A 280,497-nucleotide genomic window follows, 5' to 3' on the forward strand; every position below is an offset into this window, starting at 1 on the left:
TCCCCCTGCGACAGACCCATGGCGGCACCAAAGCGTCTCCGGGCTCGCTAGGAGCTCGCTTCCGCCTCCCCTCCCGCGCCAAGGGCTGCACCCGCTCTCCACACCTGCGTTTCGAATGCAGGATCAAACCACCCCCTGTATTTCCACTGCGATAACACCCAACTCACGGCGTTTCTTTACTGGGTCAAAATTATGGAAGGAAGAAAACCAAACCACGTGTAACCACGCAGAAAATAAGCCAGGAAGGCACGAAGCTTATCTCCTAGCTCCAAGATTGAGGAATCACCCAGACATTGTCCATCAGGGAGCATTCACGGGCTGACGAGCCCCTGTGGATGTCCCAAGGCAATTCCCCCTCAGCAGCATCGAGACAAAGCATCCCCCAACACAGCCGAGCGAGGGCAGGCTCACCCCACCAGGAATCCCTTGTCCACCTTCACACATGCCACTTCCCTCCATAGCCCTCGAGGGAGCTCACCACCCCAACATGTCAGCTCACATTTCCCTGGTGATTAAAAATAAAATTACAGTCTACAATCTCTAGTCAATTTTACAGCAGCTGCTCTCTGGGCAGAATTCACCTCTCTGCGCCTTTCAGCCACCCTGTTCCAGCAAGACCTACTGACTGTGCCATTACCTGCCTGACAGGCGCACACATGGGTCCCACATGGGTCAGGCCATCACAGATGCAGTCCCCATCACCAGGCACAACCAATCCCCAGCCTAAACCAAAGCAATGAGAAAGAAGATAATGTAACACACAAGCAGCTGGACCGAGAAATGGCAGCTTTGAAGGATCTTTTCCAAATAAACTTTCTGCATTCCGAGAAATAGAGGCCACGTGATGACCTATACAATTTTGTGCATTTGTGACTAGACAGTTAATGAAGCCTCAGTATTGACACACTACTTATCTACTTCTTAGTAGCGCATCGGAGCAGTTTTAACTGTTTAATGCTTATTCTTCACTGCAGTTAATGTGGCAACCACAGCTTTGACTCAGCAGTGGACTCAGGCCAGCTTTAAGGGAGTATTTAGGACTCTCTGCCCCCCAAGATACCCAGGCCTCTTCTATAGCATGTTCCTGGAAGCAGGGAATATTTTTGTTAGTTGTGTAATACGTTGTACACTGGGGACTCGGCCCGTTGCTTGAGTTCTCAAGGCAAGGGCACTGCATCGTGGTACCATCAGCTGTTTGCACTGCAGTACAGAAACGCTGCACGCATCCAGTGCAAGAGCAAAGGTCTGGCTAAAGTCAAACCACGATCCCTCCCAGAACGCTCTCACTAGCCTCTTATTTCTCATCTGCCACCTGCTCACTTCATTTGATGGCACCCAGGTTTTGTACCGAAAAAGCCCGTGAACAGTCATTCCTTATTTGCATCCTCTGTCCTTTCAGTGTTTCACAGACCTGCACCATTGCTCTTCCAGGCCGGTGAGTTCTCAACCATGTAATTACTCCTCCAAAAGTCTTCCCATAACTGATTATTCCTGTCATCCTTCCTTAGGCCTTTTTCAGGTGTAACTCCAGCCCGGTGGCAGGCATCATCTGCAAAGATCCAGGAGGGAGAGTGGGCAAAGACAAACAAAACTGCACATGACATCTACAGCTGTGCCTTCCTGTGATCTCCAAAAGCCTAAGGACGCCCAACAGGGCCCGCTACCTGCAGGACACTGATGTGGAAGCAGCCGTGATACTGGTGGAGGAGCTGTACAGCAACTTAAATGTCTCTCCACCTATGCAGGAGCAGAGGATGCCATCAAAGTTAACTCCAGCAGTAGCATCTCCTAGGGCAATCCCCACAGTTTTCTGCAGGGAGCCTGGAAGGAGCTCTGAAAGGTTTTATTGCACCAGGGCATGACCCAATTCCAAGGCAGAAACAAAGCTCACCCCACTTCCCCAGCCTGTACACCCCCGCCAAAGAGAACCGGATGGGTGCTGATTACTGCCAGCACACTTAGCTGTTACTCAGCACCTATCATGTCCTCCCTGCAGCCAGAAAATTAGTCCTGACACACAGGGTTCATTTCAAAGCCCAGAATAAGAAATAACCAAGTCAATTCCAACTTCCACATAAGCCTTTTCCCAAGCAACAGAGAAAGACCTCCTATAGCAAAGACCCCTGATGCTAGACATGCCCAGAACAGCAAGATCTAGTTACTGAGAGAAGAGTCAAAAGCTTCACTGACAATTATTTAGACCTGGAGACCACTCTCTGCACAGTCATCTGCTGTCCTAGTAATAGCCTTCCAAGAAGGAAAAATCCATCTCTGACAAAAGGACATCATGTTATTCCATTATTATCTGCCACATTTGTTCAGGGATTTTTAAAAAAAAAATCTGAGAGTTAGTTTTTCTCCATAATATGGATCATTTGAGAAAGAAAGTATGACCATTTATGCCAAACAATTTTATTTCTTTATTTTACAAACAAAAATATACATTTATTCTATATTTTCTCTCTTTTTACACCCCCACGCATAACACACTTCTGCTCAAGGACCACTTTGAATATGGCCCAAAGCACTATATATACATAAAAATACAACAGGAGGAAGGTCAGTCCATGACCTAGCGCAGAAGCTCCTCAGCAGCAGAACATGGGACACTCCAGAAATACTGGAGTCCTGCCAGCAAAGGACAGGATGGACATGTCGACCACCTGCACAGGTGATCCTTCAGCACTGAATTCAGCTGATAAAAAGGCAAATTCATAACCTGCTCTTCACATCGCCAAGGAGGGCAGATAAGTCCTCTTGGTCAGGGTGTTGAGAGTCAGCAAATACTCCTTGGGACAGAAAAGCAGTTGCTCCTTTATTTCTCAACTGCTTTAAGACCTTCGTATCTCTTGGCTCTATCCAAGGCCCACCAACTCCAGGGAAGCTTTGCAGGTTTCCCCACACTTTCTAACAGCAGCTCGGGATCAGTGCTGTAAGCAGCATCAGGAGCAGCAGCAGGGCAATTCAGGCACCACGTCATCCATCCCTTTTAAAGTAAGCAAGCAAGCGTGGCTCAGGCCGATTCACAGCAAGTGACGGGAGGAGCATGGAACACTTCTCTAATGTGGCAAGGGCTGACTTGGCCAGTTGCTTGTCCAGCCCTTACACGGTCATTGCATGGAGGAGAAATGTGAAAGGCTGTTGACTTACATGAGACAATTCAGCTCTCACACAGACAAACGGAAGCCTTTTTACCTCAAAAGTAAATTAAAAAAAAAAAAAAAAAAGGGTTTGTTTTCAAGGTGCCAGTGCTACTTAGAGGCCTGCAGGGCAAAGTCCACAGGCAGAACAGAGAGACTGCATTGCTCATTAACAAAAAAAGATAAGCAAAGGGCCTGCATAGTTTTGGCAACCAATATGAACTTCGTGTTCTTACCCAAACTTTCTTTCCCTGTGGTGGGAACACCTGGTAGCAAATGGTTTCCTCTATGTGCTCGTGATCCAAACTAACACCTCCACCCTGCATGATGATTTCCCAGAAACTCTTACCTCAGTATTCTTCAGGAACAGCAGAGAGTTGGGGCAAGAGATTCACACAGTCCCCAAATGTTTCAAATTCCCCCTTTCTACCATCTCTAATGGAAAGTTGCTATTGCTTATAGCAGATCTCCACCTACCTGGAGGACTCGGGTAGGAAAGCACCCCCAAAGCTAAAGGAATACACCTCTTCATCCTTGGAGAGCACAGTATGTCTGAGAAACCAGCCTGAAGCAGCTTTCAGCTGAACGGTGCCTGGATTAGAACACGATGTCTTGAAACTGCGTGCCAGACAGCTCAGACAACAATAGTCCCTTTTCCCGCATGGAAGAGGTTAATAAGAAGTGCCAGATAGTCTTTAAATGAACCACGCTCCACATGCACATAAGTATTTTCAACATATCAAGCCATAAAACCTATTCAGGCCAACAGAAGTCTGGAGATCTGAACTGCAACATAAGAGAAGGACACTGCCAGAGAAACACATCCATCTCCCACTTGCCTCCCAACTTAGAACACCAGCCAGCTTGATTCTAGCGCGCCTATGGTGTTTGAGAGTTTCCAGTCACTAAATACTGACAGCTCGGACTCATCATGGGCTTCTGCTCTGCCTCAAGCACCTGAACATCTCTGGAGCCTTCATCTGCAGAGTCAGCTTCCTCCTTCACAGCACTCTCCAAGACCCTGCCAGAGCCATGAAGCAGGGTGCAGATGGAAAATGCACCTCCCTCACAGGTTTTGCTCTTGAAACTCAGCCCTGATTCAGTGTTCTTACTTAGATTTTCCTGTGAGCTCAGATGCACAGTAGTACAGCCTCTATAGACTGTTTCACAGCTACTTCAGCTCAGCTAGACAGCAGCACTGTCTGTCCTTCTGTCTCCCTATTGTTCAGTCAGTTCACGTCCATGCTGCTAACTACTAGCCCCCCAAAATGCTCCCAGGGCACAAAGAACAGTTCATTCCTCTTCATACCTCTCTTCTTCCCACACGCTCAGAACACTCCTTTGAGCCCCTAGCAACTGCAATTCATGATTTTCATCAGTATTAGCTGAAACCAGAAATGAGCCCAGCTGACCAGCTTCCCTCTTCAGACACTGCTATCACCACCTATGCTGTTGCATTATGACAAGACCCAGGCAACCATGCTGCTTGAAAAAGCCCAGGAAGACCATCTTTGGTTTCAACGACGAAACTCCTTCTATACATGCACAATACAGCAGTCAAATCAACACCCTCATCCCTGAACGCCATTCCCCTAATTGGCAGACAAGTGCTTTCAGTCATTGAAAAGGAAGAGGTGCCAGTCAGGCCTGTCTTCTGGGTCATATTCACATCTGGAACACGGAGGATCAGGAAGGTTCGGTGTTTATACGTTTATGAACAAAACTGTTCTACATTGTTCTCAGGTAGCAACAGAAAACGTTCTTTCCAACAAGATTTGGGCTGCCAACTTAGTTCCACAATAGGTTTCAGAAATCCTAAGGAAGAGAGGAAAGCCATGGCAGATAGCCAAGGACAGATTTCCAATGGACATCCTAACAGCTGTGGTATCAGGGAGTTTAGAAGGAAAGGAATGAGGCATCGTGTGAAGCGGGTAGCCCTGCCTTAGGCGTTGATGGCTTTCCAGCGGTCACTGTCCATGCTGTTGATGCTGCCCACGTGATATGGCATAGAGGCCACATCATCCAGGTAGGCTGTGGTGTCAATCTGAGTGCTCGAGTAGAACCCAGAATCCATTCCTTCCTTCTTGGCAACAGCATAAGGGTGGGGTAGATGCACATCCACATCCTCAGGTTCATCCACCTGACATTTGTAGGAGAAAAGGATCTTCGGTTCAGACCTGGAGTGATTAAAGATTTAAAATACATGCTTAAGCAATGTAGTATCACAGCCACTTACCCTTAACTGAAATTCAGCAGCACCAAGAAATTGTGCATTCAGACCCTAAAAACTCTTCACACTAGCTTTCAGTCCTGAAATATACCTAGCAGAGTAACTGCCATAAAGTAATGCTAAATGTAGCTTTGGACTAAGTCACCTAAGAGAAATAAAAATGGCAGAATCCTGACTCTAGTGTGGGAAAGGTGTTCTCATCTTTGGGAGTTCTCAGTTACTGAGGGCAACAGCATCCAAACACCACCGGACTCTACAGCAGCCTGGTTACTGACACCAACAGAACAGGAGTCCACCTCAAGTTCCATCTGTGTGCACCAGGAAAACCAAAATGCAAATACTTGTGGATCAGCAGTTCCCACCTCTGACTCCAGATATTTCAGAAGGTAGCAGAAGCACATTTTGATATTTTAGGAGTACTTTATGTTCTTAGTTATTTTAAAGCCTGCTGTTTCTTGCTTATGGACAATACAAGCTAAAGCCTACACTAAAACACTCGGTTGTGTGATGTACAAGATGCATCTCCTCTCAGTGGCCACACGGCGGCAACCCCGACCCAGGAATCACACGCCCGAGTGCTTTTAACAGGTGACTCCTGGGCCCATTCTAGAGGAGTCCTCAGCCAAAAAGTTACCTAACCCCTATATCCTTTCTACAAACCTATCCCAAAACCCACGCAGAAGACCATTTAACCTTCCGGGACTCAATCTCTCACTAACCATTTAGTTAACAACTTCAGCAGAAAAACTTTATACTAAACAGGATGCAGACACCGAAGAAGTGATCCTCATAAATGTTTGAGAGGAATATAGCTATCAGCTCTACTTTGCACACAAAGGAGTGTTGGATAGAAGCGAGCAGCCCTGGGTCACACAAGAAAAACTTCAAGGCCAGAAATTAAAAACTGGTTCTCTAACTGGCATTCCAGTCACTCCCTTTGTTCTACAGATGGGGAGAACTTGAGTGCAAAACAATTAAATGACAATTATACCCTCTAAACTCCTGTTCTTGGCTACTCACCCAAAGAAGCCTTTCAGGAATGCCACGTAGATGAGAGGTGCAAAAAAGCTGAAGTAAAGGAACGTGGTAGCATCAACACAGCTGTCAACGGCAAAGGGGAACATGAAGGAATTTAGCACTCAAGCACAATACAGCTGGATAACACCAGTCACATCCCCCCAGAATGATCCAATTTCCCTCCAGGGTGTCCAAGCAGAGGACAAGAAAAAGTCTTGTGTTAAACAAATTCAGACTGATGCAAAGTAACAAACATTGCCATCAACCTGTGTCACTGCTCCTAGACACTCAGAGGGAACCATGCCAAGACCCAAGGTCTGACCAAGAGCACAGTCTCAGTGCTCCCAATTTTGACTCACAGAAGTGACACTGATCCCTGCAGAATGAGACTCCAGACGTGAATAAGGGTATCTCCATGCTATTTCTAGCAAACAGGCTATTTCCTCCCTTTTTACCTATGAAACAGGAGCCAATGGCCAGGCATCAGTGGATTCAAGCTATTACTCTCACTCACCACCTCTAGACCACTGCAGAGCATGCAGCTCCACAGACCTCTCCACTGTGAGTTTCCTGACCGCTTAGAGGTCTTTTGGCACAAAACAGAACCAGCAGCTTTATTGCCTCTTAGGAACACAGCACAAGTTTGTTTTCTTGGGAGAGGCAATGTTGAAGGACACTCAAATGCAACATGAGAAACTGGGCTGCAGACCTCGTCCCCCAGCATACATACCACAGTCCTTCTATGATATCCACACAAAGGAGAGCACTGCCCAGGCCCTGCACCAGGTTCAGCAGTGCCAGGATTCCAGCATAAACATAAAAACTCTTCCTGGCTGTGGGAAAGACATGGACACAGATGAAGCTCAACCTCATAAGCACCAGTCCAGCGCAAATCTGGTTGGAGATGGCAAACCCAACAGAAGTGTCTCACCATCTTGTCTGTTTAAGAACTCCTGAAGAATTAAGACTGCATTTTCCTGTCCCATGCTGACACGATTGACAGAGGTATAGTGGACTAAACCATACCCTCCTGCATGTGTATACACACACACAAGATGGGTTTTGAAAACACATGGTCATGGCAACACATGCAAAGATTTTATAGGCAAGCATCTGGAACCAGTGTCACTCACACAATTGAACATAAGAAAAACAAACAAAAAACCCACAGCTGAACTAGAAGCTGTGCCCTTCCACTGCACAGCACTAACAAAACTGCTCAGGAGACCTAGACAGGAGCAGCAGGGTATGCTGGACACTAGGCAGATCAGGCCCAGGACCACCTGCTTGTGGCATGTGCCACACATATCCACTCCCTCAGGGTACCCACACATAGATGCCAACACTACTTAGAGAACAGCCCAATGCAAACATCTTAGTAGCAGCTTCTCTCCCTACTCAAGAATCGCAGATATTCTGCAATAAAAACCAGAGAAGCATCTTCATAAAGTAAATGCCCAGATAAAAATTATTAAGCAGCTCCCAATTAGCCTTTCTTTCCCAGGGGACAAGCATGTACACTTTAACATCATACATGCATTTCAAAGGAAGCTATTAAGAAGCCATTTCTTATGGCTCTCTGAAGACGATATATTTACATTACATCTGTATCACTGAGCAGTAGGTCTTATTTTCTTAATGTAATTGTTTAGCTACTGAAGTAGCAATTTAATTGCTCTTACTCTGCTCTCCTGTCCTGGTTTTGGCTGGGATAAAGTTAATTTTCTTCTTACTAGCTGGTATAGTGTCTTTTGGATTTAGTGTGAGAATAATGTTGATAGCAACAACTGAAACATCAGAGTGTTAAGTAGTGCTTATCCTAAGCTAAGGACTTTTCAGTTTCCCATGCTCTGCCAGCAAGCAGGTGTGCAAGGAGCTGGGAGGGAGCAGAGCCGGGGCAGCTGACCCAAATTAGCCAAAGGGGTATTCTATACCATAGAACATCATGCCCAGTATATAAACTGGGGGGAGCTGGCTGGGAGGGGCGGATCACTGCTCAGGCATCGGTCAGCAGGTGGTGAGCAATTGCATTGTGCATCACTTGTCTTTTCTTGGGTTTTATTTCTCTCTTTTTTTTGTTATATTCCATTTCATTACAATTATTATTGTTATCTTTTTATTAGTAGTAGTATTATATTTTATTTTACTTTAGTTATTAAACTGCTCTTATCTCAAGCCACGAGTTTCACTTTTTTTTCCCCGATCCTCCCCCCCATCCCACTGGGAGCAGCGAGGGGTGAGCAGCTGTGTGGTGCTTAGTTGCTGGCTGGGGTTAAACCACGACATCTCCAAAAGGTACAACATACTATTCTTCCAGGGATAACTTCTCAGGGTACAGATACATGGCAAAGGACTGAGACAGTGGGATGTATCTGCAGCACAACCAGGTACAGGAACCTCTTACTCCCACCTATGTTTTATCCTGGCACTGTCTCCATCTATACTATGGAACATTCTACAGTCACTTACAGGGCAAAGAAATCCGGTCTTTCAGAGGAGTTTTTGGAAGAATCACCACCAAGGAATAGACCTGTTGAGACAAAGAACTAACTGTTCCACAGCTGCTTGGCAACTGAACTCAACAATCTTTGCAGGGATGGTGTGTGGTGTCACGCACTCCCTAGATGTCTCGGGACAGAGGCACAGACCCCCTGATATTAAACCAGTGCAGATGGTGCAGATGTGAAGGCCCCACGCCTCACCCCCATCAGCACAAAAAGGCTGGTCCCTGAGAAACAAGGGAGTGAAGAACATCTGAGTTCTGCCGGAATTCAGCTGCCACAGCTTACACCACTCCCACCACACCTTTATTGCTTCAGCTTCCCTGCCACATGAGAAGCATCAATGCTGCACTGTATCAGGCAGGAGGGGGACCAGGGCCGCCTTATACACAAATCATCCTCCTTGCCCCACTTAGAAAATACAAAGAAGCTATCCGAGTGCGTAACACACGCCCAGTACTTACCAGAAAGAAGAAACAGGAGCTGGCAAGCCAAAAGTGTCGCCCTCCATGGCCATAGATGTTGAAGTCTTCTGCTGAGAGGTGGGCATCAGGGTACAGGATTTCCAGAGTGCCCTAGGAGAGAAGTGGCACCAACATGATTCTGTTATAGGCAGCATTCTCACTAGAGTAGGTGCCTGGACAAGGGAGACTGTGTTTAAAGTTCAGACAACAGCTGTCCCTGCCACCTAAGACCCAACCATTGCCCTGCTTAGACCAAGTTAAGCTCACACAGGAAAAGAGGAAGAAACTGAAAACAAGAAGTGAGCGGAAGAAAGTGGCAGGAATCTGCATCTGAAGGAAACTGGCATCAATGACATTCCAGAAGAGAGACTGAATGAAGGCATAGGGAATGCAAGCAGTTGCCTGTTTGAAACACTAAGAATTCCATTTCCACCTCTAAATAGACCTTCTCTGCTGAAACATCCAGAATATAAAAGCCCACACTTGTGCAAGAGTTGGGAAAGGACACTGTCTCATTCACTTGAATTCCTGCAAAATGGTATGAACAGAAGCTACCATACAGACAGTGGAAAGAGAAAAGTGCTCGTAAGTACTACTGAATCCAGACATAGCTCAAACACTCGATATTTCATGAGGCTCCTCCAGCTTTATCATGTGGTAATGATCAGCTCAGTGCCTCCGCAAGCAAGAGCCTGGTCACAGAACAAAGATCTGTGTGTTATTCTGGCACTGCCCCAAGCATAGAGACACAGGGCTGACCACTTACATACCAAGGAGAAGAATAAACCCAGACACATACCGCATTGTTCAGAGAGATGGAGACACAGCTAATAAACTGAGCTAGCAAGCCAGCTGCTAGTTTGAAGGGAAGCAAGAGCTCTCAGCTCTCACAGTCAGGAGACAAGAGGCCCACTGCACTGCCCTTATCGGGCAAGCACACCTCAGGTGTCACCATCTAGTTTTCATGGCACTTGAGGCTAGATTCAGAATTGGTGGCTCAGGTGTGAAAAACCTCTCACTCCTGTTCCAAGATTCACTAAACATGGCAATCCATCTAAATGTCATCTCATTTCTTCACCTTGGATGAGCCATTCGTGCCATAGAGAGGACAAGGAGATACAGTCTGGTGCACGCTCTGGGGATCCTCATACCGGGCCACAAGCATCCAGTCTTCCCCCAAAACCTCATCCAAAGAGCAAAGCTGCCACTTTCCAGATAAGAGTCCCACGCCTAACCACCTAACTCCAAGCAAAGTCCCCTCTTGCAAAGACTAATTCTCCAATGTACTCACCTGGGTGACAGAATATGCCAGAGACAGCACTGTAGTGATTGCCAGAACACGTTTCACACTCGACTTGCTCTCCAGGTGACCTGGAATTAAGGAATACAGAAGTGACTCAGGATGTGATCCCAGCCCTGGTAAAAATCAGTTCTCTTCAAAACCAATATAGGAAAACACTTGTATTTCCAGAGGCCTTCAAGGGAAGGCTAAGGCTCACTTAACCACTAGAAACTGCTTCCCTGTTTGGAGAGTTGAGCCTTTCACAGACAAAATAATACTTACAAAACAACAGGTTTTAACTTGCTTTCCTCCTGCCCACACTAATATAGAGAAAGCAACTAAGTTCTTCCGCTGGGGTTACAAAAAAAAAGTCCGGAATGACTGCAGTATCATGTACACTGAGATGTTGTAAAGTTTCTTCTCAGGAAAAAAAAGCTGATGGGAGACTAGGTTAGAGCAGGGAGAAGGCCTTACATAACTTAAAGAAATCTGCACTGGAATATGCTGGAGCAGACAATCTCCAGAAGCTCCTTCCAACCTAACTTATTCTATGAGTCCTCAAAAGATGAAAGAGCTAGTGCTCAGATGTCCCACTGGCAGATGCAACAGTGACGCCTACCAACCCCTCTCCTCTACCTCTGACCCCCAGGAAGAGGTGCTCCAAACAGCATTTTCACTTGTACAACTGAAAAAGGTAGAGTTACAGATTGCAGGTACAGTTAAAGCATTTGAATGAATCCAGGATGGAATCAAACCAATCACGGAGGGGACAGAAGGACACCCAAAGGAACCATCTTAAATAAAATGGGGTTGAAGCAAAGCACTGTTGATCTTTGCGTAAGTCTTCTTCACCTAAGCACCTTCACCACATGCATGCAGGACAAACAAAGCACGCACAAACCCTGAAATTGCACAAGCCATAGGTCTGTAAATATAATCAGGCTTTCAGCCATTTCTAACTAAAACTCCCCAATTTGTCCTTTGTCTTTATTCTAGAGCTCCTTCACTTTATAGAGTCAGCATCTCCACAAACTTACAGATGCATCCTTTGTGGAAAGAAAGGGAACAGGAAACGTTCAAAGTACTCAAAAACCTCCTGACACGTACCAAAGGCAAGGCCTAGAATCACCACACTCAGTTCAATCGCCAGAAGGAAGAACCTTGTGATCTCCCACAGGATCTGAGGGATAACAGAAACCAGACAAACATGATTAGATGGAGCCAGAAACCAGTCAGAAGTTAATACAGCAAAACTCCACACTCTGCTCCAGGAGATGGCCGCCTTTGAATGGAGCAGGTCATTTCCACAAACCCTCCTCACACTTTGTAAGGATACTACTTATATGCTTGTTCCAAGCCCTGTCGATGTCTGTGAAACAGAACAGTTGTGTGGGAGTGAGCAAATAGCATGCCTACGAAGAGAGGAAGTGGTCATGGTTTGCCACACTTGAGGATCTGTCACTTGTCTTGGATGTGTTCTTTCTGCTGTACTCCCAAGGAGCATAAACCCAAGAAGACCTCAAAAGTATAACATCAAACAGGGCCAGTTCTTAAAACAGTAGGTTCTGCAGCACAGTTATGACTGAACAAACTCAGTATTCTGCACTCCTCCAAAGCTACTGGTCCCTAAATCTAAAGCATATTCAACTCCAAACCGCTCCCACTTCCAGCTTCTCATTTTCATTCCCATGTTTTATTTGGTGAAACAAGAACAAAAAACCAGCAGGTGAGGTAACTTTCCAGGTAGTCATGCAATAAATCAGTGCCAAACCTAGAACAAGAACCCAGATTCTGGCTTATTAATCCTCTTCCTCTGAACACTGAATGGCGCTCTGTTAAAGATACACAATATTTTAAGAGGCATTTGATAAGACACTTCTAATCTCAGAAAACGCACTGTGTGTGTGCGTGTGCATATATACATGAGAGAAAACAAAAGAAACATAATAGACATGATAGAACATGTGTTTACAGGAAAAATTGACATCGAGTATCTGTCTTACTGCATGACTTCCCAGCAAGGTGCACTTAGCAGCAACACCGACAGAGCTGAAGAAAAGCACCTTCTCACCTCTTCTCCATTATTCAAGTCCTGGACCTACATCTATTCAACAGAGGTGAATGAAAATGCTACAAACATCCAGCCACTGACAACCAGCAGTGCATTACAATGCTTTGACAGGCAACATTAAAGGGAAAAGCAAAAGAACCACACTGATCCCAGAGAATAAAGCCAGAAGACCTGTACTCTATGGGTAGCTCTTCTTCCCCTAACAGCTCAAGAACTACAGAGCTTTTTGTTTTAGGTAATATTCTGCTACAAGTCAAATGACTACAAAGGAACAGCATGTACAAAGTTATTTCCTGTTTGCTAAGGGTTGGCCCTGTGCTCAGAGTGGCTGCAAGGACATTCAGATATCAGTCTCAAAAGGGAATTTGGTTTTATTTGCTTTCAATACAAAAGAATTAAATATTTTTCAGAGCCACTCAAATATTGCAAGAGTAACAAAGGCCAGGTCTTGCCTATCCACTAAAGGTATCTGAATGTTTAGCTCTTGCAAAGCAGACTCATTCCATCCCTGCAACAGGAAAGTTTTGCTGCCATTATTTGTGCGTCTATTTTAGGAAGTCCATTGTTTTACAGCCCTGTATGTTGTGATCATTTAGATACAGCTATCAGAACAGGATTCCATAGTACACATAGATACGAGTACTGCAAAAAAACACATTCTTCTTGTATGCACATAAAAGGGAAGCCACAGCAGATTGCTGTGATCAGAACTGCACAAAGCAGAGCCTCTAAGATCAGTGTTGTACCTACCTTATCAGCAACTGTGGCAGCATCAGAGGCACTCACAGTCATGGAGACAACAGCACGGGCAATACCAACTAAAGCCACCACAAATACCTACACAAAAAGATACCAAAAGTGAACTCATGTCAAAAGGCAGATATGCAGTAGTGACCAGAAACCCTTTTGGAATACCATTTCCAGGACAGCTTTCAAGTCTGATAATGTGTACTAAGGATTTCCTGCAGCAGTTTAGAGTTAATTTGCCAAAGAAGATTCCTCAGGCCTGTTAGATGCAGGAGTACTGGCTTAGAATTTAGGAAGGAACAAATTTCCTCAACTGTCAGATTAAACAGCTCTGAAGAGGTCTCATCCACTCCTTACAATAGTATCTTTACAGGCAAACGGTCTCCTCACCCTTCAGTCCACTGGGGCAGGGGAGGAATAAAACCAGACAAAAACCATATCCCTCCAAATTACACGATCAAGTGCTTGGTATGACTGAATAAACCAACCACATCAGATAACAGAAGCCACTCGATACCAACTACCACACTTCAGATCTGTGATAAAACTAAAATCTGCAGTTCTCACTCAACACTGACAATGCTCAGGAATGCAGAGGAAAAGTCAGCTGCAGCCAACAGCTTTAAAACATCTTACCCTGCTGCACAGTGCAACATATATACCCAAGTCAGCACATGTACCATTTAAGCATGACAGCATGGAGCTCAGCAAGGCTAATTTACCAACTCCTGTGCTGTCAAAGCCATACTATGCAATTAAGAGCTCAGTAGGATATATCTACCCTCTGCTGTGCAGACTTACCCTCTAAGAAAGCAGATTTTTCCAGATAAATTTCTCCAAGTCACAGGCTAATTCTAATGATGCACGTATGAGACAGTTAAGTCTATCAGAGAACAAAAAGAGTCCAAGCTGATTCTAAGGCGGCTGGAAAACAGAAATGACCAATAAGCCACCTACAGCTGAATATTTCCTCCTTAGAGGAAGAAGGGATGCAAACGGCATGAGAGAAGAATAATACAACACTCCCTCCTGGGGTGGAAAATGCTGGGACAAAACACTGACAAAAAAAGAAGGGTCCCTGAATAGAATTGTGTTCTAGAGCAGCAACAACTCATTGGAGAATAAAACACACCCTTTTTACTTCCTCTCTAAGTAGGTAGAGACTCTTCCCAATCTATTAACTTCACTTTAATCACTGACTCCACAAGAAAGCATTCCTTCAAGACATGACAAACAGCTGTGTGAAAGGAAATCTTCACAGAACACACTTCCACCCTCATTTCCCAATAACAAACTCCAGAAGATCAAACTGAATGAAAGCGTTTTCCTCTAAGGCTGTTTCATCACTTTCTGCTTCTCACTCTGTTTTGAAAAAGTCAACAGCATAAAGTCAGTTCACTTTTTTCTTCCCTTTGGTTTATCAGGAATTTTGCTTTTCAAAGCCTTTGGCATGAACTTCCTACTGAGCCATGTGCATTACTGGAAGCATAAAGGAAGATTTAAATCCAGACTGGAAATGGCTAGTAATATTTTTAAAAGTTTGGAGCATTTGTGTGTATACCTGGTTATCCAGAACTGTGCACAAGCCCAGTACCCACACTCCAGGCCTGAAAGAGCTAACAAGACTTCCCACCAAAGATTCAGTTGGGGCTACTAGCTCAGATTTGGTTTTGATGCTTCTTGGGTTTTGCCATGCCAGTACCTTCACACAGCCCAAAGAAGGATGCCTCCCATCTAACCCAATTCAAACACACATTCACTTCTACAATCTGTACTAATCTCACTGAGGAAGAGCAAGCACATTATGCTACACACTGAGGCAAGCCAGGATCAAAAAAAGCACCTATGATAAAGCTTCTGAATATTTTTAAACAAATTCAGGTAGGTCCTTAGCTGCATTTACCATGCCCTGTGAGCAGTATCACAGTTAATAGGTATGACGCTCAGAGATTACTAGAGACTACCTTAATGTGATCAAAAGTTGCCTGTGCCTTTTTAAACTGGGAAGAGGAGAACAGGCAAGATCTTAGATGTTTCAGAACTGTAACTGTACTGCCTACATATTCTGTTTCCACCTTAAGAAGTATCAAGAAATCATCACGTCAGCAGCTACTTTGATATGATGGGAAAGAAACTAAGAGGGTTGGGTTTCTACACTCCCAGACTAACCAGAATCCTGCCACATCACCATTTTCTACAGCAGATGACCAAGCTTTTCAACAGCTTCACACAAATTACTCTCCAGTGTTTCACTTTCATTACCTCAGTGAGAAGCTGATTTTGTGTCACATGCTACTTACTGCAAGGAGCAAGGAAAGTGTAAGATACTAGATTCCAAGACAACAGAGCAACAAAAGAAGAAAAAAGGAAAAGAAAAAAAAAATCACCATAGAAGAACAAAATCCACTCAAATCCAGCAGGTATGGTCCCAGAAACTGTGAACAGCAGAATTCAGACAGTGAAAAAAAACCCAAAAATCTGTGTCTACTTCTTGTAGTACACCTTCAACTAAAAATAGATTTTAACCCTGTGAGATCTGCTCTAGACTCTCTCTCCACTAGCTCAGTGGTATTGTTCATGAGTGGTAATAAAAAAAAACACGCACTCATCAGTTCAAAAAAACACAGAGCGGTACTCACTAGTATGTAGAATGTAGTGAAGATTGGGCTGGAAGTGACCCGGATTTTGGCCCTGGCAGAGGGCAGCTTCCAGAGAAGAAACATAAAGAAAAGCACATTGGGAACCAGGAGCAGAAGATCCCAGTAGCGGACTCTGCAAAAAGTAAATAAAACAGTTTTTTTTCCCTGTTCTTCAGCATCTAGAAGGGAAGGCACCAGCCCCAGCCCCTTCTCAACCAAACTCTGAAAAAGCAAGCTCTTTCCCCTGGCCCAGGGTCAGACCATGGTCCCATTTCCTCCGTCTCACCTGGACTTCCCAATGTCCTCATAGAGCAACAACAGGCACTTGTGCGGGACAGTGATGTTGGTGTCATTGATTGCCTGCATTGTTGTCGGGGACAAAGTTGTCACATTATCCAGTGCTGTCACCAGGGCAGTCGAATGTGTGATGTTGTCAGACACGGAGAATCTCATCACAGACATCATGGACTGGGACACCCTGCCTTCCTTCTGGTCCAGGTCAAACACAGCGCAAGACAACCACAGCAGAGACAAAAAGCAACATTAAATCAGTTGTGAGTCAGAGCTAAAAAAACACATCCCTGCCATTAGGGCCCTTCACAACTGCTTCCTGCTTGTTACAGCAAATTATCATCATCTGAAAGACTATTACACAATGAAATGCCACCTGCCCTTACTCTGCACACAGCCATCAGGACAGACAGTACAAAACCACTATCTTGTATCAGAGTAACAAGCACCTTCAAAATAGCGTAATACTATGTTGGATTAAATTTGTGATTTTTTGAGCTTTGGCAGATTCATAGGAGAAATCAAGACTCAGCAGCAATACATGGCATCATCCAATGGAGACAGAAATCCTGCTGTACCATAACATTAATGATCATTCTAGCTCCCAAGATGAAGAAGTTACAGTCAATTATTTGATTTCAAGTATTACAAAGAAAAAATGAAGGCCCCTACCTAAAACCTGTTGCTGTTACCAACCCTGCAGTCTGAAAGGAGGGAGAGCCTCCCATACTTTTACCTAAAGGGACTGTACAGACTCTTTATCTTCCAAAACCAACACTGGCAAAAGCCAAGATTCAGCATTTTACTTCTAACCCTCTCCAAGACACCAGAACTATTCTGATTTTAAGCACAACAGTAAGGCTGTGAAAAGACAGCTCCTAAAACCCTGTTAGCCTGAAGTTCTCCAGCTTCTTTACATTCACCAGTCTCAACCGCATTGCCCTTGTCAGACATAGATCAGCATCATCACTGGTAGTTTACAAACCCACCAGACGCAGTCGTATCTAATGGGTTTCCTAAGGTCTAACTCTCGGGCAGCAGAGAGCTATGGTCAGAATCAGAAGAGTCATGGCGCTCAGTTCTTTTGCCTGCCGTACCTTACATCTCTCCTGCCTCTCAAAAAGATGAGAACACAGAACTTCCCATTCCCGATTAAACTTTTTTGTACTGCTTTCCCTGAGACAACATTCACATCTTTTCCACCATCTGCCCATCCCCCAGGCCCTACGCTGCTGTGATATTAACTGTCCCTCTAGAAGTTAAAGGGAAACTCTGCTCTGCCATCCATAAAACTTCACGTGCTTCATGCCCGTGCCGGTGGCTTTGGCAGAAACCACATCACCAGCAGTCTATTCCTCTGTTGGTTCTACAATCACCTTGGAAGCTTAAGTGGACTATGGCACACAGTACTTTAGATCAGGATTTAGTATATACTAGAGTTTTGACCTGATTTACCTTACTAAGCCTGCTCCTGATTCAATCTATCACCTTGTGCAAACCCTCTCCTCTTCCCACCCTAAAAGAGCAAACCTCACCATTAAAGCACTTGACTAGCTATGAGCTGAATACAAACACAAGGGCCTACCATCTCGCCTGGCACTCCCCAAAGAAGTGGTCACACACAACACACAGATTCAAAAAAAAAAACTCTATCAGCTGGCATCTTAAAGATGCACATTGCCAGAGACAGCACTCTAGCAGTCTGTGTGCTATAGCTAATCCAGGAGTTATCTCAAAAAAATTCTCCCTGTTTGACTTTAGCCCTAGCTGGCATGGCAAAAACTGACAGCCTCCATGACAAGATTCAGAAGGTATTTTCCCTGCGAGGTTCTGGGTGACTCACAAGTTGGAAAGAATCAGCACAGCCCTGTGTCATCTGTTGAGCTTTTGGAGTTCAGTAGCACCTTCCCCACAAACTGCTCGAGACTGTGAGCCACAGACTCTTCTTTCTCTTCAGAGGCTGAGACTCTTCCCAGGTTTTCTGAGGGGTAAGGGGATCCTCCCACCCTCAGCTAACAAACCCTTCCTTTGACTCATCCATGCTGACAGATACTGAGCTGGGATTTTTCTTTTGCGACTGCCGTGTGCTGTGCTGCACAAGAGACGTCACATTAAATAAACACACACAGACCTGGGAATATCAACTTTGTACTGAGATGGCAAAATCTGTGCCAAAAATCCTAGTTCTAGTAGAGGTTCCAGCAAACAACCTTCACATTCCAGACTCATCTGTAGAAGTGTCCTCTCTTCCCTCCAGCTTCTCACTTCTCTGAATTGACACTGTTAAGAATGATTTTCTGTTAATAATTTTGTTCCATTCTCTTCCTCTGAAACACCTCTGCATCTCAGTAGCAGCAAGGACAAGTATGTTCACATTTGCCAACACAGAAAAAATTCTACCTAATTTTTAAAAAAGCTGAGAAAGGGTAGAGAAAAACCTCACAGAGCATGAGTAGTACAACATCATCAACTGCAAACCATCACACCCTCCTAACATCTCTTCTGGGACAAAGAATTTGATCTGCCTGTCCCACTGAAAAGAACTCAAGTATAAAGCTGTGAGAGAATTACATGGGAAAAACATCTTCCTTATAAAGAGAACAAACAGGCTCCATTCTTTTTCCCTAGAAGCCACCACTATCACGCAACAGCAGCAAGCTGCTGATAAGGAGAGGAGTTGGCCATATGTAACAGAGCTCCAGTCATAAGGTTTCAAAGGGCAAAGCAGAATCAAGCTTACCTCTCAGCCAGGCTGCTCACTACAGCCTGGTATTAGTATCCTATTCTTTCTCCCAAGATGGAGTATACACAAAGGCAGAGTAACAGAATGTCCAACATGATAAGAAAGGGCAGCCAAAGCCATCAGCCAGACAGCACGATCATCGTGCTTTTCTAATAGCTAAGGCCTACAGCAAGGATGTGAACTGGCCTGTTCCTATGGAGATCACCAGCAAAAATTCCACGGCAACACGACCAGGAACCGATGGCAAAGATCCAACTAGGCTTCATCATCCCCAGCAACACTGCTCCTTACAGCACACTGTCCAAACCCATGCCCTGTCTAGTCCAAAACAAACCCAGTCAGCTGAGCATATCCAGGAGATCACTCACCACATCCTGCCTCCACGGGGCTGTTCACTTCAGCCGGCCCAGCCTACGCAATGGGGGTAAAATCACCCCATAGCCACATAAGAGGAAACCAGTGCCGCAGTCCTGGTCTCCCTTTTTCTTCTAGCAGGCAGCTCTATTCACCATACACCAGAAAACAAAATAAAATGGTTTTCTACACTACAGCTGAAGTCAGCCTGACTTGGCGGAGGCCTATTCCTCTGTCCAGGCGCTGGACTCAAGTTGCATTCAGACCAAGAACATCTGCATGACTCGTAGGTTGTTGTGACGGAGTGCTGGAGAAGGCTCAGCTGCACCTTCAGTGAAAAAGATTGCCTCTCACCGAGGGGATGTTGTTTCCTGATTCATGGCACCGTAACCGTATCAGAGCTCAGTGAAATTCGGGGCTCACATCACTAGCAATTCTCTGTGCTCTCAAAGCCCAACCACATAAAGGTGAATTACACACTACCAGAGTTTCAGCTCCAATAAAATAACGAAAGTTTTCTTCCTTTCTGAAAACGGTATCATAAAATCTTGCAAGTACAGATTATACTAGGGTTAAGATTACTCCTTAAAACACTGTATTTGTGCAAGAAAAAAATGCACTGTCCAGATCCCTGCTTAAATATAACTGTTACCTCAATAACTTAAATGCTTAAGAAAAAAGAAAAAGAAAACACCACCTTTTTTTCTTCTCTTCCTTTTTAAGATGGTTCTTCAAACCTCAATTTGGTCACAACAATTGCATCTTGCATTTCACCCTTAGAACTCACTAGACAGGGATTTTCCGCGAGTGATCAAGGACCTCTCTTTTCTCCAAGTTTCATTCTCACAGATCGTTCTAAACTAAACTTAAAAAGAAAGGAACTGCAATGCTAGAAACAACCAAAGAAAAATACCAAAAGCAGAAGTATCAACAATAATCCAAAACCATTAGACAGAGAATCCCAGTTCAGGGATGTTTTCCAGAAAGAAGTACCCTAAGTTTTTTGTTGCTTTGTTTTTTTTTTTTTCCTCTAGAAGGCAGCTGCACAGACAACAAACAAGAGGGCGGCAAGTGAAGCAAAGTAACAGTACATGGTCACTTCATTCTACACTGGCAAGGAAGCATTGCCTATTTTAAAGGCTGCTAAAGGAACCAGAGAGCTGGAGAAAATCTTAAGTTACTTTCTACCCTTTAGGCTAGGCAAAGGTGCCTCTGGACGCTCCTGCCATAGGAGGGCTCCCAGACTGCAAAAGGGGGCATAAAGCTGCCTTTCAGGGACGCGCTGAAGTGTTCGCAAAGGGCAGGGCAGAAACCCAGAGAGCAGCGAGGTCCACCCAGGCCACCGGTAACCTCCGAGCTGATACCGACTGTAACCGAAGAACCGCACCGCCCCAGGCAAGGCACGAAGCTTTTTTCCTGCCGAACTCCCTATATGCAAAAGGGCAGCTGGGTAGCGAGGCGCGGGCTGCTAAAGCCTGACAGGTACGTTCAAGCTCCTCTCTCACCCGGGGACGACTGCCGGAGCCCGGCGGCCCCGCGGGGCCTCGCGCGGCCCCGGAGCGCGGCCCCGCCGCTCCCCTCAGAGGGCCGCGGCCCCCGCCGCAGCCAGGCCGTGCCGCCGGGGGCAGGCCCCGGCGCCCCTCCCCGTAAGCTCCTCCTCGTAAGCCCCCCTCCCAGCGCCGGCCCCGCTCCTACCCGCCGCGGGCCCGGCCCGCCCGGCCCTGCCTCCCCGGCGACGGTGCTCAGTCGCGGGGGCACAGCCCCGCCATCCCAGGCCCCGGCCCCACCGCTCCCCTCAGTCAGGGAGCGTCGCTGAAGAGCGGCTCAAGCAGAACGCCGCGCCGCCAGGTGGGGGGGACGCCGCCGGCAGAGCCAGGGCAGACAGGCCGACGCCTTTTCGGCCGGGCCCAGCGGCGCTATTGAGAGAGCGTCCCCAAGAGGGCTGCCGCTTGGGCCAATCAGAGACCAAGTAGAGAGAGGGTCCGTCAAAGAGGCAAAAAGAAATAGCGGCGCGAGCCAATGGGAAGGGGCGGGAGGCGGGACTCGAGGGGCGGGCCTGCCGCGTTTTAAAGGTGCTCTGTCCCCGTCTGTCCACCTGCGGGACGGGGAGCAGAGGGCGCCCTTGCCCTTGCCCTTGCCCTTGCCCTTGCCCTTGCCCTTGCCCTTGCCCTTGCCCTTGCCTTGCCCTTGCCCTTGCCCTTGCCCTTGCCCTTGCCCTTGCCCTTGCCCTTGCCCTTGCCCTTGCCCTTGCCCTGCCCTTGCCCTTGCCCTTGCCCTTGCCCTTGCCATCACGGCCGGGACGCTGAGCCCCCTCCCCGAGCCTGTCCTGAAACGGGTGGGAGTAACAAAACCTCCCCATGAGCCCCGCTGCTGAATCGCACTGCCCGGGGCCAGGTCTACCCTGGCCGCTCTCCTCACGCCCTCCCCCAGGCCACGGCAGGGTCCCCATCCACCCCCGGGCCGGGCTGGGGCTGGCCCACCTCCCTTGTGGGACCCCCTCGGCTGCCCGGACACCGCACCCCGGCCTGCCCTCACACCTCCTCACCATGCAGGAGCCAGGGCATCAGCAGCTCGCCCAGGGCTTGCCAGGCCCCATCGCCATCTTAGTGTGGAGCGAGGGGCAGCGGGGAACGGGCAAGGCAGTGACCCTCAGGGGCCTGCCCGAGCAGAAGCCCGTCCTTGCCACAGGCAGGCGGTGTTAGATGCTGCCTGTAACGTGCGGGCTCTGTCTTTCACAGCCTGATCGTATCTTCCAGGCCAGCTCACACAACCCAACGTCACACCCAATGGCGAACGCCAGTGTGATCCGGCACCCATATCGTCACACGCCTCCCAGGCGAGGAGAAATGGGCTGCTTCCGTAGAGGAATTATTGATTGCAAGGCAGGGGAGTTAACAATTTTCTTCCATGGCCCAGATCCTATAATCAAGTCCCTGCAGGGGAGAATGATTAACAACCTGGAGAGTTTGGCTTTTAAGGAAAGTTTAAAGCTGACCAAACTAACTTGGCATAGCTTGAACAATAGCAGCTAAAGGGAAACACGATAAATAACGAGCAGGATTTGGAGGTGCAAATACCAGGCAAAGAAAAGAGAAGTTTAGTATAGTAAACAGGGAAATAACTGGGACAAATGAGCCAAGATTTAAAAAGGAAATTAAAGGAAACAACTGGCTAAATATCAGCAGGTTATTCTCAGCAGTAAGAGCTGTCTGACTGTGAACAGAGTTTCAAGGGGGATGCTTGTTATCTGAGTCATTTCAAGGACTGGAGGATAAATTCTGGCATGGTTTTCTAACTGTGGTTCACCTGGGGCTCTAGGGATTGCTTCTATAGGAATGCAAGGCTTTTGCTAAGCTGACATTTGCTGTACAAAGCCTACACCTCTTTAGAAGATCCCTATATTGATCGAGTCTGCATGCCCTGCTTTAGCAAACAGCACGCACAGAGGGTTTCAGGCCCACCCCACACATACATCTTTCTCAACTTAAGTCTGCTTGATCCTCTTCTCAAGTTTAATTTTCCAGCTTCGCTGCAGCAAGTGTCATGGAGGGGACGTACCCTGAGACGGTGTTGCCTGCCTCAGCCCTATTCCTCTGATTTTCCACTGGGTTGAAACAGGTTTTTATGCTGGTGTCATGCCTTTGGAATGACATCTGGAGAAGCCGGTCCTCAGCTTGTCTCTTCTCACACTGTTGTTCAGGTTAATGATATGTTGCAATATTTTGACGTGTTCTATTTATGGATCCCAGCTCAAAGGCTCGGCAGGCACCAACATCTGTGAGTTACAGAAGGGACTCTTCTGTTTAAAGAGAGGTGGAGTGCTTCTGCCTAAAAAGTGCCTTGGTAACAGAGCCAGGAGTAAAATCCATGTCTTCTCACTTGTAGCCTCGGGCGCTAACTAATTGAACATGTTACCTCCCACATAACTGTGTCAGGAGAGATTTTGCTTTCCAATCCACCTGCTCTTTCCATCTGATTCACTCTGAGGCTAGAGCCCAGCACTTGGGACACCAGATCCAAAAGCTGTCCCTCGGGCAGAAGACTGCTGGATGCCACCACAAGGACCGTGACACTTTAGATCCTGCCTTCCTCACTGCTTACGTGAAACAGAGGTGGTGGGGAATCCACACTTATGGTTCCTTTGTATTAACAAGCCATGCCTTTCAGCTCAAACACGATGTGTGCAAACATAACTCTGCTCTTCCCACCTCCAAGGACTGCCCCATCTCCTTAACTGCACACGTCCTCCCCCTTCAGCTGAGAACCGCTGCTCTTTGTGTCATCTCCTCCATCCAGTGCATAAAGATGGCAGAGCTCACTCCCTTTGTCCTTGCTGTGCCACTTGGTGTTGCCAGGCTGAAGCAAGACGAGGTGATATTCAGCAGCCTTGGTGTAACCTTGAGGGCCCCAAGGAAAGCTGGTGCTTGGCACTGTACCTGCTGCAGTCTGCTGTCCTTTGGCAAGCTCACCTGACTCACAGGCATCGGAGGCGGAAGGCGCAGTCATGGTTTCCAGGACAGTATTACACCCTCATATCATCACCACATTCCACTCTTCTAGGACATTTTATCTCTCTACTCTTTCAGCTTTTATTAGATCAGTCTACCGGACAGGATATTACTTCTCATCCGAAACTGCTTTGCTGCTCAGGTGCTGAGCAACTACAGAGACAGATGTGCCTGTCTTGTTTCAGAGCTGCTCTACCAACCTACTGATTTCTAGGATTAGGCATAAATTTGCACCACGGGATACCACCTGGGCTGTACTCCTGTGTCTCTGCCCTTCTTTTCACGAGGAATTCAGTCCCCAGGGCTGCTCCTGTGCTGTAAGCCACCAGTCTGCAAAATCCTAGTGGTGTGTTTTGATATTCAGGAGTTTGGTGCTCAGCTGAGTTCACCCCAGGCAGCAGTCTGGGCCCTGTCTGCATCTCAGCGCTCTCGCATGCCCCAGTGCATCGTCTGTAGCACAGCAGAAGGAGCCCTGTCCCATGCGTGGCAGCCACCTGATTTTAGGGATGGTTTTAGCTGCCCAACCTCAGCTCTTCTCAAAGAGACTGAGCACCCCAGCTCAGGCACAGGACCACTTGTAGCTGGCACCCAAGGAGAGCAGTGAAAACATGGACATGGTGTGTGGTCTCCTGGGAAGGACAAACAGAAAAGCTGTCTGTCCATCCAGCTGTTCCGCGCCTGGAAAGACAGTGGCACCCTGTGGTGAGACCAGTTCATCACAGCGTGTCACCTGGGCCTTGTCAGACAGCACCACGGTACGCGGGTCCTGGGCTGCCTTCCTTTAAGCCATGGTGGTCTATAGTAGCCTACAGGTGGGGGCATCTCTTGGGGGGGGTCCCTGTGCCTGTTCCACTCGAGCACCAGCCAGCTCCCTGTCATGTGTCACATAGACGAGGCTGAGCCACTTTCCTATTTATATCGTGATGCTCCTGCTTTGCTATATTCGTACCAGGCTGAATCATCCAGCTGGGCTCCTGGAAGAGCCATTTCAGGTCTATGATTGTCAGCGGCCTCTTTAGTCACTTTTGCTTCTGGTGTCTCCTGTTTCAGGGTTACTGTCCCATGCTTGAGTGCAGCCAAGAGCAGAAGCAGTCTGATACTAAATAGCAGTCGGAAACCCTTCAGAGAAGACAGATCTCCAAAATCCAAACCACCTGCCATTATGCAAGAGCCTGTGGCCTGGAATGGAGGTGTTTCACCTCCTTGCCAAACATCAGCCCATTGCTTGTTTTGTCTCTCTAAATTCCTCTTCCAGTTTCTATGGCACAGGTGCTCCTCTTCAGTTCCTCTCCGAAATGGCATTGCTCGCTGCACCGAGCAGCTGTGGAGACAGATGTGTCTGTTCTTCAGAACTGCTCTGATTAGCTCCCCATTACTGTTATTACATACAGACTCACACAAAAAAAAAAAAACCCAAGCGCCAGAACCCCCTTCCCACCTCTTGTAGTTTTAGTGTGAGCCAGAATAAAGGTGAGTCAAGTGGGTGTCCCATGGGTCAGTGGCAAACCTGGTCAAGCCAGACTTGATTTTAGCTGCAGAAGAGGCAGACATGAGAACACGGACACAGGAATTCCCAGTGGGATCTCTCCCGTGACTCGGGTTCCCGGCAGGAGGGGACCCCTCGAGCCCAGAGGGAAATGCCTAAATGTTTGCGAAAATTTGCCAAAGTTTGCCACTGCTGCCCACCAGGCGCCCAAGCGCCCTTGGCCGTGCCCGGGGGTGGCGGTGGCGGTGGCCCTGGCCCTGGCCCTGGCCCTGGCCCCCGCCCGCTCCAGGCTACCGCCCGCCGCCTCATCCATATTCACGCTGCGGGGCGGGGCCTGCTCCCGAGGCTATCAATTATTCATGAGGTTTCGCGCGCTTTTGCTGATCACGTGGGTCTGTTTTCGCGCGGAATCCGGCTGGGCAGGAAGACGCGGCGGCGATGGCGGTGAGTAGCCGGGCCGGGCTGGGGCAGCGGAGCGGTGGGAGTTGGGGTGCCACCCCCGCGGGGTGCACATCCCGGTTCCTCCCCGCCGCGGGAGTCTTGGCACTGCGGTCACGGTCGCGCGGGGTCCAGAGGGGATTTCGGGGAGGGTGTGGGGGTGTGAATGGGGGTGCGCTCGCCGAGGACACCCGAAATGCCGAGGGAAGTTTCCCACGTGCGCTGCACCGGAGAAGAGAGCCGGGCCGCGGGAGGATCGGAGCCCTTCCCCTCCGCTCCGGCTGCTCTGGGCCCGGAGGATGGATTTTCCCCCACTCTCCCATGCATTCCCGTTGCCATTCGCAAGGAGGGCTAATTATTTTAATCTTTCCCTCATCGGGAAGGAGGACTCATCGATGATCCATGGCCCCCTTCTGACCGCCGCCCCCATTGCAGAGGCTCCTGGAAGCACTGACTCCCCTCTCCCCCCACGGCCCGGTGCCGGGGAGGAGGGTGCCCCGGGCCCCCCGCCCTCACCCTCTCCCTCCTGTCCTTGCAGGACTCCTCCGAGTCGCAGGCGGCGGCCACCAGCCCCGTGCGCAGCTCTCGCCGGGGCGATGCCTTCACGTCCAGCCCCGGCCGGGACCTGCCCCCCTTCGAGGATGAGTCCGAAGGGCTCCTGGGGACCGAGGGGCTCCCCGAGGAGGAGGAAGAAGGAGAAGAGCTCATCGGGGAAGGGATGGAAAGGTAAGGAAACCGGTGGGAGCCAGCTTCTGGGGGGTTGTGTCTGGGGATGGGGTTTTGCTAATGGGACGTCAGTGCAGCCAGCAACATGGAGGGGCTCTCCAGCCATGGTGGGGTCCCTCTGCTGTGCTGGTAGCTGGGGTGAGGGGGCCGAAGAGCTGCTGGACAGTGGAGAAAAGTCAGGGCATGATGTCATTTGAGTCCTGGAAGAACTGAGCAAATTGCAAGCTGGGAGCGAAGTGCCATCATGATCCAGTGTGGGTAAACCAGGATCTCCCGGGACGCATGATGTGCATCCAGCCCAGCTCCTTACTCCCGCAGGTGTAAATTTTAACGTTTTTTTACTCAGCCAGGCCTGCCAGCAAGCTGGTGAACTTTACAAGTTCAGCATGGCTGCTGGCATTCATAACCATGGTGCTGGAGCCCTTTGTACTGCAGGGCATCTTCCGTTGTGAAGTGCCTTCCTGCTCAACACGTTCAGTCTTGCTGCAGAACAACTGTCCTGACACCTACCCAGCAGCAGCTGGAGAAGGGCTGGAGAAACGCTTTCTGGAGACTGGCCTGATTGAACGCTATGTGTGTCTGGTAGGGACTACCGCCCCATCCCCGAGCTGGATGTCTATGAAGCAGAGGGCCTGGCCTTGGATGATGAAGATGTGGAGGAGCTGACCGCCAGCCAGCGGGAGGCCGCAGAGCGAGTAATGAGGCAGCGAGACCGCGAGCTGGAGCAGGGCATGGGCCGCATGAGGAGGGGGCTGCTTTACGGTAGGTGCAGATGAGCTGTACCAAGTGGGCTGCTGATCTCCGTGTGGTTGACTGTGAGCCGGTCCTTGTGGGGGAGCTGGACTCTCACCCTCAGAGTAGCAGCGAGGTCCCTGGAGCTCCAGTGTATTTGGGCTCCTAGTGAAATCTCTAGCTGTGGGCTTGGCTGGACTCCCCAGTGCATGATCCCTTTGATTTGGGCTTCCTAGGAGCTCATTTGGTGTGTTCTTCTGGTGACATGTTTGCAGCTGAAACAAAGTCAGGATCCTGGGCCTGTATCAAGGGTTTGGGATTCTGCTTAGCATATGCTGTGGAGTTTGTTGGTGTTGGTGTTCCTATAGAGACTTTTGTGGGCTGGGTGGGAGGGCCTTTGATGCACTTGGAAGCCCATTCCTTGGCCTTCCTTCCTCAGTGCGTTAATGGACTTGACTGTGTGCTGTTTCATACAAATCTTCTTATTCACCCCCATAAAGGCTTTAGCTGTGTTGTGGAAGATGTAGGAGCCAGGCTAGAACTGGATTTATGTTGGGCCTGGGATGGTTCTTGGTTTGTATCCCAGGCTCTGACCTCTTTGCTTCCACAGCCTGTGCAATCCAACCATGACTAATCCAAAGAGTGGGAATGGGAATCCCAACTCTTTAACATCTTTTCCTCCCAACCCTTAGATAGTGACGATGAAGACGAAGACCGTCCTTCACGGAAGAGGCGGCTGGCAGAACGGGCTGCCGATGGCATGGAAGAGGAAGATGAAGACATGATTGAGAGCATTGAGAATCTGGAAGACATGAAAGGGCATTCGGTGAGGGAGTGGGTTTCCATGGCAGCTCCCCGGCTTGAGATCTACCACCGCTTCAAGAACTTCTTGAAGACCCATGTGGATGACCATGGGCACAATGTCTTTAAGGAGAGGATCAGCGACATGTGCAAAGGTAGGGCTGGGTGATTAGAGGCTCTCTCCTCTTTATGTGGCTTGTGGTACTTTGCAGTGATCCAGTCCATAGGTGGATTTTTTCTGCCTGCCCTGTTTGTCCCAGACATTGAGTCAGCACTTTAAGAAACTCAGATGCTGATGGAGATAAATGAATAATGGAAATATGTCTACTATCTTCTTTGGTTCTGGCTGACTAATTAGAAGGCCCCTGGCGTCTGTTACTCATTAATATTCATATCGTAGAAATGCTAGCAAAAGAATATGTGGGGCAGCAGACAGTGGTCTGCAAGCTTGCAGTCTGAAAGAGACAACAATTGCTTGCTGTCTGTGCCAGTTACTTTCTCACAGTGGAAACTGGATTATCCAGCAAGGGGACACAAATAGACCTTGTGACTTTGAAAACCATGTCAGTGTTGCAGCCTTGAATTCTGACTAGGCACTGCCAGAAGAAGCAGTCATTAAGGCTGTCATTGATAAATTTTAAAAACAGAAATTGTCACATCTAGGAAGAGCTTGTGTAACTGCAGTTGTTCGTATTTCTTCTTTATATTGAGGCTGAAGCTCCAGAAGCTTGAGTAGTGGATCAGCGTCAGTGTTATACAGCTAGGAAATAAAAGGCATTTGTCTTGTCCCTTTCCAGGAACATAAGATGCAGAAGGTTTTTGCTAGCCATTCAGCACAGGTGTCTCTCCTACTAACTACTGTTTCCTGGAGGTCTCTGGGAGAGTTGTGCGTTGCGCTGAGGCTTTTGAGTCTCAGGAACACAGCCTGGGAAGTATCTGTGCTGAACTGGAGAGGAACAGTCACAAGCTTGGTACTGATGAAGAATTTGTCAGAGAAACAAATGAAAAAGAGTTTTACACTCATTTTCAAATAGTTGACCTCTAAACATTTTTCAGGGAAGGTGTAGACATCTGCAAACTGCAGCCTGCAGGATACAGGCTTGTCTGTTCTGACTATCTTTTGCAGACTCCTTGAGGAGTGATCAGGTTGAAAATACAATTCACCCCATCTTTTTCTTAAGAGAACAGAGAGAGTCTTGTGGTAAACTACGAGGATCTGGCAGCCCAGGAACATGTCCTTGCCTACTTTCTGCCTGAGGCCCCAGCAGAAATGCTGAAGATCTTTGACGAAGCAGCCAAGGAAGTGGTGTTGGCCATGTACCCCAAATACGATCGTATTGCTCAGGAGATCCATGTCCGTATCTCCCACCTCCCTCTGGTGGAAGAGTTGCGGTCGCTCAGGTAAGCAGCAGAATTACCAGCAGTGGCTGTGGGGCCTGCAGCAGGCTTTGGGGTGCTCAGGAGAACTAGTCTGCAAGCTAAAGCTCTGGATAAGTCCAACAGGATGACTGAGCTTATTACAGAAAAAAAGTCAGATTAAGGATGAACTTCCAATGTCCCCAAAGGTAAAACACAAACCCTGCGAGAAAACTCCTACTGATAACTGTTTCTTACTAGGCCTTTGGGAGTTGTGCCTTGTAGCAAGAATATTTCTGTAGGGTGTTCTGCCTTTTGTGCCCTGCAGGCATCCAGCATCTCTCTGTCTTTCGTCAGGCAACTGCACTTGAATCAGTTGATCCGGACCAGCGGAGTGGTGACAAGTTGCACAGGGGTCCTGCCTCAGCTCAGCATGGTCAAATACAACTGCAGCAAGTGCAGCTTCATCCTAGGACCCTTTTTCCAGTCCCAGAACCAGGAGGTGAAACCTGGTTCCTGTCCAGAGTGTCAGTCTCTTGGCCCCTTTGAAATCAACATGGAAGAGGTAAGAGATGCGCTTGCCTGGATGGGGCTGTTTGCTCGTCTTGCCCAGGCTGCTGCACTGCCTGTTCCTCCCAGCCCTGCCTTGGCTCACACCCTTTGAACAGCCTTGGTGCCAGGAGAGGGGTCTACTGCTATATCCAGGGGGCTGTGAGGATAGATCTTATCTGTTTGAGCTCTTGACCTGAATCTGCCCAATTTGGCAGCCAAAAGTCATTTACTGCCTCATTGTAAGTGTTTGGGCTGAATCTTTTGCCACAGTCATCTCTGTGGTACACAGTTACCTATTCATATTGTAGAAGTGCAGACGCAGACTGTCCAGTTCTCCTCCTTCCCAAGTTAGGTCAGTATTGCCTGATCTGCCAGCTAAGGAAACTAGAGGACAGTGATAAAATCACTGATGTGGAGCTTCTGACTTTCATTCTTTGCTTTGATATCTTTAACCATCACAAGTGGAGCATCTTTCTCGCAGGAACTGGTCCAGTATTTGGGTGGACAAACACTGTGGTGGCTGAAACACAGTGGTGAGATGTGGCAAAGTGCTTTCCTGTCCCCATTGTTGTCTTTCACACCCTGGGATTGCTCCTCACAACCTCCATCCTCCCACGCCCATAGTTTTCTAACCCAAGTATAGTAAATCTTTGAATGGACCTTCTTTGGTGAGGTGCCTTTGAAAAGCATCGGCTGTGCTGATGCCCACCAGACTTGCTGGGTAACTTTTATTTTGTTGCTGCAGACAGTCTATCAGAACTATCAGCGCATCAAAATCCAGGAGAGCCCTGGGAAGGTAGCTGCCGGCAGGCTGCCTCGCTCCAAGGATGCCATTCTCCTCGCCGATCTGGTTGACAGCTGCAAGCCAGGGGATGAGATTGTGAGTGCATTGTTGAACTCAAGTATGGGGTGAGCACAGAGCATTTTTAAACTCTGACAATGACGTCACAGGAACATCTGTGCGGATGTGGGAAGGGATTGTCCTCAGATGCATTTGGGCAGCTGCTTTTGAGACTGGTATCTTAAAATGGAGAAGGGGCTGTTTTGTACCATGCAGGCACTGACATAGCATCTCCTGGTTCCCAGGAGCTAACAGGGATCTACCACAACAACTATGACGGCTCCTTGAACACTGCCAACGGGTTCCCAGTGTTTGCGACTGTGATCCTGGCCAACCACATCGCCAAGAAGGACAACAAGCTGGCTATTGGAGAACTGACTGATGAAGATGTGAAAGTGATTGTGGGTCTGTCCAAGGATGAGCAAATTGGGGAGAAGGTGGGTCAGCCTCAGACATCCCTTCTTTTCCTGTTGATAACTTGCCATCACCTGGCAGCTGGATCAGAAAGTGATGAAAGGTGTCAGCTTGCTAAACAATGGTTAAAGAAACTTTTAGAAATCCCAGTTCCCTCTGAATGGTCTTCTGGTCTTCTGTAGCTCTCAGACAGCTGTTGATGAGAGTTAGTTTTAGGAGGGAAGTAAATAAGAAACTTCCCTTGTACTTTTGGGGGTCAAATTTTCTGTTTCTCCCCTTCCTTCTCTGAGCCTTCCACATCACAACAGGGCTGGAAGACAGGTGAGACACACTCAGACACTGATTATATCTGGTCACTGTTTTCTCTCCCCATATCTTGAAAGCAAAGTGGGGAAGTGTTCTGAGGGGCCAATGCTTGCATCTCCAGTCCCCTTAAGGGGATGTTATTACTTAGCTTAAGCTGTGGTAGAGATCTTAGCTTTGCTTCTCTCTGCATGCTAAGACCTGAATCCAATACTTGAAAGAACAAAGCTCCTGGATTGGTGCATGCTCAACCTCACTTGGGTCAGGTGTAAGCTCTGTAATAGGGAGACCTCACTCTGTTGCCTTGGTCATGCTGTTTGTATATTGACTGCTGTTCCCAGTGGGTGGAGCGGCTTTAACCAGGACTGTTTTAACGTCAGTAGTCTGCAGCATCAGGCTATTATCAGAATACCCTTGAGAAAATAAGCCGGTTGTTCATAATATTTGACCATGATGACAAGTCATGTGCGGCATAGCCCATCCAACTACTATCATGTGCAGTGAATAAGTCTCAGATCAAGGTTTCCAGCTTTGCAGCTGCTGATAACAGCCACTGCGGTGTGCTTTGTGTACAACAGGAGTGTGGAGGCAGTGAGAGCAGATTCCAGCACCAGACTACACAATCTGCCATGCCCCAACAGCACCATTTTTGTGAAGCACCTTTAGGGGACTCCGGGTGGGTAGTTAGCTTTGAAAAAGCCCCCTCACCTTGGATAATAAAAGACTCTTCAAAGACAGCAGTATTGTAAGAGTAACCGTAGATACAGCCCCTTGCTGATTTTCATGCCAAATTCTGCCCAGACTGGGAAGTGGTATTCTCTGGACAACTCCTCTGGTTTTCCTTTCAGATTTTTGCCAGCATTGCCCCATCTATTTACGGGCATGAAGATATCAAGAGGGGCTTGGCTTTAGCTCTCTTTGGTGGAGAGCCCAAAAACCCAGGTAGGTGTCACTTGGGGCTACTTCACTCAGCTGAAAGCAAATGGATCTGGGTTTGTCTGCAGTGTTGCAATGAGAGTGGTTAGAGTTGTCTGTGTGTCTTGGTGACAGGCGAGGTAACAGACTGAGGGATATCTGTGATGGAAGTGGCTGCTTTTATCACGCTGAAAACTCTGGTGTAACAGTAGAAACACTAGGACTGAAAACAGCTCCTGCTGCAAAGCTGGGCAAGTTTTTATTCCTCCTCCTCTAGGAGGTCATGTTTGATGCCCCTTCAGAGGTTTGACCTTTTGGTGTCCTGATTTGTTATCATCTCCTTCTTAGAAGGATGTGTTCAGCAAGGTTAGAAATGCTGGTTTACACATGTGACCGCCTCCAAAGCTGACTTTCTTTTTCCCTCAACTTCCCTGTAAAGTGGTTTCCCTGCCTACTCTTTGCCTTCCCTTCAGCTTTGTGGTGTTCAGGGCAGGGTTGCTATCAAGCCACGCACTCAGCTGCCAACATGTCTCTCCCGTTACTGTTGTAGGCGGCAAACACAAAGTCCGTGGTGACATCAACGTGCTTCTGTGCGGAGACCCTGGTACTGCGAAATCACAGTTTCTTAAATACATAGAGAAGGCGTCTAGCAGAGCAATCTTCACCACTGGCCAGGGTGCTTCTGCTGTGGGCCTCACAGCCTATGTCCAGAGGCACCCGGTCAGCAAGGAGTGGACTTTGGAGGCAGGAGCCCTCGTGCTGGCTGACAGAGGTGTCTGCCTGATCGATGAATTTGACAAGGTGAGGCCTAGCTTCATCTCTGTGAGAAGGAAGAGCTGCGGAGGGACCGGCTGTAACCTCTGCGATGAGGAGACACTATAACTCATGATACCATCTCCCAGCTGACCAAGAGTCCTGCAGTTTGCTTAGGTCCTTACTGGTCCATAGTGCAGTTTGCTACTTTTTCAGAGCATCAGGAGCTGATTCCCCTTGGTGTGTTGGACAATGGGTATAGACATAGATTCAGTTTCAGTCATTCTTGCTCTCTTACAGATGAATGATCAAGATAGGACCAGCATCCACGAAGCCATGGAGCAGCAAAGCATTTCCATCTCCAAAGCAGGCATTGTCACATCCTTGCAAGCCCGCTGCACCGTTATTGCTGCTGCTAATCCCATAGGTAAGTGCTGAGAAAGCACAGGACCGTCTCAGGTCTCCAGCATGAGTCCTGCTGTCATGAGAACTGTGGCACAGCTTCCCCTGCCTCTGCCTGGTTTCTCCAGATCAAGTGAGCAGTAAAGTCTCTCTGCAGGAGGTCTATGCTTGCTTCAAAGCTTCAGCCCTGGAGCCTGTGTTTGACTTTGTGGTTTATCTCTCTGATCTAGGTGGGCGATATGACCCATCATTAACTTTCTCGGAGAATGTAGACCTGACAGAGCCCATCATCTCTCGATTCGATATCCTGTGTGTGGTGAGAGACACAGTGGACCCTGTGCAGGTACAAGCTGTGCTATGAATCTGAGCTTGTGCTGGGCTTGTGATGCTGCTGTTGGGATGCTCAGCTGCAGTTGCCCACTGAGTTTTGCTATCCAGTGTCTTCAGTGTCTGTTAGTCCACTGCTCTCTTGTAGGATGAAATGCTTGCCCGGTTCGTTGTTGGCAGCCATGTCAAGCACCACCCAGGTAGCAAGGAGGCAGTGAATGGGGATGCCAATGAGATCATTCTTCCCAACACATATGGGGTTGAACCCATTCCCCAGGAGATCCTGAGGAAATACATCATCTATGCCAAAGAGAAGGTCCACCCCAAACTCAACCAGATGGACCAGGACAAGGTGGCCCGGATGTACAGTGACCTCAGGAAAGAGTCTATGGTGAGAATACTGAGGAAAGGGGGGAAGAAGTAGGTATCTAGACTGCAAATCAGCCTGAGACTGCTTCAGCATATGTTGACACATTCTTGCCATTCCTGTCACAAAAGTCTGTGCCACTGTTTTGTGAGAGACAGGCAGATCTTGCAGTGTCTGCTGAACAGATGATTCTTCATCTAAATGCAGAGTCCTGCCTGTTGGTGATCTGTGGACTGATGGACTGGACACATGTACTAATGCCTGCCATGCCAAAGTCCTCTTATTGTCACCCAGTCTGGCAGGCCCACAGGAGATGTTTGCATTCACTGAGACCCATGTGCTCTTGGTACATTACAGGGAGCCGTTCTGTGTAGAAATGCCTTTCTCTTTTGTCCATGGGATCTCTCAGGCTTGTTCCATGCTCTCCAAGTGGAAGAGGAATTTGTTGAGGTCAGAGGGAGATTTTTGGAGCTTGAGAAAACTATACCTTTTCTTTTTTAGTTGGCTTTTTGTTTCTTTAATGGGATTGCTGTTCCTGGAAAGGCACTAAACAACGGCCAAGAGAGACCCCGCGTAGCATCCCCTTGCACCCTGCTGAATTAAAATGTTGAACAGGGAACTTGTACCACTCTGTGCAGAACGTGCCAGCAGGTGGCAGAGCCTCCTTAGCCTGAGAGTCCTCAAAGGTCCAGGAGCAGCTCCCTACAGGGTGAAGTAGGTCCTGGGCCAGAAGCCACCTTTCTTGCCCCATATCTTTTATCCTTCAGTAAGGAGTTGCCTCCTCCTCTCCCCCTTAGGCAACTGGCAGCATCCCCATCACGGTGCGTCACATTGAGTCCATGATCCGGATGGCTGAGGCTCACGCCCGCATGCACCTGCGGGACTATGTGGTGGAAGACGATGTCAACATGGCCATCCGGGTGATGCTGGAGAGCTTCATCGACACGCAGAAGTTCAGCGTCATGCGGAGTATGCGCAAGGTGGGCACTGGCTGAGCTGAGGGCCGTAGCTGTACCCCAGACCCCATGGGTTTGGCTGCAGCCTGCTCACGCTGCCCTGGCTGCGCAAAGAGACTCTTCCAGGCTCCGCAGGGGTCTGTCCTGCAGCGTCGGGTGCTGAGCCCATGTAAATGGAGTACTGTGAGTCTGAAGGCACTGCTATGTGACTGCCCTTCGTTAGTCTGTGGTGGGGCAATGTTTTTGTTGGGGCTGAGAAGGAAGTGTGCCCTGAGCCTCTGTATCAAAAGCACTGCTGCATCTCTCTTCTTTTTTGACACCTTCCCTGCTATTTTGGCACAGGACTCCCACTGCTGCTGCTGCCGGGTGATCGAGCCCGAGCAGGCAGTTAGTTTCACGTTTTTTCTAGGGCTTCTCAGGGGACAGTTAACCACAGGGCAGCACTCGCTGTGGTTTAGTGCAGTCTGCCCTTTTCTCTGAGTGGCAGGGGCTGGCTCCGAACAGCTCTTGGCTGGCCACAGCCTGGCATTTATCCACTCTGAGTGTCTGCCCTCAGTCTGGACGACTCATGGCCTCTCTCTTTGGCTGCAAACAGCCAGCCAAGTGTGAGCGTCTGCTGCGGAGGCACAGGACAGTCTGGGTTAAGGGAGGCTGCTCTACGCCTTCCCCAGGGCCAGCCCTCCCACAGCTGCTCCCCACTGCAGGCAGCACACCTCCACAGCAGTGCGCTGCCAGCCCCCAAGAGGCTCCAGGGCTGGTGATGAGGCCCCTCCGGAGATTTTTTAATGGGTGTAAGAGCAGTCGGCAGAGGAGTGTCGTGGCTGTCACAGGGCTGTGTTTTAACTGCGTGTGCAAGTGGCAGCTTGGCAAGGCCGAAGTCCCTTAAGAGACACTAAGGGCGCAGGTGACAGCGCTGTTATTTGTTTCCCCTTGTGCTCTGTGGGAGGAGGGATTTGGTTGGTGTTGGGCATGGGAGACTGCAGTGCGTCACTTAGTTCCTGACCCTCTTGGCTCATCTCATCCTCCCTCCCAGACGTTCTCCCGCTACCTTTCATTCAAGCGGGACAACAATGAGCTGCTGCTGTTCATCCTGAAGCAGCTGGTCGCAGAGCAGGTGATGTACCAGAGAAACCGCTATGGGGCCCAGCAAGACACCATAGAAGTCCCAGAGAAGGACCTGGTGGATAAGGTATGGGCTTATTGTAACAAGCCACCTCTGGATTTGGTTCCTGCTCTCTGTCTGCAGCCTCAGAACCAGAGGTGTTCTCAGACTTGTAGCTTCCTTTCCTGAGTTATGGTACCAGGAAAAAATGGTGTTAATCAATTTAACCCAGAATCAGAACTGTCTTTGCTCCTCTCTTCTCTGGGAGCGCCATATTCTTCCCCCTCAGTTCTCATGCACCCCCATAAAGCTTTGGAGTTGGAGTGGTAAATCCTGCAGTATGGCTGGTGCTTTGCAAGTGAATGAGGACACAAGTTCCCTGGCATCTGCGTTTGAAGAAGCAATGAGCAGAAAAATCTCTGCTTGTATTTCCCAATCCCTCCCAACTTTCCCAATCCCTCCTGAGGCTCACTCTCCTCCTCCTTAATGCATCATCATCCCAGCCCAGGGGCTGCGCTCCTGGCTCTGCCTTTCTGTGCAATGTATTGACCTTGCTTGGCACTAAAGCAGTATTTGATTCCCGGGTTGCTGCTTTTCTGCTCCTTGCATCAAATGTGCAGAGTAACTACTTCCAGAGCCACCAGCTTGGTGCTGCTGGTGTGACCACCCCCAGTCAGAGGTCTCCTGCAAAACTGTCTCCCCCTGGGTGAGGTATTAGGGGCTTTTGGATAGTAGTTATGTTCTAGTTCCTGTGGAAGTAAAAGGACGAGCCGAGAGCAGGCAGATGCTGAGCCAGCATCCTCTCTTTGCTCAGCTCAGCTCTGCCAATGCTCCTTTCCTCATGACCTGCAGTCTCCCCTACTACTGCAGTTCTGGTTCCTGCTGAGCAGAGCAGAGATCGCTGACTGTCAAATTTTATGCGGCCTCTGCTATGGAAAACCACATGGTTCTTATTTTTTTTTAAATAAACATTTACCTCTCCCCTCCCTCCTCCTCCTCCCAGGCTCGGCAGATCAACATCCACAACCTTTCCGCTTTCTATGACAGCGAAGTGTTCAAGATGAACAGGTTCAGCCGGGATGTGAAGCGGAAGCTGATTGTCCAGCAGTTCTGAGGCTGGCAGCGGAGTCCACCACGTGCTCTTGTGAGATGAGACCTCCGTCTTGCAGCCCTCCCAGTAGCACTACAGAGATCACGATCCAGAGGGACTAAGCTGCACGTTCTCTTGCTTGCTTTGTGCCTTATGGATTAAGGGAGTGCTGAGTTGCTGAAGACCTTGTAAATAGAATGGAGTTAAGTAGTTAAATGCCCAGCCAAGTCTGTTTAGCAACTTCACTGTTTTGCCTTGTAGCTAAGCACAACAGGGAGAGAATTGCTGGCCACATAGATGGCATGTTTGCTGTTTGTTTGTCGCTAGTTGTTATGGGCTCATCTGCAGGAGGGACCTAGTGGGAGCATTCGAAAAGCATTTGTCTGCCTTATCCACGCCCCTTGGATTGCAAGCACCCTCAGGGCTTCTCTTTTCCCATCTCTGGCGACTGTGCAGCCTGCTGGGTGATAATTGAGACTGCTTTCAACTCTCTGTGAACCAGCCAGCCTCTCAGCTCCAGGCCTTTGTGCCCGACACTTGACATTTCCCCAGGTGCCCACATGGGTTGACCTTGTGCTTGGTTTCTGCAAGGGAGGCGGGGGCAGAGGAGGATGAGAACTGAAATAAAACATAACCATATCTAATATTAGTGGTGATCTGTATGGGCAGTGAAGGCTGCTTCAGTACATTGTGGGGAGTGTCCAGAAGCCTTAGGGAAGGGGCATCCCCTGCCTTATTGGGTGTTACCTTTGTGCAGCTGTCAGCAGATGTGAATTTAGGGCTGGATCGAAGTGCTGGCACCTAAACTGATCACCACCTCTCACAGCCATTTGTTGCGGGTGAAGTACCCATGGTGCTGTTTTTGGGAGTAGCAATGGAGGAGCCCTGAGCTGGAGGTGTTCACGGAGGACAGGATGGACTCAGTGTTCACATGCAATTTTCTTACTGTGTGCGTTTTGAATACATTTGTTTTTCAATACTTTTGTGTTTCCTCCTCTTTTGGGAACTCCTGCAGCCATGAGGGTAAGGAAGAGTGTAAGTGAGCAACCTGGATGCTGGACCAGCTGCTCAGTAGTTTGTGGGGTTGGGGTTGGGTACAAACACATCCCGTGCTTGTTCTTAAAGTTAGTAGGAATTGCCAGTGCTGGTCTCTCAGCTATTGCACATCTTTACCATGGATGGATACCAGGACACGGTTGTCCACAGGACAGTGTCATGAACACTGCCTTTCCTACCAAGGGCCTGCCTGCAGTGGCTCCTTCCCTGTGTTGCCTTCTTGTTGGAGCACTGATCCCTCTGTGGGACTCTCTCCTGTAAATGTTTGTATCACCTTGAGACTGTCCCGTCACAGTACATATCTCCCACCTCCCTTCCTTTCCCACTCTTGGATTAGACAGCCTTGATCTGATGTCTTGGCTGCCGCTTGGATTCCAGTCTAGAAGAAGCAGTAAACCCTCTCCAAGACGCAGCTGAGGTCTGTAGTGAATGTGCTTTGCCTGGCTAGACTTATGGGACCGTAAGGCATCTCCAGCCTCCTCCCGCCTGTGCTTGAGAGAATTTGTAAGCTGGCTGCTGCAATTCTGTGCTGGCCAAGCAGACATGTCCCTCCCTGGCTGCCGACACTGTGGGGTTTGTCATGGTGATGTGCGTGCGTGTGTGTCCTCTCAGCCTTGTTGTTACGCCGGAGCTAGCAGTGCTTGAACCCTGCTAGGGGCTTAGCACATGACTCTCGGCCTGAAACTGGCTCCGCGTGTTGCCTTTTCTGTCTGCCAGCTCCCTCCTGTGTATTTGTTTAACTGTTTTGGCTGGTTTTTTCCCTTCCCACTGGGTCTCTGTCTACCAGGGCTTTCCACAGGCAGCCCATAGAGACACTTTTCTGGCATGCCTTCCCTGCCTCAGCTAGCCCTTTGCCCCCTGAATGTGTGCCTGGGTCAGTTGTGCGCTGGGGATGGCAGAGCTGCTGTGTGCCTGGAACCGCAAGGTGAGGCCCAGCGTGGTTCCTCAGGGCTGGGCACAGAGCTGTTAGCACCTCACCTCCTCATGCCAGAGGCCATGGGCAGAGGCCATCCCTGGGGAGAGCAACTGCCAGCAGTTGCAAGCTGCGCCCAGCTCCGTGAGACCCCACACACCTTGCCGAGGAAAGTGCTGGCCCTGAGACAGCAAAACCAGCAGTAATGAGGGATGAAACAAGCTTGTCAACAAACTGAACTTGCGTGTTGTGGCAATGAATGTAGGGTGTGGGAGGAGAAAGAGGCTTTGTGTCACACTGGAGAAATACAAAATAGTACCTGAAGACTTGAAACCTTGTGAAGCCTCTGCTATGCCTGTAGTGACCCACACAGAGTTAAATACGTGGCCAAGCATGTCACCGCAAACCATGAGAGAATACACAGGAATGGAGTGGGCCTCCTGATTTTCCCAGCTCCTTGCCCTGCTGCTGTTGACAGTCGCCCTTCAGTTTTGTCCTACAACTACTCCTGCCTCCTGTGCTCTGGTCCCACCTCACTTGCCACACGGTGTGAGCAGTGGCAACAGAGAGATGCCCTTGTTGGAGTCACTTGTTTGTCACTTTCCTCACTCTGCCTCCTCCTGAATCCTCACTACAAAGGCAGTTATGCCCTCCCACCTTGTTGTGTTGCCAGCATCCAGCAGAGCAATGAATTCTTGCAGCTGCGCTCTTGCTAATGTTGGCATCAGCCGCTCCGTGGAGTGTTAATGCCAATCTGAAGGCATGTTCCTCCTCTCACAGCCACTGAGCTTTTCAGGTTCCCTGGAGCAAGCTTTGGCTGTTGACAGCATCAGGTGTCTGGTCTGGACAGGGGTGCAGACAGGGGTGCACACTGGGGTGAAAACAGATGCTGCTTTGAACAGGGACTGCCTTGCCAGGGGGCATGTTCCAGCTGAACGTAGCAAGGATTTTACCGCAGGGCTCTGGAGATCAGCAAGCCAAGCCACGCTCTCATGAAACGAGGAGTTGCTCCCCTGGCAACCTTGAGTTTAGCCAAGCTTGAGCACTTGGCTTCTCGCTGCTGTGATTCGAACATTGCGCAGCGCCTCTGACGACCTGGGGCAAAAGCAAGAGTCTTGGGGAGGTGAGGTTTGTCCACAACAGGCTGTGCCTGGGCTCAGATGGAAGATCATGAGGGTGCTACTTGCAAAGCAGGCAGGGCTTTGTGAAGCCAGGCATTGTCCCTTCTAGTGGTCATTCCCCTCTTGGGATTGTATTTGTTGGCAAATGCTGGGTAAGACTGGCTTGGAAGAGCATCTTGATTTGAAAAGGGCATGATGGGCCAGATCCTGATCCAGTTTAATTTGAACATGTTGTGTGCGTGCTCCTGAGAGAACAGCATGGCTCTCTGCATCTCATAAAAAGCTGTTTGACCTTAGCCCAGCACGGAGCATATCTATATACCCACACACATACAAAAAATGCATACATGCCTGCTTGGGGTACATGAGCAGGTGCCTGCAGATAACCAGCTAACTTGAGGGTATGTGATCTGGGAAAAAGGGGGAGACAAGCCCCCTCCCCTTCCTGCAAGCTCTTTCCTACCTACTGACAGGATTTAGAGTCCTGATAGCTTCTGCCTTTATTGTGATCATATACCAACACACTACATCTGCAAGTCCTGGGTTGTATCCAGTGTGCTAGCGGCTGTTTCTGAGTCTGCTTGTCAAATAGCAGATGCCCCTTGAGTAGGGGAAGTTCTACCTCCAGTAATACATTTTTTTTTTCCTCAAATTAATGCCAAAGCCATTTGGAAAAATTAGCATATGTAGCATTTCTGGACCGGCAGTGTTTCATTTTCTCCCATGCCAGACTTTGGCTGGAACCTGCTCTGTCCATCTCCTGTGTGTTTACTAAAGAGCTGTCTGGAAACTGGTTGACAAGAACTTCCCCAGTGTAACTGTGCTCAAGATGTAGCAGTTTTGTTGGATAGTGTCATCTTCCTGTCCTAGAGGAGACCAACCAGCTGCAGTTTGACCAGGAGGGCCATTTCAGGTGGTTATGGCTCTGTCCTTTTTGACCTCGACTGACCTGAATACCAGCATGTGATTGCTGAGCTATGAAGACAGTATGGGAATATGTTTACAGAAGATGGGTCTCTACAGATACAGGTGAGTCACTGCAGACAGCTACCCCTCATGCCATGCTGCAGGTAGGGTGCACTCTGAACTTCCTAGTATTTTTCCATCTCCTAAAACACTTCTCCACTTAACAAGGCAGAGCCAAAATTGGATCAGGTTTCTGCTGTATTTTGCATCTATTATGCAGTTCTTGCTGCCATGACTGATTTAATGTCTCCATTATCATGGAGCATTGGTCTGCCAACCACTCCAGCCATCCAGCATGCTCCTCAGCCACAACTAAACGTCTGTGAGGAGCCTCAAGGGGCTGCTGAGCACTGCATCTTTAGAGGAAAAGCTCCTTGGAAGGGGGTTGTGCTCCTTTCTGCTCATCTTGCAAGTCACTTTCCTCTAAAGGTGAGGTGAAGCTGTGGGGGGAACCCAGGGGAGATGCCAAGTTTCTTCTCTGAGTTATCTAGTGCTCAGGGAGATCTGATAGTGACTGTCCTGTGTAAAAGATGCCAAGGAGCTTCAGTCCCATCAAACCACATGGAAACACATATGTAGGAATGCCAGTAGTCCCCGTGAGCCAGTGTATGGCTCTCCTTAGAGTCAACAGACACCAGCCCTCTTCAGATACAGTCTGCTCCCTCTGCTCTGAAGATACCCACATCCCAGCTTAGCCAGCTATTAAAGAACCAGGAGTTTCTTTGAAGATAACATTAGGCTTTTCAGTTTAGCGAGGAAAGGTATGAACCACCTCTGGGTTCTTCCCAGTGACAATGCTTTGCTCACTGAGGGGTAAAAACTCCCCACCAGTTTCTCAAGTCACTGTGCAAGGAGCGAGGCTTATGTTGTCAGGGCCTTGAGCGTACCAATAGGCCTTAATTGCCCTAACCAGGCTCATCTGGGGCCTCCACCCACACCCATGGCGCAGGTGCTCTATTTAAGCTCAGCCTGGGGCCTTCAGTACCTGCCTGAGTTATGGGGTAGAAGTATTGGTTTCTGGCTTGCTGTGCCTGGTCACAGTCCCTATTGCTTTGGGGTGTGACCCATGACCTGCCTTCTTGACTTGACCTGACCTTGGTCCTCTTCTACTGCCGTGGAGCTGCCAAGTGATCACTGGATGGTGTCTGACCATGGTTGCCATCAGCAGACCTTGACTCTGACCTATGGACTGACTTCCTGGTTTGATGTTGGACCAGCTTCACCACCACAAGTTTCTCTGAGGATCTGGGCTTCTGGTTGAATCTGGCTGCCATCCCTGAGCTGCTCTGCTCAGGTGCCTTGGGTACTGGGGGGGCCCTGTCCTGGTGGCTGTTATTGTGCTCAGCTCCCTGATGTGTGCACCTCAAACCCTGCATAGCAAGGGCTTGGCGGTCGCTTATTTGGGCTTGGGTCATACCTCTAAAACAGGCAGAGCTAAGACCAAAGCTCCTGGACCTTGTCACCAACCTCCTGGCTCTACTGGGCTTTAGCCTGCTTATCCTTCGCCCCAGTAAAAAGCTTCAGAAGGTCTGAGGTTTGCCTGCCCTCATGACCTCTACTTTTGTACATTTCTGTAGATTTTCCATCCCTTCCAGAAGGGCATTTGGTCTCTGTTTAGGATCTGAGTTGATGAGCTCAACACAGAGATAAGTGGGTTCTCCAAGCTGAGCTGTACAGAAGCCCAGCTTAAATGATGTGAATAATCCATGAGAGATGTAGTCCTTTCTCCTTGGCTGGGAGCTCAGTAGTCGCCCCTCATGCAAGTGGAAGACTGTGACCATCCCTCTGCATGCTAGCTCCAACAGAGCAATGTGAGTGGGTTGCTATTCCTCTCAAGTGAGGAGCCCTGTCCCCTGGGCTACGAGGAAACCTGCATGGGCTTTCAGCTGGAGAGCTGTCTGCTTCCTTGCCCCAGGTGGCTCTGTTAAAGGTTATTCTGGCCTCTTAATCAAATTCAATATAGCTTTGTTTTCCTTTGCCCTCTAGGAGTCCGCTGAGGTTTGCTGTCAGAGCCTCCTGCAGGAGAATGGCATGGCTATTAATGCAGCAATCAACTCCGCTTTAGTGAGGAGAGAAATGTAAAGCTTCAGTGATGGGAGGCAGCAGGGGCATGTGAAAACTGGAAAAGTAAAGCACAACTTGTGCCTGCTCTTTTCGCTGCACCTTACAGCAGAGGATGGGAAACAAGCAGGGCTGGTAACAGCACTGTGTCCCAGGTGGGCAGCGTGCCCTCCCCTAAGAGGAGCAAGCTGATGCAGAGAGATGAAAAAAGGCTCAAAGTGATAGAGAAAACCTTGCTCCTGCTCCTGGGCTCTAACTAAAGCAGATTCTGCTCCCTTCTAATTACAGCGTATCCTGGACGGCATTAATTGCTCCAGGTCACTCCTCTTGAAGTGTTTATTATACATGTTCCCCAGCAGGATTTTGGATGAGAGCAGAAACTGCGTATTTTGCCCAGAGAATGGCTGCATGCCTGGGCTATGCAAGAATAGAGTGGGTACCCGCCCCTGCTTGGTACAGTCAAAATGTTTCACAGTGTCCCAGCATTAAAAAGGCTAAGTCAGCAAATAAGCTTATATAAAGCTTGTCAGAGGCTCTGAAGTAAATTCACATATGCTGGAACAAGGGAGAGGTTAAATCTTTCCTTGTGCCTAAGGAGGGAGGGGCTGGGCAGGGGAATTCTCAAGCTTTCCCCTTATGGGGGAATGAGATGCCAAAAGGCTGCACAGCTTCATAGAAGATAGAGTTAAATTGCATGGTGTGCCACAAGCCTGCCATGTCACCCAGTCTCTGTCCCAAAGAGCCAGCAATCGAGGTAACGGGACAGACTCTGAGAGTAGGTTTTTTTCCTTCTGATCTAAGAACGGGCACAGATCACCTTCTGTTGTCTGGACAATTGTCAGTGTGCAAAGGAAGAAGGGTTAAACCCTTTTCCTGGTACTAGTGACATCTTGCATTTTCTAACACTGCAAGAACTTAACATCTGACTGCTTATTTCTTTTGCTTATTGTTTACTTTCTTGCTCTGCTGAGCAAGGGCAATAGATCACTTTCACCTTTGTAGGTGAATTCAGTTTTGCTGTATTTAGGAGAATAAAACATCCCACCATCATATTTCAAGTTAATGTGTTGCCTTTTTTTTAACTGGAGTTTCAAAATAAGTTACATTTCTGTTGAGATTAGACTTTGTGGTTAATTTCTTTTTAATTAACAAGTCCTAGGCACCAAATTCTTTCCCTTAGCTATCACCTCATTCCTCTACCTCAGTAGTACTTGTTTGCAAGTATCTTGGAACAAAATGTGACCCTTACATTGAAATCGGAAAGCTGGCTGAATTTCCTGAAGGCAAAAGCTGTTACGGTAACTTAGAGGGGGAGACGGCAGAAGGATTTTCAGTTTTGCCACCTCAAAATACACGCTTGCTTTCTGATTCTGCCTAACAGACATAACTGTGAAATTGAACAATTTTGGGAAGAACAGAAAAGCACAGATAATGGTAATACCGAGAAAAACTTCTGAACAGCTTTGAAGCAGCTATAAAAAAGCATTTAGTGCAATTGTAAAGCCCCTTTTACCAGTGCTCTGAACATGGATGGAGAATATACACCAGGTAGGGAGGCTGGAGGAGATCAAATGAGAAATGACAAGCCTTTGACTATAAAGCTGTCAATACCTCAGAAGAGAGCCAAGCCAGCCGTACCTATTCCAGGGAGCGTAAAATGAAGACACAAGGGCTGTGCTGGGTTTAAGCTCATGCTGTTTTTAAAGAGAACTGGTGTTGCCCATCTCTGCTGGCTCTTTTCTGCTCCGCTGGCAGCGCTGACCGGGCTGATCGACGTTGCCACTGATTTTAATTTTCTTGCCTAAGATGTATCTTGTCCTTTCATACTCCCCCTTTGTTGCTCAGTCTGAGATTGATGTATAGCGTCAAAATAAATCCAGGGAGCACCATGAGCCTCATAGAAAGTGTGCTCGCTGCCATGCCTGTGTGGTTTCCTTCCCTCTGATTTGAGGCCGTGTAATACATGAGGGTGTTTTTGCGCTTTCTTTGATGTGATTAGGCTGCTTCAGACACTGGATTCAGTTTCTAAGATTTGGGAGCTGGATGTGGCAGGGTCGGGAGATCTGAAAGGCTTTTAGTTACCCACTTGTAGTAAGCCACCTGCATGCTAAGACAGCCAAATTACTAGCAACAAAGTGAAAAATGACAAGAGCATTCATTAAATGCCATGCCTGGACTAGAATCTGAGCGCACTGAAGTGTTTTTATCTCATCTAATGGGTAAGCGGCAGCTCGGTAGTTCCTGCTGCATTTCCTGCTCGGCGGGGGCTGGGGGCTGCATTGATGCTGGGATAAAAAGGACTTTCAGAGCACTGGAATGGACGTGGTCCAAAAGAAGCTAAAAGCGAGTACTTCGGTTCAAGCCTGTTGGCTTTGCCTTGCCGTGTTGAGTAACGGGTGCAGCTGGTCTGTTACCTGCCCTTGTCATGCTCGGGGTAGCTGCTGCATGGGAGCAGATGATGGAAGCAAAGAGCTGGCAAAAAGAGGCAGGCAATTGCACAAAGGGGTGACGTGTGCCAGTGTTGGTCTGGTAGGAGCTGTAAAGGTCAGTATCGATCATACCGAGTACCCTTGGCTGGCTGTTTGATGCACTAGAGGGTTCAGCGGGCTTTGGAACATGATGCATTTCTTTAGTTGTTGAAAACCAGCAAGGTCATGCCAGAAAAAAATACAATCAATATTTTTTTCAGGAGATTCACTCTTCAACTAAAAAAAAGGTTCAATTCTTACAGAAAAAAAAGACTCTGGAATATTTTTAATGAACACTTATTTGAGGAATAAGAATGTTTGAATTTAAAATCCTGATCACCTTCAGACCTATGTCCTGTCATCTCAGCGACATGCCATATGGGAGACATAGAGCACTGGGCACCCGGTGCAAGCATTGCAAGTGCAAAGACACTTGGTGAGGCCGTGACAGTGTGGCTGTTTCCTCACGCAGAGCTTGTGATGTTGGATTTTAGCATCTCCTGCCCTCCCAGAGTTGTGTGACAAGAGACAATTGTTTTGAAACCAAAGAAAAAGGCTCTTAGCCGCTGCTGTTGAGGAAAGCTTGAAAACATGAGCTGAATGCCTAACGGGAAGGGACTGATACGTTTTTGGATCCTTCAGCTTGGAGTTATACCGTATTTGCAGCCTTGTGATGCTTGGGGCTTGACCAGGTCTCTCGAATATTTGGCCAGCGCTGGATCGGGAGTTGCCCAGCTCCTCTGAGGTTGCATGCGCTGGAGGCCTGCAAGAGGGAAGCGGGAAGGCCGCAGCTCATCCAGCTGGCAAGAGGGGCTGAAGCGCAGGGAGCTGGTGGGTGTTCCCTCTCAACTGCTGTGGTGTTACAGGACCCGCTGAGCCTTATTTCTTGGACACCTGTCTGACAAAGATGTTGCTTGAGTCATTTACTGTAATGTCATGCCCTGAGGCCACTAAAGATGTGTTTAATTTGAAATTGAATGTAATTGGAGCAGTTGGCCTTGTTGCTGTAATAATGATTTTCAGCATGTTTCTTTGCTGTGCTATCCACCAAAAGAGAACTGCTCTAAGAGCTACAAATCCAAGAACTGCTGCACTATAAAATCTTTTCTTTTTTTTTTTTTTACAGACACAGCAGTTTGCACAGCAGTTTTTGCAGAAGGGCACAAAGAAGGGGGCATCAGTTGAATTAGTATCCCTGTGACAGTGTCAGATATGGTGGTGACACACCACAGAATGGTTTTGCCAGCAGGTGTTGGAGCAGCTGTCCCTGCTAGGGCAGAGGCTCCAGCGCAGACCCAGCTTCAGATAACGGATGCAGCACCTCCAAGCCCCAGTCTGCAGCGAGTGCCTGGGACTTCTCTGTGGTGCCAGGAGAAATGACCCTCTGTCTTTGAGGAGTTACAGGAGGAAGTGAGCAAGCTGCGCAGCTTCAGAGAAGATGAAGGAAGATAGACAGGATCTTATCTGAGACAAAACAGCTCGAAAAGCTCCCAACTGAGGTAGTGAAGCAGGCAGTGTCCACCCCTAATATTAAGGTAAGTGCAACCTCTGGAGAATATGAAGGATGGAAGCTTCCACACCAAGAGGAAGGCTCCTGCTCCCCCTAAGGACTTACAACTACAAAATAAGTTCACCTCCCTCAAGACTGAAGAGGAGCCAGATGTGCTCTGCCCCAATATCTGCTCGAGCGACAACACAGCAGGACATAAGCAATCCAGGAGGTTCCTGGAGTGTATTGACAGTAACTTCCTCCTCCAAGTGATAAAGGAGCCAATGAGAAGAGATGCTCTGCTGGACCTCATACTCACCAACAATGAGGGGCTCATTGGGGATGTGAAGGTCAAAGGCAGCCCTGGCTGCAGTGACCATGAGACGGTGGAGTTCAGGATCCTGAGGGGAGGAAGGGGGGAAAAAGAAAGCTCACAACCCTGGACTTCAGGAGAGCGGACTTTGGCCTCTTCAAAGATCTTAGGCTCTTCAAAGAGCATCCATGAGTGCAGAGGGAGCTGGCAAGTGTCATTGCAAGGCCACTCTCAATAATCTTTGATCGATCATCATGACTGGGAGAAGTGACCAAAGACTGAAGGAAAGCAAATGTCACCCCTCTCTTTAAGAAGGACAAGAAGGAGGACCCAGGGAACTACAGACCAGTCAGCCCCACCTCGATCCCTGGGAAGGTGATGGAGCAGCTAATCCTGGAAACCATTTCCAGACACATGAACAATAAGAAAATTTGCCACAAAAAAGGCTAATGGTATCCTGGGCTGCATTAGGCAAAGTATTGCCAGCAGATTGAGGGAGGTGATCCTTCCCCTCTACTCAGCACTGGTGAGGCCACACGCAGAGTGCTGTGTCCGGTGCTGGGCTCCCCAGTAAAAGAGAGACATGGACATGTTGGAGAGAGTCCAACAAAGGGCCACAAAGATGATTAAGGGACTGGAGCATCTCACATATGAGAAAAGGCTGAGAGAGCTGGGACTGTTTTTTAGCCTGGAGAAGAGAAGGCTCGGGGGTGATCTTATCAATGTATATAAATAGCTGAAGGGAAGGTGGAAAGATGGAGCCAGGCTCTTTCCAGTGGTGCCCAGTGACAGGCCCAGAGGCAATGGCCACAAACTGAAACACAAGATGTTCCCACTGAACATCAGGAAACACTTTTTTACTGTGAGGATGACTGAGCACTGGCACACGTTGCCCAGAGGGGTTGTAGAGTCTCCAACCTTGGAGATACTCAAAAGCCATCTATCTGGTCATGGTCCTGGGCCACCAGCTGTAGGTAGCCTGCTTGAGCAGGGATGTTGGACCAGATGACTTCCAGAGATGGGGAAATGAAGTTCCCCTGGGGGAGAAGTTTTTCCAGGTTATGAAGTGAGGCGGTCGCTGAGGGGTGAGGGAGACACGGTGGCTCTGTGGGCCGTGGACAACTGAGGTAAGGTCAGAAGATGGATGTTAAGGGTGTTTGGTCTGGGGACCGTTCCAGTCAGGGCCCCGATGTTTCAGGGAGCTGCCTTCTCGCCGGGGCTTTGCTCCTGCCCCCGCCTCGCCCGGCGGAGGGGGGCGTCGCCGGCGGGGTTCGGCGGCTCCCGCCTTCCCGCCGCGGGGGCTGATCACCCACCGCCGGCGCATGCAGCCGCGCCGCCGGCACTCGTTGTGGGCACCGCGGGGCGCCCGGGGGCGGTGGCGTGCCGGGGCCCTGCAGCCGGGGGGCCGGGCCGGGCCGGGGGGCGGCGGCGGCTCCGCAGCCAGGAATTAGGTGCAGATCGCCAGCTGCACCCCGCCTCTGCCTCGGCCGCTCCGTCTGCGCACCGGGCGGGCAGTTAGGAGCCCCCCCCCCCGCCGCTTCCCCCGCCCCCGGAGCGGCGGACAGCGGCGGCGGGAGGAGGCGGCGCTGGGCGGCGGGATGCAGTGCGGGGCCGGGCGGCGGGCGGGCGCGGCGGCGAGGGGCAGAGCCCGGCGGGCGGCGGGGCGGCCCCGCTCCCCGTGAAGAGGCGGCGCGGCAGGGCAGCGGCCGCCGCCATGCAGCCGTTGCACCGGGCCCCGGCGTTGCTGTTGCTGCTCCTGGCCGCCGGTGAGTGAAGGCTGGTGGGGCGGGGGTCGCCGCCATCCCTGTGGGCTGGGGCGGGCCGGCCACCGGGACTCTCCGCGGCAGGGCTGGGCAGCGCCGGGCAGCGGGTGGGTGTCGGTCCCCTCCCCGGGCACCGGAGCACTGCGAGCACCGGGACCCCCGGTGGGGGGCGGGTCTGCCCCCCCAACCCCGGGGAACCGCGGCCCGCGATGCGTCCAATTCCCCGGGACACCGGGACCTCTGTGGGAGGCAGGTCCCCATCACCCCCCCCGCAAGCACCGTTGACCCCCGGGTACCGAGACCTGTGTCGGTTTCCCGTCCCCCACCCCGGAGCTCTCCCCGGGTACCGGGCACTGCCCCCCACCCGGGCATCAGAGCCCTCTGGAGTGGCCGCTGTCTGCCCCGGGACCCCTGGGGGATGACAGGGACCCCCGGGCTCTCGGCATGGTGGGGCTGGATGCACCTGGGTTTCACCCCGCGGGGACGGGGGCTCCCGGTCTCCTGCCTCAGAGACGGGGTACGCAGCGCTGGCCCCTGCGGGAACCCCGCACGCTGTGGCCAGCACCGACGGCGCTGGCGGTGCGGAGAGAGGATGGACGTCGCCCTGGACGGGGCGTGCTGCCCACCGCGGCGCGTCGGCAGGGCAGACCCTGCTACGCCAGGGCTGCCCCAAAACCGCCTTCTCTTGTATTGATGGCTTCGTCTGGCGTCGTGGTAATTTTGCTAACTACCGCGAAACTGGCACAAAGGAAGGGGGAACCACAAATAGCTCCGCGTTTCCCCAGGAGCCTCCTCTTGAAATTTGGAGGAGAGGTAGGGTGCCAGGGAAAGGCAATTAAGTGCAGGAATAATTAGAATAGTTATGAAGGCTCTGCTTCTATTTTTAAATAGTCTGGGGAAATTTCCCAACAAAGGGATCCCCCCAAAGACCCGTGAGGCTGAGATTGCCCTCTCCCTCCCTACACCTATCCCTTTTGTACAGAAATCTGGTTAGTGTGGAACAGGAGTTTTGAACGGGGACATATAAAGAGTGGGGGAGTCTTTGTCTTGAGTCATTCTGGCAGGGAGGGAAGGGCTGATTTCCCAACCAGGCGCTGTCTTCCAGCACGACCGAGCTGTGATACAGTGACATCCAGCCCCCTGGCACGTCTCTCTTATTACCCCAATCTCCCGAAAATGTTCATGGGGGAATGTGTCATCTGTGGAGCCGTTCTGTCCATGAGCTGTATGTGCAGTGCCTCACCCCTGTCGCCTGGGGCTCCCTAAAGAGAAGGGATAAAGCCTTTTAGGTTTGCAAACAATAGTGAGCTTAAAGAGCAAAATGGATCAGAAAACCTGTTGGGGTTTTGTGCCAATACTCTGTGGCACAGAAGCAGTAAGTCTTTCCAGAGCTGAGCAGGGAGCCAGTTTTGTGGCTTCCTCCAGGCAGGTTGTCCACATTAGGGAAAACCTCGGGCATGGCTGGCAAAGGTCCTTTAGCTGTGTCTCAGCAGAAGACCCGTGTCCCCAAATTCAGCCAGACCTCTGCCTCTTCCACAGAGGAGGGCAAGGTGCATGGGGAGCAACTGCCATATTCCCACCCCACTGATCTGCTGGCAAGGGTTGGCCCTATCCCCATCGCTTGAAAGCTACATTGGCTCTGCGGAGGAAGGAGACGGACCTCATGGTGGTTTTAAAATCTGGTGGCCAAAAGGACCACAGCTGATACTGCTGTGCTGAGGGGAGGGTGTGTTTCCTATTCTGCTGAGGCTGCTGGAAACTTTCTAGTATTGCTGTCCAGCTGGTGATGATGTGGAGGATTTGGGTCCTTGGCTTTCCCTGTGATCCTCTCTGCTCTCCTAGGAGGGAGAGGCGTAGAGGCGGGAGGTGGGCAGCAGTTCCGAGGGACAGCTCAGTTCCTAATCTAGTGAAACTGGTAATCCTGGTGGGTTGTGGCAGCTCTGGGGGCTGGACTCGGTTGGCCAGGCATCTCCGGACACCTAGACTCCTACCTAGATGGGAGGTCAGAAGTGGAGATGCAGACTGCTGGGAATTTATAAATCAAGCCCTGTTTTGGTTAGTAGCTTTGCTCAGCGGTTTAGGATCTGTTCCAGTCTGGAATACTTCAGTGCACTCCGGCCTTGCTCCTCCAGTCCCGCAGGACAGGAATAGTTAAAACCTGAGAGAGCTGTAGGGACTGAGTGCAATTCCCCGCATGCTTCCCAGGATCAGGAGCCTCCGCAGACCTGCGGAATGGGCTGAAATGGGATGTGCACCTCATCGGGGTCCCATCAGACTACTGGGCAGCACAGGTCTGCTGGCAGAGTGTGGAAACATCTCTCCACGCTCTAGGGTATCTGAGCCCCTTTGCTTTTGCAAGTAGGAAAATGATGTGGTTAAAAGCAGAGGGAGAAGGGAGGGAATTGGTCTCTTCCCTCTTGTTGTCTCCCCAGGTGCTTGTCTGCATGTGGGCTATTTAAGGTTTTTTTTTTCCCTTCTGCCTGCTTAGAATATTCCTTGTTAGCATTGTGTGAACGAGCCTGAGATGAGGGAGTATAAATCAGGATGGATGAAAATTCCCTGTAGTCAGTTTTTCCTTGGCCTCTTCAGTGCCATAAGGAAATGTTCATTTAATTATAGGCATCAGGGGTAGAAATAACTACATTAAGCCCTCAGGGGGAAGCTGCCGGCGACGAGCTGCAGATCAGAGCGCACTAAAGTTTTTCTACTCGCTCAGCGTGGGAAGAAGCTCCGGCATTTTGTGGGTACCTGAGTGAGCAGCAGCAGCAACGGCAGCCCTGCTGCAGGGCCAGGAGGAGAGGGGCTGCGGGGAAGGTGCATCATGGCCCGCAGCTGGCGGTCGGGTGGACTTGCTTCCCGTTCTCGCTGGCTATTGAAGCACGTAATCCCAAAAGAATGGAGAGAGGCTATTTGTCAGCCACACGAGCGCAGCCCGCACAGAGGCAAAGCAAACACTTGCATTGGTTTGTTCAGAGGGCCAGGGATGCTGGCAAGGAAGATATGCCCTGCTGGGCCTCGGATCAGCCCCCCCACTGTCCCTGTGCCTGGTTAAGCCCCATTGTGTTTACCAGGGTTTGGATGTGCGTTCTTGTTTTGGGGATAATTTTTTACTGTTGGGAAGCCAGCTTTGCAGCCCTCCCTCTATATGACAACTGCAACCACTCTTGGCTCTTCCTAGCCTGCCTGATGTTTGTGAAGGTAGTCAGGACCCATACATGTGCCACGGGATTACCAAACCTTTGCATGAGCTTTTTTACCTGGGATGCATGAAGTTGGTTGGAGAGCGGAGCCTCTTGGGGGTGAGACTGCTGCGTGGCGTACCAGCATGTGGCAGGGTGGTCGTGACTGCCCTGCTGCAGGGGCTGGAGCAGAGTGTAACCATTTTGTGCTCAGTGTTGTGCCCAGTGAGTTTTAAAGACCTTTTGGGGTATAAAAGGCTTCTGTTATATTTTGATGGGTGACCGTGTCTTGAGGGAAGTCCCTCCTGCATCTGTGGTAGTGCTTGCTCTGCCCGGGCAGGGAGGCTTTGAAGACGAAGCAGCCACGAGCCTTTATTTGGTGTGCTGGAAATCAGGCCGAGCGCCATGGGGTACATGGTCCAGGTTGGGACAGAGCGAGAAGAGGAAGCACAGGCCTGGCGAGGTGATTTTTAGCAGACAGATGAAATGCTTTGGGCCTGTGAGAGGGCAAAGGAGTCTGTGGGCTGTGGTTTTTCTCTTATATCAGTGGCTTTCATCTTGTGGTCTGTTAACCCCTGGGGGCCTGTGGGCTGCTTTGAGGAGGCCTATAAAAGGTAACCAAAGAAAGAAAATTCACTCCTGCTGTATACAACTGTCTACCCGATGCTGTTTCCCCAGGGGCTGCATCTCCCCCCGCCTCCGCCCCAAGCTGGGAACTGCCACTGTCGATAGCGAGAAGCGCGGAGGAGAGCAGACGTTGCAGCAGCAGAGGAGGGAGGTGTGAAGGCTACGAGACGATCTGGGGAGGGAGCGAAGGCAAACAGTCTGGGAGACTGAAACCAAGCAAGATTGTGCCTCCCGGCATGAATGGTTGAGCGAAGGGGGAAGGACAGACAGGCTTGTCTGAGTTGCGTGACCTGCTTGCCTGGAGTCTCTTCTGTGGAGATGGCTGGTGGTGCTTAGAGCAGCCCTGACGTTACTGATCGTAACGACAGGAGACCTGACTCTTCTCAGCACTGGGCTGAGGATGCCCGGCACCGCTGGAGGTCAGGCCCCTGGTGCACACGTGCTGACAAAGGGCACATCTGCAATTATCTGCAAAAGCAGGTGCATCTTCTGGCAGTGCCTTGCCATTTCCTGTGGATGTACCTGGGTCTGCGTGCTGTAGATGTTCTCTGCTGAAATGCCAAGGGAGCAAATGTTGGCAGTCCTTTGCAAGGTAGCGCCCACTCAGTACGTGCAGACATGCACACCCTGTAGCCTGGTGTTTGAGCTCTCTGATTATGCTAGCTGTAAAGATCTGTAAAAGCTTAAAGATGCTGGCCCAGCTACTGTGTGCTCTAGGATTTCCCTCTGAAGAGTTGTCCCATTGCAAGGGCTTCTTCAGTTGTGCCTTGTCCCTCTTGTTGGTGCAGATTGGTAAGTATATGTGCTCCCTGCAGACCCGAATGCTTTTCCCATTGCTTTGTAAAATGTACTGGGGCCATGGGAAAGTGAATGGTTTTAGAGGGACACTCAGTGAGGGATCTGTTTGCTGGCAGTACCAGAGGAGGATGGCAGTCTGATCTTGTTTTCTGAAGCCCTAGGTGGAAATGATCTCAGAGATTAGGGACCTGGCTGGATTTGTGAGTGGTCTAGTGCCACGTGGGAGAGCAGCAATAAGGCTGTGTGGGAGCTGGACTGGGAGAGGTCTGTTAGGTAGAGCATCCCAGCACAGGTATGGTCAGTAACTCTGAATTAGCAGCAAAAGGACTTGGTCTGATATGCGATCATCCCATATGCTTCCCTGTGCAAGCTATTGAGGGTCTGGGGTGCAGAGACTCCAGGTGAGCATGGGGGAATCATCTTGGACATCCCTCAGCTGAACAACATTTTCTTCTCTTCCTCCTGCTGTCTGTGGTTGGGATCCTTTTTTGTTATTTAAATTACTCTGTGTTTTGTTATGTTCTGAAAGTGGTTAGTGCCGTTGGCTGTTCTGCCCTGGGGCCTCTCTCCTCTCTGCCCTTAGGCCTTGATCCCTGGCTTTTCCAGGCGCGGTGGTCTGGGGGAGGGAATATCCCTGACAGATGCTTCCCTCATCTGATCATTGTGTTTGTGTCCTAACCGTTTATCAGTAAATGACCATTCCTGACACAGCTCTCCTAGGAAATAAAATTGTTGGGTAACTCTTGGGTTTGGGGTGGGCTTGAAAGGAAGGTCAGCTGTAGCAGGGCCAGATGGACATTGTTGCGGCTGCTGCGTTGGCAATACCGAGATGCTCTGACCCCCCTCCCTGGTACCCATTGTGTAACTGCGTTTGGGTGGTGTTGTACAGGCTCTGCTAGTTGTTGGTGAGAGACAGGTAAGTCAGAGTGTGAGCTCCAGGTGAGTGCTCTTCCCTTCAGCAGGCTGATCCTGCCTCTGTGGCACTGTGGTGTAGCCACAGCACCCAGGCAGGAGAGGTAAAACCAGCCTTCAGTTGGGTAAACTGAAGGGCACACCAGCCCCTCCCTAGGTCAAGCCGATGTGATGACATCTTAAGGGATGTTTGTGTGTTTCCTTGGAGAGAAAATTGAGGTTTGCTTGTTGTTAATTAAAAAGCAAGAAAATTTTAAAGGCTGTTTGACACAGTCACAGCCAGATTCCATTTCATCTCCCCAAATCCCTCCTCTCATTTCAGCTGGATACAGAAACCACTTATTTCCTCTTTCACTTCTAGTCCTATTCAGTAGGCCAGTTGGGAGCTTTTAAACAGCTGCCCTGTCCCGTGGAGAGGTGGCTTTCCTTGTGGCAAAGGGATAAAGTGGTTCTTGGTCGGCTAATGTAGAAAATACTTTGGGGTTCTTTTAGAACTGTTTAGAAACGTGAAACTGCTCTTACAGCAGTTTGGGAGAGAGATGGCAGATGTTCTTTTCTCAGATTTTTTTTTTTTTCTGCTGTTGAGCGAAACTCCCCCATCTGCCTTGTCCGGGGCTGTTGTTATCAAATCCTCTGCTGAGCTGAACAGAGCAAGCTTCACCACTTTGACTTGGAACTGTTTTCTGAGGGGCCAGTGGGGTCAGCAACTAGCAAACTCATTTCATCTGTGTATCCTCCTGGCTGGCTCTTTTCTAGTGGCCATGGAAAGGTAACACTGCAGTATTATTCCCTGTTGTTGAAATCACCCCATTCTGCTCCTTACAGAGGTGAAGCACCTTTTGCAAGGTCAGCGTTACCTCCATGTGTCACCTTTGTGGGTGCTAGCAGCTGGAAAGCTCGCAGCCAGCGCGGGAGCTCCCATGCTGGTTTTGGTGCTCTCTCTCCGCCTTTGTTCCCTCTCCCCCCTCCACCTACCTCTCCCACTTTCTCTCCTTTCTCGCCCCCCCTCTGTCTGATCTGGGGCGGTTTTTCCTCCCGTGCTCACAGCCCTGCCGTTTCCCCGAAGGCTGGCTGCCCTCTTTAGCATGCAGAGCCTCATCTCCTCCAGGTTACGCAGAGGTGCCGCAAAAATAGAAATGAGAGACAAACGCCCCATTGAAGCAGCTGGCGAACGCTGGCTCCGTTCCCTGCTCCCTCCCATCTACAGTTGCAGGGCTTTATTCGTTTGTGTTTCTTTATTCCTATCGCTTGATCTGCCTTTTAGAATACAAAATTGGGAGACTGATGGCTGATAGAAGTCATCTAATCCTCGTCCCCCATCCTAGGAGGAAAATGGCTATCCACCGATGTCTTGGGCGTTAGATTTCCTCTCTCAGCTGTGCTCCCCTGCCTCCCAGCTCAGCTCATGCTTTCTTTCTTTCTTTGCCTTGGAGTTGACAGCTGCGTTGAGCTCCTTTATGAGATGCTTGGAAGAGAGGGGGAAGGTGGCAAATCTTGGGTCTGCTGTTTGGCACCCCAAGCCTTTGAGTTTTTGCTGCTGGTGCAAAAGGTATGAAGTGGTGTCAGGATACTGTCTGGAGAGGTACTGATTTGTACGCTGGTGCAACGGTGCTGTTAGCCCTGTGGCGTTCGGGCTGGTGCTGGCATGGAGGGTTCTCCCAGGCCAGCCTCTGCATCCTGTGCCTGTGGATCAGGCCCCAAGGTGTTGTCTTACTCCAGATCCACCCCAGGAGAAACCTGGCTTGCTCAGGCTGTGTCTATTAATGACTCATTCTTAGGGATGAAGTGGTGTACTTTTATCTTGGGCTGAGGAGAGCAGAGCATCCCAGTAAACAAGATAATGCAGCTTAGGGGGTTTTAAGTGGGTAAACACTTCAGAGTTAAATGAGGGTAAACGAACTCCCAGGATCTGAGCTTCCCGCATGGATGGGATTAGCTCTCTGGGTGCCCAGGTTCACCTGCCGTGAGATGCCTGTTGTAGAGGTGGTGGGATGGGCTGTGGCTGAGCTCTGGAGGCAGCCCAAATGGGGTGTAGCCGACAGAAACAGAGAGGCTTGAGCCAGTCTTTGGAGCTGGCACAGAGTTTCATTTTGAGGCTTTGCCTAGCTGGCTGGGAGACCCAGGATGTGTATTGTAGTATGGCTGGAAAGCCAAGGCACCACATTAGTCTCTGCTAATGGGAGTTGGGGGAAACTGAGGCATTGGGGTGGATAAAGAGCTGATGTAGGATCCAGGCAGTCAGCTGCAGTCCCAACTACACCAAATTTTCTATGTGGCCTTCGACTTGCCACGCTCTCTCCCCATCCTTGTGCTCCCCTTTTCTTGATAACTTTGAGAATAATGTTCCCTTTCTCCCCCTCGCTGCTCTCTGTCATGTTTGCTTAAGCTGTAAGCTCCTCAAGACAAGTGCTCTTTCCGCTGCGCTGCATGGAGCTCAGCAGTGCTCTCCGTTAGCGATGCAGGTGTCTTGTGTCAGCCTGGAGAAGCCCAGTCTAGGCACCATCACATTGGAGCCTGGTGAGCACCACTGAATCGGCACGGGGGCTGGCCTGGCCAGGTCTCTCCGGGTCCGTGCTCGCGCACAAGAGACGTGCGAACTCTCATTTCCAGCCGTCGACTTCACTGTGCATGCACAGCTCACAGGGAGCCAGCCCATCCCCAGGGATGCCCAGAGGCACTTTGGCTGGCTCTGTGGTGCTGCAGTAGCTTCCTTCCCCTTTGATACTCTGCCTCTGTTGCCATTCCCTTTTTGTTGCTGCGCTGGCCTCAGCCGATCTTGCCTTGGATCAATAGAACAAAATAAATGAGATAGATTGAGAAGTGCTGAAGCCTGGCCCAAGCGTATATGCGAAAGAGTAACCAATATTGGATTTTGCTCAGTTCAGAGAGTAGCAGAGGAGGGTGGAGAGGGTCAGAGCAGGCAGAAGGCTTGAGAAATGCATTTCTGGCTTCCAACGTTCCAAGGACAAGTTTGGTAATCAGCCTGGCAAGTGAGCAGCAACTCCCAAACTTTTTGTGCTAACAAGCCAATGTTTTCAGTGAAAGCACCAGGGCCAACCCATCTGCCATTGCCCCATAGCTCATCTTGGCACTTGCCCTGATTTGAATTTGTCCTTCTGGGACGTGGAGTCGTAGGACATAGTGGTGGGAAGGAACCTCGGGAGGTTGCCTAGTCTGTGCCCTTGCCTGAAGGCAGTTCAGCTCTGCTTAAATCATTTCAGGCCACGTGTATCCAGATCTGCGTGCAGCATCCAGGTGATATCTCAGCAGTGCTTTTATAAAAATCTCTTTATTTCTAATACTTCAGGGCTGTGCAAGCATTTTCACATCTGCATTCCAATGATATCTCAGAGCTGTTTCTAATACAGGAGTTTCTCCTCTTAAGACATTTCTAATGGATGGTTTCCTATCTTGTATCAGAAATGTTTGGTGCTAGTTCTCAAGGTGGTGACTTATCACTTTGTACTATTTCTTTTCATAATATTTCTGTTATTTCCATTGTCAAGATCACCTAGCTGTACCTACAGTCTTTCTGTGCAGTGAGGATGTCTCCTTGCTTTGTGTCCTTGGCTAATTTCATTATCATGTTCCTAATTTTTGTTCCAAGGTCACTTAGGAAAATGTTAAAGAACAGCAGACCCAAGGACAGACCTTGAGGAATTCCGCTAATAGCCTCCCTCCAGCACAAGCCTCTGTCATTGTTTGTGTAGCCAATGCCTTACGGTTGCCTTACAGTTTTCCTGCTAATCGGTGTCTATTCTTGCCTCTTGTAATTCTGCATGGGGCACTATATCAGATATTTTACTGAAGTCCAGCTGGATTAGATCTGGTGCATTTCTGTTGTCTACAAAATCAGTTATCAAAGAAAAATACCAAATTAGTCTTCATTTCAGCTTATTCAGTTAGCTCAGTGACTAGTTCATTAAGAATTGAGAAACTGAGTATGAGCTGAGAAAGCAGGAAAACTTGTCCTTTTTTCTTCTAATCTATGAATAAAAATCAGCTGTGAGAGGATGAGATCATCTAGTTTTAATGTGCTGAAGAACAGAGAGCTAGGAAGCAATTGGTTCAGTTCACCCAAATTAGTTACTTTGCTTGCTTAACAAAACTGTTTTAAATGTAAAACATGTTTTGGTAATCTCATTTTTTCCTTATGTCTCCATATTTATCATGGTATTTATCGGTTGAATAAAGCCAAGTTCCAGGTGCTGTTTTCTTGCATTTTGATTGAAGTTCAATATGCATGTGAATGTACCTTGACACAAATCACAATTAAAGTCTCATCTAGGAATCAAGAAGTGTCAGTCAAACCTTCTAATAGATAAAACGGAAATAACAAGGAGATAGTTGTTGAAAGAGAAGTGTAAAATGCAGCCTGCCTCCCTGCTTAGCGTTAGGTAGATGTTTGCTGTTGGTACGTTTTAATTCTTACCTGTGACAGTCAGCCCTTCCTTATGAAAACAAAAAATGTGAATGCAAAATGAAGTTCAAATCAATGACTTAAAAATAGATTTCCAGCCTGCTGATTTAAAACGATGAATATTGGTGATGTAAATAATTTTGGTTTAAGTCAGTCCCCCTGCATATAATATAGCTGCAGATCAGGAGCACTAGGGTGGAATCTTGCCTGGGTGAGTCAGATAGTAAAGTGTCATTGACTTCACAGGGCCAGAATTTCATGGCTTAAGTGTAAGACATTCCACCTCTTCTCCAAGATGGGTGATTAACAAGGCACCTCATCCTTTCAAAGAGGCAAAAAAACCTCAGAGAGGGTGAACCATCACTGCCCCATTGAAGAGAGGTGCCCCAGGCTGGATGGCTGCTTGGCACTGGCTCCTCCTGGATGTGAATGCTCCTCTGCATGGTTGTGGATGTTTCCCAAAATACCCTGATTTTCCTCATCATCTGAGAGCACAGCCCATCTGTGGGGCAGGTTATCCTGAAGGCAGGGGTGCGCAGAAGGTTGGTTTGGCAGGAGCAGGCTGCAAGGAGAAGACAAGCCCAGTGGGTGTCAGTCCTATCTCTGATATGGGTTTACTGTCATTATACAGGGACCTTGTGCCTCTGCCTTGCCTCCTCAGAGGAGCCAACCACTGATGGCCTCACATCAACTTCCCTGCTGGAGTTTGCCATGATGTCCCACCTGGAGGCCATGAATTCCCATGAGCAAACCAGCCCGGAGGCTGCGGAGCCTGATCTTGCCCCCGGCTCTCTGCATGCTGCCCCAGGATCGGGCTTTGCCAGCGAGGAGAATGAGGAGTCCAAGATATTACAGCCCCCGCAGTACTTCTGGGAAGATGGGGGAGAGCTCAACGACTCTAGCCTGGACTTGGGACCAGCAACAGGTAGGTTATTTTTACCCCATTCTTCTTCCCTGCTCTGCAGGGACTCTGGGGAGGTGGAAGGATGCAGGGATCTGTCTTCCTGCTTTGACACAACTCTCGCTAAGAGGGCCTGAGATTAAACGTCAGCTCTATTTTCTCACCTCAGTGCCTGATGTGTCCCCAGTGAACCCTGAGCAAGCACAGGCTTTAGAAACCAAGTTACAGCTGAGCCTTTATTCCTGAGCTGCTAAGAGCTGGGAAAAGTATTGCCTCCACCTAGTTTCCCATTGCCTTATGCCCTTCTTTCTCTCTCTCCTTCCCCCTTTTATGTTCTCTTCTCTCTCCCTTCTTTCTGTTGCTGTCAGTTAAGCCCAACCTAAAGGTCTCAAGACCCTAGCTCAGAGATCAAGGCCATTTTGGGGTTTGAGTCAAAGGTGGGTTCCCTGGGCCAAGTTCTGGATTCCTCTCTGTGACTTCAGTGGGGATTTGGCCAGAGAGAAGACAGCAGGTTTTCTTCCTTGGGCAGCTGTCCTGTTGCCTTCCCTGTCCTGCCTGCTTCCTGGGGAGCCATGGCCAAAATGAGTTTCGTTAGCATTTGATCTTGCTTTCCTCTATGGAGTGTTTTTTGAGACTACTGAGTCCCCTCAGTGGTTTCCACCCGAGCCCCTCATTGGCTTTGAGATGCTCTCAGGGAGAGGGATGGGAGGAAGGAGGAAGAGCGTTGCAGGGTTTCCAGTAGCTTAGGAGATTATTTCACATGCTCCTGCTCTTAAGTGTCATGTGGGGCATGTATTAAGTGTTACCCAGGGGCCAGGCTTCAGCCTTATTCCTCCTCCCTTATCCGGTATCGCTGCCTCCCTCTCAGCAGGTCTGACTGAGGTCTGCAATTAGAAAGCACAAGTCTTGTTTTATCTTCACTCCTGTTTCTGTGACCTTAAAAAAGACCTGTGCTCACACATGGCTGAGGGCTGCCGCAGTGCTATGGCTCAGGCTGCCCACTGGGGCACAGTGCACGCTATGCAGGGCAAGGGCCATCCCAGCTTAGGTCTCCAAAGCCCTTTGCTTGCTAACATTGCTGCTAAACTCATCTGGCCGTGCTCTTGCTGCCCTGCAGCTCGTGTGGCCCCCGGGGCACTTGCAGGCCTGGCTGTGGGGAAGCTGTGCAGATGCTGCCTCCGCAGCGATGCTGGGGGCGGATGGTGCATGTTCCTACCAGCACATCCTTGGGACATGCTCTGGCTTAGCCACTCTCACGCACTGGCAGCGTGCTCAGCGGCGCTTTTATTTGTGTGCCAGCAGGCACCTGCATGTACTCACAGATCTGGACGTGACTTGGAGAACAGCATGTGCTTGTGCATTGAGAGCGAGATGCACTGGGTACCGAACCGAGCCGAGCCTCTTGCACGTGCCTCGCCCCATTTGTATGCAGAACACGCTCCTCTCTCCTTCCGTTCTTGCCTGCAGTGCTTTCCTCCATGAACAGATGTGCTCTTTCAGCTGTCCTTTGCGCGTACTCTGCCCTATCCACTGCCCAGCTAACCACTTCTGTGCTTCCAAGCGCTGTTTTTTCCCTTGGCCGTTGCTGTGTCCAGAGCTTGTGTCCTGGTCGCGTTTCAGAACCTTGGTTAATAGAACAGTTTGAATTATTCAAGAGCTGGGAGCGCATTTCTACTTAAAATTTAATTAGAAGCCTGCTGTGTGTCATTTTACAATAAAGGATATTGTAATAGCATCCCTAAATTGGGCAGCCTTCTCCTGTCATGGAAAGCCTGTGCATGAGAGATGCACACGACCAATGGATCTTACATACTGCATGTGTGACAGATGCCATGTGATACCTTGTGGAACTGTGTGATGACATCTGTTAGGTTATTTTCAACGTATAAATCCATTAAACAGTTTCAAACAGCTGCTGTTTAAGAAAAAAAAGTTTATGGTATAAGTTTTCCTTACGTGGGATTTCTCTCCGAACGACAGTGAAGTGTAGCGTGGCATAGTTGGTAGCTCTGTCCCAGGCACAGATTTGAGACCCTGTATCAATCAAGGAATAAACAGGATTGTTATACTACTGGAGAGAGAAAATTCCCTGCTATGAAAGGAGACCTGTGCTGGCTTCTTTCTGTGTTTGGTGTAAAGATATTGGGCCTGGAATTGGTGGTCGTCTTTCAGATAGAAGTCTCCTGAGATTTCAAAGCTCTTTTAGTCATCTCTCCTTTTTTTTTTTTTTTTTTTTTATGTCCTTCTGAAGTCTGTGTGGGGAGACTCCTCTGCCTTTGTGCGACTTTGAGGCTGCAAGAGATAAAAACTAATAACAATCTGCAGCTGCTGCTCTTTTTTTGGTGCACTCGAACATCCTTTAAAAATATTTCCAGAAAACATGTGGCATCTAGGGCCACCTGTTAGTCCATTAGAAAGTGAGAACAAACTCCCGCTGGCAGAGCACAGCTCAGCCTGGGGCTCTCATTCTCCTGAATAATGTGCTTTTGCTGATTTATGCTACGGAACGGTAAATTTGTATTGACATCAGTGAGCGCCAGCCTGTGGAAGGACCCTGAGATTTGTCTCATTCTGTCTGAGCGTGCACAGAAGTGCACGCTTGCATGTGTGCTAACCCATGCACAGCTGCTGCTCAGTGGAGCTGCATCTGGAAGAGATGGATTAGGTCTGGTGGGAACGTGGATGCCATATCCTCATGGAAAGAAGCAGCGTGTGACTCATACTTCAGCCAAGAGGCAAGTCAGTGGAGCTGTGAACCTGTTACTTCTGTGTCCCACTGCCTTCAGGCTTCCAGGGAGCCCAGAAGCTTCTCAGATTGTAGTTTGGGTTTGTTTCACCTTTTGGTATCAAATTGGCCTGAGCCATAGATCAACCCTGAAGATAGAGTGGACCTGCAGGGACTCGCATCTGACCCTTCTTGTCCTCCTTTCCCGTCTTCCCACCTTCCCCGTCTTGTTTTGCCTGGAGGCTTCCAATCCCCCATGTTTCCTACTTTCACAATGGATTTCCTGGGCAACAGATGCAACATCTCTTCTAGCTTTAGGGCTAGAAGATGGGAGTCATTAGGGCTGCAGGTCCCTTTGAGTCCCTGATTTTTAGTGAAAGAGTTATATGGTGGCATATCCATCATGGAGTGCTCCCTGGTTTGCACCTCTCAGTGTTCTCTTTTGGATCAGTCAGAATGCAGTGCCCCATGTGTTCGCCTTCCAGTGAAGGCTCTAGGTTGAGGCAGCCTAATCATTAATTGCTGGGAAGTGCAGGCTCCTGAAAACTGATGCAAGACTTGTGAATGTTTGGTGAATGAAGGCACTTAGTCCCTCTCCTCCCTCTCCCAACAGCTGACCCTCCAAGGATTGGAGTGCATCATCACATCTTCCAGTGTGATGGGCTGGCGTGAAGCATGCTTCATTACAGCCAGGGTCTGCTCTTTTAGCTCCAAGGTTGTGCCTTTGAAGACCAGGGCATGACTCTGCTAGGAGCTATCAAATCTAGTCTTATAGGTTGGTGATTCACTGGGATGGCATGTGGTGCTTTGGGGGGTGGGAATTGTAATCTTTTAATTATTCATAGTAATTAGCAGAAGGGATTCCCAGGAGAGCTAGGATGAGGGATAGCAGGACAGACAAGTTAGAAGGACTGTATTCAAAGAAAAATAAGTTTTCTGACCAGCTGATGGGATAAAATATCTTCCGTCCCCAGCTCTTCTCTGATAGTGAGATTCGCTTCCTTCAGTGATGAATTACTTGCTTCTGGCCAGAGATCCCAGTCTCTCTCTCAGCCTTACTGAAATCTGCTGTCTCTTCATCCAGACTGACAGCAAATCTGCAGTTCTTAATACCATCTTCAACCCAAGCATTAATGAAATGAAGCACCTGGTAGAGACTGTCTACATAAGAAGCTTAGCGCTGAGCGGCCCCCTGCCTGAGCTCAGCTCCCGGGACGCCGCTTGTTTACGCCCTGGTTTAGTGTACACTGACACGTTAGGTGATCTATCTTGGGACAAGCCATCTCGACCCAGACATTGCTGACAAAGGCTGACCTGTGACAAAGAGGGTTTCTCTGTGCATAGTATTATTCTGGTGCAGCTATCCCCGACCGACTGCGTGTTTGGGTGAGGGTGGCTTATTCTAGCCTTATTGCAGTTCATATAGTGAGCAGGAAAAAGGCATGGGGCTATCTGGGAACAGCTGTAGCACTTGGTGCCCAGTCTCCACCTGAAGCAAATTCCAAGCATAATGAAACCTAACCACTTTGCTACCCTGGGTCTCTCTTTTAACTATGATCTCTTTTGTGTGTGTGGACCTGTCTTGGAGTCACAGATAGTAACTTCTCTTAGCTCTTCTGGAAGATTAGGATATTAGCCCCAACTGGCTCAATTCCAGCACCAGTAATTGCAATTTGCCTCTTTGAAATCCCCCTGCAGTTTCAATCAGATGGAGTATGCCTTTTTGCAGTAAGCCTCACTGCTCTATACTGCAAAACGGCAAGCAGATACCACCTCAGACCTGGCTGCATTTTAAGCAGTGAGTAGAGGGCACCTTGCACTTCCCAAAGTTGGCAGGTGCTTTAGTATGAATGGTGCTATCAGGCTGTGTTGTTGTGGTGGGAGCCCAGAAATGTTCTTGTCTTTATTACAGTGCCTTCTAGTTATCAGTAATTCAATCACTGGTTAACATGATCTTCCAGTTTAATCCAATAAAGACCTTATGGTCAGGTTATGTGTACTAAAAACAATGAGGGTCATCCTTTTTCTGAGCTGTCACAGTTGCTTTAAACGGCTAATAGTGGCAAATACAGGGTAGGGAACCTTGTAGGGCAGTAACTGAGACCAGCTCTTCTGAATGAAGGAGAAGCAGAAATGTAACGAATTAAGTGTTTGGCTGGGGAAATCTTACTTTGGCACAGTGCCAAGTCTTGGCCCATCTGGTGTCAGGGAAGTTTCGGTATTGATTTCAGAGGAAATAGGACATCGCCTAAATGGCGACTCTTGCAGAGGTTTGGAGCTCATGTTCACTTCTCCCAGGGCAAATCATCTCCCCATGCGAAGGAAATGAATCTGTGCAACCCGGACCTAAGTCTGCTGGGAGATGCAAAGGACAGGACTTGGAGTGGCAGGAGGGCTGTGCAAGATGGTTTCTTTAGAAAATAGTGCCTGAGGGTCTTTGCAAGAGAGCTTGGAAGGGAAAAGCTGGGGCAGGGGGGTTGGGGGAGGCCAAGACAGCTGGATGCTGCAATGTGAGTAATATCGCTACTGATGGAAAGCATTAAGAAGCGTAGCTAAGGATGTGGTGGCAAAGAGGTGGAGGTGTGGAATTTCATATTGGTGAACCAGACTCCCAAGGGGACAGTGTGACTGAGAAGCTCTGGGAGAGTACATGACATGGAGCTGTGGCTGCCTGCTATGCTCATCTGGTCCATCCCTGCTAGGCTGTTTGGCCAGAGATGCTGGGACAGTTTCGTGGCTCCAGCGGCCAGTTCTCCTGAGCTGTCCCTCTCTGTGATCAGGCTGGCTCCATCGTGGCTTGGCTGCTCTTGTTTGTGGCTGGAAGGGGTGCGTGGCACATGCCACCTCTGTGTGTGGCCACAAGTTCCTCTTGTGTTCCAACCTACTGCTGATCTTGGTGGGAGACTTACAGAGCAGACCCTGGCAGGGAAGGAGCTGATGGTGTGTGCAGTGACTACCTCCTGCCTTCTCAGGCACGCTTCTGTTCGGCAGTGCTCTGCTTCCTCGCTGAAATTAGATGAGCTGATAAACAAGCCTGACAAATCTGGCATGGCAGCCAGCTCCATAATACCTGTCTCCTTTAACAGAAGACCCTGCCCCACTTCTGCAGCAGGAGCACAGGTCTCCTGAGTCTCTCTGGCCTCTCTGTTCCATGGTTGCTGTTTCTCTCCACAAAAGCTGGTGGGGATGGGAGTGGATAGCGCTGGCATAGGTAGGTGGGAAGGTCTGTGGGTGCCCTTCCATGTGCCCAGGGCATGGGAGCCAGGTGTAGAGGGTCTGCTGAAGGTAGAGGACAACCAGGTGGGCCGGTGGGTTGTAGGGTCTAGAAGACCACTTGCTGAAGGGGAACTGCTAGCTGAATGTTGGAAGGAGCTGCTAAAAATGGGAGATGCCCTTTGAGTTCCCTTAGGGCTAGGGGGAAGGGGAATTGAGGGAGATGCTGAGAAGACTCTTCCAATGGGGAAGCTCTTGGCTCTGCATTGCACAGATGAGTGACAGAAACCAGCTTGTCTGGAAGGACCCTTGGGAAGAAGATGCTGGGACCAGCTTAGTGGCTGGGATCATACCAAGGAAATGGACAGGGTGCAAAAATTCCTTCAAATTGTAGAAGAGGGACGTAAACTAAAAGAAAATATGAGTGCCTTAAAGAAACTTGATCTTGAGAAGTGGACAGACACCCTTGGTAGTGAGACAGTAGGAGCTGATTCCAGACAGGAGCTATGTGTCTAGCTGGAAAATCTGGAAGGAAGGATTGACTCACCATCCCTGAACCTCTGAACCCGGAAAGTGATTGAACCCCTTTGGGAACTGGGTTGTATGGAGAGCTCCTTGTTTTAAGGACCACAAATCAGCACAACTCTGACCAAAACGCCTCAAGTTCCAAATCTGTGCAAATCTGAGTAACAGCCCTCGCAAGATTTGAGGGGAGTTGAGGTTATAATCAGTGGGGTCTTATGAACCAGATGGGAGAAGGATGCTCCCAGCTTAGCATGCAGGATAGTGGAGAGACTGGTGGTAAGTGAGGATGTTAACTCAATTAGTAGTGAGTATGAGGATTCCTGTGTCTGCTTCTACCTTGTTGATTTGTTGGCCCAGAGAAGCAGCTCAGGTTTCAGTCTTTGGCTGCCTTGTAAGACAGAAGCCTGCTGGGAGAGAGTGGGATGGGTTCTCCCTGAGCTTCCATTGCTGGGAGAGATGGCAGAGGCAGCAGTCCCTCCGGTGTCTTTAGATCTTGTTGGTGGAAAGCCACCATGCGGGGCTTTCTGCCATGGGAGCTAGCTAATCTGTGACAGGGCACCTTAAGAAGAGGTCGAATTTGTGACTTTAAAGGAGAGCCGACAGGCCAGGAGCATTTCTAGCTCCCATGGGGCAAACCTCATGCTGCTTTTTCCTGGTTTGTTTTTCTGCTGTGCCCATCTGCCAGTTCTTGCTCTCCTCCAGGTGGGAAGAGGGGTAGGGAAGAGAGGAGGTGCAGAGGAGTCAAGAATAGCTGAGAGTGTCTTTAGGCAAAGGAGATGGCAGATTGGATCACTGATCCTTGAAAATAACATCTCATCTGACAAGGCCTTGTTTTAAGGGGTGAAACCCTCACTTTTCACCCACAGCGTGTCAGGCCAGGTAGAGTTCCTGCTGAGGTTAGTGTTTTTGGTGCAAACCTTGAGTAACCCTGCAGCAGGAGGAGCAGCAGAGCCCTGGGAGATGCACTAAACCTTTACCATGTGTCTGAAGAGGGTGCCGACCTAATGTCCTCAATCCCGTGGTCTGTGGCTGTTCCTGCCATTAACCACCATCCGTCTAGCAAGGCAGTGACTGTGTCTGCAGACACTGGGATGTGTAGCTGTTGGTAAGGACCTTGGGGAAGACCAGTGCCAGGCAGTGGAGGGGAGATGGTTTTTGTTTGTCTGTGCTGCCACTGATTGCTCTTACCAGCCTCCTTGGCCTCTGAGGGAACATCACCAGGTAGGCTGTTGAGTAGCAAAAATCTTTTAATCCTAGGGTCCTTGGGCAGTCTCAGTCAGGATGGGTGCTCTCTATTGAAACACAGCGGCAAAGCAGACATTGCTTCTGCCTGCGGTGGTCAGTAGATCTCAGTGGCCTGTTTGCAGCCAGAACTGGGAGACAGTCACCACATCACAACCCTGAAGGTCAGCAGCTGGATCACGCTCATCTTTGGGCAGCATCTGGAGGGAGCTGCTGACAGCATGAAAGGAATGAGCTGTGGGTTAGGGAAGCCACTTGCCAGCTGAACAGGAGCATCTTTGCACCTCCTGCTTGGGGTGGAGGGAACAGCGTGGTCCTCTGCTCGGGAGGGATGGGGAGCAGCATGCAGGAGCAGCATGGGCAGTCCTGGTTGCCAGGGAATATCCAAGGCAAGGGATGTGTTTGCTGACATGGCCCACTGTCATGGTTTAACCCCAGCCAGCAACTAAGCACCATGCAGCCGCTTGCTCACTCCTCCCACTCCCAGTGAGATGGGGAGGAGGATCGGGGAAAAAAACGTAAAACTCGTGGGTTGAGATAAGAGCAGTTTAATAACTAAAATAAAATATAATAATAACAATAATAATAGATGTAATGAAAAGGAATATAACAAGAAGAGAGAGAAAAAAAGCCCAAGAAAAGACAAGTGATGCACCATGTGAATTGCTCACCACCTGCTGACCGATGCCCGAGCAGTGATCCGCCCCTCCCAGCCAGCTCCCCCCAGTTTATATACTGGGCATGACGTTCTATGGTATGGAATATCCCTTTGGCTATTTCGGGTCAGCTGTCCTGGCTGTGCTCCCTCCCAGCTTCTTGTACACCTGCTTGCTGGCAGAGCATGGGAAACTGAAAACTCCTTAACTTAGGATAAACACTACTTAGCAACAACTAAAACATCAATGTGTTAACATTATCCTCACACTAAATCCAAAACACGCTGTACCAGCTACTAGGAAGAAAATGAACTTTATCCCAGCTGAAACCAGGACACCCTCCCTGCCTGGGAGCTCACACCCGCTCCGACAGCAGCAAGCGATGGATTGGAATCAGGGATACGTGGAGATTCCCTGTGCAGATCTCCTCTGTAAGGCATCCAGACAGCTGCTGCCCGCTGTGCTCAGTGGAGCATCTGCTTTGGCAGGCAGGAGAGGAGACCGGGAGCTTTGGGGATTTCCAACAGTCAGTTACTTAATAACAATAACCATAGACAGGGCAGGGTGCTCGTTTCTGGCTGTGGAGGGATTGTCTTCCTTCCCTTTCTCAGTCAGAATGTGTGCTGTGCTCATCTTGGGGAGAAAGGGAGTTAATTGGGATGCAAACTCCTGAAACGGAGCTGCTTGGGTACAGGCAATTTCTCAAGAAAGATGAAGGTAGGTTTATGCCTGCTGGATTTATGCCTGCCACTCTGAGCTTAACGTGTCTGATCTTACAGCTACTTTCCTTATCCTGGGATCCCAGCTCCTTGCTGGGCTTCCAGAAGAAACCACTGCCTGCTCTGACCTTACATTTGTGAGGTGCATCTTCTCCTTTAGCATCTACATTTGTCTAGCAACATCACATGCATTCATGGTCAGAGCCACAGAGCAACCAGGGGCTGAAGTTGGAGGGAGGGGAGTTAGATTTGGCTCCTGTTTCTGGTTTCTGTTTCCCTGCAGTGAAACTGTTCCTTAATGGTACGGGAGTCTTGTAATGCAGATGTTTATGGGATGACTTTTCTGCTGTGAAGTGCTGTACAAATTGAAGTTCTGCATTTCAAAGATGCCCAGGTTGATTCAGGTTTTGGTGGTATTACTTGGGTGTGCCAGGGAGTAGGATTTGGTTTGCTGTGCTTTTGTTTCTCTTCCCTAGTATTTCCCATTTAGCTTGTGGCTGACTGCTGCTACCACCCCATATCTTTCTGAATCCTATCTGAAATGAATCTCGGTCCCAGCCCGATTCCTAACACTCAACCTCACCTTAAAGATGCCGGGTGTCAAAACTGTTATTTATTATTGTCTGTTAAAATGCCTCAGGACAGAAAGGAGTGGAGAGAATGAACATGTAAATCATCCCTAGGGAAAGTGTGTTTGCTGGGGTGGGACAGGGAGTTGGGGAAGTGCAGGAGGTTGCACTGCACTAGTCAGATTGGATTGTTCTTTTCAGTGGCAGGCTACCTGCTCTTAGAGGGTCTCTGCCATTTGACCCCATCTGTGGCTAGATACTTATAATGGGGCCAGCTCTCTGCCTTTCAGAGTTCATGGTTACTTGGGAAGTGACATGGTATCTTTTGGATCTCTTTTTAGATTACAGCTTTCCTGCTGCATCTCAGAAGGCCCTGCTGAAAGGGAACGGGACACAGGTGAAAGACAACTGGGAAACAGCCACTGTCCAGCCGCCAGCAGAATTTGTTGAGCCTGACTTGCACACGCCTTTCTCCAGCACACTGGAGGAAGAGGAGGGGCTTCTCCCTATAGACCACTCAAGAGGAGGAGTGGAGAGCCTCCAGACCTCCAGGCCAGAGGTTACATCTTCTGAACCAGTGGGCCAAGAGGGCTCCTTCTCCCTTCTGTTTTCCACAGCCTCCACCAGGCCAGGTATTGTGACTGAGGCAGCCGTAGGAGGGCAAGAAGAGGACTCTGTTCCTCCAGGCTCAGACCTTGGGAGCAGCATGGGACCAGGTCTTCTGCCTCTGTCCTCTATTTTTTCTACTACTGTTGCTGCAAGGTCTCCCAGTGTTTCAGAAGAGCCCTTTGAGGTGACAGCCAGGGACACGTGGCCTGTTGGGGGAGCAGATTCGGAGCTGACTGTGACTACCACAAGAGCAGAGCTTGCAGAGACCACAGTGGAGGCTGGTGGCGAAGAGCATTCGGCCAGAGAGGAGGTCTCAGAGACCACAGTGGGGTGGGAGATGCTGGAGCCCACGGTGCTAACTGAAATGGAGCAGACAGCGGAAATGCCTGTGGGGACACCCTCTCCTGGAGGCAGCTCCCCAGGCACCCAGACTCTTTCTGGGAGTGAGCAGCACCCCACTTCTTCTGCGTCTCCGTGGGACAGGGCTGATGAGCCTGCACTGGATCCCATTTGGAATGACACTGAGTCAGCCACTGAGACTGTGGCAGCAGAGAGGAGCTTGTCACCACAGGCTGGGGATGCCCGCGTGGCCATGCTGCCAACAGAGCTGCCCTGGGACTCAGCACAGGTAGCACTGGGAGCAGGGAGTGGGTGGGAGGTTGCAGTGGAGATATGTGGGTACTTCTGTCTTGGGGGGTGTTTAACCCCTTAACCTTACCCACATCCCTAAGTCTGACTGGTGGAAGTAGCTTTTTCTGTTCACCCAGCCAAAAATGAATTTTGGGGAGAGTTTTTCACAGCACTTCTTAAGGGTATCCATCATCCTTGGTGAAAGCCCTGCCCCCTCACATCTTCCCGAGCAAACTGCTGTACAAAATCCTGCTTCTAATAAACACCTGCCCTCTGGGGCGTGCACAGCAGCGAAAGCTCCTTGTTTCCTCAGCCTGCATTATTGGGAGTGTCAGGACAAAAACAGCCCCAAGGATTTCTGGAAAGGGAGTGAGAAGGAAGTGCTATTTTTTGCTGCTGCTGCTGCCTGCAGGGACCAGATGCAGAGCAGGTGGAGCAGGGTACAGCGATCTGTGAGGATGTTGGTCTAGGAGAGCCTGTGGGAGAGGAGGTGTGAGGTGAACTGCAGTTCCTGAATCCAGCAAACTGGCAGCTGGTTAAGGGAAGATAGGTAGCAGGAGCTGACTGGTGAGAAAGTACCAGGGAAAGCTTTTAATTTTGCTTTCTGGCCCACGGTACTCAGGACCCTAAGCAAGTGACTTAGTCCCTCTGGGCATCCGATCCTGCCTGCAAAGTGCTGCCCTGTCTCACCAGTTTGTGTAAGGACCACAGAGGTTCCTGGTTAGGTTTTGTGTTAAGAGGTGATCACATACAGAATAAGGCTGCAGGCTAGAGAGCTTTCCACTGAGTACCTGAGTCCTTCTGGAGCCTAGATAGAGGTGGAAGGTAAGCTGGGCTGTGGCAAGCTGGCACAGTAACCTTGTCCCTGCTCCATGCTCTAGCACTGAAATGGTGATTCCTGCTTAGTACAGAGAGTTAGAGGACAGTTACATCCTTTGGGAAGTGCTTCTCGGAGGTATGGCACAGCCCCTTGCTCCTTGTGTCCTGTCCCTTGTGTACCCTGTGCTTTCAGCAGGAGAGCTGCATTTGCTACCCGAACCCAGCTGTCTTTGTCTTGTCTCTCCAGGTGATCTGCAAAGACTGGAGCAACCTTGCAGGGAAAAACTACATCATCCTGAATATGTCGGATAACATTGACTGTGTAAGTCAGTCCAAAGAGGTTTGATGGCATGGGGGGAATAGTGCTTAGAGAAGTGGAGGCAGGCACAGCTCTTCCTGTCTGCTTTCACTACAAAGCATTTTAATAGCACTAAATCTCAACTTCCCTATAGAGGCTGTGGAGAGAAGGGAAGGATGACATAAATATTCCTGTTCTCCAAAAGGGAAAAGAGTGGGTGGAGAGAGACGATTTTGCTCAAAGTCTAGCACATGTCAGTCCCATATTGGATTTTGACTAACTTCTGGCTGCTAGTCTGTGCCAGTCAGTACCTGGATTGTCATGAGACATAGAGCTTTTAACATTGCACCCCTTACTGGTAGGAAAAGTGGCAGGATTGAAGTGCAATTCTCCTTCCCTCTCTTCCTTTTCCTTCCCCTCCTTCCAGGATATAGTAACATTCCTCTGATGGCTCGGAGGAATAAGGACTCCTCGTTTGCAGTGTGAATGGTTCAGTGTCAAGCAGCTGTCACTAAATCTTCCTTAAGTGCCTTCTCTCCCCACCCTGTTATCTTGTGTGTTATCTGGGTCTGTTAACCAGCCATGCTCTGCTAATCCAATGCCTGTCCATCCATCCCCATAAAGCTGCAGTTAATTCATGAGCCCAGAGCCCCTTGTGGATCCCTGGTAAAAGGGCACGTTCACCTCTGCTGGGCCTTTTATCAGGCACTTCAAAACCAGTTGTGAAAGGCCTGGGGTCAAGGTGCCTTTCATAATTCTAAGAAATGATTACGAGCCTGACAGCCCGAGACCAAAATGTTTCATTGGGGAACTGTGTTCTGGCCTCACGTGTCTGCACTCTCGCTTTCTGCGGCTCCTGCTGTGGGCAGAGCCGGCTGGTTTTGTTACTGCAGGGTGGCTCTGTGGCACTGACCTTTTTCCACTACTGGTGAGTTGTTGGGGTTTTTTTTTTTTGGTGTGGGGTTTTGTTTTTTTTAAAGTGAACTTTGTGGGGACAGGGAAAACAGGTGAATTCCTGTACACAATAAAGCATACTGACTGCTTTAAGGGTAGATGAAAGGTCAGTCTCTTTCCTCCTGATTTAGGCAAACCAGTTTGCTCTTTGGAGGGTTTTAAGTATCTCTGCTACAGTTCACAATTGCAACTCAGAAAATCAGTCCTTGAAAACCAGAGTCCTGCTGCCCTGTTTCCTCCATGTCCTAGTCCCCATTGCTTTCTCCCATCTCTGTGGAGTTTAAATGCTGGTTAATTTTGAAATACGTAGTAGCTTGCTTCCTGTGGTCACTTGCACTTGTGTTGTTTGAACCACTGGAAGGGTGAGAACTGACAAGCAGATGTGCAGATGTCTTTTGACCAAATTGTGTCTTTACTGTTGAATCCTCAGTTCTGCCTTGCTGAAAGAAGACAGTGCCCTGGGATAGGCAGGACTGAACTGTTTTTCTACTTGATTTCATGTTTCAAAACATATTTCCCAGCAAATGATTTGTGCTGTCCTCCCCCTTATTCGAAGGGACACTTGTCAACATACATATTTAACATGAACGTCGCTTCGTTCCCTGCCTCCCATTACCACTTTGCATGGCTGAAGCTGGAATCAAGCTCTTCTCCTTTCCACTGATGTTGATCCAGTTTGTTTCCTACCCATGGTAATTTGCTCAGTTTGGGCAACTCACCTACCCTCTGCCTGTCCCTTTTGTTTTCTGGTTTCTGTATCCGAGCCCTGTGGTGTTTGGGTTTCCAGGGTTGCGAGGGAGAATCTGCATTGCAAGTGCTGTAGTTTAAATTAGTGTGAATGGGGATTCCTCACATATTTCCTATGTTTTGATGCCCTGATCTGGTGCGGTACTGAGTCCCACTGAAAAGCTGAGGGACAAGGAGGATGCCTAGCCCCTTCCAGAGGGTTGCATCTTGAGCTTTAATGTTCTTCACAGTGCCAGGCTTTTACCTGCTGCAGGGATGATGTCTGTATTGCTGGGTTAAGCTGGCAGCCCATTTATCTTCCTAATGGGCTCTGGGCAAGGGAGTCACTTCAGTCTCTCTGTGGTCACATCTCCTGCTCAATATACCTGGGAATTTTGCCCATGTGAGGACTGCAGGATCTGACCCAACAGTGGTACCTGGCTACGCATTGGGAGGTGACCTCCACCTCGGCACATGTGCATTCAGGCTCCTTCTACAGCTCCCTTTTCTCCACCACAGAGAATTTATCAGTGCTCTGCAACCTCTGCTTTCTCCATCACTGGAAACATCTCACCTCTGCCCTCCTCCTGCTCTTGGGCTAAGCTGCTCCCCCTTCCTCCACATCCCCCAAAACAGAGCTGGGGGCTGGCAGTGGGGCCGTGAGCTGGAGCCGCAGCTGAGTAGCATGGTGCTGCATCCTCACGCTGCTCCTTCTGCCTCCCCGTGCCAAAACTTGTAACCTGATGAGACGAGGCACTGGCAGGCCCTTGTGATTCAGGCCCCAGTCATCGGTGTCTTTTCCAATTAGGCCATTTTCGGCACAGGCCTGTGCCTGCCCTGAGCGCTTCGAATTGCCATGGCAACAAGAGCTCTCCATTTTATTAATCATCTGTGTGGCCTTCAGGTTGGCATGGCAACCGGAGATAAGAATAGAAACACAGGAGTGAGAAAGCGGCAAAGGAGCCCGCCGAGGGATGGCTGGAGCATGTCAGGCTGAGCGGCACCCGCTGACCCAGCGCTTGCTGCGGGGAAGAGCCTGGCTGCTTCCTTCTTGCCTTACACGATAATGTTGCTTCAGGATCCCTGTGTGCCAGGGGAGCTGGGCTTGGCACGGTGTGGGGCGTATGGCGGCTGCAGGAGCCGAGGAGGAGGGTTGGTGTGTCAGGAGATGTGTGTGGGTCCAGCTTGGGGCACTGGGGACATTCAGGGGAGTGTTGCACCAGGTTTAGCATTGCTGGCTTTTGGGCACGCCTGGTTCGGGGGTCTTGGCCGTGCAGCCATGCCAGCCCTGCAGGGCTACATCTGCCCTGTTCCCACCATGTGCTCACCAAGGTCCCTTTCCTGTGGCAGGAGGAGTTTCGGCTGGAGAGGGGTCCCCAGCTGTTGGCACTGGTGGAGGACGCCTTCTCCAGACAGGCGGACGGACTGCAGGACCGCTGGCTGATCTCTCTGAGCAAACCCAATGAGAATGACAAGCACTTGCTAATGACACTGGCAGGGGAACAGGGTAAGTGCTGGGAGAAGGAGCCTTCCCATGATGGGGGGGTGTACTTAAGGGGCTCTCAAATGGAGGTGCTCAGCTATGTTGGAAGGAGCTTTTGCTCTCCAATCCATTTCAATCCCACCAGTTTCCAGTGTTAACTGGACTTGAGGGATGGAGGGGGACTGAGGACATAAGACTTTTTTTTTTTTTTTTTTTTTTTTTTCCCCCCATTCATATCTGCCTGTCCCTCACCACCTGCACTGCGCTTTGCCTCCTGCTTTGCTCCCTGCCTGGATTACCTTCACTCGAGCATCCGTCAGCTTTCTCCCGATGCTTATATACTCTCCTCTATGGGCAGGCCACTGCAATGGCAGGACATGACAGCCTGCTCTTAATTCACTTCCTAACTTAACAATTCATAAGTCTTGTCCAAACTGGGCCAGTCCTGATGGTGCCTCCCCTGCATTCCCAGAGAAACAAAAGCTGACAGTGAAAGGTGGGCTGGGCTGGAACACTTTACCATTTTTTTAATCCCCTTCTGGTAGGGATGTGCTTTTCCTGTACTGCTTCTGCTGCCTGCTTAGTGATGGAGGCGTCTAATGTTGACATTTATGGCCTATATGAAAAAAACCCAACAGTATTCTAAAATGCCTCATGGTGACAGGAAAATAGAGCTAACATTTAAGTGGTATTTGCTGTATCGGTGCCTTAAATCATTGCATCTCTCCCAAGTGCTTGGGCTGGACCATGTGCCAATGAAAAGGCTTTGGTGAGCATTTGGTCTTCTAAACTAAAACCTTCATGCCATCCTGAGAGGGGGACATCCTGGAGAAGAAAACAGGTCTGAACTCCGGCAGCACAGCCAGGCTGGGAGATATCCCTGAGTTTAGAAACCTCAGGAACCGAAGTATTTTCTGCTCTGAAGAATCGTGCTTTTGTTCAGTTCCTCTTTTTACTGCTGTGCAAGCGAAGGGAGAAATGGGCCTCAACCTCTAAATCCTCCCTGACTGCTCCTGTTCTCCTGGCTTGGAGAGCATCCTGGGAGCTGTTAGGGAAGGAAGGTCCCAGGAAGGGGTGACTCAGTGTGGACTGGTGGCTCCCTGGCTGAAGCTGTCTGCTGCTGGGAGTGGAGCTGTTACAGCACACCTCCTGCAGCCTCTGCTGTTGTGCCAGGCACACCACCTTGCCAGGGTGCTCTGCAGAGCAAAACACACCTGCTAAAGGTTGTGATTGGTGAGCATGGAGCTCTGTGGGAACATCTTGAGTGCTGCAGCTCAGGATCAAGTTGTGCTAGATGGGGAGGCTGGATCGGGCAGCATAGGCTCCTGCCTCCGTGACCTTTTGGATGTTGCTGCTTGCTCCCAGAGCAGACACAGATCCTGAGAGCTTCTGCGGCTTTGGGGAGGGCACCTAGGTGCCTCCGGTATCAGTTTGTGCCTGGATTTTTTTCCCCCCTTTAAAGAACATTTGGAGGTACCCTTGGTTGTGATCCTTGCATTCTTTCAGCCTTCTAACATAAGTACCAATGAACAAAAATGTGCATTACCATGTCTCTAGTCTGTTGGGGATTTCACAGTGATGAGTACGTATATCTGAGCTGAGAGCAGCACTGATCTCTCCCTCTCCTTCTTTACAGGCGTCATCCCTACAAAGGATGTTCTCATGGCACTGGGGGACGTTAAGAGGAGCTTGGCCGAGGTAAGAGCCTGTCTGCATCCATTTGTTAAGACTAGCTATACAATTAAATAAGCACCTTGAAAACTGGGAGCATATCTCAGTCTGAGTGCTGAACCCACAGCAGGCAAACAGATGAGTCAGACACTTGGCAAACTCCCTTCTTCCCTCTCTGGTAGTTGCCAGGCCATCAAATGTCTGCTCCCATTAAGAGTAACTGTGGGTTTTTCCCTCCCTGCTTTTCTGGCTTGGTTGTGAAGCTGCTTTTCACACATTCATTTTGCAGGGATACTTGGTCTCATCCCTTCTATACTAATGCCTGTGGCGATGCGGGTGCTGCAGAGCCCCAGATTTGGCCCTGCTCACCCTGGTTTACATATACTGGCTGCTCTCAGTAGCTCAAGCTTTGCTGAAAGAGGTGGGAGAGGTGCCTGTACTAGATGGGACACATTCACACGCCTTCTTCCTGCAGTCCCAGGGTCTGCATTTCACTCCTTTAGACAACTGCCTACACAAGGGCAGGCAGAGGACCAGAGGCGATGGATGCCACACTCCACTGTAGCTGCCTCTAGCCCTCACGTATTCCCCTCTAACCCTGGGCAGCTTGGAAGAGGGTAGACATGAGGGCAAATTAGTCCTACGATCTCTGACTTTGCCCCTGAGGCCTATGGGATATGTAGGCACTGAGGGCCTGATTCTGCTTGGGTGTTTTACACTACTGGAGTAATTCTGCTGACTTTAGCAGCAGAGTTGGGCCACTGCCTTGCTGGCTGTCTGCTCTCAGGTTTTTCCCTGACCTAACAAACTGGTGCAGTTAGACAAAGCAAATTAAGTGCTCAGTGCTGTATTGATTGGCTTACAGCAGAGAAAGTGTGAAAAGCCAACCCTCTAGAACTTGTGTGACTGAAGTATCAGCAGCTAGAACTGTCCAGAAAGAAGGATTCGTGTCAGTGCAAAGTTTGACTTCTTTGTGCAACTGTGACCCTACATTAACATGCATCCTGCCAGAGTAGTGCCTCACCACCTGCCTCCAGCTCTATCAATAACGAAACACTGCTCATTGCACTGACCTTGCGCTAGCACGAGCTTGGAGGGAGGATATTCTCTTACACACATCATACTATTGAATTGATACGTAACCTACTTGAAATCTGCCAAGTCACTGGGACCAACGTTGAGCTTTGTTTGCTGACAACCACAGGGAGCCCATTTCTAGGGCAGCTTTTTGGATCAGCGGGCAGCTGTCCACTTTCAAGACCTTGGAAAGACCACTATACCTTCTTAGGACCAGAGCTTTAACGGAAACCTATTTATTATGGTTTCATTCTCTCGCACAGTCACCAAAGCCTCAGCACCCATCAATGGTCCATAGCTTGTTTTGGGTACTCTTAATCTTGGGCAGTTTCTCCCATGAAAGCCTCCTTGTCTTGCACGTAGGTGTGATCCTTGTGCAGGTGATCAAGGTAAGATTGTGCCTAGTCATTTGCTGACGTGTCAGCTTTCATGGAAGATGGTGTTAAATTTAGTCATGTGCCTTCTAGTCATGTAAGACAGTGTACATCCTGAGTCCCCAACCCTGGCTTTTAGTTCCTCTGCCCACAGTGATGGTGCTGTATATGGACCCTGGAAAGTCTGAACAGGATCCCACCTGACTGCAGGCCAGGGGATTTAGTGTACCCCTTTCTTCCTTCCAGATTGGCATCCAGAATTACTCAACCACGACAAGCTGCCAATCACACCCCAACCAGACACGCAGTGATTATGGGAAACTCTTTGTAGTACTGGTGATCATTGGCTCCATCTGTGCCATCATCATTGTATTGGGGCTCATATACAACTGCTGGCAGAGACGCCTGCCCAAGGTGAAGAACATGGTGAGTGAGCACTGGACAGGTGGGGAAGGTGGCAGGACTCTTACCCCTTGGGATGGAGGGGATTGGAAAGTTAAGAGGGAGATTTTTTTTCCCTTGTCCACTTACTGGACATAGCTGGATACACTGCTGGAGCAGCAAGGGAGCCCATTCAGGTGTAAGAGAGATGCAAACCTGTCTCTTGCTGTACTCAGGACAGCTCGTTTCCACTGCAAGGGCTGGGCTAGGAGTAAATTTACCTTTTCCCACTGACCCTGCAAAGTCCTCGGTGACACTCATAGCCTGGTCTGATTGTGCTTCTCAGCAGCATTAAGACCTGTCCTCCTTTGTCTCCATTTGTGTTCCTCTCGTCCTTTGCAGTCGCATGGCGAGGAGCTGCGCTTTGTTGAGAACGGCTGCCATGACAACCCCACCTTGGATGTGGCCAGTGACAGCCAGTCGGAAATGCAGGAGAAGAAGCCAAGCGTGAACGGTGGAAACACCATCAATGGCCCTGACAGCTGGGATGTCCTGATCAATAAGCAGGCGAGCGAGGATGTGGATGTGTTTGAGGAAGACACGCATCTTTAGAAAAAGGGAGGGAACCACCCCCTTAAATACACTTGTCTCTCTCCTATCTTGACTGATGGACCACGGGATCAGGTGGCTTCTTAGGAACTTCTTAAAGGCTTGGAACAGGTCAAGTCTTTGGGCAAGTTTTCCCGGTAGAAGTCCTGAGCCCGCATCTGAGGCTTGGAGCCAGGAGGATCACTGAACAGAGGGAAGTGGGAGGGGTGGGTTTGTAGGTTTCTGTGTGTGTGTTCCTATCAGTAGCACCAATGCTTTCATCACCTTTAAATGCACTTATTGTAGCTCTCTGGTAGTGGCTGAGAGTGGCTGGGCTTGAGAAGCAAGGTGGTGAGGCTGAGTCTGTCACCAAGAGTCCAGCTTTGGGGAGTAAATTCACTTTGGGACTCCAGCTGGAGTTACGGCAGCCAGATCCTGACCTTGAGATCACGTTCAGTCCCTGCAGGTGCAGTAAAACCTGTGCGTTCTGGATGGAGGGGAGCCAAGATTCAGTCATGTCCTGGGCAGAGTTTGCATTTCAAATGTGAGAAGAGGTTTTCTAGTGCTGTAGCATTCAGCTGCTAATTAGATGAGCTGATGTTTACATCTGGGGAAAACATCCCGCTGTCATCTCATTTCCCCCCTCGCACCACAAACAGCCCCACTCCCTTTTTCAGCTCCACAGCTCCAAGCTGAGTTTGCAAAGTTTGAGCACTTTACCCGTGCTTGATTGATTGCAGAGAATTTGGTGCCATAGTGCAGTATCTTCGCTGGAAATTTGCTTTAGGTTGGAGAGTTGCTCAAAAAGGACATTTACATGCCTCTTTCACGCAACAGCCTGTGAAATCAGCAGCAAACTATCCCTTGTCTAAGTCTCACTTTTAGACTGGCAGGCCTTCTCCAGTCCTATTCTGTTTTCCAGGATAGTTTGGTTCCAGTTGGTCTTTTTGAGGTAAATGTAAAGACTATGTGAGACTCTTTAAACAGGGAGAAAAGTAAGAACTCGGAAACAGATAATTTTCTGGTCCTTTTGTTTCCTTTTCAGCATCCTGCCCTGGGGCGGGGGCGGGGGGAGTGTTTAATGTCCCACAGGTGTAAATTGGGGTAACGTCTTTAAAATCACTGCATTTAAGCAAGTGTAAAAGCCAGCTCAGATGAGATGAGAATCAGATCTAAGAGCTCCCCAATGAACGTTTCTCAGGCATGCCTCAGGCAACTTTGAGGCTCCAGCTCCCTGAAGATGTGTGATAAAAGGCACGTGAATATGCATAATTGTTCTCTGAGCCCTGCCTAAACCAGACTCAGAACTACTGTCAAGCCTGAAATCCCAGAACATTTGTTTCTTCTGTCATCAAGGGACTGAGGGACTTGCTTCAGTCAGAGGCAACAGTATTCCTCTCTGTTATGGTGATCTGCATGCTTGCTTACTGCAAGATGCAGCTTTGCATTTGGTCTTTAAGGTAACCGTTGTACAGAAAGACCCCAGATATGCAGCCTGATGCCGAGCCTGTAAATCTATCCCTGTATGTATAGGTATTTTTAGCATGTTCATCCCTGTTGGGAGTGCCTAAAGTCAAGGTACAAGGGTCTGTTTCATTTTGCATAGCGCTTTGCATACAAACTGAATCACAGATCACCTTGATGTAGGACCACGTTGATATCAGTCTATTAGGGATTCAAGAAAGGTGATAGCCTTTGGTGTCCTATCCAGATTCCAGTTTTCAGTGTTTTTATCCTGCCTCCGTACCTTTCCCTGTGTTATGTAGGAGATGGTGATCATCAGCTCCTTTTGTATCTTGTTGGTAGGGTTGCAGAGATGCTCAGAGGAGTTCCCTTCTCCTGCCCCAGCAGTTGGTAGGGGACAGTCCATGCACGTGGACAGCCACATGTGGCCCTTCTCTGAGCACCCCTCGCTGATGGCTCCTGCTGAGTTTGATGGGTCTGTGCAGTGAAACTGCACAAGTTCAGTGGCTGTGGTGATGGCACTTTGGGGCTTACAGGATTAAATGCAAGTTGTTGTTATGATATGGTGAGTAAATTAAAGCATGGAGTTAAAATTTGAGTTTGTACAGCACTTAGCATAACAGGGCCTGGCATGGCCATGGCCTTTAGGCAGTTTCACCGTATAAATGTTTCAAAGTCCAATAATCCTCATTAAATATGTCTTTAATGCCTAGTGGCTATTAAAAGATAATGCCACCAATCAGATGTGAATCAGTTCACCCACAAAACTCTTCTGGTGAACATCATTGCTAGGAGCTGCTTTGCTGCCTTGTTTTCTTTCCACTTTACTAATTCAGAGAAAAAACAAGGTGCTGATGAAGCAGTCCTTCTGGCTGGGCTCAGCACCTCCTGATCGGGTGTAAAGTCTTCAAATTTTAAAGAAACCAAGGAGGCTATATGGGCTTATTAATAAGCTAGCAAGTTCTCCTGATTTGCTCTTCTGGCTGCTTATGGCCTGAAGGTTTTCCAGAGACTGTAGAGCTCTCTTCTGCATCCGGAGCATCCAGGCGATCTTGAGAGTGTCTAAGGGTGGCTGTCACGAGGCTGAGAACAATTTTCTGCTGTCTCTGACAGGGTGCACGTGGCTGTATGATCTCAGTTTAGCTCCAGAAATCTACTGGTTAATAATAGCATTTCACTTTAGTCTGGTGATACTTTTTATACCTTTACCATTTGTTCTTTCTCTCTATCATTTTTTTGCACTAGGCTGATCTTGTTAAGTCGATTGCACTGTTGTCCCTCTCCTGCCAGCCTTGCAGAGACGGGTCATCTCCGGGGACCTGCGGGCTGGGGAGCACTGTAGCAAGGCTGTTGATAGCCCACTTACTCTGTTGTTCAGTGCTTGGGTTTCCAGCTCTGCACAGGGAGGATTTAAAGAGGAAGAGAAACTTTGTTTTAGCATTTGTAACAGGAAGCTTTTCTATCACCTTAATGTAGTTAAACTTCTTTTTAACAAAAACTGTCGAAGCTGGACTTCTCAGAGCAGTGTGCCGGGCGACAGAGCAGATGCAGGAGACAAAGTGATTCCTGGAAAACCGTTTTCCACCTACTCGGACTTCACTGCAGTCCCGTCTGCCAAACGTTTGATCGCACTGACACCTGGTGGCTGCTGGGAGTTGGAGACGAAAAATAATAATAAAAAAAGGACTTTTTCCCCCTCTTAGCTCTGAGTATTTGTTTCCTGTGACTTGCCTAGGACAGTCGCCTGCTTTATTCACGATGGGCTGCTGGACTCGCCTGTGAGCAGAGGGGCTCACACCAGGCACGTAAGGGATGGTTTGTGTGAGCACATCCCCGTCTGCAAAGCTATGAGATGGGACATTCCCTGCAGTCACCAGTCTAGAGGCCCTGGGTAGCAATACAGGGTCTCAGCTCCATCTCCCCGCTTTCTCCTCCACTTGCTCCCTCTCGTCCCAGGCAGCACATCCAGAAAGCAGAGGCTCTGGCTTGAAATGGAGGTCGTTCTTCAGAGAGAGCATCAGGTGCTGGTGTGAGGAGCTCTGCGCCCCGGGGAATGCCGGCAATGGCATCGGCTGGATGCACGGCTAAGATCAGAGTGGCTGTCCATCTCTGGGACAGTGGCCAGATGTGGTTTGGGATGGCCAAGCTGCAGATTACTCCCAGATGTTGCCCAGATGTCTAGAACAGTGTCTATAATGTGGAGCCCAACATGTGCTAGGACTTTGCATCCTTCAGGCCGCTTCATGGTATGTAGGGTGTAAAGAAACAATGAGAAGTGACCTGGTAACTGTGCCGTGGAGTATGTAATGCAGGTTGAGAATACAGTTCAAGATACCACCTTAAGGATCCCTCCGGGCAAAGGATGCAGTGTGAAATGGAGGTACATTATCGTATGGATTATTGCAGTATGACCTCAGAGCATTGCAGCAGGATCCCACTGCAGCCACGGCTGTCAGCAGCTCATCTGTTCCTGTCCACCTTCGCAGCCACGCAGGAGCACCTCTCTCCTTCACAGAGGGTTCAGGGCAGCTCAGACAGTCGGAGACAGGAAGCACCTTTATCCATGCTGGCTCACGAGAGCCTCGTGGGCTCACCTTGGCTGACAGCCAGGCTCCCAGCCGTTCTCAACACTCTCATTCCTGCTGGACCTAAACTGTCTGCAAGGCTTGGCCACTGCTCGGGATTGCTGCCGGAGAACGCTTAGAAACACTCGCGTCTGGCCCTGGAAGCGACAGGGTTGTGGTTTTGTTTTCTTTGCAATAAAACGCACCTCCTGGGTGTCTGAACACTGACCCGAGCGGAGTCCTTTGCTTGGTTGCATCTGCATGAATTCATGTCTGCCACATCTGTTAATGCGGTGTTGGCCAGGGTCCCTCTGCCGGGATGGGGGGCAGTCAGCCTCGCCCCCCCTCCCCTTCCCCACAGAGCACTCCTTAATTCTCCCATTGCAGGTTGCTGCACGAGGGAAACTGGTCCCCACTGTGGGGTGACAGTCCTGGTCCCGTGGGGTGCCCCCTGCCCCATCCCCACAGGACCAGCCCAGGACCCCTGTTTCCCTGCTAGGGTGGCTTAGCACAAGCCTCTGTTCCAGAGCAGAGCTCCTGCCTGTGTGCACACCCCTGTGCCATGTGTGTCCCAGAGCAGGTCCCCCCAGTTCCCCACCGTCCCACACCTGCTCCAGAGCTGGACCCCACGCAACTGCACGTGGTCCAGAGCCCCCACCCCCCAGTTCTGGACCAGCCCCGGTGTGTTCCAGAGCAGCCCCCCCCCATGCTTGTTCCAGAACAGACCCCCTTTTCACCGCTTTCACGTGTCCTGGAGCAGCAGCACATCCAGTTCCACGCGTGTCCCAGAGCAACCCGCCTCGCTCCCACACTGGGCTCCACGAGATAGTTGCTCCTCCAGCCCGCAGGGGGGCGCTGCGCGTCCCGTCGCTAGGCCAGGTCGGCCGCGGGGCCGCTCCGCTCCCGCCGCGCCGCCCGCCCCGCCCCGCCCCGCCCCGCCCGTCGCCGTGTTTACATCCGCCGCCGCTTCCGTCCCGCCGCCGCTGCCCCTCCGGCCCCTTCCCCCGGCTCGGCCCGGCCCGGCCCGGTCCCTTGCGGCTGCCCTCCGCTCTCCGCGTCAATGCGGCGCCGCCGCCCCGCGGCCTGCCCCGGCCATGGACACCAGCGACCTGTTCACCAGCTGCAAGAAGGGGGACGTGAGCCGCGTGCGGTGAGCCGGGCCGCGCCGGGCCGGGGCCGAGCTGCCAGGCCCGGGGCGGGGAGGGGAGCAGTTCCCCGCGTCCCCCCCCCGCAGGAGCCGCTGCCTTTAACCGCTTGAGTCCCCCGGGGGAAGCGGGGCCGGGCCTGGCGGGGGCAGCCTGGCCTCGCCGTGCCGCGTTACGGTATTGCGGCTGCCCCGGGGCCGGCGCGCGCCGCGGGTCGTATTTACCACAAGCCCTGCCCGGCCTTCCCCTGGCCGCTAAACCAGCGGGCTCCCGCAGCCTTGGGTCTCTCTAGGGCAGCCGCGGTGCCAGGAGATACCTGGGGTGTGAAAAGGAGAGTTTGTTTCTTTATAAATAAACGCACCTTGCTTCTCCCCCAAGGAATTGGGTGTACGCTGAGTCTTTGCTAGTGTTCTTAGGTTTGTTCGAGGTTGGCCTGTTTTCTTAAAATTCAGGCACCTGAATATCAAGTGGTATTGCATACTTCATTGGTATGAATGCTGTCTATGGCAAATGTCCTTGCAAAAGTCTCTTCTCTTCAGCTGCTCTTTCTCTACCATTGGAAACTATTTGCATTGGTAGGAACCTAGATCTCTGGAAAGTAATCGTCATGGAAATATTTAGACACCTTGTGCTGTAGACTGTGGTAGTATCTCTGAGAAGTACCAGGCTGCCAAATTTCAGGTCAAGCCTCCCTTGCTCATATTGAAGCAGTATGGCTTAGCTGCAGCGATCTCGGATCGGGAGGCAGATGGGCATGTTGTCTGCAGGGCGAATGGACGTTGTAATGCAAAGGCCCAGAGTTTACAACAGACTCTTCTGCTGCATCTCACGGTTTGAGTCTAAGACTGTTCTTCACCTTTTGATCCTACTTGATTCTTCCAGCTCCCAACATGTGGATCTTCCGAGATAATCAGAAGGAGCCTCTCTGTTTCAAGGTGCTTGCTAACGAAGGATGAATAGGCAGGCAGATGAGGTCTGCGGAACATTGTTATCAGTTGTGTATTTGTGTTAGATTAATTCATTGCAAGCAGTAAATTGCAGGTTTACTGTAGAAGGAGGGGCCCTGCAGGTGGCCTTGCAGAGGTTTAAGATGACCAGCGTAGAAGCGATAGTGGAGAAACGATTGGTCTGGGAATGCTGTCAAAGCAGAGGGGACAAATTGACCACATGGGGCTGAGTAGAAAGGAGCTGAGTTGCTTGGGGTTTTGAATGTGGTCAGAGAAACCTGAAGTTTGAGACAGGAAGGATGGAGGGAGTGAAAGGGGGGGCTGATGTGGTGGATGAGAGAAAAAAAAGTAAACCTTGAGAATCTTTGTGAAGGCTGAGGGGGACTTTTACATGTGGTTAGGAGAGATGGTTGTTGCAGTAGTTGGGGACAGGCTACAAGAGCTAGGCTGTGTAGGATATTTGTGTGCAAGGCAAAGGCTGGCTTCTAGAGATGCCAAAGAGGGAGCGTTGGCAGCATTTGATATAGCCTAAATGTGCAGGACAAGGAAGCGGCAGGAATTAAGAGCAGTCTGGAGTGACACTGATGTTGTTCCTTGTGGCAAGAAAAGCCATAAGCAGGATGGGAGTCCAGCCTCGGCCTTGTAAACTTGGCCACTTATTTGTAAGCACCCAGGCTGTGAGCATTGTTGGAGAATGTGAAGGTACTGCTGAAGTGCTCAGGCTTCTTTTGCAATTTCTGCCCTGTTAGGGGTCAGCAGGAGGTGGATTTGATTCCCCTCTTTCCCCCTGTGCACCACTTAAGATTGAAGGGAGCTGCCAAGCCATGCTGCAGGACACCGTTCTTTGGTTTGAGGATTTGACTGATGGCCCTTCAGCCTTAGCTGACAGCTCCCCAAGTCAAATGCAAGATCCTGTAATACCTTTGGAAGTTACTGTATAAACTCAAAGTTACATCTTTTGAAAGAGGAGAATGTGACTGAGTGCGTAGCTGCATGAAGTTATAACTTTTCTCTCCCTTTTCTTCCAGATACCTTCTTGAACAGCGAGATGTGGAAATTAATGTCCGTGATAAATGGGACAGTACACCTCTGTGAGTCCTGCAGCCTAGAGCACTGGCTGGGCGGGAGGGGAGGGCTTTCAGAGCTCTTTTGCTCCGTCGGCATCAGCAGCTAGGAGCACTGTTACAAAACATCTCAGGTTCTGCTTTTTGGGAGGTTTGGCTACATATTTCTGCTTCTCTTCTCTGTGGGTACTGTGCTAAATATGTCTTTGTCTCCCCATCTGACTGATGCTTGCTGTTGTAGTGCTCAGAAGGCTGGTTAATTTTGTGACCAAATTACCTGGATTAAGCAGTCTGTTCTTGGCCTGATTAGGCTTTTTCCCCCTCAAAGTCGATGGCGTTGTGGCATGTCTTTTCAGGTGAAGGCTTGGCTTGGTGAAATGCAAAGTGACTGTGAGATCACAGTCTTGTCTGGCAAGGCTGTGAACATACAGTACGTAGTGAGGAATCCCCATGCTGGTGCTGAGGAGGGTTGTGTGAGCTTTTTACCTCGCCGCATACTAATTCCAAAGTGTATTTACACATCTGCAATATATTTAGAGTACGGGTACGGAATAACTTCCCAAAGTAAAGGTAGACTAACATTTACCTGCTGCAATGCATGTTACAGGATTCTCCTAGTTTGTAGGACAATTTGAGGTCCTTGTGAAAGAGAATCATGAAAGGCTTAGATTGTGAAAGAGAAAACAAAACTCATCGTAAGTAGGACTTTGAGGGGTGGATTTGCTGTACATCCGGTGTGGGTGCTGTTCCCGCGTTATCATAGCATGCAGCAGTCAGACTGACAACAGAAGGAGCAAGGAGTGTTTTTGAGAATTTAGTGGAATCGCTGCATGCCCATGAAATGAACTCCATTAAAATGAGGATGGATTTGGCAGCTGATGGTGCAACAGAAGATGCTGAACCCAGATTGGGACCTTGAGATCTCCTTGCAGGACAGCAGTGCCTAGGAGTGCTGGGAACAGATTCTGCTTAGTCTGTTGCTGGGATCAGACTTCTATGCTGTTCAGTAGCAATTCCTCACTCCTATGAGGAGTCATCCTCTAAGCTTATCAAGGATGGCTCAGTGTTGAGGTCTGCATGCTGTGGTGTGCCCAAACACTGAATTTTTCTTCCTGCTGTATCTCTAATTTCTTTCTCTTGTTGTCAGGTATTATGCTTGCCTCTGTGGACATGAGGAGCTTGTACGCTATCTTCTAGCCAATGGTGAGCAAAAGTGTACTGGTTATGGGTGCAATATCTTTCTCCGTACTGGTCCGTAGGGATTGTATATCCTTCTAGCTGCCCCTTGTGAAAACTACTTCTGTTACAACCAACCATCTGATCAGAGATCTCAGGCTGCAGTGCAAGCCCTGAACACACGTTATTGGTCCCTTTTGCAGGCCATTTCCTACTTGAATTTGCTACAGGGAAGCTTTCTGTGATGACTTGAGGCAGCATGACTTTCTGAAATCACAGCTGATGTTTTGCGAGGGTGCATTGCTCTTGGGAGTATGCCGATGTAAGAATTGTACTTCATCTGAAGAACTGTCTGTGTAAAACTTTCTTGTACTCTTCTGGTAGCCTTGTTTTGTAAACAGGACTTAAAGGTGAAATGCAAGGGCTTTTATTAACGTCAAACAAAGCAAGACAAACTCTCCAGGCAAGGTGCCTGCCCATTTGGTTCCCAGCACGCAAATTCCCTTAGGTAGTGGTGATGTTCTGTGTTCTGGCAGAGGATTCAGAGTGCAGAGTCAGATCTCAAAAGGTTTGTCTCTTCCACTGCATTCAGACCGTCTTAATCAACCACTTGTGTAATTCTGAAATAGCAAAAATGCAAGTGCCCTCCCAATTCCTAGCAGACTCTAACCTAAACAGGCATCTCTTGCCTTGTGCAAGGCAGAAATGCTTTTTAGGAGAAGCTGTTAAAAGTCCGGTAAGTGATTGTACTCTTTGTACAGTGAGATTCTTTTCCCCAGAACACTGCTGGAACTATCCTGAGAGGCTTATTACCAGGGTCAGTTTAAATGAGTCATGACTTCTTCAGAAAGGGATTTTGCTGTGGGAGAACAGCTTTAGGTTATACACATGTAAGGGGAGCTTAGTTTTTGTAAATATGCTCAGTAGCATAGAGGATCACAGTGAAACATGTCACCAGCCAAAAGTCATACTCGTTTATGACCATTCGGGGACACTTGAGAAAGATTTAACTCTGCCTGCTGGCATGCACCTGTGATGATTTTGCAGGAGCGAAATGTGAGGCAAACACTTTTGATGGGGAACGTTGTTTGTATGGAGCTTTGAGCGATGCCATCCGACGTCTGCTGAAGGAGTACAAACAGATCACGGCAAAGTGCATGAAGAGAGACTACTATGATGTCTTCCTACAGCGGTAAGCAGATGAGGCAGCTCCATGTGCAACGTATTCTGTCGTCCTTCCTTAGCTGTTAACCTGGATATCCAAGCTCTCTGTTAAGGGCAGATTTGAAAGGCAACTGATCAGTACCCTATCTCATTCCGGGGCATGTGGAGCTTCCTAAGGGATGTTCCTTTGTGCCCTGAGGGATGACTTCCAGGTATGTGTGCATTTAAAATATAGTCTCCAATGACGTAGGTACAGACTCCAGAGCCAACAGAAAGCCGGTCATTATAATGCAGAAGCATTAGATTGTCATCCTTGATTGTCAAACCAAAATCAGATCACTAAAACCACATCAGCCATTTAGGATAATATGTCAACTGAAATTAAGTTTCAGGCCTGAAGTGCTATAGCCTGCAAGCCGAGGTTTCCAGCAGTGATAATAGGTATCTCATTTCTGAGATACAGCGCCTTAGGAAGCCTCAAATGGACTTATAGAGACAGTGCTCAGTTCTTTATTTTTGTTCATTAAAATGTGTTAATTTTAAGGAGTTTCTGAAAGTTGCCTGTCACACCTTGTAGTCTTAGCCTAGAGCTTGAGAAGAAGCCTAACTTGCTCTAGGAGTAGAGGAATAATGTCAATCTTTTCTTCTTGCTGTTTTTCTGCCCTAGTAGTTCTGATGTTATTACACAGACTTGGTTTTTGGTGTTGTTTTTTGTTGGTTTTTTTTCCCCCCCATTGGAATGACTTAAAAAAAACCAAACAACAAGGTTTCTGCATCTGTATCTTCAAAATTGGAGAGCAAATAAGTCCTAGAAAGATCTGACAATCTTCCCATTACTACAGAGTCCTAATTTCTGAAGCTGTGGGGAAAGAGGGGAGGAAGGAAACTCATTTATCTGAGTAAAATCAGATTCTGCCTTTCAGGGAAGTAGAATTTTGCAGGGTGATTTATCACTCCCCTGGTGAGTTTGTGGCTCAGATGATGCAGGGTTGAGCGCACATGAAAACTAAAATGTGCTGTTTTCCGCTTCTCAATCCAAACAGACCTTGCCTTAAAGCTGAAACAAAGGGCGACAGTACGGGGCAAAAAATAAACACCTAACTGCTTCTATTTTGTTTTGGGCAAGACGCTAGTAGGAAAGATGTTCTAGTGGCAGGAGATTAAGATCAGCATTCAAGACCCTACTCTGATATCATCTCCTTGTATGACCCCACACCTTTCTGTGCACCAGTCCTGCTCTCTAGAAGGAGCGTGATGCCTGATACCTGCCTGATTTGACCTCTTGGGGCTGTTTGTGAGGATATATACGCAAGGGGTGATGGGCGTTAGGAAACACTAGTGATGGTTGCTGTAAACTCTAGAAGTAGCAATCTTGGGTTTTTTCCTTTTAAAGAATGAGGGTATGGGCATGCAGTCATAAACAAGGCTTCATCTCTGATGTAATTGCCTGCATTTCATGCCTGTAACATCCTTCCTTCTTCTGAGGGTGGGTGACATCAAGTCCTCTCCTATTTGCTGCATGGTTAAAGCATGCACACTGACAGTGCCCAGAGAGCAGGAAAGTTGCGCCTTACTTTGTAGTGGAGTAATTCTTTTTGGAAGTGTGTGCTTCTGTAGGGCTTTTTGTCATCTGACAATTTAAAAGCAGGATTAACCTTTAGAGATGTGTTTGGGGGCAACTAGTTCCGCTTTAAAATCTGTTCCCTGTGTTCAGGTGTTCACCTGAGGCAGGAAAGTTTCATTCTGCAGCCTCCCTCTTGCACTAACGAAACTTCTTTGAGTCATTGGAGGGAGTGAGAGATCCCAGTCTAGTATGTGAAGTACCAGCCCTCGTGCTGGCCTTCTAACTGGGCAGGGAGAGACTGCAATGTCCAGAGGTATTTGTTTGTTTAGACTTAATTGTACCATGTGCCCCACTAGCTTTACCCCATTCTCTCCTTTCTCATTCTGCAATGAATTTCCCCTCTCTTTGTTCCTTACAGGTTGCTGGAGCAGGGTTACCAAAGCGACATCGTTTTCATTGTTCATGGCAAATCGTTCTGTGCCCACCGCTGCATTCTCAGCGCTCGCAGCGCCTACTTTGCGGAAATGTTTGAGACCAAATGGAAAGGGAAGAACATGATAGTGTTGAAGCATCCACTGGTGAGCAAGGCTGTGCCTCCAGCTGTTTCCTTTCTTTTCCTGTTTCAACGGGGTGAGAAAAGTGAGTAGGAAGGACAGTTTGAGGGTTAATTTCCACAGGGAGCTCCTGGAGCTCAGAATGACCCTAGTCAAGGAGAGGGGCTTGTGGTGGCACTTTATGCAGTAAAATAGCATCTTATTCAGATAACAGAAGGCTGTAGACTGCGTACTTCCCCTTTGTTCCCTCTGTCATGCGCTCAAACATATCTTAATTAATTGCAGTAGCAGGTAGCTGTTACCATCTGCCAGCTGCGTCACGACTCCTCTGTGGGATGAGTTGAGTCCGTCTAATTCCTGGTGGACAGGTGGTCTGTAGTGAAGACATCACCTCCATAATTGGCACTAATTGAGTCCCTGTTGTTGCCTTTGCAGCAAGAGCTAAATAGGCCATAAGTGCATTCCATCCGTTAATCACCAATACTCTGGCATATGTTTCTATAGCTTGATTGTGGCTGTGCAAAACCTCTCATGACAAACATACTTCCAGTTTCTCAGGACATTACTTAATGCCTCTCCTTTCTCTTTGTACAAGAACACGTATTTTCTCTCAAGAAGAGTTGGAAATGTTTGCGACCAGTGAAAGACTGGATTTTACAGAGCCTGTATTATAACTGTGTCTTTGAAGCACCTCCATTAGTCAGGTCCTGTCGCCCTAGGCACATGGATGAGTATCGGTTGATACATTTAAAGAGCTGTGTAAGCCAGGTGGAGTGGCAGCATTAGTTACAGGAGGAGCAAGGAAATTGGGTGCAGTGTGTGAGTTGCTATTTAAGTGGGGTTTTTTTGACTTGTTTAGGATCATGTTTGCATCCAGGCAAGTTTCAAGCTTGTTATTAAGTTCCTGGGAATTCTAAAAGTAACTTTCTCATGTTTTATTTTAGATTAATCCAGCAGCCTTTGGCTCTCTTCTGCAGTATCTATACACAGGTAAATGACTTACTGTCTAGTGTATGTATACATGGCTGGTGGGCAGCTGCCTGTGCCTCTGCCGTAGCACTGTTTGGGTGGCACAGGCTTGCAGACAACTGTGTTTGGGTGCATGAGTCGCCAACACATCCTCTCTGCTGGCAGAACTGGAGAATGTGAGCAATCCCCAGCTCTTCCAAGTTTTTTGTACCTTTTGCCAGTTGTTGTCCTGCCAATAATTATACAGTCAATTAAAAAAAAATCAGCTTAGGTTGGTTGGTTGGATGGATGTGGAGAATGTATTTTTAACTTAAGGAAGGTGAATCTGTCATCTGGGATAACAATCCCCTAAGATGGTGAAAAGCCACGTTCCCACGCAGGACATTTTCAGTCTGGCAGACCTGAGCAGTGTGCACTGAATGCTTTGACTACTTTCTAATATTTTTTCTGAACAGACGTTGATCCTAAACCTTCTATGAAAATGCCAAATGTTGTATTGTAGGCATGCTAAGTGCTGAACCATTTCAGGCCAGGAGGTGGTGCCAGAAAATAACTTTATCTTCAAGGCTCTCCTTCCCCAGTCCAGTGTTTTCAGAAATGTTCCTTGCCACGTTTTCAGTGATGGTAGAAGATTTTGGGATGACAGCTTGTGAGCCTAAAGTCTTTTCTTACCCAAAGCCAGGTAGCCAATGGTGGCAGTCATGCATGCTGCTGTTGTGCTGCTATTTTTTCTTTTCTGAGGGAATTAGACATCTTTTGTATAAGCCTGTTCAGTCTTTGGCCTCTTGAATGAAGCTATTAGGGTAGACACTGGAAAGTGGGAATGTGAATTAGATGCCAAACTGAGATTCATCGAAGTGGTGGGTGGTGGGGTACCAAGTCTTAGCTTCTTGGACTGAGTTGTAGCTGGATGCTGAAAAGTGAGGCAGTGTGTCTAATTACTGAATTTCTGTGCCATCAAGTCTTCAGTCCTTAATTTTTGCCATTTTTACACCTAAGTGGTATGAGTTAAAAGAGCTGGCTGCATTTCTTCTTGGCAGGTCGTCTTGATATCGACGTAGAATATGTGAATGATTGCAAGAGGTTAGCCAAGCAGTGTCGGCTGCAGGACCTCATAGATGATTTGGAGACCAAATGTAAAAAAGTCTATGAATTTGGTAAGCATTTTACTTGCTGTTGTCTCTGCTGTGCCTGTGTGCCCTTTCAGGGAGAAAGAGGAAAGTGTGGTGGTCGATGTTTCATGGTGCCCTTGGGGCTTCCAGAAGATGATTCTGTTGTGGAATTCCCATGTTTGCATGATAGTTTTCAGTCATGGGCTCTCTGTAGGTCAGCTGTAGTGGTTTCTGACACATCCATGTTTATCATTTATATTGAATGTTTTCATTCTAGTAGAGCAGCCATGGCAGCAGGACTTTGCTGTGGTTGCCAGACATTCAGTGGAGCACTGTGGGGTATATTGAGAAGTGCCTTTCAGCAGACAGCTTGTTAAACAAGCTCTCTCCCTGGAGAGATAAAATATGTACAATTAAAAGTCCTTTTCTGACCCCTAACCAAAGTAAAATGTTTGATGATTGGCTCAAAATGGATGCAGAGAGAGAGATAAATACACGTATGCTTTCAGAAATACTTCGCTGCTTTTAAAAAAGTGTTATAACACATGTATGTGCCAAACCTTAAATGATGCAATCATCTATTTAAGGGCTTTTTGTTAGCCAAAGAGCTTGTGATCTAATCATGACATCAGCTTAGTGCATGAAAACCAGCAGTTGGAGTTTATCATTCGTCTCCTTAGTTCAAGCTAAAGGATACATGAAGAAGAATCAAAACAGCACAAGTAGGGCAGACTGGTGTTAGTCATTAAGTAAAAAAAAGTTATCTGGTAACAAAACCTTCAGGCTGAAAACATCTGATTCTCATTTCATGCTCTGAGTTAACTCCTTTACTTCAGTCAAGTTAATTTTGGTTTGAGAAGAGAATCTAGTCTGTAGCTTTTAAGTCAATAGCGTCATCTTCCTTGATCTAAGAGGTAGGGATGTAGCTATTCCACCTTTCCCTTTTGAATTATGAGTTCTGATTATTCAGCCTCCTGAATTTCTTAGTTTCTTGCTACAAATAGTTTAAGATATCACTTTGTGTATTGAATAAGCGGTGGAAAAGGGGAGTGGTGGTGAGTACCATGAATAGAAAATAAAAACTACTCAGACAATCAGGTAACAAAATTATCTTGTGGTATCTTTTGATATCAGAGTAATCCAGTGAGATGCTGGAGATTCCCTGCCCCCCCCCCCTTTTTTTCCTTTTTATCTTTTTCTCCCAGGGTCTAGCTGAGACCCTGGAGGCGACCATTCCACCTTAATACATCAAGTTAAAATCTCGTATTAGATTGTGGGAGGAAAATAAGGTGGATAGCTTTGCTAGCTGTCTGAAGCCATTGCATAGTATGTCATGGGCAACTTAAGGATCATGAAGTCCAGTGGTTAAATTTGTGAACTGCAAAAAAGCTGACTTCTTGGTGGGGTTTAAAAATGGAAAATGGTGAAGGAACATTTCGGGTTGGTTGGGAGTTTCAGATACAAGCTCCACTTGGAAATGTAATACAAACTTCCTGGATGGCACTGGACAAATCATTTAATTTGTGTTCTTTGGGAGGGAACAGTTGTTCTTAATTTCTAAGGCCTGACAGAAGACGTAATCAATGGGTGGTGTAAAGCACTGATGGAAGTACTAGGCTTGATTTTTATTTATGGCAGGTTGGATTCAAATGAATAGACAGAACTGCTGATAGGTCTGTTAAAAGTTTGTTTCTCATATCAGATCTCATGTGGAAGCCAGGAAAACTTGATTCTCCAGAAAGTAATACATATAAGAATTATAGAAGTGAAAAAATTGGGAAAGATCTTAGGTCACATCATGTCTGGCACTTGACAAAGCATTACTGTTCCTTCTAGCGCATTAGGAATCTCTGCTTGTTCAAAGTGCTTTCTGTGGAATAAACATCTGATTGAGGTCTGCAGAGCAGGGTCATGTCTTGCATCTGTATTACAAAGTTGAAATGTGCCAAATAAAACAACATGAACTCAAGCTTGTGCAGCTCCAGTGGATAATTGCAGTCTGCAATCTCATTATCTAGAGTTAATCAGCATTTCAAAAGCACTTAGTATCTTGGCACGCGCAGACAGTAGTTTAGGAAAACCCTGAAGATGATGACCCAGTGTCTTCTGTTGCACCTGAGATAGACTTCAGTGTGAATGCTTGCATATTTTCCCCCATATGCATATTGTGGCTATAACAAGAAAAAACTGTTGCAGTGTTTGGAAAAGCTCAGACAGAGTTTGTCCAGATTAAGCCATATCCTTCCTTTAGAAGTGGAGGTATTTGAAAATAAATGTTCTGCAGTTATTTCTACGTTGGTTGAGAGCAAAGTTTGTGATGCTTACCTTGATAGTGAAGGCACTGGATGTACAGAATCTGTGGTTATAGCTAGTTGTGGCATTGGGAGGAGGATGTATAAGGCAGGTATCCGAGTGTGGCATCCTTTTGGAAAGGTTTGGGAGTTTGATAGGGTTTTTTGTGGCTCTTATTTTTTGTGGTGCATTGGCTCAATTGAAACAAAAGACTACAAAGAAGTATTGAGCAGTAAAACAAAGGCAGCTGATGAATTGGTAGGTGACGTTTAGTGCTATACAGCTGGGCTAGACTAGGAAGAAAGACAAAATCCTCTGTTCTCAACTGTAGTTGGGTTATTCCCTCCAGCTCCTTGCATTGTTTATGTTGCTCTTTTCAGAAAACCCTTCATTCCTACTTCTTGCAAGAAGGTGATGGTCCCTACTACTTGCTTGCAGCCAACAGCTTATTCCTGTTCTGTCACTTAGATTTTTACTGTTTCTGTTAGGAGAGAGTTGCTTGTGATACCAAATGCTGGGCTTTTGGATTTGAGAGAGGCAGTGTCTGAAATGTCTCATGATAGATTTGCTTCTCGGACAAATCACTGTTCTTTCATGTTGCTGTGAAAGTGCACAGATGCTTTGTAGATCCCAAGAGAAGAACTTTTTCCCTTGACTACTGCTTAAAACTTGCTGGGTCCATTAGTGCTTACAGAGCCTCACTGATTTGGCGACTGTTATAATAGGCACTACAGAAATATAAATTATTTTCTCTGCCATGAAGAATTTCTAATTGCACAGTGAGAAATTTTGTTCTTTCATGCTGGTCTGTAAGTGGACAGGGCTCTCTGAGAGAATGCACTCAGTCTTGTTTGTGTTGGTGCTAGGTCTTCTCGTGGTTTATTTATCCTGGAAGTCATCTATCTGAAGGTAGCGTTTAGTGCTAATAGAGCAGCCTTTCTCCTTGCTGGTGTAGCTCTGTGTGTAGCAATGATGGTACCTGATTGCCTTGTATTGGTAGATTATCCTTCCCTTTCCAGTATCTTTCTGGGATATTCAGCCTATTTGAGGTACAGTGGTGGCATATCTGAAGGGTGCAGCAGTAATGTGGAGGAGGGGGTGGAGAACTTGTTTTGTGGCACATCATGGTCTTGTTTCGCCCACGGTCCAATGGAGTCATCTGATGGAGCTCATGTAATGCTGCGCAAAATGTCAGGAAAAATGAGGTCTCAAGGTGGCGTGATTCACCTGCGAGGGGTTTTAATGCAGTGAATCATGCCTGTCAGAAATTCTTCTGAATGCTTCAGCGTGGGGCCGCTTAACTCTTTTGTCCTTGAGAGTTAACTCTGCATCTCTCTGGCTCCCAACAGCATCTCAAGCCTTCCTCACCACAACTTTGCATTTTCCAGTGGTGCTCCATGTTTTTTCACATACTTCCCTATATGCCAGGGACTCTTGAATGTCTTACGTGATCCAGTCTTCACCCCAAAGCATGCTGAGCTGAAAACAAACCTGAGGTAGTGAACTGTGCGAGGGAGATGGCCAGAAAGAGGAAAGGCTGCGCTGGCAGCGGTATTGTAACACAATAGCTGGGCATACTTTGGGCTGCCGCTCGTTTGAAGTTAGGGGGGTTGGCCCCAGTGAGCTCCACATCAACTTTGGTCACAGCAAGACCACAAAAGCATGATTGTGTATTTTGCTTCCCCTTTATTAGGCTGTTTAATTGTGTAAGCTGGTGGGGCAAGACAGGAAGACACACTAGGTCTGAAAAAGGCAAATGAAGTTGCCATCTCTGTATGGTTTGTTGATCTCTTTGGCGGTAGTGATACTTATTTAATGTTTGCGAAGAACACAGGCACACTCAGGAGTCGGGTGTTTTGAAGGTCTTTGTGCTTTGGGGATCTACAGGTAGAGAGTAGAGGACAGACTCAGGTGCACAGAACTTATTACCTAAACAAGAATAAAACCCTTTGTTCCCTGGAGTGAAGTTAGGATGGCACAGCTGAAATGGGACCCATGAGAGCACGTGACAGAGCAGAGAGGCATGGAAGCAGCTTTAACTAAATACTCCCTGGCATGGGCTTCACCTTAGGTGACACTGTCAGTGGTGAGGGTCGTTGGCTGGGGAAGGCATTGTATGAGTGGCTCCTACAGGATCAACGGTCCTCAACTGTAATTGATGACAAGGATTGCAGAGAGCAAGTTGGGCTTGAAATATGCCTGTGGCAACTTTGTGTTTGCCACAGCTGATATTCCAGCACAAAGAATTAAGTGGAGGTTTGAGAAGAGACAATACATGCATCCCCTTCCAGCCCTGCTCACCAGCTGTACTGAGGGGTGCTGTATGCATGTTTACATAGAAGAACCACATGTGTTTTGCAGTAAAAGCTAAACAGCAATAAAACTGATTTTTCCTGGAGTGTCTTTCTTTTCTCTAAATGGGAGAGAATGTTTGTAGAGGAATTTAGGCATCTCTGCTCTTTTGTTTTTTGCTTCTTCCAGTCTCTTCCAAGCCAGGGACCTGTGTGAAAGTGCTGACGATTGAGCCCACAGGTAACTGCCGGCTGCAGGAAGATCTGGCTCTTCTAGCAGACTGCGCCCTGCCAGCTGAACTGCGGGTAGGGAGCATTTATACTACTTCTGGTCTCTGTGGGACTGTGATATGTGTTCACACGTGTTCAGTCACATTCTCTCCATTTGAGTTTAGTGCTTGCTTGTTTGCTGGTGCTCCAAATGCTGAAAGCCTTTTATTGCTTGGAAATGCTGTAAAATTGTTTAATGAGGCTGTCAGTGCTGGTCCTTTCCCTTGGATTTTTCCCCCATCAGGGATCTTGGTAAACAGAACCCTTGCCATGTCGTTGGTAGGGATTTCCCCATTGACTACAATGGGACACGAGCTGGCCCTCAGCTCTTTTTCCTTCTCTCTGCCATCCTTCTTGAGTATCAGAAATGTTTTATCAGCAGGCATTGGTACCCGAAGGGACATATAGATGGAAGACGGCTTGCAGGGCTTGCTTACTAGGAACTGACACCCAGCAGTGGAGAGGTGCTTTCAAACCCTGAAAATATTTCCAGCAGAAATGTGAGTCCCTCTGAAGCGAATTTAACTTGACTGGCAATAGATTTGCTTTTCATAACTGCGTCTTGTTGACCCTTAGAAATAGTCCACAGACCACAGGTTGATGATCACTATGTTAAAATACCATCAGTATTATTAGTTAGGCTCATATATGTGGATCTTTGCTCCCAATTGCAGGAGAACAGGATAAATATTAGTGGTCTTCATTCTCCCTGCATCTGTTGTTTTCTGTAATATCAGCAGATTCACTTTGCTCTTATGCCTGTGCTTATTTTCCTCTTTCTTATACCAACCGCTGAATTTAATAACATGAACTCCTTTTAGGTGGCTGCTGTGCCCACAGGTTGTCTGACTGAGTGATGGAGCAAAGTTTATTGCCTTTTTTCTTTTTGTCCCATGCTGAATAGTCCTGCCTGGTGCAGAGAGCGTGTGTGTGTGCGTATGCATGGATAAGGTTTCTTACCTGTACTAAGCTAGCATGTTTTGTGCTGGCCTTTGGCAGACATATTTCTCTGAGTACTGAGCACTTTATAGAGGGAGTTTTTCTCCATCAAGTTACCATCTATCAATGCAGAAATCTTTCCTATGTAACCTGCCTCCCCCAAATAACTGTGCATTTATTTGTGGCTTTCAATATGATTTTCTGTATGTTTGCAGGCTTTAAAGGGAGGTACTATAAGTAAGCCTCAGATTTACCTCCCCAAGAATTCAAAAAAGGATCGTGGGCCCCAAAACAGTGAGATATACGTAAATTTTAAGTCACTTCACAAATAAAAAGAATGCTTTCTGTTTGATTGCTTGTTCCAGACCTTGATGGCACGCTCTTGTCGGGTTAAGCTTTTCTTCTCAAGGGTTAGAAACACTTCCCTTTTAATTCTTTCATGCAGAATAGGAGCTGGAAGGAAAATATGAAACTTGGAATGACATAATCATCTGACAGCACTGTGAATGCCTCTGTGAGCTGAGGGTTTCTTGCGATGTTCATAGATCAGAACGAAGACAGTTACAGTAGCATTAGACTTGAAATGGCTGTAAAAGTGAAGAGGGCATGGGCATACGCCTGTTCACTGGAGAATTTGTATGCCATGCACAAACATGGGTGCTTTGTTTAAGCCTGATAAATTCTAAAAGATTCCTGTTTTTCTCTCTCTAGATCTTTTTTTTTTTTTTTGATAACTTAGAAAGAATATATGAACAAAGCTCTTTATCCTATTGCCATTTCTCTCTCATCCTAGTGTTTGCAAATTGTTAAGTTCTGTGAATTAGGCATCTTTGTTCTGGGACAGAGGAATTGCACATCCTCATTCTTACAGGGTTTGATGCCATACAAGGGATAGTATACAAACTATGTAACCTAAAATGTCAGGGACAACTGAATAGTCACGTACAAACATCTGTGTTCTCAAGAGAAACATACATTTTTTTCCAGCCTATGCAGATGTCATGGTTTAACCCCAGCCGGCAGCTAAGCACCACGCAGCCGCTCGCTCACTGCCCCCCCACCCCTGGGATGGGGGAGAGAATCAGGAAAAAAAAAAAACCCTCGTGAGTTCGAGATAAAGACAGTTTAATAAGGCAGAAAGGAATGAAAAACAATGCTAATGATAATAATAATATGACAATAGTAATACTAAAAGAATTAAACTATACAAAGCAAGTGGTGCACAATGCAATTGCTCACCACTCGTTGACCGATGCCCAGTTACTTCCCGAGTCGCGATCCGCCCCTCCCAGCCAGCTCCCCCAGTTTATATACTGGGCATGATGTCATATAGTATGGAATAGCTCTTTGGCCAGTTTGGATCAGCTGTCCTGGCGGTGTCCCCTCCCAGCTGCTTGTGTCCCTCCAGCCTTCTTGCTGGCTGGGCATGAGAAGCTGAAAAATCCTTCACTTAGTATAAACACTACTTAGCTACAACTAAAAACGTCAGTGTGTTATCAACGTTATTTTCCTACTAAATCCAAAACACAGCACTATACCAGCTACTAGGAAGAAAATTAACTCTGTCCTAGCTGAAACCAGGACAGCAGAACAAAATAGGTATTTGGCTGCTGGATAAAAGCCAGCATTTCCAGAATTTGGCAAGAGACGTTCTGAGCTGCTGCATATCATGTAATGCCATATTACATGAAATGGGGATGTATGCAACTTTCTGTTTCACTATAAACTAATAATTTGCATGTAATGTCTCTGATACTTGAATGATGCAGAAAACTATGCATCCCAATTTCATAGTTCAGTAATATGTTATATGACTAAAACAATAATTAACATTTGATATCCAATCACAGTTCATTATTAGTTTGTAGAGTAAGAACTATCTATTCTTTGAACTCTTAAACATGTTTATAATCTTGGTATCTTGTTTCTCATTCCTGTTTATGCTTGAAAGCCTTTTCTCTTTCAGTGTTTGTTTTTAAAAGTGTGGTTGTTGTCTCTATTTTGTTTTAAACCAGTAATGGCCAGAATTTTTCTGACCTCAACAGCTGCTTCTTTGGTTTGTTGCAATAAAGTTTAGCAGTGACAGATTTAAGTAAAATACCATCAAAAGCCAGGCAACTGTCAAAACCCATGTGGCTTTCCACTGTCTGTCTGTCTAGCTCTTCATCTCGTGTCTGCTAGGTGACCTCTGAGTTAGAGACTCCAGGGCTTCCAGTATATGAGACTGTAGGCACATCATTTCTGTGTAGCTGGTTTTTCATTACCTTTTAACTGAAATCTTATTTTCCAAACCAAGATGAAATCAGACTTAAAAGGATCAGAGTTTGCCGTGAAATAATACTGTTCTCTCCATCTGTATTGACATTTGGTGTGGCTGCAAAAAAATGTGACTGTTTGTCACTTTTGGGGTAAAGCTAAACCTTGTAATGTGTAGAAAGAACAGTTTGAAACAAGTAGATGGGTTCCATCTTGTCTGTCTCCGCACCTGCGTGGTGTGGTTCTCCATGTCAGTTAGTCCTGTGCTTTGCTTTGCCCATTTGGCAGAGGCAGAGTAACTGAACTATTTACAATATGCTTCCAATTTTTTTTTATCCAGTCCACTTGCATCTGGTTATGGGCTGGTAATCTTCTCTTGGATCACTAACGCCTGTATTTTGTGTTGTAATTTATTTACAATTTTCTTGCTGAGATAATCTGGCCAAGGTACAAATTGCTGCCACTGATTTGTTTTGTATGTTTTTGCCTCTAGCAACATTTCTTTTTAAGCACTAATAGCCGATTCATAGCAGCAAAGACTTGGTCCTCCACATGTGATGCCTGGAAGATCCTGTGAAGCAGTCTTATGCTATAGAGGTGTTGAGAATATTTCTGTATGGTGACTGAGTTATTGTGAATGTGTTTGCATCTTGTAGGCTAGACTGTTTTGTGCTTCCTGGGCAACATGCTTAACTTTGGCAGCTGTGGTTTGCCTGGACAGAGGTATGCTAAGGAGGTTGCCTGAATGGGGGGGTGGGAGGAATAAGCCAGTTTTCTGCAGGGAGACCCTGAAAGGGAGATTAAATTCCTCAGGCATGACAAGGGAGGAGAGTAGAAGTAGTAGAGACTTAAAAGGGGAGTAAAAGGGAAAAATCTGCAAAGCCACTTCATGCTGAATAGGAGAGACAAAGACATGAACCTGCTTTTGTAGTAGGAATTGGAAATGACCTTGTAAACGTGAGCATCAGCGTGGGGACCAGGCAAGGCTAGAAGCAGGAAATTGAGCCCGGAGGAGTTTGTAATTCAGGAGACAACCTCTGAGACAAATAAAACTCCCATGTCCATTCCAGAGGGATGGATTCCTTTTAAAGGTTTACCTTTGGACAATGAAAGGGGAGCAAAGAAGGATGCACATAGGAGATGTGGAGTTTATGTCTCAATTAAAATTCTTGTGCTACAAAGAGTGGCATCTTATCAGAGCCTGTTTCTAGGTTTTTTTTAACCTGTAATGTGCCTGCAAAGTTGTAGCCTTGAAAGTCATGTCAGACTTCCTAGGAGAGGACATGGAAGCTGTGGGGATAGCAGCAAGGCAAACAGAGTGGGCAGTTGGATCATGACTACTAGCGTTTGTAATGTGATGCCACAGAGAGTGTGGCTGCAGATCCCGAGACCACGGTTTGTTCGTTGCCTTGAAACATGAGACACGGATAACAGCAAAATAGCAGCCTGGGGAATCTACAAATGGGACAATCTGATCTCATCTTCAATGCTGGAGGTGCCCTTTGTGTTACAGCTGTATGAAAAGCAGGTAATAGATCAGGTGGGGAGTGTTCCTTGAATTGCTGCATCTCTTCTGGGAGAGGAGTTCCCCGATGGGGAAGGACTCTCAGGAGAGAGGTGCTATGGAGAGGCAGCATTACTGCGACAGCCGTGTGCACAATTTTACTGCAAGTCATGTGCACAATTTGAATGTCACTGGGCTTACTCTCCTGTGATTAGGAATGAGAAGCTGCCAAATGTTGCTGTGGACAGACAAAGAGCTTGGCAAAATGGGTCCAGATTGCCATGTTCAGTGGTGGTGTGAGCTTTTGCCAGCTTGGTGCCTTGCCACATCCTAGAACCTGTTTTGTGAGAGAAACCTCACTGCATGCGAACTGAGCTTGGCTGAGAGCACCAACCCAGTGTATTGCAGGCTGTGTCTTTGTTTAGTTTGGGAGGGAGGAGTCATCTGGCTCCTCAGTGAAGCTGAAAGTCAGTTGCTTTCAGTTAGGACAGAGGCAGGCGTGTTGGAAATGGTGCTTAGGTAGTCTGCGATGGGGAGACTGATCTTCAGAGTGAGCCCAGGGTTTTCCCAGGTGCAAACTTGTAACTTTCCTGGATGAGAGACAGCAGTAATAAACTTCTCGGCCCATGCAGCTCAGGGGCATGTGCTTGGAAAGCAAGAACCAGGGGAAACTTTTGTTTCCAGAGATTAATTGTCTTGGTTATGTGACTGTGCATATAAACTTTTTTTACAATTGAATTACCCTGTATATAGGATAAGGTGAAAGTGAAAATATTTGGAAGTGTCACTTTAAAATAAGGCCAACAGATTTTTTTTTTTGTGTGTGTGTGTCTGTGTGTGCCGTCTTTGTTGGCATGCAGGACTGGGAGGAGGTGTATTGGTGTTAAAATAATTCACTGGAGTATTAATACTGCAACAACACTATCTTTGGCTGCAAATCAAATCAGAAATTTAAAATGTGCTTTAGAAATGTTGGATTATTCAAGTGCAGCAGTAATTGTAGCAAAACCATTTCAAACTGGTGTGTACTTCTATGCAATCTATACGTTACTACATCTTCCTGTACATCTACACAGTAAAGAGCTAGTCCTAAGCTCTAGTATGCTTATGATACCCACTACGTGAAGTAAACTTCGCCTCCACTTGGTTATCTGCCTTGTTAGGTGGCACAGAAATGCTTTCCAGAGGTGTATGGAGGGTCAGGGAGTTTCCATGAATAAGAGAGGCAGCTGTAACTTGTACAAGGAATATCTCTTATCAGGAGTGCGAGGACTTCAGCTCCTCACGTTGAAATCTGTGTTCAGAGCATCTCTGGTGCTCTGCACTGTGCTGAGGGAAGAGATGGATGGTTGCTTCTGGGAAGACCAAGAAGTCCAAACTTGGGACCCTGGGCGTGTTTAAAGCACGGATGTTAAAGGTAGGGTTTTCTGGTTTCTCTTCCTAGGTTGGTTTTGGGGAGTTGCCGTTTGACAGCACTGACAACTTTAACAGTTGTCCCGACGTGTGTTTCCGGGTGGCAGATTACAACTTTTTGTGCCACAAGGTATGTGCTTGTGCTGTACTTCCTTCTCCTCCCTTTTGCCGTAAGTCTAGTTTACCTGTCTCCCCCACTCATCCAGTGCTGGATACACTCTGCAGAGGCAGCATTGCTTCATCAGCTGGAAAAACCAAAGTTTTATTGCAGCTGGAAACTATATTTAAAGCGTTTAACAAAACAGCAAGCCTTGCCTTTCTTGCAGAGGTGAGGAGATAAATTTATGGATTCAGCTACAGCATTCACAGCTGCAAAATCTCCTACTGCTGGCTTGTGAGTATAGTGTCTGGAGAGGGGAATGTTTGATCTGCAAGTAAACAGCAGTAAGAATGGATTTTGAGATCCAACCTCAACTCAAACTCCTGCCCTAATGCCATGCTACTTTCAAATCTCTTAAGTTTACAAATTGTTTTTTTGGTTCTGAGGGTAGGCATGGATAGAAATAAGGTATGGAAAAATGTTGGAGATGCAGCTTCAAAATATAGGGAGAATCAGAGTTACAGAGTCTGGACTTCTGAAATATCTTTGAGCTGTTCTGACAGCTGGTTGGTAGTGCTGTTTGGTTTGGTGCAGTGAGAAAGATGCTAGTGTTTTGGTCTTTATTCCCTCTCCAGGCATTTTTCTGTGGTCGCAGTGATTATTTCAAAGCCCTTCTTGAAGACCATTTCAGTGAGAGTGAGGAGCTGCAGACACAGCCCAGCATCCCTGTGGTGACTCTCCACAACATCTCAGAAGACATCTTCATCCGGGTCCTCTACTACATCTACAGTGATGATACAGAGGTGAGGCCAGCCATGGAGCCTTTCCTCCTGTGCTGGTTAATTCTGGAGGTGTTCACAGCAGTGTTTTCCTACAGCATCTGGGCGGGGGGGTGTGTGGTTTCTTAAATCCCACTGCCCTACTCTGCTACCTCACTTCTGTCTCAGGAACCCACATACTGGGACTTGCTGTTACCCAGGCAGGGATCTAGTTTATGTGCATGACATTCGGGAAGCAAATCCCTAGTCTTTCATCTCATAATAAAAATTTGGAAATTAGGTTGCACGTTGTATGTTGGCGTGATAAATGCAGGGCTTTGCAGATTTCCCTCTTGGGCTCTGTGGAAGCATAAGGTGAGCAGCTGCCAGTAGATGGCAGATTGAACACATTTGGAGATGTGGAAAGGTTGAGAGATTCTGCTTATTTACTCTTGGCAGCATAGCCCACTTTTCCATTTGTAGCAAGGCATTATTTCCACTGTTATTTATTGCTGGGGTGGGCAAAGGTTCCGCTGGGAGACCAACGCCTTGCTGTACTCAGTATCGTAAGCAGTAACAAAACGGCCCTAACCCACCTAGTTTTCAGCCTAATGGAAGGTGCAGCAAATCTCAGGGTTTGAGCAGCTTCCTGCTTTGGTTTTGTGGCAAATGCCTTCAGCAGGTCTAGCTACAAGATGCCAGAACACATTCTGGCATTAGGGCAGCGATCAGAGACGCTGCTGCACCTGCCAGTGTCACTTCTCCCAAGCAGTATTTGTGCTCTGGGTTAGGTGCCACATACAGAGAGTGCACGCAGCTGTGACCTTGTTTGTGCTGATCTGTTCACCTCGGCGTAGCAGCAGGGAATGTGCAGTAGGGAGAGATGTATTTAGCAGGCAGCAAGGGCAGGATTGCCATTGGTATGCCAGAGAGCAGATGCTTCACTTGTCTGCACTCTTCCCTCAGCCACGCGCTGAAAGGGCAGGCAGAGAGGGGAAGAAGCATGTTGGGGTTGTGAAGATCCTCCTGACCTTGTGACTGCACTGCAGCATGACCCTGTTCCCTTGCACCTCTCCAGTCTGCCTGCCCTCCTCGTGGTGGCTCACAGGAAGGATGTTACCCAAGCAGCCATCCCTGTCCAAGGGGTGCCTCAGCTGCCCTGTCTGGACTTGGAGCAGGAGGACAGACCAACAACAATGTGTAGGAGTTGAAAGGATCTTGCTCATATGTTTTCTGTGCAGAATGGTGCATACTTTGGATTTCAAACTGAGCAGCCAAGATGTGAGCCTCTGCAGAGAGTTCATCTGTCATGAAAAACTACCAGGAAAAATGGTCAGGAAAACAGGAATATAGCTCAAGTTCCACACTTATATGTGGAGTGTTCTCCCTGCCCTGGGTTTCTCCAGCCAAGTGTCAGCACTCCCAATTCCACATTTCTTTTTCCAAAGGATTTATATGTCTCTCTGCCATGTAGTAGTGACAGTGTTTGCAGTTGGAGGGGAGAGTGCGTGCAGAGGACAGAAAGGGTTCCAGGCAGAAAGAGAAGTTGCTGATCAGAATACTTGTGTAGGCTCAAGGGGAGCTTTTGGAGGAACGTTTGCCAGGTTTGTCCTTGATCAAGCAGTTGGGAGCTGCTGCCGTCAGTACGACTGACTCAAACACCTCCAACTCGTGAGGTTCCTGGAGCTTATGAAAGGACAAAGCAGTACTTGATTAATAACCCCAAGAGCTTTGTTACACCACTGTAGCACTACGGCACTCATGGCATGCTTCTGTTACATCTTGCATCCTTCTGCACAGCTGTTGCAGGGTGTTATACAGCTGAGACATTTGCTGTGAGTAGTCTCTCCAAACACCGGTGTGGACAGCTGTAGGAGAAGAAATAATCAGCCTTTTGCAGTTGTCAGAGTGAGCAACAAGATGTGTAGCTGTGGACAGCAGTGTTTTTGCTGCCGACCAGTTATCAGGGCAGTGGACCACACTGCACCAGTGTTACCATTCCTCAGTCTAGACCAGTGTGGCTTGGTCTGTTAATGCAAGTGATCTTGCCTCCTCCACAGTCAGGGTATGCTGCATCCTGCAGATTTGCTGTTAAAATGGATGTGGGTAACTGTACTCTTTGCACTTCACATTAGCAGGAACAGAACTGTGCAGATAGAGGCTCTAGTTCCAGGTTAGTGACGCAGATGGCTGACTAAAATAGGATTTGCCCAGCCAGGGGGAAGAGACTGAGTGAAGCTGGAGGTGGTGTCTCCAACATTATCTACAGTATTTTTTATCCTCGGATCACTTGCAAGAAACAAAAGTACCGAAGAGGGAAATGGGAGGGTGGTTCTCTAGCTCAAGAGCCTGAAAATGTTAAAGGCTATTCACAACAGTGTAAGCTTGAGCATCTGGTGCATGAATTTCGTTCAGTTTGAATGCCTGTTAAAGCTCCAGTAGTAGTTGATGTGCAGAGTCTGTTCCTTACCTAGGTGGGCCTCACCTACAGTTTATTGGGGTGCAATTTTCTGTCCTTGGATGTATCCCTGTGCCAGGGAGGTTGTGCTGGCTGAATTAGCAGAGCCAGTTTGAGGAAGGAACTTAAGAGAATTTTGCACGTTTTTCACAAAATGTGAGTCCAGTGAGTACAGAATGGGAGGAAAAGTCTTAGTGGGGACAAGGTGCTCTGTTCTGCCAGCCTGTTCTGTTCGTCGCTTTGAAGGGCTTTCAGTACCTCTGGTAAAAGCTACCTCCTTCCACTGCCACATTGAACATTTCTTAGCAGCCAGCTTTCAGGTGCACTTCAGTGTTTCAGCATCGCTTTGTGCCTAGCTAGAGGGGTTAGCTGCAGCGTGGCAAATTTCTTGCTTTGTGCTGAGCAAGCCACCACTGTAGCATTTTAAACTCCTCTGTGGTAACTGAGTGGAAGACTTAGCCCTGAAGGATCGAGCTCCTGTCTCTCCATAGTACTGTTAACACTTGTCCGGTAATGGGCCAAACAACACTTCAGGGAATCTGCTAGAACAAAAGAGAAGGTGGCAGTTTGCCAGAGACAGGTGAAGTGGGTAGGACTGGACAGTAATTCTCCTCTTTCCATTGCCAGCTGTCCCCGGAAAACGCCTATGACGTGCTGTGCGTGGCGGACATGTACTTGCTGCCTGGGCTCAAGCGCCTTTGTGGCAGGACCTTGGCTCAGATCCTCGATGAGGACAACATTGTCAGCATCTGGAGGATTGCAAAGCTGTTCCAGCTGACCCGGCTGGAGGACCAGTGCACGGAGTACATGGCAAAGATCATCGAGAAGGTAGCAGAAACACTCCCCACTGCACTTACCACATGTGCCCATAAATCTAACTGCACAGTGAGCCATAGATACAACAGATTTAACGGTTGTACTTTGGTCTGTAATAAATGGTTGCCCTCTCTGGTTTGATGTGCTTCCTGAAAATGGGCAGCAGTTAAGTAGCAAAGCACATGGTGAGTTGGACAGAGGACGAGGAGTGTGGCAGTACCTGATGTCACTGCAGTAAGCCAGATGCTGGTGGCTGTCTAGCACATCCCTGTGGACTGTGGGGTGAAAAACCTGCCCAAAAAGTTCTGCAAGTGCCATGGGCAGGTGACTTTCACTGAGCTTTCAGCCACCGTGCCCAGAGCAACAACAGCGTTGCCTGAATACACCAGCTGGAGCCTGGAGAACCCAATGGGGTGTGCAGGGGAGCTCTGTGCAGGAAATGTTTTTCGGTGTTTGCTGGGGGGAGTTCTTCCTGGCATAATGCTGTAGAAAGGAGAAATCAGTGTGATCTCTACTCTCCTCCAGGATGACAAATCTAACAGTAGGGCTTTCCTCAGGGGGAAATTTGTCTGTTGCACAGCCAGAAGTAATGAATCTAACACTGAAGTTTTCTTTATGGGGCTCCATTTAAGTGTTACCCTGAGTCATTATAGCTTGAAGTTTCAGGACTCATGGAGAAAGCTGCCATACGGAAGGATAAACTAGAATCTATGGGGTGTTTTTATCCTGAGACAGATCTTTATAAATGGCTTGTACAGTTCACATGGGAATGTAACATTTTCACCTGCAGCTTGAAAGGTGTGAAATTCTTTTTGGCATGTGAAAACAGCGAAGGAAATGATTCTGGGTCTATTATTTTGTTCAGTGTATAGCTTGGGGATGATAGACACATCAGCATGCAGCCAGATTCTGGCTTCTGAAAAAGGGATTTGATTTGAAAGCTGATGAATATCCCAAGTAGTAATTGGGCAAGGTAGGGCTTTGCTTGTGTGTTCCCCTTACCTTCCTCTTCTCTAGCCTGAGTGGGAGTCCTCGGACCCAGCGTTGGCAATGTGCCTTCCTAAGGGTCTTGGCACAAATGGAGCCACCCCAGCTGTTCAAACATCAGCAGCTGCCAGCATCTTTTGGAGATGCACTGATGATGGCAACAGGGAGAGATTTTGGCAGTGTGTCTAGCATAGAGCAGGGCTCAGCAACCTGCCATGCCCAGGCACAGTTTAGTAGCGTAGACAGACGGAAGCTGCCTCTCACCCTTCAGCACACCACATGTTCCTGGGGAACTTGATGCAAAATCATTCATGGGTGACCTGATTCTGTCAGGTTGGGCGCAGAACAGAGCAGCTGCCTTGCTGTGATCTGCTGGTCGGCTCTTGGTGGTGGGGCTGAGAGCCATGGTGGGGATAGAGTCAGCTGTGGCTCCTGGTTCTGAACTGGGCACAAGCACCTGGTGCCTTGCCTGTGGCAAGACATTTCCCAAAAGTATCTGGCAGCATCTCCTGGTTCCTCTTGGGTGCCTTTCTGGAGGGAATATTGTGTATATTCATGTGCCCCAATACCAGAACTATGGATGCTTAGTTAGTGGGTATTACAGTGCACTGTTTGAGGTGCAGATTGCTTCCAGTTGTGACCGTTTATTGTTGGAGTATTACTGCCTCCTTACGATGAATAGCAGGATGTATCTCCAAGCGGTGTCTGTAGGAGACATAGGAAGATTTGGGTCTCCATGTACCCTTAGCATTCCCTTTTCTGTGGGATCCCTCAACAGTGGCTGAGCCCATTATCCCAACCCTTTACATCCCTTTACCTGTCGTCTTGTCTTCCTAATGGTTCTCTTGTCCACCCTGTCCAGCTGGTGGAGTTGGAGGAGTTTGTGGCTGCTGTGAAGGAGAATGCAGAGGCTGTGGAGGAACGGCAGGAGACTGACTCCATTCCTCTGGTTGATGACATCCGCTTCCACATCACCAGCAACGTGCAGACTTACAGTGCCATCGAGGAAGCCAACCAGAAACTTGAAGCTCTGGAAAACCTCCTGGCCAGTATAGGGCTTGAGTGCTGATGTGTGCAAACCCTGCCTGTCATATGCAGCCTGCGTAGCCCCCACTGGGTTGGCTCAGAGTGCAAGAACATCCAAGTCTCTGAATGTCTCTCTTCCCCTTCTTTGTCCACCTTCCCATCCACTTTCAGGCATGGTTTCTTTTTAATTTATTTATGTCTGGACATTTGCATGTCTGGTTTGTGTTTGGTTTTATTTTATTTTTTGTTCCTCCTTTCAGAAGTAGCTCCCAAAGCTCAGCCCAAATCAGTAGCTGCTCCTTTGTACAATACAATGTGGATAGGAAACTGCAAGCTGTTGGGGATGGTAAGGGAGCTGTTCTGGGGGACTTGCTATTGCCTGGTGTTAGGACCCATCCTGTTCTGTTGCCCAACAACACACTTCTGAAACTGGTTCATGCCAGGATATTTGTTGAATTGCCACCAGCAGAGGAAGAAAACTGGATTAAACTCTTCAAATAAGTATATTGGAAGGGAGGTAGCCTTTCTTTCGCTGTCAGCATTATAAGATTGGCAAAGGTGGGCAGTGCTTCCCTAACAGGGACACAGGAGTACTTGGCTATGTGGAAGGCACTGTCTTCACCTGCTATTCTAGTTCTTAGATGAAAAAAACCAAAGTGATTTCCAGGTCTTCCCTAGCTTTTCATTGCTTTAAAGTGCTCAGAATTGCTTTGCTTTCTGAACAAACATCTTTGGGAATACAGTAGAGACTGGAGTCCTTCTGTTCTTAAAAAGCAGTAGCTTTCAATGCATAAAAAAAGGGAGAGCACCCCTTTTCTTCCTAACAGGGGAAGGAAACACCTTTTTCTTGGAAACAGCACTTTTCCCTTTCTTTTTGTCCATTGTGGTAGAGCAAAACTGACTTGCTGGTGGGTCAGGGAAGAGAGGTCACCGGAAATCTTTTTTAAAAGGAAAAGAGGCCTTTTGGATCTCTCACAGGGCAGCTGTCCCACTCGTCGACCTTCTGGCTTTGCTCAGCCTTGAGCCTTGTAGCTTCATTGTTCTCCAGGAAATTCACTGTTTGTACTAATGAATGTGTTTGAATCTGTGTTCTGCAGTAGGTCGTGTTATCTCGTGTTGTCTCCCTAGACTCCTAATGAGGGTAACGATGTTCTTTCTCCTTGGCACTAATCAGCAGGCAATACCCCTGCATAAAGCTTGCCTTGCCAAATAGGCTGCCCTCAGAGCTGTTCATCTCCAGAATGGCATGTTATGAGAGTCTCGGGTCTCCAAGGCACAGGCCGGGCATACTTTGCCATGCTGTGAGTTGGGAGGGAGAAGAGGCGTTGTGTGAAGCACATATAGAATCTTGCACAGGCAGTGGGCTGCCATTACTAACGCATATCGTCATTTTGGTCACTTTGTGAGGCAAGAGCTTGAAATAATCCATGTCGGGTGTGCTTTTATTGTTTGAGGTGGGAACTGGGCACAGATCCCCCGCAGCTTCAGCATGTTGTTTTCTGTAATGGTGGTGGTACTTCACCTGGATAAGGGAAGGGTTTGGAGATCCAGCGTTTGTCAGGGACTTGCTTCAGGTGTGCATGTACTGGGAGGATGGGTTTCTCTTCTTTGCTAATCTCACCAGGTGAGAGCCTGATGCTCTCACCCCATGCGAGAACTGCAGCCTCACCGCCCCGGCTCAGAGTGTCTGCCTGTATCTGGCATGTGTTGAAGCTGTTTGCAGGTACGTGGGCAGGCTTTGGGCACCATTGCACTAGGCAGGCTGGGTTCAGTTGCAGTGAGGAGGGGGCACTGGGGTTTGGCCGCTGTACTCGAGAGAAGCTGGACTTAGGCAAAATCACGTGTCAGGATTCAGTTGCACTTAACAGAAGCTGGGGACAGAGCTGGCGGGGCAGGAATGAGGTGCATCGACATAACTGAGGCCCGGATGCTTGTGCACTTTGTCATCTGTGTTTAACTGGTGTCTCTTGCAGAACAAGTCTCTGGGGCAGGGGATGGTGGCAGCAGGGCTGTTCAAGCAGAGCGTGCTTCAATTCTTCTGTTTCAAAATGCTTGTGAGGAAGTGCAGGGATTTCTTGTGTTTTGTTTTCTGCAGTTATATTAGGGTGAGGGAAGAGGATGTGTCCCTGCAGATGGAAGCAGGGAGCAGCTTCTGTTTGAGGTGGTGACATGGAGAGGAGCTGTGCGTTTGTTGTGTGATTTGTGGAATGTACCTCCATGTCCATCTCTTAAGCTCAGTGTGGCTTTGACAGAACCACCAAAGAGCCCAGCACAACTTGAACTGATAAAGGCATCTCAGTAAACTTGAGGAGGGGAAGGGCTATTGAGAAAGCTTTAATATTAAAGTCCCGTATATTTTGGAGAAAGAAGGGTGAAGGCAGAACTGCCTGTTTTCTTGCTCAGTGGAGTGTCAGGCTCATGAAAGCCTGCTACAGAAACAGACAGCTTAACCCAGCTGGTTCAGTTCCCCTGCGTTTCTCCTCCCTATATGGCTGAAGATGACACTGAACATAAGCAGGATGTTTAGTTTATCACATCCCCTCTGCTCCTCCTGCATAAATTCTGCATCTGACATCTTAGTAGTCGGCTTTCCACAGCAGTGGTTGACAGCCCTGCGCAAGGCTCGCCCGGAGCCACCGGAGAACAGAACGTGGCCTTTGCCTTCTGCTTGTACTGAACGAGATGCAGAAACAGGATTACCAAGGAATGTGCTAATGCTTTTCTCTGCAGATGCCTCAGCTGCTAAAGCACATGGACACTGGTAGTGGGCAAAGCAGGAGGAAGGCAGAGGAGGGGCAGCAGTGCTGGGAAGTGTTTTCCATATGGCTGCTCTTGAATAATTCCATTCCTGCATCCTTAAGCATGGAGCAAGTGAGGCTGCAGTTGTACACGTGGGAGGAAAGGTCAGTGTGGCCTTTTGATCTGCCTCCCCAGTAGCGCAGTTCCATGTGGGCTGCCAAGCAAACGCCTCATCTGTCTGCGTGCACTTAGTGGTCACATCTGTGAGGCCCGTCAGATTGTCCAATTACTCGGGGTCCTTTAACCCCCCATCCCTTTTGGCGAAATAGGGCTATCAAAAAGCATACATAAGCAGATGGTCAGCATGCAGGCAAGCTAATTAAGATGAGCCAGGTCAAAACTTAGATTTGAATTCACTTTATTCTTGCTGCAAATAATTTTATCACAAAATAAAAACCTTTTGATTTTTCTTCTGTTGCCAGTGTCCTTTTTGTGTTCTGTTGCCTCTGTCCTTTTTATTTACTACTAGCCACTTGTTGAATTAAGAAGATTGTAAAATTTATCAGAGCAACATTATATTTAAGAGGAAATGTGTAAGCATGTGTGCAGCAATAAAATAGTATATTTCACTATATCTGTTCCTGCTGTGGCCTCTTTATTACCAGCTGACGATATCAGTGTGGCTTTATTTCTGAAAGGACTCGGTGGGCTCCTTCAGCTTATTTTCCTGCACCTGGGCCAAGGGCTGGCTCGGCACTACCTGGCTTCCAAGCAGTGAGGAAAGCATGACTCTGCTCTCCTCTCTTGGTGACCCGTTTGTACAGTCCTGCCAGAACATGAGTGTAAAGCACCAACTTGTTTTTACTGACTCCTTTCTCCCAGGATTATTCTGTTTCATTGGCAGCACCGTGGCGCAGGCTTGGTCAGTGTGGCGGTGGTGTGTCACAGGGAGGTGATGTTTGTCCTGGGAAGTTGCTCTGGGCAGCCCCCAACAGGTAAGTTGTCCCTCCCTCTCTTCTTGTCACCCTATGCCTCTGTCATTGCTGACTGTCCATTAAATCCAAGGAGGGAGATTTCTCAGCCTCTGTGCTTAACTACTCTGACTTGTTCAGTGCACTCACGGAGCCTCTGAAGCATGTGTTTTCTCCAAAACCTTGAGCCTGCTGAAGTGCCTGGGCAGTCCTTCCTCTCCTCTCTGAGAACACAGACGCTTATTTTCTCTTCTGCATTCTTGTATGTCTGGGTGGCTGTGATAGTTTCGGTGGCATTAACTGAGCTGCCTGTGGGCAGCCTCTGTTGACTTCAGAGCGTGACTGGCATTCAGGGAACGAGGATCCAAGCCTGTCCCCGTGGCTCCGTGTAGGAACATGCAGTTTTCGGGGGCGGGGGGGAGGGGTGTACTAACAGCATCTGAATGACGAATGCTGTTGAAGGGAGCGACTGGGCTTGGAAAAGTTCAAGCACTGATCAGGCTTTTGGGAAAGCCCGTCACAGCCTGGGGAGCCGGATTGCGTCTGTCTGTGCTCAGCTCCCAGGGATGAACGAACCTGGCTAGGGCTGGTGATGGGAGACAAAGGCTTGGCTTGGTTCTCTGCTCACAGGGGGTGGGTGTGCTGGCAGAGCAAGTTTTTGTTTTACATTCTAAGTAAAACAGATTTGACGTAACAAATTTATTAAGATAAGAGAGGCCACACTGGCAAACCATTAGTCAGAGTTGGGACCTGTTTTGAATAACAGCGCTGGCTCCGCCAGGGTTGCCGCCTGCCTTGAAGAAGTGCTGAGGGACAAGGGCAGAGAACTCCTTTTCTAGGGTTGCAAATGGTTTCTAGGGTTTTAGGTGGGAAATCAGAGGTGGGTTATTGGCAATAACCAAGGCAAGGGCTGCAGAGAGGCAGGCTCCTAATTAGGGGACAGCAGCCACATCTGGGTGCAGCTATGGACATGCAGACCCTTAAGGCCAAAGCCAAGCTACAAGCTTCAAGCTATGTGTGATCAGCATCTGGGGAAGGGGGCAAGCATGCACATGCCTCTTGCTTTTCCTAGTTGTGGTTAACTTTGTAAGCCTACAAGTTCAGGGCAAGGTTTGAAGGGCATTTCAAGAGACTAAAGAAAGCCTTGGAAGAGGATCAGTACCATGCAAAGAGCTAGCTCTGGTCCCAAGGGTCTGGCTGCTTGGTTCCCAAAATAAGCTCTGAGAAATGAGTGTGAGAGCTTTCCATTCCTTCCTCCTGTTACCGGCAGAACAAGCTTGAGGGGAATGAGAGCAGGATTGGAAAGTGAGATCTGCTCCCTCCTGACTGCAGCTTTCTGCCAGTGGGTCTATTTTGCTCCCTGCTCTGTGTGCTGGTATGGCAAAACACAAGGCTGTTGCTTTGGCACGGCAGCTTAGGAAAGAGGGAGGTGAAGGGAGTGCTATGGCATGGCCAGATGCATCGGTTCGTGGGCTCAGGGTAGGGTGGGGTTGGTCTTTTTAAAGAAATCCAAAGTAACTTGACATAGCTTTCCCATGGAGGAAACTGAGCTGGTCTGCGTTGCACTGGGATGTCATTAAAACCCCAGTGAGAAAAAATGCCTCCCTCTTTATTCTTGTATCTTATCACTTCTTTGCGAGCCAGGGTCATCCCAGTACTATTTGTACAAGGCTGCAACAGCAATGAACCATGCGAGCGAGGCTGTGCAAGAGACCTGCTCTGGAAGGAAGGCAAGTAAATGTGTTAGTTACTGCTCCTTGAGATATGCTTTAGGAGATGAAGGCTGATCTTTCATATCAAGGCTAAGATGACATTCTATCTCTCCCTTCTGCTCAGAAGGTTTTATTCTAACACATTCTTGGCACAGCATAGCAGAACCACCAATATTTCTATGAATTTTATTAAGCTTGCTTCCATAACGGGAGCCAGCAATCTGCTCTCTAGAACTCTTTCCACCCCCCTCCTCCCTGGATCTAAAACTGAACTTTTATTCAGGAGTTGTTTTAAAACAAGTTTGTTGGCGGCAAGTTCAATCTCTTTCCCTTTCCCAAAGGCTCTCATTGAGAAGCTGAAAATGCTTCAGGCAAGTTGTCCAGAAAGCTTTTTCTGCTGTGCTGCTTCTCTGGTCTGAGTGCCCGTCGGGCACAGTGTCTTCAAAGCCATTCAAGGCGCTGGCTCTGGCCACGCTGCTCCTGGAGTGACTGCTCCTTCCCTTCCCGGGGCGGGGGACATGGTATTTCTTGTTTCCTGATTTTACGTGACCTTTTCCAATCATGTGTGCAATTAAACAACAGTCTTCCAGGTCTGAAAGCGCACAAGGGGCAAGTACTTCTCTTGCTCTGCCGACTGCAGTGCAGGGCAGATCAGTCTTGCGTGCAAAGTTCAGCGTTTACTGGGGATCCAGGACTCGCCAGTCACGCAAGTGCCCCCGGGCTGGGTTTTGGTGCAGAGCAGCCGCAGCATGGGATGTACGTATGCTCAGCACAGGAAGAGAGGACTTGGTGTTAAAAGTGCACGGGGTGAGCCCTGGAAGCTTAGCGCTGTCGGGGCTTTTGATATGGCAAACACAAGGGCTGCCCTGTGCTGCGGGCAGGCGGCTTGTTGCTGTCATTGCAGCACGAAGCTGACCCTGCAGTCTAGCATGGGGGAAAAACTGATTTTTTTTCTCTGGATGGGGAACCAGAGTCGGGTTTTTTTCTAGCATGTGGATATCTCCTGCTCCAGGGTTCACTGTGTTGGCCTGAGGAGAGCTTTGCTGGCGTTGCCATTGCATTGTTTTTCATCTAAATGAAGGCATGACTCTGATACGAAGGCTGCTGACCTTGGGAAGGCTGGAAAGCCCTGCTTTTCCTGGGGCCCTGCCTCACGGCAGGGTTTACCGTGGTCTGGCAGGGGCTTGCTTGCCTTTCATCATGAATCCTTCCTAAACTGATGCAGGGAAGGTACTGCTTGTCCTTTGCACCTGAGCTGCCATTGCTTCACCTCTGCCGTTCTCATCTCTGCGTGTTTTCTTGTAAGGTAAGTGTTTTCCATGCTGGACATCTTGCTGTCCCCTTGGCTCCCCCCCAGGCCAAGCAGCTTTCTTTGCCAAGTTTCCTCTCGTTAGGCATCAGCACATATAATGCGATCCATCCAAACTCTTAATTGATCTCTTAGGAATTGTTTTTCATCTGAATTCCTGGAATGTTTCCATACATGGAAGAGTATCCCCCAGAGGGAAGGGAAATTAATCCTGTGTCCCTCCCTCCCAAGGACCAGTGGCCACGGGAAGGCCGGTTGTTAGGCTTGCTCCTGTTTGGAGATGTGGTCTCTGCAGTGTTTGCTCACAGATGTGGCTGTTTGGTTTAATAAGGCAGTTGTTAGGAGAGCAGCAGGAAGGTGAGCGGTAGCTCCACATCAGCAGCTTCCCCATCAGATGGAGAAAGAGAGCATCCCAGACTGATAAGGTGGGAGAGCATTGCCCTGTTTCTGTGCGCAAAAGAGACTTCTTGTGCTCGTATGTGGAGAGAAGAGCAAACAGTGGCTCAAGAAAAAAACCACTTTTGAGAGCCTGGAGTGAGCAGGAGCAGCGGCAGCAGGCAGTCAGGCTGCTGGCACGGTGTGCGGTAGTGGTGGTCTCTGATGGTGCGGTGGCACCTGCGCAACCCCGTCAGCTCCGTCCCCCTTTCCCTGTGATGGAGATCTGCCCAAGGCCAGGCAGGGATGGTGGCAGCCAGAGAAGTGCAAGTCTTCGCTTGCCCCCCCCGGCAGCTCTGGAGTGAATTACAGCCCTGCTTCTCCCTCCTGCGATGGTCTATAAATCCCATGCTTAACAGTTTGCCAGCAGCAAATGCAACCGAGGCGCTACCAGTTTATATGCTGAGCAGATCTTCTGAATTAAAATTCCTCACCGCTCACTTGAAGCTGCAGCATTTGGCTCTTCTCCAGTGCCTGAGCCTGGCCTGGGCGATGAGCTGTGTGGTCCTGGAGGTCTGACAGAGGCACGGTCCCTGCAGCAAAGTGACCGAGTGTGACACCTCTTGTCCCATGGCCTGGTGGTGGAGCAGGCTGCCTGTCCCTGCCAGGGTGGCTGGAGAGGACTCCTTAGGAGCTCTCTCCCCCGCCGCACCATGGCACTGCTCTGGCTCCTGCTTTACCATCGGCTGATCCCCACCTTGCACCAGCCCTGAGAGCCAGCTTTGGATAAGAGAAGACCCGAGCACAGGCTGGGGGAAGAGAAAAAGGCAAAAAGCTTCAGGGTTCCCGCAGTCTCGCAGGATCAGACTAGAAGCACATGCTAAAACCAGAAAGGCCACCTATGGCTGTGACAGCTCGCCGGGCACGGGGTGGTGACACCAGGAAAACTGCACTGCCAAAAAGGCTCCTTCGTGCCAGTGCTGCTCCCGGCCTTGTGCAGGACCGTCCCCTCCCTCCTGGGCTCGGTTCCTGTCCCAGCACTGTGGTGTGCACCGTCAGGTGTCCCTCATAGCTGCAAGGAGCTTAATGAGCCACTAAAATACCAGGGGAAAGAGCCGAGGACTTGCTGGTATTAAAGCAAATCTTGTTACTAATGATGTTCCTTACTACCATGGTGTGTCCGCTGGCTCGGCAAAAAGCCCCGGCTCTGCTCTCTGTGTTGATGTGCATCAAAGTCCTTGGCCAGAGCTTCTGACCCAGCGAGCCTGGGTGTGATCAGACGTACAGCCTGTGTGGGGCTGCAGAAAGAGAATATTATTCTCTCGATTTAGCAATTCGAGGCATGAGGAGGATGAAATGAGTTGCCAGAGGTTGCAGGTCGGGTCTGGCGCTGCTGATGACTCCAGCCAGAGGGCTGGCACATGGACGTGCCGTCCCGTCTGTCCCCTGCTGCAGCAGTCGTCGCCTGTTTTGGGGTGCGAGCGAGTGGCTGGGGAGCCCTCGCAAACACAGAGGCTTGTCCTGAAGTCTGCACGGGGAGGGAGGCAGGAGGGGACCCTGCGGCTGGGCTGTGCCCCAGCCCCGCTCTCTAGGCAGGAGGGACATTCTGCAGCACAGGGCACCCTGACAGCACCAGCCCTGGCTTTGCATGAACCAGGGGCTCTACAGCACCTGGGCACTGCCTGGGAGCTGAGAGAGCAGCAAACCCAGCTCCCCAGCCCTCTCTGTAGTTGCAGCTGGGGGCAAAAGGTTGGATTTAAATGGCTGCTGCTCCTGGCCACGGTGCAGATGCTTCCTGTTTGAATTGGGTATGGTTCAGGACCAACATAATATTTTAATGGGCTTGTAAAAGTGTGGGAACCAGGTCTCGAAGCAGGCTGAGCTTGCCTCTTACTCCAGGCTCCCCCACCAGCTCCGGACTGCTGTTTCGTCTGGGGTGGGGAAAGCACTTAGGCCAGGGAATTTTTTTTTTTCTATTTTTTTTTTTAAAGTTAGCACCTCAGCTACAATTAAAAAAAAAAAAGCAAGCTTTGACTCCAGGGAGGGTAGAGCTAGCTTTCATTGGGATTACCCAGACAGAGAGCCCTTCTAGGTCAAAGTAGGACGTAAAGACATCTTACACCTGCAGTGCCCCAAGCTAATTTTTTATTGTGCTGCTCTGGGCTATAGCAAATCGTGGTGTGAGGCCGTGGATTTCAGGGCTCTTTGAAAAGCTGACCTTGAAGCAGAAAGGGAACCTCAGGCCTCCATGAGACTGGGCTGCCCCAGACCCCTGGTCCGCAGCGGCTGGGGAGCAGGTGCCGGCTATGCCGGCAATTCGGCAGTGCCCGGGGGCTGCAGCCCCCTCCTCCACAAGCTGAACAGCAATTTAATATCTCTCCGCCTTTCCCTTCTCACCCTACAGAGGGATGGCAGTCACCAATGATGCCCTCAAACACGCTCTGTTCAGAAAACATAACTTTATTATTAGTTGCAATATACATTGTATTCCTTTAAGAATCCTAAACTTGTATATGATTTTTCCCACTGAAAATACATGTGTATGTATATATGTTTTTATATATGTATATATATATAAATGTATTTTATTGAACTGGAACACAACGGAACAAGAGAGACAAGCTCAGAAATTACTTGGAAAAGTAAATGGGATCTCAGTGGGTTTGTGCTGGCAGTATGCTAAGGTGCATGGTACAAAAAGAACAGGCTAAATAGAAAATGTGATGGGTTAGGCAGTGGGGAACGGTCTCAGTGCTACAGGTGGTGATATATACAGTAGTTACATGTTGCTATTGCTCAGGCATGAGTGCCACCTATTCTCAAAGGCAGACCAGTCTCTGGTGTGGCTCCGCACAGCAACATTCATAAGGCCGGCTGTGCTCCTTGCAAATGCTACCTGCCATTTGAAAATAGAGTTTAATTACATTTCCCTTGGCAGCAGCTCTGCTCATTACTAATCTGGTCAGCGAAGGAAGAATTCCTCTGAGGCATGGTGAAACCTAACTGGGTCAATATAAAGTAGCTTACAGGCAGGGTAAGGGATCAGCAACAGCAGTGAGAGCTGAAATGCGCAGGCTGGGCTGCAGCGGGTGCAAGTCAGCATCTCGGCTGACCCAGGCTGGTTTGCTCCTGGCTCCTTCCCTCTGCACTCATTTCCCCACCTGCAAATGGGCTGCTCCCCTCCGCTCAGCAGCCTGCCTGGAGGTGTGCGCTGCCAGGGGCAGGCAGCCTTCGGGGCTTTTTTGGGCTAGGTTTCCCTGTGTTAATTTCCTCCGAAGTTAACTCTTCAGAGGAGCGGCTGAGGGTGGCAATAATCCCTTCTGTGCCAGGGCTTGGGGCTTACTTGGCTTTTTTTGTTGTTGTTCTTTCAACTTTTTGTTTGTTAATTTTCAAACACAGCTTCCCCAGGCCACATGCCATTGCTGAGCTTAGCTAGACAGAGGGACAAGTCTTCCCCAGATCAACATAATTGGTTTCCTTTTATTTCTGCTGAGCTGCAGATGTTTCTTGGGTGAAAGGACACATTTTAGCGAAGGCACTGACCACGGACTTTCCTCTGCCTGAAGCCAGGTTGGAGGGAGCAGACGGGCTCTGACCTTCCTGCTGGAGGGTCGCTTCCCTCCCCCCTGCAAAGTGCTTGTCAATTTGGGAAGGGATGTAAAGAATGTGGGCATTGATTTACTCCTGACTTCCTCTGGAAAAGTGCTTTCAAAAGTCCCATCCTTAAGTCATCATCTTGCTACTACCCCCGCAATGTCTGTCACCACTGGATCACGCCTACTTGATTCCCCTTCCAGCTGAAGAAGCAGGTGAGGCTTATCACCGCTGTAGTGTTTCTCTTCTTGCTGTCTTTCCTGAGCAGCATCTGGCAAGGAGGGATCTTGCTCAGGGAAAAGAAGTTGCAACAAGGCAGGCTGCTGGAAGGTGCAGAGCAGGCGACCTGTGCATCGCCCCCTTCCCATAGCAAGTGTCACCAGAGGTTTAGCAGGGGTTGGTGAGAATAGCTGATTGCACTGGAGTAATATTTGAATCAAAAGCTGGCGTTGCTGGGAGAACTACAGCTCATTCCTCTCTTTAGAGGCAAGAAAATACAAGTGTGAAAGTGCCTGGATCAACCTGTATAAAAGAACTTTCCTGACTTGAGCCCCTTAGGGCAATTACAAGGACATAACCTGCATCCACACGTCCTTCATCCACCCACGCTGCTGGGACGGAATGGGACAGAGCCCTGATTCTGTTACTGCACAGAGGTCCCTTTCCTGAATCTTGCCAGAACCGGTTTCAAAGGGAGGAGAGGTGGGTGACACCCACGACTGTCGCAGGTGGGATCCAGCCCTGGGGACGGCAGCTCGAGACACAGCGATGGTTCCCACTGCTGCCAGGGAAGGCAATAAGAGGGCTGGTTTGTCACTGGGGGAGATGCCCCACTCTCTCATAGTGCAACATTGGCAGGCATTTTCTTCTTGCAAAATTGGAGGGAGAGGCGCAGGTTAAAGCCCTTCCCTTTGGCTAGTGCCAAGAAGTGTATTCATAATTAGGGCCATCACCCTGGACTAACTGACCCGCACAGCCACGCTGTGATCACTACGCGGCTTTTGCTGTATCGATACAATGCCTCTGCTCCCTAACTGGGTCTAAAGTCTTTCCTTTCACCCTGCTGCTGCCAGAGACCCAGGCAGCTCTAGGATTTGGCTTGTCTGCACCACTGGGCCACTCCACAAGCTCCTCCATGGCAGCTTGTACACCAGTGCCCCTGGATGCCCCCAGTGCAGCAAGGTAGATGTTGGATGGATGATTGCACCCTACACTCTGCCTTCAGCTCCCCGCATCACCTAAAGGGGTGAGCTCGGCCGCTCTGCTCGGTGACCTGCCTCAGAGGTGGCTGTGCTGATTAGGAGGAGATGGGGACGAGCTTGGACAGGATCTCTGTTCACGCTGTGGGTCTCCTGCTAAACCGGTGGACCATAAGGACACCCACTGCTACTCCCCACCCACCAGATGCTCTGCACTTCTCTCTAGCATTATTTTCAGGACATTTTCCAACTGATGAAGGAAAACAACAGATTATGACTGTAAAGTTATGGTGAGAGGACTGGATCCTGGTAGGACAACATTATTCCTTGCCAAGAGAAGGAACAATTAACCCCTTCTTTAGACTCTGCTCCCATTTCTTCCCCAGCTCCCAGCCACCTCTACATACATCATATATTATATTACTATGTTCTCTTATAATTTTGACTTTGCTATTTCAGTTTCAGTAGCGCAAGTGATTAATTCCAAAGGAAAAAAAAAAAGGAAGGAAAAAAAGCAGCCCCTAGGAATATTTACAGAATAGTTCATTTTGCAGAGGAGATGAGGTTTGGCACTGGGAAAAGCATGGTTTTTGAATGTGCTAAGTGGGTTTGATTCCACATTCCTGCTCTCCCCTCTGGGATCCTGCTCTGGTGATGAAAATTAAAGAGCTGTTTGACATGCTTTCCCTGCGTGCAAACTCGCAGAGAACGTGCAGGGTGGTGGGGGAGGCTGTCTTTATGCTCTCCCCTGGCCTGGCCTGCTTATAAAGGTAGTATCCAAAGGGGTCTGACCTTGAAAACCAGCCTTTCACCTTCAGGGAGCTGTCAGCTCCATCTTTAGCCTCTCCTCGTTACGCAGCACCTTCGTTACTGCTCTCCTCGCAAGGACCAGGGCTTTTAAGGTACTGGATGGTGGGGACAGAGAAGGGACTGTACACACCTGGAATCAAAACCATGAAGTGGAAGATACTGACTTCTTTAACATACCAAAAATTATTGCAATATAAATACACCCCTGTCACCCCAGCAAAAGCAGAGAAGGGGAAGTGGTGGGGGAAGTTTGGGGGTGAGGGGCATTTCAGTAAAGTCACCTGACCTGGAAAGCTTTGACGGCTGCTCCCACAGCTATCAATTCCTCTCCAGATTAGGGCAATGGCCATTTACATCAGCAAATGTAAAATGTCCCACCCTGTGCCTCTCCCCCCACCCTCCCTTACGCTGTGCGTGATAAAATATCCCAAGAGTCCCTCCGCGTTAGATCTTTTTCAGAGAGACTTCTATTAAGAAAAGCATCTATTCCCAGAAAACCCCAGTAAGAGCTGCAAAACCAATTGCTCTTAAGTATGGCTGGTTTCCCCAGCTGCTGAGACCTTCTGGCCAATCCATGTTAGTATTTCTGTGAAGACAGAGGTAGAGACCTCGGGCAGCTCTTTGTGGAGGGCATGATAGGCTTCCTCGTACACCTGCAACCAGGGAGAGAGTGGAGATTAGCATAGAAAAAAAAAAATCTGCATGAACAAAACAGCCTTCAGTCCCCTCTCGTCAACACCCACAGGTCCAACACGTCCTGCCCACACCTCGTCAGGTTTTTTTCCTAGATGTGGCAGGTTATGAAATCAAAGAGATGCCATTGGCAGTGCTGGCCCTCCGCGAGCACGAAGGCATTGGCATTGCAGCTTGACGTCCATGCATTACCCGAGCACCCTGCTGCCCTTTAGGAAGATAATGCATGTCCCAGCCCCATCCATTTCTTGCTTCTTATCCCACTAAGAAGGAGGAAATACTTATCATGCCCTTGGAGTTTAAAGGACAATGGGGGATGTTCCCATCATGCCTTGTGCAATTTTCCTCCTTTTATGCCCAGACTATCCAGTTATTTTTCCAATGACAAAAGCTTTCCCTTGGCCTCCCTGTCTCTCTTTCAGGCTCATTCATGTGCTAACAATTGGTTAATCAGCTGTGGCTCTCTTGAAATGAGCAGATGTGAAGTGGCTTTTGTTGTGCAGCGCTTTGGAAAGGCCTCCCTGTACCTTTACGCACTGGGGCATGAGGTAAGGTTGGTGCTTACACAGTTGGCATTGTTCAGAAGAGCTTTTGGGGTCAGCACTTTACCTGCTTATGAGCCTCGCTCTACTTCTACACCAAGCTGCTTCATGTCCAAGAGACCCTCCAGGTACACAGCCACCGCTGGGTCAGGTCTTGAGATCACCCACCTCCCCCTGCCTGCAGCCCGGCTGTAGCTGGTGAAAGGCCACCACACCGTGCCCAGGGAGCGCTGCACTTGGGCTACCTCCTGGTGAAAGCGGCTGTAACCTGCTCGGTCTCACCAATGCATCAGCCCTGCTTTGCCTCCGGCTCTCCGGAGCTCAGCAGGCTCCCTGCCCCTCACAGTCACTCGTGCTCAGGCCAACACTGACAGGATAAGACCCTAAAAATCAAGAAAGCAAGATGACCTTGAGCGTTTTGTCCTGACTCTGCACTGTGTCCATCAGTAAATAGGACCCTTTGATATCGCAGAGCTTGTCGGAAGAGCCGTGTAGCACCAGGATGGGCAAAGTCAGCTTGGGCAGAGCTCGCTCAATTCTGGCAATGGCATTCATCAGCTGGATGACGAAGGAGACCTTCATGCCACCGTGGTAGACCAAGGGATCAGATGTGTAAGACTCCATCTGGCAAGGAGAAAGAGGTAATTTAAGGTTAGCAATATTTCATGCAGAAAAGACAAAGCAGGTCAGCCTGGTGGTGAGGAGTCTCTTCCCTTGGCTTGCACGGTCATTTCCTACTCTGTCAGGACATCCTGCCATCAGAGTCAAGGTCGAGGTCTTCACTGTGGCTACCCAGAACTGCTCACACAACCTGGCTTGCTCCTTGTTGTGTGTTTCTCCCTTACATCACTAGAAAATATTCAAGCCAAAGCTGTTTCTGCAGGCAAACAACCAGTGTTGGACAAAGACTGTTCCCGTGGGGGCACCTGCCTGCATTTTTCTCCTCTGCCATGTCATTCTGTCACTCAAACATGACATCTCTTCTGCAGAGGGTTCTTCAGACTGCATTACTTGAAAGCTGATGTTCTCCGGGCCTTTATCCTCTCTGCTGAGGACTCAGATGTTCTTCTCTTTCACCTTCCCTCTCTGGGGATGAAGACTGTGACCTACACCTACAGACAACTGACACATCTGACTGCAAAGCACTCTTACGCTGAGGGGTCCTCTCCGGGTGCAGTGTGCACAGACAAGGCAGCAAATGATGGTATTAGGTGGTAGGCAAAAAAACAAAGTCAACAACTTGCTCAGCCAGACTGTGAGAGGATAAAAATGTACAAGAGGTGGTGCAGAAAGTTGCTAGGAACGAGTAGTTACCACAGCAGGCAAATCTACAGTAAATATTTGTATACTGTACATGGAGACGGCCCACACAGCCACTGCCATCTCAGTATTTGCCAGAATGCTTTGATTATGGGTTGGTCTCTGGCACAGCCTCCAGTTTCTCCCAACCCTGGCAGATGTTTATAGAAATGATGGTTATTTATAGGTTAGCCGAAAACAGTCTCCTCCTCTCCTTGCAGGCAGTGGGGTCTGTTCAAATTCTCCCTTGCTTTGCAGAAACTTGAGGCCCTCTTGCTGCTGCACATGCCTGCCCTGAGGGGACCACGGGTGGGAGGTGACCCAGAAGGCCACCCCAGGGACATGTAGCTATGCATAGGCATAGGCACAGACATGCACTGTAGCAGGACAGCATGGCCTGCCTGGTCCCCACCGAGAAGCCAGAAAGACTTTGGGGTGGATTCTGCATTCATCTCCCTGTGAGATGAGATTATCAGGGTGGCAGAAGGACACTACATGGTGGGGCTTTCCCGGCTGGGGGCATTAATTTGCCAGGGGCCGTAAAGCCAGTTTCCCTCCTTGTCATCTCAAATGTGCTGGAGCACAAAGCACTGGAAACGGAGCTGGCAGCGAGGCATGCTGGTGCTCACAAGTCTTTCCCCATCACCTTCTTGCTTCCAGTGCTCACCATCTCCTGCTGCTTTAACCCATGGTTCCTATCTGCGAGTGCAGCAAGGGGAAGGAGTGGGTGGGAATTTGGGACTGTTAGCGGCTGGCACCCTTCAGTCCCAGCCCACAGCGCTGAGGATGGTCAAGGGAGTGACAGCTGTAGAGCCACTCTAATTTGTGCTGGAGTTGGACCAAAGAAATTCAAGTTGTTGTAGCACTCATTTAGGGACCCTTGGATGCAGCAGATGTTTCCAGTATTTGATTAAGGGCATCATTGTGTTTTGGCCTCTGTGCAAGATCATGGCTACTGTGAAGTGAGGGGTAGTTTTTGGCATGGAGACAAAGATAGAGGTCTCTCGTCACAGCTCATAATATTACGATCTTATGCATAGTAGCTCCCTTTCAAAGAAGCAAGTGCCCATGCACGCTGAGGGTTTGGAAAACACTGTTTCTAAGAGGCCACTGCAAAGATGAGATTGCGGTTAAGGTAAAAGGATCCACTCTTAAGACATGCTGAGCGTCCTCTGCTCCTGCTACAGACCCTAGGAAGCAGAGAGGCTGAACAGCACGTGGTCCTCTTGGCTCCACATGGACCCTCCCACTGCCCAACAAGCTTGTTGGTGCAGAAACCTCCACCCACGTCCTCCATCCCCTACACCGCTCCGCCTGTCTGTCTGCCATACCTTCCCTGCTCTGCAAAGTACTTCAAAAGCACAAGAAGCTGCCTGTGCTTAGAAAGAAGCATCCTCTCATGAACGCGCTCATGGAAGAAGTTCAGCTTTGACTTTCAAAATACTGACTGCCCAGTGTGGTGTTGCCAGCTCTCCCATTGACAGCTGGGTGTACCCTGATATTTTCAGCCAAATGTGTTGACTTTTCATCAGCATTTTGAGCAAAACCACCGTGTTGCACTGGCACTGAGCAACTGGCTTCAGCCTAATCTGGGAGTTACTTGTCTGGATCTATGTCACAGTGCTGCGCTAAAGCAACACCGCTTTGAGATGGGTTTCTTTTTATTTTTTAGGGTTTTTTTTTAATTGAAGGCAACAAATGAGGGACTTTGGGGGGGGGGGGGAATCAGGAGGGGTGGGCGGATGGATTGACAGAAGTTCCCTTCCCATGGAGTAAAACAATGTTGATGAATTCATGTGAGCTGGCCCCGTCCCCAGCCCCATAAATGCTAAGAGAATGACCTAATGGGTTTCTTTCTTTCTCTTGTTCTTTTCTGAAAGAACAGGGATTTTTTAGCTACTGAGCAGCCAACAAATATTTTTGTGTAGATGATGGGAGGGGAAAAAAATAATAACCCAATCCCAACCCAGATCGATCAGGATTGCAGGGGGAGGATCCTGTTCCCAGTCAATGAAAAGGAATCCTTGTCAGAATTAATGTTCAGTGCATGGGGCGAGTGCAAAGCAGCGGCTTACTGGGGAAAGAAGGAAAGGTAGGGAATGGGCTTTATATTCTGCAAGCTATAAACTGCAAACCCTGCAAGCCCAGAGCTCCCGTTGGCGCACTGAGCTCTGAGACAGCAGGGGCAAGCAAGTGAGGGTGACCCTGGGAAAGCCTGCGACTGCTTCTAGCCGCGGTCCAGCGAAGGCTCTGCAGAGTCCACCACAACAGCTCTTTTTTCTCTTTATGTAATTCTAAGACAGAAGCAATTGCTGCGTTACATTCTCCTGCTTAGAGGTCTGCATCTTCCCTTTGCATTTTGCAGAGAAATAAATTCATTACAAGGTAATTGTAGCCTCATCCTCTGTGGACTCTGCAGGAACAAGACTAAAGTCAGGGGGACTGTTCCACGGAAACCAATGGCAGCTAACAAAGATTAATGGGGTAAAGGGGTGCCTGCCCCTGTGATGTTATTCCTCCTTGGAATAACAGGACTGGGTTTTTAAGGTTGCTTCTTGCTCTCTTTTGTGTCTCTTGCATTTGATATAGCAAGCAGATCAAACAAACATCTCCATACCATCCTGTGTTTCAGTCCCTACACCCTGAGGACAGCCTGCTGGGAACACAAACTCATCAGGAAATTCTTGGATGATGTCCCAAAAATATTTCTAGAGAATAGAAAGTTGGTCTGGCAGGAGAATGTGTTTAACATATAAATAATGGATGTTTCCAGCACATTGTGTGCTTTGAAGCTGCGTGTCTTGAGTCCAAAAGGAGGGTGGAGTGTGCGTTAGAGGCAGCCAGAGGACTGAGATGCTGTGTTATCTTCAGTAAGTGCCTGGAGCCTCAAATCCTGGCGTTTGAAGATGGTCAGGAAAGCGCTTTACATCGCAATCCACAGCTGCTATGTCAGCTGTGTGTTCACTTGGAGGTGTGCAGGCAGCACAGCAAGGAGGGGTTTGTTGCCTCATTTTGAAGACTACTCCATGATAAGCAGACTGTAATGAAGCAGACCTACACTTTCATCCACTGCAAAAGGCTTTCTCTTGCTCCATGGAAAGGGAAAGGGCAGAGGAAAAACAATGCTCAAAGGAAGCTCTTGAGACTTGGAGCATCATAGAGCAGAGGGAGCAGCAGCAAATATTTGGGTAGAAAGACAACACAACAGCATTTATTATAAACTATGTCCAGTGGTTGCTGTGGTGATTCCTAACATCAACCCAACATGGAAATGCTCAGTCAATATTGTGCACCAAACTAAGGGAGCTCACTGACACTTTTCTAAATGCATTATTATTCAGGATGTCCCCACATCATCACTTTTCTCCTCTAAAGCTATTTAGTGCAGCACTAGCATCTTCCAGCAGAGGATCCAACTGTTGGAGATGTATTTAAAACTGCTACCCTTAAGGACCAGCTGCAGCACAGAGTTCAAGTGCCAGATAACAAATCAGTGCAAGAAGCAGGCAAAGACCCGCACGTCCCAGCCACGCTCACTCTTCAGGTAGGGGGTAACACTTTCAAATTCCTCTCCTCCTCCAGAGCACTGATTGCTTTTATCCTCTAAATACAAATGCCGAAGTGAAAACTTCCCTCTGTGTGATTTTAGTGAATTGGCTGTGTAATTTAAACCTTTTCTCTGAACTATATGCAACAAGTTATGGCAGCTGAATGTAATTAAGAACAGGTTTCTATAGCTTGACGGGAATCAGCCTTCTTCCCAAGTATATATTTTGTGCAGCCTCATATGGTACTTAAGAACATATGTCATACAGTGCATCAGTGGATGCACATGAACTTGCTCCGTGCTAGTCCTGACAGTTTCCTAGGACCTACTCTGTCTTCCTTTTCTCAGCTCCTTGAATCTTTCCGCCTTCAACCCAGTGAAATGTTATGCTCTGTTCACAGATAAGTGAACTGAAAGTCGTTTGACCAAAAAACTCTTTGGCAGAGCCAAGAAACAACCCTGAAAGCCTTGAGGCTATTCTGGGAGACTCTTTGCTTTCCAGTTTACTGAATGGGTGAGCCAAAGAGGTGGGATACGCTGAGGCTGAATGCATTGCACTCACGCAGCCGCTGACGTTGTCTTTGCTCCTGATCCTTTCAGCTTCAGTTCTAATGCCAGTTGAGCTGCCTCCCCGGAGGAAGGCAATTCATTAACTTCTACTTAAGATATGAACCATTGCATGAACAGCAGGAAAAATTACAGCATCTGTCAGCGAGATGCAAGCTGATGTGGGAACACAAGAACAACTGACCACTACACCAGTGAAACTCTCCTGCTTTGAGACACCCTTGGGTGCCATTTTCTATCATTCAAGTTGATTTCTGAAATGCACCAGTGTTTTGGGTCCAGCCAAAGCATCTTCATTCACTTACAGTTCGTGTCTCTCTCCTTTCACTCGTCCCACAAAAGTGAGAAGGAAAAAGCCTTGTTACGTGTTGTTGCAGCAGTTGCAATGACATCTGGTTTTGGCAGTGATGGTATGAACAGGCCGCAGCCGTTATTACTAGGAGTGGGTATGAATGGGAGAAGAGTCCCAAGCTATGGTGACACTACAAAAATTTCACCCTGGAACAGTTCCATGCACAGTCGCAGCAGTGGAGCTGGAACCGGGTTGTTACAACGGCTGCTTTAATTGCAGCTCGTTTAAGTGTTATTCTCAGGTGCAGCACGAATACATCGTTTGTTTGGAAAGGCTGTAGCAGAGCCAGCGTGTGATCCAGCAGACCTTCTAGCAAGGTCTTTGGGGCAAGCATGCACTTTTCCTCTGTTTGAATGCATTCGGCACAACGTGATCCTGGTTGGTAAACAGGAAAACAAATCTCCAGGACTGTAGGGTTTTGCACGGTTTCACTGCAAAGAGCAGGGTTGGAAAAGTTGACTTTAGCAATGTGTTTGCAACCTGTATGAGCTGGTTTTTGCTGCTGTAATGAGTGGTGGTGGTGCAGCAGAGACAACCAGGGTTCCCACGTGCTTTCCACCGCAACCATAGCACAGGTCTCTGTTACGTCTTGTACCCAGAGTGGCTGCCGGTGCAAGGCACACCAAAGGGAAGAACAGCTGATTTCCCACAGTTTTCTCCTATGTGCAGTCAGTTCCACTGACTTCAGAGATGTTTTACCTTTTTACACCAGCGTAGATCTTGCCCTCATGATTTAGCAAAGCACTTGGTTTTTTTTTTTTAAAGAGAAATGGCAGGACTGGGACAAGATACTGACTATGCAGTGACTTTAAATGGCATTAAGGTTCTCACCTCCTTCTTGTTCCGGGAAATTGCATTTGGATCTATTGATCCCAGTGACAGGTTTGGGAGAACAAAGTTGAGCACTTTCGCTGCAAAAACCTGTGGGAGAGGAAAGCAAGCAGTTAAAGAGCTAGTTAGAGCAGGAGAGATAACACAGAGGGCCAAATCCTGAGCTGATGGGAATCAGCATGGAAGTTAAATAGTTGAGAAATGTCAACTGACACTGGAGAAAGATCTGTCCTATATTTAAAACATTTCTCTTAAAGAGAAAGTGTTTAAACTGCTCCTGGGATCAGGGAGTGGGTGTGCTAGCCTGAAATCTCGTCAGCTGTCTGTCCACATGCAACATTGCAACTTCATTGTACTTTGCCTTTTTCTCATTCTCAAGTTAATTTCTAAAAGGGCCTCTCCTCCTACCCTTTTTGATAGGAAAAAGCCATTTCCAGCCCTCAGAAGGGCTGGGTTTTGCTGTTTTACTGCCCTTCCTTGCTGCCACAGCTCTGATTTCAGGCTGCAGTGCATAAGTGATGTTTGGTGCAATTTGCAGTAGTTGCCTAGGCTGCACTCTTTTTGATAAGCATATTCTCCGGGGAACCTGTAAATAAGCAACAGCAAAATGCACATGCATGGGCTAAGAAAATCCATTGCTCACTTGTCTCCTGGGAACGAAACACAAAAGCAGTCAGCAGCCCAGGCTTGAAACTGCTGGCAGAAGAAAGGGTAACATCTTTCATTTCAATAGCACTACAAGCACATTGATACCAGGGTCCTGCTCTGATCTTCGATAGCTGTCTTTAATTAAGTGATCACCACTTAAGTCAGAAAATATGCAATTAGTGTTTGTTGGTCTGTTTTATGGCACTTTCGTGTTCACAGCTAACACTTGCAGGTAGGCTGTCACCTATGTTCTCTGTTTCTGCTGATATGTAATCATTTCTGAAGCACTCCCTGACATTTCAGATCACAGATGATACATGACAGAGTAATTATGATATTAGAGGAATAATGCAGGGTTGAAGTCAAAGTCATCCAGGAGTGAAAAGCAGTAAAGACTTACAGCAGATTTGGGAACACGTGTGTACCTTGGGGTGGATATGACTGGGAACTGGTGTCACTGTCTACCAGTATATTGAGCCCCGCACTGGCTATGACATTGTGTCAGCAAAATTAATTTCTGCTGAGGTCTCTGGAGTTAGGCTAGTAAAATAACATATCCACACCAATGCAAGTATGAGCTTATGATGCAAACAAGCAGGAATGGTGTTTTCTTTGTTTTGTGTTAAGTGGAGGCAGTGATGATTTGAGGAATGCACCTTCATGAATCCTAGGCAAGGTTATGCACTCTGTGCACTGACAATGCTGTTAACAGTTTTGCTTCTCTCCAGCCACTTACGATGACCCAGATATATGCCAAGTAACTTTAGACACCTAGCTGAGGTATTTAGCTTAGAAGTGTAATTGTCCTAGGCTTTCTTTAGAGTATGGGGAGTGAGAGAAACACCCCCCAGAACACCTCTAACATCCAAATAATGGTCTGGAAGTGCCTGTCTCCAAAGATTATCACGACAACCTCAGGGAATTAGGCTGTCCTAAAATTGGAGCCTGAGTTAAGAGCTAGGGTGAGTTCTTATGCCTAATGATTGCTTATTCAAGAGGAAATACCTTGGCATGAGAGGTTAGCTGATGCTCTCTCAAGATCTGTTTACAGTATTGGCCACAAAATCGATATGTTGGTATTAAGGCCACAGATATTTAGGTCCAAGATGACACATAAAAGAGTAAAAGATGGCATGTTTTTTGGAAGATGGGTGCTTTGCTTACTTTTAAATTTGGCTGAAGAAGGAAGTTAGTTGACATAATACACACTCTTAAATTCCAGAAGAAGCCATGAGTTTGATGGGGATTCTGCTCTGTGTCTGCTTGGTACGTGTGTGAAAATTTATATTCCCAAGGATCTGCAATAGGGATTTTGCAGAAGGAGCATAAATTTGAATCTTCCTCTCATATGAGCAACAATACACCAGCCTAACGATGAGCTGAAGGCGGGGAAGGTGTGACAAGGAAAGGGGAACTACATATATGCTCTTTCTCAGGCTCTTCCTTGTTGGAGACAGGCTAGACAGGCTTTTGTCAGATTCAGTATGGCCATTTTTCTGTTTGAATGATATGTGCTTATCAACCCAACCCCACAGCCTGCTGATGACCTTGCCTCCGTGACATGCTTTGGAAATGTTCTTGAAGTTTTTGCACGTATCTGGAGTTTTGCCAAACCGAGTCACAAGCTGGCTGCTGAACTGCCACAGAGATAGGGCTGGCTTCTGACCACAAGTACAGCAGCACGTACCGTCCCGGGTTGGTGATATCAGTGAAGTCATTGCTGGTGTTCAGCTGTACAAAAGAAGCACCAGGCCTTCTACATAGACACGTCAGATGTACTTACACACACATATATATACTCCCTGTATGCTTAAAAACTCCTACTTATGCACAGACAGAACTAACCCTGGTCTATAGGACTGATTGTGAAAGGACTCTGCCACCATCCTTCAAAGGGTCTTCAGATCTGCAGGAAATGCCCCATTCCCTCCAACATGTAGTACACCCACAAAATTCGGATGTAATTTTGATGATTCTTGGAGGCAAGGTCATGGCCAGAAAAATCAAGTTTTATGTTATAATAAAAAATTCAGAAGGTTCCCCTGGGCTGTCACTGATTTTGCAAGCACTGTGATACAGTTTGTGACATGCCAGACTTTAATTAAAAGCTGTGTTGTTGAAATGCTGGCTATATTGGATACATGAAGAGTTTATCTCCCTGTTGGTTCAAAGTGGCAGTGTCGGTTCTTGAGACAATAGCTCTCAAATGATCAAGAACGGGTAATGCAATGATGGGGCTATTACTGGTTGGGCTGAGGATGACACTACAGAGCAGTGGTTATTCGAGCTGCTCAAGGCCACCGCAGGTGTGCGAAATACTAACAGTGTTCAAATCCAGCCCTTCCCTGTCTATGAAAAAGATCTCGGAATAAGAGTGAAATAGATGAACATTGCCTCTTGACTGGAAGCATAACTTAAAGCTGATTTCATGTTTTTTGCATTAGTTTAACTATATGGATGCTTCACGGTGTAGACACTTTTCTTCTGAATGGAGCAATCCCTGTTCCTTCCACACCTCGATGTGCTTATTTCTCCCATGACCTCTGCTTGCCGAACTGCTTGTGTGAATGCCCTTTAGTTATTTCAGCTGCAAATGAGCTGGATTTACAAAAATGTGATGTTTGAACTGGTTAAGCTAGCCAGGCTCAACTGACTGAGCTGAAAAGTCTCTGGAAGACACACTGTGATGAGCTACAGAGATCAGGTTGAGACCAACTGAACAGTGTTATCAGGGAGATATGATATCAGGGATATGATATGATATGATATATGTCAGATACAGTGTGTCCATACCTGGATACCAAACCAATTCATATACGTTTGCCTGAACCTGATGAGTAACATCTCTGCTAAACTGGACAGAGCAGAGCAAAGCCAAAATAAGAGGTTTTAATATGGTACTTTCTTCCAGTTTGACTGTATCTTTAGAAACGGTCCTCTGCACTGTTATTGGGTGCAGATTCAGGCTGAATGACTGGGAGACCCTCAGGTACTGGAACAATGTGATGTCCAGTTAGGTTGGAAAGCAATAGGCAAAATGGAAAACACAAAAAGTAAAGAGAGAATATTGTGTACTGAGTCCTTAAGGAATAGGCTGAGGGTTAGTACAGGATTAATCACTAGGGAATATTTCCTAAGGGGTCATCCTGCCCATCTGATTTCAAAGCATTGAATAGCAGAAATGTAGTGGGAGGTACTCTTTTACCGTTATTCTGCATATGTGACTCCTGTCTCTTTGCATCCTTTGAAAATTTGAAGATTCAGAGCTGAATTTTGTCCAGATTAGTTGACAAGAAAAGGGGGAAGGCAGCAAGATCCCTCTCTCTCCATTGGATTTGCAACTGGATGCTTCTATCAGGACACAGGATTTATAGAGCATTGATGAAATTGTGTTTCTGCAAAAAGCAGAATTTGATTTTCCTGCACGTAGTCTGCAAACGCACTGCATTTCTGCTGCTGCCAGGGCTGGTTCAGCAGCGAGGGAAGGTATTTTTAAGACAGACTGAAGGACCCAGTGTATAATCTGGCCCACTGTTATTGTTGCCTTGAGCCCTCGTTTGTTTAGGCCAAGGTAAATTCTTGCTCAGCTGGAAACTTCCCCAGCAAAGGGATGAATGCAGTGGTTCTTGGGAAGTGGCCCAGGGCCGAGAAGTCATACCAGTTCCAAGGGAAAACCAAAGCCTTTGTGCCTCAGAGGCACAAGCACCAATGAAATGTTTTTTTGGCTCTCAGAGGGAAAAAAAGCACACAAGTGTTTTCAGCTCAGCTTTATGGGAAAATGGGGCTTGCTTACACAGGAATACTCACTGTTTTCACTCCTTACCCTTGCAAATACCTTTTCAACTCCAGGACTGATTTCAACTAAATTTGACAGAGCAGAGATATTTCAGGAATAATTAATTTTTTATCAGTTTTGAGACGCAACAATAGATTTGAAAGAGAAAGAAACTCACTGTGCACTTGTATTACTGCATGTGAGAGACTCTCTAGGAAAGAGACTGTATAAACACCTCCAAAATACTTCAGTGTTAGAGATTAGGATTTCCTACACTGAAATAAAGCAACAATCTGGTACAGATCTGCAAGAAATCAGACTACAGTAATACGAGTTCCCACAGAACTGGTAAGTCCTTATTTCGGAAAGGGCTTAGCATCTAGCAAAGGGTGTAGCTCTAGAAGAAGGAAAATCTTCCCATATTTTCCTTGACTCGAATAGAAACAGAAGGCTAACAGTGTCTCTCAGATTCTGACCCTATATTATTTTTTTTCTTAATATTTATTCTTTTTCCCATTCCAAAGTAAGAAAAAACAGGGGCACTGGTGCTCATGGGACCCTTATGCTGAGTCAGGTATAGCCTCACCCGTGAAGAATCAGCTACCAGCCTCCTAAAAGCACACTTCGGTGCTCTGACTCCTATTTAAATAAGTTTTCCTGGACTGGACGACTTCAGGATTCACTTCCCCTCTGAAAGGTAGGTGGGACTGTGGGGGAGGCACTTACTTAGAAGGAAAATATTGACTGGCATCCAGGTGGTGCAGATCTCAGCAGTATTTTGCATTTTAAGGCTAGAGGGCTCAACGCGTTTCCTTCAGTGGAAGAGTGAGGTGATTAAAAAGCACCCTTTGGTGCTTGTAATAATTTGTGAGGTCAGTAGATGGCTTTGGCCACAGCAGAAAGTGCGACAGGATTATGCTGAAAGCTGAGGTAATCTGTTTCCTTTCTCTCAGAAGAAAAAAAAGCAGGAGAAATAGCTTAGAAGTAGATTAAAACAAGAAGCTAGCCCTAGGAGAAGAAGCTAGGGAGAAAGGATAAAGGAACGAGTCCTGTGGGAATGAGATGGTCTGTCCTTCCTGCTGGTTTAGCTGGTCCTTCCCTTTGCTCCCAGCTTCTTTTAGGATTGCTGTTTATTCTTTTAAAAATCCAGAAAGGAGGGGAGAGCTAAGGGTCAGTTGCCTTGCAGAGCCTCCCCAGGGGAGGGAAAACTGGGCAGTGCCAATTTGGATCAGAAAAAGCTCTGGAAGGGAGATGTGAATGGGAGGGGGTAAAGCCTAAATGCAAACCAAAGAAGATGGTCTAGACAAGAAGCGGCTGTGGTACCAAGCCAAATGAGACACTGCTGGGGCAGGGATGCTTTAGCTGGAAGCCTCCTTTGAAGCTCATGAAGGATTCCTGGGACTCAAGAGCTCTAGTTTTGTTTAGAAATTGGTCATCCCCCAAACGCCAAAAATAACCCTGGCCTGACTTAGCCAGCAGCCTGTTTGCAACTATACCAGACTCTGTATGAGTCAGGAAGAAAACTGTAGGAGAGGAAGGGAAAGGACGGCACTGTGTGGGCTGCTGCAGGGTGTGGTGAAGAAAGCACAGTCTGCTACCACCTCCTGAGGTAGCATCGTTATCCGACTCTCATTTAAATAAGTTTCTCTGGATGAGTTCAGGATTCACTTCCCCTCTGAAAAGTAGGTGGGACTGTGGGGGAGGCACTTAGAAGAAAAGTATTGACCAGCATCCAGGTGGCACAGATCTCAGCAGCGTTTTGCATTTTAAGGCTAGAGGTCTTAATGCGTTTCCTTCAGCGGAAGAGCGAGGTGACTAGGTGCAACGTGGGTTTGCTCTTACCTTGATGGGAGTGGCGACTTCTGGGCTGGCTACCACTAAAGGAGAGATTAACAGCATGCCTGAAAACTCACTGGGTCTCTCACTAGCTGTCAGAATGGAGATGGCTCCCCCCTGCAATGCAAAATAACAGCCCACAGCTTAATACAGGTGTCAACATCTCGTTTGTATAGTAATCCTGTCACTGGAAGGGTTTTAGTCCAAACAAGCAAATTATTTCTGCCCCAGTGAGAGTGCAGTGTGGTCAGTGAGGAAGGCGGGAGGAGTAGGGGCACTAGAAATGTCTGGGTTTTGTTGGGGAGAAGAGACCTAGTTTCTGTTCTCATGCTATAAACCCTCACGTCACACTGAACTCAACTCTCTGTGCAATGTCTGTCAGCTCCCTAGGATGCCTTGTGTCCTCCTCAGTTAAAAGGACTAAGAAGAAAATGTCTGAAGTGGTAGTTCAGGTGGGACTTGAAAAATAAGTTGAGGCTCTGTCAGCGTGACAGACTGGTGCTACATCAGGAAGATGCTGTGAAGCTGGGCTTGCTCCGTGCTTGTGGCACTGGTAACCTGGGCAACAGCAGTGCTGCCAACCGGCATGCAAAAAACTTCTCGAATTACTGGAAGTTAAATATTCTCCTCTTCAGTGTCCCCAGCCCCTCCAGCCCCGCAGCGCTGTGCCCAGGGCCTGACAGCGAACACCCAGCCCATGGTTTAGAGCTGAACGCCAGCCAGGCTGAGCCCTCCTGCATGAGGACAGGGGCTGATGGCGTGAGGGGTGGGGGACGGAAGGGATCTGGCTGGCTTGCTCCGGAAAGTTTGCAGAGGATTAGTTGCCAAGGGAAATATTTGGTGAACTTCCACGCTGCTGGAGAACCAGGGGCTTGTTAAATGGAGCAGCAGCGAGAAGCATCTCAAAGACCTCACTGGGAAATTAGCTCCTTGTTACAGCGGATTTGGAGCGCAGCAAGCACTTCAGAGCATGCCATGCCTTCTTATGCAAGAACACTTGTTTATCTGAGCATGGGCTGAATCCCAAAGTACTTATTCATTTTCCTCTCCTCCAGGAAGGCAGGGAGAGCAGATCAATGACATCAGTGGGAATATTGCTAGCTTGAATAAAGGGATTTGGCCCGTGCCATCAGAATCAGGCTTCAGATCTGTTCACCAAATCAGTGCCTTTGTTTTTGCAGCCCTAATCCCTGGTACATTTTCCTGTTAGGTTGTTTAACAGAATGAGGCTACAGGGTATTTTTGTGCTTCATCTCCTAGCCGCTCACAAAGCTTTGGAGGGCTTAACCTCCTGGTTACTGGTTAAAATGAAAGGAGAAGCCCAATGCTGCAGGGAGGTGGTGGGACTTACCATGTACCTGGTATGAATGAACGGTCCTATTAAAAAATAGGCCCATTGTTGCAAATGGCACTAATTAGGACCATGATCCGGGTAGAAGAGTTAAGGACTGACTATATTCAAGACAGATCTCGTGGGGTGCGGCATGCTGGCAAATCAGTCAGTGAATGAAGCGGAAGGGAAGGTTGCTTGTAGTTTTGTTTTTCCTGCTGTGGGCTGAGTTATTTCCTGCCATCCACAGGAGTACCACTGTGCTACGGCACGTGTCCTGGGTGCTGCCGGGAGGGGTAGGGGATGGTGCTTACCATGGAGTGCCCCAGAATGAGAATAGGCAGCTCAGGGTGCTCTTTCTTCATGAGATCAATGTGCTGCAAGCTGTCTCTGATGAAGACGTGGAAATCTGAGACAACCATACGATCACCCTCGCTCTGCCCATGGCCAACTGTAGGGGAAAAGGACAGCATGCATCTAAGTCATTTGAAGCAGTGGTTGCAATCGAGAAAGGCTTTAGCAGAAACATACCTGTTGGGCTGTTACTGTTCTAACTTGACCTTCTCCTGCAGTCATCTCTCAACAGAGAGAGCGCTGCAGAAATACAAAGGAAGCTGCACAGAGCTGTTTAAAAAGCACCATACTGTCCATGATCTGATTTAAAAAAAAATCTTATATTCCCCTGTGTTTCTACCTGCTCTTCAAAACTAAGAGTACCTTTCTAATCCCTTGCAGCCTTCAACATCAGGGTGAGGAGAGCAGAGGGCCTGTCTTGCCTTGCTGTAGAGATGGTGGGTCACTGCATCCTGGGAAGTCAGTTTTTGCCCCAGGGATCACAGCTGCTGGGGTCTGATGGCTCATTGTACAGCAATAACTGCTGTGTAGAGTCTTGGCAAGAAACAGAAAAATTCTGAAGACTAGATATGGTTGCTATAAACTTAACAGGCCATGGACACAGCCTTTTCCGGTGCCTGGGTGTGCATGAGCTTTGCAGAGTCCTGCCTTTTCTCACTGATACCCTGGAGCACTAGGTGGGCTGGAAACCTTCCCTGCTACGAGGTGAAGCACTCTCAGCAGAGGAGGCCAAGTGATGGTGGTTGCAACAGCCTGCAGTGGGAAAGTATCAAGTGGCATGCTCCTCCCAAACAAGTGTTAATGCAAACTGTACTGCACCTGGATGCTGTTAGCTCATTCTGTATCTGGGAATTATCTTGTCTCATCAAAGGGAAGGGAAAGTCTAAAACGGGAGACGGTGAGTTGCTATGGGAACAGCGGCATCCCTGGCAGAGGTGGAGCCAGCATCGCCACAAACACAGTCCCAGGCAATTCTGAGCTTGCAAAGGCTTGAAATTAATACCACCTTGGGGAAGCAAGTTTGCGTGCTTACCTGAACACACGTACATGTTATTATCTATCACAAATAGGATTCTTCCTTAAAAACAGTCTCCTTGCTTGTTTCTGTTCCATGAAGGTTGTTAAGGAAAACTGTGAAGGGGAAAACACATCCCCATCCATATGGGACAGGGTATAGGGAGTCTCAAACAACATCTCCCTCCTGCTGTGTGTCTCCCTAGGCCTTCTCCAGTGGGCACCTGGGCATACTTAAAGGCACAAAGGGGCAATGACTTGTCAAAGGGTGTGAAGTGCCTGATAATTGTTTACATGCTGGATGGTACCCCCTCTAGTGATCAGCAAAGAAAAGCATTGCCTACCCAGCCCGAAAGGTAAAGGCTTTTCAGTTAGATCTGCGGCAATAGTCATACCAGAAGAAATCAGTATGTCTAAACTTAATTTTCCTGTAAGCCATCCAAAAAAATCACCTTGCAAAGTAGGCAGAACTTCTAACAAAAAGCTGGACTAAATACACTCCATCTAAGAAAAACTGAACCCCAGACTTGTTCTTCTTTTGTCCTGCCCGGTGCTCTCCAGAGCTGGGTCTCTTGGCAGTGAACACTGCAATCAGCCATGCTGTCTGCCAGATGATAAACCCATAGATGTCATGCTGGTCAATTACAAATAACATATTACCGGTTCTGCTTTCCATGCACACACTCCAGTTCCTGCCAAAATATGATACAGCAAGCATCCTCCGTGGATCAGTGACCAGAAGCAAATTGAAGAGCCAATTAAAATATAAGTTGCAATAATCTACAGAAGTGAAGCCATGTGTGTGGCTAGTGGATCTATTAACTTTAAACTGATTTTTATTACAGATGGAAAGCGAGCTTTTCCCAACTTTTATACATATCCAGTCCACTCACTTTGTGGACCTCAAATGCATTATCTGCCTATTATTTAAACTTCAAATTTTGCAGGTTAATATGAGTTAAATAGTCCAGAGAGAGAAACATTTTCTCTTAGCAGAGCACTGCACTTTCACTTCTTTTTTCTCCGGTGCTGCTTGCACTTGCTTTTAGTATCTCTTTCTCTACAGTGGCCATGTAAGACAGCTGAGCAAGCAGAAATAGCAAACCCCTGTGGCCCAGGTCTGTATATGGGCCATGACTCCCTGTTGTGGAGCTGTGAGGCTTTGCTCTATTTTTGGATGAGACAGAGGCAGGTCTGGAAAGCCTCCTTGGTCCTCAGCGTGGAGAAAATCCCCTGGTCCTACCACATAACAATGATACTGCTCATAACAGTCAGAGTTAGGATTGTGGAAGCCAAGAAATACCTGTGCAATAGCTGTGACAAGCATCTCATTGGATTTCTGCAGGGTTTAGGTTTTTTTATTAATAACTTAATGAACCCACCTTTTGACTCTGCTTTTAACTACTCAACTACTGTTCCCCACTCAGACAGCACAGAGCAATGCTTGAGAAGCAGTTTGTCTGCATGCATGGTAAAGGAAGGCCATGCAAGTCTTTTTGCTTTGATACTATCCCTGCCCCTTGCACAAGGTTAGCCGGATGGCATTGCTAGGTTGTGTTCTTTTATTTTACTATTTTTCTCTCTTCCCCTTGAAGAAAGCAAACTTTTACTCCACCAGAGAATGAGTTTATTGCAAGTTTGAATTTCCCAGCTGAGAAAGCTTCAGGGTGAGGAAGTAAGACCTCTTCTATTAGATGAAAGACATGTGCACAACCAAACATCAATACAGTCAAGAATATTGACATGTTTTTCTCTGATCTTTTGCCTCCGGAGCTATTAAGAATGAAAGGTCAGGTTCATCCTTGATGTAAAGCTATTTGCTTTGGGTTTTGCTGGGAATGAATCTGACGTAGTGGTTCCACAGTGCCAGTGGCAAGACTGGGTGCAAGAGGAGGGCAACTGCCTGCACCCAGGAACTGGAACTAACCAGAGGCTGCTCCACACCCAAGTGACACAACACGCAAGGGAGATGACAGAGAAGTGTCACGAGAATCACAGCTCCATGAGTTCCTCATCACAACACTCCCCCTGGGGCCCCTGGTTTCAACAGGGCAATGTGAGGTTAGAACCATGAGATGCTCATCTGTTAAGAGCTGTGATTGATTGCCAGTGCACATCCACATGACACACTTGGTTTTCCAAAACTGTCGAATAGGCTTCATATTAGCTGGCTTCACATCCAGCTTGCGTGGTTCACTGCTAGCATCGTGTATGTGCAGTGGCTCACTGATCGACCATTTCAGGTGGCATGTACTGAGATGATTGTGGGCGCCCTTTCCTAGATGTGAGCCTTTAAAAACGAGAATCCAAAACACATCTTTTCAAATTGCAAATCTAGAATTAGGAGGTCTAAGCCTCCATTTCCAACCAAACACACCACTGCAAAATAACATACTTTGCTCAAAAAAAATCTGAATAAAAGCTGCAATGATCTGGCCCAATATGTAATAGCTATTAAGTTCTGCCCTCTGTATTTTCTGCATGAACTTGCTCAGACTGCAGCTCTGCCACCATAGAGACAAGAACAGCAACTCATGATTGTCAATCATGATGTCAATCCTGTCAGAAAGCATGACTTCAGAGCATGATTTCACCTATGATTATAGATCCTCCAAAGCCACACACCTCTCTGGATGGAAGAATACTGACTGGCTGTGCAGGAAGACAAAGCTGAGGGTTCAGCGATGAAATATTTGAGGGTGTGAGGGCTCTGGGGAGTGCGTTATCACCATGTAGGTATCACTCTGCCTGCATAACGGATCCTGTGGCCCTGCAAATGCGTATTTCTACAAGTCCCTCCATTCCTCAAATCCCATATTCTCTTGTGCTGTAGGGCCTGCTTTTGAAAATCACTCCAAAGGAGCCAGACTCTTCAGCTGACATTGGCTCACACGCCTCAAAAAATGTAACATCCTGGTCAGATTGAAGATATGCTGAAAAAAATGTAAATAAAAAGCCCATTGCAACTCGACACTCCCTCCCCTTCGGTAAAGGCCAAATGGGAACCACCTGAAGAAATGAGCACCCCAGCTCTGGGCTTGCTGGGCAGATTCATTCAGATGAGGGGAGCTGTGCTGGGTCTCCACCGGCACGATGCTTTTTTGCCAGGGCTGTGAGGCCACATCATAGCTGAAGAAATCCATCCTTAAATACAATAAGACCAACGGAGCATTAGGCAAAGAGGAGACCCTAGCAGTGCCTGTCTCCGCACACCCTAGGGTGCATTCGCACCCAGCCCTCTGAGGTACTGCGGGGATGGATGAGCGCGGCAGCACACCTTGTCCACCCTCAGATATTCGCACAATTTTTGGTCTAAACATCAACTTTTATATAAGCCACACACTACACATATTTCTTTCTCTTTCCCAGCACCAAACCCTCCTGACAAAGGCACAGCCCGGCCCGGCACGCTCAGGTGTGGACTGAATTGCTCCTCAGAGCTTCAGCGGGAACATTTTGTCATCGGAATGGAAGATGAGGTGACAGGGGAAATGCAGGGTCAAATGTTGACTTCAGCTATGCTGCTGTAAATTTACCAATTTTGGTGCTGTTCCTTAAAGCTTACAGTCATGGGAGAGCAGAAATTATGGGCTATGTTGTTTTTTCAGCCTTTGCTCCCTATTTATTATGGAAAAGCCATAAAACAGAGAGAGAGGACATGAGAAATCTGCCTGGGGAGTAGTAATTCTCCAGGCAGAATCTGGATCTTGACTTTTCACATATTTTGATGTTTCCAACTTTGGGGGAAAGGGGATGGTTTGGATCCATTTTTATTGTAGTGAGGACACCATCACAGGCATTCGTGGGGTGAAATGCTCTCCCTAACCAACTGATGGTAGAAACAATCAGGAGGATAGCCTGCCTCGGGATCCATCACACTGGGTGTTTGTTTTCCTCTCTAGATACGTAACTCCAAGATTTTGAAGTGGGAGAACCAGGAACGGGAGAGTTAGGAGAAGATCAGGCACTCCAGGCTTACCACTCCCTCAGCATAAATACGTTTTGAATTGCAATGGCACTAACACAGGAGTGCCAGGACTCTTCAGAAGTAGTTAAAGGTGAGAACTGCCACCACTGTGAAGTCAGTGATTCACCAGCCACAGCTGAGGAGCCGCTCCTGTACCGCAGAGTCCCACACTGAAAGGACACCTCTTAATTATGTCAGAGGGGGCCATCGGCAAGGCTCGGTGCCAGAGCGTCTGATTTAATAAGCTGGGGCATGGGTGCGATTCAATTCCCAGAGGAGCTGTTGGAGGCCAGAAAAGGTGATTTTACGGCTTCAGCACTGGCTCCGCAGTAGCAGCAGGCAGCAGCACATTACAGGGCAGGCAGTGGTGTGCAAAGGAAGGATTTCTGTTAGAGCCCACAACCAAGCTCAGGCTGAAGACCTTCTTCTTTCACTGCCTCCTTCATCAATAAGCTTATTGGAGTCTGACAAGTCCATTTGAAGCAAATGCCTAAATGCCTTTTGGAAAAGGAGGTATTTACATTAGTATTATGTGTTTATTAGCTTTCTGAAAGATTTGTTTTATTCCTGAAGGCCTCTGCCTCTGTTTTCTGCCCCAAATTGGAGATGAGATGGGCTCCTCGCTGGTATTGGACACTGCAGCATGTGGGAAGGTGAGCCCACCTCACCCGTTTTTTGCTCTCACTCCCCAGCAGGTGATGCTGCTGGAGAGAGACATGAAAATAGTATGTCCTCCCTGCTGCTAAACTGTCTGGGTTAGGAAAAAAACCCATAATTAAAAGATCTCATAGATGCTTTCACTCTGCAGGTGGCCCTCACGGAGGAGCAATGCTGGGTCTCAAGCTTGTGGGAGAGAGATGCCAGTGACAGAAATTTGGATGGCTCTTCTGGTGCGCAAGGTACAAACGTGCCAACCTAATCACTCTCCCGCAATTTTCCTGAGCTTGTGGCAGCTTGTTCAGGTGGGGACCTCGCTGTGGTGGTCCACAACCTACCCTGCGATCCCGCTGCTATGGGAAGGGACAATTTCAGCAGCTCATTTTAATATCCAAACCCCATAGACTGGGAGACAGCGACCCTTGTCCGCCTCTGCTTTCCTCTCTGCCCTATACGAAATGCATTCAGACTTGGAGGTAAAACTTATACTTAAAGCACAAGATGAAGCAGATAGATACAGTTTTCAGGAGTGTTTCGGTTTTGGAAGTCAGTGCAGCAGTTAATTAAGTGGTGTCACAAGGCACTACAGCTGATGCCTGTATTTATGAGATCTATTGAAACTCGTCTGAGCAAGGACTGCTATTTTTTGCACTTGTACAGCACCCAGCACTGCAGGGCATCACCACAGACCTTGGTCCAAAGTACTGCAAGATCTAAAAGTAATAATTAACTCTAATCCCAGACTGTAAGGCAGCACAGTTTTGCAGAGGAGGAGATGGGAGAAAGCACATAGATGGAGAATGTGGGTGAGACAATACACAAGACGACACTAATAATGGGTTTACATAGCAAATGTTGTGTGAAGCCTTGATTTTCTGCATGGGTGTTTTTTTAAGGTTTAATGAAAAAAAAATTAATGAACTAGTAAACACTTCAAATTGTCGTAACAGTTCACTACTGAAAAACTATACTTGTTTTGTAATGAACCAAGTACACATCCTTTTCATCAAGTGAGAAAAGCTCATTAATTAAACATACTGGATTTCAAATCTCTCAATGTTTAATTATTTGTTTAACAAGCAGTACATCTAATCCACCGTTCAGACACACAAACAACTGAAACAACAGGAAGAAGCTTCAAAGCAGGACAATCAACATCTGGAAAAGTCAACAGACTGTGCCTGTATTGTCAGTAACATGTAAAGCAAACGTTCCACTCGCAGAACAAATACACACAGGAAGCACCTCCGAGTTCATCCTGCAGATTCCTACTCAACAAAGCGGCTTCCTTGCCCTGAGAACAGACTTATCACAGCAAGGGAGGCTGTCCTGGTTTTATTTCCCATATCTTTTTCCATTCCCCAACCAAATCAAGTCTGATGCACAGAGGACATTCAGTAGTGTCTGCCCTCCATACATGCATACTCCTCATTTTGCATGCAGGTGGAGAGCAGCAGCAGGACAGAGACACCTGAGGTAGGAGAAGCAGGGTAAGCTGTCCTAGGATTTGCCACGCTACCTTGACTCCGATCAAGCTGCCACCTAGGTCAGCTGCTGTGCTGCAGTGTATTTTGTAGCTAAACCTTGGAGGTGAGCTTTTCAATGTCCATCTGACCCAGCCTTAGCTGTGCACCATTTCTCTTTTCCTCTCCGACAGCTCTGGTTTCCACAAGAAGAAAAAGCAGTGCTTAGGCTGGAAAGGAGGTGTGGAGTGCTCCAGCTAAGCCCATGATCTGGACCACCAGGAGACAGGACCATGGGGCACAGTGCAGAGTAAACCTGCTCTGCAGTATTGACAAGCTTTACACTGTGAATATTTGATACAAGCTTATGGTCTCAGGCTTTTCCAGGAGGACTACTTCCATGTTAGATGGGAAGCATTAGGAACTAAAAGAAGGGGGTTCCCTCTCCCCACTGCTTCCATCTTTATGTTCCTTGAGCATCTGAAATATAGCTCAACACATGCTTATCCTTAGTAACTTTTGACCGCTCTTCTCTGTCTGGGTAGTCCTCAGCATCCCTTCTTTCACACCACCTGTATAGATACAGTGAGTACACTGGGTTTTCCATGACAATAGGCACATTATAAAACCACTAGATATGGTACCCAACAGAAGTATCTCTCCACACTTGGTGGTTTATGTATGAAGCATGTAACTAAGAAATACAGATGGATTCTGCCTCTTACTAAAAGGGAGCCTTGTCCTGAATGCACAAGTCCGTCACCTTCCCTCTTCCTTCTCAAGGTTAGGAAAATAATCTTTCTTTCAGTATTTGCTGGGTGCTTTTTATTCACTTGCCTCACACAAAGAGTGCAGCAAATTGAAAGCCTTCTCCTCCCACATCAGAGACACATTTGCAGAGCTGAGATATTTTTAGAATAGTGCACACACAGAGTTATATTGTTTGTTGTCTTGGTTAGGAAAAAAAAAAGAAACAGGCAATTTTCTATATAAAAATTAGTTGTGCCTTATTGATGGGGAGCAGAGAACTAGTCGTCTTGCTGAAGCCATTTAAAGTCTTTTCTGTACTCCAGAGATGACAAACAAAATGACCTGGTACATATCAGAGCAGTCGTAAATTCTGTCCAACAAGGCAAACTGTTTCTGTCAATGTTAAGAGCCAATTCATCTCTAATGGATACAAGCATGGTTCTTTTGGCTTTAGAAGACTTGCCCACTTCTTATGCTGTTGCTGAATTTGGCTCTCAATTGCAGTTCCTTAAAAGTCTTCCTGGAACATCATGTTGCTCATGAAAACATGCTGAAAAAACCCACCCGAGTGTTTGTGTTGCAAAATAACGAGCTCTTCATAGGCTGCACTTACAAACAGCAGTCACTGTGGCCAGACTAGAAATATAAGTGTCTCCTGGGACATCATGTAATGAAAGGGGGCAAGACAGTATGAAAACCTGCACATATCATAGTCACTTCCCGTACTGCCTGGAGTAGGGTAGCTTTGTCATTCCTATCCCAAAATCAGGATGCTGCTGTGGCATGGCTGGTGGAAGCTAAGGCCCATGAAAGAGGAATATGGAGTCCAGTTCCTTTTCCACAAAGCTCATACACAACAGTATTCCACTTTCTTCCTCAGCCTCTTCTGTGATGCCACCTCCCAAGCCAGCTCTCAAGAATATTAAAGCAAAAGACAGCTGAAAGGAATGCCCTTCTCTACCAGGCTACTGGGATCAATGATTTGAAAATGCTGCACAAAGCTGGCATAGATGGTTGAGCAGCTGTTGAGTTCCTCTGCAAAAGTTTCTTTTGGCGATGGGTGAAATGATTCCTATCATCTAATCTCTTTTCCCATGGGATGAAAATCACAATATAAATGTAAGATATATAATCAATGAGGCACAACTTACGGTGCCTCTAAGGAGTCTTATAATCTGGCACTAAGTGATTTTATTTAAGGCCCTATAATAATTTTTAACTGTTATTCTTGCAGTGTTGCACTGAGATTTTGCCCTCTTTCATGAGGAGCAGATAATTTCCTGAAGTAATGTTGAGGTGACTTTATTTAGCATCAGAGTTGGTCTTCAAAGACTTATTCTGGTGTGACATAGAACCAGTATCAGTGCTCAGATACTGCAGAAAAAATTGCATGGACTTTGCTGGAGTTAATCCAGGGTCTCACTAGCTCACGACCTATATGCTGCTGATCTTTTAAGAACAGAGAAGGGCCTCTTTTCTGCTGTCCACATATGACTTAAGATACCACTAATGGTAGCTAGAGTTTCACACTCACTGGAAGAGGAGAGCAGCCAAGGACAATCTCCCTGCTATTTTAATTTAGCTTTAAAAACATATATATAATTTTCTTCTCTTGCTTTAATACCATAAAATAAAAAAAAAAATGTTGCAAACTTTATTTTTTCCCAGATGAAAACAAGGATGAAAGTCCACTTGCATTAACTTTCTGATCCAAGTTCCAGCTTTAAAACAGCTGGGGCACCAATTCAAAATGTCAAGGTTTTCAATGAAAAAGCCAGCACTGGAGTGGAACTGCACACTCCCCTTCCCCTTCCCCGCTCATTTATTCCAAAGCACGGCTGGCATGTGGGTTGGCTCTCCAACACGCACATGCTATTAAGTCCTAAATGACAGCTTGTTTAACTAGAAAACATTTCCATTTTTTCCTTAACAAAGGCCATTCATTTCTTGCTCTTCTATTTGCTTAAAGACGGTTTCATTTGCCCTGCCTGAGAGTTTGCACAACCCGCCTGATTGTTCCCCTCCAAATAGCGCTGCAAGTTAATGACCCACCTCTTGATCTCTGAGCAGGGAGCCTTGCCCAGCACACTGCAGCACCATCAAGCAAGCTAGCTACATTGCAAAATCCATATGTGTGCCTTGAATATTTTTATGCTTGAGAAAACAATTGAATCAATTCATCTCAGGGAAGACAGTCCTAATTCTTCCCTGCTAACAGTAGATTAGGCATCAAGGAGAAAAGAAGATGAAAGCTGGATCATGTAAGAACTCCCTCCATGCTGTTGACGAATGTCTTGGGGGACAGACACAACTTCCTTTCAAGCTATCTTCAAAAGGTTCCCGTCCATGCAGACCACCCATTGGGAACCCACATCAATAACAAACAAAAAGAATTTAAAAGACCCATATTTCAGCCAATTTATTTACATGTTAAAATAAACACGAGTTCCCATATAGAGCAAGGGCTCCCAGTGGGTTCTGTTTAGTCTGTGAGATTTCTGGCACCGGAGTACAGCACTTCTCTATTCCAAAGCAATCTTGGCACAGATTTTTTGGTTATATAATTTTTCCAGCAACCGGTAAATGAATAATAATAATGTTTCCAAAAAGTGGGAATCGTGTTCTAAGACACCGGCAAGGTGTTCTACCAAGTAATCTGCCAAAAGGTCATTAGTAAACCAGAGCTCCCAAACTCCTGCATTCAGGGTCAGTTCTCCCTATGGGCTGCACTTCCAGTTCTCAATCAACCTGTCCAAAGGGAGCTTTCCCACAGAGTTGAAGAGATTTTCGCTTTTTGCTTTGCTCCTTCGCATTGCCACATGGCAGTGCCACCTGGCAGTGCCACCCTCATTAGACTGGATTTGTCCCCATTCCTGACAAGGCATGAAGGAAATACCACTCTTCCAGAGCTGATACAGTTTTTTATGCCCACTTCGCACAATCTCAATGGGTGAGCAGCAGGTGGATTATTTGAAATAAGGGTAGGCTTTTTTTGTTTGTTTTTTTAACAGGGCACATCCGCACAGAGCTACAGCTCACTCAAACCCTACCAGACCTGACTGGGAGCAACACAATTAAGGAAAAAAACCTTCTGATTAAGCAGGTCTGGCAGGGAGCATTCCTGAGTGGGACAACCCTGCCCAGTGTGCCAGAGCAGAGTCCCACGGCTGCCAGTTGGCTCATGGCTGGGTGGTATTTAGATGGTGCACGGGGGAAGTCACAGGGAAAGTAGCATGGCAGAAAATAGCTCTACTAAATTCATCTTGCGGCAAAGCTGTTGTCCTTTCTTGGTAGAGATTGATTTCAGTGTTACTGTTTCAGCTGCTTTTTAGCACTTGATACCGTTTTCTCTGTACCTCTCCTCCCTGCAACTCTGAAACCCTCACTACATACATATTTACCAAACAAGTCAGGATCAAACAGGCAGGTTATTGCTTTCTGTGCTCTATTACTCATTTCAAACCGTGGCTGGTTGACAGTAGACAATGAATACGACCTGGCAGGTCTGCACTTCAGTAAACAATGCACAGGTACAAGTGTTGAGCTGTTGAAGGTTACGGATCTGTATGTTGGTTGTGGGCTATGCAAGCTACTTGGCAATCAGTCAGCGAGGGCGCATTTGCAGCTCAGAGAAAGCTCTCTTCAAAATCTGGGCAGGACAGGTGCAAGGTTCATGAAAAGGCACAGGACTGTAGTCAAAATAACAGGTCATATCAGGCAGTCTCAGTTCAGAAAAGCCCCCAGCCTCCTCTCCCTTCCCCCAGCCCTCCGCCGAACTGAGCATGAACTTGGCACCACTACGGATCAGGCTGCTTACTCCTTAGCATTAGACAAACTGCCAGGGTCTCCTAACACGCTTTGTCTTTGATAAATCCGGAACCAGAAAAGAAGTGCAGTGTGGAGAACATCAATTTTAAGGGATCTGGGTTGAGAGCATTAGTTTTTGTACCATCTACAATTCAGTACTTTATTTATTTTTGAAGCTAAACAAGGATTCTCAAATTGGAGAGTACTGCCAAGCCCTGAATAAATCCCAGCATTAGAGATGCTGTGGGTATAACAGCTTTCCCCATGAACTGAATCTGCAGACGATCTCTTCAGAGAAATTAACCCCCGAGTGCCACAGGACAGGCTCTGTGGCATCAGTTTTAATACCCTAGGAAATCTCACCTTGTGGTTAAAACAGGTTATTCCCAGTCATGGGGCAATACTGACGGAGGGTGGAGTAAAGCACAGGCTTAGCTGGTACAGAATAACTTTTCTGCATTGTTTGTGAAGTGGTCAAGTTTCCAGGTGCAATCCTGAATACAAATTCAGTCAAAGGACATGTAACTACCAAACTAGTCAACCAGCATGTAATTACCTGACATATGATTGTTTTCCATCCACAGCCCCATTCCTTAGCAGTTCTGAAAGCAAATGCTTAGCATTTGGACATAAGAAAACACTATACAGTTGCAATTTAACCTTTCTTATTTTTCTGCCTCATCTCTTTAAATATTGGTGAGATATTTTATACTAAGCTGCTCTCTTCACTAGCAGAATCTTCCTCTCAGCCTGTGAAGAGCCATTCACAGTAACAGTTGTGCATTCTTGGAGCTCTGGGCTTTTCATCTGCAAGCTCTCCGGAAGTGGGTTGGTATCACGTTCGGATTTTGCCATGAGTAACCGGAGATATAGGGAGGTGAAGTGTTTTTCCTGAGATCCATGACGAACCTGGGGCAGAGCTGAGCGGGGGGTTCCAACTACCTTCTTGCATAGTCTACTACTGCAATACAGAATGAGCCACATCCTGATCTGAATCATACAGGATTGATCACATGATTAATGGGAAGGACTACCTGCAAGAGAGATCCGTGGCTACTAAAACTGCTGCTCTATTGAAACATAACAGACCGTAGGCCAGACCTAAAGCTATGTGAAATCCAGGAAAGTCTTCAGAATACCAAGCAAAAGTGCTTTTCTAGTTCAGGTCACTAAAATTTGGCCACAGCTGGCACAGACCCAGATACGCTATCATCTGGGGACTGGCTGTTGCTTACAGAAACGGGTTGACAAGTTCACATTTGATGTCTTTTAGTGCATTATGAAATTGAAACACCTCCACTGCAACTGGCTCCCTGACCACCAGAATGCACAGAAGACTTCAAAGTGGGCTCCACACACACCTTCAGGTAAGACTTCTCCCAGATGGCCTTAGGTTTTGTGAGATCTTTTGCAATCCTCATTTTGTTATTATAAAGAAGGAAGATGCTCAAGGCTGAAAGGAATGTTACTGTGATGCTGGAAAATCTCATCTGGGTTGGAGAGTGAACCAGAGGCTAACCAGATGTTCTGCTTTACTTTACTAACGGGCTCGGAAATGAAGAGGATCACACTGCCAGAGGCTTTCAATTATGAAAATTAATTTTTTAAAATTCTGAAATAATTTTCCCAAATCACCAACCATGATTCTCATAGTTCCCTGTACACCTCTTTATCAGCTAAAATGATCTTTTCTTCTCTAAAATAATAGTCCAAGACATGCTAGCTTCTTACTAAAATAGGAAAAACAACCTTAAAACCCATGAGTCAAGTCCTGGCCCTACTGAAGTTAGTGACATTTAGCTACCGCCTTCAAAGGGTGCAAACATGTATTCTGTGTATAGAGACATAGAGCTCAAGCAATTAAGAAATAAACCCCCAAACCATGTAAGAATCACTTTATAAACATGGTTTTAAATTAAAGGCATTCTGAAACTAAAGAGAAGCTGCGGTGCTGAGCTGGGCGCGCACACACTGGCACCATCCCTGAAGGAGCAAAGGGCAAAGCTGAGGGGGTCTGGCACGCACAAGATCGGCCCAGTGCCCCAAAGGGGGAAGGAGAGGCAGAACCAGGACAGGTCCAAGGGCTATGTGGTACATAAGTGAGAGACGTCAGTTAATGTTAACGCTCTGCCAGGCTCCGCAGACAATGTGTGAGACTAAAAGAGAAATGCTCTTAACTAACATGTTGAGGGTAACTAATAGATGGAGAAAAGAAAAACATGGGCACTGAAATATATAGCCCTAAAGTGGGCAGAAATACACTGGCACAAAAAGTGAGAAGTGTCTAAGAGTCAGAGGAGCAAGAGCCTGGAACAGCCCGCTCAGCCGGAACAGTGTTTGCTAGCAACAAAACTTGGTTAAAAACTGAGCTTTGACCATTTGTGAAAAAGACAGAGGGATGCTCTTTGCAGGAACAAAAGCCTAGATAACCCAGGGAGTGTCTTCCTGTCTGTGCTGCTAATAAGAGTATGTTTTAATAAACAAATAAATGTCCTGTCTCACATTCAAAATGAATGTGCAATAGGAGGAACATGATTAATGGAAAACACCAGACACTGTAACCAAATATGTTTCTCTGCAACGCTCAGACTGATTAAAGAGGGAAGAATCTGAATATGTGAATCAAAAAAGGATGAATTTTCCCTTCGTTCATTGTCTATTTTGCTTCTGGGGCTTGTTGCTGCAATATTCAATGTCTTGTTTGCAGTCGCTGCTAGAGAACATTTTAGTTTTTAAAAAAGTCTCATCTTTTGTAATAAGAAAGTTGTCGATTAGTTTTAGGACTTGTGAGACAGTCCCTTAAAAGGGTCATGGTCTGTAACAAATGGAGCTACTCCCAGGAAAATCAGCAGGGCTAGTTATTTATGGAGGAAATCCACCAATTTGAATCAGGCATACCAGCTCTATAACAACACATCACACTTTATGAATGAGCAAATAGACAATCAAACAACGAACATTAGAACTACAAAGTATAAAGAGCAGTATATGGGCTGCTTCTGCATCTTTATTTTGGCAAGTGTAACTCTGGCCCCAACCCTCAACCTGATCTAAAAGCAAGGCCATGAAAGGACTGTGAAGCTGTGGGGGGCTGATGCCTCACTCGCAAGAAGTCTGTTGTTGGCTTAGACCCTGTTATCAGCTCATGGCATTTTACACTGCGCTAACAAACACAGGGCAGTAGGTTTGCCTGGGGTAGGCCCAGAGGATCTGTTAATAGCAACTTTTGGTGAAAAACAGAATGAGACTGCCGCAGTTTTGATCAAAAGACACAAATGCATGCAGCTTAAGTGAGCCTTCTCATGACTTCAGACCACTACTTATAAGGAAAATCAGTTCTCTCATTCGAAATTTTGAAAAGTTTTGCTTGCTTTAGTGAGTAATTTCCCCTGATACCATAGCTGTTCAGTTCAGCAAGAGCAATTTTATTCAGCAGTTTCCAATGTAGGTAGGGCACAAAGTGCATTAAAAATGAAGATGAAATGGCAGTTTTAGGCCATTTATTGACTGGTTATATGTTCTACTTCTCTTTGTAAAGCTGCCTGTCCTTTGCCTTTGTTCGGTGCAAATAAGAGCGCTCTTTGAATACCGCAGTCCTTAATAAGGCTGTTCCTCCAGGTTAGTGCTGAACTAGACACTGAGATGGACTGTACTCCTTTGACTCCTGTTATCTATCTAAAAAGGTATTGAAGGAAACCAGACTATGTGTTAATCCAACAGGAGTTATACACACAAAATATATTTTCTTCTGTACTTTTCAAATGGTGTTCAGTAACTTGGAACAGTCATTTGTAACTCAATAGGATTACAAACTCCACATCTGTATGAAGATACATTTATAGGTGAGGAATCATCAGTAATTAGCTTCTGAAACAACCTCCTCCAAATTAGACACATCTGACAAACAACAGGAAAGCTAGTCACATTAATGAAATGCTGTTGCTATGGAAAAATTGTCCCTGTAAAGGTGAAAATAAACACGCTTCCTTTTTCTCACTGTGCAAAGACATCAAAAAGCATCTCTCTGGAGATGAAGCTGTTCCTAACTGTAGCTACCATTAAAGTCTGCTTTTAAGAGGGTCATTGCTTCACCTATTTCAAAACCTTCTGTGCTTTAATTTTGGAAGCAACATCCCAAATGCTAGCAGCTAGGATGCTCTTTAGTTCATAAAGAATAATTGAGGCTGGAAGGGACATACGGAGATTATCTGGCTCAAGCCCCGACTCAAAGTGTTTCCCATTCAGACAGGTTGTTCAGGGCCTTGTTGAGTTGAGCTTTAAATATCTCCGAGGCTAGAGATTTCCCCACCTCTCTGGGTCCTGCTCCAGCATTTGACTGACCTCACGGTGAAAACATTTTTCCTTGTACATAACTGGGATTTCTCATGCTGTGACTTGTGTCGGTTCCCTCTCATCCCATCACCGTGCACCTCCAAGAAGAGTCTGGCTCTGCTGTCTCCACATCCTCCCACTGGGGACTTGTAGACAGCAATAAGATCCCCTCTTAGCCTTCTCTTTTAAGGCTAAATAAATGCAGTTTTATCAGCCTCTCCTCGTACATCTTGTTCTCCAGTACCCTAATTGTTTTGACAGCCCTCCTCTGGCCTTGCTCCAGTATGTCAATGTTTTCCTTTTACTGGGGAGCAAACTGGGCCCGGCGCTTCAGATGTGGTCTCAAAAATGCTGAATGGAAGAGAATAATCACTTCTCTTGAGTTGCTGGCTATAATCTTTCCAATACAGCTCCGTATGTGGTGTCCTTCTTCACCACAAGGTCACACTGTTGACCCATGTTCAACTTGTCTGCAAGGATCCTGAGGTCCTTTTCTGCAAAGCTGCTTTCTATTCATTCAGTGGCCAACCTTTAATGCTGAATGGCGTTACTCCCCCCCAGATGCAAAGCTTCATAAGCGCCTTTGTTGAAACTTCATGAGGTCCCTGCCAGTCCATTTCTTCAGCCTGTCAAGGTCCCTGTGAATAGCAGCCTTCCAGCATATGCTCACTTTCCACAATTTGGTACCCCTGTAAACTGGCTGAAAGTGCTCTCCATCCCATCATCCACACCATTAATGAAAAAGGTCCACTGATAGTATAAGCAACATCTATTTATTATTTTTCCCTTGAAGAATACAGATGCCTCTGACGCTTCTCGAGGCCAAAGTCCTTGCTGATATGAACTAATGTCCTGCCATGAAAGCCAGTAAAGGAAATGACCCCTGGAAAAAAGTTTGAAGCAAGTTTGATGTCTGTCCAGTAGCCCCAGATAATAGACATAGCTAGCAACATGAAATGATCTGTTCTCTCAGCCTTAGCTCTTTAATAACCATCTGGTCCTTGTCCTTCCACCCTCAACCATCTTGCATGCAGACATACGCCTACAGCGAGCAAAGCCGGTTATGGGAGAGCAAGTAAGCTGTTGAAAACATTACACGACGTTGCTGACCCTCCTTCACTAATAGGAAATGCAGTTACAAGTTACATACCTGAACCTGCTTTCTGACATGGTGACAGAGTTATCCTGGATTTACCTGAGCAGCTGTGAAAGCAGAATTTGACCCTTGATGTGGGGATTAATTTATATATGTAAAGACTGAGTACAGGTGACAATTGCACAGAACTTTGAGACAACAGAAGCAAAACAACAGGTTGTAAACCAAAATGAGCTCAGTTCAGCCAAGGCTATTTCCTCTTTAGTTTCTCTTATTCACCAAAGTGAACCCTTTGTCCAAGTAAAGGATGGTTTATTCCTGATTATCAGGACCACTCATCCAAAATTCCTATCACTTAGTCCCAACATTATCGGCACTCCACACAAATTTAGTGGCTCACTCTTTATCACAGAGGGTATCTCTCATCTGAGAGGCAGAATCATGGAAGGGAAGCCAGAAAGACTCAACCCCCATGGGAAGAAGGAAGCTTTTTAAGTTTCCCAAATGTCTTTCCTCTGTCATGCAGTCTATCTGTTAACAGTTAACCGTGACAGGTTGAGGAGCACAGTCTGGAAAGTGGCCAGTGCCGACAGCTCCATGCTGAAAGTCGTTGTGCTCAAAAGGGAGCACTCTGTTCCTTCTGCTGCTGTGTCCCCTCTCACTGGGGCCCGTTGTTACAGCTTCACGCCTCCTTGTGTGAAGGCCAACAGCGAGGCTTTGTTCAAGAAGCAGCTGCTGAGAAGATGTACTATCATCTCATGGAATGACCCACTGACATTTCTCCCTCTGCTCATTAGTAAGCAGTGAATAATTAGGAGAACTAGGGCAGATTGCACGGCCCATTTTTTTCAGAGTAAAAAGCCAGCTCCTCAGATCCCAGTGTGCCCCAAAAGGGATTCCCTCATAAAGTGGGCTTGCAGCAAAGCCAGGGGAGCTGGCTCTGTAGCATCTTCTTCTCATCACCTGATGGAGTGAGGAAAGAGAACGGCTCGTGCCAGAAGGTGGACAGGGCAAGGCTGGAGTAAAGGGTGTCCCAGCTCCGCTTCACTCAGAGCTCAAACCACACCTCTGCTGCATGAAGAGAAAGCTCAGCTCAGCCAGGACCTGAGCCAAAGATCCTGTTCGACTGGATGATATGTTGTTGTTTATTCAACAATCTATTGTTATAGGGTGGATCTACAGCAGTGAGGAAATGGTTGAGTGGTTGGAAAGAGCAGAGTAATTGGGGGAACTGAGGAAACCATAACCATTCTTTTGCAATCTTTACTGCAGTCCAGCATTATCATCTAGTGATGTCCACATACAGGGGCAGTGATGAAGGAACATCTGCATTGCCTTCCCCCCATCCAAACAATGCCTGCATCCAGCTCTGGGTTCTAGCACAGAACTTATCTGCCTGCCTTATACCACTGATTATACCACAATTAAATCTGACTTAAAAAAAAAAAATTGGTCAGATAAACAAATAGACTGCTTTGAGCAGCCCAGGTTTGGTTTGGCAAGTTTTCATAGCAAACATTAGATGACACTACATGTCTGATTTCAGGTGCTCTTGCTTCTGTGTCTGTGCTAAAGGCGTATCCAGTCTTCACAATTTCCAAACCCACTTGCCTAAAAGATAGGTGCAGGACCATGTTTTCCCCACTTTTACATCACCATGGCTCCAGTATTACTCTTGGGAAGTCCATGAAACAAAGAAAGTCTCATCCTCTGAGTGGAGTGGAAGGGAAACACCTCTGAGTATCCCCTGCCCCTTTCCTAACCCAAACATTTTAAGCAAAACACTCCACTGCCGCTTATGTGTGCGCTGTCAGATACATCAGCTGTGTGCAGCCTCACTGTGTCTTTATTTTTAGTTTGCTGTGGTCTAGCTGCTTCCTGGCTCGACAGCGTTGTTTCATCTGCCTTCACAAGACAAACAAAATAAAAGCCGCACTTGCATTTCCAAGTCCCAGCTTGTGGCTTCCTCTAGAGCATGAGACACTGTAGGTATTTGCTTTCATGATTCACCTCGTGTTTTCTTGCTGTTGTGTAGTTGCTCTCCTCAAACGGAAACAATGCTTACTACCCTGAAAGATGCCATGTGGTGCAGGCAGAGATTCGGGACTGCATTATCGCAGTGTGAATGAAGGGCGAGCGCTAAAGTGACAGAATCACTGCTGAGATGACTTCACCAGAGCAAGACTGGGCTGCAGAAGTCTGTGATGAGCTTCTCAAAAATAACAATAATAGCGTGCACACCTCTGTTTAATAAAACCCATCTCAAAGTACTTACAATTGCCTCTTGTGCCACAGGATACTCCCCTTGGGCTACACTGTATTCTGATACAATTATAGGCGCATTTCAGCCTCATTGTGTTGTAGGAGGTGTATCCAGACCACTTTTTCCTACAGGAGCTGTGGCCCCTCTGGGAGGTACTAGCTCTCAAACAGAGCCCAACTCCATGCAGCAATCTGGGAGAAAGCAAGAGAAAATACACTATCCAGTTGAAAGAGTGTGTTCAAGAGCTTGTCCAATGCATAGGGAAGGTTGCATCTTAGCAGTATGAATCATTTTGCCTATAATTTCAAAGAGGGTCAAACTGAATGACCTGTTTTCCTTAGCAAGCTGTCACTGCTGCTCTGAGATCCAGTGCTACAAGACCAGCCGTCACTCCAGAAGAGCTGGAGCTGAGAAGCGACTGGTTTCATTTTGGCTGGAGCTCATTGGTGGCGGGCAGGCTGGTTTCCCAGTTCATCTCCAGTTAATCTTGCTCTTTGGTCTTCAAGTTGATAATTCACATCTGTGCTGGGAGAAGCACACACTGTAGCCCCACTTTACATGAGAATCCCCACAACTGAAATAGAGTTAGAAAAGGGTGGCAGAAGTTTACTCATTAGCTATTTGTTTTATAGGAGGACTTTGCTCCAGGTTCTTACAGTTTTCTCACTGTCTAAGGAATTACATGGTGTACTGCAGTGTCTGAACTCTCACCCTGTAATTACATGCTGTCGTTTCACCTTCTGTGTGCCCCACACATGCTAAGCATTCCTCACCGCTGCCCTGGAAGGCAGATAAGCCTGACTGCTACCTTCGTTCAACATCTGGAGAAGGAAAGGCTAGGGAGAGCTAGGCTGGCTTGGGACCATACCGAATACAGAGTCAAAACAGGGATAAAACGGCACTGGCAGTGCTCTGCCAGCCAGGCCAAAGAGCCATCTCCTCCGGGATCCCCCTGCTAAGAGGAACCTATAGCGGATGCTTACAAGCGAGAACATGAGAAGTGGGGCAGACCCGCATGACTCTTCTCTGGTATATCCCCTCAATTTCCATCTCTGCCCGCACGCCATGCAGCAGACATCACTGCCTGCTTTTGACATCGCAGCCGTGTTTACGACTCAATCTTCTCCTGGGTTAAAAGGGGAGAATGGATGAATTCCAGACAGGGCTCACGGGTCCATATGACACTTAACATGGATCAAGGGTCAAAGAATCATTTAAGTGTTCCCTTATATTTCTGTTGTTTTTGCTCCGTCATGAGCTTTCAATCTAGCAGTTTTCAGAGCTATATGCACAAAGATTTATGTCCATACACTTGTATCATGGTGGGACAGACTAATCACCCCTTAGCAGCTCTCTCTCCATTCCAAATGAATTATCATAGAAGACTGAAAGACAGACAAGTCGAAATAATTTGAAGAACAAAAGGGCTAATTTCCCCATAGGGAATGTACTTGCAAAGTTTGATCTGAAGCTCTGAAGAACTTCCTTCTTTGCTTGGCAATTCTAACGAACTATCAGTGGCAAATGCCCCCGCAGCAGTCCTCATCTGACGAACAGGAACGGGCTAGGAGTCTTCAGATTGGAACCATTAGTAAAAATATTAAAAGAAAGAGTTTTCCTGACCCTTGAAGAGTGGAGTTTATGCAGAGGAAATACACAGGGAGAGAGGGGAACTCAACCTGACAGCTGGGCTGACTCTCCTCCTGCCCTTGCAGTCACCACTCCAGTCTGTGAACTGTAACAGCATTTTCCACCCACCCACGACACTTGTGTGTGGGAAACACTCTGGTTTTGCATGACTGCAGATCTCGCTGCCTGCCAGCCATGCTACCCTACTATGGGAGCTCTGCCTACAGCATGCAGTAGGTTCAGGACCTGTATTTATCCGTGGGGCTGGGCAGCACTATGAATTTCTCCTGGTAGAACACTTTCATCACTTCAGAAAAAGCCCGAAAGAGGATGCACTAACACAGGTACACAGCTAGTGCTATATTGTCTTTCCTAGCCAAGGAGAGCATCTGTCTAAGGATAAGCACATCGGCAGCAGTCCAATGGCTCAGAGCATGGCTGCTGGTATGGTTCAGGTAGTACAGCTTCGTGTGCAAGCAAATCCAAGTTCTGTGTGAGGCCCTCTCTGCTGCGGGGGGCAAGAATGAGAACAGGATTAATGAGGAGAACAGTCATTTTGCACTCCTGCAAATGCTAATGTGTCCATACCCATGGTTATTTCCAGTAGTGCATACGGAAGATTTTATTTCCCAGCAATGTTCACGTATTATGCTGAAGGCCAGGAGCCCTTCTCTGGAAAAAAATAAATAAAAATGTCCACAACCCATTGTAAGTCTCCTGTCCAAGGAAATGCAAACAATAAATGCCATTCTTTCCTATGTCTCTGCAGAAAAGCAGTTTAAACTTTTCCTGCTCTTGTGAGGTAGACTCAATTGGAGGAAGCAGAAAGGTAATAGATTGCTATGGGCAAGCGGGCCCACACCCAGCCTTGCTAACAGTCACCAAGGAACAGTTGTGCTGCTCTGCGAGCAAACCAGCTCCAAATAACGCTTGCCAAGGCTTTCCTGACTCCATCCCTGGAGATCACCCCGAAGTCTGCCTGATCACATCATCAGGGAGCGCTGCTCTCCAGGAACATTCCCTTTTGCTGGTGTGCATGAGCTGTTGCTTCTCTCTCGCAGTGCTACCCTAATTCTTGCTCTTGTTAATGCTGACATCCTTCTTAGTCATTTCCCCCCTCCCAGTTTGACCAGATTTAGTCCTTTTTAACCTTTCTGTGTAGAGCAATCCTTCCCAGTGCTATGAATAAATAAAAGCCTTCTGTTCTCATCAACAAAATGGTCTTTTAACAGTTGCAAGAACAACATAGCAATCACTTGGAAAAAAAACCGAAAACAAAACCAGCTAATATTTGCTGCATTTAAAAATCTCTGCTCCAGCTATTTTCTACTTTTTAGAAACAAGTGCTTCATTAAATAGAGAAAACAGTGAGAAAATTAACGGGGAGCACAAGCTGCAGTAGGTGTCTGAGAGGGACCTGCTAACCCATCAGAAATGCTCACCACACACAAAGTAGCGGCAGGGCTGAAAAAGCAAGCTGAACTTCAGTTAGAAACATCTAAGGAATATGAATAAGCTGTTAGACCTGCAACCTTTCCCTCTGCTTTGATCTGATGTTACACATAACTCATGAGTGGGAAATTCAACAGCTTCAAAGAGGGTCAAAGAGTCGGAGGTCTCCATCTATAGGTAGAGGGTTTATTCTGCCTGGAGAGAGAGGGAGGTTGGAGGAGCTGTCCTCAAGCAAATCTAAGGGCTAGGAACTGCTGCCAGGTTAGGGCTAAGTATTTCACCTTCCTCATCTTCACGTAAGACAGCCACCTTACCTGTAAGAAGCACCAGCAAGTCCAAGTGAAAAAGAGGGCCAGTGCCACTACTGTTAAAAAGTGTAAGAAAGAGAGAAGTAAATACGTTTTTGTGGCCCTTGCATCTTGGAAATGCTTTTGTAACTGCTATTAGTTGACATGTACTTTTGAAGGTGAAATTGCGGTTGTTCTGGGCTCTGGCCACGTAATGCAACCATAGAGAATAAGATCACAGCAAATGAGATGTTATAGGAAGAGAGATGAGGATAGCTGGAACATCATGTGCTTTACCAACTGAAATGCTTGGTATGAGAAAACAAAGCCACATTCTCTATCCTTTATTCTCATTTTCCTTGGCTCTCAGCTTTACAGATCCCTAAAAATACTGCATTATAACTAAAGGAGCTGCAATCTGCCTGTGACTGACTGAAGAATTACAATATCTCTCCAGTTTGATGAATCTCCCACGGGTATTCCTTCTAAGAGGGCTTTCCTAAATTGATTGCCAATAACCTAATACGCTTGTCTCTTTTTTCTGTCATCAGAATGTTGCCATCATAAAATAATAGTAATATAGAAAAGAAATTGAAAAAGTGAGGTGTCATTTCAAAATACCTAAAGCTTGCAGAAATGCATAGCAAGGTCATCCCAGCAGCCTTAACTCTGCCTTCGTGAAGCTGCATGCCAAGTAAATCCAGAAACCATGGAAAACGGTTACCTGCCTATTAAAAACACCATGTAAAAGACCACAGAAAAAAAATGCTGTATTACAAAGAAATACCATTTTCCGCTTTCATGGGATTGATATAAACCAAAGCAATTTAATAATATTAGATGTAAGGTAGGGTTAAGCGGTCTTCTGGAATTAAATTTTCATGACCACCATGGAAAATTTCTAATACATATCTATGAGGTCCAGCGGTCTTGGGATTACTATGAAATATCCCAAAGAGTAAATGTATGAATCCTGACATACTAAGAGAACTGAGCCAGTGACACCTTATACAGGGCACTGAGCCAGTGACACCTTATACGGGGCAATACTAAGACACAAATTTGGGTGAATAGTGTTACTCTGTGAAGTGCCAACCTTTTTGCTGAAGCCTTGCATAACAGCAAACAGTGGTGCAGAGCAGCCTGCGGCAAGATTTAGAGCCAGTGTGTGAGCTCCCACAGACTCAGCAATATAAATGGAAATTATTTTTCCTTCTTTTGACTGAAGGATAGACACAAAATAAATCAGTCAAGTTATGCATACTACAGCCCTCGTAACTTCCCAACTCATTTGGGAAATCATGCTAGCTACGCTGTGGAACCGCATTAATAATCTCATGGATAATGTGCCTATATTGGGAATTTTATCCATGAGAATACCAGAACCAGAACGAATGTCCAGGTCAGGAAATCTACGCCAAGCTCATAAGACTATGAGCCACTGTAAGAGATGGGGAATAGAAAGCAATTATTTTGCTAACACAATTGAATAATTAATATTACCCAAAGATATCCAAAGGATGGGACGCAAAGGGGGAACACACTGTTGAAGTGATTTGGAATATATAAAATGGTGGAGGAAAGCTATAAACTTCCCAGTATGATCTGAGCAAATTTGGCAATGGAGGTGTTCATGTCCTTCAGGTCTCGCTGGCATCCAGCTCAGCGAGATCAAACAAATGTTGTCCTCACTGCTTACCTCTTTAGGTGCAAAGATTATTTTACAGAGCCTAAAATATGTTGTCTGTCTAACTTACAGTGAATCTAGGCTCAGTTAAATTAGCTCTTTGTGTAACACAACTGTGTTTCCACTGTTCTGCTTTTGGGTTCCTCTTTACCCTCTCCCCTTTGCTGATGAAGAAAACGAAACTGAATTTACAAAGTAAACTGTAGGTTTGACAGGCAGAATGAAGTTGTTAACTGGCCTGAGCAACCAGATTTGTACTAATTGAAGTGAACTAATTAATCCAGCAACATCAGTCTATAGAAAAAAACCATGAAATATTTATGCTTCTCTAGTCAAAAAGATATTCAAGGAAAAAGAGAGCAAATAACTGTCTCATTATACAGCACAAAACATGCCTGACAGGAACCTTCACCCCAAGGCCCTTCTCCATCAACAGAATAGGCATTCTCCGTATCAAATCTATGCGATAAATACAATGTTTTATCATTTCTTCTAGGTTTGTTGCTTCAAATACTGTTATTTTAACTCTACGTCTTAAAACCTTTATCAAGTTTTAAGGGAATGAGGAACTAAGGCATGATGATAAGCATGCACAGTGAGCAACTGCAGTCTCTCACAGGCCCACTGTGGCTCTGAACAAATTGCTTGTGTGTCCCGGAGTGCAGGAACTTTTTGTATATATTGTCTGTGGTCTACTAACAGCAGCTGCAGAGTGGACAGCATGTGGCCTGTTCCATTGCCTTTCTCATGAACTTTATGCCATACAGATAAACTGAGAGGAATGGAGACACTTTCTACTGGTATTACTGCAGACTCCTGCTAGCCTACGTCCAACTCAGAAGGAAGTACATTGAAATGAATGAATCAACACTTAGAAATATTGTGCCTATATAGGGGGAAAGAGACTCATGTGGTCAGCACCAATACTTCTGCACGGGTCAACTGTCTTTGTAAAGCCAGCCCTGAATATGGCATGTGATCAGCTGTCCAGAAAAAGCACATGGGTTTTATTTATTTTCCTTGCAAGCTGTCCTGAGGACTAGGTATTCTCTTTTTCAGGGGAAATGTAGGGTTCATTTTTGCACATCAAGTGCAGTGCTGTGATTGAAAGGGAGTCATGAGAGCAAGTGCGAGGGGAAGCCTTGGTTACCTGGATTCAGTAAGGTTTTGCCTTTCCTCTCACAGACTAAATGGTGCAATGCCTCACATGCATTCAGGATCTTCAAGCTCAAATTAAGCAGTCCTGTCTTTGAGGAGATCTAGGGGCAGGTCTGAGTCTCAGCTTCAGCCAAGTAAATTGCAGTATACTTTCCAACGTATTGCAGTATACTTTCCAATGTCAGTGGACGATCTGCCAGGAGATCAGATTTACACTGACTGAGATTCATCCCATTTCAACCTGTCAGCTCAGAATTTGGCCTTACCTTTTGTCCACTGCCATCATTAATCCCATTAATTCGTTTTACTAATATCTAGAGTAACTCTTGCAGGAAGGCAGCGATCTGCAATGATAAAAACAAAGCAAAGACTTCCAAGCACAAGGAAGTCATGAAGCTGCAAGAGTCCGGTGTGACAGGAGGCTACCAAAGAACTAGGATAGTTGGTTCAAATATGTTATCGGGTTGTCCCGGCTCTTGCGCTGCAGGAGATCTGGTGATACCCAGCATCTCTATGTCACAGAATGGAGCAGAGAGCAGAGATCTTCAAGCCAGAAGAGGCTGGAACACTAAGCCTACCTGGCACAGCATTGCCCAGACCCACTGGCTGAGGGCTGAAGTGGTGTTGCTGTGTTATCACAGCCTTGCATGCACTCAAGCTGCTTTCTCGTCAGAGCTGAGGTGTGTACAGCCAGCTCTGGTGTCTCTGCTGGACTGTGGAGATGTGTCCAAAGAAAGGTCTGTGATGTCTCCATGCCTCTCCATGTCCCAAGGGTGCAGCTGTCTAGTTGTATCGGTATATGAAAGCTATGCTGTCACTTCAGTCTCCCCTCTGGGATCATTTAGGACATCAACCATGAATCCAGCAGAAATGGCTCCTAGTCCCACTTCCATAGTGGACAATACCTCTTCACCCCCCAACAGATAGGTGAAAGAGAAATAATCCCTTACAGAGAGGTTAAAATAGCACCAGCAGTAATGTCAAGAACAAGGCTGAGGAAAACTCAGGTAAACAGGGATAGCTTTTTACAGATTCAATATGCAGATCTTTACAAAGCGACAGATGATTCCTTTCTCATTTATGCTGAGGTGTAAATATTTTACTGACTCTTCTCTCACTGCTGAGTAGCTTTAATGGCATTTACTTCAGTAAAGTCCTGAGCTGCTGTAAATCAAGTACTGTTTTAGGCTACTCACCATGGTCATGGGCAAAAACAAACAAGTTAAGTCCTGTAAGCCTCTGGGCCAAGTCGTCATAGCGGCCGCAGTGTTCCCCAGCGCCATGAGCGATAAACACGAGGGCCCTAAATGGAGCATTAAGGTATAAATCATTAACTTGGCAATCAACCCACAAAGGCTTCAGAGCTGCAAGTAAAAACAGCATATTCAATTAGCAACAGCATTTCAGACATCAGCAAATACAAGGCAAGTATTTAATGGCTGAGGTGGGTGTGAACAGAGGGGAAATGATTGCCACCCTGACCTACCATTGACCTGGTCTTCACCAGGTGGTAGTAGGACGGACTACATGGAAGTCAGCTGCTCATGGGACAGACACAGCTCTTTCCCATTTGTCTTCCACCATGGTCTGCTGCAAGTTAAAGATGCAGATGGGCATCAGCATCAATCCTTGAGCTGGATAACTCTGTCTTGGGCTTGAGGTGTCTACACGGCTCCTACAGTGTAAGTGTTCCCATTGCTTTCTTTTGGGATTGGTATCTCTCTGTGGTTTCAGATACAAATATTGTCCTTAACTTTATAACTTGCAACATCGTCGATGCTACAGAGCACTCTTAAAGATGAAATTTTAGCTAAAGAATAGGTGTCCAGCAGAGTCCAGAACTTTGGTTGGAGTTTGAAATTTTATCTTTTGACCCCAATTCTGGTGATGTTAGCATTCCAGTTTCTGCCCCAAAAACAGTTGCTTCACTTTGGTGATTAAAGTGACATTTACATAGCCACTGTATGACTACAGACAGGGATCATAAAAAAACCAGTCTAACAGACCCTTCTTTTTGAAAGATGTGCAAATACTTACCTTCAAAGATTCCAGTTTTACCAATGATACTTTACTTTTACTGGAAAGGCACCAAGTGAGAGTGGCTGAAGTTGAATGAACCATCCCAGTGTTTTTACTGGGCAAAGTTTGTATAGAATTAGACTAGAACTATAGCAGAAGTAGCAATGAAATTACAGAAGTTTTGCTGAATTTGACAGGTGACTATTTAAAATCCAGCTTTAGCAACATAAACATAACTTGTTTGTTTAAAAGTACCATCTGTCATTGCAACATCAGCAACCACAAAAGAGTTTGAAGGCTACAAGTTAGACATTTTCAGTACATTAACAGTGAAATATTAAATGAACTGACAACATAAAATAATGACAGCAGTTCACAGCTAGTGAATTCCTCAACTTTATTTTGATTGAGGTTTTGAATACCTCTTTAGACAGTGTATTCACTGCAATAAACTGCTTTGATCTTAATATATTTAAACTTAAAAAAGATGTTGGATGATGCAGAAACTCCTGCTCTAGCTCTTTGATTAGCACCTGCTTCAACGTATTTGGTCATGTTAGACAGCTTGAAAGAGCACCCATCGAAACCAGAAGGATTTTACAGAGCATACTGCAAACACAAAAGCAGCAATGCAAAGATGCTCTGGTGTCTGTCTAACACTAACTAGCAAGGGTGAGGTTAGGTCATGTAGCATATTTAACTTGCTGTGCCTTACAAATGTTCTTTAGTATCACTGAAGGTTTCAAAACAATCAGTGTGGAGCAGTCATTTCTTCCTTTGTCATCTTCCCCAGTCAATAGATTTGTCAAGTTATCAATGCACTTGTCAGACAGCCTGATTTTCACAGTGCAGGGTCTATTATTATAGCTCCAAATACTGAAGAAATGGAGACACTGCTCATTCCACAGCAGAGAATATTAACTTTCTGCAGCAGAGGCATCATGGCTTTACATGTCCCACCTCTCCCAGACACAGGCAGCCCCGCAGACACTGTGGCCAGTGCTGGAAGAGCGAGCCATTACTCTATACATGCCCCTGAAAATTGGAGGCACCCTCCAAATGCTTCTGCCTCCACCTACGCGCAATGGTCTGGTACCTCAGCCCTGGTCCTGGGTCACCTAAAGAGACATCACAGTCCCCAAGTCTGGGGCTGGCAGATCTGCCAAACATTCAGAAATGCAGCAGGGGGGCAGGGGAGTGAAGCAAAGCCAGGCTGTTAACCCACAGGCTCTGGACTCTGCGGTACAGCAAGCAGTGGCACTGCGTGCACAGGACACCGATGCAGAAACTAAGGAAATGTGAGAGAAAATTCCTGTGTACCCATCACCTTGATATCCAACAGACTCAGCCAGGCTAAGTCTCTCTGCTGTATACCTCCTATTACCTGGCTCTTGACAGCTTCCCTGCTCAGTGTCTTACTTAAGCCCTCGGTTACTCTTTAGAGGATCTATTTTTTTTTTTGCTGACTAGGCACAGAGATTAAGGTGCAACTTGGCTGACTGAATACAGCCCTTCATTTTTCAGAGAAATATTATTTGAATGTATGCACTGAAATGCATCAAGTGAATGAAACCTAATGGGAAGCTGGCAAAGAGATCTCTGCCAGGAAATTCTTGCTGTTATTTCATCCCCTGACAGCAAAGCCCTAATTTTGCTTTCATTCACACTGATGCAGCACCATGACTGCCTGACAGCATCCTGCTAGATGCTCAGACCCCTCATCTTCTGTGAAATGGGTGAGAAAAGAAAAAAACTCAATGCTTCAGAGAGGCAAGGTGTTCTGCAACCTCTCCTCTCATCTAGCACAACAATTGCCAGGCGTTGCAGAACTGAGCCTTTGGACACCACAGGGAAGAGACCTGGGTTATTATTTGTCTGCAAAATACTGAATAAAATTCCTGAGACTGTGCTTTAAGAGCCCTAATGGCAGTAGCTGTCGAGAAGACTGAGATACTTTTGAAAGTTTTGTCCTATCAATAGTCATAAACAAGGAGTAAAATTTCCAAATTGTTATGTCGAAACAGAAGTAGCTCATTTTGTTGATCAATAAAAAGTGAGAGTGGCTTTACTGACTAAAAACTAGGTCACATCTACACAGCTCTTTAGCTCCAGCTTTCAGGTCTAAGCACAGGGGCCATACATTAAACACAACAGCTTGAAAAATTGAAATTAGTATGAGTATCATCTAAGCAAGGATTGAAGGATTTGGCTCTTTCACCTAATCCCCCTTTTTCCATTACAAAACAAGTTTAGATTTGGCAAATAATACCTGAAGGCAGTATAACAAATACACGGTTCAACATATTTTCGATAGCAAGCTGGTATGAAAATACAACGAGTGAGTACATTGACTGACAGCAGTTCTTTACTGTATGTAAACATTTTCGCAGACAGCCCTGCTCTCGAATCGCAGCCTGCTCCTTCCTACCACAATGGATGGAATAACAGAATATCAGAGACTGCTTTCAACAGAGTTGTTTAAAATTAATACAGAAACCCTGCAGGCTTTAAGATTTTGCAGGACTGCAGTGCCTCTGTGCGTGACCTCAACAGAAATTTTGTTTAAACAAGGTTTGCGTATTGGCCATGTATGAAACTGATCCTGGGGAGAAATTTCTTCACCTCCAGCTCTTGCAATTGCACTGGTGAAATCCTTGGAAACTTGCACATCTCAGGTAGAAAACATGGTGCACAGCCTGCAAAGCTTTCCGGTGGAGACTGACCTGTGCCTGAACCCATGCTAACTCTGGTCTCTCTAACCGCAGGCACGGAAACCTGATGTTTCTTTGGATGCTTCAGCTGGCTTTGGCTGGTGGAACTGTAATTGCTGAACATCTCGAAATAGCATTGCTTTGGCATATGCTCAAGAAAGCACCTAGTCACACAACAGCACAATTTCCCCGCGTTCGGCAGGTGTGTCTCCACACAAAGCCAAGGTGTGAGCTGAGCATGAGTAAGTATCCACGTGCTTGTTCTCACCTAACTAGTGCAACAACAATTATGGCTACTAAAGGAAACCAGTTTATTGACTGCCGTTTGCAAAAGCAACAGGCAGTTTTCCCTTCCCACAGCCTTCACCAGCTCCTCCTCCCTCCCCACTGCAGGTTTCTGTCTCTAGTACTGCACAGCTTGGCAAACAGATGCAGTTACTTATTACAACAAGAGGGCAGGACAATATTTGTCAAATATTTGTTCAAATCAACTACTGGCTGTGTTTACTTATCTCCCATTAGGAGGTGATGGTATATAGCAGTGACCAGTCCCTGCTCCCACATCTCCACTGTGCTGGTCATCCATGGCTGATATCAGCCCCTCCTGTGTTGCAGTTGCAGCTTGCTAAGTAAGCAATACACAGGGATGCCACACATGCAGTTGGTACAAGGCACATGCAAACATCCTTTCCTGAATCAGGGAAGTTGGGAGCGGTAGAGGCCAGGCTGCAACGCAAAGTCAGTGTGCACAAACCCATATGAGCGCATTGTCTTTCTGTCCTGCCTCTGGGAGAGGTCACCAGCTGATCTAAGCTTTAGCTGTTTGCAACCCTTCCATATTTCTCACTGTAACTTCACATCCTCTAATATTTCACTTGTGTGGGGAGCAGCTTCGCAGGTGCAAGAGCAGAACCAGTTTTAGAGGTTCTCACTTTCTTTATTGCTGGGCACATGTTGCCACCTCTGCCCCCTCTGCCATGCCAGGACAATTGTTTAGAGATGTGATTCCACAATCAATTGCAGGAGAACAATTTTAGGGAAAATAAATTGCAGCACCGGGCTTATGAAAATGAGCGAGAGCCCTCTTAAACTAGGGCTCTGTCATTAGAAGAAACATACCTTGAAACAACACTCAGAAAGCTGCTGTGCTATGAAATCTGGCAGGCCAGAAATACAACTCAGGATGTGGGTCCTGCTGAGCATAAGACCCCTGTTCTTGCTTTATTTTCAACAAAAGTCGTGTTGAAACTGAACTAGAGGAGGAAGGTTGTGAGCGGGACGGTATGATTTTAATGTCTTGTGTCCTCTGGGGACAGAGCCACTTCTGTGGGACCCCGTGCATGCTCTTTTATTGCCAGAAAATAACAAAAAACACTGGGACTAGACCAAAGAACTGAAGACAAGCTTCCTATGACTGCATATATGAAAAATGCAATCTTTTCCACCCCATTCAAAAGCCTCCCTCTTCAGAACAACATTTAAGTACCTGCTTAACCTCAGGAAACTTTCTTTAACTCACGAAAGTCAGTAGGACTTACAAAGTACAAGATGAAAGTTAAAAAAGGATTTATAAATGCTGTCCTGAATAAGGACTGATTTAATCACATGCAGAAGTGATTTCCTGAATCAAGCCCTTGCAACTTAAGCTAATACCATGTTATTCTATGTAAGGCAACTATGCTTTTCATTTGATATCATGTATGTTGTTACCAGAACCAGATCAGCTCTAACAAAGAACATCTGACTTGAGCAGTTTTGAATACTTGACACTGAATTCCTAAAGTAATTTTTAAAAACTAGCTGACAGGAAAGCTCTGAGTTAGCTAGGCTGCCAGAAAAATGACTGGCTTACTGAAGTTAAGTATTACATTTTGTTGTGTTGTTTGAGCTGATTTATCAGTTCCTTGGTAGCTGGCAACAGCCCGAGTCTTAGAAGCACAGTGAACAATTAACCTTTATTTATCAAAAACATTTAACTGGTGGCATTTTTGGACAAGCAACTGGATAGTTGCTCACAGACCTTTTTAATTTGTTAAAAATGTAATGATGTCATGTATGTATATTTTGCTTCCAAAGTATATTATAATGGAAAATCAATTAAAGGTATGCATTCTTGTGTTAGCCGGGCTAGCGGTCCTCGCTGATTATGAAGGTTAGTTATCTTTCACATAATAAGATTATGCATTAAGCAGCTTGTAACTTTGTTGAGCTTTAACTGTCATTCCAATTTTCTACCCTTGGTATTTGGTTAAAGATTACCTTTTTTTAAAAAAAAATTTCCAGCTAATCATTTCCAAGAACACATAATGAAGAATGAATTGTTTTGTTCACTGTTGGTGACCTTTTCTCTGGAGGGCTCTTGAGCCTCTTGCTTTGGGTGTAAGAAAGACCTGAAGTTTGCAAGAGGGATGTCTCTGTATCTGCTTTTTGAGTCAGCTTTTGCACTTTTTTTTTTTCCTGAGGTGATTTGTGTCCTGAAGCAACCCTGACAAAACTTAGGCCGTGGGCGGGGATTACAAATAGTTATGGCAATTTCTCTCATGTTGTGCATGCTTGTGACCTACACAGTTAGCCAAGAGTTCAGCCTGGTGAGTCCGGTTAGACAGGAATATTTATGGTAGTCAGGTGTGTCCCTTCATGCCATCCTTCCGTCTCCAGGAAACATGCAGAGTTATGTCCCTCTGAAGGTGCAAGAGGCAATGACTTTGCTCCCAATTCCAAGCCATGTTTCAAGGAGGCATTACACCCAAGAGCATTGCTCGCTTTCTTGCTCAGTTTTTTTGAGAAATGCATTCTTAGCCTCTGCTCTACTGGCCCATAGCTTTGCCATCTAGGTCCATAATCTGAGTAGCCACCTCTTTTTTCAGCTGTCATTGAAGCTGAACAATGTTATGTTAAACTAGCAGTTCTACAGCTATTTTTCCCAACTCAGGAGAAAAAGCAAGTCAGAATGGCAACAGCTTGGAGTCCAGTCTCTATCGACCTTCTCTCAGTATCACAGCCCATGTAGCATCAGCATGGATATCTCACAGAGCTCCAAATCTGGAGGAATTCACCTCTTCCAGATAGACTGAGGTAAGTAGTAGTTCAAGAATGTAGTAGTTTAACCTGCGAAAAACCTTTAAGCACCACAGAATATGTCAAAGAACCGTGCACTACACTCACACTACAAAATTTCTGCTTGATTTTATAGAGCTTGTGGGGATTAAAGATTCTGCACATTTGTGTTAGATGTGGTTTGGTCTAGTTGAGTAGAATCAGCAGCTTCATTCCTGTCCAGTTCCTAAACTGGCAATTAAAAAATAAACCTCTCCAGCAAACCCTGCTTCCTACTTTGAAGTTCCCATTCAAGCCTGTCCAAAGGGGCTGCTGTTAGTTTAAGCAGCATCCTACTGTCTAACATCATAGAGACTGATGCCTCAGTCTTAAAATCTGCTCATCATACATCTCAAAATCACAATCCCTCATCAGCAGAGAGTTAGGAGGACATTTGAGAACTGCCACGACCTCCAGGAGGAGTAACATGGGTAAGTTATTCAACAACAGCAGAAAGCGTAGACACCATAAATCAATGGGGCACAGAGAGAACTGGGTAGCACAGATGTATTTATTTCAAAACAAAAGGTTCAACAGGATCTAGCCAGAGCCAGCAGAAAACAATGTGGAGAAGCAGCTTACGCTGATTTATTGTAGCTCTTCGAAAAGCAAGCCCTCACCGAGAATAACTCATGAGTGGTCTAATATAGGGAAAAGAGATGAAGGAAACTTCAGGTGGGGGTGGGAGGGAAGGAATTATTGGAACCTTGCAACTGCATAGCTCTGGACAAATCTCTGCAAAGTTAACATTTGAGACCAGCTGTATTTTGTTTCAAGGAAGCTTTGAAGTAATATTTTAGGGGACACAAGGCTGAGATCAGAGCCGAAATATGTGGTGTGTAGTTTAAAACTCATGGGCTGGATCTTCCCACCCTTTTCTTGGATAAAACTGAGGAGGAGGGATTCTAGGGTTACACGGACTGCCTCGGGGAGACACTCCTCCACTTTGATATCAGAGATGGGATTTTCCTGGGCAGAACTGGCTGCCAGACCTGCTGCTCTGAATCTGCAAGGCAGACAAGCACTCTGGAGACACGGGCAGCTCAGGGTTTGGAGCTGCGCTTTCCTCTTGCTGCTGCCCTTCTACAAAGCACAGGAATCCTTGAAAGAAGAATTATGACTTCTGTTTCCAAAGAGGCAAGGTGTAGGCATTGCCACGCACACAGGACTGAGGAAGGGGTGACTTGGAGGGAGCCCGGGCAGAACTGCCCCGGACCTGGCTGGGAGTAAGGCTGGAATTGGACATCCCAGTTCTGTACTTTGCTGTGCTTCAGCCCTTCCTCGTACAAGGGCTGCAAGAGAGATAAAATGGAGGTCATATCTCCCAAGGGGAGCTACAAGGATGAATGCACAAAGCAGTTAGTGTCTTTCTAAGAAAACTGTGCAAAGCATTATTTAAATAGAAGACATCAGCTGCAAAGTTCAAGTCGATCTGAAATCACACCTAAAATTTTTAGATTAGCTTTAAGGTGTGGAAGAAGAATAGTCAAAGAAGAAAAAGAGTTTCTGGCATAGATCCCTTTGGAAATCAGGAAAAATAAGATACCTCTTGTTAATTGTATTAAAAATTAATTTTCACTTGGAAGCAAAGCCACCACAGATGGAAGATGGCTGCAGGACCACGATTCTCAACGGAGAACCAACAAACGGGGAGTAAGAGCAAGAACAGTTTTCGCAGACCTCCCCCTCCTCTTTCATGGACTTGCACTGAACCTCTAATGATTTCCAAAGGGACAAGTATTACCGTTTAGCCAGTCGTGTAGTAGTTTCTTCTTGAAATCAAAATGCAGGCACTGCCTGGTGAGCCAAAGCCTTGGAAAAAGAAAGGCTTGTGTAATTAGATGGACTGTCCTTTCAAAGCATGAGAAAGCTGCAATTAAAGGGCCAGAACCTTTCTTCTGCACAGTCACTATCACTTAAACTCAGCACTACTCACTAGTTCAGGACTAAACCTGTTCACTGAACAAAGAAGGTTTTTTTATACAGAAGTATGTCTCTGTTTCAAAGTAGCTGTGCAAAACCAGTTACTTCTTACTGAGTTCACTTGCACTCTCAGCATATGCAGAACACTGGTACCTGTTCCAGTGACAAGTCAGGACTTATTGCTGCTATACGTTCATAGCCTGACAAACCCAATTCAAACCTAAAAGACCAAGCAGGCTTCCTAGAAAGGAACAAGGTGTGCCTGATTAAGGGATCAGCTCAAGCCATGCAAGAATGCTCCCTACATGGCATCCTAGTCCCATTTTGACCATTTAATCTCACCTTTCTGCATAGCACAGAAAATGGAGTTAGACAGCAGTATCCCTGTATCGAGGTGAGGAGTTCTAGTTGAGCCTCTGTAGGTTTCAAATGGTGGAAATTACTTTACTTAGTAAAGCCATCCCTCTGGTTAGGTCCACACAAGTACTTGGTGACTTTTAAGTCCTTAGTAACATGCTTGCTTGCTCGGTTATTGTCCTGGTTTCAGCAGGGATAGAGTTAATTTTCTTCTTAGTAGCTGGTACAGTGCTGTGTTTTGCTCTGCCAGCAAGCAGGTGCACAAGGAGCTGGGAGGGAGCACGGCCAGGACAGCTGACCCGAACTAGCCAAAGGGATATTCCATACCATAGAACGTCATGCTCAGTATATAAACGGGGGGGAGTTGGCCAGGAGGGGCGGATCACTTCTTGGGCATCGGTCAGCGGGTGGTGAGCAATTGCATTGTGCATCACTTGTCTTTTCTTGGGTCTAATTTCTCTCTTTTTGTTATATTCCCTTTCATTAATTTTTTATTATTATTGTAAGTTAGTATTATATTTTATTTTACTTCAGTTACTGAACTGCTCGTATCTCAACCCACGAGTTTTACTTTGTTTTTCCTGATCCTCCTCCCCACCCCACTGGGAGGGGGGAGGGTGGAGCGGCTGCGTGGTGCTGAGTTGCTGGCTGGGGTTAAACCATGACAGTTATTTTCAAATGTTTGCTAAGAAGTGCTTATGGTTTGAGACAAATCATAAAGTGGTGCAGAGGACACTACATCTAAATGTTAAGCAGTGTTTCCTAAAGTCCTCTAAGACAAGCCTGCAGACTCTTTCTGACTTCTCTTTTTTCACAAGGTATTTTTCATGCAGGAGCTGGACATCACTAGTAGTCTGAACCTGGGCGCACCAGGGGTTCTTCATGGTCAGTCTCCCCACAAAATCAATGGTTCTTAAAAAGGGGATTGTCCACGTTTTAGACTCTAGCCGTGGCGCTAATCACCTCCAGTCTCAAGCTGTTATTCCAGGGAATGGATGGCACAGACAACTCCTGACAAGCAATATTGAAAATGTTATTAAAGGAAGAATTCAGCTCATCACCCTAGCACCTGTGCAGGGAAGAGGCTGAAAAGTGCACATCTGGCACAAGGGGATGAGAGCATTTCCAAGCCATTCCTTGCAATAAAAACTGCACAACTGAAGTACTTGATCAGGCATTTTGGGCTTACGTGGGCAAATCTTCATTAGCTTGGAAGAGAGCTGTGAATAAGTAAGGAGCAAGAAAGGGGATGACACTTTACCTGTTCTGTGAACTTGAGATAGTATGATATTATTACTTTTTAATAGAGCACTGACTGCGCAATTCCCAATTGTATGGCAGTGGTTTAAAGCAAAACATAAAACTTCAATTCCCTGAAATACTCAGACCTGATAGTACGGTTTGTAACCAGGCAATTCCACCCATAATGTGGAACTCTTGATTACTTCCTGCACTGAGTCAATTACCTATCCTCACTTTTACCTTTCTGATCCAATTTTGTCTGTGATCCTCTGTCTTGGCAGAGATCTTAATAGGTTATCTTTAACAAACTGATGAACTCATAAAAAGTTCAGATGTCACAGATAACATGAGTCTCCAAATAGCCAATCTTTTTCTGCATGATTTTCCAAAAGCCAGGGTGGAATTATCCCATAAACTCAGAGACAGAAACTCAAGGATTGATTTCCTAATCATAAAGCACTTTTATGTATATTTTAACATACTTTGTGATTAAGCACATTAATTTCCAATGAATAATCCTATCTCGGCACATCCCAGAGCTGCACTTCAGCCCTGCCCAGCTATGAGAGGAATCTTTGCAGTGAGAGGCTTTACAGGCTCTGTCAAAATCAATATCAGCAGCTATTCCTCTGGGAAATCAGTAATGTCACAGGCAAAGTGTTTGCCAAGGCTTTGAGCATGTTCCAATTAATTTACTATTCCACGTTTGCCGTAGACCTGAGGTAGGAGAGAAAGTTAAATGTAAGCAGTTAAACATGAGACACTGGAATCCTGCTAAGACAGTGAGCGCTGCAACATGTGCTTTAAACACTGAAATGTTTATTCATGTTTTAAACCACAGTAAATGTGAACTGCAGCTGAGGTGCAATGGTTTACCTACAGATGACTTAAAAGTTAACAAACGGATGGAGACTTCAGCCCATGGTTGCCAAATCCAGGTCTGTGTTGTTTCTTGGCCACACTGAGCTAATCTGCCTGTCCAAAGACTTTAGCTACGGCAGGCTTGCTTCCTAAAATGTTCTTTCATTTCTAACACCAAGGCAGCTTCACGTATGGCAGCGAGGGCTGCCACGCTAATGTAAATAAGGAACTACTTGCCATGAGTTTTAAACACCGTCTTGTTGATTTGCTCTTAAAAAGAGCTAGATGTAATAGCTTTAAACTCCAAAAGGTGAATGGGGACCTGACCAACTTGGGGGGCAACTACTAAAATAAGGATGAGTGGTAACAATAAAATAAAAGAGTATTTAGTTAGATAGATCTGCCATCACTTTAGGTACAGGCAAAGAAAGCTAAAGGCATGTGGGATGCCTTTTCTGCAGAAAAGCTTAAAATAGAAAAGGAAATCAATACTCATTTACAGTATCTGGCAGCCACTGAACCAAAACATACATGTACACCTACAGCAGAGCAGAAATAACAACATTTATTTAAACCACAAGCTGTTATTCTGCTGCAGGAACGCTGTGTTTTATGTGGAGTGCTTCACCAGAAACTGAGAAGTACCACATATTTCCGACCATTTTTAAAAAGCCTCGGCAATATCAAGAGCAAATACTTTCAATACCACAGTTATTAACCCCACCACTGCCAGGCCAGCTCTGACTTCTCCAATTGCCAGCAAAGAAAGTCAGAGCTGATGTCTGAGCTAGCAGCAGGGAAGATGGTTCGTCTTTCCTACCGAGTTTCTCTTCTGCCAACTTACAAGACACCATTTGTTGGATCACATGTGAGGGGTGCATCTGTCACAGCCTGCAGCGGGAACAGGAAGAGCTCCATCAGCTACATCGCTACAGCGCAACACCGGGGCCACTCAGAGCGTCGGAGGCACAGCGCTCCCAGACGAGGGCTGAACCATTGCATGTGCCGTGTGGGACATGAGGAGGAAGAGAGACCTCAGTTCTGTAGTGGTGAGATAGGGATGGGGCTCGGGAGCACTGGAGCACCCATGCCCGTGCCCTGCGGGGTGCCCGAGAGCTGGCAGGGCAGGGGCAGGTTTGCTAACTGCCTGCAGAGCTGCGGGGCGGCTTGAGCAGGGACATGTCTGCAGATGTTGTGGGCTTAGCAAAATGTAAACAAGCCTTGATGCTACATCTAGCTGTGCTGAGGGATCTGACCATCTCTCCTAAAGCAACAGGAGAACATGCACAGCAGGAAGCAAACCTTTGATGGTCAGAACCCTCAAATGATGCTTCAAAAGAGAAATGTACGCTTGTGTGTAAGAATGAGACAATGTTTCCACCGACTATATAAAACTACGGGTTTTAGAGGAAGGAGTAGTGTTTAACAAATCAACATTCCCCAAAAACTGAAAGTGAAATTAAATATAAACAAAGTGACTCTGCTGATAGATCTTTTTTCCATTCCTCAGCTCGGAGAAATGTGACCAGTAAATAAACAGCATAAATAATAACAACAGCTGGCTTTTGTACAACACTGCTCATTCACAAAAACCAAAAATGCTTTGCAAAGGGTGCAGCTAGGCTTGTTGTAGAGTCACGTAACGCAGAGATGAATGGGACCTGAAGAGGTCCTCTGATCCATTACCCTGTCCCAAGCAAGGATCAACCCTTCCTCCCACTGCCACGTAAACTGAAGCACAAGAGGTAAAAAGCCTTGCCCATGGCAACACAGCACACCAGAGGCAAGGATGGACACACAGCGTGAGGCAAAACCTGACCCTACAGCAATCAGTGGGAGTTTAACAGCAGAGTCAAAATGTCACCGTGGGTTCCCTGAGCTCCAGCCCTGTCCTACATGCACAGGGCCACCGTGAACCTGGAAACAAAAACTCAATTTTCAAAAAGCTTTCTGTCCTAATGAACTTGTGGGCAGCTAATAATGTCAGAGGGATGATCTGTGCATTTTCAGGACAACCTCGGTTGAGATGCTTGGTGCTCCTTGCTAAAATGATTTGTGAAGAGCCAGAGGATGACTGAATGCTGGATCGCTTGAATATCCTTTTAATAAAATGAGATTATGAATGCTGCTCAGAATACAGTTTTTAATACTCCAAATATTGTAGACTAGCTCTCACACAAAATTGAAAAAATGAAGAAAAAGCTTAACCATTAAGTCAGCTAGATGCTATCTCTACAGCAATTTAATTACTTGCTGCTTCCTCATCACTCCTCATGCCTTTAGCTCAGCAAATTAAGCCACTGCAGATTTCTGGAATTTGACAGTTGAATTTGAAACCTCACTGAGACAGTTTTGAAAAATAAAAGTAAAAAATACGTTGAAAAATTATAAAAATGACCTCATTTTGCCAGCTGGTGAACTAGCGAACCTGCTGGCACCTACAGCAAATTAAACCAACTTTCTGTTCTAAAAAAAGGCCAAAGATTTAATTTTTATCCCCTCACTCTGCAAGCTTCAAGCTTGATCAAGGAAGAAAGAAAAAATACAGAGCAAGGCCTTTTATCATAGGTCAGATAGATGGCTGCAAAAGATCAGTAATCTTTCTTGCCTACCAAATCTACAGTAGTTTGTACATTTTCTCCTTACCCATCTATACACAACACTGGAGCAAATGATTACTACACTATTACCTGAATGTTTGGCTTTAGCCCAGTTGTCAATATTTTGTTTCCCTTTTTTTCCCCTCTCTCTTTTCTTTCTTTTAACCGATTCCTGCTGAGACAATTTACTTGTAGCTGAACAGCAGAGAACAGCTAATGCATCACTTAGTAGATTTTTTTTAAAATCTCTCTTCAAACATCAAGCACTCTTCAACCACCAAAACCTCAAGGAATAACTTACTTTCTCTGGCAACTTTCATCTAGGGACTCCAGACCCAATTTATATCACTTGCCTGGATGATTACACCCAATTTGAGATGAGGAAACAAAAGCACAGAGAAATTAAGGGTCCAATTCTGTAAATCACTGGTCACTATGTCACTGTCTAATGACTGTCTTGACCATGTGTTTTGCCTGTTCTCTGCTCCTCACTGACTTCTTTATTCTGTTTTCTGACATTAAATTTTCTAGGTCTAGCAAGCTGCCTTTGCCATCACTTAGTATGGGCGGATTCAGAGGCTCCCATCATCAGGTGAGCACCTGTCAAACAGAAATGAAGATAGCCCCTGGCTGGAGAGCAAGTGTCTGTCACACAGAAGGGGAGTCTCTTTCATTCCAGTGGAAGTACTCATGCAGTTTGGTGTTACTCAAGGTCTTAGGACATTGAAAATGGCTACATGGCTGCTACTGCAAAAATAATGAATCCCTTTGGACACAAACGTGCTGCATCTGTCTAGGAGAAACAAACACATCCCCAAGTAGAGCACACTCCAAGACCCATCCCCTCTCCTGCCCCTAGCTGATGTGGACAGCCCGTAGGAGTGTGCCTGGAGGCAGGAAAATCTGACTGGAGTGCTCTGGCTACCAGGACTGCTTCCAGTGGCCCTTCCCTGCCTGTCCCCAAGGCCACACCTTGGTACCACTGTCTGGACAGTGAGTCTGGTCAGCTTTGAGATGCCTTCCTGACATCGCCACCCAGTGATTCCCCTAGGTCTGGTTGCTTTAGAAGATGTTTATGGTTGGGACTAGCCCAAGGTTGGTATTCGGGATTGTTGTGCCAGTACTTCTCTTCCCGTTAATGTAAGTGAAATCTTATTGATCTGCAAGAAGAAACCCTGGGGGAGAGATAGTTTTAATGATGTCAAAAAACTTTACTTACCCTGGTGCTGCTAATTTCCTTCCTATAGGATAATAAGCCATACTGATACAGTGTCAGAATGTCCGTACTGGTAGAGTACAGGCCAAGGGTGTAGAGGTATAGTTAAGGATACAACTGGGGTGTGATGAGGTAAGGGACCTGCCTAAGCACATCTTAAGGAATGTCATGGGCAGGATGCAATACTATCTCCTTGGATACTTAGGAGAATCAGCCATTTGCTATCAGGGTTGTGTCACATCTCTTGGATAAGGGACAATAGGAGGTTTAAAACACTGATGGCTTCCATTCAAGTGGAAGCACATTAGGACAATGGCATGCCTGAACCTAGGGAAGGCAGCTCAGCCAAATGTGTCTGCAGGGACAGCTCTTAGAACAATGCAATTTCCCTAGAAGAACAGAGATCAGATGTTCGCCCTGGCTCTGAAAAGCACAAAGCCACAGCAGCTTGAAGGGAACTTGCAAGGAAACACAGGCCAACTCCTCTGCAACAGGCACCTAGAAAAAATACCCTCTTCTAGCCAGTACAACTATACCAGCCAGCTCTTGTTGTAGATATATTCGTGGTGATCTAAAAGAGCTGCTGTGTGTTCCCAAGGGATGTTCGAGGGTGCTGAAGAAATTGAGGCAAGGAACTGTGTGCAGCTGGTTTTATTCTTTTGTCTAAATGTACACATCTCTTGTGCTAGTGAAGTAAAGTGCTCTTGCGTCTGGAACCCTGATAAGGTTGATGAGTTTGTCTGCTTCAACTGTTGCGTCACTGTCAACAAATAACTGGTTTAGAGTGCTCCCAGTTTGATAAGCTGAAGAAAACTTATGCACCAGAGTCTGAGAGGAGAGCCAGTGCAGCGTCTGCTCAGGATAAAGAGACCTGGAGGGACAGGCAGGGCTCTAACTGCTGAGTGATCAGCTAGGGGATCCACCAGGGTCATGGTACAAAGCCAGTACTGATCATCACACTTGTAATCCCATTAAAAGCAAATGAACTATTTGCATGAGAGAAGCAAGGTTTGCTTAGCCTTCAGTCTCTGGCAGAATCATGAGCAGAAATTGAGTTTTTCAACTCAATCTCAAGATCATTTTTCTTCTTTTCTCCTATCTCTACCTCTACCTCTGATAATCACTGTGTTGGACAGCACCATTTTCGAAGTTCATCAGGTGGCACACTGAGAACCAACATTGATTTTGCTTCTTTTGCTGCTGTCTCAGGACCAGGATGAAATTTTACTGCTTTGAGATTCACAACAGGGAACTCCTAAAGTCACCTTATTCCCGCACACCAGTGTCACAAAGTTGTACACTTGTGCTCAGAGGCTGATCTTAACAGGGCAATGAGCAAAAGGGGCAGTTTAATTACAATTGTTATTCCCTTTGTTATTTGCCTTTTTCCTTGGGTTCTGTGGAATAAAAGGCAGATTTGCTTCTGTTGAACATTCCTGGGGGGACTGAAAAAAATTATCCTACTAAAAAAGTCTGTTCGAAATATCTACAGCAAGAACCAAAGCTGCTCTCCTGTCTGTCAGAGTCCCTCTTATGTGAAGGTGGTTTGCTAATTTGCCCTTCCTCTGGAATCGCATAAGAAATCATAAAAGGATGCCCCCATTCACCGTGAATAAGACAGTCACATGGAGCAAAGAGAACATAGGCATTAAAGGAACACATACATGGCTGATGAATAGAAGGGAGGCTTTAGAAATTCAGGCAATAGCAATACAGCAAGCAAAGCCTGGAATGTTGATTTGACAATGATAATTGTTATTTCCCCTTTGCACTGTGTACGATGTGATCAGACACACAGAGGGAGCTGAATTCATCCTACAACAAACTATGCCGACATAAGTCACTTTGCACCATACAAGTTCGGCCCTTGTGCATTAGTTTGAAGTTGACCTCATTAGTACAAACAAAAGTGTTCTTCAAGAGCGACACTGAATTGGAAATTCCTTTAAGTATTTCTAGAGACTAACACCACACAGTGTAATTAAAGACATTACAATTAGTGACTTGATTCCCTTTGCTTTGACTTCGCTTTGGTTTATTTATTTATTTATTTTATTTGGAAAGGTCTGAAAGTCAAATTCAGCTTTGTCATCTGTTCATGCTGGGAGCTGTGCTGTTCTTCTGGAAATGCCATGGAAATGCTGGTAATGAGGTGCCAAAATCAGCAAGCAATATTCACAATTTAAGGGCCAGTTCAAATATAAAGGCAGTTTGTATTTCTTCACCGCAGGCACTTCTGCAAAGTCCTTGGGGAAGAGAGAAATATATTTTCCCCTTATTGGCTTGGCCTTTCATTGCTAAGAAGTCAGAATGAATGACAGGCATTTTTCAAAGAGTAAAACAATAAAAAAAGTAAATAGAAAAGCAGGTGCTTTTTGTTTGTTTAATTTTGTATTTTTAATCACACTTGTCAGGTGTAGAACTGAAAGAACTCCCACAAAGACACTGTTTACTCAGACAATTGCAACTCTGTTCACTTAAACTATGGTCACGATGTCTAAAGCTGAGCCAACCCATTTTAGTGTACATTAACAATCGACCAGGAACACATCTGTGACCCACACGTGTCTCAGCTTCAGGCAGCCTCCTCAGGCAGACCACTTCAGTTGCTGGCAATCATCTAAGTGCACCTAGAGACCACTACGTGGAGAGACACACAAGCATCATGCTAACTAGCCAGATAATGATTTCTGTTTGATAGATGAGGAAGCTCAGATACAAGGATGTCTGGAACCCACATTTTCATAAGCATCCTCTAGCTACAAGTGTCTCAAGCTGCAAGTGTCCAACCTAGAGTGGCTGATCTACAGGGAGAGAGTTGATCATCGCTTTCTCTGTCTGAAGTCAATGGTGGCTGCAGGCTATTAGCACCTTTGAAAAAACTACTCTGGGTCAATAAATCTCACAGAGTTTAATTGAGGTCAAGCAGAGGGGCTGAAAGTGCCGCAGAACAAACTGTTTGTGCTTAGCTAGGCAGTGACAGGAACAGCTGAAGCATCCAGAAGAGGCTATGGGGATATAGAACAGAGAGGAAAAGAAGGTCATCTCTGATCTTCTCCAGGCCCTTTAGGGGCCTCAAAGGAAATGTCTTGACTTCTCCTCCCAACTTTCCTTCCCCTTCCTCATCCCAGCTCTATTCTTAGCAGCTTTGTCTGAGAGCTGGGAACAGAGCACGGTTTCTTAATTCCTCACCTCCTATTACCTCATATTTTGACTCAGACTGCCCAGGGTGGTGGCAGAGGTTTTAACCTTGCATGGAGACATTGTTTTTGTTTACACAAAAACTGCTTTCCCATTAAGTAGGATTTCCTCGACGACTGGGACACGCTATAGGCACGAGATCAATCTGGTTTGGTACCAACGATTTATTTCCTCCAAACAATATTACATGCTCCTGAAAATGCCCTGCCTTGCCCAGAACTTAAGCTTTGCACCCACTAGTGAGCACTCAGTGCCAAAGAGTTACCTGTTTTCATGCTCCACAAATCCTGTTGTTGGCACGATACATGAAAACACCACCAGAACATACTGCTTTTTCTTCCCTGCTGCATTCAACAAGACCACTTAATTACATCTTAAGATGAAACTGGCTCAACAAGTTGGGCAGCTTGCAGGGCTGCTGGCCAGGGAAGTCGCACCTGCATTGCTGCCAGCAGACAGCAATAGAAGACGACACCCAGTCCCCAGCTCCGCTGTTGGGAGTGACTTCCCACCCAAAAAAACAAGTGGAAAACACTGCCGTCCTCCTTCCTTAGTCCCACTACTACCTACTCTATCTACCCCATCTAATCATTATGACATCTGAGTGCCTTTGTGTGTCAGCTTCCTGTGAAGTAATCACCTAAATCCCCCTTCAAAACAAAGCGGACCCTGCTGAGGAACTCACAATAGGTGCCTTTCACTCGCAGGACAACCTTGGCCTCGGTGGCACTTACAACAAAGCTTCCATATGTGCACCAGTATGGGCTGATCAGTCAGTTCAACACCACACAGGATCAGAGCCTGGATATTTGTGAGCACGAAGCAAAAGAGCCTCACAAAATTTTCCCATCTTCCTGACAAATCTTTTTTTAAAAAAAATACGCTACAGCACATTAGTCTGCCACAGCCTTTATCCACCTTTGTGGGTCTGTTTGAGGAGATAAAGGAGAAGCAGAAGCTCCGAGGGGCGATGCCTGTCGGTCGGCCCCACTCTCAGAGACTGCCTAGCCATTGTTTGCTCTTCAACCCCAGGCTAGGGCTACTTTTTAATTTTTCCTTTGGCAGATATCCCGGTTTTTCCCCTCTCTGGGGGAGGGATCAAGGATGATAAGTTCTATTCTAATAGAAGACAAGTCAATGATAACCTTTGGGCATCTGCAGAGACGAGGTATTTCTATAGCCCTAGCTGGGATTAGATGCATAATGGATCAATGAAAGATCCCACCGTTTGACGGTTATAGCGTCATTCATTAGCGTTAAGATTTGAACCTGAATCAACAATTGAGTTAGAAGATTGAAAGAATTGCCTTCAGTATTTGAAATAGAATAAATTGTAACGGGCCTGTAAAAGTCCCCAGAGGTCTCTCTCTTTCTCTCCCTATACATATATATATAGATCACTTTTGCTGAACATTTAAAATTAGATGAAAGTTGCTGAGCTTCTACATATGAAGCAGGAAGAGCTGAGCTACTTATGAAAAGTGAGAGGGGAAAAAAAAAAGTATTTTTGGTTTGCCTATCAAAGCACTTCAAGAGCATTCTTGACTGTAGGATCCAGGCACTAACTTGTTATTCAGTCACTTACCATCTCCCTCATACATAACAATGCAAAAAGATCTAATAATAAACAGTACGCCCCCTCCTTATACACAAACATGCAAACACAAACACACGCACGCACGCACGCACGCAGGAACCACTTGTAAATGAGCAACACTGATCCCATCCACTTTTGTTGTCACAAAACTAGGGCAAGCTCGCTCTCAATTAACTGCTTGATGCACAGAGCCCCCCCCCAAAATTAACTACCCAGAGGACTTAGACACCAAGTTTTAACTCTCAGCTCTTTATCATCCTTTCATTTCTGGATCAAAGTCCCATCCACTCACTACTAATTTGCTAAGAAATTAAACATGAAAAAAGAAAGCAATTCCACAACTGGGTGAAGAACGTTGTGGGCAGTTGATGATTAATTAGCATTATAATACAAGACAGCCTGGTTTCACAGTAGAAGCTTGTTCTGACAGCATTTTTTTTTTCTGTAGAGGAAATCTTCAGGTTGGTGCAAAGACTATGTAAAGCATCAGTGCCAAAAACTTTCCTCCTTGTTTCTGAAAGGCAGTGCGTAGAAGTAACTATAAAATGCTCTGTGGACCAGGTGATCTTAAACCAAGAGCCATGCCCTATAGCCCAACCAGTGCAATGGAGCTAGAGTGGGGTGGCTGCACTGTCCTCCCCTCTGGGGACAGTGTGCTTCGCTGCTTGCCCACCTCCCAGCTCTATGTTATTCCCATTGCCCCTTAGTTTGGCAGGCATAAAACCCAAGGCCAGCTAACCTGGACCCGTATCCATCTCTCAGCGCAGCTGCAGGCTGATTTGGACACAGGATGATGTCTAACCTGTTGGGTGGTCAAGGAAAAAGTTTGTCCCTACTACAAATTAAACAACTTTTTCCTGTGACTGTTTTCTAGCTGTATAAAATCAATGTAGCTTTTCCTGTTGGCTTGCAGAAAAAGAAAACAATAAAACAATATCCAGATTTTTATGAAGTAGCTACCTATATAACTAGTGGTAGCAGAGATACATGCCAAGCCAGCAGATACTGGGAGGAAGAAGAAAGATCATAACTATGGGAAGAACAGAGATAGCTTTCTACAGCAGATCATAATCAGCACACAATCAGCATAGAAAGCTATTACAGTAAAGGGATTATTTAAGTTATGACAAAAACATTAGAGAAATTTCTCTATCTGGTTTCTTGTCTGTGTTTATTACTGAGGTCAGTTTTGAAATCGCAGTTGCCAGTGAAAGAGCTCCCTAAATCATTTACTAACTATAAATAAGTAAAAAAAAAAACCAAGCCATCAGTCAAAAAGCAATGCAGTCAAACCATATTCTGCCTGTTGCCCTGAGATTTTGGCTCCTACTGTTGAAATTGAACTCAGATGCTGATGTTTAATTTGTTGACACTGAGAAAATCAGAAAGAGTAGACATTCCTAAGCCTGTATCCCATCCGTCCCTGATTGTCTGTGCTATTAGTTTGAAGATAGTTGTTTATTACTGATAGGCATCAGCCACCTGTACGTGCCGGTAGCATACTGAACTGCCAACCAAGCCAGCTGTGCATGAAATGACAGTGACTCCATGTTTTACATCTGTAAGGCCGACTTGAGTGAGTAAAGATTTGAAGAATACAGTCTTTACAGTAGGGGCTCTCTCAGATGAGAGAAATCTCTCTAGTGGCTCTGTAAAGCTCCATGCACGCAGCCCTGTAACGCCAGTCAAGCTATAAATAATAATTACACAAATAGAGTCTTATTTACTGATAGTAAAAAAGGACATTTGCTTGAAAGTGCTCACCTGGGAGTTGCTGCTGGCTTCCAATACCTGCAGAAGAGATACTGCCCATCAGCATTGACAATATGGGGCAGGTCCTTGTACGGGATGTTTTGAGGACTCCGCTTTGGCGAACTTTCCTCTGGCATTCTGGAAGAATGACCTGCAAGGTGTTGGAAGAAACAAGACATACTTTAAAACAGGTGAAGGCAAGATAGAGGCTGATGGGCTTGGTAGCCACAGACATTCAAGAAAGTCAGTCAGTAAGGCAAGCACCACTGATGGAAGTCTCCCTCCAAAACCCCAGCCAAAGAGCCCCCAAAATCTTTACTGCTTTAAAACAGAAACGTAGCATTTTGTGTTCAGAAAAGGCTCACATTTTGGGGGAGGGCATTGGAGGGGGAGGGAAGGAGGGAAGATCCATCCACCATCACTACTTCATTACAGCTTTCTCTCCCCCACTTCTCCCATCTGTGTTTATTTTGCATCATTTTGTGAAACGGATCCCAAAAAGAATATTTTAGCTGCAATCAAGTGCAGATTGTGCAGCAACCGCTACAGATATGAAAAGACAGCTGCATAAAAGATTTATCTCTGCCTTAACATCTCCAAAGAACAGCGGATGGTACGCAGCAGAGGTATCTGCCACCGTGTCATCATTAAGATCGTCTCTGACATCTCAAACAGGAAAGTGGCGGCGGTGGGGAACGAAACATTTCCAGGAGAATTTGCAACAAACCTGTTTTCATCCTGTGCAAGGGTTTGCATTCTAGTGAGGAGCCGGCATCGCAAGTCAAATGCAAGCAGATAAGGCTTTTTGCATCTCGCTGCGGGGATGCATTCACACTCCGCCAACCACGCAGCCCCCACGGTCCCCAGTGGGTGCTCGGCGGGTCCCTCCCGGGCAGCTCCGGTGCGCCGGGCGGGCTGCGCGGGGCTCGCCGCAGCTCCTCTTCCCGGCTCGCTCGCTCTTTGAGGAAAGTCGCTTGGGTAATTCACCACTTCTTGTTCATCACTTTTTTTTTTTTTTCCTCCTTCTCAAACAAATTGCGTGTGTGGGCTGAAGTGGCGGTGGTGGGAGGGGAGGTTGGGAAGGGTGGGGGAGAGGGAGGGCTGACGAGTGGGAAAGCTGCAGTCCACTTTCCAGAAGCTGCTGCACACACATCAAAGGCACCTTGAACACATGCAGCTGGAGCAGCTCAGAAAGTTCCTGCCGCTGCAGGTTGTTTGCAACTTCACTTCCTTCCTGCCACTTACTGTTCGGAGGCCACGGCGACGGGGGGAGGCGAGGGAGGGGGAGCCCTTTTTCTCAAAGCGATCCCCGCTGCGAAGCCGTCTCGCGTGTAAGCGCAACTTCCCCAGCCCCTCGCTGCCGGGCGGGGAGCGGGCGGGAGGGGAGGAGGAGGAGGAGGAGGAGGAGGGATCCAAGCACCGACGCGATCCCAGGTCGCAAGCCCCGCACACGCATCCTCCCGCCGCGGCGAGGCGGGCAGCCTCCCCGCTTCCCCCGGCGGAGCCGAAGCCGGGCGGCTCCACCCCACGCTGCGCACCGGCTGCTCCCGGAGGCAGCAGCGGAGGGGCGGGCGGTGCCGCGCCGCGCCCGGGACGCGGTCGCTGCTGCCCCCCCGGCTGGGCTGGGCTGGACTGGGCTGGGCTGGGCGCCGAGCGAGCAGCGGTGCCCGGCGGGCGGGTGGTGCGGCGGGCAGGGCCGGGAGCGGAGGAGCCCCGCCGTGCCCCCCCGAGCCGCCTGGGCGTGGGGAAAGGGGGGGGGGGGGGGGGAGAAACCGCCGCCCCCCTCCCCACGGCAGTCGCGGTGCGGGGCTGCCCGGCCCGCGGGTGGGTCCTCACCGGCTGAGCCTCCGTCTGCCTCCCCGCTGGCTTCCCATGGCTGCCGGCGGCGGGGGGGCAGGCAGCCGCGGAGCTGCCCGCAGCCCGTGCCGCCTGACGAACCCAGAATACCGGGCTCTTGCCATAGGAGTGGCAAGACTGACTGCCAGCAGCGGGCTTGGGTGGCCACGAGTGACACCCTGGGAGCGTGGACGGCTTTTATACGCTGCGTTCAGAGAGGGGAGACTATGAAGCCGTGCTGCCTTCTGGGCTTCCCCGGTCTGAACCGCTCTTTGTAGTCCCAAATCCAGACTTCACTGTTTGCATTTAGATACGCGGCTCTTCAGACTTTGAAGCCACGCCGGAAAGATTGAGTCTTTCAGATACTGGTTCAGAGGAGCACCCAAGCCCCTTGCCTTGCGCCCTCGTTCATGGTAAAGGCAATTTATAAATACAGGATATGATTTATACACACGTAATCTAATAGTGCACCTAATCACCATAGATTATATGCAATACATATGTTGCAACTGTGTAATTAGAGATCTATTTGATGGTATATGATACTTGCTTATAAAAATTGTCACAGCAAGGTTCCCTGAAGTTAAAATAGCTTCCCAGCCTTAAGGCATCCCGATACTGAGTTTTGTCATTTAATACTGGTAAGTGCTTAGCATTTATTGAGCACTTTTAAATTGTTTATATTAAGGGCACAGATGCAGGTCTTTTATGTTTCATCAGGATAATATTATAAACTTTAATTTTGACATGCCTACATATGCTTAGAGGTCTCAGGCCTTTTTAAGAAGAGGCAGCTATTAACAATATTTTTTAAAGCTAGGCAATGGGCTCACTGAGTCCAAACCTGGGAACAAAGGCTGAGGAAAGGAAAGGAATATATGCCAACAATAATAACAATAAATGCAAAACCTCACAGATGACCCATATAAAAATAAAAAGGAAATAAAAAACAGATCTTTTCCTCTTTCAGTGTCATTTATATTAAATGCCCTAGAGGGGGTTTAGTTATAAACGGCAAAAGCAAAATTACATATTCCTGTAACTGCTGGTGTTTGAAAAAAACCCCAAACCCAACATTTATGGTTGTTTGTAATGAGTGAGATTTAGGTCAGATGGGGTCTTAACCAGAGCCCTGGGAGCTGTTCTTGGAGGTGTACAATTTGCTAGGCCAGCTACTGTCTAAGCACGGATGGGTGGAATTAAAGAGCTATCACAAGCCAGCTCCAGAGTTGGAAGAAGCAAAGGCATATATATTTATTTAAAGGATACAGATCAGATAATAACTGGATTAAGAAGAAAAGAAAGAAGGAAAGAAGCCTCTTCCCCTGCTCACAGTTTATCTGCCAGGAACACTTTACTGCTTCCCTACAGCCATCCATGAAACCTGATGCCAGGAACAGGCTCCTCTCCCCCTGTGGTGCCAGGAATATCAGAGTTCCCAGGGCCGGAGGGAGGTGGGGGGAGACAAGGAAAAAATATCTTTCTAAAACTCAGGATAAAAATAGCATCTGAAAGAAAATGACCTTTGTTGGGACACGAGGGCGAGATCCTCTCTTTGAGAGCCTGCCCTGGTCAGTCCAGATATACGATTCCCTCGATATCCCATTAACCTCCGTGTAGCTGATATTGGAGGCAGCAGGACTGTGGTCCAACCTACACTCTCTGCCAGGCCCAGATTCTCACCATTGCGCAGGAGCGGAGCATCAGCCGACTCCTCCTTCCCTTCTCCCCAGCTTCCCTGAGCCCCCAGGAATCTGAGGACATTTCTTCCCATAGGTAGCACACCCTCCCCTATCTCATGATAATGTCATAAAAATGAATGAGAAGCAACTGCTGACTAGTTACCTTATTATTTTATGGAGTTTAAGCTGTGAATGAAAAGCCACCTGAGAAAACTGGATTGGGTCTGAGGAATTCGCCTAGCTAATATCCAAACAATATACAGGGCTTTAGCAGAGCAATTATTGCATACTAGCTCCCTGTGAGAAATCAAAGGGATGTCTGAGCATGCAGTATTTATGAGATTGTAACATCTTCTCTTGTCTCAGTGGAGTGAAATACGTTTTGGAAATACAGTTTAAGCTAAATCAATTTCTTAATAAAAAACAGAAATATACTTGGTGAATCTCTACACTAACTCAGTAATTGCTTAAGCCTTGTAGGGAAAGGTGTTTGGTTTATTAAAGGCTGAGCCTTGCTTAATTTAAGTGTCTCCATTGACCCCCAAGGTACCCACAGGAGTATAGAGAAAAGGATTGCGCCCTCAAATAAGGCAAATTTTAGGAAATGAATCAATTGCTGGAATGACAGAGAAAACACATATAATGAAAACTTGTTATCACAGCAAGGGGAGAGAGAGAACACGCTAGAGAGAAGAGAAAGGGGAGAGTAGGATGGATGGGAGACAGCATAGCGGGCTGGCATGTAATTCTGATGGTGAGGTAAGAGAATGAGACAGGATTTTCTCTGTCGTTAGGTTTTCATTCACAAAATGAGTTTTTAATGGATCATATCCTATTGGCGTGCAAAGGTAAACAGACTTTATGAGATCCTTCTGCTCTGGTTGACAATACCACGCTCTTAAATGGCAAAGGAGTACTTTTGTTTGAGAAGTGGATTTGATGGGGTGTGGGTGCTAAACCATTTGGGATTCTGCTCACCAGGACCACAAAGAGAATTTTTGCTGACAAGAAGGATGAAAAAAATGATAGAGGAGGAGGAGGACACAATAATAAAATATCTAAGAAGTATGTGGTTATGGAAGAATCTGCTCCAACAGAAAAATGCTGGAAGTTACAGTAGTCAGGGAGCAGCTGGAGAGAGCAACAGACAGTGCAAGCAAGAGAGCACATGGGAAACAATGGGAGATGAAGCATGAAGGGGAAGAATTAAAATCAAGTGAAAAGCAAAGAAGCCAGTGCCACTAAAGCTGTCAGTTTAGAGTCATTATTTTGGTTTTGCCTTTCTTTTTGGCTATTTTTTTATTTATCCCTAGCCAGAGTCCAGTCATTCAGCTTTACTTATTTGTGTAATCTGCCTTTGCTTGCCTGTTGGTATTCCTGATACGACATGTATGGGGATGAGACAGGAGGAGGGGCTGGGATAAACTGCTTTCGTTTTCCTGTAAAATAACAATTTTAATGCTTTGTAGCCAAAAAAATAAACTTGGTGTCAGGCAAATTGGATTGAGGAAGAAAATGTTAAAGGGCAATATTTTATTGATCAGGTTAAGCTTAACAATATCAGGAGAAATTATAACTAGCTTGGCATTGCTCTGCAATTCTGCAGTTTCATGTACCTCTTCACAAATTAGTGCCAAGTGAAATGGAGGAAGGTTGAAGCGTTAGCGCAGGGATATCTGAGCATCACAGAAATTGTTTGCAGGCTTCCACTGATTTGTTGCCCATCAGTAATTTCACTTTCCCTAATCAGTGGGAATAGAATTATTAGATTAAGCTACAAGTGGTTTAACACCCCTAGATACAAACTGCAGTCAAGTAATAAAGTATTTTTACCATGTAAATGAAAACAATTAGTGGAAAAAATAGTCCTTATTTTTTTGTAGGTAATAAAAATTCTGCAAATCATGCTGTCATTAGAAGTTGCTTACAAAGCTGTGACTGCAAACAGTAGCTATATGAGTGAAGTGATTAGTATCTTGCCTGTGCTCCTTATTTGACAGGACCAAAAATACACACTTAAAAATACACTCTTTCAATATAGGTTTCAGTCCTTTAAACTGATGTATAGAACATGACCCATCCTACATAGATGCTAATTTGAGAGCTGGTTGTTTTTAATTACAGAAGCAATACATGTTTTGTTTGGCGGTTCATTTTAATAAAAAACCCACAAGAATATTCATATCAGATTCTGAGGCACTCTTAGTATGAAATATATAAAAGGCATCCTCCAAAGTTAGGAAATTCAAAATGAAAGGTAGAAATTCTGCCCTAAAGCTTTGTCTGTAGAGGGGAAGTTGATAGAACTATTCTAGCACCCCTCTTGCTTGAGAATAACTCTGCCTTGGGAATAAATATGTTTTTTATAAAAGTCTGGAATTGTGTAACCTTAGCAGCGTCCCAGCAAGGGAGCTGATCCGCACTGGGTGCTGCAGAGAACAGCTCGCTCTGGGTTTTCTCAGGCGCACAAGCCCCTGGTCCGTGGAAATCGCGGTTAGGTATTGCAGGTCTCGGGCACTAGAGGGCACAGCCACAGCTTCGCTGTGCCCTGGGAGCCTGTGGACATGTTAGCCCTACCAAATTCCCCTTCCTCCTGATTTCTTTTTTGTTTGTTTGTTTTAAAATCCTTTTCCCCTTTATCATGAGAAGGTTTTCTTTAAACACTTGTCCCTTTTTATCTGTGCGGCCCAGTATTGGTTTCTAAATAAAAGTTTCCTGTGCTGGTATAAAATTAGTCCAATTTTCCTTCTGGATTCATTCACATCACGAGAATAAACTTCAGTGGTTTATACCCTGGACAAGCACATTGCTGCAGCACTTGACGGGAAATCCTGTCCTTGTCACTGTGAGGACAGACAGATTAATGAGTCTGTTACGGGATGGCATTTCCTATTTTACTGCGATATGACTGCATGTAGCCATACTACTATTGATAAAATGTTGGTCACCTCAGCAGAAACAGGGTTTTCATGGCAGAAAATGTAATTAAAAGCCGTCTTAAAGGCAAAAGTTCTAAGCTTTGAATTTTAATATGCATAAAAATCAGAATAAGACTTTATAAATTTTCTCCGGATGGAATTACAGTCTCAATTTTGAGAAGTACCTCACCATTTCTTTTCTCATTTCTATTACTAAGGATGACTGCATAATCCACTTTACAAATCCAGCATCATTGTATCAGGACTAAATAATATCGCCAAAAGATACAGCTATGCTGCCGTGGTTAGAGCGGTGCTTTATTTTGGTAGCCAAACTGGAAGCATTGACTGAAGAACAGTTATTATTGTGCCGCCTGGTTTTCTTGCTGCTTTGCAATTGACAAAGCATCATTTATCATGCTTTGCACTCCAATTTTTCTTTGCATGTTTTCCAGCTCATCATAACATAATTATGTTTCTGTTTCTTCCAGCCAGCGGCTGATACTTTCTTTTACTAAGACAACAGCTGCACTGCACAACCTTGATGAATCCCCATAAGGGTAAAATGTGTCTGTGGTGCTTGTTTCTGCCTTGGCAACCCAAATGTTCAAGCTCTTTTTTATGACAAATGCTGTTCTAAAATGCACCCAACCCCGATGCCTTCATAGCATTTCTCAAAATGAGGTTTTATATTGTAATTTTGACTTGAAATATTAAACATCCTGGCTGCTTTGTAATTTTAAAGGCTTCTTTTGTAACATTTCTTCTCATAGTGTTTTTAGGTTCATAAACACTGTGAGGGAATTTTGGAGGGCAATAGTTACTGATGTGCAATTTATTTTTTGAACTAAATTGATTTTATGTGTGAAAATCAGCACAATCTGGAGGTCTGCTTTATGCTCCTAAAAGACATCTTAAGGGAGCTTTCATGGTATAGGTGAATCATTTCCTTACTTGGCCTCAGTTGGTCCAGCCACACTGCAATGTAAAGGTAATTATATCAACCAACCTGGTCTATGAAGTGCATTAACTGCTAGTGATGGAAAATGCGGTAAAAGACACGCAGTATTTTTATTATTACTTATCGAGATATTTTATTTAACTCTAATTTAGTACTTTGAACCTGAGATTTCAAAGTACTTCAGAAAGGAAGGATACCATTGTTATTTTAGAGGGGGGAAATCAGAGCAGAAAAAAGTAGGGGTCAATACTGGAGGCAAGCTGAGGGCAGAATCCATTCTTAATGCTCCTGATTTTGTTTACCCAGTTATACCATTACTAACTCCCATCTCATCTCGAAATCTATCCGTCAGAGCACTGTGAACAACTAAAGCAGTAACTTTTTCCGTCATTAAAGATTATCCAGATTTGCAAGTATAGGGAATATTGTGTCCTGGACAAACCCACAGCCTTGATAACTACATTCTTCAGGGCAAAATTTTCCCTCCAGTTTTGCTTTCTATGCTGATCTCCTGGATGTTATTACTGCTGCCACCATCATTTGAAGACTGGTTGTATTTATATATAAAAATTACAATAATTCTGTACACAGAGGCAAGAGTTTTAACTCATATGGTCAATCCTATTTACATCTATGTGCGCCGTGATCTAAGGATACTTTGGGATATTTGAGCATGAGGGTGTATGTGGCAATGTTTGAGTTCTGTCCACCACATTGGTTACTGATGTCATTGCCTGAGAGGCTCTTAGATGTTGATGGAGACTGTACCTGCCCAGCCAGGGCTAACTTCATCTTCTATCCATGAATGGTGAGTATAATTCTGCTGTTGCTAGAAAAGGTAGCAGGCTTGTTGTTTTGGATATACAATGAACGCACGGCTCATGAGAAGAGCTTGCCTTGTGCTGTTTCTTCCTTATAACCCTGTGGCAAATTCTGGCAGATTCTGCTCAGATATATTTTAGCTTTTTTCTCATGTATCTTTGGTTTCTTTACTCACTCCACTCACACATGTTCAGTGTAAGAAAGATGTGCATTTTCTTTCTGATTCATGTACAGTAATTACTTCCTAACATCTGCCTAACAGATTTTGTAAGAAAAGTAATTCTGCAAATATTAAGAAAAAAATTAATGTACAAAATCTTTGAAATCTCTATTACTGGGGTTTGTTATCCACAGCTGACTGGATTCATTCCCAGCCAGGAAGCAGGTTCAGCAAAACAGCTGCATTAGTTATTTAACTGGAGGCCTGATTCTGCTCTTGCTCGCACCGATGTAAATCAGGAGTAGTACTAGAGAAAACAAAGAATCTCTCTAGTGCGAAATGCATGTTGGAGAAAAAGTAAGCATTATGGTATGGAACAACAAGAGAATTCTAGCAGATATTCTGCCATCCTGGTATAGGTGTTAGGCAGTATCTTAATGTCTTACAGAAACCTTATACCAAATATACTGCTCACTCCTGGGAGTGTTCTCCTGTATATATACTGTGGTAGCATCAAGTGGCCAACAAAATTAAGGCCCAGTTGTGCTCAGTGTTGCACCCTAGTACCATGAATTCACATGCGACTTATTCTGTACTAAGCACCACATTCATTACTGTTTGCATCTGGTTCATAATTGTTCCCTCTCAGTTATTTAATTTTTACAGTATATCTGCTACAATTTACTTTATACCTTCTAATGCAAGAAAACACACTCACTGGTTTTCCTCCTAGGCAGAATTAATGCATGTAATAATTAACTCAGAAGTACACTTTGAGAAAGGGGATGTCAAATGAGAAGCATTGCAGTGAAAAAGGGGACAAAGCATCCACAGGCAAAGTATTTCCTATGTAAGATGACAATGCTATATCTCAGGACAACAAAGGATTGTTACTAGAGCCTCACGTGCTTTAGAGATGGACATCTTCAATCCTCAAGGCCATTAACACCCTTTGTATTTGATCTTATTGTAAATTCGCAGCATGTGCTGTTAATAACATCAAAAGTTACAGTATCTGAGAGTTCACCACCCAACCCTCATCCTGTTTCCTCCAACACAAGGTATCTATTATATCTTGGCTACAGTCATTGATTCTCATGTAGCAAAGGTATCTGTGGTTTTGTTTGTGCTTTGGAGTCAGGAGCATCTGCAGTTGCTGTGGGCTGATAACGTCAGTTCCGATTCCTGTTACAGACCTGTTGGTGGGGCTTCCTGAACCCCTGCACATAGGAACCTTCCAGTTCACAGTACTATGCTTTGATACCAGCATGTGTTGATTATTTTTACTTGTTGACTTTTCCTCGTACAATGCTGAATCTTCTCTGGAGTTACAGTAACTTTTTAAATGGGAATCTAAGGTTTGGAGACGCTACCCTTTCAGGCACAAGAGGAAACACTCAGCTCCTGGATGTAGATATATGCATGAAACTCCATCATTCCTAGACCTTGGCAGCTTTTGAGGAAGAGGACAGCAGAGGGAAGGCTGCAACATTCAGCACCTGAGCCAGAGAGCACAAAGCATCTCTTTCCCTCCTGTGCTGTGAAATGTGTATGAGACATACTGAGCAACGTGTGTGTCCTCAGTCCCGTCCCGAGACCCGTGCCCAGCGCCTCAGCACCTGCAGGGATGGGATTACAGCAGCATCTATGCTTTGGGTTAAAACAAGGCTAAACTCCTAGCCTTTGATTTTGTGGGGCTCAGTCTGAAATGAGGCAGGGGTGAAACCAAGCCAGCAATGTCTGCCTGAGCCCAAAGCCTCCCTTCTGCAGTCCAGTTCAGACACGTACCCCTGACTGCGCCCCGGCAGTATAGCTCTCTGCCATGGCTCATCTGCCTCCACCTCTGCCCCCAGTTTCAGATCTCTTCAGCAATATGTTCTGCAACAAACAAGGATTTCTGGGGCAACTCCAGTCAGATCAGAAAGATATCCTTCTTGCTGCTTTGAAATCTGTGAGCGTGAACGATTCATTCAGCACAGCACCCCTTGGCCATTCATATCTATCTGATGATCAAATATATTTTTAATTATCAATCTGAGGTGATTTTTTCTTTTCACTAGACAATACTCAACTGTATTGTAAGAGCTGTTGGGATTGAGCCAGAGAATTTGGCAGCAAGATATGGAACATTTGGGCTTTCAACACTTAGGAACATATGGAAAGAGGTTTGGAAGATTGCCACATGGGGTGTAACTTGGAAGATGCTACATTTCTTCATCCTTTTTTTGTGGACAGAAGTAGAAGAAATTTTACTTTTTTGAAGGATCCTAATTTCTGTTCATTTTCTATGATGTACTGCTGCTCTAGAATACACCACTATGCTCAGCTGCAAGATTTAACCAAAATCAGCTGCATGGTTATGGGCAACTGTAGATGGGCAATTAAAAGGGTGACAGTATTGCAGATCTTTCCAAGTTTTTACCTCCTAATTCATGAGATCCCTCGCAGGTGAACTCACAGAGCTACAGTCTGGTGACTCAGATCATAGGGTGAAAGAGGATATCTGGTGCCTGGCCTGAGTCAGGATGTGCACTGTTTACTGAGGTCTTTGAGGATGAGGCCCTGCTAGGTGGTCCATCCTTCTTGCTCCCACTGTGACCATCTGTCTCCCTATCACCTTGACACCCATGGATGGATAGACAGTTTAGGCTGTCTGTCTGCCTCTGGTAGATAGTTTCATCATGTGGCTTGGAGCTCCAGCACTACACTACAAATGCCAGTCATGTTTGGGGCAGCAGGGGAATGGGAGACAGGAGCCACCTCCAGCTTGACGCTCAGGACTGGACATGTACGAACCAGCGTCATCTTCATCTTCATACCACTTTAGGGACAGATGCCTCATGCCCATGATGGGAGAAGTCTGTGTCTCTCAGAGTTATTGCTTTTGTTTGTCAGAAAAGTGATGCACAGTTTGCTTCATATTTGGTAATTCATTCACCATCATAACCACTGCGTAAGAAAGGTTTTTTTAATGCATTTTTTGTGGCACAGTTGTGTGCCAGGTTGGGGGGGCTGCAGCAAATGCAGAATTTATTGGAATACACAAACATGGATACCCTTCTTAACTTGCACAATTGGCACACAGGCCCTGCAGCTTAGTGAATACTAATTAGTCTCTCTGACTGCTAGGAAAGCATCGTCATCCTGGTTTAGCGATGAGAGACAAAGACCAACGGTGGCAGGGGCTTGTACTGAGTGACAGATAAAGTCACAGCAGCCAGAATTACAGTCGTCTTTGGTGTCCTGAATAGTAAATCACCCAAGTTTGCCAAGACTGTGTCTGAACAGCAGGATGGAGGCACCTTGGGGCTTTTCCCTCAATCCCTGTCCCCAGTAGCTCAGTTCAGGGCAGGCTGCAGCTCTCATCCCACCCAAGTGCTCAGGTTTCCTCTCCTCAGAAAGCACTAAGGGCGATGGGGAGGAGGTGTATGCCAGCTCTGCCTTTGGCAGGGAGCTCGAAACCAGCCCGGGTATGCATTCACTTCTGGGAACTGGGAAGCACTCTCAGACCCTGTGTTTTGGTTATAGTCTGCGTGTTCCTTGCCCACAAATTCATTGTGGCTTTTTATCTTGCATTTTCATGTGACAGTTTGTTTCAACACATGCAGCCAAATAATGACTAGGCATAGCAAGTTCCTGTTATTTCTTTGCTAACAGCATGCCGGGGGTCACTAAGGTATCTCTAGGTTATGAAAGGGGTAAGTGAAGGCTGAGAAGATGACATCTAGGATTAGGAATTGCACATGGAGGAATTGGTGACCAGAGCAGAGGAAAGAGCATCTCCTCCAAAGACATTCAAAGACCTGTGGCAATAGGTCTTGAGGACTGACCATGTAAGTCAGGAGAGCAAAAAAGATAGGCAAACCCTAAATCATTTGAATGGGATTTATTTTAGAATGAAACCTCTGTCTTTCTGAATAAAACCTGGAAAAGGTCAGGTGAGTTTCGAGCATTTTTTTAGCCTTATATCCTGTGGCTGCAGCATTTCTGAGCCAGCTAAAATCTGATTTAGAATGTTTTTAATATTTTGCTTCTTCTCATAGAACATACCCTGAGAAACATGAGAGTTATTTCTACTTTCTGTGGTCATAATGGCCCCAAGTTCTGCTATTCTGAGTATGCACTTCCCTTCCTGAGTTTCAGTTTTGATGTCGACTTAGAAATCTTTTTGACCCTTCTTAGAGAGATTAAAAAGCACTAAAACTAATGTACCGAACAGCCTTTCCACAAACACCATCCAGTTACATGCTTCTTTGCATCTCCATTCCCATCTCTACTGATCTACAAGGAGAAAAAATGCTCTCCTATCAGCCCATTCCTTCTGTCTGATTAACTGGCAGCTATCATCACGCTATTACAGTTTCATTTCCAGTGAAAAAAACCTGATGGATGTTGAGCTCCTGGATTGTGGCACCACTGCAAAAAAAATCAGGTTTCTGTTTATACCAAAGGGCCGGCAGTACCTCCTTAATCAGGCTGACTGTTCATTGGAAATCAGCAGATATTTTGACTAAAAGCATCCGGCAGTGCAGTATAACTCAGTAATAACTGCTTATCAGGGGATCAGGAGGGAAACGCCAGAAGAAAGACTGTAGGTGCAGTTAGAAGCACTGGTGAGTAGTTGACTTTGGGGGCTTTCTTTTCCCTTTTTTTTTTTTCAAGACTGAATTTGATGGAGGCTCTTTCATTTAAAAGACAGAAAGACCTACAAATTAAGCAACATCTAGCTCCTAATGTGTGAAACTGCAATTTGCATACATCATGGCAGCTGCTGAGTCGGTCCTTATTACCTCCGCTGGAGTGTTAATTTAGCCACAACTTTCTCATTTATTTAAATGAAAAAGCAGCGGGTGGCTGGCATGCCACATTATCTGTCAGGCAACCTGGGAATCAGGTTGACAGAGCCAGAAAGAGATTTCAATTCAGAGGGACTGCAGGGGTGCTGCCCCCCGGACTGCTGGTCGCAGGCGAGCTCAGGATTGCCCTTGGTCTGCTCTAAAGGTCAACAATTACCCTAAGGAAAAAAAAAAAAATCAATGTTGTATTTGGACTGACATAAGAGAATAGGTAATAGGATTAAACTGGAAATCTCTCTGTTTCTGTTTTTTCTCTCCCTATGTATCCAAACTGGCACTGTATATACGGATATGATAACCAAAATATCATTACTGGTCCTAACATAATAGAAATAGAATAACCGCCATTTGCAGAGTAACGTGGTTCAAACCCACCATCAGGGCCTGACTGCACTCCGGCTCTCTGCCCAGGCAGGAGGATGCCAACGCTGCCCGTGTGGGATGTGCCGGGAGGAGGGAGCAGCTGTGGCAGCGAGCGGTGCCGGTGCCATCACCGCTGCAGCCAGCCTGGAGGCACTTCCACACACGGCTGACGCCAAGTGGATGAACAGACATCCCAGAACTACTCACATGCGGGAAGTAAAGCCAATGTGAGGTACCAGTCCCCACATCGGAGGCTGCCTCACTTTCCAGGAAAAGAAGCCGAGGAGCCCCAGGGAATTGCTGAGCTGGGAGGGGCGAAGAGCAGTGGCCACGCTGGGGAGTCACCCGTGGGCATGGAGCCAAGCGTGAGGCTCTCCTCTTCCGAGCTACAATGTTGTGCTGCCGTTTAATGACACGTCTGTGGAAAACTGTGTATTTGTCAGCGGAGAACGAGCCAGAGCAAAACTGCAGAACCACGGCAAGAGTGACAGAGGAGATGAGTTTATTTCAGCACGTTGGTTGCAATGTTTCAGTGGCAGCAAAGAAAAACCACATCCTGATACTACCCAGAGTTTAACTGAGCTGATGCAGGTCTCTTCTAAAGTTCAGCTAGAACTGACTGTGGCTTGTGGGTCCACTCATTGCAAACCATGGCGTAGCTTCACCTATGGACAATTTGCTTGCACCTGCCTGTCAAAACAGGTTTTCTGCTTTCGGATGAACTGTAAACGCTGCGTAGCTGTTCCCAAAGTCTCCACTCAGAAAAACACACTCTTGGAAACTGGTCAGACTTTTTCCTAAAAAGAGTCTGTTTTTCCAATAGGTGAATCACTAGCAGTTGAGACTCAGAAGGGAACGTCTTTGCTCACGCAACACCAGAATGTACTGTATGACCGGTGCCATGCAAAAATTGTTCTAAAACATTAAATTCCATACGTATTTCCTAAACACTGATAAATTCACATCAAATGTGTCTCTTCTGTCTCTGACACCTACTTCTTAGCATTGTTTTAAAACACACTTTGTTAAATGATCACCCATTTGTTGTATTACCACAGATATTCTTCCCTTTGCCATTAACTTAACGAAGTTCAGCAAAAACTTTTGTCTTCGCCCACTTCTCAGCCATTCATTTTTATAATTAAAATCACCATGACAACAGATAATGATATCAGAATGAAAGGATTACAACTTAATTACATGAAGAAGGTGAAAACAGTCTTGGCTTACAGCAGAGAAAGCTTTTAATTCTAGCAAAAATATCTTGGCCTGATTCACCTCTGTGTTACGCCGTTTGTATAATTACACAGTGCTGCTGAGAGCCGCCCAGCGGTCGCCCCGCTGCAAGACGGGGTGTCCCGGTTAATTCAGTGAAGTGCAAGAGAAATATTCAGAATTTCATGAGCGATAAAAAGGAATTTGTCTTAAAAGCATTAGTTAGTGTTTTTGTGAAGCAGGCTTATTATAGAAATTAGCTGAGGAAACACACCCATAAAGGAAACATGATTATTATTATACTAGTGGAGTGGTTTCATATAAATAAAATTCATTACATAAACACTCCATGTTAACCATCACCATACTATAAATTGTTCCACGTAACAGGAGAACAAGACAATTTAGGGGATATGGTCCATTTTTATCACAGCTGTGGCATTTCATCAGTTCACCGTTCTATCTTGGTTTCTGTGAGACCTATAGTATCAGATTGGATATTTTTATTTCTAAGATAAAGCTGAACTTTTAATAAGAACAATCTGGGAGTTTAGACAATATATATCTTCGTAATCTGATCTATTGAATTTTCTGACATGAGTAAACTTTAATCACTTTGATTTTTTTTCCTAGTTTTGTTCACAAATGATACGAAATATGCTTTTAAAAATGATGTACATCTTAATTTTCCCCCTAAAAACGACAAACCGCTATTAACAGTTGAACATTCCTGAACACTCCCTCTACGGCTTTTGGAAAAACTCTGTAATAAAACCATCAGGCTAAAAATCTAGATAAGGAAATAAATTTCATTTTCAATTTTCTCAGAAGCTATTATGATCAATCAACCAATTAGTACAGTGAATAAATAAATTAATGCCATTTAAAAAAGAACATTCTGAAAACCCCTTAATGTCTTTCTCAACTAAAAGTATAGGCTCAACATTAATCAATTTTATAACCCTAAATTTTGCTTAATCTTTTTTCCATCTTTGCTTAAACGTATGGAGATATAAATAGTGTATTATGGCCCTCTCTATTCCCCTTTAATTTACAGAGCACAGGATCTGCAGCTGATGTAAATCAGTGCAGCCCCATTATTCTGGACCAATTTAGTGGCTCTGTTTCTGATTTACATCAACACAAACAAGAAGATAGTCCAGCCTTATGTCTGATTAAAATATACAGATAACACTTAAATTCAGTCAGGAACCCTTACTTTATGCACAACTTCAGCTCTTAGTGATCTAGCAAGGGCAGGAGACACAGTTTGGGGAAATTCCTCTCAGCTGTAGAGACAGTGGCCTTCGTTTTGAGAGTGACTTGGATAGGGTCAACTAGCAACGGCATCTCCTCTGGTTTGGTACCCAGCCCTCAGTGGTAGGTGGGAGTCAGCCCGATCATCGCCTATGCTGGAACCGCTCCAGCCACCCAGAAACAACTGCGACACAGAGATGTGCCCGGCCGTGTGCCCGTGGCAAGGTCCGGGGGGATGACGTAATTCTTTAGGTGGGCCACCAACATAAGCGGTGGCTGTGCCATCCCACAGAGGAGCCTGCTGCTTTTTAGTGCCGAGTCTGGCAGGCGGCGGGCCAGGCAGCATATGGGCAGGGGGGAAGGAGAGCAGCTCCGGTGCCAGTCGGCTGCGTCCTAATGTGCCCCTGTGCATGACATTAAAGCAGCTCCTCGTCCCAGCCAGAAGCCCAGCATGGGCTATTTATAGCCCTAGCACCTTGCTGCTCACCAGAAGCTCTGTGCTGCTGTATGAGATCTCTGTTTCCCTCTCCCACGCACTCTCACAGACACCTGCCACTCCCGGCGTCGGAAAGGTACATTTAAATCCTTTCCCCACTCAGAGCAGGAAAGAGAAGGGAGTTTGGCACTGAGGTGGATGGGCAATGTGGAAATGCGAGGGCCAGGCTGCTTTGGGTTGCTGGGTGCATGGGAAATTTGTGGGCAGGGGTACTTGAACGTATGTCTTGGGGAACCCTTAAAGATGTGGGCTGGAGCGGGGGCCTATACATGGCGATGCAGGGTCAGCTGCAAGGCAGCTACATGGGGAGGAGGCTGTAGGACCCATTGTTGGTGCCAAAATTGAAGCCCTTTCAGTTCCTTACAGCGCCTGCTGTCCAGTTCATAAAGGAAATGTAAGAGATGAATTACAAAGTTAGGATGGGAACCCCCAAACAATATCAAACTTGGGGTCTGTTTGCAGCTATATGGGGTTTGCCAGCAGTGTGGAAATAGGATCAGCCTGCGGATGCAGAAATTTCAGTGTCTGAGGTCTGTGCGTGGGGGGGGCTCTGCATACTCCACAAGCCTGCAAACATCTAGACTTGCTTCCAGTAAGGAAGCTCAGAGAAACTCTTGCTTCTCCCATCAAGGCATCTATATGTGCCTGGGACTGATCCTTACCATCAAGAGGCTGAACATTTTTAATATGAGGGTTCACTGATTTAGTGAACTAAATCATTGCAGATTTAGTAGGTATCGAATAGGTGTGTTAGTGCAGGGGCCATTTTGGAGGTGGTGCTGTGTTGTTGCCATGGGTTGCTACGAATTTTCTTTTCTGTGGGTATGGACGTACCTAGATATTTGCTTGGTAGTGATTGAAATTGAAACTAGAGAAATTTATGGGGAAGGCTGGATTTGAACAGTAACTAATGGAATGCTGGCGTCAAGTTATAAGGGTTTACAACTTGCAATTTATTTTAGTTTCACTGCTGAGTGATAGGAATATTAAAGCTTTTACATACTAGCATTTGCTCACCAAATGGATACATACTTCAGAGTTTTATGTAATATTAGCAATTAGAATTCACAGTCTTTTCTGTTGTAAAAACGCAAATAGAGCCTAGTTTGCACCAAGCTATTAAATTATATTTCTTTTAATTGTGATACAGTCCAATTTACACTGTATGATATAATTGTTCCAGAAAGTAAGCCTTTCCTATACTCACCAGTATGTTTAGATAAACACAAAAAGAGAAACCTCTAAGACCTTTGCCAGACTGCTTAAAGAACTACTGAAATACATTTTAGAAATACATTTTCCTTCTGCTGGCATCTGTCACTGGATATGTAAAAAACTTGTGCATCCTCCTTCTGTGAATGAGCACTTTGCCATTTCAATTAGTTTTGATATGTCAGAAAAATGATCTGCTCATGTGAACTGTAAAAGAAATGGGCTCTGTATGTATATATTCAGCTTCTATTCTTCTCATGCAATTAATGCACATAATTGGCTCAGACTGGGATTTGTTTATAGGCATTTGTTTGTGAACAGAGCCACATCCATTTTCTACTTAAATCGTGGGATTCGTTTGACTGACTTCACTGAGCTTTGAATCAGAGTAAGATTAAGGTCAGGTGAAGGCATATTTGAAAAGATGGCCCACAGGGTCTTTCATTTTCATCTGCTTTGATTTTTTTCATGAATCTATAACAGTTTAAAGAAAAAAATATGCCTGGTATTTGCTGAGATAGGATCAATATTAATCCAATCCCACATCTAGGCCTCTGTCTTGGCAGTAAACGGAGCTCAAACTGTCAAATCTTTCCAGAATCATAAACTACCCAAAGGCTTTGAAAACTGATCAAAGCATCTTCAGGTCTCCAATGGTCAAATGTGCTCCCAAACACAGTTTCTGAAGCCTTGCAGACTGCTTAAAATCTCACTGTTAGGTGTCAAGGTTCTCCTAGCCCAAAGAGCCTTGTTAAGTCCCATTTTATTTTTATTTTAAATTAAGAGCAACGAAATGAGAAAGAAAACAAATAAGCTACTGCAGAAAGGACAGGCTGTGTCTGTAGCAGTCTGAGTGGAGATGATTGCAGTTTCTGCTGGCAGTGGGATGCTTACAGCAGCAGGGATGCAGTGATGCACCCAGGGGAACACAACACTGCCACTACTGCCTACATCTATAGTAGCAGCCTGTAGGTCAGCAGCCCGTCTTTCTGCACTGAGAGCCTCCTTTTACACCACTTGCAGACTGTAACTGGCTAAAAAAGCTCCCATGAGCATGCCTCGCAGCACACGTCCCAGCAGGAGCTGGCCCGTGCTTGGATATCATGAGACCTCAAACTGCCTTGACTCAGGCTTCTCAGTATCAGATGGCATGTGAAAATAAACAAGCTGCCACAGGGACTGAGGGAGAAAGATAGTTAAAATCTCTCTCAGAAGGATTGTCATACTTTATCTTATATAGGCCACTGACATAATTTGATTTGTAGTGTTCAATGTTTTAAAACCTCAAAATTCCTCCTTCCCTGCCAGCAATAAATCAATTCAGCTCACCTGAAATGTACCTGCTATGGGGCTGATCCTGGGAGATCGATAGGGCTGAGCAAGGAGAGTTCTTCCTCTGACTTTAATGGGAAGGAGATCACATCATCTGGCAAACCTTTTAAAACTGCCTAAACAATTTAAGGCTGAAGTTTTACCTTTAAAAGTGATGCAGACACTTGAGTTCCTAAATTGCACAGTGAGCTTAAGTAGGACTTGGACTTTTAACTTAATTAGATGCCTTTGAAAACCTGAAAATCCTAAATATCTAAGTAACTAGCAACTGACAGAATACGAAAAACTTCAGAAAAGGTACCCTGGCTGCTAGTAGTTATGGTGATACTTGAGACACATCCAAACGCTAAATGTCTAATTGTCACAGAGAACCATTTATTAGAGACACTAACCTGTATGCCCTCTCCCAACCATATAGACATACATTTCCTAAGAAGAATTGGATGTTCTCCCACTTAATGCTCTGGCACAAGTTTGTATATTTTATCTGGACAGTGTGAATGAAATTAATTCAAGAAATAATATCTAAGTCAAAGCAAGAAAGTAAGTGTTCCCTGAAACTGTGAGTGACCTTTTCAGCATAGATCTCTAGCCACAGACTAGAAATGCTTCCCAGTCTGACCGCCGATAACTATTCTTTGAATCTGCTTTTTCAGCCAGTTGGGCATCTAACATACGTTGATTTAGTCAGTTGATTTCATCACAATTTGTTTCTAATGATATCATGTAGCACCGTATCAGTAACTTCACTCAAGACAAAGTATCTAATTTATCCCCTATTATGCCTGAAAAAATGAAGAAAATTAGATTGGATTGACACAATTTGTTCTTGATAAATAGGTGCTATAGCTGCTTTTATCACCTTATTACCCTCTAAATTCTTATAATTTAATCATGTAATAATTTCTTCCGGCATCTTTCGACGTATCAGAATTAAGAGAATAGTTCCTATTATCCTACAGATATAGGAACATCTATAATTCCCTGGAAGCTTCCTTTCTATATCTTATTCTTATTATACCTTTTCCTTATATAAAGATTAGCATTATTATTTGCCCTTCTCAAGCACTGCGGGACCTTTTGCATGGTTTAAAATCTTGATCTTAAATGCCAGCATGGCCTTCATAATTAAACCCCAAGATTATAACATTATTATCATCTGGGTACTGATTTCTGCCTCGCTGTGGCTGTCAGCCAAATGTCATAATGCATACAATTAACAGATTTGCTTCTCAGCTTACTGATAACAGAGGAAGCACAAATAATTCATAGGCAGAGGCACCGGTTTTTTGATGTGACTGAACTCTGATCCTTTCAGCACCTGAAGGGAGGCAGGCTGAAGACAGGGCAGCCTCATTAAGGCAAAGAAGAAAAAAAAAAAAAGCAGAGGAGGAGGAGGAGGATGCAGGAGGTGCCCCCCGCGCCGCGGCCCGCTGCCCCATGCTGGGTGCTGTGACCTCTTCTGGGCCAGGTCCCGCAGCTCCCACCCTCCCACCACGGCGCGGGAAAGAGGAGATTCCTTGGGACTGGGGGAAAAGACAAGAAGAATCTATGTCCCAGACAAAAATACAGACAAAATAATGTCTCTAATTACAAGGTAGCTTTTTTTTTCCAGAGGTTAAGGGAAATTCCTGATGAGATACTTCCATCTGGTTTACAGTCCCTTTGTGCTGGGGCAGTTCAAAGAGGCTGCAGTGTAACTGAGAATTGAGGACAGCATTTATTTATAGTTTAATAGCCTCATAAAAGCTGTAGAGCTGAGCTCACAGCAGTGCACTTATTTATGTTTTGAATTGCTCATGCAGCACCCTACTGCCTTGCAAAACGTATGCTGTAGCTCCTGCATAAAATTATATATGACTCTTCATAAGGTTCATGACACAAAGGCAAAAAAAAAAGTGAAATTAGACTAACAAAACAGCTGATATAAAAATTAAAGTAGCAGCCAGAACTGGAGGAAAAGTAACAGCCCAGCTCTGAAATAAAGTAACATCAAATGAAGATTTGCACCTGAATCCATTTTTCACAATAGAAGAAAAAAAAATCCAAAAACTCTGAATAAGGCAATAACTCTGATTTCAGCTCCTGGTGACATTACAAAGGATTTGAGCCTTGCACTGGAGGTTTTATAATGACAGCCCAGCCTCTGGCACAATCTCAGTATAGTGTCTCACTGCAAATTATATTTGTATCACATTTATCCCTTCTTTTAATATGAATGTACCATCTTTTTTCCTCTGTAACCCAGAGGGGAAAGCAAAGCAGCACTGTTTCATTATTACCCTTTAGCAGTCTTTCCAGTGATATAAAGGAGAATATTAATATCCTTCCAATGACCTCACCTAAACACTGCTAAAAGCCAGGAGGGGAGTGACAAGTTTGTAGCTAATGCACAGGGATGAATTTCTGAAGTTAATGAAAGGATTTCACCCCTGAGTTTTAATCCTGTTTTCTTTTTAACCTTTTAGCTTCAGTTTCCTCAGCTGTAGGATGGAGAAAGTAGACTCACATACAAGTCGACAGCACGATTTTATTGAGTACAGTTCAGTCAGGAGCTTGGTGTGCTATCAAAGCAAGGAGATGAAGGAGGTGCATTCTTATGAGGAAAGGCAAATACTGTTTTCTTGAAAGTGTAAGGTAACCAAGCTCTGCCTGTAGCTCTGGCTGGGGAAGCAGCATCGCTCTGCAGAGCTCAATGAGCTGGGTGAAGAGGAGGTTGGAGGGTTGCAGGCGATCCTGACTGCAAGGTGGAGACTCCTTGCACAATTCAGCCCAAGGATGACGTGACGGTTGGGTATGGGCCAGCTCCAGGAGAGGGGAGGCCACACCATCTGCCCCTCACAGGCTGTACGTAGTTCTGCTGCTGCTCCTGGGGAGGATGCCCAGAGCCACCCCACCAGCTTTGTGGGCAGCAGAGAAGACCACCCCACACCGGGTTCAGATGGGCAGGGCCCTTCATCATCTGGGTAGTGGGTGTAGGACTTAGCCATCAGATAATTTGTGCCTAAAGTAGTACATAAATGGCATGAGCTACATTGTGCTTTAAGGTTCCTATTGCTAACATCTTAATGAAGAAAGAGAGGAGAAAACGGCTGCAAGCATGTTGTGCGAGATATCCTAATCACTGCTAAATGATCACATAAAATTCACAAATCTGCTGAACGGTGTAATCAAAGACAAAGTGTTGCTCTTAAGAAAGCGAAATTAACAGTGAAAGAAAACTTAAAGGTGACCAGCAAAGGAAGTGAAATCATAACTCAGTTCTACACACTGCTTCTTCCTGATCTGTACAAAAGTCTGGGAAAGATGATGATGATTAATCATCTCACTTGTTCTTCACATTAAAAATGCACATTTTATCCATTATGGAAAAGCTGGAGGATGTGTGAAGCTCTGACATCACAAAAGAGAAAGGAGAGAAGTTGATCATTTTGGAGGAAAAACCCTGGTTAGTCAGATTGCTAAACAGGATTGGGGTCGTCTTGGTAGTTATTAACACTTTCATCCAGTTGGAGAGTGAACAACCTGGTTAAAGACACTACAGCTCATCTGCTTTAAGATATGTGTGCTTATAATACATGATCTTTGAGATATGGTGTGGTTCCTTTATCAAAATGCAGTGAAGATCAAATATTACAAGGTGATAAAATAGCACAAAGGGAAAACTATAAACTGGCCATCTAATTATCATGTAGGATTAAAAAAAGGAACATTTTCTATCTCATAAAAGACTTCTACTGACTGTAAAGACTGCTCCAGAGGCAGCTGATGCAGGATTAAGACCTATGTTTTCTCTAATGCAGTGTTTCATTTCAATGTAGCCAGCAAAAAAAAAAAAAAAAAGTTCTAGATTTTGGAAATACCATTGCTTTATTTTTTATACTCAACTTACTGCCTTTGATTGATTTTTAAAAGTACCATAAGAAGAGCTCAGAGCTTGGCCCACATTCAGACTATGAAGTTAATGTTTTGTCTTCCAAATCCATTTTTAAAATCTGGTAATAACCCAGATTCATTTCTCAGATTTGTTGCTTCTAGTTCCAGATTTGGAATATGGAAAGAATTGATAAAATCAAGGAAATGCTAGTCTTCAAGCAAGCCTGGCTTTTAATTTAGCACTCAAAGTGAGGAATTTATGTAATTTGCTAAAACAGAATGATAACTACTTCCAAAAACAACTGAACAGCTAAAAGAGTAGGACTGAGATTGATGATATAGCTGTAGATTTCTTTTTCACCTGGGAAATAACTATAATATTTTTTAAAAATCCATCTATCTAAATCTGTAGAGAAATCTGGACTGTTTGTGAAAATACCTTTAGGTGGATTTCAAAGAATTTCATATACTCATTTTTTATGTTGATACATATTTCTTTAATGAAACTAAGACTACTCTTTGTGCTTCCAGGATTTGAGAAAACCAGTTCAATCTGCCATACAAGACCCTGATCCTGCAAATATTTAAGCTGGTGCGGAATGTTAGTCATTTGGATAGTCTCATTAAGCGATTCATAGCATGTTTACAATGTGTTTCAAACATGGTTATAGCACAGCTTTAGGACTTGTTTGTGTATTGGTGACTCATGACATGAGTCCTTATTGCCTTTCCACAACAGAACTGTCTCATTACCACATTAGAGACAAAAACTGTGTTAAGGACTGGTATCCCTCAAGTGATGGGTAAACGTCATTCTCCCATTGACAGCCCTACCACTGTACCTCACATTCTGCAGCTTGCTGATCTGAAAGCCAGAGAGGTTCAGTAAAGGCCTCCCCCCCCAAAAACCAGAAATGGGACCATGAAGTTCCTTCTGTTTTCCCCATAAATAAAACTAGAGGGAGTATGTGAATAATTACAATTTAATTAAAAATCCCATTTGAGCTTACAGTAAGTGGAACCAAAACTCTGTGAATCTGCAGCACTTAAACATCCCGCTGAGAAGCAGGAGGACAGCTCAAAAACTGACTGATTATTTACTAATCCTTTGTTTATCCCAAAGCAAACCAGTAGCACCTCTGTAGAAACCAGTGACCTACACTTTGGTGTGAAAGAGTAAAGAATCTGGCCAATTGGACTGAGTTGCTTCCTGCCAATTCTGCCACCACACTTCAGGGGTGGAAGCTGTCTCTGCCCACAACATTGTCTTGACTCTCTCAGCTTGAAGCCTGGGGAGAAAGCTATTGGTAAAGTGGGGCGTGATGGGGCAGAGACAAATCCGTTGGTACAGTAACGAGGCGGCAGCTTCCTAACTGCTTTGCAAGGGTGTAAGCACAGGGCTTTTGAATCAAAACTGTTCTGCAAACTGGTAGCCAAGTCTGGTGGCAAGGCAGAGCATTAAACATCCACACATACGTTTATGCCTCTGAAAAATGCCAGTGAACTGGGTTGTACTAGTGGCTTTATTTCCCACCCGCTTTGCAGAGGTGTAGATCACTGTAAAAACTAATGAAAGAAGCAAGTCTAATGTTTTTCCATTTTTTCAGTCTTGTAAAACCTTTTTCTGAAGTCTCTACTTAGGCATAACTCCTAGTTTGAAAGGAGCTGTGAGCACTGAAAAGGCACTACTCCATTGTAGCTGTCTAACCTAAGGGGCTGTTGAAAATATAAGGTACTTTCAGCATCTAAGCAAGGACTAATGTCCTTCAGGTGCATGTGAGAGACAAAACTTGAATAGCCAAGGGACTAAGGGCCTGACCTACAGTTTATTAAAGTCAGTGGAAATCTTTCCCTCGATTTTAATAGGCTCTAGATCAGGATCAGGGAAAGGAGGGAGAAGGCAGCTGGAAAAGACTGTTTTGAAGGGAAGTCTGTAATTTTCTTTAAATAATCACAAAACTTGTGGGGGGCATTGAATATTGAAGATCACTTGAAGTGTTGATTTTATTTTTTTGTGCCTTGGAGACCTTGAGCCTGAGACCTCACCATAATTTTACATACTTTTTATGCCTTATTGATTTATATCACACCCTATAGAATGACTAGCTTTAGCTATTAGCAGCAATATTAATTTGCCCAATAATTTGTTCTTATTGGACAATGTTATGCTTCTACCTCTAGAAACACTCCTGATGAAGACCTTGAATTCTGAGGAGATTTAAAAAAAGGAAGTTGGGAGATCAGCCATGGATCATAAGGCTGAGGAGAAAAGAAGGCAGCGCCATAGCTTGACTTTATTGGAACAAGTAAAGACAATGAAAGAATCAACAGAGATAACTGATGTTGTCCTAGTTGCAGAAGGTGAGAAATTCCCCTGCCATAAGGTGGTGCTGGCTGCCTTCAGTCCCTATTTCAAAGCCATGTTTACCTGTGGCTTGGTTGAATGCACGCAAAGAGAAGTGGTACTGTATGACATCTCTGCAGAGAGCGTGTCAGTAATACTCAATTACATGTACAGTGCAGATTTGCACCTCACTAATCAGAATGTGCAGACTGTTGCGCTTGCTGCGTATTTCATGCAGATGGAAGATGTTTTCAGTATATGTCAGAAGTACATGATGGACCATATGGATGCTTCCAACTGTGTGGGCATCTACTACTTTGCGAACCACATTGGGGCAGAAGATTTATCTGATCAAGCAAGGAAATACTTATATCAGCATTTTGCTGAAGTGAGCTTACAGGAAGAAATATTAGAGATTGAATTCCAGCAGCTGTTGACTCTCATAAAATCAGATGATCTGAATATTTCCAGGGAGGAGAGCATTCTGGATCTCGTCATTAGATGGGTCAAGCACAGCAGAAAGTCACGTGTAGAGCACCTTATTGAGCTCCTGAAGCAAGTGAGACTGGTACTTGTCAGCCCTTCCTTTCTCGTGGAAGCCCAGAAGAGGAACACAATGATCCTGTGCAATTCAGAATGCAATGATATGTTTGAGGAAGCACTGAAAACCATCAAGCTATCCAGCCACCCTTCTCTCAGCCTGCGATATGGCATGGAGACTACTGATCTCTTACTCTGCATCGGCAACAATTCTCTTGGCATTAGGTCAAGACATGGTAGCTATGCAGATGCCAGTTTTTGCTACGCTCCTGCGACACAAAAGACTTACTTCATTTCCTCTCCAAAGTATGGAGAGGGTTTGGGATGTGTTTGCACTGGTGTTGTCACAGAGAATAATGATATTATTGTGGCAGGAGAGGCAAGTGCCGTCAAAATGTCTAGGCAAAAGACCAGGAACATCGAAATTTATAGGTGTGTACCCTCTGTCGGAAAATCCCTAATTATTTAAAAATTTTAAATCCAAATAATGTTTCTGGGGACAAAAGAAGACCATTAGACAAAGCGTTCTTTACTTGAAAGTTTTCCCAGAGATTTCGATTACTCTAATCAATTTGTCACAATCCATCTTTATGGCATAATGAATTATATACATACAACCAAACCCTGATGCCTTTTCTCCTGAAAGAAGGAGGATTTACTGTAGTGGCATCTCTGTGTAAATGAGCTTGATTAGATCCTACATCAATGTATGTGGATTTTATATTCTCGTTACTCAAATCTCAACTTTTTCCTAGGATGCTCTTTTCTAGGTTATTAGCAGGGGGAAATAAGTCAAGCGAATGACCCGAGGAGTCCAGTAAGACAGAGATAACACACCTCTCTGTTATGCTGATGATAGTACTTCAGAGATTAAAGGATAATGATTGTTAGCTTTAAACCCTCATTCTGTTTTTACTCATGTCTTTTTCAGATGCACCCATTTTAAAGAAAACCAGACATTTTCTGGATTAAAGACAAAATTAACAAATGGTGACAGCATTTTCAAATACAGATGCCTAAATTTAAGGAAGTAAATCCATACTGAGGCAGATGAAGTGGCCTTATTTTCAGCAGTGCTGAGCTCTTACTCTTCCCACTAACTTCAGTGGAAACTGTGATTGAACAGCACGTGCAGACATAAGGGATCCTTACCTTAATTAGGGTCAAATGTCTTTGAAAGGATGCCTAAAATTAGGACCCCTCATACTAAAAATGCTTGATATTGCAAAAATTGGGCTCACTTTTATAACTTATCTGTGAAGGAGAAAGCTCCTCTTGTCATTGTATCATTGTCTGAATAAACATTGACGATGAAGGGGGTAACGTTTCAAAACAAGCTGATGGGACCTCAGTGAACCAGGGCATTTACAACTTTGGATCTTCCTACAGATACCACCAGCGAGGAAACCAGTTTTGGCACAGCCTGTGCACCACTCAGCTCCGTGAACTCTACGCATTGGGCACTATCCATAAGGATCTCTATGTCATAGGAGGGCAAATGAAAGTGAAAAATCAGTATCTGGTCACAAACTGCGTGGAGAAGTATTCCATGGAGCAAGGCACCTGGAGAAGCACGGCACCTCTTCCAGTACCATTAGCCTGCCATGTGGTGGTGACGGTGAAGAATAAGCTCTACGTGCTGGGTGGATGGACACCACAGGTTAAGAAATGCGCCAGTTACTTTGTTTTGTTTGTGTACTAACAAGCAGTGTTGTGTAATTTTATCGTGCTTCTTCCATGGGAAAAGTACATCAGTGATAACAGAAGAATAAATTGTTCACGTTCCTCTGGTTAAACACCTTTTGTAGGAAAACCAAGCAGGGTGAAGAAGAATAATATCCATTTTATGCCATCCTCACTGTAAATACCAACTTCAGGAAGGGCAGTTCTTTCATAGAGATGTGCACAGTAAGCAAGAGTTTAAAATACGTCTCCTGTGTCAACGTGGGTTCCAGCTTTTCCTTTCCTTATTTACCATCCTCTTAATTTTTCTAGGTATCAGTATTTAGTATTTAATAATATTAGGTAATTAAATCATATGTATCATTTACATTAAATCAATGTAATATTAGGTATTTAAATCATACAGGGGCCCTTAACTGAGCCCTGTCTTCAAAAAGTGTGTACACAGGTAAATTTCAGGGACAGATTTATTTCTGAAATTTGAAGTTCACCCCAATTTCCCACGAAACTTTCTTGGTTAACTAAAGTTCATTTATTTGATTTTCATTATATTGTATTTTAAATGAAAAGTCAAAGTGTTGTCTGGAAAATGGATTCCTTTAATCAATCCATTTATTTGTTTCAGTTGCATTGCTTGGCCATGTAAAGTTTTAATGGGAATTTTCAGCAGGGCCACAGATACCATACTCAGTAGTACAAGGAATATACAGAACTACGCTACAAGGATGATGGATGTCAGGAACAGTGCCTGCTCTCTCCAGTTGCTCCCAGTGCAAAAGTTCTTTTTTAAGAGCGTAGCCCATTCTTATTTACTGCTCGGTACAGTTTAAATTTGAGTATTCAAGATAAATCCCCACATTTACGTGACAAGGAAGTAGAGCATGTGTAATTCTTATTGCCGACAGCAATATGTTCAGACTGTCATCACATCTCATTGGTTTGTGTTCTCTTGAAAGAAATTACTGTTTAAAGTATTTAAAAGTGAGATGCATTCAGCAAACAAGATTTCCACCTCTTTGGATATTTTGAGTGCAGGAGGCCCCAAAGGAGACAACAGAAAGATCAGAGAGTATTTCTGGTACTGAATCAACTGAGCAAGGATACCTTGCTACTTAAAGAATGAAAATATGAAAACACCTAATGTAGAAACAATCTGTCTGTAAAAAAACTTGAACTGAAAGATACGTCATATAACAAAGATAGATGTTGAAGTCAGACACCCAGCTTTGTCTTTCTTAATAGTTCTCCAGAACAGATTGTAAGGGGGAAAAGTGACTTAGAAGCACAAGTCAGGAACATTGAGCCAAGAATGGTTTTAAAAAAAGTACAGGCACCTCGAAAACACCTGAAGTGGATACCTGCCGACCAGTACTATCAGTGACAATACATGGGAGTCTGAGCTTATATGTAAATAGGCTTGAGATGAGCAGATTAACAGTAATTGATTAAAAACCATAGCTTTGTAAGATTAGGTCGTACCTGAACAGATCAGAACAAATTAGCTAAAGCTCTCAAAAAAGTGCTTTAAGACGAGCACTGCAGAGTGCTGAATTCTTCTGGTACCATATATCTCCCACACTTATGTGTCAGATGCAGTGATTGTATACATGGGGCTACCACAGCTGCACTGGGAAAGCAAATTAGTTCGTCAAGCCAGGAGTTGTCCCTATGCTCAAGCAGCACTGAATGTTCTGTCAATCCTGAACAAATACTAACGACGCAGCATTGATAGAGTGCCGTAAATGCATGTGTCCATTACAGGACAGAGATAAATACATGTTCCCTTCCCACTCAGGCTTTGCAATTGAAACAAGACAAGACAAAGTCAATCCAGGACATAAAATGACAGCTTAGGAGGGCAATGGCTCGACTCACAGCAGCATTGCTCCAGCTCAGCATTGGTCTAGCCTCACTGATGCCAGCAGAGTTGAAAACCCAAGCGACTCCAGCCTTGGTAACTGGGGGCTTTTAAAATGGAAGAAAGCATCTGGTGAGGCTGAGAGGAAGGTTTCAGACCCTTGAGACAGAGAGAAGGGCTGCTGGATGTTATGTTTTCTGCACATAAAGAGCACAGGGTGCGCTCTGAGGTGAATGTTACCACAAAAATTAGGTAGGATGTGAATTTACAGAATGTCAAATGGTGCCTGCTCCTAAGTATATGCTTACTCTGTGTTGAAAATACACAGCTTACCCCCTCTTTCAGTGAATAAATTAGTGTTTCACACTTACCACGGAAAAAGAGCATGCCCCTGGGCACTTACAGGGAGTAACCAAGGGGCTGTATATTTACTTTCTAGTTTGCCTCCTACTATCTGGCCCGTGACATTAGTGTTAGAAAGGTCTTTTGGGAAAGAAAAATAACAAGCAAAGCAAGAACACATATAACACCATCACAAGTAAGCAAAGTAGTTCTCTCCTTCTCGCTCTCTCTACATGAAACCTTTCATCCCGAAATATTTCAGGATCCTCCCCCCACAGCCTACTGCTTACATTCAAGGGTGTCGTACCCAGAAAATATAATCTGAGTTCCCTGCATCATACGAGACAGGCAGAGAGAGGGGAAGAAGATTAGAGAGAACAAGAGGAGTAGGAGTGAGTATAAAAACAGTGTTATGGCAGCAAAGATATAGCAGGGGGTTAGGAGCTTATTATGAAAACTATTGAAGGAGAAGTTACAGCAGTTGAACAACATTACTCTGGTTAGGCTGACTAAATAAATGTGCAAATGACTTGAGAATAAGTTATGTATATATACAGGCCTGAGAAAGGCCAGCAAAGTACCTCACTGAGACTCACGGTACGGTCTGAGTAACAGTGGGAATAGATTTCAACCTTTAGCAGGAAGAAAAAGTGTCAGATATACTGGGTTTCCCTCTATTATTATTAGGACTTTACAGCAGCCTTGTGAAAGAGGTGCATTCTGCCAGAGCCGGGCCCATGAATGTACTGTTATTACCCGAATCCTCAGCTTTATTGCTGCAGAATATAGATGCCCTCTTATTCATTTCCCTTCCACAGCGTACTCCCAGCCACAAGTCATGGGTGCTGTTAAACCCTAGTGAGTATGAATCACTTCGCAGCTATAATTGATGTGTTTATGTTATTTATCTGCTGAGCTGTCTGCTGTGATTAATTGCATGCAGGCATGTGCAGAGGGCTCCAAATGTTGTATTATTATATGGCTGTCATATTTCATACAGATGGATCTGCCTGACGATGAGCCGGATCGATTAAGTAACAGAACGTTTCAGTACGACCCGGGCCAAGACAAATGGACAGAAGGCGCGCCAATGAAGTACTCCAAATACCGCTTCAGCACAGCCGTAGTCAACAGTGAGATTTATGTCTTGGGTAAGAGGAAACAGATTTTTAACAGATAGTACCATGACTTCTTCTTTCCAGCAGTTTGCCTCTGCAAAGTGAAATATCTCACCCTTTGCTATGTATGTAGGACGAAGTATGTTGGACTAAATGGATAGTATTTTTCTAGAGTTACTTTTTCCTCACATCATTTCTTCCTTCCTTAATTTAAGTAGATTAAATTAAGTGAATGTTTAGTGTTCTGTATTAACGTAACAAAGATACTTCACTTTTTAAACTACTTTTCTTTGGAGTATCAGTGTGTGTTATAAATAATAATGAATTTTAAAAGGTAGGTAGAGAAGCCTTTTTAGCACCATTTCACAGGTGAGCAGTGAAAAGCTAAGGAACATACCCAGCATCATGAAGGAATGGCATAGGGAAAAAGAGAATTTGGATCTCCCAGTCAAAATCAACATTATTTGTGGATTCTGATAAAATTCAATGAATCATTCTCTTCCACCCACCTCAACACAGTGCATTTTTTTTTAAATCTAAATCTTTTGTCATTTTTTGATTGAAGTTTTTCAATTTTTTGTTTCAAAACAGTATTTTGACCAAAAGTTTTAAGACTTGTGTGAAAGAGTTCAATAATCTCCTCCCCCAAAACCTTTTGTCCCAAAATGATCCCCATCCATGTCCCCAGTTCTGCAGTTCATCCATAACATGACTCTTTTCCCAAAGACCATCCTTCCAAGACCATCCCAAAGACCATCCCCATCCCAACCTCTGTCCAAGCCAACAGAAAGAACATCACCTGTTTCTGAACACTAGGAAACACCTCAGAAGGTGGCAAGCAAGGGATTTTTCTGAAGAGAAAATGATGATGTAAGGCAGGGAAAGGCAGACAGAGAAGAAAGGCACTGCAGGCATTGGGAATAATATGGGGAAAAAGTTTAAAGGGATATCATGGAAGTGGAATAGGAGCCAGAAAGGTGTCTAAGTGATGGAGAGGATATACACAGGTGTATGACTGGAAAGTTCTTGAAGAAGTGGGAAAAAAGTTCATATAGTCAATTAATCCACAGGTGGACTGTGAGTTATTCATGCCCTTCCATGCTCCCGTGGTCCCATGGGCCGCATCAGACATGAAGAAGTTAGCAACCACATCAGTATGTCGGGACCTTTCAATCCCTTCTGCTTCAAACTGCTCCTGCTTACAAACTTATCAAAGTGAACACAATAAATATGGTCTTATCAACTTAACACCTCCTGTATAAGGGGTGTTCTGGTTTTGTCTGGGTTGTTATATACCATGGATAAAGGAGAGTTAGTTCCTGGCTTGTAATACAGAAAGCATTTTGCAGTGTGTGTATCTAAGAAAGATGTCTTTGAAGTAGAAGAGGAAAATGGCTTTAACGCTGCATTTGTCTTCTTTTAGAGAAACTTCTTTCTCTTAAATGGCTTGAGACAGGCCCATAGGCACAACCAGGAGAAAGGGTGAAAGAAGCCCATACGGAAAAGAGAGTTTTGCAACCAGAAAGTCATTTCATTATTGTCAAAGGTTAGTGATAGAGAACGTCAGTATGCTGTTAAATAATGAGCGTGTTGGCTGCCCAGGTTCAAAGGTGCTTTGAAAATGTTGAAACTCCATCCTTTATAAAAGGTTAAATATATATAATTATTTATACTGACACTGATGCTGTAATGGGGCAGCAGAAGCAGCTGTAATAGTTGGGAAGAGAAAGGCTATATTCATGCGTTTCAGTAAGAAGCGGTCTGAGATCAAGACCATGAATGCTGTGATGACGCAAGAGAGTCAGGGAGAAAAAAAAAGGAGCCGCCTTGGATGCATGTGATAAAACAAATTGACAGTCTTCTTCACAGCAAGCCTGACACTGAGACAAGGAAAAGGATTGGCTAATAAGGAAAACTGCATTCATTTTCTTCCCTCAAAATCTCACAAAGCAAGAAGCATATCTGAGCAATTACATTAATGAAATGTACAGATTGAACACAAAGCACAGTATTAAATCTGAAAAGCGCCTGTTTAAATGGCATTGAGGAAAGTTCACAGTCTCACAGACCTTCACAAGCATTTTGCTAACATAAAAAAATAAAAAGCATAGTTTTATTATGTATAGCTGCCAGTGCTGCAGTATTCAGGGAGCTGAATATTGACTTGAATTCTTTCTTACCATGCTAGCTGGTACCAGTGATTTTTTGGGTGAGAAAATCTTTGCTAACAATCGGATCGGCATGTGGGCCAGAACAGGCTCTTGTTCTGTCCCCATCACTTTGTTGGTTCACACACCTTCCCATAAGCAGTCCTTATTCAAGCAGTTCTAAGGGAACGAATGCACTTAATCCTGAGATTAACAATTTGCTGCACTGGACACTTCACTCTTGCCGCTAAATGTAACTAAATGTACGTAAAGGCAGGGTTTGTTCTCAGTTTTGACAGTGTAAATCTGGGGTAATTTCACTGTAATGAACAAATGTGCTTGTGATTTATACCGAAGGTAACCAAGCTCACACGCTGCTCTGGGGAGCAGATTTTTGAGAAAGATTGTGCTATGTTTACCATTGTGTTTCTGAGCCTGCCTCCGTTCTGATGCTCCGTCCACTCAAGGTGTAACTGCAGCAAGTGTAGACACAAAGGAGTTACCATCAGGTAGCATGAATATCAGCTGCAGGGAAGACATTTTGACCTAGGTCTGGGCTGTTTTCGCAAACTCCTGATTGCCTATTTTCACAAACCTTGTGAGGACTTTAACGTCCATAAATCTGTAAAATGTGGTTGAAACTGGCCACCAGGCGCAAAAGCTATGAGAGGCAGAAAAAATAATGTAAACGCAGATACAGAACACACATGTAGTGAGGGTAATTGTGTAAGTCTTGTTTCCTTAGGAAATCAAATACTATTAGAACTAATTTTTTAATTCAAAGACAAACCTGACACTGAGCCAAAAATGATTTGTCAACAAATTCTACCTTTGAATATGCTGGTTTAAATCCACCTTTAACAGTACGGGTGGAAATGAAGATTTATCTGTTAAAATTGAGAAGACAATGTGGTTGATAAATGTTAACCATCACTGTCTGAAAACTCTGTGGAAGAGATTAAAGCATTTTCCAAGATGTCTCAAAACGATGAAGCAATTTCCAAATGAATTCTCTTTGGAAACAGTGATACAGTCACTGATATTGGCACCTTATTCTGCTGCTGATATCACACATGGCCTCATCTCCAGCTGTAAACTCACACTCGCCAACTGTAATTAAAACCTCACACAGCAAAGCTACATTCCACAGTTTATTTGTGGTGACAAGTTCTTGTTACCTTGTGAGTTCTCAGGCTGTTGGGCTGTGAGGTGGGTACAGTTTTCCTCTGGAAACAATTGCGATGGTAACTCCGGCCGGGTGAATGGGCAATTGATGGCATTGAAAGGAAGACTGTGAAAGCGTTCTTAATCTGGCTGATGTGGTGCTTGATCATGCAGACGACATTCAGGAGTGAATGGGAATGGAAGGAACGGAGGTTGATGCTGACAGACCAAAGAATAGCAACTGTCATGAGGATGGTAAAACCATGGCAGGCTGTTCAAAGCTGTGGATCCCTCGGACATCACCCTGGTTCACAAGGAACGTAGGGCACTGTGGGAGTCTAGAAAGATGCTGTCAAGGGCGATTTGTGCAAAAAGACGCATTCTGAAGAGTATCACAACTTGCAGGTTGTCCTCACGTTGTGACCTCAGAGATGTCTATGCTCAGGCATAATGACTAAGCTTTTGTGCTACAGATGAGAAAGAGACTTTTGTGGAGTCTCTACCATTGCCGTTTATACCCCTTCTCACTCCGAATGGGGTTTCCCCATGGTGAAGTGTGTGTGCACAGAACTTGGGCATCTAACAGGCTCCCATGGAGCCCCAGTCAGAGGACAAAGGGAAGGGCCAATTCAGAAGCATGCTTGATGTCAGTGCTTGGATTCCCACACGCATCACCTGCTTTTCATATCATACTTGTTCCTTATGTGGTGCACTGTCTCCATGGGTGTCCTGCGGTCTGCACCCATCTAAGAAGATCCACTGGGGGCTGCTGGAGGCAGAGGAAGGAGAAGGAGGGAGGCAAGGTAGAAGCAGGTAAATGCAAGATATCTTCCGTATGCCACAAGGACCAAGCCCCACTTCCCAGAAATAAAAACATGAAATAAAGAAATATATAGCTCTAGCTGGATATATAAAGTAGTGTTGCAGAGAGAACAGACTTCTTTCAAGCGACTCTTGAAAACAAAATCCTTAAATGTAGTAAGTTTGTCAGCTCTTTCAGGCAGGATCTCTGTCTTCTTGTACAGCTCATACAGGTGTCAGCACATTCAGGATTAGGTGGGACTCTAGAGCATAAGTGAGAAATCACTGCACTAAAAGTTGATCCTTTCTAATGTCTCTGATGTATGAATGCAATTTCTATCATAAATATGAAGCAAAAAGCATAGATGGACCACTAGCTTTGAATAAGATGCAGTAGTAGACTCTTTGATATACAAGTCTAATTTTTGCTCTCATCCATGTAGGTGTAAATCTGTATTAAGTAGTCTGCTGATCTCAGTTGTGTTGTGTCAGACTCATTTTGTTCTAACCCAGATCAGAATCTGACGCTTAGCCTTTCAAGTGTTAATTTCTGAAAAGTCCTGTTGGCACAGAACAGAGAGTACATAGTCACTGTCCAAAAACTCTTCTCAGCCTAATTGCCAGCTCCAGCGTGTAAAACCCTAATGACTTAAATGGAGTTATTCTAGAGTCACACTGATGGAAGGAAAATGAGAAACAGATTAGAGTTTTTGGTCTGAGTAATAGCGTTGTTCAGGAACCTGTACCATGTGTCTTAATCAGCAATCCTGCAATATAATTGTCTGTTTGTTGTGTAATGTTCCTAGAGAATCTTACACTATTTATACAGCGTACATAATCCTCATAAGTAAATGAACAGCATTTCCTAAGGCTCAAAATCCTTTCTCCTATTCATCCCATTTGACTGGTCTTAGCTCTTTCTCTCCATATTTTCCCAGGAACATAACTATATTCGTTGGAAAGCCCAAGAAAGAGCAGTATTGTGTTCTTAATGACAGAGCCAATTGAGACACTTTTGGAAGAAAACCAGATGGGAGGGCTCTATTTAAGGTCATGCATTTTAATCTCTTGCTTAAAAAAATATCTTTTCCAGCTAAGTCTCTGAAAACTCATTACAGCCAACAGACAAATTAGGAAAATTTATCCAAATGAATCCATTTGAATGCCATATTCATTAGCTTATGTTAAAACACATTCAGTAGAACTACTGTCTCTGAAATACAGGTCACTGGTAAAAAATGTTGTATATCACCATGACAGCTTTAACCATGTGTTGCTTTCATGTTATATAATTCCTGCTTTATAAATAAGAACATATAGAAAGGCTTAAATGAGAAATCCTATTACGGAAGATTTAGGAATCAAAGAATTTTTGTTTATCCTCCTTAGCCTGGCATCCCACCTCTTACAACTTGTTTTTTTCCCCTGAGTTCTTGCTGAGAGCTTCTTTTAAAAGTTTTAAGCAGTTAAATGAGGTTCAATTAAATACTGAATGTCTTGATCATAAAATACTTATTTGAATATGTACTTTGGGGTCTCTCTGGAAAGGAAAGCTTGTGTAGGAGGGGCTGGAAGGAGACATTTTAGCTTTCATGCTTCAGTATTAACTGTGCATTTGAATAACACCTTCTTCTAAAATAAACGTGTCTATTTATAAACATGCTTTGGACTTCTGACAAGTAGCAGATTATGGGCCTGATTCTGCTCTGTTATACCTGTGCAATAGCCTCCAAAGTGCCTGTGTGCAGGGAGGAGTAGAAAAGGCAAAAATTTGGTCTGATAGATGGGATCAGAAATGCTCCCTACTCACTTAAGGATTATCAAAGGAAATGAGAACAAGGCATTACAGGAGAAAAGAAGGAGCTGGAACCGAAGTGTTGACTATGTTTAGGAAGATAATCACCTGTTTTTTCAGCCCTGCTTCTAATCATCTTTTGCCCTCATGTCTTCTACAAGCTGCATTACCTCATCTGCTGTGCTCTGTGTTAGTAAAGAATGACAGTGCTGCTCGGTTTCATCTCTGGAAGTGCCTGCCAGGGCTAGCTTTATTGCTCCCTTATTTCTCCGAGAAACCAGCTATGCAGCCCTGCTTTGCAGAGAGTGAGAGCAACATAAATGCTGAGACTCTCAGCTTGAGTGCCGTTAAAGAGTAATGAAGGGAAATGTTACATAAGAGATTAGCGCTATTAAATCCATTGTGCATTCCAGACATCAATTTAATAGTGAATTATTTTATGGGAGGCAAAGCTTAGATTTCACTTGCTTGGAGAATTACTCCTTTTTTCCCACCCATTTCCCAGGTTCCTTTGATGAAAATTCAAAGAGGCACTAGTAAGAATACATGTTGCTCAGTATTGTGATCTGAGGACATAATTATATGATAAAGAATTATAGTGTCAGTGCCCTGAGGGCACTAATAGGTCTTGATCATCCTGACCAACATCACCTGGGGCCTCCACGCACACCTGCTGCCCATAGGTCCAGGAGCATCATTTAAACACAGGCCTGGGAGCATTAGCCCCTTCTTGTTACCTTGCCTTTGCCTGAGAACTGCTGGTAGGACCCTCTGCAATCGCCTGCCTCTTGTTCTGCGGAGCTGTGCCCTGACGGTGAGCTCATTACCTGGGTCATCTTCCCTTTGCGAGCAGCTCTGCTCTTGTTCCTCCCTGATATACTGCCCTGGCTGAGAGCCTGTAGCTCATGTCTAATTTCAGCTGTCTGTTAGTGGGGGAACCAAATTAAATGGTATGAAGTCTGATATTCAGATGTCACCATCACCCTGCCCCTCTCAATGGAGTACATAAGCTGTTTTCAGTCCCATCTGGACCACCAACCACTTTGCAGGTGTCATTTTGGTCAGCCATCCTGTCTGTGCAATGAGCAATCCAGACTTGGATCTAGGTGGCTATCCTGGGGGAAAAAAGTTGTTCATGTTGGGCTCAGCTGCCTGGTAGACTTAGCTGCATAAGAGCTTGGTGTGGATGAGACTTGGAAGTGCAATTGCTCTGCACCAGTGCCTGCTTTTACAAGTATCAGTAACATGGGTGAAGTCCCTGGGTACGTGTAGGTAGGAATGCTCCCTATCTCTTGAAACTCAACTATGTGTCAGTCTCACTCCTATAGATATATATATAGATGTATCTAAGGCACTTATTTCCTTTGCACTTGCTGAACTAATTATTACCAGTGACTCTTTACCACTTCACTGCCGTTACTGATGTTCCCCCTCAAGTGCTGGAAGGGTGTTCTGTTATTAGAACTGATGTGACTCAAATTGCATTCAGTGTTCTCAGATGAGCATGGCATAAGGGGGAGGCAGTTGACCTCAGCCAAAGCAATATGTTTTGCCTTCAGCCAGCTACGAGCAGCATGTGGGTACAGCAAGGCACAGAACTGTACCTCATTGAAATTCTGAAGACGTGCTAATCACATCACCTACCCTGCTTTGCCTTCTTGCATCTAAGGCTTGTCTTCTCTATCCTGATTTCTTAATAAAGATCATGTATTTTATTTATATATTTATTTTACTAATGGAGCTTCATGTTAAATTTAAAGTCCATTAGAACCACTGCTTACAGAGTGCCCTTGAAAGTATGTTTGATTGCAGAATCATCCAAGCGTGATATGGAAAGCTCTCAAGCATTAATGGGTTTGGGAACACAAAGGTGGCTTCACTGGCTTTTTTTAGTCCTTCAGTGGCATCTGAAATATCTCCTAGGGGAAGCGCATAATGTAAAAGCCTAACGTGTTGAAAGGGTGTATTTGTAAGGGGGGGGGGGGCGCGAGACTGAGTTCTGGGATTAAATCCTCTTGTGTGATGAATGTGAAAATGACAGAAATGTTCAAAGCTCCCAGTGAGAAATCCATCTCCCCCTGAACACAGGACATATAATTGGGCTTTATGCAGAGAACTAAGCCAGGTGGTGTTAAATTCACCCGCTCTGTTCGTGACAAGATAGTTGAGTGGGCTTAATGAAGGACCCTCCCCAGCACCATTCCAGACAATGGGCATGGGAATAGCAATTCCTGCCCTTTGCACACCTGTCGGGACTCCCAGGAGGCTGCGACCACAGCGTGTGTGTTTTAATGACCCCATCTATAGTTCTGGGTGGTTTAAGGAACAATCGCAAGTACAGATCCATGTGCTGCTGGCGGGTCACTTGGCACAAGAGTCCCCCCCAAATGACCTAAACCCCTCTGCCCTCTTTACTGCACTCTGCCTTAGCCTCTTAAAGGTTACCCCCACTTTATGCAGAGGCTCCTGTAGGAGCAGAGCATGAACTCAGTTGTTCAGTTGCTTTATCCAGAGAACATGAAATAAAGACAATTTTCATGGTCTTAACTGTAATTCCATATGTCTCCACTTGCATTCCTAACGGTTTCATAAATCTGAATGAAGAAGGCAGTGGGACAGGATGATCTGGAGTCATGAGTGACGGAGCACAAAACAGCCTGAATTGTCTGACACAGCAAGTTTCTCTTTTTCTGCCAGTTTGAAGTCTTGCATGGTATATACATTGTAGGTGATGGATAGCCTGGTTAACGTGAGATGACTCCACTCAGTTGCAGATGTGAATTGATTTAAATTTGAGAATTCTTTTTTACTGATTTGTGTATTCAGCTCTTTGGGAAGAGGCCTGAGACATCAGTCTCCATAGAGGAAAAAAGTATTGTCTCAGAGGAGTATTTCTCAACTACCACATCTGGGAACACAGCAAAGCAGTGCTGGTAGAGTCTAATATCCTCAGATTCCTTTGTTAGCAATATTTCAGTGTTAGCATTGCTTTAGAAGAGGAGATTGAAATCCTTGATTTCTTGTTTTTCAGAATACTATTTTTCTAAGCTTGAAAATTAAACGTTACTCCCCTCTGATTTTTCCTTCTTACTTTCTATTTGCTGAGAAGTTAGCTTTGCCCTTGTTGTAAATTGAACACGAAATTGGATTTATCTGAAATGGCTGTGGAGGGCGTAAATAAAATAGAGATATTTTGTACCTTCAAGACTGTCTCTGACAATGACAGGACTAAAGGAGGTTAAATTTAAGTTGCTCAAACTATCCAATGAAGGTTTCATAAATGCTTGAAAATATGTGGTAGCTCCTAAACTTTTGAAAAGATGCTCCAATAGGTCATGAAAAATTACTTTTCTAACAACTATAGCAGAAAAATGTCTGGCGGCGGATCCCCTGGATTGGCAGCTGAATGTCTTCATTAACTGGTAATGGTTGTGATTTTTCGCAAAAAGTCACTGACTGTGCCGTATCAGTTTTGTACCTGATTATTTCTGTTCTTTCTGAAGTTACCATGCCCCACAGTTACTCAATTTAGAAAATGACAATAAAAATGCACTAAGAAATAAACAGCAATTACGCTTCTAGAAGAGTTCTGGGACATTTTGTCCACTGCCCCCCCTTCAAATATTGAGGCAATCAGCAAAGCTATTGTTGTTTGACTCTGACATGCCACATGCATTCCCTAACTGGTACCATTCATTCCTCTGATTGAACAAGATGCTCTTTCTTTCTTCATATGAAGACTTTTCTTATGGGTGAGTGCATATTCTTCAGTGGTGTACAGTAACACCTGGGCTAATTTTAAAAAAAGCTAGCTTGGTAACCAGCAGCAGTCTGTCTTTGGCACTACAAAGCTGTCTTTTGAACAGATCAGATTAGTCTGTGGGGAGCTTTAATATTATTGGTTCCCAGTTAAAACTGCCTTGAGTATCTTTTTCTACGTTACACTGCACTCTGTAGACTGTACATACCCTGGTAGCAAATTGTCTTGCATGCTGTACTCTGTGATTCTACCAAAGGATGCTACAGAATCAGAAAGACTACGTGATAAGCAATCAATTAAATAGCCTTATCAGTTAAAAAATTTGATTAGCCCTTAAAACTTTTCTTGATAAATTAGGAGAATGGTGTCCTGTCCTTAGAGTGGCACCTCTCTTCTAAGCCATTAAGGAGTAGCGGAGAATACTGCATAGAACAGGATAATGCTCGTGGCATAAAGAACAATACAGTAAGTAGACGGTTGAATTCTGAAATTTATTCTTGTTTCTAAATAGTCCTAAGGAATAGCTCAGTGAGACTCCATCATGAGAAAGGCTCAGCATGGTGATGCATACAAGACTCCCTTTTTGGCATGGAAATGATTAGCAAAATTCCATGACCACAGTTACTCCCTGCCTCAGCTCTCTTAGGTGAATCAAGCCTCAGAGGAGAAGCCCATCAGAGCAAACGCTGCTTAGTTGGGGGTGTTAAGCTAGTAATGAAAGCATTTGGATGCTTGCCTTGTTTAAGCACACACTGAGGGGAACCTAATACAAACTGCTAGGACCTTGCTGGTAGGTATTAGGGCAAGTAAAGATTTGCTGTGCATGGAAAGGGGGCTAAAAACCAAACCCAGTGAAGGTTTTCAAATTCAAATATTGAACCAAATCAAATGCTGCGAAGTTCAGCTGGAGGAAATCTTCCTGCTCATGATAATGGACACTGAATTTGGTTCTAATTTTGCTGCTCTGATGCAGGGATAACTGATCTTATCTTTACCTGACTCTAAAATACAGATCAGGAATACAGTGGTAGCAAATTTGGAGCATTGTTGTCCCCATTTACATGTAGTTGCCTCTTGCAAATTTGGAGAACGCACAAAAGGTTGAAAAAATAACACAGTCCATAGTAAGAGGTAGATGGAAAACCATATGCAAGTAAAACTTTGAGCACTAGGGGCTCATTTCTCTGACAGACCAGCTTAACAGCACTAGGGCCAATATATTTTAAAGCAGCCACACCAACCTTGCACAGGTTATACTTGCAGTCCTTTCCTTTTGCATATGCAAGGGCACAATTACATGCCATACAATGCATTTTGGATTTGCACAATTGAGCAGTCCTACATGTGTATCTAGAAAGCTAGCCTTCATGTGGAAATTGCTTGCATATTGCAGTCATTTTATATTTAAAAGTGATCATACACACACATGCACAAAAGAACTGCTTCAGCATGCCATCAGTGCTCATTACAGGGTATTGTGTCCATTGGCACAGATGGAAAACCTACGAGGGTACGTCAGCATATTAATTCTCGAGAACCAAAGACTGTGAATTCAAAATCTGGATTTGATCACTGGAAAGGATTTGGAAAGGCAGTGTTTACACTGTGATTTCAGTGTACAGTGTTTCCAGTGTGCACTGAGATCTCAGGTATGTTTGCAGCCTGTTGCAGTATGTCCTAGCAAATGAAAACTGGGATCTGTTTCAATCCTGCACACCAACTTCGAGCATCTTAATGAGCACATCAACAGTAGGGCTTGTCACAACTCAGTTGGCACTCCTGCATATTGGATGGGTTTGTTTCTGGAAGCTGATTTCCCTTAAGAAATGGGCGTAATCTTTTTCTTTTATTGAAGACAACTAACCAACAAATCCAAATGATTGTTGGTTAACACATGTAAGGGTCAAATCCACTAACAGTAATTGGAAAATAGTTTGATCCATTGCAACTTAACAATAAAGCAGTTTGTCCAGCACACAGAACAAGTAATTATGACAATTTCTACTATATAGGCAGAAAACAAGACAAAATACCTTTGCATTTTGAAGACATGCTGCTTGTCCTTCCTTTGATACAAGACTTCAGAAAGGATCTTGCTTTGATGTCTGTAGATGACGTGCAGTAGCTTCTGCTTTGAGTTTACTTTCTAACAAACTTTTGGAGCTGCAAAAGGGAAAAGAAAGGGAGGGAGATGAGGACAACAAAAAATGATGCAGCCAGCAATATGTTTTTCAGCAGAACCTGGGACTACTGCATTTGACCTATGTATCTTTTGCAGGAGGAATTGGGTGCCTTGGTCAAGACAGAGGACAGACACGGAAATGTCTTGATGCAGTGGAGATTTATAACCCTGATGGAGACTTTTGGAGGGATGGACCTCCTATGCCTTCTCCCCTCCTCTCCTTACGAACAAACTCTACCAGCGCAGGCTCTGTGGAAGGGAAGCTGTACCTCTGTGGAGGATTTCGCGGAGCAGGTACTAAAATGAGTCTGACTTTCTCTACACAGTTGAAATCAGTTTCACTGTATACAGACTGACCTGGGAACCATCCAGCCCTATCAGGTGGCACTGACATGCCCTGGAACCACAGAGCTGATTCAGCCCTTTGGACTGCCAGCTCCTAATGTCAATATGAATTGTGTTCTGTTTGCCCTTTGCTTTTTCCCTTAACAAAACATGAAAAATTAAGGATGTTTCCGATCTGCGCTAAACCTGTCCAAATCTACAACCTCAGTAAAATTCTTCTGGATTTACATCCAGAGCTACTGAGATCAGGAGCTTAGTGTGTTACGGACATTAAAGAATTTGGGCATATTTGTTGAAGATTAAGGCACTATCACTCTGTCCTTAGCCAAGCTATCTGGCTCTGCCTGTTTGCTTACATGCTTTTCATAATCGGTGTTGAAAAATCTTGTGTATTTAATGAGTACTCTGGGTAGGGAACTGAGATACAAAGAGACTAAAATTCCAGATCTGGTGATTTTAAATAATCCTAGCCCCATGGCCACCTTTCTTTTAAGTCTTCTTCCTTCCAACTGTGCTTAGCTCTAACTAAATCTCCAGTACTGCTAACCTTTTTTTTCATTATAAATGCAAAGAGTCTCAAAACATGCACACTTAAACTCTTCTGCTACATACAGCTGCTACCTCAATTTCCTTTCTAGGAGAAAGCAGTAACAGATGCATTATTCACTGATAATAAGTGTCATGTCAGGCTCGCTGTTGCCCAGGAATGGCCACGTGGTATCACTGGGTGACGTGTCCTTCACATTATGCCGAGTCTGGTTGCATCGACTTTTACTTGTGTAACGAACTCTAAACTTAAAGCTGCTGTTATTTTAGAATGATGATTTTCATCAGCTAGTTCACAACTCACCTTCCCCTCCCTTCATTTGCTACTGTTTGAGGAAGCTGCTTCCTGAAAACCATTGTATGGCAGCTCTCTAACAGGCATGCTCTCATGTCATCTCTGATGGAAGTTCTGTGACCTCAGCAATTATGGTTATGATACATCACTGTGTTTCCATAGCAAACATCGTGCCATTGTATTTGTTTTTTTTCCTCAGCAGTATTACGAAAAAGCCTAAAGTTAGTGGGTACAAATCTCAAAAGGCTGATCATTTGCACTGGCAAATGAAGCAATTTCATTCAAGATGACTAACAGATTAGTATGAGATTTTCTGAATAAGGTAGCTTCAGAGCCATAAAAACAGCCTCTGTACAACACCACCATGTTCTGTCACTGAGTCATGTATAAAGAGTGGTAGTACCAGGAGGGGTTGAAAGTCCCCTTGTGGATTTCAAGACAGGCCATCTTTTGTATGTTTGTATAATGCCAGCTCAATGGGGTCCTGATTCCTGACTGCATTATTGCAATCTATATAATTATGTATAGAACTCCCCTGCACTAAAAGTGTTATTTAGATTGGAAAACAAGAATTCAAAGTTAGAAAATGCCAGTTTTGCAGTTACCTATGCAACCTGAATTCTGACCCCCTACGTGTGCATTTTGTATACCAGTGAAGAAACAGTATGTGATTGTGTTGTTAGACATTGTTATCAAGTCTATTAACAAGGGAGCCAAAATAAGATTCTCGCTGTCAACTGTAAATCAGATGTATCCACATGTTTGAGAAGTTGAGAGGAAGCTGTACCTTAAAGACAGGCTTCTTAATGTGACTTTCAAGTTATTAAAGGAAAAGGGCTTTCTAAATCTTCATAACAATAACAACTTCTAGCTACCAGCATCAAGAAAAAGATGGGTGGAGTCCATATGCTGAACCTGAAGAGGTTATCTAGCTGGCCTCTCTCCTTGGCCCCGTCTTCTTTCCATACTGGAAAGAGCTCTTGCCTGATCTGCTCTTTGGGGGTGAAGGGTGGAGTAAGAGAGGGCCATTACTGTCATATGGGAACTTGGAGAGGGTGGCTTGACTCTGCTCTTTCACAATTACAGCTGCTTAGCAGCTTCAAGATATTCACAGAACAGCATGTGCTGCTGCCGCTTTAGTAGCAGATAGGGTTATTTTAGAATGTGCTTGTTTGGTTTTAGTCTTTTGGGTTTCTTGGCAGGTCACTTTGGTTTTTGTGAGGGATGCAACGAAGAGAGGATATTCCAATTTTACAAAACATTGTAATTTAGTTTCAACCAAGTGGAGTTTTTGGAACAAGCTGGAGGCACAGCTGTAGTCTCTGGGTTTTCCGCCTGCTGAACGCTAAAGGGCTGCTGTGAACATTCAAGAATGAGTGCTTCTCAAAAAAACCAGAAAATAAGCCAAAATCACTGCTGCAATGGAAAGTCCTAGCCAATGTATATAAGGGGCTGCAACCAACTCCCTGTATACTATAGATCTGTCCCCAACTCCACAGCCTCAACTTGCCCTTGCATTGGCTTAAATCCACTCTTGATCCAGCAGCGTGAAAGTTGACCTAAGGACATTGTTGCATCTTAATTTTACTCATATGTGCCATGCTCTGTATGACTTTCTGCATGAATATTGACCTAAATGGATAATTAGAGACCAGAGATGCTGTACACAAACACAAAGCTGAAAAGCAGCTGTCAACTGCTCAAAGGGCCTTAAATTTGGATGAAAAGATGAGCACTGCTCAGCTACCATTTCTTCTGAGTCCCATGTGACAATTGAAGTTTTATGATGGCAGGATTCCCATCCCATATATATTGCCTCTCATGAATCTTTGTCTTCTTGAAGGAAGACAAGTGGTGCAGCCCTAACAGCATCCCCAGGAGCAGAAGAGAAATTGCAGCTACTTAGAGTCTCCAGATGGAAGTCAGCTTGGCCAGCTGAGAGTAGCAATGCAAAGCACAGTCTCTCTAAAGGATGAGTGGACTCCAAAGTGTGTCCAAGCTTCATCAAGAGAAAGCTTCCTCTGAACTGCAAGGAATGCTGTTCAATGTTGAGCTGTGTTGGTAAACACAGGTTGTAAGACTTCCCCTGCTGAGGCTTCCTCATGTTAGAACCTTGCACAAAGCCTGGCCATGAAAGGGGAAAGGAGATTAATTCAGCTGAAGTTTAGACATTTATCTGGAGTGCCTACACTAAGAGCTTAGTGACCCCAGGCTCCCTGCAGTATATGGAGAAGCACAGACACTTCCAGAGGGTGATTCAGGTCCTTGATGCTTTACGTCTGCTCTGAAAGACTAGAAGGCGATTCAGAACCCTGAGGACCTCTCTTGCCTCTTAATGCTCTGTGTTTTGATCAGGATATGAGGGATTCTAACCTGGCTTACCTAAGGCAAACACATCAGGAGCTTGCTGTCTATGGTTAGATGGTACAAACCACTCTGAGATCTCCGTGTTGTATCACTAGCTGACAAATGTTGTATGTTCTTATGATCATGTAAGTACCCAAAAAAATCACTTCGCTTGTTTTGAATTTGTTTCTTCCTTAGCAAGACTTGAAACTTAACTTCATCTGTTAGCCAGTAGTTTATACAAATTAGCTCATTTTCCACTAAAACTATTATGGCAAATAGGACCCATTAATCTGCTTGCCTCTGACACTCAGCTCCAGCTCACGTAGCCTAGTGTCGTGAATGGTGCCTGTCATTTGTCAGCAATGTTATAGCATTCATCAAGATATTCAGAAATGTTTAAAATGATTGGTTTTGTCCATTAGTTTATAGTTCTGCACAGAGTGAAAACATTAGCCATAGTATGAATACTCAGAAGGACTCAATGCACAGTAGCCAGCCAGCTTTCTACAAATTGTTAAAATAGGTTGCTACATTTACTGCTGCAACTATGGATTTTAAACCAGCCTTTGCAGCCTGACTGTACAATGTTCTTGTTGACATGTTTTATTTCCTTTGCCTTTACGTAGAACTAAAACCTGCCACCTGTGCAGGCTGACAGCTATTAATGTTAGCCCGTGCACGGCAGAAGCAGCCTCATTAGCGTGCCTCACCGAAGGAGGTGGTAAGCAGCTCTTCAGGTATGCAGCATTACACGCTTATAAAATGCCTGCCAGACTGGGTTCCCTTTCTTTTTGACTGCTTCTGAGTATTATAAATATTTTTTCTGGTGAAAATAACCAAGGCAAGGGTGTGTGCCTGTTTAGGACTGTGTCATCTGCTGTCACTGTCAGCTTGCGGAGGCACATGTTTGTTTACTTCGCATTGTTGCCGCACAAATACAGATCTCGTAGCCTGTTTCTGCGGGCTGGGGGTTGCAGCTTTAGTTTCAGATTATAGACCTTGGTCCAACTGCCTATTTCAGATTTGAATTAATAAATTCAAATCCAGAGTTGATTTTTTTTAACTTGATGCATCCTGGCTTGTATCAGAAAGAGCGTGGCCAGCAGGACTAGGGAAGCGATCGTCCCCCTGTACTCAGCACTGGTGAGGCCGCACCTCGAATACTGTGTTCAGTTTTGGGCCCCTCGCTACAAGACAGACACGGAGGTGCTGGAGCGTGTCCAAAGCAGGGCAACGAAGCTGGTGAAGGGTCTAGAGCACAAGTCTTATGAGGAGCGGCTGAGGGAACTGGGGTTGTTTAGCCTGGAGAAAAGGAGGCTGAGGGGAGACCTTATCGCTCTCTACAACTACCTGAAAGGAGGCTGTGGCGAGGTGGATGTCGGTCTCCTCTCCCAAGTAACAAGTGATAGGACAAGAGGAAATGGCCTCAAGTTGCACCAGGGGAGGTTTAAATTGGATATTAGGAAAAATTTCTGCACCGAAAGGGTTGTCAAGCATTGGAACAGGCTGCCCGGGTGGTTGAGTCACCATCCCTGGAGGTATTTAAAAGACGTGTAGATGTGGCACTTAGGGACATGGTTTAGTGGTGGATTTGCCAGTGCTAGGGTAATGGTTGGACTCAATGATCTTAAAGGTCTTTTCCAACCTAAACAATTCTATGATTCTATGATTTTAATTAGAATGCCATCTTTACTGTACACCCATGTGACATCAGCTGATGTGCAAAGTAAAGGGACAACCACCTCAACGCAAATAATAAAATGTTTAATGGGTCTGCTGTTAGCAGCACATACCACTTCAAAGGTCTTATGATTTCATCAGCTAATGGCACTTGATGTGGAACTGTCTTTCTCTGAACTGGCAGTTTTGCCATCTCCTTCCAATGTAGTTTATAGCAGAGAAGATAAATGTACTGCTTCCCTACTATATATGTTGAAAAATTCTGTAATGTGTTTAGCATCATGTGTGAGACCAGAGCTGTTCAACCCAGTTCTGTTATTTACTTACTGATAACAAGTAGCAATTAATTTTTCACTAAGTGGTGTTAGTCAGAGGAAGGGGAAAGGGAAGAAATATCTATGAACTTGGCATGCAAGAATCTCAATTTTGTGTTAGCAACTGTTCGCCAAGATAGGTGATAGTGACACTGAGTCCTACTAGCTGTGTAATTCTGATTCTACAAAAAAAAAGATATGTACTTACTCTAGATTCATTTTCTGGCCTTTTCTTCCTCATTTACATAAACTGCAATCCATACACTGGAATAGAAGCGGCGCTGCTTGCGGCGGTGCAGAACCGTGCAGTAATTACTGTATTCCAGCTGAGCTAATGAGTTTGTATCTCCACGCCATCCTCTCCTGACAGTGGACTAGCTTAATAGTTATTTATTTTGACTAATCTCCCATAAAGGCTGCTCCCCCTAGTCTCCTCCATTATGTGATTTAAATGGAGAATCGTTCTAGTGCTTGTTTTTTATTATAGTGGTTATGGAACATTACTGGAATCAAATTAAATTTAGACATATTAAGGAGCCTGGCACAGTAAATACTGCACTTGTGAAGTTTGGGGGTTGAGGGATTGGAACAAAACCTGTTTCTCCAGCACCTTCCCATGTTCCCAGCTAAATAAAGCAGAGGGGCAAACCCCGGGCTGCCTATCTGCAGCACTGTTTGTTTCCCTCTGTTAGAATTTACTGGGCAGCGATGAATAATTAAAGTTCTCCTGCCCACAGTTGTTACCATTTGAATAAATATTCCTACCAATGGAAGGGATTCAGGGTCCCTGCGTTTCGCTCAGCATAGAAATCCGCTCGTGGCCGCCTGCCGTGCCGCAGGCACTGCCACATCTCTCCAGCCTGCGTGCCGAGTCCACCCCGAAAAATGCTACCTGACCTTTCGCCTAATTCTCCCCCAGCACTGGCGTGAGCTGCCAGGCTGCTGCCGGGAACCGGCGTGCGGGAGAGACCTCTTCAGCTTGCTGCCTTCCCAGGGAGGGCTGCCCATTTACCCCCTGCTCATTAGCTAGAAACTCGCTACCGTAAATAAGGCCAATACAGGTCAGGGGAATTGCTGGGGAGCAGCACCTGCTCGTTTCAGATCTAAATTTGACCCAGTGTCTGACAGCATGGTATTAGTAATTCAGTCCTGCTTCTTACTAAGGCTCATTTATAGTTTATAAAGGGTTAATGAATGATTAATAGATATTTTAATGCATTTTAATTAATCGCTGAAGAGGTCAATAGGTTGTTTAGAAACATGGCGTGCAGCCATGTATGACATCTTCTATTGTGTTCATAACTGCCTGTCATGCATACAGTCTAAACTTGCTTTATATCCTCTATTAATAATGTATTAACCCATTGTAAGGCATTTAGAAGCAGTATCTCAGGATGGTCTGAGACCAGTAATTCTTGTTCTGATCTTGCAGTTTCCACTCATATGAACGGTGCATTGACTTCAAGAGCGCTGATCCTGCTGCCACTGTAATCTGTGATCCTGCTATCACCTGCAGCGCAAGCAGGACCAGCGCTTGTAAGATTATGTCTGAAAGAGGCCTTGCCTATGAACAACAGGCTAAATCTGGAAAGACTTTAAAAGCCGAAGTAGCTGGATCAATCCCAAGAAAAACAGTTGAAGCAACTGAATTAGAAGTTCCTTCCTGTAGACCATCCCATTCTTATATATATATTTAATTTTAATATATATTGATTTGTGAGTGAATGGGTGGATCATGAAACTATGGTCCTGAAGAATTACACAGCAGAGCAAGAGGATAGAGGTCCTGTCTATGAGAGTGAATATCTTACCTTACTCCACGCAGGTGCTCTGAACACAGTAAGCTGCCACGGTTGTAAATTCAAGCCCCAACCTGCCTCCCAGCTTTTGCTGTGTCTGGTGGGATACACTGCCTTGATACTTAACATCAGGAAGGCTGGCCAGCATGTTAAACAGCCAAGCCGAGTTCCCTCTCCTGTGTATTCTCTGCTTGCTTCTGCCCACAGGCATAGATGATGAATGTACTTGACCCCACAAGGGGTATTCGCTGTGTTATGCTAGCGAGGCTGGTAGAGTTAGGGGGCAGCTCGCATACGCAAATGGGATTGAAGGCCACAGGCTTGATGGACCTTTTCTTTTTCCTACTGCAAATGAGGAGCTGGGACATCTGGTGGTAACGATCTAAATGCACTTGTATCCCATTGCAACACAAACGTGAATTCCCAAGTCACCTAACTCCACATCATGTAATTATGAAAGCAGCTATTAGTGGCGAGGAAGATTAGTAGTAGAGGCTAGGCCCATAGGTTTAAAATCATTCTCTGGTCTCTGGTACCAATAATGGCATGCAAAACCAGGTACAAACCAGCAGTGGAGGCTGAACTACTTCAAGGTAGCTCTGGGGTGGCTGCTAGCTGACAAGCACTGGGGAAGACAGTGAAATAAACACCTCAGTAAACATTTTGGGGACTGTTGGGGAACTGGAAAGCACCTTGTGATGTTCAAGTGCTTTTTTCCATGGAAAGAGCAGACAGTTAACAGTTTAACCACTACAGGTTTGGTGTCTTTTTTTTGTAATCTGATTTATGGCGAAAGAAGACAGAGGACATTAGGAAACTGCAAACCGGAAAGGAAAAGGTGCTGTGACAACCTGAGAACCGACATCAGCAGGAGCTCAGGCAAGTAGCCTGTGTGAGGATGTCCCAGGGCACAGAGCTCATGGGCAAGGACAGATGTGACACTGAGACTACCCCCCACTACACAATGCGGTTCTGTGCTGAGGCACCTGGCCCTGCTCTGGGTAAACTTGCTTAGGTACTGCTGGCCATATAACAGTACATCAATGTAGCTATGCCGCAGCTAGCAGGCACGTGAGCTTGTCCAAAACTACTCTGGCTATCTCTGACCTGCACTGATGCAGAGGCATCACGACCCGTGGCTTGGCACCTGCTCTCACTATCTCCGTAACTCTGTTTCCTCATTCATAAGATGGAGGCAAATATACCAGCTGATGTCAATGGGCTTCTATAAGAAATAATGAAATATTGACCACATTTCAGCAAACTTGCCATAGATTTAACTCCAGTGAACTAAAATTCAGCATGAATTTTTTTGAGGTCAATGCTCTGGACACTAAACAGGCTATAGTAGAGTGAATTTACTTGTATTGGCTTACAAACATAATAGCTGCATGGTTAATAGTCCTGGATGACCTATAGATTTTCTACCTGTTAAGCATGTTGCTTAGTTCTTCTACACCTGCCTCCCTTCAACCCTCCCAATCCAAAACCTAATAATTGTATCTGAATGTTCAGTTCCAAATAGGAAAGAGAAAGCAAGGTCAAAAGAGACCAAAAGTGGTAATAAATACTATATTCACATGGAAAGTTGTTTCTCCCCCCAACCTCCAAATCACAAATGGAATGCAGTTAAAAAAAAAAAAATCAAATATTTATGTTGCCTGAAGTCATACTGGGGATCTTTCCAAGAATGGTTCATCCTGGTTTATGGTCAATCCTGGTTCAAATGACATGAGCAAACTTACAGCATAAAATGAAGTCTGGCCATATTTGGGGAGTGAATCATATTTGAAAATAAACCTTTTAAAGAGAAAACATGATTGTGTACATGGAGTGCAGGCAATCACTTACTGAAAAATATTATTTTTGTTTTTTTCTGCACAGTCAAAGAAAAATTTCATATGAAAAATTGTGGGAAAGTGTTTTATTTACAGACCAGAATATAAAAGAGAATTTAAAGATTAGACTCATTTTGCTTTCAGACTACTATATTTGCATATATGAAATATGATTTTAGCATTTATAAATTAAACATTTTCAGGTATAACTCACGTTCTTTCACTAGGAAAAGATGGGCTCGTAGGCTCAGAGTTAGCCTCCAGTCTGCACTTGTACATCAAAAAGGCATAACTATACCAAAAGAGCTCTGACTTTCTTTTAACATATCACAGTTTCTTGTGGGGATAAATTTAGGCTGGAATTAATGTTCCCTATGCTGGTTTAGCCTTTTCCTTTCCTGAATAGGAATAAACCATACTGCTATAAACACTGTTTTACTGCTTGAAAAGGATCTGCATTAGGGTTAGGTTGGTACTACTGAATAATTCTAATATAAAGTGGTTTAACTCCTATGCAGAAAAACATAGTGTAAAGAAAGTTTCTTAAAACTTCTCATGGTTAAACAAGAATGTGCAGAAAAATACTGCCTCATTTGGTAGAAAAAATGAAAGCATTTGGAAAGGAGTGAAATCCTTTCATTAGGTAAGGTGGTTGTCTGGTAAGTGATGCAGAATAATGCTGTGTATGACAGGGAGTTCTGTGGGGTGGCTTTTTAAGCAGGTAATCTGTGTAATACAGCCAATTTCTTTTTGTAGATGTCACATTATTCTCCTGTAAGCAAAACAGGCTGCTAAGATACTGCCTTAAAAAAAAAAATGCAATTAAATAAGGTGAACCAATGAGGGAGAATCTGGAATTATTTGCACCTTCAGGCTTAATCTTTATTGGGATTCAAGCCTGAATCCAACATTACAGCGTGGAATCAAAGGTGCTATTCTCTTTGAAAAACATTACCTTTTCTATTGTCCTAACCAAGAAAAATTAAAAAAAAAAAAAGGCTTAAGAATTGGGTGTTTTACCTCACTTCTCTTTTAAAAAGAAAGGGAGGATGTAATATTTTTTTTCTGAAGTATGACTGTATTTTGAGCACTGCTTTTCCTCACATGAACTTTCTCATCCGAAGGATGCTGCTTCCTTTCATATTAAACAAGACTAGAGAAATGATTGCTTCCCTTATTCCAACAACATACTCTTTTTATCTCCCAAGGGTTAAGAGTTAACTAACACTCCATGTGCTGGAAAGCAGAATTTGTAGAGTGGAACAAAACCAGTTACAACATCCCACAAAAAAGGGAAACAAGGGACACTGAAGGTTGTGAGTCACCAGGGTCAGGAAAAAACACAGCAAGGCTTGTAAGGAAGGGTTGCTGAATCTGCCTTTGATGTTTTAATTATGATTTTTTTTTCTGAAGCATTGCAATCACCCACAGAATGTCTCAGTTCCAGTGTTTGATTTCCCCCCCCCCCCCCGATTGTCTCATTTTAGTTATCATCCATGCCAAAGAAAATCCAGGCATAAAAATTTATTGCATAAAGGAGATGATCTAATAATAAATACAGGGACTGGAGCCTCCCATGTCACAGCTTAGGTCTGATTGTGTCTCCTTATTTGCCTCTTAGGAAAAACCTGTCTACTCTTGCAGGGTCATACAGAAATGAGCTCTTTGCTGGTACTGGCACATGTTCTTTGTTTGCAGTTTGTCAGTCATGCCTTCTCTCTTCACATGTAACTGGGTTTTTTAGCAGTTTGCTGTCTTCTCTCTTGGATGGGCGCAGCTTTCCTACGTATCATTATTCTCCTTTAATATCCAGGTTCAATAAGCAAACCATCATGACTATTGTTTCACTTCCTGTGAACAGCAGAAAGGAATGGAACAAAGACTATTCAGATGAGGCTAAATCCTGAAACCTTACCCAAATTTTACTCAAGCAAGCTCCCAGAGATCTATGAAAGTCCCAAAGGTCTGGATTTGGACCAACAAAAATTATGCCACAATTAATTGTGACACAACTGAGGGGAAAATGAGTACGGGCTGTGGACTGTGGGGTAGAAACACTGTGCTGCGCTCCTTTATCAGGTGAGAGAGGGGGCAGAGATGGTGAATGGTTGGTGAGCGGTTTCCTTAGATAAACATGACAAAAATGTACAGAAATTTCCATAAAGCTGAGACATCTACAACTCCCGTGCATGTGCAGGACCTGCAGTAAACAGAACTGTCCCGAATCAGCTCAGCAAGGAAACCGATCCTGGGAGGGGAGGAAGTCTTGTTTCCATCTGACCTCCCCATGTCCTGAAGCTACTTGCAGAGGAGCCCTAGGGGTATTTTAAATCCCATGACACTACATCATCATAACATCAGCACCAATTTTGCATGGAATGTAAACCATGACAGCACCATCTTGGGGGTACTAAACCCCCAGGGTTGCTGTCCTCCGGAGTAATATGTGGTCTGTCTTTCCAACATGAGAAACAATATATGCCTCTGGATGCTCTTCTGTATTTCATTCTTTTCCCCTTCTTCAATCCTTTGCTGTCTGTTCCACAGAAGGGCAGTGTCCAAACAATGAGATGCAATTGATAGATGTGAAGGATAGGGTTGTTTGTTGTTGTTTTTTTTGGTTTTTGGGGTTTTTTTGGGTTTTTTTTAAAGCTTTCTAGAAGGGAGAGCTGAATGGGAACCTCAGTCTGGACCCTGTGAAGTTTAGCCTGTCACCAGTCTTTTAAGACTCAATAAAACAGTGTTGAGTATTCAATGTTTCTTGCTATGATGGTTCTTATCCTGGTACTTGTGAAGTGGCTGTGCTTGGAAATCTCTGAGATCTGGCTTCTAATACATCTATCCAGAAATTCATCAGAAGGAAGCTGACAGCAAAGCACGTGCATGTCCTCAGTTCAAAGTAAGAAAAGTTTAGATTAAGGTTATTTGCTGTGAGAAAGCAACTTTAAGATGAAAAGAAAAAGTGAGCAGAAATGAAAGACACTTTTTATTTTTAGGAGAGAACTTGGCTTTGAGTAACAGTCGCTGGAGAGGTCAGGACTTTTGTTAGCAAAGAAAGGTTTTGCGTTCTTATAAGAAGTTTAATATAGCACTGCTGGTTGACAACTATGGTTCTCTGCTGCACGGTGATTCTTTCATTATTTTTTGTTAGTCTCAGTAAAAAACTTCTTGTCTTGAGATTGGCTGTGATTTAATGACATTCTTCTAACCTGGCTGTTCATGACAAATTCCTCAGAACTTCAGAACAGCTAAAGTACATTTAAAGCCCTGGAGGTTTCTTGCTGTCTTTATTTCTCCCCAGATCACAGGATGTCCAGACTTCGCACCCAAGAAAAGCCATAGTATTGGAGCGCTTCCAGGAGCCTGAGAGCTGCATTTTAGTTGGGGCAAAGAAAACACAACATACTGCATGTAGGCATACTCATTAACAATAGGCAATACTCTGTCTCTAAAAGATAAGCATTTGACAACCGATTGCACAATGAAATGCCACCTGCATACTTGTACCAAGATGGAGCACTTTATGCTTTTGTCCCTGCAGCTGCACCTGGAGCCCAGAGTGTGAGGACTGAATACACTGTGCAGATCTCCATCTGCAGTATTTCATTTGCTATACGTTGACAACTCGCATGCTCTTCGAACAGTGTAGCTATTAGTACCACAGAAATTACCTTTTCATTGCCACCTTACAGAAGGGTCATAATAACAACTGCACAAACCTCTTTGATCCTGTTTGACTTGACTTCTGTTGTTGCTTCTGTTTTTCAGCTCGTCACGAAGTTATCACTAAAGAGATCCTCGAGCTGGATACGTGGGAGAACCAGTGGAACGTGGTGGCCATCAACGTCCTCATGCACGACAGCTATGATGTTTGCCTTGTTGCTAGGCTGAACCCGCGGGATCTTATCCCTCCTCCTCCGGATTTAGTGGACCAATAGAAGTTCAGTGACTCTCAGTGCTGCCAGATTCTGCAGAAACTGAAGAATTTGGAGAGACAAATGCTGCATTGGCTCTGGATGACAGCTGAGTCCCACAGAGAGGAGCCAGCAATACATGCTTAAGGACAGAATTGCCGTTGAGCTGCGCTTCTCAAACGATGCTTAATTTGCTAATACTGGTACTCTGGACTACTGTGATTGAAAGTGGAGGTTGCCCAGCCTTTGTGTGTGGCTCTTCATCTTCCATCTGGCTGTGCAAGCTCCAGTGTTGGGTGCAGCCTGGGCTTCTGGGACCCTTAGCCTCACAGGCACAGTGGCAGCCCAGGGCTCATTTCACAGCAGAGCATGACATATGAAGGAAAGCTCTAGCCAGGGAAATCTCTCCTTTGCTGTTCATCCCACCTGGTTCTACTAGCCTGCCGAGGAGGCTAAGAAATATATTGTCAGCTGATGAAAACCAGTCCAGCTGTACCAAAGGGCCAGACTGTACCTGACTGATGCAGGAGCAGAAGGAAAACAGAGAAAAGCCTTTGTTTTAAACAAAAAAACATTAGCCGAGATTCATTAGCCAAGTATACCAGCTACTGCAAATATTATCTAACCCACAGACAGAACAGTCAAGAGATCCTGTCTTTGCCAACAGAGCTGAGCCTGTGCTAGTAGAAAACTAGTCTTTTGGCAACAAGTCACAAGTGAGTCTTCCAGCAGTGTTAGTAGGCAGCCTGTACCAAAGACAAGAAGAATCCTAAATTTTCACATAGATCCTACCTGTTACAAGGTCTGGTGTGACCAGAACCTTAAAGCTCAGTTAGAAAACCCTCTTCCTTTGAGAGATGGAGAAGGGGATGTAAACTAAAAAGTAATAAATGAGACCAGTATTATCTGCATATCAGCTCTGCAGCTACAGGGAAAGGATAGATGTGCTAAACAATAAATGTTTATGTAACAGTAGCTGTTTTTATAGAAGTAGCTTTAATGAAGTAGCATAAGGTAAATTCTCTACCAACAGAATTGGCTATAATCATGGGGAAGAGGAATTATTCAAACAGTGTTTCTTAAGGCAGTGTTAGCCTTTATAGGGCTTGAAGACAGTAGGTTAGAGAGAAAATTGTTACCAGTACTGCTATCCCATTTGAATTACCAATAACTATTCATCAGTTCTCTGGTGCCTAACTTATAGTGTATCTGTCTGTCACTGCCTGGGCAGTATGGAGAAGAGAACTGGAAATCTCAGTTGTGCTCTTGGGCCAAAATTGCAAATGATAGTACGCTGCAATGCAGAGTGAATGTCAGAGGCAAACACTAACAGTAAACTATGATATAGTACAAGAATGATCATTATCAGCAAGAAGTTGCTTTTGATGGCTACAAAAGCAGCAACAAAACTGGAAGGAAATAATCGGCAAAGAAATGAGGGAATCCATCAGGTAGTTCATCCGTAGTTACTTGCGGGATTTGCACTTCAGAGCATCTCCGTTTTCTTTTTCAATCACGTTTTAGGCTGCAAAAATGCCAGCTGGTGGGGTTTTTTTTGCCCGCAATGCTTATGGCAGAGAGAGATGGAGAGGATGACCCAAAAGCCCTTTCCCAATTCTGACTTTTCTGATTCATGAACTATTATCTAAAATATCCAGTGGGAATATTAAGCTGTCATATAAAAACAATCAGCAGGAAGGTCACTAAAGTTTACCTGATAACTATAGTAGGACACTGAGGACTGCTCAGACAACAAGGGAGTTGGAGGGGAGGAAACTAAGGAAAACATGTAGAAAAGGAGTAAATCTGTGAGCCTTACAGCTAATCTCTTGTCTCCCTTTATGTTTCCCAAGCAGAATGAGTGTCACAGCCTAAACACATACTCTTGTGTTTGTATCATTTCTGTATCATCCAGTCATTCTTTTTTCTTTCCAGTGTTCATATGCAGGCCATCATCTGTCTAGAACAGAGTTGTGACAAGCATGAACTTCAGTGGTGCAAATCAGCGACAGGTTCCTGGAGTCTTAACCACTCTGGTCGCTAAATGCAGTTGTAGGTATAAGATCAAGGAGGCAAACTCTGCTTTAATGTGTTTTTAAACAAAATCAGTAGAAAGTTCTTCTGATTAACCATCCAATATTGGAAACTCTTTTTTTAACTTTCGTTGTTCCTGTAAAGTAAAGGTAATCTTGTTCTAATTTCTCTACAGAGCTCTCAAGGCAGCTGGAAGCAATGGTCTTGAGCATCAGCTAAGTGTTTCCTTGTGAAACTCCGAATTCTGCAACTGTATCTACTGATTTTGCTTCTTTCACCTTTTTTGTTTTAAGGAAGAATGTTTTAAAGGGTATTTTTGTCTTCGGTCTCTGCTCTGTGGTCTATTCCTGACAATTCAAATCCTGCTGCGATTTAAAGCCTGAGTTAATGTACTGGATTTCACTCTCTGAAAGACAGTCTGCTTGGAATATTTCAAGGGGAGAAGCAAAACTTTTACAGGCTTTCATTAGTCATATTTGAACATATATGTGGAACACGGCTGAGATTCCTCTATTAAACTTTTATTCCAGTAGTGAGCTGGCTGTTTCTTTCCCACTTCATATGTTTTGCTTTTTAGACTGTTATTTAATGAGCTGGATGGAAGGAAAGTATGTACTCTGAGGTCTGTCTTGATAACCAAGGAGAGTAATTGCATATGTTTTATATACTGGCCTTGCAATCAGCTAGCTTGAGCTGTAGTGAGCAGTTAACAGGTTTTTCTTTGCGTACCACTGGCAAGTGTCCTGCCCTCACGTGCATCGAGCATCGCCTTTCCTGCTGCCCACAGCAGCAGGGTCTGACAGCTCGTGTGGGACTCTTGTGTGTCCACGTCTCTCTGTTTCTGCCCAAGTCCAAATGTCCAGCACTATATATCTAGCAGGGAATTGTTTTCTTCTGCATTAAATATCTAGAATCGGGGCATAAACTTCTTAATTTTGTGTGGGCCCCATGTAGTTCATGGTTTGCCCTTGGGGTGACTACAATTTCTAAACCAATACTTGGAAATGAAATCTTGACTGAGGAAGGAAGGAAGAAGCAGAAAGCACGCTTATTGAGAGGTATAGATCTCAGCCAAAATCCTTCTGAGAGTATGTGAATACTGCCTGTCTGATATGTCCATGGGTAGTCTCACATTGCTGGGAAAGTCCTTAAGAGTCTTAATTTCTTCTATTACAGAATATGCATTCCCCAAGCTTGTGACTTTCACTGAAATAATAGTTTACTTCAGCCCCTTTCTGTCTGAGCAGTAGTTAGCTGAGCATTTAATCAAGGCTGTCTTGGTATCATCCATAATTCTAAAATGCAAACAAAGCAGTGCTGGCAAGCTACTGACTATTTAAATGAATGGGGGGATTATTAAGCAAAGGCATACACTTCAGTTTCACTTGAAATGCTGAAGTACCTCACTAGTTGCCAAATATGAAGAAAAATGTTGGAGAGGTAGCTGGTCACGTGGCACACGGAGTAAAGCAAAAAATGAAATGCTATAAAAAGCTAATTGAAGCTCTCCATTTTTATCCCCAGCTACTGTTTTATTTTGAAATTGTCCATGTATAACTGATTTCATAAGGATCCCTGTAGATCTCTCATCTCTGTGTTCATACATGTGGTCATAGGAACTGCCCACATATGTAAACCATCAGGTATCTGACTACCCACCCTTACATACCACTACTGTGACTGCCTGTGGCTCAGTCCCTGCCCCTGCCAGGCAAACACACACATACATTTTGCATGTGTGCAATATTGAAATTTATGGGGCAGTTTCTGTATTGTGTTCCAGCTGTATTGTGCCACTCAGGAAGCCTTGATTTGCCAACAGAAAATTGCCTTGGTGCACACAGAGCTGTCAGCTTCTCTACCAGCACTCCCAAAGATGCTCCACCTAAGAGGCTGAGGGAGCATCAAAATCGAGAGACTGGCAACACAGATGAGAGGTGCTCCCAGGATGTTACAACGTGCAGCAGAGCCAAGATGGGGTGGAACAATCCTCCCCATCTCTTCCTAGGGAGGGTTCAGATGTAAAAGGATTTGGCCCTGGATCTTCATCTTATATTTTTTCCTCTATTTGAAATGTGTAATGAGATCTTTGATCACCTGAAAAGCAATGAAAACAAATGCTAGAATAATATATATTTTTTTAATGTTAAAATGTGTTCATGAAGATCTATATTGTTTTTCTGCTGATCTGGAAGACAATGACATTCTTTTAATAAGCTGTTTACCTAGTGATTGCTATCTTAGCTACAGCGATGGTCTCTTTCACAGGCTGCTCTCCTAATGGATTACATAGCTCCTCTGAAAATTTGTTTCATGAATCACAATGCTTTGAATCACCAGGTCAGAATTTCAGTGACTCTTTTGCAAATTTCTGTGGCTCTCCCTACAGCTTTTCAAGTGGACTCTAGCTTCAGCTTCAAAGAAAAGCTATTTTACCCCCAGTTGTGCTCAGCTGGAACTAGTACATTTGCAATTTACCATCATTTGACATGTAGAGGTTGAAAGCAAAGGAAATATTGGAAAATGGCTAAAATATACATAGAATGTATGTGGAAGTACACTTTCCTTCTTTTCTTGGTGAATGTCTCCTCTGTGTTTACTGCCCTGCCTGGGTGTCTGACGGAATGATTTACTAATAACCTATGATTGCAGCCACAGTAAAGGCCACGCTGGGGCTACGAGTTTGTGCTGCCAGAGCAGAGAGAATCAGCATGGTGCAGAGCTGTGGCTCCTGACAGGCTGGCCTGCCTCGCCATAAGAAATTACCTTCAAATGAAAATGCATTTAAGTGTTCCAGGATGTATACTCCTATGTTTTATATACATACGTATAACATTATTTTTAGAAGTTCTTTACTGACAGCAGTAAGATCCTTTTTTAACACATACCTGGCAACTCTGTCTTCTGCATAGCTCATCAAAGTACTTCAAAAAAAGTGCTGGTCTTTAAATATATAGAACTATTCCAGGCTTCAAGTCAAAAAGAACCTTAAATTCCTTGCTAAGCTAAGGAACAACTGGGGAAATCTTTTAGTCCTTGCCTATGTCTCCTTCCTTCTCCAATTTTTTGCTGGCTGTAGCGCTCCCCTCAGAAGTTCAGAGTCCTCTTGAAAGCTTTGTGCAGGTCTGTTCTGTTTCTCTTCCCCTAACCCCATTTCTGCCTCAGCCCGCTTGCCTGACCAGCCCTTAAGCTCCTTCTTTTCCCCTTCAGTTCCCCAGAAGATGGGAACAGCCACTTGAGGTGTTCCCCAGGCTCCACACTTCTCAGAAGCCTATTGCTCCAGCAATAAATCAGCTTTGAAGGACAGAAGGAAGGCCATACCAGCTCCCTGGATTTGAGGACACTCATCTTTGAGCAGGTTCTAGCCCCAACCCAAATTCTGTGGTTCAGTCTCATTGCAAATAAAACCTGCCTGCTCTGCAATGTTGCTGGTCCTCTGGCTATGAGCGGGATTGGAAGGCAGGTGACCTGCATTCTACTTAGTCTTGCCGCTGTCTCGCTGTGTGACGCTGGTAAGTTTGACATTAAATGCCTTGCATACTGTGCGTGCCATAGCTGTAACGATTGCAGGCACAATCCATTATCATTATCTCTGATTCCTGAACACTACTTGCTACAAAAACTGTCTGAAGCACAGAGGGAGGCGTCTTCATTATTGCATTATAGAGCTCATGTCTTAAAGCCAGATTTCCTCCTGCAGTTTCAGGCAGGCCAGGTTTCACTAAAGAACCTGGTCTCTAATTTATCAGGTTTTAGTATTGGTATTTTTTCTTCACTTTGTCTTTTTCTAGTCATTCTTTATAAGAATGCGAGTGACTTCACCAGCTTTTCTACGAAATGCATTATCCAAACTGGCCTCCCGAGGCCGCTGGCTTTTCATTACCAGGGTCGAAGTACTGCCACTAAGTCAGCTGCACTACTTTATTTTCTCATTCAGCAACTTCATAGTAGAGGAAATGTATTTCATCCATACATACAGTAATGTGAGAGGAAACCACTTCCCACATACACAAATTCCTGACTCATTCCTTTCAAACGTGGCTGAAACAACTGCTGAATCCTAACATAAAAAGCTATGATACCCATTCAATAGCCTTTTCCAGGCTTTCCAGTATGAGGAGGAGGATCACAGGGAAATGCCTTGTAGCTAGAGCACAGATTGGAAATTTGAACCCCTGGGGTTTGTTTCCAGTTCAATTACTCTGTTTACTAGTCTTGGGCATCTGGTCTCTGTGCCTAGGTTCACCCATGTAAAATAGTTATAATAATACATCTCTATTCATTTTGTGGGTCTGCCTTGCTGTGTCTTTAGGGGGGGTGGCTCACAGATGTCTGTAATGTCATGTTGAGATCCAGAGATCAAAAACTGTTATACAATGGTAGAATAATAACATTATTGCACTGCTGTCATCTCCCTGATTTTTGGTAACACGGTTGTCCATAGCATTCAGAAACTGAGCCTTTCTGGGAAAGGAGAGACTGGATGTTTGCAGCTAACAAGGGTATTTTGTTTACTCCTTCATAGAAAAGCAACAAGAGATATCTAACTGTGTAATACGTTAAGCAGAAGAAGAAACCTAAAGCTTATTGCTTGTGCCTTCATAGCTAGTCACTTCTACACAGGCAGAACTAATCTCAGCAAATTGAGAGGTCACTAATTGAGGCTAAATTTGAACAGTAGTAATTAGAAGAATGAGTGAACTGTATTTTTCTCAGAGCAGATTTGATTTAATAAATTATGCCGCTTAGATAGCCACAGTTGCTATGAAGCAAAAAAGAGAAGGTGCTTTACAGAAGTGTAGTAGATTTACTGAGTAACTGAGACCTGAATTTAGATGATCTACCACAGCTTTGATAGGGAAGATTCAACTCTCCGGGGATTCCCATAACGAATCTGTGATGCATTTAACTAGCCACTAAAAGGCACTGTTGCATCCAAGGAATCACCTACAGAATATGCATAAGAGGGTTTTAGGATATTGCTAAAGTGTAAACAACGTGGCGTCTACTTGCTGAGTTACTGAACTGATACTAGAGATTGTGTTGCCTTCCCCACCAGTGTGCATGAGTAAATAATGTTAGTTGAACTGACAAGTAATTTATAATACATAAGGCCTGAGATTCCAAAAATCTTTTAGGTTAAGACAAGTTTTGCAGGGTAGAGAACGGTTGTTACTAGGCAGACAGTGAGATATACTGGCACTTCCCTGCAAAACAACAAAATAAATAAATGCAGTTATTTTGCAGGACAGCACTGATCAGAAAGCTGCCTAATTGCTTTGTTTTCTTTTAATAGGTTAGACTGGAAGCCTGAGTGCAACAGCTAGTTGGCAACCTTTAAAAAAATCAGAGTGAGTTACACAATAAAAATAAAAAATAGGACAGATCCTTCTCTCACACTAGTGTAAGTCAAGTATAACTATTTTTTAAGTCAGTGATGAGGCAAAGGTGTGAGAAGATGCCCAGACCTAAGACCTACCTAAAAATCTCTCTCCACTCCAGGGGAGGCTTACAGTGTTAGGATTTCACCCTTCTACTGAGGATGAAAAGGCAACGAAGTGAAAGATGAGATGTGAGAGACTGGTAATGGAGACCTGGACCTTTCTTTCTAGCCATAAGGTCATACATAGTGCAGATCAAGAGCTGCTGAAAGTTACTCCCTGTAGATGGCTGTCTACTGACCACTGCTAAGCATGTTACTATATGGCAATCCCATATTTAATGGACAGAGAATCAAACTGCTAGAAAACCCCCATTATCATGGCTGGCCTCCCTGCTGGGACCCTGAATAGCAAGGTCAATGTCTAAATAACCTGTAATATTCACCCTCCAGTCTCCAGATGATTCCTGTTAGCAGTGTTAAAGATACCAGGCAAAGGAATTTTGCACTAGTTTTGTTGACACCCATAAGAGAGAGAGATACAACAAAGATTTAAGGTAAGTCAAACCAAGGCAGTGGCGAAGAGAAGGGGAAGAACTCCCAAACCTCGTCTTTAAAACCATTTCAGATGTGCCTGTTCCATTTATTCTTCATGCTGCCCCTACTCTCAGTTAATTCACTGCAGCAATACCTCATTAAAAACAAAGGAAGCTGTTCTTTATTTAAGGTCAGTTCAAATCCTACAGGAAGAAAGCCCATATTTAATCTAGGTCCCAAATGTCATATCAGACATTTCAGTGTCTATCATTTGTGTCTATTTTAATACATGCCCCCAGAATGACAGGCTAGATGCTCAGACTGCTATCTCCGTAAGGTCTCTCTGAGATAACGTGTTTGAATTCTACTCTTGATTACAATGACAGTCACCCAGAATACGACAGCATCTACCTAACTATATTGCCCCCAAAAAACAGATACCCTTTGCATTTCCTAGAAGGCAAACCAATGAAAGGACTGATCTTGCTACGTATTATACGCAGAGATGGCGATCACTACTCTAATGCATACAGAAATAACGACACGCCTAAATCCATAGTCCTCTTAAATAGCCAAGATTAAAATTGCAGTGGTGAATATTGTACTCTGTGACAGTTGGTGGCATGGGCTCTCTCTTCCTTTTTGCCTTTAAGAAGGATCACAGCAAAGGACTTTGCATGGATCTTGTCCCACAGAATTGTACTAAGCCGTGTGCTATTCATAGGACAGGTCTTTCCAGATTGCAGTGAAGTCTTAAATTCTAGCTTATATCCAGAAGATACAAAGGTTAAAGGGTTCTTAATATCCTTATTCCTTGCCGCATCCTTCAGTAATGATGCCTTTTAAGGTTGCGTTGCCCACTTAACTACTTAAACAGTCTACAACAACATAAAGTGCACAGGGAAAGGTAAGAAGATAAAAAAGTAAAGAAGAAAAGTGGCCTTTAAAAGTGTCTGATAGATTCCCGCTCCTCTCTTCTCTCAGCTGGGACACACCTGCACTTAGGTGTATGTTGATAGCAAAGCTATAGCCATATTGCAGTTGTGAGATGTGATTTTAAGCTGAATAGATGTACCCAAGCCAGATCTAATGATTAGCAATGAAGATTCAATAGTCCAGGTGTCAGCTGCCCTAGCAGTTCAGTGGGATCTCTAGCTGGCTTGGACAACCCATGCTGAAGCCCAAGCTGTTACGTGCTCACTGCTCTCATTAATTATCAGTCTCAACTAAAGCTAACTAAGGTATTCACTCACGTTGCAGTCAGAACTCCTAAGCGAGTATGAAAAAGACTAAATCTGTAGTTCAGCTGCAGAACTTGAAAAAGTCTTTGGCAGCCAGATTATTTCGTAGTCCATGTTGCCATGAAGCTACAAAATTGCCCGTACTGGCACAGCACAAAGAGAGGCATAGAGACAGGAACAAGTGCCCGCTAATGGGTGTGTGGTATGGCAGCTGCTTGTGCCAGCACCGCCGCTTGCAAATTCACCCATCAAACTGTGCCTTAATGCACTAGCGTTCACCTCAGCTCTGAAGCTAGCCCACTATAAAGCCTGCTCTTTGGAGTGCTTTAAGGGGACAAATAGTCAAAGACTATACAAAGATTGATAATTGCTGCAAAGCCTTGTCATGACTAATGCATTAATAGCTTACTGCTTGATGGCTTCTCGTGCTCTTACACAAAGATGCCAAATAGCATGTGAACAAAACCATGGGATAGGAAGTTCACCGTCTTTCCAGTATTCATAGCTGATAAAACCTTCCTAAAGGTTTTCATTAAGTACTTTTCAAAATGGATTAAGAATCCACCCCTGCTCAGCGCTGCAGTACGGAGCAGTCATCTGATGCACAAAATAAATTATCTTGCCAGGAAATTTGCTGTACTAATGCTGCTGTCCTAAGCAGCTCAATCTTTAATCTGATTTCTTTGTTTCTTATTTCAGGCAAGCCACTGTAACAGAAATGTTCAGTAAAGACTGCTAAGCCACTTGGCAAGTCTATAAAACTCAGGCGTGTTAGCTATTCTCTTGCTCTTCCCAGCTGGCCAGGGTCCTGCTCACTTGCAGTTAAGGAGGACTTTAATGTGCTTGTACTACTATGATATTGCACAGATCAGCTTTTAGTTACTGTTTTATTTTCCTAGCTGAGCTAGGTAAATATTGATAAAGACTTATATGGGTTACTTTTATAAGGAAAGTAAATCTTTATAAGCAAAAATTCAAAGTGAAGCTGTAGCTCGCTTTTTTGGAACCATCTGTGCACTGTGTATTTAACCATATTTCTGTCATTATTGGATTTACTGGATACATTTTATGAAGTGCATTAGGAGATCCATAGGGATGTGATCCACTCAGAGGATGTGACCCAGCAGGATTTTTGGCCAATGATTGTAATAGGCACAGGATCAAACCAAGCCTGTCATCCTGTTAGCATTTACAAAAGCCTTCTCTGAGATCAAGAGATAAATAGTAATCAAAAGTCGATTAAAAAGAAGTGATATGTTGTGAGTAATTTATATCTAGTTTGGACTTAAACTGCAATTTTTAGAAGGAAAGAAAGCTATCAAGAAAATACTTTGTATACCCAACCTGAATACAAACCTGAAATTATCCAGCTGCTGAAAGTCACTGTTGTTCCACTGAAAAATATGGGTGGATGAATTCTAGAGAAGGAACCAACTATGGGGAATAACAGTATAGAAATCATAACATAAAACCCACTGTTGAACCATCCACAAAGATCATCTGCTCTATTTAAATTACAGTAGGTTTTTGAGGGGCATTTGTTAAAAAATCTACACTAAATTTCATGTCAATAAAACAGTTGAGACAAAACTGGAGTCAAAGAAGAGTGGAAATATAGCTGCCTGGGGACTGCCCGCAGTCAGACTGCAGAAGTGCTGGTCACTGGGTTAATGACACAGTGAAACCCTTTTGTAGTACGGGAAAAGAAAATCCATTAGAAAAACCTACAGAGACATCTAGCTCTATTACCTAACATCTGCAGTTGTCTGCCATACAGTGCTATATTATGGAGATAAGAAAGCATGATAAAAATGTTATAATAACCTTTAAAAATGGGAGACTGGAAGTAAAATGCTGTTTTTACTTGCAAAGTGTTTCTCATGCAAGCGTCCCTGGGAGATGTTTTATAATAAAGTTTGAATGAAATACAATAAAAATCAAATTAAAGCTCATTCACTGTATACCAAACAGAACAGCTCAGGTTTCAGCTTTGGTTTTAAAGCCAGGAAGAGAATTTACTTGATGAATTGCTGCTGCTGCTGCTGCTCAGAATTCCAAAAAAGAAAAAGACAATAGCTCAAAAGGTAATTTACAAACAGTTTGGATTTAAAAGCTGATGTTGTAAAGAGATCAAAAGTGAAAGACTCAAAGAATTATTCAGCAAGCTGCAAATAGCCATAAAATAAACAGAATTCAGTTCTATTCCAGGATCAAAAGCATAATTTTACATGTACAGCATTTTCTTTTCAAGTATGCATATGATAATTACTGCATGCAAAAATATTAATGTATTCCATGTTTCATTTGCATGAAAAAGTTATGCAATTACAAGCAAAGCTCAGCCCCCACTTTGTGTGCATCACAACAGTACACATTCATGTACAAATGAAGAGTGTAACTCTATGTCACTGTGTGCATGAGGTTATTCAAATTCAACATCCAAACATTGATTTGAAAAACAACAGCCTGTGCAGATGCAGAAGTCCAATGTCCATGTTGTTATTTTTTTGACTAGTCAGAACGTTCCAGCTGGACTAAAGGGATCCAGCATCATTTACGATTCGATGACTTGAAAACCAGACAGCCTCCTCTGATTGGTATTTTTCCATTCCCAAATAGAGGTCCAATGTGTTTTTAGCATGAAAGGTATTTTTGCTGATGCCTCATAAAATTCTAGATGAAATTAATGCTCTGTGCCAAAAGCTGTCTCCGCAAAGGTGTGAAAGCTCTCTCAGAAGGTTAATAGCAATGATTTCTGGTCCTGGCCAACTTCCACATAGTGACTGTTAAAATAAAGCTGGCAGTGATTTTTATGTAAATGAGTCTATTATCAGAACTATATGTATCTGGTTACTAGACTATAGGCACTTAGGGGAAATTGGTATCAATATTTCCAAGACAAGCACTTTTTCCCTTAATGTTCCAAACACTGTTGTTTGGGTTTTTTTTCTCTAAACAATAGTTCCATGTCAATAGTTTGATGATTAAAAAACCAGATCATATAAGCAAAAGCTAGATCTTAATCCCTAGAAATATGAACATGTTTGGGTTAGCTCTATTATAATTTTTTACAGAATCCAGTTAGATAAGTCCCAGTAAAACAAGTAAGGCATGAAAAATAATCATTCGGGGGGGGTGCTGTTGCATAAAAAAATATGTTGGAGACTTCAAAAACTTTAAAAAAGGCAGGAAGAGAACACGTGGGAAGCATTTAGATGTTAAAAAGAGACTTTAACCTTGTATTAGCTGTGGGCCTTTCAGTCTTGCTGAAATATTCACCTGTTGGTTCACCATGAACTGGTATAAGTTGTAGGCTGTCAGCTGAGAACCAGCCATTATCAATCTAGTCTGGAGTTCTGCGGCCAGCAGTAGCCAACACCGCATCCCTCGGGGAAGGATGTAAAAACTCTTCGTTCTTCTTGCATATGTTTCAACTGTCCATATTGCACGTACTGACAGTGGCAAGTATCTGCCTGACCTTGTTTGCTGATGTGCATAATTTTACCATAATTTGTCATAATTTGTCCCCCTCGTGGCACATTTTAGCAAACAGAAGGTAGCTTTATTACAGAGCTTTTTCTGAATCAATAGCACTGCTATCGTTGCAAAACTACATGCTACATTTTGTTTCTACTTGAAATATTGAGGCTTCACTTGAAGATACAGGATGAAATGCTGGTCCTATTGAAGTTTTGTTGTTGTTTTTTGACAAGATCAGGGTTTAGCCACTGGCTCTTTGTGTTACACAAATGCATGTTATATAGGTGGTCTGTCTTATCAGAGCCAGAAATCAGGATCCCAGTTATTGAGAAAGCACTGCTGTAATACTGCCAGCTAAGAGCATGGCTGATTAAAGTTACGGTATTATGAAGTATTTTAGATACCTTATTAAGTATTGCCATAAACGCACAGAATAAAGTGATGTTCTAGGAGCGCCTGGGTGAACAAATTGGAGAAATAGGGGTGTGAGTCATAACAGGAGTTCAGGATTCAAAACATTTCATGCAAAGCAGTATAAAGACGTTCAGTTAACCTCTCATGTCCTGATAATGATGTTGGAAATTCTTTTGTGCGTTGCAATATTGGACTTATGCCTGGTGGGAAAGCTAAGCTTACTTCTTTTGATGTATCTAGGGCAATTCTATTTAATCAGTGGTTTGGGTATCTCATTTTAGATATCTAAATTGAAATTTTTTTGGAAATACCTACAGTTATGAAACACCCTGTGATCTTCAGGATAGGATAAAATTTTGCATTTCTTACCCATCCGGACTTAGGAGAGATGAATTTCATGCCTTATAGAAATAGCAGGTTTCATCTTTTAGAATGCATTTCTTCAACTGGAAATCAGCTAGACTAGAAGGAATTTACATTTTTTAAAGCCCCTTCTATTAAGGAATCAGAGGGTTTGATTGGCTAGAAAAAAATTAATTCACTCATTTCTTTGTTTCAACTAGACAGAAAGACCTTTTCACACAGCATCTCCCATTGTCCTGTACCTCTCATTGCCCTGTAATAAAGTTCAAATCTATGTAAGAAAATGTTATTCCATGATTCTTCAACTAGAAATGTGGCTCTCAACATCTCCCCACTACAGAAGATTCCTGTCTGCCTTTTGGCATGCTGCTTCAGGCTTCTCAGGCAAGCTGGGAGATCATTTCCTGAGTACAGACTACAAGGGAAACTCTAGCTCTGTTGAAATCAATGGAGTTTGGCTGTTGGCCTTAAAGGAGCTAGCAGTTAAGTCTCTTTTAGGTTAGCAGCATAGTAAACAATTTGGTTTAGAAATGTTGTCTACTCAGGGGTCCCTGAAGGTCAACCTTGTGTCCACACTCACCTGCCATTCAGACCATGAGCTTCCACTTGGGACCTGAATTGTTTCACGCATGCTACTGCCTCTAGAGCCCATCTACCTGGGTAAATAAATCGGTAAGGACATCTGACAAGCAACTGTCAAACAGCCTGAGAGACAGCATGGGGGTGGCAGGCAAAGGGGAGGTAAAGCATGTCACGGTTGTGGTTGCTCTGGAATGCTCTGTCAGAGCATTGGAGATACAGCTGCGACATCTGAACACAATTGCACGGAGCTCCCCATGCGCCGATCTCTTCGGGGAGCCTCACTGAAGTGAAGGGATCTCTAACAGTATAGCTATACTATGCAGAGAAAGAGATCACAGTGATCTCCTGAAGTATCGCAGACCTGAGCACTGTGTGGGGCACTGGGATCTATCTGCAGGAAGCTCCTTGCAGGACTGCGGACTGTATCTATATTACACTTAGCACAAGGACTTCTGGTCCTGAATGGGACCCTTGGGCACTGATGCACTATAACAATTAAATAATGATAGTAATAAACTTCCCTACACAGTTGTGTACATGTCATGCAAGCTGAGATGGCATCATAGGTAAAGCAGTTCTTCCACCTTGTGGTTAGACAGACTGCTACTGGCAGAGTTTGTACATCAGAAGTCACAGACCGCATACGAATCCTGCCATTAAACAGACCCACCGCACAAGGGGCTCTTGCTGTCACAGGACCCCTCTTGCAGACCAATGCTACAAATATTAACCATCCCTATTTTGTAAGGTGAACGTTCGAGTGTGTGTGTATACTTACACACGTGCGTACACACGAATGGATTTGTAATGCCCTCTAGCGATCCCAGCCCGCAGATGCTATGAGACCTGGTGTAACAACAGCTAGCGTGTCTCCTTTATCCTCCTTGGTAAAAAAAGGCCTTTATTCAATGCAACATGCAAGCTTTGACACACTGATAAAATGCACTGGTGTGGGAACAGAGTGTGAGTATGTCACAGACGTGGAAAATGTGATCTCTTCAAATAGAGACTATAGCCAGTTTCTGCGAGCAATGCCACTAGAACTAAAAGGAACCATTTGGAGGCAGTGAAAAATTAATCTATTTTCTGCTTTTTACCTCTGGCTAGTGAAGCAATCATACAGTCTTTGTTGTTTGCATCAGGGTACAATTCAGCACAACTGGGTCCAGCGTGTGTAGTCAGTCACCACAGAGTGAAGCCCGATTTCAAAAGCAGTAATTAAATGTCAACTTCGTACTAATGCAATAGAGGTGTATTAAGATATATAATTTTGCAGTAAATGCTGAAGATTTGCACTGTGTGCACAGTGGAACACGCTGGCTAACAAACTTCAGAGCCAGTAAGTGAATATTAATGTTTTTAATGGTCCTAAATTACACTATTTCCGAAGCAGGATGAACTTGGTTATATAAGAGGGACTGATTTGGTTCAAAGAAGACTAGCAAAACATGAAAAGAACAAGCTGTTTAAAATCTACGTCTGCTTCTCAGATGTTGCTGTTCTCTAAAGAGCTGTTTATTAATTACATGCTATCCTCCTCCTCCTCATCATCATTCCAGTTGTACCAGCTGGCACCACTCTAAACTGAGTCCTCTTGCAATAGTAGGTGCTTCCCAAACACAATGTAAAAATCAGCCCTAGTGTATCAAATTCCTTTTTTGTCACTCAGTCTGCAATTGGCTGCCAAAATAGTTCCCCAAGATAAACCGGCAAAGTCAGGGAGTCACATCAGGCCAAAATTTGACCCAGTGTCTCACATGGCTTTACTGTGATAATTCCCCAATAACTGTATCTTCAGTTTCTTTTGCTCTTCTGTTCTGCAGAGTGACAGCTGATTATACAAAGGAGCTGAACTTGGCTCCTCTCTCTCTATTTTTTTACTTCAGTTGGCTAAAGAGGGTTTTTTTCACTGTAAGGTCCTAAGAAAGCTAGCTTTCATCAACCATTTTTTCTACCTAGAATTGAACTTCAGTAGCAAATTTCAGCTGTAGGACTGTACCCTCTGCGCTCCAAATGTAAAGTTGTTCAGACCCAGAATGGACAAAATAGAGATGTAAGCAAAAACTAATGAGTTTTCAGCTTCCATGTCTAAGTACACAATTCTATGTAATTATAAGGTTCATTTTTTTACAGTAGGAAACCAAATTACCTTATTGTCCACAATTATTTTAAAAAACAAGAGGAACCCAAGAAGTCTGACAGGGGGCCACACAAAAAATAACAGTCTATTAAATATTTTTACCTATTCTTATGGCACAGATAAAGGCTACTAGCACAAAAAGCACGTGTGACTGTATCCCACAAAGCCAATTTTTAAGGGTAGACTTATCACCGTGGAAGGGACATAGATGAGACCCTAGAAGACTGACATTATCTATTTGTCAAAAGAGCAATTACAGTAGGAACAGTAGATTGACAAGCTTCCCCTCAGACTCTTTCAAAAATGCCTGAGCTTGATTCAGAGATAACACCTTTGAGAAGACACCTTTAGTCTTCATGTGTGGAATTAATCTCTTCTAACATCAGATGTCTAAAATATAGGTATCTAGTCTGAAGTGGTCACCTTAGTTCCATCTATAATCACTAGAGATAGATACCTCTGGAGGATGATTCATCTAATCTGAAAACAGATGTGTAAGACAGGTAGAGTGAATATTTCTCCAGAGGTGTCCACTTGTACTTCCATTGACCACAGAGAGTCTAGACAACTACCTCAACACCTGACTTCTAAAGGGCTAAAAGCAGATGAGCCATTTAGATAAGGATAAAGCCATGTTACCCTTTCTAACATAGCAGTGATCTGGCATAGGGATGTTATCAGCACCTCTCACAATAGTTTGCCTTATTTTAATAAATTCAGCAAATTCTGGCATTTCATTGCATGCTTCTACCATTGATCCCCTGGATCACTGCTGTTGCTTCCTTGCCCGGACTTCCACAAAACCACTGCTAGTTCTTCCTTCTTTTCCACATACCAGCTCTGGTAAACCAGGCACAGTGCCCACGTTAGTAAGTCAAAATGACCTTATCAAATCAACTCTGCAAGACAGCATGTCAGTTGGAAAGCAGTTGCTTTATCTCTAATTAGAAATGGGTGGGTTAAAACTAGTTTTCATAAACTGGATGTTTTGAAATAAGCTGCGCTGGACAAGAACCGACTAAAACATTCTCACACCCATTGGTAGATGTCTTCAATAAGTCCTAGAGGAGATCCATGGTTTCAGAAGCCTGGAGAAGGGCAAATATACTGTCCACGGATTTAAAAAAAAAGGGGGGGGGGGGGGAAACAGGAAATGGGAATTAGGACTAGTCTTTTAAAATTAATCTCAGAAAAGTAGGGATCAAATAATCAAACAAAGCATACCTAAGTACCTAGAAAATAACAGGGAGATTTGTGGAAGCCACTACGGGTTTCACAGAGCCTACATGCTGACTTTAATTGCTTTGTATTAACAACTCTATTTGCTTTTATCTTTCCTCTTTTTACCTTTTGTTTTCAGACCGGTGATAACTCCCTCTATAAAGGCCTGGAAAGCACACAGGACATTATGTGACTCTCAGAAAGAAACACCTTCAGCAATAAGTCAATGTGAGTACGTTTAATTTGTTGGTGCTCCTGGGGTGATACAGTGACATGTTGACATACCATGACTTCTTTGACACACAGTACAATGTTTCACATTTTCACCAATGTTTCATATTTTATTAGAAGCCCAGCTCGATCTGGGTGTGTTAAACCCAGCCTCAGGTGCGCAGTGACTGTGTGACACCACTGGCTGCCATTTTGTGTGGGGGGTGCAGGGAGTTTCTTACTGCAGAGAAAGGCCTAAAACATTCCACTATAAAAATACAAAAGCAGAAAATAAATTCTAAGTCTTTACTTATGTATTTATCTGTTGAAATCTCTTAAACCAACGTTACGATTTCTGGTGGCTAAAATATGCCTTCCTCAAAATAACCTACGACCTCAACACCTCGCCACGGCCCTTCCCAGGTGCCAGCCCTACACCTCATTAAGATGGCGGCCAGGGGGACCAAGACTACAACTCCCAGCAAGCCGCGCGCCACTCGTCATCTGATTGGTTGCATAAACCCGCGGGGAGCCAATAAGCATCAGGGGCCCTCCGCCCTCCTTGGAGGGTGTCGGTCACTCTAGCAGCAGTGCATGATGGGAGTTGTAGGCGCTTTGCCGTCGCGGCGGCGGGGACGGCGATTTCTGGGGGACGGGGCGGGCGACGACGCTTGCGCAGTGGCGGCGGCGCCCGGCGAACCCGGCGCGTGGCAGGAAGCGGAAGTGGGTCGGCCGGGATCAATCCCTGACGTGTCTCTCTGAGGCAGCTGCCGCCGCTGCTCGCTCTTTGCTCCCGTCCGGCGGCCGCCATGGGCAGTGAGTACCGGCGCGCCTCGGCCGGGCGGCGGCAGGCCGCAGGGGCGGGAAGGGAGGGGAGTGGGGTCTCCACGGGGTGCGTGATGGCCAAGAGGCCGCGGCTCGGCCACCGGCTCCCCTTTCCCAGGCACCTTGGGACGGGCCCTCCTCACGGGCGGCGCGGCGGCCCGTGTCCCCCGCTCCCCTCCAGGGCGGCGGGGAGCCCCCTCTGAGGGGCCGCCGGCCCCCAGTCTGGGCCCACGGCCCTCGGGGCTGCCCGCCGGCACTCGCTCGGTGGCCAGCCTTGCGCGGGTTTCCCTTCCTCTGGTTTAGAGGCTCCCTCTGGATTCCCCCCCCCCCCCCCCCGGTGAGAGACCCGTTTCCCGGTTATGGCAGATCTTCCTAGGAAAGGGAGCTTGCTCTGTGATGCCCGGTGACCGGGCCCCTCCGCCTGGCGGAGATTCTCGAGCCCGGCGCGGTACCGAGGCAGGGAGACGGGCTGTCAAGTTGGCGATTGGTCATAACGCTTTCAGTTCCATTGCCAGAGTAAACTGTAAACAGTGATCCGCAGTCTAGAAGTAATCTGAGTGAATGGAAGTCTTCACAGTCTGCTACCTCGAGGAAGAGCTGCTTGAAAAGCATCTTAGTCAATTGGTATATTATTATAGATTGAGGAGAGAATCACGATTTGCTTTAAGTTTAAAACCACAATCCAGTGTAACTTTTAAGGCAATTAATCGTTTGAAATTAAGTAAATAATTTTTATGGGTGGGTCTTAAAGTATTACAAAATTGCCACCGAATTTGCTGCTTTCCACAAAGAAGTGAAAAGCCACCAGTAGTTTCAGTTCTTCTGCATTGTTGTACACTTTTTAGTTCAAATCAGTCCAAAATACGTGTGCAGCCTTAGATTTGTCTTAAGAAGTTTAGCATTAACTCTATTCAAAATCAGATCTCTCTGCTCATAGGAGAACTTGTGACTTTGCAAATACTCTTTTCTTTTGGATGCTTATTCTAAAACTGAGACTTTTCTGATCTAAGGATGTGTCCTTTTGACTAGGAGATCATTGCATGAGGCATTCTGTAAAGTAATTTGAATTGTTGCTTATGAACGGTGTGTAGGAATTCTTAAGCTGTGTGGCCCAAAAGTAACCCCTGACTTAAAACTATCTGAGGTATTGTATTTCTCAAATATCAGGCTAGGGGAGAAGCTATTGTGAAATAAAAATTGAAGGGTATTGATAAACTGATGCAAAAGAATGGCAAGGTTTTTCTTGTGCTGTCAACGTACGCAGTAAAAAGGGAAAATGACTTTTTTTTTTCCTTCTGTTTCCAGTCTATACTGTACTTACACTGTACTAGCTGAATCTCTGTGTATTTGGAACAGATAAGAATTTAATTTAAAAAAAACCCCACAACAACAAACCTTTGTCCTTAACTGGGACTTTTAATATATAAAGTACATGTCCAAATTCAATTTTACTATAGCTTTTCCCAATGTTCTTTGTATCTCTGTGTTCACTTTGTCTTTTAACTGATTTCCATACAGTAAAATTTCTTGAAGTAATCAAGCCCTTCTGTGTTATCTTGCCTGAAATCCAAAAGCCAGAACGGAAGGTAAGTTAATAAAATTTTCTTTATAGGTTTGTATTTGTGTAATATAAAATGTTTACAGCTTAGTTTGCATTTGTGGGATTTGGGGTTTTTTTTCCTATTGGGAGAATGGCAGTTTTAGGCACAGCTGGTTTTAGTGGAGTGCTTGTCTAGTACATCCTGTACTGTGAATATGGTTGTACAAGAATATATTTGCTGGTAAATGCAATTGTGCAGATATGGTTTTGACATAGCAGTCAGCGGTGAGTGTTGAAAGCAGTACATATTGGAGTGTAAATTAGAGTAGTTTAAAATAGCAACTTGAAATTTTTTGCTTCTTAAGTTCTAATCTAAGATTATATGCTAAGATAAGCTTCTCTGTATTATCATTTTTTTCTCACCAGAAGCTCTCTTATGAAAATGTAAGGCTCATTTCTGTGGAAGTATTAGAATTACCTTCCACTGACATATGCTTGTTTGTTTGGATTAAAGTTTCAGTAAAGCTTTGTCATTTTCCTTGGCCTTATATAGTATAAAAGGGACGAAGAGTGAGTTATTTTCTTTAGGATGTCCTGTACTTTGTCCCTTCACAAGAAAATCAAGTGTGCTTTAGCTACTATGAAAGTTTGCCTGATTGACTAGATCTCATTGTCTTGACAGCTTTATCTTTGGTTGTTGGTTTTTATTTTTTTTCCCTTTAGATTCAGTTTAAGGAAAAGGTACTATGGACAGCTATCACACTCTTCATCTTCTTAGTATGCTGCCAGGTATGTTTCTTTCTCTTGTTTTTAAGGCAGAGCTGAAATGTTTAAAGGATGTTATGAAGTCTCTAATTTAATCCTGTTTTCCTCTGTTGGTTGGAAATGCAGATTCCCTTGTTTGGTATCATGTCATCAGACTCAGCAGATCCTTTCTACTGGATGAGAGTGATTCTGGCATCAAATAGAGGTATGGTCAGTCTTTCAGGAGGGCATTTTTTTAGCTTAAATCAAAATGTTTTTGGACTCGTTCTTACATTGCACTCTATTTTAATGAAGATAAAAACTGAAATAGAGAGGGAAAAGTCATTTTATATACCATGTAAAATCATAAACCAATGTGGCATTGGGAAAGGCACAACTTTGTGGACAAAATGAGTTTATGGTTGGCTGTGTGCAATCTATTCCATGCACAAAAATCAAGGAGCATTTTGGAGGGAAAAGGATTAGGGAAGAGACAGGTCCTAATTACCTGCATGGCTGCTGTTGCAATCTTCTGTGTGTATTTCAAGCTTTTTTTATTTGTGTTTCAAAGCATATTATATGCGTGGTGTTGTTTTCTGGGTGGCATCTTTGAGTCTCTCACAGAAGATTAAAATTCATGATAGTTTGTATAAATTTCAGTTTCTTTTAGAGGCTTTCTAATGCAGGTATGAATTAAGAATGGTGACAGTTTCCTGAATTCACTTTGTCATTATATATCATTTGGGCTATCTATCAGTTTATATCATAATGAGACGTGCATATATGCATGCATGCAACTTGGTGCACTCCTGAAAAAAGTTTGGGTTTTCCTGTTTAAAATTATGAATAATAAAGTGACTGATTGTCAAAGGCAGAAAGCAAATTCCTACCTTGTTTTATGCAGAGTAAATCTGCTCCTGACAGCAAAAGTCTTTTTCAGTGAACATAGTTTTTAAGGTACTGAGGAGTACTGCATTTCTTATCAGACTGACTTTTAACAAGCTTCTGTTATCATTGAAACCTTTTACATTTATGGAGATTTGGTGTTTTATATCTTCTCCATCATGATGTAAAGGGTGGAAAAAAACAAACTTTGAACTTCAAAAGTGCCTGGGTATGGTATACCCCATTATTTTCTTTCATTGTTCTTCCTGTGTCTGGCAGGTACGCTGATGGAGCTGGGCATTTCACCTATTGTCACTTCTGGGCTCATCATGCAGCTCTTGGCAGGTGCTAAGATAATTGAAGTTGGTGACACCCCAAAGGACAGAGCTCTCTTCAACGGAGCACAGAAATGTGAGTAACAGCTGATATTAAAGGCTGATATTTTAGAGTATCTAACCCTAACAATAGAAAGTATAAACTTACCGTGTGATGAATGTCAGATATATGGGTTTCTGTCATGCTATGTGTTCATGTTGTGCTACAGATTTCTGTATTTCATCAGTCTTTGACTGACTGCTCTCTGGCTTGTTAGCTGTTAAGCTTCAGAAAGGTTTGAAAAGGAAAACTATCTGTGCAATTGGCGTTGCTGCTGTAATCTCACCGGATAACCTAAGCAATATATAGACTGTGGGGACCCAACCTTTGAACTGTGTTGGTCAGTGTTAACCTAAAAAAGTTAATATTGATTAAGATGTTTGTTGTAGTTGTTTTTACCTTGCAGTTTCAAGCATGGTTCTTTCTCAGCAATAAGAGATCTCTGTGCTCAGTTGATAAATGACTTTTAGAAAAATGTGAATATTCTTTAGCTATTTGGTGCTGTACCAGACTACTTACTGATCTGTTTACTGGAAAAAAGAATCATAAATTGCTAAGGTAATATCTTCACACTCTGAATTTTCAGTATCTAAAGCAATCTTCGGTAACCAAACCCACTTGCTTCTAAGTGTATTTGTTTCTGAAGTGTCTGTGTGTATTTGTATTTTCAGTGCCAGACTTCAGACAACAAACTTAACTTGCCCTTGAATTTAAACATCCTGTGACTTACGTATTCCTTCCCAACTTTCTCTACAAAGAAGTGATTTCTATTTCTCTAATTGCCCACTGACGCAAATTTCCAAAACAAATACATACTTTTTTCTTTTTATTCTACAGTGTTTGGAATGATCATTACCATCGGACAGTCTATTGTGTATGTAATGACTGGAATGTATGGAGACCCATCTGAGATGGGTGCTGGTATCTGCTTGCTTATCACAATTCAGGTAATTTCTAGTCCTCTCTACTTACTCTCCCTCTGAAAGGGTCAAAAAGTCAGCCTTGTGGACTGCCTGCCCCACATGCAGAGAAAAAAAATCAAAGGGTGCTTCCTCGTGTGTGTGTGTGTGTATATATATATAGTCTTTCCTTATCTTTTAATACAAGTTATTTTTTTAACAAAAATTAAAAAGAGATTGAACTAATGCTGTGTTTTGGTTTTTACTGTAGCTTTTTGTTGCTGGATTGATAGTTCTGCTCTTGGATGAGCTCCTACAGAAAGGATATGGTCTCGGTTCTGGCATCTCTCTCTTCATTGCTACCAATATCTGTGAGACTATTGTGTGGAAAGCATTCAGCCCCACCACAGTGAACACAGGACGAGGTAATATGGCATAGTCCGTTTTCTTTACAAAAATTTTGTACAAAAAAGCAAAATCTTTTTTTGCAGTATGTTAACTTAAATGGGAAATGCTGTTACTAGCATCTTAGCTGTGTAGTTGCCATGTAGTGAATCTTGTTAATACAGCAAGTGCTCCTATGCAAGGTGCAAGTACAAAGACATTTCTTTTTAATTTTGTAGTATCTTACAAGATATTTCCTGAATTTGAATTTCTTACAGTGCCTCCATTAAAACTTGTTAATGGTAGACTGCCGTTGTATTACAGTTGCTGCCCAACTTACTGAAAAATATCATCTGTTTCTTTCTGCTCCTTGCATTTCTTACTCTTTGCACCAAAGACCTTATTCTGCAAACCTGACAGGAGCTGATCTTTTTGGTGCTGTATAATAGAAAACATAAGTGAGGTTGTCACATTTGCTGTAATACAAGCAATAACTAGTGTCTCACCATGAATGACATGAGAAAGCATGCTGCCTCCCTCATTTAATTTTTTTTTTTTTTGATGGGGAGGAGGAAAGGGCGAAAGAACTTGTCAATGTTTCTAGAGACCAATAAAGTTATCCCATTTGATTGTTGGATTATGACTTAGTTTATAGGCCACTACAGGGGGATTTAAAAAAAATCTTGGAAATAACATAGCTGATATGAAGGATGACAGTAGTAAAAGTCTGAGAGCATGCTCAAGATGCAAAAAACTTAGAAATCCCATTCTGAATCCTGTAGTTCAGAAGTATGCCTAATGGGGGAAAAGCACTGAAGTTTGGAGATAATCACAGCACACTTAACTTGGTATTTCTTTTCCTTTCCAAGGCATGGAATTTGAGGGAGCCATCATTGCTCTGTTCCATCTTCTGGCTACGCGTACAGACAAAGTCAGAGCTCTTCGTGAGGCCTTTTACCGTCAGAATCTCCCCAACCTTATGAATCTGATTGCCACCATCTTTGTCTTTGCTATTGTAATTTATTTCCAGGTCAGTTGGAATAAAGAGGACGGTAAAACTGTTTGTATGGAAGTAGATCTGTAATCTGCTTCCTTCTACAAGAAATCATATTTTGACTTTCTAGTGCCTTCAGAAGACTCATTTTTGTACCTGCAACATCTGGATGTTCATTTAACACTAGCTTCTCTTAATTGGTTTCCATGCTTGCTGTAGCCACACAAAAGACTTGAGACCTACTTTGGTCTCTGAAAAAACCCCAGATGAATGTGTACATGTAATATTGCCGAACCCAAATGCTATTGCTTTTTGCTGGAAAATACTTTGAAGTCTTTAAGCCTGTGTGTGTCTTATGGTTTGTTGCAGCAAACTGCTGAAGAATATAGAAAGTTCTAATGTTTCTTTTCCCGGACACTGTGTTCAGTCTTATTGAAACTTCAGATTTCTTATGATGTCTTCGTCTTTCATACCTTCTTATATGTGTGTGTTTAGGCAACCCTGCAGGCTTCCAGGCCCTTTGCAGAAGTGTTCACATGGATAGCCCTCTGGGTAGAGTATATGTACTTGCACAAAATGATTGCAGGTTTTTCTCTGTTGCTGTCAAGGCCTTGCACTTGAAATTTATGACCTGTGGTATGGGTTCATGTCCAGATATAACGGGGGACTTTCTTTTGAAAACTTTTCAGGGCTTCAGAGTGGATCTTCCTATCAAATCTGCTCGCTACCGTGGCCAGTACAACACCTACCCAATCAAGCTGTTCTATACTTCCAACATTCCCATTATTCTTCAGTCCGCCCTGGTGTCAAACTTGTACGTCATCTCCCAGATGCTTTCTGCTCGCTTCAGTGGCAACTTACTGGTTAGCCTGCTGGGCACTTGGTCTGTGAGTATTCCATCTAATCTTGCATACAGCTTTATAAGAGCACCATTAAAATGCATGGTTGAAGAGATCGTCTTTCTAAATATTAAGGCACGCTTCTACAGATGGTCATGTACACTGAAACTCCTAAATCAGTAATTTGTTTAAATTAATGGTAGAGTATGAGACCTGCTGTGATGAGTGTAGATGTTAGGTCTCCATTTACCTTTTACCTTGGGCTGTTCTTTGCTGCCCTAGGTATTTGTGCTGTTCCTTATTGTATTCCATTTCCACTTTAGAAACTGCTTGTGACAGTAAAGTTGAATCTTTGTGTGCTGCTGTAGTGGTAATGATACACAGTGACATAAGTGATATAAACCCAAGCTTAGCTTAATGGCTAAGAAATAGTGAGAAAGTTAGTGACTGCTTGCTTCCTTCTTCTAGGACACGTCATCTGGAGGCCCTGCTCGTGCTTATCCAGTTGGTGGACTTTGTTATTATCTGTCACCTCCAGAGTCCTTTTCTTCAGTGTTAGAAGACCCTGTACACGCAGTTGTTTATATCGTATTTATGTTGGGCTCCTGTGCTTTCTTCTCTAAGACATGGATTGAAGTCTCTGGCTCCTCTGCCAAAGATGTAAGTTTAAAATTATAAATTATGTAAGCTTACATGATGAAAACAGATGGGCTGCTGTAAGAATAAGACTGACTTTCTTCTGAAATAGCTATTATGCTGGTAATCTTATTGGTAATATTTATTGTTTATATGAACAGTGACTATGTCTTTTTTGTAAGTGGGGAGGATGAGGGCAGAATGGGAATAATTTTTTCCCTGTTTACTGCTTTTTCAAAAACAACAACAACAAAACTCAAATAATTGCTTTCATTGGCACTAGGAAACTTTGAACATCGCTATGCAACATCTGATCAGTGTGAGGGCAGGCAAAGTGGCAGGAAAGGTAGAAACTCTTTCAGTGCCAAATGGCAGGTGCACCGTGTGCAAGGCAGTTGCCACTTAAGAACTTGCAGGTAAAGCTTGAATACCTGTGCCTGGCATAGTGAGTCCTTAACTTCTTTTCGGGAAGGATTAACTAGAAGTTGTTATTTTTAACTTGGGAGCGCTGATAACATAGAATATAGTGCAGTGCATTAATGTACCTGAGCCTAGCTTCTCAAAATTTCCATTTGCTACAGGATATTTGATATTCAGCAACTATATCATTCTGAAATTGGAATTGGAAAACAAGATGGAAAATAGTTGTCATCGTGCTATGTTTGTATTTTGTGCTTTTGGGTAGGAAATCAAGTTTGGCAGCCATATGGAATGGTTTAATCCATTCTTTAACAAATATGTAATAGTTGCACAGTTACTGTAACAGCGTGAGCACTCTCTTGTTTTGGACTTGCATCTAGCTGCTTGTTGTCAGGCATGCAGGGAGGCACTCGCAGCTATGTATAGCCAGATTTTTATTTCAGTATAAACCACCGTACAGCTTTTAACACTCTAATATACTTTCCTGATACTGAATAAAATTAAGTTCATGTAAACAAGGTCAGAAATAAAAATTGATAAATCATTACTTCAGTGTCCATCGTATAGTGGAAAAGTGGTAGCTTAAGCATCTGAAATTGTGTTTTCTCAGTACATTGGATTCAGTGACAAGCACCTTCAGAAGTTCCCCTGCTAGAGTTTCAGTTCCCCTCAGTTGTTAGTAAAGTGTTTTCAGGGCTCTATTGTGACACTGTACAATTGCAGAAATCCAATTTAAGAGTAATGTCCCAAGAAGGGATTCTTTCTAAGTTATATAGTTTCTAATACGGCCCCACAAATAAATAGTGATCTCAACTGAATGCGGGAGACTGAAATGGAGTGGATGCTTCATAGGATGGTTTTGCTAACATCTACTAAACCGTAACCAGCAGAAGGGTAGGTGGCAAAACAGGAATTGAATTATGTGTATGAGAGCCTACCAATTTCCAGAGTTTCCTTTTCTCGATAGGACTAGAATTATCCAAAAAGCTTCGTGTAATTGACACTGTGGAAAAGTGCCTCTGACTGCAATCTATCTGAAGTTAAAATACTGGATATTTTAAACTCAGATGAATAATATAAAAAAACCAAAACCCAAAAAACAATACAAAAAAAACCCCAAACCCACCACCGTTTACTGAAATTTCTTGCTTTTGTTTTCCCATAGTGCTAAGTTCCGTGGCCTTGGCAAATGACGCTAAACTTACTTGCTCCATTCCTTGATTCAATACAGGTTGCCAAACAATTGAAAGAACAACAAATGGTAATGCGAGGCCACAGAGAAACTTCAATGGTACATGAGCTAAACAGGTGAGCTACACGTTGCACAGGCTATTTATGCAAAGTGTTATGGGGAAACACATGGCAAATTTTGCTTTGACTTCCATTTTCTAGATCCTAGAACACAGATGTTCTTTCAGCTTCAATGTTACTTACATGAGACACAGACTATCGTCTCATTAATGGAAGACTTGTACAGTACAGCATATTCTTGCCTTACAATTAGAGAATGTGCTGTAAATTCTGGAGCTTGTATTTTCCTGTTACATTTTTTCACTTTTATACTTTTTATAGGATAGCTAATAATGAGCATTTGAGTGTACTTTACTACTTCAACCTGACGCAGAAATTTTTTTACTGTAATTTTTAATGTGTTATGTCTTGAGTACTGTTTTCACACAGACCTTGCTTCTAAAACAAGTAGTTACTTAAATCTGCTAGGTGCAGAGGTAGGCAGGGATTGGTCTCTAGGTTTTCTAATTGCAGGGTAGGACCTATGCACCCTTCATGTTACAGAAATGTTATCGTAACTTTAGATGTCAGTCATCTGCAAATGACTTGAAGAGCTAGTAGTCATAGGCTTAATCGTTGTGCTTAATTGCGTGGTAGACTGTAAGACCTTCTCTTCTTAGTTTAGCATTTTTTTTCCCTCCAGTCAGGTTGAGCTTTTTATTTCCTTACCTAGTATACTGGCACTATTGCACGTTCCTTCTCTCATGGGTCTACAATCCAAGATAAGAGAGTATTCTGCCATTGACTTTTTTCCATTTATGTAGTTTCATTCTTGTTTTTTTAACCACCTGGTGATATCTCTGTAGTGTTCTTTCTGTTCTCAGTGGGATTGGTTTTCTAGAAAAAAATCTGCCTCTGATTTAGATACTTTCTATAGATCCCATATAGCACTAACCCTAGTGTATTTGTTAATATCCTGAGCAAAGTCTAATGGCAGCCTTTCTGTTCTCATTTTGTGTTCTACAGGTACATCCCTACAGCTGCTGCATTTGGTGGTCTCTGTATTGGCGCCCTCTCTGTGTTGGCAGACTTCCTTGGGGCAATTGGGTCTGGAACTGGAATTTTGCTCGCTGTCACTATCATTTATCAGTACTTTGAAATTTTTGTAAAGGAACAGAGTGAAGTTGGCAGTATGGGAGCTCTTCTTTTCTAAATCTAGCTTCTCATGGACCCAGGAAAGAGGCGAGGAACATTCTCCAAATATAGCCAGTCAGGTGAAAAGAAGTAACATAAACTTGATAATGTCATTCTATAGGAACACATATTTTAATAATGTTTCCAAAGCGCATTCCCTGATGTTCAAACTTTTCTAGGATACTGTTTGCATTTTATAAATTGATGAGGAAAAATGTGCAAAAAAATTTTTTTTAAGAAAATTGTTTTTTTAATTATGTGTTAGGAGAATCAGCTTTCTGAATTGGATTTAGTTCAATGACTCTTGAAATTTTTTTGAGCCCCTTTCAAATTTAGTATACCTGAAGCCTTTACAGGTTTTAATAAATGTTTGTTAAATGAATGTTTGGAAGGGATTTTTTCCATTTAACTTGGTTTTGCAGCTCCTTTGTAGTAGTGGTGAGAAAAATCTCTCCCTCTAATGCTCAAGTTCCATAATTATGGTTGTAAGCACAAACAGTGTTTAATATGTTCAGTTTTGTGTTTGGGGTTTTTTTCAGTATGGCAGATTTGGAAGGCAGTTGTTTCTTTTTACTAAACTATATCTCTAATTCCAAATGTTTTGTCTTGTAATTACTACGCTAGACCTTGTCAGATGTTGAATATTGGCTTGAGACTGTTGTCAAGTTTCTGTATAAGATAGGAATGGTTCTTTCCCCCCACCCCTCCTCCATAAGCAGAAAACTCAGGTCAATCGAGATTCTGCCGGAGTCTGTGCCTAAGAGTTGCAACTTTGAAACTTGGTCATACCGGCAGCTTTGTAAAACCTTCTAATTAGTTTTCATTGCCGTTAGTGGTAGTACTTCTAGTTCTGATGCTAGCTGAAGGAAATGGATGTTATGGCTGCTTAGATGCAAATCTGCTTGTGCTCTTTGCTAAAGTTAAGTTTCTCTCATTAATAATAAATTCTGGTCTTGTAGCAATCAGGATGTTATCTGACTACTCATATCTAGTGAATTTTGAGTCTCGTTGCCACAAAGGAGTGTGCAAAGCATGTATGTTACTTGTCTGTTTCTCTAGATCTAGATATGAGACCCTTGTCAGATAACTCTTGTAAATTGCTTATGTAGAAGGCTTTTCCATCCGATAATCTCATTGACTTGAATGGTGCATAGAAAAGTTCTTTTTCAGAAGGTATTGGGACTCCTCCTTTTTTTGAAGATCACACCTTCAAATCGGAGAAGTTACAGTAAAAGGCTTTAATGGACCAGAATAATACTTAATTTTCCCTTTTAATTTAGATTGTCAGTACTAATCAGGTGCCTAGGACCAAATTCATATATTTGTGTACGAGTCTTGTAAATACACTTTTCCTCAATCAGTATTGGACAACGTGGAAACCAGAATGAGGAGTTATAACGTTGGAATGTTTCTCTACACTGTGTCAACTTGCCTTCTGTGCATTTTTGCATATTGGGCTGACAGTATATGAATTACTGTTTCTGCTTGGAGTGATGGGACTCTGTTACGTACCCAAGGAGCACAGATGACATCCAGAAGCCCTTGTTAATGCACTGAGCTCAAATACCGAATGCGTGAGAAATCTGCAAATCTGGAATGAGATACACCTATCAATAAAAGCGAAGCTGCTGGGGTGAGGATCACAACTGGAAAAGGAACAAAAGTATTGGGATAAAGTATCTGTGAAATGCTCACTACCAACCATTCACTATTACTTCACACTACGTTCAATAATTCTGTCTTTTGTAAAGTACTAGTATGCCACAGCACAATTTTGATGTGAAATAAGGGACAGTTAAAAGGTGAGTTTAGAAGCAGAGGGAAGGAGTGTGGTATGGTTCTTCTGCTTTGGGTTTGGTTTTTTTCTTATTGTTTTTCTGGGAAGCCCAACACAAATTTTGTTTTGAAATAAAAAGGACTCCACTTTTGGACGCACGGCTCTGGCTGGGCTGGAGCTCTACTTGTATTTTTGATCATATCGTCTGTTTGAACTGGTTGCAGTTTAGACGGTTAGCTCTTCAGTGTCTAAGCAGCACTTGTTCTATGCATCTGTATTTTTGTTGTCTAGTGTGAAATCTTTGTCTGTTTTCAAGCAGCTATGTCCTCGAAGCAGGACCTGCTGATCATACAGTGGATGTTCACAAAAAGAAATAATGCCTAAACAATCTGCTTTATAATGAAATAAAGTACATCTTTGGAGCTAATGCTTGGCCTTTAGTGCTTTGAATACTGTTGCAATTCTAACACTTGTAGGATAACGTTACCTGCCTACGAGACTGTGAAAGCGATCCCTCTCAAAACGTTCAAAGCGTCAGTGTGAAATAAGACAAATTGTATTTGCTCCAAGGTCTTCTCTCAACAACAGAACCTTAACCGTTCCTCTGGGCTTTCCTGTTCCAGAAGAGTTGCAATTCAAAAGGCGCTGCACAAATAAATAGTGGGAGAGTGAGGTAATGATGCACCAGTTTAACAAAAATTTATTTCCGTATGAAATACAGCGCCAATCTTTTTGTAGCGTGATAGTAGTAACAGGGTATTAATTGAAACCACAAAACTCAAAGCTGGTGATAGTCCCAATATTGTTTTGCCCTCTGAGTTTTTAAACTTAACTTGGAGTAAGGAAAAATTTTATCTTCCTCCTGAATAGAAATATACTAGTACTTAAAAGCAAATTTATTTAAAATACTGGTACTGGATGCAAGAAGTTCAGCCAAGGTTTTGGTCGTGTATGAAGTCATTTTAAAAACCAGCTTGATTCCTCCCTTGCTGTTTTATATGTCCCCAGGGAACTTGCATTAATAACTGTGGTTGCTGTAGGAGTATTACGTCATCACACATATGATCACAGAAGTGATTGAAGTCACTATAGATGTGATGATTTATCTGCAAGACAGCTAGGTGAAATACCAACACCAAGGCAAAGTCTGAGATCCTCTTTCTGCTGGTAGTATTTTAAGTGCAAAATTCTTTGCTTAGCCTTTTCTTCTGCACTGTAGATTTCATGTGAAAGCTTGTGCCATAGCACTTAAGTGCTGGGTGTTTGATTTTTGTCCCCATCACCATTATTCAGGAAGCCTTAAAAATCATCCGGTTCATTCTAGTTCACTTATTCCTAGGGCCTATCTCCATATAATTTTGAGATGGCAAACAAAGGGACTTTTTTTCCTAATTAGTCGAACATTTTGTTTGTTGTTGGGTTTTGTTTTTTTTTTTTAAAAATCCTTTTGGCTGCAACTATAAAGGTTGTTGCTTTACTCTGTGAAATGTTTCATGGCTGTGCTCCCTTGACTGCCTCTGGGGACAGCCCTGTCCCTGTACTGTAAACAGAGCGTGATTTGTGAAATAGATTTCTCAGCCAGCTTTTGGTAAAGGAGGAGGCCGAGTGGCCTAGTAACTGCTTTTCCTAATTGTTCTCTCTTGCAGCAAGGAATAATAAGCTTTAGGTGGCCTTCAATTTTATCATGGCTTTGGGGAGTTTCGTGCAGGTTTTTGTAAGCTGTTGTTTGCTTACTGACGTGGTGTGACACAACTGACTGGTCCTCAATCAGCCCTCGCTGCCTGGAACACTAAACCTGCTTCCTGAGGTATTGCTGCGTGCTGAATGAGCGTTCGAGTCTTTCCCACAGCGAGTGCACGTCTTCCCAAATACACGATGGCCGCAGGGTGTTATCACCAGTAAAGAAGAGTGCTTTCCGAAAAAGTGTGCAGGGGAGGGAGACCAATGACATTTCTGAAACTCTGTTTTACCTGGTATGCGGCTTGGACGGCCTGCCGTCTCCCTTTCTCTGGCTGCTCCCTCTGCCAACTTTCTGACATGAAACCCCAGCCTTCGCCGGCTTCCTGCCTAAAAAGGTCACGGTTTGAACTGCGGCCAGCGGCGAGCGGCACTGCTGGCACCCTCCCAGCTGTACAGAGAGATGTGCAGGTGTTCAAACAATGCCTGCTTGTTTAGGGGGGTCTGGGTCTGGGAAACGCGGGCCCCTCCAGCTTCGCCAAACCTCCCCGAAGGACGGGCGCTGGCACGCCAAAGGGGAGCGTCTGCCCGCCTGGTGGCAATGTTACACCGCAATTCGAGGCACCAGGTTCAAGGCAATTTGGATCGGTGAAATGCGTATTAAATCTGTTCCAAATGTGCGTTCGTTCTTTCCCTTTGCTGCCACGCTGATGGGTGTCGTACAATGTAAAAAGTTGGGAACAGAGTTCGCCAATATTTATTTGTACTTCCTAGAATCGGGGCCAGGATTGAGGTTTTATGCTGAAATGCTGAAAATGATCATCTCCTCCTTTTAGAGAGTTTATAATATTTATAATATTTTCTAATATTTTTCAAGCACGCTAGGCGTCAAGGGGCAGTTGCTGTTACAGCCACTTAGTCTGCTGAATACTGCTACACAATTTAAGCCTCGACTGAGTCTATGGGATTGGAAAGAAGACAAAAAAAGAAGCATTTAAAACCAAAATCAATATTCTAAGCTGGGGACCTCATTAGTCAGCTCGACTTTAAGCTGCTGTTTTATAATATGCTACTGGATGGATCTGCTAAAATTGAAACTCTTCTGTGGGCCAGGTTCTAGCAATCCTCTGGCTATTGCTGATGTGACACTAGCCAAGCTGGCAGCGCTTGGCAGGAAGGAAATACCCTGACAATTGGCACCTCCTTTGGCAGTTGTGTCAGAGGGGCTAGAGACTGAATGAGCGCAGACATGATATACTTTGTCATCGCAGAGTGGGCTGTCAAGGTCAGAGATGGGATGCCTGCTCTGACATATTTCTTGTTGGAGAACAAGAGGACTGGGCCAGTCAATTTTCCAGCAATATGAATACCTGAGAGCTTAAAATAGAGGGAACAAATAAAACAGAAGAACAGTTAGGATATAAATTTTTAAAAAGCTGTTTCAGATGTTTTTGTATTGCTTTGGAGAAAATCAGGATACCTGGCACATATAAAATCCCAGATTTCCCTTCTTATATATTAAGGCTAAAGTGGATGGTTCCAAAAATGGTGGGAGCACTGTTGGGGGAACATTAGCTATCTGAAATCTAAGATGAGTATTATCCATTTTAATCTTCAGTGTGTCTTTAGCCATTTGATGTTCTTACAGCTCTGATGCGTCTCTTCCGTACACCTGTGGTGTGAAGCTTTATAAAAGAAAAAGGCAGCTCCAAACATACAGGGGCAGGAAACAGTGAGCAGAGCATTTTGCATGATTAACTTCACTATGTAAGTGTGAATTTTATTTTTGTTTAAATAGCTTTATCTTTTGGCAATGCAAGAACAAGGAATTGCTCCTGCTGCTGGATTCCCACGGGCTGCAGAACTACGCCTGATGCATCTAGGGCAAGGGCTCATCGTGACCACAAATGTAGTCATTTATACAATGATTTGGGATTGCAGAGCTCAGCTGCAGCAAGTAACTGGTGGGCGTGTGGTGAGAAGCCATAGCTCCGTGAAGGAATTGTGGGAAGAAGTAATGCAGGAGCCAAGGCAGCGAGGAGATGTATCCTTGTGAAGCCAGGATGTGGTGGTATGACGTGCCTATGCTTAAGATGAGTGCATCTAAGAATGCACTTGAGCTCCAGGATTTTGATGACTGCTGACAACAAATCGTGAGTGCGTTGTGCTGATGGGGATGGTGATTAAAATTGCAATGGGGTGGCTGCCTGCTAGATCTCCCCAGTAAGAGAAAGCCCAGAATACCTGTGTACTATAGAAACTGGTGTTTTGTTTGACCTCGGTATCCCAGCCTGACCTGCTGTTCCCTTTCCACTACACAAAGTTTTCTTCGTATTCTGCAGATGTAGAAACTTGTAAGATAGGGAAGTGTGTTTGTTAAAAGTGCTTAGAACAAGAATTAATTTATCTTGGATGTTTGAGGATGGAGCCTGAACTGGTGATCTTTAAGTTCGAAGAAGAGCATTTTTTTTAACCTGGCCCCTCTCACTTTGAGTAACTCTTGAAAGGAGGAGAGACTTATGGGGGGGACGGGGTTTAACTTCTTCAGGTAGGTAGAAAAGACCTGCCTCTTACCTCAGTGCCTCCCATTTCTGAAGCAGTACAGGCTAGTGGAAGCAAGCCAACATTTGGGATAAGGCTTATCTAATTTAGTGATGGAACACAGTAACGCAAGCTGGGGGGCTAACACAACTTTCTGCAACTGAGGTACACTGCTGTTGTTTTTACTTAGCTTTAAACACTTCTATCGACCTTATTGTAGTGGATAGCTGGAAGCTTGCATGATCCTTTAAACTGGAATGGTGACAGGGGTATCTCATGTGTGAAAAGAGAAGAGCCCTAGTTGTAGAGCAAATAAACTAGAAGGGTTTCCATTTTTATAAAGTGGATTCTCAGCTGTTACTTGTACTGCAGGAGGTGCTTGTTTTGCAGGGCAGCGCCCATTTTGGTGGGTACTGGCTGTAATTACAACATGAGAGAGATTTTTGGCTCCAAAGATTGTACAGTCTGAATAAAAAAACCCCACCTTTCTTTTAAAAAAACAAAGGAAATGCTGTAGGGAAGGACAGGACTTGTGCCTGGTCATACAGCTGGTCACTGCAAGAGTCCTGACTCCAACACAGCGTCTGTACCATGCCACCTCTGCAATGACCTCTTCTGTTGATGTTGCCTGTTCTTGAAGCACCAGAAAGAAATGTTAACTCTGTAGAAACTGAAATGCAGATCCAAATTGCACATGTGTATGTATATAAAGTAGATGTCTTTAAAACATAACTATGAGCAGCTAATTAATGAAGTAATACACTTCATTCTGTCCTTAATCCCAAAATCAGTGTGTCAGCAGTGAGCTCATGCCTCTAGGAGAAAGAGGGTCAGAGAATCAAGTGGTCTATGTGCCAGCATGGTCATGTTTTGCTTTGTTCTTGCCGAATTGCTGAGAGATCACAGCCTTGATGTTATTTCATCCTTGTAGAATATCTCTACTTCTCCAGAGAGTGTTTCCTTTATGCATAGTCCATTAAGTGATGGTCAGAGCTTTGAGTGCCTGCAATTCATCAAGTTTAACACTTTACGTTTACTATAAGTCAAGACAAAACCATTTCTCTATGTTTTTGGTTGTTAAAAATAATTGCTATAAAATCAACTCAAATCTGGATCATCTCCCTAAGCAGAAGCGACAGATTGGTGTTATCGGGGTTCTAGAAGGTGTTATTGGAGAAATAATGAAATTGCCTGAAGGCTGTTACGTTGCTACAGTCCAGGGAGCTTTGTATGAGTATAATGAAGTAGAAGCACCCTCTAGAAATCGGGAGAAAGGATCATTATTTAGCCTGGGCTCCAGTCCATAACCTGAAAGACCTGCGTAAAAGCCTCTGTCCCACTTTCTTGTGTTCCACGGATGAGTCTGTGGTGGAAAGTTCTTGCATGAAACAGGTATTGTTCATGTCAGAGCTTCAGTCCCTCTGTGGAAGTGACCCTTAGGCTATCCACACCTCACATTTTCCCCTGATAATGTGCTGCAGCAAAGGTAAACACATTGAAGAGCACTCTGTGTCCATGAGGATGGAGCAGTAGGGGAGGAAGGAGGGATTAAACAGGACAGAACTGAATTTGTTCCTGTGGTTGTAGTTTACCAGGATATCCCTGATGTGAGCTGAGGTGTAGTTAGCATCCTCCAGCATTTAAATGTGGGACTGAGGTGGAGGGGAGGTAAGAAGGGAAACCTTCTCATCTGCATGCAGCCCAGCGATGGGTGTATCTCTCAGCTCCTGAGGAGCTTGGCTGTGCTCTGGTTCCTGCTTGGGTGGGGGGAGCAGGGGGGGCTCTGGGTGACAGGTACTGATGGACTTTCAGTACCTGGCTGGATATCTGTTTGTGCCTGGGAAATTTCCATCTGCATCCGATGTTCCCTGATAGCTGGAAAAGGAACTTGCTTGGTGTTTCTACAGTGACAGGAAGATGCTGTTATGAGGGGATTGGCATGGGAAAAGTGTGAGCAAGGACACGTTCTGTCACTGCTGCAGAGTCGCTGTTGCCTTATGGCTGGGTATCAGTTAATCTCCCTCTGGCTACCTGTTAGAGTTCATCTTTCTCATATCGGGATTTATTAAATGCTCTCAAGCATTTGTATGGGGAAAGACATTCACAGAAGAGCAGTGCAGTCTATAATGAATCACTTCTATGGATTTTGCACCTCTTTCCATCGAGTGTTTCTGTTACTACTAACACTCCTTAAGTTACCTGCTACCTTGAACGGTGGGTAGCATCCTTCTGGCCTGTGGGTTTCCTGTGTAATCTGTCTCACAAATGCGTTGAGAAGACCCAACCCGATCAAAACCACCTGTGCTAAGCACAACCCTGAAGGGTGTACAGGAGGCTAAGCTAGAGCGTGCAGCCTACCACCCTGTTTTCAGAAAGTATGTGGGTATGGTACAGCCTGTAAGTCTGTAAGAGCCGAGCACAAGCATGTTAAAGATTGAAGACCTCAAAAGGTCATCTCTTCTCCCTGCCCACTGGCATTCACCCATGAGGCTGGTGCTTTCCTGCACATGCAGATGCTTCAAGTCAGCATCCCCCAGCCCGGAGCCCTCCCAGCCGGTACCGCTGGCATCCAGGAAGACGCTGCTTTGTTCCATTACCCAGCAGAGCTATTACTACAGCAATAAAGTGCAGATCTGACAAGGCGGCTTTGCCTTTCTCTTGTAAATCCTCTGGCAGGAGCCTGATGTGATTCTTGCCAAATACCTCTGTAAACAGTAGGAAGACCCAAGGGATTTCAGGAGCAGGATGAATGCCTAGAGAGGTGGGCAGCGGAGGTCAGAGATGGCCTTTCTTCACTGTGTATCAGAGCTTTGTGCTCACACAGATGTCTGCTGGAAGGCACAACAGCCTGATGCCCTTGGCTCCCAAGTCAGATGGGGCACAGGAGC

At 45.4% G+C, this 280,497-nt stretch overlaps 7 protein-coding genes across 8 annotated transcripts; 5 read left to right on the forward strand and 2 right to left on the reverse strand.

The window, feature by feature from the left end:
• Positions 1–4,835: 4,835 nt before the first annotated feature.
• Positions 4,836–21,183, reverse strand: TPRA1 (transmembrane protein adipocyte associated 1). The gene is made up of 11 exons (XM_050904729.1): positions 21,175–21,183; positions 16,378–16,580; positions 16,092–16,224; positions 13,456–13,542; positions 11,742–11,814; positions 10,644–10,723; positions 9,353–9,463; positions 8,857–8,917; positions 7,118–7,220; positions 6,391–6,471; positions 4,836–5,317 (listed from the first exon to the last, which is right to left on the reverse strand). Exons 2-11 carry the CDS (start codon positions 16,554–16,556, stop codon positions 5,083–5,085), a joined length of 1,143 nt encoding a protein of 380 aa, XP_050760686.1. The 5' UTR covers positions 16,557–16,580; positions 21,175–21,183; the 3' UTR covers positions 4,836–5,082.
• Positions 21,184–25,911: 4,728 nt separating this feature from the next.
• Positions 25,912–38,521, forward strand: MCM2 (minichromosome maintenance complex component 2). The gene is made up of 16 exons (XM_050904879.1): positions 25,912–25,917; positions 26,450–26,637; positions 27,224–27,399; positions 28,062–28,325; positions 29,352–29,571; positions 29,884–30,091; positions 30,824–30,958; positions 31,165–31,356; positions 32,485–32,578; positions 33,102–33,352; positions 33,605–33,731; positions 33,937–34,049; positions 34,182–34,424; positions 35,198–35,380; positions 36,390–36,545; positions 37,462–38,521. Exons 1-16 carry the CDS (start codon positions 25,912–25,914, stop codon positions 37,570–37,572), a joined length of 2,667 nt encoding a protein of 888 aa, XP_050760836.1. The 3' UTR covers positions 37,573–38,521.
• A 10,942-nt stretch (positions 38,522–49,463) lies between these two features.
• PODXL2 (podocalyxin like 2) lies at positions 49,464–80,006 on the forward strand. The gene is made up of 8 exons (XM_050904730.1): positions 49,464–49,701; positions 60,266–60,559; positions 70,526–71,421; positions 72,490–72,564; positions 75,571–75,727; positions 77,340–77,401; positions 79,072–79,251; positions 79,609–80,006. Exons 1-8 carry the CDS (start codon positions 49,650–49,652, stop codon positions 79,816–79,818), a joined length of 1,926 nt encoding a protein of 641 aa, XP_050760687.1. The 5' UTR covers positions 49,464–49,649; the 3' UTR covers positions 79,819–80,006.
• A 4,862-nt stretch (positions 80,007–84,868) lies between these two features.
• Positions 84,869–113,998, forward strand: ABTB1 (ankyrin repeat and BTB domain containing 1). 2 transcript variants are annotated; one of them, XM_050904598.1, is made up of 13 exons: positions 84,869–84,972; positions 85,850–85,902; positions 86,943–87,005; positions 88,126–88,181; positions 89,202–89,346; positions 91,301–91,460; positions 92,381–92,426; positions 93,446–93,562; positions 98,291–98,406; positions 104,514–104,612; positions 105,218–105,385; positions 108,426–108,626; positions 110,464–113,998. In XM_050904598.1, exons 1-13 carry the CDS (start codon positions 84,883–84,885, stop codon positions 110,668–110,670), a joined length of 1,521 nt encoding a protein of 506 aa, XP_050760555.1. In that variant the 5' UTR covers positions 84,869–84,882; the 3' UTR covers positions 110,671–113,998. The 2 variants fall into 2 exon arrangements, with proteins under 2 accessions (XP_050760555.1, XP_050760556.1); XM_050904599.1 differs by lacking the exon at positions 85,850–85,902.
• Positions 113,999–123,749: 9,751 nt separating this feature from the next.
• MGLL (monoglyceride lipase) lies at positions 123,750–188,191 on the reverse strand. Its single transcript, XM_050904693.1, has 8 exons — positions 187,975–188,191; positions 187,260–187,398; positions 165,869–165,975; positions 139,071–139,207; positions 137,433–137,543; positions 131,168–131,257; positions 124,980–125,195; positions 123,750–123,989 (listed from the first exon to the last, which is right to left on the reverse strand). The coding sequence occupies exons 1-8, from the start codon at positions 187,982–187,984 to the stop codon at positions 123,864–123,866; spliced, it is 936 nt and encodes a 311-aa protein (XP_050760650.1). The 5' UTR covers positions 187,985–188,191; the 3' UTR covers positions 123,750–123,863.
• A 24,288-nt stretch (positions 188,192–212,479) lies between these two features.
• KBTBD12 (kelch repeat and BTB domain containing 12) lies at positions 212,480–245,630 on the forward strand. Its single transcript, XM_050904696.1, has 5 exons — positions 212,480–213,549; positions 214,507–214,777; positions 218,001–218,151; positions 230,064–230,261; positions 242,902–245,630. Exons 1-5 carry the CDS (start codon positions 212,480–212,482, stop codon positions 243,069–243,071), a joined length of 1,860 nt encoding a protein of 619 aa, XP_050760653.1. The 3' UTR covers positions 243,072–245,630.
• Positions 245,631–261,425: 15,795 nt separating this feature from the next.
• On the forward strand, positions 261,426–273,545 carry SEC61A1 (SEC61 translocon subunit alpha 1). Its single transcript, XM_050904613.1, has 12 exons — positions 261,426–261,465; positions 262,993–263,060; positions 263,738–263,803; positions 263,906–263,984; positions 264,923–265,054; positions 265,856–265,965; positions 266,189–266,342; positions 267,171–267,331; positions 267,985–268,182; positions 268,603–268,794; positions 270,422–270,498; positions 271,447–273,545. Exons 1-12 carry the CDS (start codon positions 261,459–261,461, stop codon positions 271,631–271,633), a joined length of 1,431 nt encoding a protein of 476 aa, XP_050760570.1. The 5' UTR covers positions 261,426–261,458; the 3' UTR covers positions 271,634–273,545.
• The last annotated feature ends 6,952 nt before the right edge of the window (positions 273,546–280,497 follow it).

This window comes from Gymnogyps californianus, chromosome 13 (assembly GCF_018139145.2).
Source record: "Gymnogyps californianus isolate 813 chromosome 13, ASM1813914v2, whole genome shotgun sequence".
Classification (NCBI taxonomy): domain Eukaryota; kingdom Metazoa; phylum Chordata; class Aves; order Accipitriformes; family Cathartidae; genus Gymnogyps; species Gymnogyps californianus.

Coding starts and splice junctions, on each gene's coding strand:
- ABTB1 (XM_050904598.1), top strand. CDS start 84,883: ATGCGGCGCCGCCGCCCCGCGGCCTGCCCCGGCCATGGACACCAGCGA. Junction 85,903..86,942: donor AGGAGCCTCTCTGTTTCAAG/GTGCTTGCTAAC, acceptor CTTTTCTTCCAG/ATACCTTCTTGAACAGCGAG. Junction 108,627..110,463: donor TGGCAAAGATCATCGAGAAG/GTAGCAGAAACA, acceptor CACCCTGTCCAG/CTGGTGGAGTTGGAGGAGTT.
- MGLL (XM_050904693.1), bottom strand. Junction 131,258..137,432: donor AAGTCGCCACTCCCATCAAG/GTAAGAGCAAAC, acceptor CCTCTCCCACAG/GTTTTTGCAGCGAAAGTGCT. Junction 123,990..124,979: donor GTCAGGACAAAACGCTCAAG/GTCATCTTGCTT, acceptor CCCTGGTTGCAG/GTGTACGAGGAAGCCTATCA.
- MCM2 (XM_050904879.1), top strand. Junction 30,092..30,823: donor TTGAAATCAACATGGAAGAG/GTAAGAGATGCG, acceptor TTGTTGCTGCAG/ACAGTCTATCAGAACTATCA. Junction 34,050..34,181: donor ACACAGTGGACCCTGTGCAG/GTACAAGCTGTG, acceptor GCTCTCTTGTAG/GATGAAATGCTTGCCCGGTT.
- PODXL2 (XM_050904730.1), top strand. CDS start 49,650: ATGCAGCCGTTGCACCGGGCCCCGGCGTTGCTGTTGCTGCTCCTGGCC. Junction 75,728..77,339: donor GACACTGGCAGGGGAACAGG/GTAAGTGCTGGG, acceptor CCTTCTTTACAG/GCGTCATCCCTACAAAGGAT. Junction 79,252..79,608: donor TGCCCAAGGTGAAGAACATG/GTGAGTGAGCAC, acceptor CGTCCTTTGCAG/TCGCATGGCGAGGAGCTGCG.
- SEC61A1 (XM_050904613.1), top strand. Junction 265,966..266,188: donor GCTTGCTTATCACAATTCAG/GTAATTTCTAGT, acceptor TTTTTACTGTAG/CTTTTTGTTGCTGGATTGAT. Junction 266,343..267,170: donor CACAGTGAACACAGGACGAG/GTAATATGGCAT, acceptor TTCCTTTCCAAG/GCATGGAATTTGAGGGAGCC.
- TPRA1 (XM_050904729.1), bottom strand. CDS start 16,556: ATGATGTCTGTGATGAGATTCTCCGTGTCTGACAACATCACACATTCG. Junction 16,225..16,377: donor GAGGACATTGGGAAGTCCAG/GTGAGACGGAGG, acceptor TACTTTTTGCAG/AGTCCGCTACTGGGATCTTC. Junction 6,472..7,117: donor GATATCATAGAAGGACTGTG/GTATGTATGCTG, acceptor TGCCGTTGACAG/CTGTGTTGATGCTACCACGT.
- KBTBD12 (XM_050904696.1), top strand. CDS start 212,480: ATGGATCATAAGGCTGAGGAGAAAAGAAGGCAGCGCCATAGCTTGACT. Junction 213,550..214,506: donor AGGAACATCGAAATTTATAG/GTGTGTACCCTC, acceptor ATCTTCCTACAG/ATACCACCAGCGAGGAAACC. Junction 230,262..242,901: donor TGGAGGATTTCGCGGAGCAG/GTACTAAAATGA, acceptor TCTGTTTTTCAG/CTCGTCACGAAGTTATCACT.